The 222,569-nt window shown below is 41.4% G+C and overlaps 4 protein-coding genes, 1 non-coding gene and 1 pseudogene across 12 annotated transcripts; 5 read left to right on the top strand and 1 right to left on the bottom strand.

The window, feature by feature from the left end:
- Positions 1–1,287: 1,287 nt before the first annotated feature.
- Positions 1,288–9,164, top strand: Pgrmc1 (progesterone receptor membrane component 1). The gene is made up of 3 exons (XM_034485567.2): positions 1,288–1,708; positions 5,147–5,302; positions 7,895–9,164. The coding sequence occupies exons 1-3, from the start codon at positions 1,381–1,383 to the stop codon at positions 7,996–7,998; spliced, it is 588 nt and encodes a 195-aa protein (XP_034341458.1). The 5' UTR covers positions 1,288–1,380; the 3' UTR covers positions 7,999–9,164.
- Positions 9,165–11,418: 2,254 nt separating this feature from the next.
- Positions 11,419–187,053, bottom strand: LOC117694800 (A-kinase anchor protein 17B). 7 transcript variants are annotated; one of them, XM_076918757.1, is made up of 8 exons: positions 186,905–187,053; positions 184,219–184,307; positions 38,805–38,906; positions 26,826–27,594; positions 21,864–21,994; positions 17,547–17,781; positions 17,097–17,165; positions 11,419–15,687 (listed from the first exon to the last, which is right to left on the bottom strand). In XM_076918757.1, exons 4-8 carry the CDS (start codon positions 27,576–27,578, stop codon positions 14,044–14,046), a joined length of 2,832 nt encoding a protein of 943 aa, XP_076774872.1. In that variant the 5' UTR covers positions 27,579–27,594; positions 38,805–38,906; positions 184,219–184,307; positions 186,905–187,053; the 3' UTR covers positions 11,419–14,043. The 7 variants fall into 7 exon arrangements, with proteins under 7 accessions (XP_076774872.1, XP_076774871.1, XP_076774875.1 ...); XM_076918756.1 differs by lacking the exons at positions 184,219–184,307; positions 186,905–187,053 and adding exons at positions 30,355–30,434; positions 46,945–47,344; XM_076918760.1 differs by lacking the exon at positions 26,826–27,594 and having other exon boundaries at positions 186,905–187,051.
- Positions 23,339–23,771, top strand: LOC117694226 (riboflavin kinase pseudogene; annotated as a pseudogene).
- Positions 137,457–171,544, top strand: Slc25a43 (solute carrier family 25 member 43). Of its 2 annotated transcripts, none has more exons than XM_034485465.2 (5): positions 137,457–137,789; positions 144,803–145,044; positions 150,482–150,654; positions 168,059–168,193; positions 169,389–171,544. In XM_034485465.2, the coding sequence occupies exons 1-5, from the start codon at positions 137,515–137,517 to the stop codon at positions 169,587–169,589; spliced, it is 1,026 nt and encodes a 341-aa protein (XP_034341356.1). In that variant the 5' UTR covers positions 137,457–137,514; the 3' UTR covers positions 169,590–171,544. The 2 variants fall into 2 exon arrangements, with proteins under 2 accessions (XP_034341356.1, XP_076774283.1); XM_076918168.1 differs by having other exon boundaries at positions 169,498–171,544.
- Positions 168,793–168,924, top strand: LOC117695594 (small nucleolar RNA SNORA36 family). The gene has a single exon (XR_004604647.1). It is a non-coding gene; the product is annotated as a small nucleolar RNA SNORA36 family (small nucleolar RNA).
- Slc25a5 (solute carrier family 25 member 5) lies at positions 186,353–189,625 on the top strand. Its single transcript, XM_034486224.2, has 4 exons — positions 186,353–186,561; positions 187,555–188,041; positions 188,603–188,743; positions 189,205–189,625. Exons 1-4 carry the CDS (start codon positions 186,451–186,453, stop codon positions 189,360–189,362), a joined length of 897 nt encoding a protein of 298 aa, XP_034342115.1. The 5' UTR covers positions 186,353–186,450; the 3' UTR covers positions 189,363–189,625.
- Positions 189,626–222,569: the final 32,944 nt, after the last annotated feature.

The raw sequence follows: 222,569 nt of genomic DNA on the forward strand, positions 1-222,569 counted from the left end.
CAAAAGATCTGGAGGGGCCAGTTTAGCTAATCCTAAATTTAGCTCTGGGGAAAAGAATGTGTGGGCTGGATATAAAGATTGTTTGGCTCATTACACTTTAAGAAGATGGGGGCAGCAGGGATTAAAGCAATCTTTGCCAAAATTTTTTAGAATTTAGCCAATTCTCTGCACAAATCTCGTGCATGTAAGTAGTGGTGGAAACTATGTACAAACAGAATTCTGTTTCTTCTGTTTCTTCTGTTACCCTCTCCCAATTACAATTTTAAAATGGGGGGCGGGGGGGGGGGGAGCCAGATTAAGTCTCTGAAAAACAGGAGCAATCCTTGTTCCATAGAGGCCTGCTCCAATGGAGCCTGTTAGCACATCAGAAGCCTAGATATGTAAAAAGATAAAATCTAGGATCTTTCCAAACTCTAGCATTTATCAGGGACTATGCTCAGGGTTACCATGACTGCCAAGGGTAGTTTCCACAGACTTCAAATAGAAGAATGCTGTCAAGCAAAGAAACTTTGAACATTATTCTGGTATTTTATAGGAAAAAAAAAAAGCTCAACAACAGAATGCCAGTTGCTGATGCCTTGTGACTAAGCATAATCGATGATTGCAAAAGGAAAAAAAACCTTTAAATCTGGCAAAATCTGGCGATATGAGCTCCAGATTTTAAATTGCTGACAGGCCTGTTACCTGACTGGGTGTCCTTTGGGTATTAAGTCCCGCAGCTTTTGGGCAAGATTTGGAGGAGAACCATCCCAAAATGGATGTTCGAGTTGTCTAGATCTGTAAGTTGAAAAGGAGTAGAAGGCATGGTTTTAGAGTATCCTAAAACAGCTTCCTGTCTCTGAGGGTACGGCCAGGGGAGAGAGGCTTTAAAATCGAAGCGAAACAAGAGAAATGCGACCCCAATTTTAACCGACGTCATTTGCCGCGAGGAGCGGGCCCTAGAGGCAAGGCTCTCCCACAGGGTCGGCGGGAAGCTACCCACTGTACCCAGGAAACTGAGCTGTGTGTCTGTGAGCTGTACTACGCTCCGAGGGAACCATGAAACTAGGGCAGAAACCCAGAAGGTAGAACGGAGAGGTGGACTGGGCTCCGTGGCCCTGACTGACAGCGCCCTTGTAGGAGAAAGGCCAAGACCCCAAGGCTACATAGGGGGCCTAGGCTGAGGCCGAGCCAGCCGGAGCCAGCGCCACAAGGGCGGGGCGCTTAGGTGGCCGCGAGGGGCGTGGTTAGAGGCTCCGCCCCTCCGGCTCCGCCCCCTCCCTCCCTAGGCTTTTCTTCCTCTACCAGAGAGCGCTGCGCGCCACTGTTCTCTGAGAGGGCGGAGGAAGCAGACTGTTCCAGAGCGCTGCCTAGCCGGGCCCAACCTTTGCTCCAGAGATCATGGCTGCCGAGGATGTGGTGGCGACTGGCGCCGACCCGAGCGAGCTGGAGGGCGGCGGGCTGCTGCACGAGATTTTCACGTCGCCCCTCAACCTGCTGCTCCTTGGCCTGTGCATCTTCCTGCTCTACAAGATCGTTCGCGGGGACCAGCCCGGTGCCAGTGGCGACAACGACGACGACGAGCCGCCCCCGCTGCCCCGCCTCAAGCGGCGCGACTTCACCCCTGCTGAGCTGAGGCGTTTCGATGGCGTCCAGGACCCGCGCATTCTTATGGCCATCAACGGCAAGGTGTTCGACGTGACCAAAGGCCGCAAGTTCTACGGCCCGGGTACAGAGGCAGGGCCAAGGGGGTCGTAGAGACAAAAGAGGGGACCCTGGCGTGGGAGCGGGGCGGGAGAGAGGCCGAGGGAGGTGGGGCGCCCCCGTGGGAGGGTGGGGGGGAAGGCGGGTGGCTCCTGGAGCTGGCCGAGCAAGAGGCTGAGGGGGTGGGGGGGGCAGCGCACGGGGGGATGGGATGCCCGAATGAGGCTGAGGCTGGGAAGCTGCGGGTGAGAGGGACAGCGAGGTCCAAAGGCCCGGGATGTTGGGAAGTTTTCGAAGGTAGCAGGCTTTGGGGTGGGGATGGGGGTCCTGAAAAGAGGAGAAGGCTTCAGATTTGAGAAAAAAAAAAATGATGAAGGTGTCTCCAGAGAGGGCCAGACACTCGAGAAGACTTGGAGGCCGATGACGCTGGAGGAACCATGGTGGAATGTAAGGGTGTGTGAAGAGAGAAAGTGGAGAAGGGGATTAGTGTCAGGTAGAGAGAAGCATTGTTCCTGGTGTGTGTGTGTGTGTGTGTGTGTGTGTGTGTGTGTGTGTGTGTGTGTGTGGTGTACACTGTGTGCATGCGCGGTGAGTGTGTGTTTGGTGTACACTGTCTGGTACGGGGAGCGCTTGGAATGTGACGTGTGTTAGGTATGTCTTTGGTATGTGTATGTGCGTGCTGTGTGGGGTGGACTGAGGCTGGATGATGAACAAGCTTGATGGAGGAAAGGAGACTACTTGAGGATTCATTAAGAGCAGAGTGTGGTGGACCATGGTAACATGTCGAGATGGTCAGAAACACCATATGTAGGGTGGGAAGACTGGGAGGTGGAAAAAAATGAAATGAAACGGGGGTGGGGGGGAGAGGGGTAGGAGGGTACTGAGAAACAATAGTACCCTGTGAAGCCCGATGGGTGGGGGGATTTCAGGAAAAGCCAACAAGAGGGAAAACAAGGGATGGACAACTCCCTAGAGATGAGGTTTTTCCAAACTGGATTGAGTATCACAATCACCTGATGCTTGTGAAAAATACAGATTCTTAGCCTGACCAGCCATAACCACACTTACATCTCTGGGGGAGGGGAGATGGCTAAAAAATTTTACGTGTTAATACTCTCCTTTGGGGAAATGGGGAATCAGCCAAATTTGGAAAGCCCTGCTTTCTAGAAAATTTAGAGAGGAAGAAGAGGTTTTAGCTCTTCCAATATGGATTCCTCTAAGCACTAGGAACTCAGGGGGTGTGTTCACATGCTCATTGGTCTGAGAGGGAAGACTAGCCAGCACTAATCCAAACCAGACATACCCACTCCGTTAAGTCTCCAGAGTCCAGCCAATCAAAATCACATGTGCAAAAGGTTTTTAGCGAACTCTCACCCTTCATTTTGCTTTCAGACATTTTAGAAAATCTATTTTTTTAGACATGTACTGCAAAATAATAGGAAAACTACAATTTGTCACTATAGTCACACATCCATAAGCAATCGTGTAAATACCCATAATTATTAAGCTAAACCATAACACAAATCCATGAGGCATCGTCATATGGTTGTAGTTTGCAAAGTCATCACATGGATCCTCGGTGCTTTCAGAGAGCACAGCTGGAGTCAAGCTGTCGCCGTTCTAACCAGGTGGGTTATAGTTTGCAGAGTCATCCTGAGGGCTATTGCTGTGTATACAGGAATAACTACAACCAGGAATCAACCTGCACTCTACATTCTAGCCTAGCTCTTGTCACTGATCAGTTGTGTGATCTGGTACAACACCTTGTGGTCTCAAGGCCTTAGTTTCCCCTCAGGGAAATAAAAAGGCAAGCACACTCCAATGTGAGGAGCCCAAGTTGCTGCTCTCCATTATTGAGTGGGTGCAGGAACACTGATGATATCATAGTGGAAATATTTTCTGGTACAGAGTACACCTAAACTGACGCCATTTGAGTGTCTAGGACTATGTGCACAGCACTGTTGTAGGTGCTAGTGAGTGACACAAGGCTCTGCTCACCAAGCATCTAGTTAATATGCTTTGTAGTGAACAAAATATATTCTCTAAAGACTTAATATTTGCCTTAGGTCTTGTTTAAGTATGCATTACCAGTCCAGGGACTGTAATTTCTAAAATGGTAAGAGTCCAAAACAGTTTCCTTGTTTGCAAGCACTACATGTTACTATTTCCATTAACAGTACACATTTTGTGAAAAGCATATGGATTTTTTTCTTTTTAAACCATCTCTAGTGGCAGCATGCAATGAGGACTGAAAGCAGCCCCTGTCTTAGAATTTTAGTTGCATTTACAAGTTGATCCTAAGGGTTTGAAGTATATCTCAGCAGTAGGGTGCTTTCCTAGGATATGCAAAGGCCCAGTCCTACAAAAAATGGATCATAAAATTTAATGTTAGAAAGAAAAATGGTTCAGTCGACTCAAGTTTCAGATAATGACACTGTAATGAAACACATTCTCCTGGTTGGTATAATGATTTTAATGTCAGAGTTGCCATCCAGCCTACTTTTGGGAAAATGAGGCATTGTTGAAAGCACCCCGAATTTCTTTCATTTGCTGGTGCAATATTTAACTAAATAACCACATTAAGTGGATTCAGAATGATCCGCTGCCCTCAGACAAAAGCTTGCTATGATGTTATACAGAATAGCATTTTCCAGGTTTTATGAGATTATTTGAAGGCACTGATTGCAGCCTTTTTCAGTGAAAATTTTAGTATTTTCACCACTGCTCATTTGTATCCTTATACTTAAAAACAGCACCAAAACTGACCTCCCTTGTTGTGAGTTCTTACCGACAGTGAAGGTTATATAACACGTGGATATGTTTTTGAACCACTGATATTTGTAAAATGATTGCTCCTGTAGATGCCTTAGGGTTTGTGTCTTAGAACCAATGATCATTTAAAACATATCAGAATATGTTGATAAGGAAATGTTTTCATTTACACATTAGTGATTAAGAAACCATAATTCTGACTATCTTGGCTCAAGCACCTAGAATAGAGCCAGCCTGTAGATACAAAGTCTTTGAGCTGAATTCTAACCCATGGAATGTATAATCAAACATTCCTTATCAAGGCCACTCTCAAAAGAATCACTTAGGCTTATATTAGCTATGTGCAGGACATAGGCGATTTCAAATGCTATATATTTTTATTTCATTTTACTTATTGAAGTGACAGTAAGTCTGTCAATGCCCCTTATGTAATGATCAAAGTGTCGGTATACATGTAGCTTAAGAATGGAATATGAAGCCAGGAAGTGGTGGTGTATTCCCCAGCACTCAGGAGACAGAGTGAGTTTAAGGACAGCCATGGCTACACAGAGAAACACTGTCTCAAAAAACAAACAAACAAAACAAAATTAAAAGGCTTTCAGTGTTGAAAGCAAGGAAGCCATCTTCTGTATGTGAGGGAAGTATATTATCTAGTAAAGACTCTGTCTTTGGTTTCATTTTGTCTTTAAAGAGGGGCCATATGGGGTCTTTGCCGGAAGAGATGCATCCAGGGGCCTTGCCACATTTTGCCTGGACAAAGAAGCACTGAAGGATGAGTATGATGACCTCTCTGACCTCACTCCTGCCCAGCAGGAGACCCTGAGTGACTGGGACTCTCAGTTCACTTGTAAGCATTTCTTTATATTTTGTCTGGATCAGATTTCTACCAGTAATGCAGATTTATGATCAAACAACAGTTATTACTAAGCACTCTGAAATTGGGTGCATTTTGATAGGCTTGGACGGGTCAAGTTCATGGCATTAAGAATCGTAGCAGTGCTGAGTCACTTGCTCTGATGGCACACCAAGTTTTAGCTTGTCCTCTACAGAAACTTGAGCTTCTGATGTTGATGTGTGCATGAAGGGATATAGATTCCATACTAGCATTTGGGCATGTGGGGGAAAGGACTGGAGGGGAAAGGGCAGCGGCCCTCTTGCCTACAGGAAGAAGGATTTTTGTAAGCCCTCCCTTGCCACACACTTTTTAAAAGCAGCCCACAGCTCTCTTGAAGAATGGGAAACTTGTGTTCTGCCAAACAGCTGCTCATTGAATCTGATTTAGCCTAACTATAAATTAGGCCTCATCTATAAATGCTGCTTATAATCTGCCCAGCAAACAATGGTATCTGCATTGTTTTTAAAGAAAAAAAAGGGACACTTGTTTCAGGCTAATGTATGGGAAGAGGGTAAAGTATTTACAGTTGAGGTGGAAATAAGAGGTGAAATTCAAATCATGAGAATGCAGGAACAGGCTTCAACCAACCCTAAGTCCCAGAGGCTAAATGATCATTTTAAGATTACTTCCCTGACACAGATTTGAACTATAATAATCTTTCCCAGAGTTTATGAAATGTATGTGAAGATCATGACCACTTGGTTTAAGGAAGATGTTTTGGTGTAGAGGGGAAGCTTTTAATTTACTGATTCCCCACAATCAGTTAAATTGTACACACTCTTTTGGCTATAACCAACTATCTTTTTAGAATAACCCGAGAGAGTTCTTGGTTAATAATTAGCCAGATGTGACACTACCTTTTGAGTTTGGATCTTGAACAGACCAAGTATAGCTTTCAAGTCAGGACGAAAATCTTTGGACTTTGAAAACAGCCCAGCTACCTAACATAGTCACTAACATTTGCCCAAGATGCCTGTGTAATCATAATCTTCTCTATGAAACTAGTGGTTTATGATTTATAATCCGCAAAGCTCTGTGCTCTAGAGCTTTCTGGCATCAGTGGGAAACAAGTGATTTTTTTTTTTGCCCACAACTTTCACCTAGGCCTAACCCAACCTGTTGTGACACACCAGCTACACTCAGAAATCATTGTGGATTCCCCTTAAGCAGGTTTCCCAGGTGCCACTTGACTTTTATTTATCTTGCACAGTCCCAAGCCACCTCCCCCCAACATACAAACACACTCTATACTATGTTCAAATAGGGAAGTTTCGGTTGTTCCCAGTGATTATTTCACATAAAAGCAGCTTTAGTTACCTGTTTAGACAGGTTGCTTACTCCTCTCATTCCTCCCCATTTCAGAAAGGAAATGTTCATTAACCCTGGATTCACTTGATTATAATGGAGCTTGCTAATTCTAACTTTATACCTAAACCTCTTGGCTACAACATCTTCAATCCCTTCCTAGTCCCTTGCCATTCCTTTAATTACTCATAGCTTTTTCCCACGCTGGGAAAAATGCCTGTCTCCTGCTGTCCTGCCTGTGTGCTTAACCATTATTTCCAGCCCATCACGGTCTAACACATTATCCAAGTTGCCCTTAAACACTGCTTCAGCTTTCTGTCCCTCCTGATTCTTGTCTGGTATTAATTTCTCAATTCTGGTCCATGCTCTGGCTCTCCTTTCATGTGGCCTTCTGGAGTGGCTCCCTTTTTGCAGTCCTCATACTGGTTCACAGGCTATCCAGATGCCACTACATTAATGGATGTTTCCAGTTTTCTTTGAAGCTGTCTCATATCCTTTTACTTTAATTCTAATGGTCTTACCCTACTCCCGGTTGTGGTTCCTTCATATCTGGCTCTGCATGCCAGCCTCCTGGTCACCCTGCTCAACTGCTCTTACTGAATTCTGCCCTTGCATAGCTGGGTGATAACATTGCTGGAGTGCTATTTTGCTGTGTCATTCTTTCTCTTACAAACTTTCAGTACCTTTGCCACCTATAGGTGAAGTTCAAATTTCTGAGGCTGGCTTTTCAGGTCTTTCATAATATTCCCACACACTGATTAGCCAGACTTATCTCCTACTATTTCCAAAGGCCAATTCTACTGCTGATGACATGTTCTTACTGTTTCCCAGATATGCCCAGTCTTGCCTGTGCCTTTGAATGTGTTTTCATTTTTCTGGAAATACTGTTCAACTGAAGTTTGTCCATACATTTTCCAAAGCATATCTTTCTTCCATGAAGTGCCCTACAACCCCCCTAATTCATAGTGAGGTTTTACTATAAATACTTCTACAGAGGGCTCAGTTCATTTTGATACCACCTGAAATGGTTTGCTGCTTTATATTTTTGTCTTTTGAACAAAACTCTTTAGTTTCATTTTTGGCAAAGAGTATGATATAATCTCTTTATATCTATCAAGAAGCCTAGGACATTGCTGACTATATTGTGTGGACCTCTCATAAATGCTTTAAAATGAAATGTAATGATTTCTTTTTAAAGCATGAGAATGACTAATTGTGATTTTCTTTCTCTACCTCCAGTCAAGTATCATCATGTGGGAAAACTGCTGAAGGAAGGGGAGGAGCCTACTGTGTACTCAGATGATGAAGAACCAAAAGACGAGACTGCTCGGAAGAATGACTGAAGCAATCGGTGGAGCATATCTATTTTTGTATTTTGCAAAATCATTTGTAACATTCCAGTCTGTCTTTTCAACATGGTGATTTCAATATCTAGAAAAGTTTTGAACTTGCTGTAAATTTTTTAAGTAACATCACTAGTGACACCGATAAAATCAACTCATCTTAGAATGCATGATGTGTTTGTATGTCACATATCCAGAAAGTGAACTTCAGTGCTGTAATGCAAATGGTAAAGCTCTTTCTCTTCTGTCTGTAGTTAGAACAAACTGAATTACAATTTGATTTTCCTGAGAGAGGGAAAACTTGGGTATTTCCACAAACTGGTCAACATGGTAAGTGCACACACACTGGTCAAATGGCAAATGTACTAAGGATGAAGAGGGATCAATGTCTAACTATGCTATATTCTGAAAACAAGCCCATTTTACCCAACTGACTTGACTGCATGATTTTTGTTTATCTTTAAAGCAAATCTGCAGTGTTCCAAAATCTGTGGTATTGATTTAAAACAGAAGTCCAGTAACAATGAAACCTCAATACTGGGCTCAGTTGGGGCAGACACATTGCCTGTGTTTGTGGACTGATTTATCATCTTTGTCCCCATGTGGACACTCTCCCACACAGTAACTCACATATATGGTAATTGACAGTTGGAACTAAAACAGCATCTGAAAATTCAAAGTAGAACTTTGCAAAAGAAAATTCTTGTAGCAGGGCAATGGTTGTGTGGTTATTGACCAAATGTAAAATTTGAGAGGAATATACAGGGCAGGAACAGGTGTGTGCTTTTCCAAAAGCTTTCACTGACATCTCTGAAGAATGAGAAAACACTACATGGCACTAGCTGAGTGATTTTGAAAGGAAAACACATTCCTAAGGTAACACTTAAATCCTTCTGTTGTTACAAACTTGTAGTCACTTCAAAAGTAGTAGTCACGTATCTAGGTCTTGGATAGTACTCTTGGTTAATACTAAACCTAGCTTAAGTAGACTCTACAGTTGTATAAATTTGTAAAAGTATTATATGAACAACTAGTGAGGTTTCAAACTCGTGTAATTGTAGTTAAATAGTCACTGTATTGTTTTGTGAGCTGTGTTTAATGGTTTTACCTCAAATCAGAAAAAAAAATGAAGTGCTTGGGTCAGTTAATAAAAAGGTTTTACCCAATATAGTGAGGCTAACTTGCTTTAATATTTTATAACTGAAGAGCTGGGGGATGGGAGTAGTGCAGTGCCGTGGCTGATTCTGGTCATGACATGGCTAGTGCACTTGTGAACGCACAGCAAGATCAAGCCAGCCAAAATTCAAGCACCAACTGAAGAAGTGCGCATACCAGCCCACTGAGGACTATAGTTGGTGGCAACTAAGGTGGGGCTAGTCAGTTTTCTTTGAAACTGGCCACTAGTAGGTTCCTCATGCCCCAGTACCTTGTACCCGTGTGCACATACAGGCAACACTAATTAGATGTGGTGGGGTAGGTTTTTAAAGATTGCTGGGGACATGTTGGGGGAGGGGTTCAGGAGATCTGAAATTCAGATATGATCATGATACATGGTATACATGTGTAAACTTCTCAGAAGAATAAACATTCTTAGTCAGATTTCGTCATTTGACTTTAGCTTAAAACTGAGTTTAACTTTTGGGTGTTAAGACTTCTATGTGTAGATAATAAGTTAAAGGCCTGCCTGAGTTACATAGTGAGAAGGAAGGAAAAGAAAATAAAATCAACAAGTTGAGAAAGAGGATGCAGAACTACTATATTGTGAATTGTCAAATTCTCCCTCTGAGTCAACTTTCTAAACTCAAGTCTACCATTGTCACTAAGATGTCATGTTACTACTGAGCATTAGGGGAGTGTAGGGGACTTATGGCAGGAGGAGTGTGGCTTTTATTTTCCTAATTATTTTTATTTGAGGATTTCATACATAAACAGTGTGTTTTCATCGTACTCACTCCCGGCCTTTCCTCCTAACTCCTCTCAGACTCAGTCCTATCCCTTTCCAACAATATGTCCTCTCTTTTTATAACCAAGTTCGGTTTATGCTGCCAATGCACTCACAGGAAAGGGGCCATTCACTAGAATGTGGTCAGCCTACCATGGACACAGGGCGTTTGGTTTTTGATTCAGAACAAGCATTCACTTACTTATTAATGTTTCAGAAAGAGCTTGTGGAACCCAAAAAAATGAACATATGAATAACTCTGGCTTTAAAGTGCCAGAGTTAAAGGTACAATTTGTCTTCATTATAATTCTTTGAAGCAGTGCACTACTTATTTTATGTACAAATACACTTAACTCTTAAGTGATCAAGGACCTATTATGATCCTAAGCTCCCTGGACTAGACTCTCCATTCTGTACCCATATAGTTTTGGACATCAATAAACTTCAAGTTTCACACACAACTGAGAGAATGAGATGAAATAAAATCCTGTAGTATCCATTTTGCCACCATTTAACAGCACTGATTAAACGTGCTATGCCAAACATGGTGGCATATATCTGTAATCACAGCACATGGGAGGCTGTGGCAAGAGGAGAAGGAGTTCGAAGCCAGCCTGGGCTATGAGTGAGACCCTGTCTCAGAAGACGTGCTGAGTGTTTAGGTCTAAACAGGACATCTATATTAACCCCACTCACCACTAAGGTCCAGGGGTCTTCACTTAAGAGGAGGCAGAAAGACCATAAAAGCCAGAGACCAGGGAAGAATGCTATGAAATGCTATCTTCTGGACATGACATGGCTGTTGCATGCATTCACAGCAGCTGTGGTTACCTGCCCAAGATCAAGCCAGCCAAAATCCCATGGTACAGATGATCTCCAGGCCCTACCCTGTACTGAGGAGCTATTGGCAGAGACAGTTGCTTGGGGAGGGGGAATCATTCTTTAAGGTGTGGTCACTGATAGGTTTCCCACACATGTACATATGGGCAGCACTAACTAGACTTACTGGGTCATCAGAAAAAGACATCAAGTTGGAAGGGAGTGTGTAAGGAATATGAGGGGAAATGGAAACGTGGAGGTGGGGGCAAATAAGACCATATTTCATTGTATATGTATATGAAATTCTCAAAAATAATCTTTAGATATACCTAAAGAAGGATGATTTTGAGTCTAAATGTGATTTTAGTTTAACCAAAATGAGTAAAAAACTGGCTTTTGGTTCCTTTAACTCTGACAGGGTCAGTTCCTATCATAAAGGAGTAGAGTTAACATATTGAAATGAGTTGGAAATGTTATGGGTGCGCATTGATCTACCCCAGTACAATGATCAGTCAATAGTCACTATTGTCACTAGTGACAATTTTATTTTTAAATATATGAAAATTAAATATGCATCATTTCTCTAACAATGCAAATAAACCAAAGAGAGCAACATTAGTGTAACATACCCTACTACAGATAGAAACGTCCTCCCAAAGTGGAATCAATCAGCATTTATTTTCAAATTAACACATTGAACAGTTTTGCAACAAAAACACATTGATTTGGTTGTGTTTTCAAAATGCCTAGGTTACATGGCCTTCTACCTGAGAAATTCAAACAAATGAACAAAGCACTTAGCAGACTTTTCCTTTATAGGATTAGCAGCACATACAAGGGAAGCATATGGAAACCCCTCTTTAAATAAAACAACTTTAGGCCCTTGTTTGATGAGACAGAAAGAAGATGAGGGAACACTTTTCCCAACTTAAATAACAACAGTATCAAGAACAAAAGTAGTCATAACAGTTGGTTCCATTTCATTCTTTACTAAGCCGCCAAGTGACAAGCACAGAGAAAGCTATTACCTCTCTCGTGTAAGGCCTACACCAAAAAGGGGTTGACACAGATCTACCAATGCATTACCACAGATGAGTACAAAACTCCAGGGTTCAGCAATAGCAGTTTTTTTTCCTTGGAGGCCCCAAGAGAGCATTTAGCAAACAAATCAAACAGTGCAAAAGTGCCACATCAAAATGACCACGTCTATTACAGGGGGAAAAGAACCTAAAACTTTGCACATGCTGCTGAAATCTGCAATTTTATTTTCTTTTCTTACTGAGCAAAAATGCCTAAAATCTCTCAAGAAACATTATCAAACGAGGGAAGGAACTGAGTGGGGCTTTTTTGTTTATTTGTTTCAAAACAGTCAGCTGCTTTCTATTACAAACCCATAATGTTTTTTGTTTCAATAGAGTAACATGTGGGGAGGGAAAAAAGGCAGATTTTTATTGGAGGGGATTAATGTGGTGCCACAAAACTCTCTGACAAGATATGAGCTGTTAGTGATTTCAAAGGCTACTTTGGGCAACATTACTTTGAACATGAATAGTCATTGCTAGTCCCCAAAAACAAAACAAAAAAGGCACTCTCGTCACATCAGCAATCTTTCAGAATCAATAAGTCAAAACCTAGTTTTAATAGTGGAACCAACTACTGGCTTCAAAGTGAGATTGTTTCCTTCTTACTAATAGGTGTGGATCTGTTACATGCCTTTCTGAACTTTCAAGTGATTGAACAATCTCTCTTCAAAGAGGAATAGGCAGATCAATGAAACAACCTGTGGCTTTTACTTCAGGTAAATCATAGTCCTAACCACTATAGACACCAGGTTGCTCAAGAGGCAGTTTAGGGGCATACAATGTGTGACAGGATAGTAAGTAACCCCACAGACTGGCATCCTACCTGCCTCTGCCAGTAGATGCTTTCCTGCAGAATGACAAATTGAGACTGAACTGAAATTGCCATGAAAATGCCACCCTTCACTGATTCTGTGGATTCTAAACAACTATTCCTGTTGCAGATGGTCTCTAATTTCACTAATCGCCGATTACCAGGTTGGGTATAGCTTTGTTGGGAAAATGAAGGTCAACTAACTGCCCTGAGGTCCTGGATCCAATGTAAGGCAGACAGAGTTGGCCAAGCTTTCTACAGAACATGCACTGTGCTAAGGGGTAAGTCTTCAGGAATCTACAAATCTCTCCATTTAAAAACATATTTAAGAAGTCCAAAGCGAGTCAGCAAAAAGATAAATCACTTATTTAACTTCGTTTACAAATTCTGCACACAAACAATTTTTCCACAGCTAGAAAACTGTGGACTTCTCTTTTAAGTCTTCCTAACGCCATGGCATTGTTAAGGACTGAGGAGGCACTTGTTACTGTTCTATAAAAGTCAGTTTGGGGGATAGTCAGTGACTTTTTACAAACTGATGTCACCCAACCCTGAGTGAAAGGATTACATAGCCTGAAATAGAATACTGTCACAACTTTTCTTCTCAAGTGCCATTATTGATGTGCCAGGATGTTTTGATAGTTCTTTTTCAAATCCCCCTAATTTCATAAATTCAATCCTGGTGCTTTAATGAAAAGATATGAGGTCCATAAAACAAACAAGAAAACTTCTAACAGTCCTAGCTACTTAACCATCAAAGGGGAGTCAGCCCCTTTTAGATCCTTCTAGAACTGTAAATGAATGATTCTTTGAATATTATGAATATATTCCTTTCCTTCCAGTAGATCTTCATGAAATTCTAGTCATAAAATCTATTATATGTTCTAACCTCTGGATCTCTTCTTTATCTAGAGGTATGAAGTATAATTTAGCAAAGTTTGTTACCATACATAGCGTTTCTGACGTAATCTATGAACACATCAAAAGATGCCTATTTGTCCCCTATTGTCCTCTTTGAAGATAGATCATGGATGTTATGACAGCAAAAGAGCCATGGAAGGCCAAGTCAGCCATCTTAATGCTAATCTGCTCCTTTACTGGCACCAAATTAAAGCTTAAAGTAAAATCTGTCCTTGGATCAAAGAGTTTTGCAATTACATTGTTTCAACAAGCTTTAGAATCTATAGGTTTTCTATTTCCAAAGCTTGCTGACATACCTGTAGTCACTCCGATCCACACTTTCAACTTTGGCAAGAGGAACAAGCTTTTGTACTTGACCCTCTTCTAGTTCTTGCACTGTGGTTGCTAACAACATAGCTATATTTGGTTTGAAGTTTTTCTTTTCATCAATTGTTTCTTGTAAATAAGGGTGTTCCTGATCAAAGTGGCCATCAGAACATTTTAAAATATAAAGAGCCAGAGTAGTTGTCTCCTAAGTAGCTCCCATAGTCAATGTGCTCCTGGTTGTCATCATGACTGACATAGTAATTATCAGAATCAAGCATGTAATCTTCAGACCTTTCATATCTTTTAAACCTTCTTACATCCTGGTTATACTCTGACTTCCACGGATTCTGCCTTTTCCTGGAGAAATATCCCAAATAGAGTGCTCTAGCACGTTTTGGTGGCATTAATGGCATATGAAGGGGCCTGTATTTCATATTCTGGTCAAACATACTGCTAGGAAGTCTCCTCCTCTTCCTCGCGATGTTCTCTAATTCATCACTGGAACTGGACTCATGGTAGTAGCCTTCATCAAGCATGTATTTGGGGGCTAGTTTTCCCCTAGTTTTGCTTACGTTCTTGTCAACTCTAATGGAATTACATTCATCCTCAAGCCACGAATATCTCAGTTCATACTTGGACTTTTTACCTGGTGCCCTCACTTTGGGTTTAGAGTATTTTTCCTCACTGTCATGTTTCCACTCTGAACACAAGGTCTGCTGACTTGACCTACTTTTCTGTTTGCATATACCGATTTTGTCAGTACCGAGAGGTCTTTTTTCTGGGGAGCTATTATAGACAGCCACAGACCTTTCCTCCTCCTCTTCGTTCATGCTAAGAGTTTCACTGAAGCACTCAGAATCACTACTAATTTCCTCCAAGAAGTCTGCCAATGGCAAACCTACATCTACTGACCTTAATGATGAGGAAACTGGACTTTTTCTTGTGTGTGGAGAATCTTTGACTCCTTGACTGTGAGTCTTTTCCACAGGATGGCTCTCTCCATCAGCTGGGGACAGGTGCTCATCAGTTTCACTTGCTTTGTCCTTGCAATGTTTTTTTAATTTCTTAGTAAATTCTTTGGCATAATTGATCTTGCCTGTCTTTTGTGGCTTACTCTCAGAATCTTTCATACACACCTCTGGCCAGTCCTGCTCTTCATCCTGTTCTTTCCCTTGCAGGCTTTCCACTTCACTCAGACTGTTTGAGTGGCTCCTCTGTTTTCTTAAATAGATCTGAAACCCATCCCCCTTAGCATAGACATCTCTCTGCCACTGACACGTGCTTGTTAGGTGACTTGCTTCAAGACAGAATCGGGCATACTCTGGAGTCTGATAATAGTTTAATAGATAGTCAATAAATTCATCTGTTTCATAGATCTTCTGTTTCCTGCCACGGTTTATCACAGCTTGTCTAGAAGAATGGGATTCATTAGAACTGTCATGGTCTTCCTTTTCAAGGGGCTGATCTGCAATCATTGTACTCTGCAAAGAACTCTGGTCAGACACCAAACTGTAATCACACCCATCAGTTAGCACTTTTCCAGTTTCTTCTTTTCTAACTGAGTGTCTTATTTGTTTCACCCCACGGTGATGTGAGGATTTCTGTAACTGAGCCTTAGTTCTTTTCTTCACTTTTTGTTTTTGTTTACTGTCAGACTTGGAAACTTGATAGCTTGGCGTTTCTTCCCAACCTAGAAGATGCTGAGTGTTTAATTTTTCTTCCTCTGGTGATTTCAATGAAGTCCCTGGGGTTTCATGAGCTTCGGGCTTCATTACATCAACCTCCTGTGGGTTACACTGTGTCGATCCCTTTAAGAAAAAAAGATTTGATGATCTCTCATGAAAACTCAAATGAGGCCAGCAAGATGGCTCAGGAGGTAAAGGTACCTGCCTCTAAGCCTGATGAGCTGAGTTCCAACCCAGGGACCTGACCTCAGCAAACTGTCCTTTGACCTCCATGCACAGTCACACAGTGCCATGTCCTCTGTTCCCATTCACACACAAAACAAACAAATGTAAACAAAAATTTAAAACAAAACACAGAAATTGAAAAATTTCCTAAAACTGAGCTAGTGTTGCTCAGGAAAACAAAACAAAACAAACAACAAACCAGGTCCAAAGTGGGAGCAATACGTGTACTGAGGAAACTACTAACTTAAATGTTTTGCTGTATTAAGAGCTATTTTTTAAAATTTGTGGCAATTCTTATGCCATGGCATTTAAAAAATACCTTACTCTTTTTATTTTCACAAAAATTGACAAGCCTACTGTTAATTTTCTTTTTTTAGAGAAACAGAGGAATACAGGATGTTCTGTAGCCCTCACAGGAAACCCTAGTACAAGAAAAGACACGTGGGTGAAACAAGTCCAACAAGGTCTTACTAAATAAACTTACTAAATGAACTGTCCCCCTATATCATACTCCAATCTTTCTCTATGGATTTCAAGTTGAAGATGTCTCCTGTTGAGCCACCTGGCCTGCCTCATTAAGATGAAAGACACGGAGAACAGAGAAGCAGTCTAGTGGTGCAACATTTGTGCCTTACAAAGTCAGAAAAGAAAAACTAAACACCAAGTAGAAACTATCACTGTGCCCGTGAATTTTCCTGTGGTCAAGTCTGATGCAACCTGTTCTGCACAGCTGCAGAGTAAGGGAAAGATAATGCCTACATACCCATTCCCAGGAAGGGTTGCTATGCATTCCCACTGAGGTCCGCCACACATCAGAGCACAGCACCTCCCTAGTAACTTATAATCAGTGTAAGTATTAATAGGTTTCAGAATTATGCTCCATATTCATTTAAAGAAATAGATTCTACATAAAAAGTCACACTTGGACATTAAGGTAAACTAAAACCCAGTCTAGCTGGGCTCAGTATCAATAATCTAAGTATGAAATTGTTTTTTTCTGATCCTGTGTTTATCAAGTTTATTTATCCATAGGATCTACAGTTAGCTATCCATAGTTATGAGCAAAAGCTTTACATGGCAAACAGACATAAAATTCACTTGATAGGATAGCAGAGGCAATCATTCTTCCTATTTAAATCACTGCATATGGACCTTTAAATGAATACTTCGGAAATGTCTCTGGCTATTATTCCAAGGTATTTATGATTCTGACTAATTCTAGGAGCCCATAGAAGGATAGAAATACCTTGGAGAAATGAAAAATCTGTGAAGAAAATAACTGATCTGTGAGTTAAGAAATTCCTTACCAGACAGTTCAAGAGAAGGCTAATGTGCGTTTGACAAGGCTCGAGGTTCTTCTCCCTTCTCATCCAAACCTGTTACAGACAGATGGATGAATGAAGTTACTAGAAGGCTACAGAGCGAACACCGGCACTATACCCACCCTTCGTGTCCCCCTAGCATTTATCTGTCATATCCATTAGGAACGCAAAAAAGAAGATGAAGTAGCTAAAGTGTTCTGAAGTTTAGACATGGGGAGTAAGGGCCCCGTTGAGACAGCACTGCTTTAGAAACTGGTTTTGGAAATCCATGGTTGGGGTTATGGGAGAGGAATTCATTTAAAGGAAACCCCTATGAATGCCACGAGTCTGCCTCGCAGTTCATTGTTGATGGGACAATACTTAAAGCCAAACGTTAGGCCTCACAAAGACTAGTACCTACCCAAACTAAAGAGAATAGTCAGGAAACAGCCTTACTGCAATTTTCTTCAGGAGGACCCGGAGCAACCGAAGAGCTTCAACCCGCCTCCGAGCCAGCAAGTACTTCCGCTCCTCCCACTCTCCGGAAGAATCCAGCTCCTGGCGAGCCTCAGCCTTGGTTTTGCCTTTTTCCTTTCTTTGACGGTGTCTGTCTCTTTCCTTCAGAGCTCGCCTCCTGTCCCTGGCCTTCTTTCTCTTTTCTTGGGCTTTCCTTACTTCATCTTTTCTTTTTCTGAACAATTAAGATTCATCATTCATTCAAGCAATAATTATTAGCCATTTGGTCTCCTACCCATCCCCCACCCTGAAGAACTAATAATCATTTAGGCTTCCAGAAACCTATGTCTGAAAACCTCAGGACCTGTAATTGACAACTCATCGTAAAAACAAAAAACAAAAACAAACAAACAAAGAAACACAACAACCAGGGGCAGGGGGATAGCTCCATCTGTAATGTGACTATCTTGTGCATACGAGGACCTGACTAAGCAAGGTATGTATACCTGGAATCTCAGTGCTGGGGAGGTAGAGGCAGGTGAATCCCTGGGACACACTAACCAGATAGTCTAGAGTATTTGACAAGTTACAGGCCAGTGAAAGATCCTTTCTCAAAAAACAAAAACAAAATAGGTGGACAGCATAAGAGTAATGACAACTGAGGTCCTCTGGCCTACATACATACACATACATACACATACATACACACACATGCACACACACATGTGCAAACACATACATATATACATATATACATACATACACACACATGCACACACATGTGCAAACACATACATATATACATATATACATACATACACACACATGCACACACACATGTGCAAACACATACATATATACATATATACATACATACACACACATGCACACACATGCACACACGCACATGTGCAAACACATACATATATACATACATACACACACATGCACACACATACACACACGCACATGTGCAAACACATACATATATACATATATACATACATACACACACATGCACACATACACATGTGCAAACACATACATATATACATATATACATACATACACACACATGCACACACACACATGTGCAAACACATACATATATACATATATACATACATACACACACATGCACACACGCACATGTGCAAACACATACATATATACATATATACATACATACACACACAAGACCCTAAAATAAAAAAAAACAGCCAGGGAAAAGGCATAATTTTGTGTGTAAAACACAAATATATAAAGGGTACCTTACAGACACAGAAGGAAGGACAGAAAGAAGGGAAGAGAGCTCTGGCACTTTTATGTTATGAAGAATAGGCAAGAAAATGAGCAGCAGATTCTTTTCTGAAGGCAGAAAAAAGGGCTATAGTCTGAAATCACAAAAGTAATTCTAAGATAGCTGAAAAGCTCAGAAAAACAAACAGGCTATGAAACCAGTCCACCCTGTTCCCTGGCAGGGGAGGGGAACTCGGAGTCTCAGTCATCGTGTGCCCAGGTAAAGCAGTCACAGAAGGATGCCACAGTTCTTACAAGCCTTAAATCCAGGGGGAGGATTTAGCGTGACAGTGATTGTTCCTGCATGCCAGATATACAGTAAAGACAAAATCCCCACTTCATAATTTGGAAGGTTATAGTCAGGTGTCATCTTAGTGGAAGCCTACCATTTGAGACTGGACAGGCCATGCTGAGAAGTTCAGGCAGCACATAGGTAGGCTCTGACTAGAAAAAAAAAACACTGCGATGGGTCAGCCCCACCCTTTGTGGCAAGGGATAGACTCCATCACTTACAGATAACTGTGGAGACTCAAGGCCTGGGTTAGTGGGTGGCTACCTCTCTCAGCCATGGGTTTCGGTTAGCAGGACTGAGAACTGTGAAGCTCAGGTCCAATGGACCTCTCTCAAATTTCCACAGCATTCTTCCTTTTACAGGATATGTAACGCTTTACATGATTTGAAAGTGCTGAGACCCATAAATACTTCAGTAAGGATCTCAGCTCTGTTTGCTTCCTTCCCCACTGGACAACACATTCAGAAGACATTCCTTGGCTTGGCTATTAGCCCCCCAAGGGGTATACAAACAGACATTTCTAGAGCAAGTGAGAATCTACCCAGTACACAGGCTGCAAAGTGGACAAAATGGCTCCCAATATGCGAAAAAGGGACACCCCTAAAGTGAATGTAGATCCAATGAACAACTGAGCCTTGATATGTCTGGGCTCAGTCCTTGTTTGAACAGTATGAAGACAGGAGACTTCAACTTTAACTGATCATGCCCCTCCACCTAGCCAGAAAGAAACTGTTCTGATAGGTTCTTGCTATCTACTCACTATTTAGTGTGTATGGTGTTTTGTCTGTGTGTCTGTGCATCATATGTGTGCCTGGTACCCTCAAAGGCCAGAAGAGGGGCTCATATCCCCTGGGACTGGAGTTACTGGCAACTATGAGCTACCACGTGGATCCAGAACATCTGGAAGAGGAGCCACTGCTCGTAACCACTATGCCATCTCTCCAGCCTCCATCTCTCCATTTTAAAAAGTATACACACACACACACATATACATATACATATACATATACATATACATATATATATATATATATATATATATTCTCAATGGAAAGAGAGCCTATAGAAGTAAAGCTTCTCCAACTATGTATCCAAGGGAGTTAATAATATATAAAATATATGAGGAACTTTAAACACAAACCATCAAAAATCAAATTATCCAATTAATAAGTGAACAAATACAGTAATATACAATTCTTCAAAAGAATACACATGGAAAATAAGCATATGAAACAATGTCTAATAGCCATCATCATGCAAACCAAAACTACACTAACAGCAGGATAAAGAGATAGCTCAGCAGTGACCAGTACTGGCTGCTCTTGCAGAGGACCCAGATTCACTTCCCAACACCCACATGACTCACAACTACCTGTAACTCAGCTCAAGGGGACCTGACATCCTTTTTGGCCTCCAGAGGTACTAAACATGCTCATAGTACATGTAGTCAAACACACACACAAAACCATTTTAAATGTATCTTATGATCCCATTTCACTTCTGTCAGAATGGCTATTATAAAGACAAATACCAACAAATGCTAGAAAGAATCCAGGGGCTATGGGAACTAGATAAATTCAGTTATCACCTCATGAAAATGTGGGAAGAGACAAAGGACTGTCACCTGGAACAGGAGTTAGCCTGAGGACAAAGGATTATCTAAATAGAATGTTCAGCCTGGAATTTGAGAAGGAATAGTACCTTGAAGCTCCAGAAGCTCTGGCCAAATTTCCTAGATGTGACCAGGCAAAAAAGTGAGAGACATATGGAACAGTGTTTTTTAAATGGTGGAGTTTACATAAAAGAGAAGGGGCCAGGAGGTCAAAATTGGGTTATCAGAGTCCTATAAAGCGCCAGGCAGTGGTGGTGCAGGCCTTTAATCCCAGCACTTGGGAGGCAGGGGCAGGCGGATTTCTGAGTTTGAGGCCAGCCTGGTCTACAGAGTGAGTTCCAGGACAGCCAGGGCTACACAGAGAAACCCTGTCTCGAAACAAACAAACAGAGTCCTATAAAGCTGGTATCTGTCCTTTCTTGGCAAATGTTTGGCAATGGCCTAGGTAGGCAAATAATATAGCTAGCTAGGCTGAAGCCCCAACATTGGTAAATAATGTGGTAAGACTGAAGAAAGAAAATAGAACAGCCCAAATTCACAGTAAGAATTCTGGCCAACAAGAAAAATGATGGTCCCAACAAATCCGTGAGTCCGTTACTTTGATTCTCGATCATTTTAGACATAGAAAGCTTTTCCAAGTTATTTTTTAATTTTAAATTGGTAGGCTAGGCAATATTGGCAGACTAATACAATTTCTAATTTAGTATGTCAGGGTTATTACTATAAATTTTCAGCTCATGACTATAGACCACGGATGGGATGCTTGCCTAGTAAGTATGTACAAGGCCCTGGGTTCAAACCCCAGCACTGAAAAAAAAAAAAAAGTTTCTCATTCTCTCTTAAAATCCTTTCCCCCAGACTTCTTAATCTAGGTAACCCCATTATTCTTCTTACTCATTCTCTCTACCAGGCATGCTTTGCTTTTCTGGTTTCTTGATTTTATCTATTTTATTATTTGTATTGTGTATGACTGTCTTTGATAGAGTTTTTGATCTGTGCCAAAGCCTACCCCTGCTTCCATATTATCTACCAAATCTAGCTATTCACCCAAATGAATTAGCCAAAAATCAAAAGCAAAAAAAAACTCTTCATTTTTAAAAATCAGCCCGCTTACCTTTCAGCTACTTCCTCTTCTCTCTTCTTTTCTTTTTTCCTCTCTTCCTCCAGCTCCTGTAATTTTAGCCTCTCCTGATTCCTTCTCTGTATAGCTCCTTCACTGAAATGTTTGGTTGTATCAAACATAACCTGCCCCAAATAACAAATTAAAGATTTCTTAGAAAGACTTGTCAATGGACTGGATGGATCCCAGACCAGAGAGAGGAAGCTAAGGTGATACACAGCAATTCAAAACCAAAGGAATATGAAATGCCCTCTTTGAATCTCAGCCATGATGCTCTGCTGCTTATGGGCCAAGGGCTGACTGGTACTTGTAGGCACTAGGATATTCTCTGGTAAAAACCTTTGAAATACAATTTCAAATTACCATCTTAAGTTTATACAACTAAACAAGTGTATCACAATATTTTTGGTTATTTTTTATTTAATTTTTGATAATTTCATACGTGCTTATACTGTATTGTGAATATAGTCACCTCCTTACCCTCTCTGATTACCCTCCCACTTTAACAGCCCTCCCATTTCCTTCCCAACTTATGCCCCTCCTACTTTCATGTCTTCAGTGTTTTGTGCAGGAACTTACTTTACATATGACCATGGGTAGCATCACAGGGCAGTCTAGACATAGGTCAGAAATATATTACCTCTAGTAAACCATACAATTCAACCAGATTGATCAGTTCTTGTTGTTGATGTTTTTTAAGTCAGCAGAGATAAAAATAATAAGCATGGCATGGAATGGGGTAGGCAGAAAAAAAGAGACAAGAAAACTAACCTAATGAGATATCAGATGAGCTACGTTTTATATGTTGAAATATAATGAGGAAGTGGGGTAAGGAGATCTTCTCCTAGGCTAAAAGAGGCAGATGCTGTTAGCTCATCAGTATACAGGAGGTCTGTAGTCTGATCCTCAGCACCATGAATAATAAAATAAACAGGAAAGCTAGTTATTGAAATATACACAAGAGGACTAGGAATGTAGCTCAGTGGTAGAGTGCTTGCTTGGCATTAGCAAAACCCTGGGTTGTATCCCCAGTGCTGCAGAAAGCAAATAAATAAATATACATAAAAACAATAAATTCATAGCCATGGTTCCCTTTAACACAAGTAGCTACACACACACACACACACACACACACACACACACACACGAAACAGAATATGCAAATTCATGCCAATGCCAAAGACAGGTTTAGAGGAGAATTTAGCTGTGTCTTTTCCATTGTTGGGTTAGGTCTTCAGGTGATAATCGATGTGCCTCCTAGAGAGATCCACTCGGTTCAGTGTGTGCTGATGTCTGTGCTGAAGGCCTACAGTACAACCAACCCGGAAATGCAGAATTCTTGCTTGAGTACCCCAGCTGATCCAGGGGACTGAGCTTATTGGTTCCATGGGATGTATTGATCAGGCCACAGCCCTTGCTCCCAGCAAATGGTTCGCAATAAACCTGCCAGAAGCCTGCTGAATGTCTAAAGGCTGCTGTATTTCTGCCTAGGTCAAGTGATACAAGGCTTCAGCTGTAGCTCCGAGCAGCTGGGTGTTGCCACAGCTAATTTTTCCAGAACAAATTTCCAGTTTATGTGGTCCACTGGCACTTATTATAGTTTCTCTGGTGTTGGAAGTGGGAATGCCCATAAGATGATGTTGAACACAGGCTGGAACCCATAGCGTAAGAATGTGAAAAAGTCCAGAGAATCACATATCATGTATACTTTCAAAGAGGACTTTTATGAGGAAATCCTCAATGTGGCCATTGTTGCCTACCTTGGTCCCCAAAATAACTTTGATTCATTAGTACCACTTCTTTCAGTAACTCATGAGATTGAAGAAACAACTAAATGACTAGATTTACCAGAACATTTTCTTCCAGGTTTCTAAAGACAAAATTATGAATGGCCATGGATGAAAAATGACCTTATTTCTTCATGCACTGTTTCCTAGTATTTCGCTGTTCATAAACTATGTAGTCTCATCTTGATTGTATTTTTAAAGGCAAACATTTTTCTATAGCTGTGAATTAAACAATACGATGTAGTTACTCTACTGTGCTTCCGTTGCTAAGATCAATGCATCCTACTGTAGTAGTGAAATATTCATTTCAAATTAAGAGGTTATTAATGCAGTAAGTTAGTTAAAATGAATCACTAGAAATATAGCTAAGTGCATTATAATGGAAATAGGATGATGTACACAAAAACCAAATCAATGATTTGAGACAAGAACCAAAAATCTTATGGGAAAATACTAGCATACTTGTATAGCATATGTTACTGAGCAGAGAAAGCTTGCAAAGTAAATGTATTAACAGAAGTTTGATAATTCATGCCTTGCCCAAGGAGGAAAACCAGACTCTTTTTTGCTATCTTGTGCATTAATATATTGTTGCAGGCATGAGGAGTTTTATGAATTTTGTTTTACTGATTTCCCATGTGAGGACAGTTTATTGTGCTGTCTCTGTGTCTGTGTGGTGCGTCCTCAATTCCAAGTGGCCTAGATTCCCTCTGCCTATCAGGGTTTTTTGTTTGTTTGTTAAAGATGGTGTTTTTCTGTCCCACAGATCCCGCTTTTCTCTGTGTGGTCTATAATACATCTTTCTCCTTTTCAAAGCAGTAGCTATTCTTTTCCTTCAATACCGTTCTTGTCTTTGGTTCTTTCTGGCTTGAAAAGGCTGTTAGTTTTTCCCATTAGAAATGGCCTGAAATTGTACATTTAAGAGACTGCATCTATCCTGTTCTATTCCATCACAATAGGAATCGTGACTAAGTGTGTGCCTGTATTGCACTCTTAGGGTTTTGCAGGATTTAAATGAGAACACAGGCCAGGTGTGGTGACACCTGCGTGAAAATCTAGCAGTTAGGAGGGTAAGGCAGGAGGATCTTAAGCTTGAGGCTAGAGTTAAGCTACAACAGAGTGAGTTTCAACCACCCCATCTCAAAACAAAATAATTAAAACTAAAGTTAAATAAATGCATAAATGAAATAAGCATCCATTTGCATGTACCAGTTTCTTAATACAAAGTGCTTATTTTTCCCTAAACTTACTAATAATCAATTAAACTATGAAACAATTAGAAGAGTTTTTTAAATATATGATTATATGTTTCAGAGCAACACTAAGCTATCCTGGGGGTACACACCCAATATAATTTAATGCTAGACTAGAGGGGCCTTTTTGTATTTGAGATATAGAGTTTTAGTTAAATACCTTGTATTTTTCCTCCTATTAACTATAACTTTTAGTCAATTGGGTCCTTTGGTTTGTATAAGCAGAAAGTTAGAATCTTGAGATATTAAGGAATTTCCATTACAGATCTCTCTGGGCCTGTCAAAGAGTTCCCTATATTCTTGCTCATTTGGGCAACAGATTTTCTGGTGGAGAGTGAAGTATAAAGAAGGTAAGTTTTAAAGATACCCCATTGTAAATCATTTCTGAGATGCGGGAATTAATTATAAGTACTGTGGAAATAAGCACTTATAAAGCCTATAGAAGAATATTAAAACTGTCAGAACAGGAATGAAGTAATGGAGACATTTGGGTGGATTTATATACACAATATATATGCAAATATACTATAAACAGACTATGTATATGTGCATGTGTGTTTTGCATCTATGTATTTTAAATATAAAAGAAGTGGAAAAGCAACAAACTGCATTATCATAAGTTCAAACACTAAAACATATAACAATTCACTCAAATTTCTCCACAGAACCTAGGGCTTTGTGGATGCTAGGCAAACACAAACTCAGTTACATCCACTGTACTATGTTCTTGGAGACTTGAGTCTTAGAGAGTCCAAGCTGTTCTTGAATTCCCAATCCTCCTGCTTCTGTATCATAAGAGCTGACATAAAAGACACACACTGCCATACCTAATTAAAAATATAGTATTTAATGTTGTAAATCCCGTATCGAAAAGAAGGCTCAATTATTAGTGGCTTTGTGTGACAAACCCTGAATGGATAAAGCAGCTTTATGTTTGTTAGTAACTATGTTCTCATTTAGTGTGTGGCACTTTTTTAAAATTTTATTTTAGTGTAGTTTAGTTTATGTGAATGGGTATTTTGCTTGCATGTATATCTGTGTACCACCTGCATGTCTGGTAACCATGGAGACCAGAGGAGAACTTCCGATGCCCTGGAACTGTATTATAAACATTTGTGAGCCACCATGTTGGGTACTGGGAACCAAACCTTGATCTTTGATCCTTGATCCTCGATCCTCTGCAAGATGTTGAGATGTGTCTCCAGCTCCCGTGTTTTGATATTTTATTGGCACCTTATATTTTGCTAAATAGCCATTGCTTTTTTTGAAAAAAAAAAAGTATATTGTTTAGGTATTAGCTAATTATGTATATTTTCAAAGTTTTTATATTCTGCTTATATGTTATAGAAAAATTACAATAGTTCCATTTTTGATAAGTCTCAATGTTTCCAGGCCTTGAAATAAATCTTGATGAGTGTAAATAAAACAAGAAGATGACCAAAGCAATCCCAGACAATGAAGTAGCATGCCTATATAGATCAGCTGGTTTTGAAAGCAAAGGATACAGGCCTTTAGGATTGATTCAAGGGAATGAGGGAGAGATGTGCCCTCCTTGTGATTTCAGACTTCATGGCTCCCTCTCACAGCAACTGTCAAGTACAACCAGCATAGGAAATAGTTCCGTGGGAGGCATGAGTAATCCTTTAATGAACTCACAAAGCTTGGGCAGAGACCCAGATGGCACGAACCACCACTTTAAAATCACAGCCAGTGGCCTACCTGATTTCAGAAGCTTGGGTATTCACATTAAGATTGTGTTTCTTCCTAAACATACATGTATAAATGATAGCATGCATCTCTGCATCACTGATTGATCAGAGCCTAGTGGAATCTAAAGACATTTAATTTAGATGCTTCTTTCCAACACGGCCCAGGATCAGTGGAACAGTGAAAACTGAAGTCCGGATCCTTCTTACCTTAATATTACATGCCAGAGCTTTGCCATCATCTCCTTTAAGCATCAGCTTCATTCCTCGAAGGGATTCCATGGCTTTTATAAAGTCAGTTGACTCCTGGTATTGTATAAAGGCTTCAAATGTTTGCAAGCCAAAGTTAAAACCCCCAAAGCTCCCACCTGTCATCACTTCTCTGTAGGGGTCAAGCATGGGGATATCCACATTCTTGATCTTCCCAAAACTCTCAAAGACCACTCGAAGGATCTCTTCACAGGGTTTCTCTCCACTGGAACCTTTAGGTGCAAACCACTTACAGGGCAAGCCTTCAAAATAGATAGAATCAGGGCTCTTATCATGGTCTTGTTCTTCAGCTCCCTCAATCACTGAGGCCGATTTCTCTTTGGGGAAGTGTTCCCACTCTCCCTGGGCATCTGTCGCTACTACTTTTAAGTCTGTTTTCAAACCATTGAGCTTGATGATCTTCCCGTGTAACTTGGCTTTCAGGATCTGAACCAAACTTCGTGTTTCAGCCTCACCCTCAAATCGGATGAAGTCTTTTGTACTCTTGGAGAGTCGCACTGTGGTGAACTGGTCAGGGCAAATCAGACTTTTCAGTTGGTCAAGAACTTCCCAGTTAGAAAAGGGCCTCACAGGTTCTATACATTCTGGGAGCAACACGTTGATCATTAATTTTGCTATAGGCTTGAGGTAGAGGTGCTGAGCAGCACAGAGCTCTGTTGCCTCAGAGTTATCATAAACCACTGTGACTGTCATGGTGTCCTCACACCACCTTAGAGGACAAAAGAGAAAAATTTAATACAGATGGAGCAAAACACAGATTGGGACTGTGAAATGACATTACCATTGCTAGTCTTAGATCCAACTGATAGAGGGAAAATATACTAAGCGTAGAATTAACACAGTACCTTACAGCTCTTGAAACTAATAAGCAATTATAATAGGGTTATAGGATACAAGGTTAACCAAAACAGCCAATGGTGTGCCTGTATGCCAACAACAAAGTTGAATTAGATATTTAAAGCCTGAAGCCAACCCAGGTATAGTGGCTCCTGCCTGCAATCCCGGAACTCAAGAAACAGAGGCACTTGGATTGCTATCACTTTGAGTCCACCTTGACCTAAATAGTTCCAGATTATCCTGAATTACAAAATGAGACCCTGTCTAAACTTCCCCTTTCCCCCAACAACAACAGCAGGAAAACTCATGGTGCATTTACATTAGCACCAAATCCATGAAGTGATTAGGCAGCAATCTAACAAAAATAAGCATAAGATCTACACAAAAGAAACTACAAAACTCTGATATAAAATACCACTCTGATATAAAATACCAAAGAACTAAGTATGTGCAGTAAAGATATAAGAAGGCTCGGCATGTCAATTCTTTCTCACCAAATCTGTATGTTAAACATAACCCCAATAGAAATCTCGACAAGTTATTTTCTGGATCAAATTTAAATTCTAAGGCCCACACATGGTGGCCCACACCTTTAACTCAAGCATTCTGGAGGCAAAAGCAGGCAGAACTCTGCAAGTTCAAGGCCAGCCTGGTTTACACAGATGGTTCTAGGCCAGCTAGGGCTATATAATGAGACCCTGCCTCAAAAATAAAAAAAAAAAAAATTAAAAAAACCTCTAAGTTTTACACAAAAAGACAAAGACCTAAAATAACCAACTTAGTATTGAAGGATGGGGGGGGGGAGGGTGTTAGAATGATACTCTCTGACTTCAAAAGTAATCTAACACCATAGTCATTAAGATAAGATGGTACATATCAAAGAAAAGACAAGTAAATATATGGAACACAATAGAAAGCTCAGAAATAGATTCACGTGAAGTCTATGAATGTATGAAGAAGTTAGCCAAGGTAATCTTTTCAATGACTAATGCTGGAACAATACACATCTAATCTAAATATGGGCCAAAATGAGCTGGAAAGATGGATCATATATTAAGAACATGCACTGCTCTTGCAGAGGACCAAAGTTCAGTTGGCTCAAAATGGATTGTAACTCCACCTCCAGGTAATATTACACCCCCCTCTGGCCTACACAAGCAACTATACTCCTTCATACATATCATCACACATGCTCACGAATAACTAATAACAATTTTTTAAATGAGCCTGTTGCAGGATATTTGATCACTCTGTGAACCCTGAGATTGTATTATTTATTGGAAAAACCTGTTTCTAGTTGTGGTGTGGCTTAGCCATTAGCACACACATTTAATACCTCTGGCTGGAATACAGACATGCCCTTATTACACACCTTTAATCCCAAACAATGAAGGTAAAGTTAATTGTAGAAAGAATCACCCATGTTTGAAAGTGATGTCTAATTGAATGACAAACAAAGTGACAAATTTTCCTACCATGTGTATGGCCCTAAGTTTGATTTCAACAACAACAGAAAAATGGACAAAAGATCTTAACAGACATCTCCCCTAAATTATACTGATGGAAAAATAATTTCAAATAGTGCCTCTCATAGATTAATTTAAAAGTCTAGGTTACATTCTTTTAAAAGCTTAATGGAGATTAATTTCTAAATTCTTTTAGTACAGATCATTTTTTGTGATGTCAGAAAATAAACCAAAGCCCTTGCACATGCAAGACTAGCCTTTACCACTGAAATACATTCCAGCCCTTAGATTTGATATTCAGAAATCATCAAAATGATCTAGAATCAAGAATTCTTTAGAGAAAAAAATGAATTACTATAAAATATAACCTGATTTTCCCAAGAAGACCTGATTGTCAATATTTAACAGTTTTATTTTATTACTTTATGTGTAAGGGTATTTTGCCTACATGTATATCTGTTGCACCATGTGTGGGCAGTACCCATGGATCCCAGAAGATACAGTAAAATCCCCTGCAACTGAAGTTACAAACAGTTGTGAGCCATCATGTAGGTCCTGAGAATCAAATGTGGGTATTCTGGAAAAGCAGGCAGTCCTTTAATAGGAACCAATTCTCCAGCATTGTCAGTCATTTTGACCTCTGAAAATATTAGCTAAGGTAATTAAGAAACAGAAAGGAGGTAAATATCCAGTGGGTAGGGAGGAAGTCAAATCACCCATTTTCACATAACATTATCTGATATATAAAAGGCCTAAAGACTCTACCAAAATATTTTAGAATTGATTGACAAGTTACAGAATACAAAATCAATATACCAAAGTTAGCCCTGAGGGCTAAAGAGATGGCTCAGCAACTCAGAACACTTGCTGCTCTTGTTGAGGACCAGGGAGGTTGGTTCTCAGCAGCTACATAGCAGCTCACAACCATCTGCAACTCCAGTAACAGGGGATCTGATGCCACTTTCTGGCCTCCACTAAAACCAGGTATGCATGTGGTACACAGACATACATGTATGCAAAACACTCATACACACAAAATCAAAAATAAATATTAATCTTCTTTCTTTATTTTTGAGATAAGGGCTCAGTATGCAGGCCAGGCTGGCCTGGAATTCATTGTGTAGACCATAACTGGCTTTGAACTACTTGAACACATAGAGACCCACCTGCTGCTGCCTCCTGAGTGCTGGGATTAAAGACATATACCAACACATCTGTTGTATATTCCTATACAACAGTGAACAAACTGAAAAAGAAATCAAGAAGATGAATTCATTTGTAACACCTATAAAGATACCTAGACATTAATTTAACCATAGAGGTTAAAGCACTCTAAATCAAATCTGTAAAAGACTGATGAAAGAAATTGAAATACACACATAAGTACACAGAGATAGATAGATAGATAGATAGATAGATAGATAGATAGATAGATAGATAGATAGATGATAGATAGATAGTCAGCCACAGCCTGGAATGCTCCTGGACTGGAAGAATTCATATTCTTGACATAGCTATACTGTTCAACATAATCTATAGATTTAATAAAGCATCCATCAAAATATCAACAACATCTTTTGCAGAAACAAAGAGGAAACACTCATAAAACTTGTATAGAACTGCAAAAAATCCTGCCAAAGTAATTCTGAGCAAAATCTAACATAACAAAGCTGGAGACATAATAATATCTGATTTCAAAACATGTTATATAAAACTACTGTAGCGAAAATAGCATGCTACTAGCATAAAAAGCAGACACATTGACAAATACAACAGAATAAACAACCCATAAATAACTGATTTTTTTTAAAGGCACCAAAGATACATTGGAGAAAGTCTCTTCTACAAATGGTGCTTGGATATTACTACATATAGTAGGATGTATATCAGGGTCTTCAAAACACTGGAAACAGAACTAAAGCTAGAATATGACACAGACGTCTCCTTGTCCAAGGAAATAAAGTCAGTATGTCAAGAAGATGTCATCACTGTCATGCTCACTGCAGCATTATTCACGATGGTCAAGGTATGGAATTAACTTGGCTGCTCATAGAATAGAGGATAGATGCAGAATATTCAATATATAAACACAAAGGAATATTATCAAGCTCTAAAAAGAATGAAATCCTGTCATTTCCACAACTAGGAAGAACTAGGAAATATTATGTTAAATGAAATAAGCCAGAAATACAAGGAAGCTAAAATACTTACTTTTATAGAGAGTAGAATGGTACTTAGCATAGGCAGAGAAGAATAGAGGAAGAGGGACTGGAGAGAAGGTGGTTAGTGTAGAGTTGACTAGCCAAGATACAGAACAGTAGGGCAACTATAGAGAAGAAACATTAATTGTACATTTCAAAATACCCAGTAGATCAGGCTTTAAATATTCTCCACCCAAAGAAATGATGCATGTCTGAGGAGATGGACATATCATACTCTAATTTAATCTTGACACATTGCATGCATATATTGCAATGTCAAATTATGTCCTTTGAATGCATATAATTGTACTTTTAGCTTTCAAGTTATGTGCCAATTAATTTCTTTAACTTTTAAAATGCCCCCTTTCAAATCATCACAACTCAGATTCTTAAATTCCAATTTTCCGAAGACAGCAATAACAAAAACAGTTGTTCTGACCCCTTCTCTAGTCATAGACTTTAGATCTTAAAATTAAATGCATTTGGATATTTCTTTTTCAATTACTTTATGGGAATAGAAAGCTAATTTTTAATCCTTACTTAAAAATCTGTCAAGGGCCTAGTGCATAGCAAGTAATCGGATTTCTGCATATATCATAGTTTCAGTGCTACAGCAATGTCATGGGAAACTATTGTAACACCTGGTACACAGTTGCAAACAATCAATTCCATTGTGGCACCTGGTGTTAAAGGATGCCTCAGACTAGACTGGGGGGAGCAGAGAAAGAGACAGATACAGAGAAACAGGGAGGCGACAGAGTGACAGACACATAGAGAAACAGAAACAGAGAGGCAGAGAGATGGAGAGGAGGAGGGAGACAGGAGGAAGGGAGAGAGAGATCATAAAGTTGAGTGGTTAGGGACAAGGGGAGGATCTGGAAGGAGTTGGAGTTGGGAAACATAATCAAAATGTATTGCATGAAAAGATTTTTAAATAAAAAACTAAGGAAAATAAACAAGGAGGGGGAAGAAAGAACAAGGGAAGATGAAATGACAAAAAGGAGGAAGGAAGGAAGAAAGGAAGAGAGAGAGGTGAATTTACTGATAAGATGGAGTATCCATGATAGTTTTTAGAGGAAAAACATTGCAGAATAATTAATATTTTCAAAAATGAGGTATAATAAACTAAGAATAATGTAAACACATGTGTATGTCTACAAACACTCATACAGATAGTTTGAAAATATATACATCAAATCGTTAGCAATATTTCCTCTAAAAAGTGGGCTGGAAGTAGAGGAAAATAACTTCCCCCCTTTTTCCTTGCATACTTCATCTACTTATTATTTGTTTATTCATTCAGTTGTGCTAGAAATGGAACCCAGAACCTCATATGTGTTAAACAAGCAACCTCTCACAGAGAGGTTACCGAGAAGCAATTGACAACTGCAGACACAAACTTATCTAGGAAAGGGTCACGACAAATGAATACAACAGTCCCCTTTCTACCTGCAATGTAGCACTCTATGTGCCATGACTAGCATCTGATTTCAGAATTGAAGGTTATATGAGTCATGACTGAAGCCTGGGAGATTGGAATAAAATACTTAGAAACCAAGGGTCACATGGCAGCTGCGCTACTAGCTATATCACAGGTTCTGTGGGTGCTTTTTAGAAAACTGCTTTATTGCTTTGGGTTGGAAATGTAGCACAGTGGTAGAAAACTTGTCTAGCATGCAGCCAGCCCTGGGTTCCATCCTCAGTACCAGGAAAATATAGACTACTTTATAGCAACATGACTGATGTATAATATGTATAATATCTATTTTATAACATAAACTGAACAAATGTCAACAGTGCACATTTTAGTAAGTCTTGACACATGTATACACACCTTCAGAAAAACCATCACCATGATCACAATAGTGAAAACAACCATTATTTTCACAAATTTTCTTGTGCCTTTTTGTAATCCTCCTGCCTTTGGCAATCACTCAGCTATCTGCAAAGCATTTAATTCACAACCTGTTTAAGAATAGGTATTTCTAAAAAAAATTTATATATTAATATGCTAACAAGTGCTTTCTTCTAAACCAGAATACTTTCCCAGTTTCAAGATGAGACAATCTTATTTAATTAAATCTGTTAGAGAACCCTATAACATTCTTTAAAATGGGTCTATAAACATTTTTAGTTTTCTCTTCACATGGTCTCTGTTTTTTAAAAAATATAATCTCTATTTTATGTGAGGATTTTTTTAAAAAGGATTTATTATTTATAGTGTTCTACCTGCATGCCAGAAGAGGGCACCAGATCTCATTACAGATACTTGTGAACCACCATACGGTTGTGAAAATTTAACTCAGGACCTCTGGAAGAGCAGCCAGTGTTCTTAACCTCTGAGCCATCTCTCCAGCCCCTGTCCCTTTTTTTGAGACAAGGTTTTTCTGTGTAGTCCTGGATGTCCTGGAACTTGCTCTGTAGACCAGAATGTTCTGGAACTGGGAGATCTGCCTTTCTTGCCTCCGGAGTGTTGAAATCAAAGGCCACCACACCCAGCTTAATGATCTCTATTTTTAACCCTGTTTAAATAAAATAAAGATGTGAATATATATATATATATATATATATATATATATATATATATATATATATATATATATTAGAGTTTGTTATATATTAACCAAAATACAGATACAAGTGGAATTTGGCTTCCAATATTGTGTTTAACCAGGTTGTACTTCTGAATATTCTAGGATTAACTGACCACTTGTCAAACACATTTAAGGTTGGCTCAACAAGCTGAAATCCATGCTTGGTACTGTTAACTGAGCCAAGAAACTGTAGCTGAGTAGATCATAGTACTTGGGACTTACTAATGTTTGCTAAATCAACATAGTAATAAACTGCCTCCTAAGTTCTTACCTATAAAGGTAAGATCCTTATAGTAATCTATCCATAGATTACTGCATCTCTCAACCCTCATCAGAGAAGCTTCTTTGTGCAGCGGATGCTGATTAATGCACAGAGCTACAAGAAGTTAACATGCAAGGAAGAGACTGGTGGTACATCTATATCATACCCCCTCCTACCAAGGCTCAGAAATTGTCGTGGAAGATGAATGGAAAGATTGTAAGAGCTAGCAGTAGTGGATGTCTACAGTGAGACCATATTTTCTATACATGACAGCTCTATTGCACTCCTGAACTCACACTCTGTGTGAAAGCACAGAGAAAAGCTGCACAAGTCAGACAAACTCCCAGTGCAGAATAGGAAGGTGGTCAGTTAGCCATCATTAGCTCCCTTAGCTGAGGAGCTAATAGCAATTGATAGCTTCTAAGAGAGGTCAAGTCAGTTTCCTGATGAGATGTGGCCTCTGAGAGGCTAGTCAAAAGGTGGTCCTATACCCATGCACATACTGACAGCACTGAGACGACGCAGTTAATTTATTAAAAATGCATGAAGTTGGAAGGGAATGTTGATGGGAGATTTGGGGGAAGAAGTCAGAGGGGAAATGCATGGAGGATAAAGGTGGATTCGATGATTTACCTTTTAAAATACACAAATTAAATTTAAAAATAAATCACGTGTTGAACAGACACAAGACACCTTGCTTCATTTGGCAGTGGCAGTAGAATGAATTACCACTGGTCTCAGCCTTTTCATCGATCACTGTTATGTTCATAGACCAATTTACTCAAAAAGCTTTAAGAGTCTAGTAGAAACCACATCCTCATTGTCTCCAAGATCTCATGTTAATACCATAAGATAATATACAGTACAACTTTAAAAGTTCTCTAGTGTTTTTTCTTAAAATCCCAAATGCTTAAAAGTTCAAGGTCTCTTTTCTGTGGACTCTCTTAAAATTAAAGACAAGAACTTACTCCAAAAAGGAAGAACCAGTGCACTGGAGCAAATCATAATTAAGGAAGAGTAAAAAGCCACAGTGTAGCTCAATGGCTGACAACTGGGACTCCATCTTCTGGACTTCCAAAGGGTTTGGATAACCTCACTTCAGCTCTGGTAACACACACCTTGACTCATAGGCTTAGACAGGCTCTACTTCACACAGTCCACTGTCCTTGGTGGATATCCTATGATCCTGAAATCTCTAATATCCTGGGTTCTCTGCTGCATCTGAGGCTTCACCTTTACCAATGACCTCTCAGAACCTTTCTGGGATAACTCCAAACCTGCCACAAGGTATCAAGCCTCAACTGTTCTCCATGGCCCATTTATGCCTTCAAACCAGAACCACATAGGTGACCGTTACACACTGACAAGTTCAACTGCCGGCTTGAGATGCCAACATGGCTCCTCAACATGGCCTTTGTGTTCTGACTGTGAGAAAATACTTCCCAGAAGATTTCACCTTGAGTGTGCTCATCTCTTATTACCCACAACTGATTCTTCAGCCCCAGCTGATTCACACTCATTGTCTCAGTGAAACATGAGATTTCACCTTAGTGGTGCTATTCACCTGTTAATCATAGCTGACTCTTCAGCCTCAGCTGACCAACAATCACAGATTCTTCATCCAAAATATAACACAAACGGCCTCAATAGTCTTTGCTTCCTTCTGAAAAGATACAATCCAAGCCTCCATTGTCTGCATGTCTCTATCTTCTAAGCTACCAATAAAACAGTCATTAAGTTCTGAATACTCAATGGTTTGGGTTTTTTTTTTTTTTTTTTTTTTTTTTAGGTTTAAAGTGCCCAAATCCTCTTCAATCCTCTAACAAAATAGTCCAAAGGCATAAAAAGCCTTATTGAAACCAACATCACTCCCGGTACAAATATCTGTTCTAGTTTGCTTTCCTGTTGCTCTGAGAAATCACTGACCATAAACAACTTGGGGAGAAAAGGGTGTATTTGGCTGCTATTTCCAGGTCACAGTCTATCATTGAACAAAATCAAGGCAGGAACTTAAACCAGCTGTGTAATGTCTTTATTTGTGAGCTAATTAGAATGAAATAATTTTATTAATGGCCCATATATTAAAATATATGTTTGCTCCACAGTGCTTATGCAGCATGCATTCTACCAGTATCCTGTTGTTGTTGTTTGTTTTGTTTTTTTTTTTTTGAAACAGGGTTTTTCCACATAGTCCTGGTTGTCCTAGAATCTGCTAATATAGACAAGGCTGGTCTCAAACACAAGGCCATGTGCCTGCCTCCACCTCCCAAGTGCTGGGATTAAAGGCATGCATCACCACAGCTGGCTTTACCAGTTTTGTGTGTCCAGAGCTGTATTGGAATATTGCACACAACATGCTTCCAACGTCAGAAAGTTTCTGGGAGATTCCCAGGAAACATGGCTGCTTCCTCTACTCATCAAGTAAGTCATCTGCCCTCTCACCATCTGCTTTTGCCTGCTTCTCTACCTAGTAGCAAAGCTGGCTAGATAACAGCAGAATACGAACTTAGGGATAAGGAAACAGACTAGAGATGTTCACAGCCCCAAACCACGTTTTTAAATAGCAAGGTCAACTCAAGAAGTCCTGCAGAGTTGACATCTAAAGTCACTGTAATACTTTCTCTCGTTTCAGGACAGAGTAGAGAAATTCATCAGCTACTTCATGGATTTATTTATTTATTTATTTAGTGAAATTGGTTTTGAAAGATTAAAAGCAATTTGTCATAGGAACAGTACCCATCATCAGCCACCAGTTGTTTTTTCTCACTCCCCAGCATTTGCAGTCAGAATATCAGCAAGGACATTGGAATGAAGGACATGCAAAAAGTAACAGGAAAAAAAATGGGACACTCGACGCAACTCAAGTCTTCTCTGAAAGCAGCCCTGTGTTGCCTTTCTTGCTTCTCCAGGCTTTGGAACTTTAAGGTTGTCATTTTGAAAGCATCTAAGACATAAAATTCTACCAACACATTATGGAAGTCAACAGGGCAGCCAACATTTATTTTGGTCAAACCGACCTAGCCAATGGCCAATCTTCTGGCAAATATAGACTCTCCAGAAAGTCTTATCAAATACAAATATTCCAGAGCTCTTCAGTGAAGATGCTCACACACGTATCTGGGCACATCATTAACCTAAACATCATTTCAAAACCAACACTGACCATGTGCTCAGATCTTTGAATAACATCAAAATCACATCATTAAACTAAGCAGCATTCAGCTTTGCAATAATAGCTGATTTATGACCTTTTGTGAAATTCCCAAATTCTAATGGCCTGAAGAACTCATATAAGACCCTGAGGCTTTCTGGACAGAAAAGAAGGGGATTATAGAGACCCAATAGCCATTCAGACATGACAGATTGGCATCAATGAAATACTAAGAGAAAATCTTTTGGCTTGTTATCCCAGCGATCAGGAGGTGGACACAGAAGGATTGCTAGTTTAAGGCCAGCATAGGATATATAACAAGATGCTGTCTCAAAGCCAAAACCCAAACAAAAGGGAGTAGGAGGACATGGGAAAGGAGGAAACCTAGGAAAGGAGAAAAACACACTCATTAACTTATCTCAGTACACATTAATTTCCTGTTTTCCTTATGCACAAAGCCCTGGGTCCCATCCCCAGCACCATATAAACCAGGCATGGTGGGCATAGACCTGGAATTCCAGCACTCAGGAGATAGAGACAGGAAGGCTAGAAGTTCAAGGCCATCCTTGAATACAGAGAGAATCTAAGGCCATTTGAGGCCATCCTGGGATACATACCACTATGTCTCAAAAAACAACCAATAAGCCGGGCAGTGGTGGTGCACGCCTTTAATCCCAGCACTTGGGAGGCAGAGGCAGGTGGATTTCTGAGTTCAAGGCCAGCCTGGTCTACAGAGTGAGTTCTAGGACAGCCAGGGCTATACAGAGAAACCCTGTCTCAAAAAAAAAAAACAACCAATAAACAAATAAATAAGCAAACAAATAAATAAATAAAGTTTTTTACATGGCTGCATGCTACCTTGTTATAATCGGTGAACCCATGATAGCAAGGAAGGAAGATAGTTTAAAACTATATGCACAAAGCAGCTGTCAGACCTGTCTGACAAGTCCTTTAGTCTTTTTTTTATCCCCTTCTTTAGCACTTTATTGGGAAACACCTTTTCTCAACACCTACAGCCAAGAAAGCTGCTGTCTATCTTGGATTTCATTTACCATGTTGCTGCAGACTTACTACTTTCTCTTATTCACATGGGAAAAAAAGGCCATCATGGACTTAAAGAGATATGGCTGAGTATCTGCCAGGCTCTTGCTTCACCCCTTGAATAATCTGAATATTATTCGTGGGAAATGCTTATCCCAACACTGCTAGTGTTTTACAGCTCATAGCTTTGGTCTGAAAAGTACCAGCAAAATTCCTGTCTACCAGTCGCCACCTACAGGGGAAAAGCCACCTTTACACCAGAGTGTACTCAATGGGTTTCTGAGAGCTTGTCTCCCAACCTTTCTAAAACCCCAAGGTGAATTTATTCAAATCCAAGTCTCGTGGAATAGGATATATTACCCAATACCTTATGCAGAAAATGCGTCAAAGAAGAAAATATCACAAAGGCCACGATTCATGGGAACTCTTCATGGCGAGCACTGTGCTGTGGCATCCTAAGCAAGGGACACTGTCAGAGAGAAACAGGGACAAAGTCAAAAATGAAAGCACTGATTTGACACATAAGAAACACAACCGTTTATCATGTTTACCATGGACAGCTTATAAGGTTTACACAGTTGTACTTACACATCGCCCACTTACACATCCAAAAGTTGCATCTTCTTTATTAACAATTCCAGATACTGATGTGTGAAAATTATATACAGGGAGATTCTATATGGAGATTAATATCCTAATTATCTTTGACTGTCAACTTGCTATATAACCTAGAATCATTTGAGAGGAAAACCTTAATTGAGGAATTGCCTAGATTATACTCATGTCAGGGTTTGTCTCGATTACTAATTGATGCAGGAGGGAGGGCCCAGCCCACTGCAAGCAGCACCATCCCTAGGCAACAGGGCTTGTGTTACATGAGAAAGCACGGACTTATGGGTGAGTTAGCAAGCAATATTCACTTATGGTTTTTGTTTCACACTCCTGCCTTGGGATGCTGCCTTAACTTCTCTCAATAATAGATTGCAACCAGGCAGTATAAGCCAAATAAACCCTTTCCTCCTCTAAGTTGCTGCCTGTCATAGTGTCTTACCAAAGCAACAGAATAAAACCAGAATGGTTAGCTATTCCTTCTCTTTAGGGATTTGTGTGTGTGTGTTTCTTTTCCCTGATAGAATCTCCCTATGTAGCCCTAGTTAGCCTGGAATTCACTAGGCAACCCAGATGGCTGTGAGCTCACCATCCTCCTGCCTCACCCTTGTAACCTATTGGAATTGCAGGCCAGAGCCATTAGGCCTGGCTCCATTTCTTTTCCTAAAAGGACACACTACCCCCTTTTAAACGAGTGTTACTCTAGACTATTATTATGAGAATGTACACTTAGCATGAAAAGCTCTGTATAGAGCTTTCAAAGATTGTTTCTTCAAAATATACTATGTCAAAGGTCAGGAATAATCATATCTGGCTCATTACCTATTGTCAAATTGGTCTCCTAGAACAATAAGGCAAAAAATCCCTGTGCACCCTGCTCACACTGGACCATTATCGTTTTAGGTGTGATGTCTATGCTAGTATATTTTGACACCCCCAAAGCACCTTTAATTTGCATTTAATTTTATGTGGGCTCAAGCTCTGACAACCTGAGATTCATATTCATCTGCCTATTCATTGTCTCCAGTGAAATTTTTCCTTGGCATCTCAGCAAAACAAGAGCACCCTAACTCCTAATTCCCATCCCCCAATCCTGCCCTCCACTTCACACCAACTCCTTCCCACCCAATAATTTTCATTTTCCTAAGTATAGGAGCCTCCATCCAGGGCATCAGGCTGAAAGCCAAGGAGTTAGCTAGCCCTCCCTCCTCCATTTCAATCCCTTCACCTTGAGTATATATTCCAAACCCATTTCCCATTTGCTGCTACTCCCTAGGCCTAATCTTCTACCACCCTAACCTGAATCATTTTGGAAGCTTCCTAACTAGCCTTTCTTCTTCTACCCTTACCCTAGATGAGTGCCAACGTGATTTAAGACAAAAAAAAATCACATTTTGTTTTAGACAGGAATGCACATCATAGCCCAGGCTGGCCTATAATTCATAATGTAACTCAGGCTGTCCTCAGACTCACAGCAATCCTCCTGCTCACAGCAATGCCTCTTGAGTGCTGAGATGAATGAACACTGAGAGTAACTCAGGCGTACATACCAATCACCTACTCCATTAGACACACTGAGAGCTGTAGTGGTGTGTTGTAATGAGCTCACCCTTGAAGAACTGAGTCAAAAAGAGACAGAAATTAGCACAAATAACTGGAAACTGATGTGTGTGCCACCATGCCTGACTTAAAACCCTAAGCCACATCATGTCAGATATCTGCTCAAAACCCTCCAGTGGCTTCCAACCATGCCTTAAAGGAAATATAAACTTCTTACCTTTGAAATGTGGCTTCTGCCTGCTTCTGTCAATTCATTCCACCTCCTTGTCCCCCCTGAATGTCCTCACCACCTCAGTCCCATTGGCCTCTTTACTGGACACAAGACATTAGGCACATTGCTTATGGCTTTGCCTGGCCCCTTTGCTTTTCCAATTTGACTCAAATGTCTAGTCTACTACTCAGAGATGCTATCTCTGAACAGTTAAAAGAGCACTATTCTCATAACATCAAAGCCACCTAATCAAAATGTATATTTATCAACTTGTGTTTGTAACCCCTTTCCTTCATCCCCTCAATTTTAAGTTTCATAAGAACAGGGAATGTATGTCTGCTTCACCAGTATTACTGCAGAGCCTAGAACAGCTGGAAGGCAGGAGAAACTCAATAGGGCCAAAGCTAAATTAAACAGCGACTTTGCCTGACAACTTCTTTCCAAAGGTATTACTTCTGTATTTAGAATCTCACACCAGCATCTCAAGGCCAATGGTGCAATAGTAATGCAAGCTAGCATGCTTTTTTTTAAGACTAGAGCTATTAACACTAATGAACAATGAGAGTAACTCAGGTGTACCTACCAATCACCTATTCCATTAGACTGATTGGGAGCTGTAGTGATATGTTATAATGAGCTCACCCTCGAAGAATTGAGTCAAAAAAAAAACATAGAAATTAGGACAAGTGCCTGGAAACTGATGCAGAAAACGGCATAAGAGGACTAGAACACTTTGCAACACAGCTTAGCAATGATGCTATTAACATGTCTCCACATGAAATGCTAGATGGCTTGAGAATGTGCTTTGTAGGTTTTAAATGTGCCGCTATTGTTCCCTTCAAGAGCAATGGTATGTGCAGAAGAACAATTATTGTTGTCATAACAATTGCACTAGGAGGGCATATCATCACCATTTGGTAAGCAGGGGCCACTAATGCTAAATGCCCTACAGTTCCTGGACAGACTTGTATACTGTTGTCCAATGCTAACACAGAAATGGCTTATGACTAGCTAGAACACAGAGTGCTTATGAGTAGTCTAGGAAGATGGTCCCATGGGTAAAGCACACAAGTGGCAACAACACAAGTGCAAGGATATGAGTTCAGATCCCCATAACCCATGTATGCCTGGACACAGTACCATGTGTCTACAACCCCAATACTCCTATGGTGAGGTGGGAGATAGAGGCAAGAGACTCCTCAAAAGCTCAAGGACCAGCTAGTCTGACAAATGCAATACTCAATAACATGAGACTGTCTTAAAACAAGGTAGAAGTGAGGACTGATACCCAAGGCTGTCTTCAGACTGCCACATGTGTGCTGTGGCATGCATGTACTCTCCTCTCACACACATGAACATATACAAACATCATACACACACACACACAAGACTTCAATGCTTTCCAGGATTTCTGGGTTAATAATTTTAGCATGCTATTCTTTAAAATATTTTGGGTTTTGGGGGAGGGGGAAATCATAATATAATTACATCATTCCCCCTTTCTCTTCTCTCCTTCAAAGTAGCATGATATTTTTTAATTGTTTTTCTTCTGTTTTTTTTTTTACCCTGAACTATTTTTTTTTAACATTTTGACCCAGATCCTCTATTCATTCAGTATGCAGCAGAGAGAAAACTGATGTCTAAGAAAAGAATAAAGATTCAACAGAATGTGTCATAATATAACAGGCTTTCAGTCCCAGGCCCGAGAAAAGACGCTGCCTAGAGAAGATGCTCGGTTTCTGGCAGGCAGCTCTTCCATGATGCTATCTGCAGCACGCCAGCATGCCAGGATTATGTTCATTTCACATGGATAGTGCTGAGGGAAGTTGGCTGACAATTTCCTGATTGCACAGTAAGGCAAAAAGGTAATCTTGAATTGGTATCTTCTAGGTGGGGCTTGGTTCCCTTGATCGAGCGTCCAGAGACTCCAGAGCCATGAGAAAGAAGGTGCAGAGACTAAATTGAAAGAAGCAGTACTCAGCTGCCCCAGCTAAAGGAGTTCATTCTGTGAAGCTCAGTGTTGTGTGTATAAAACCGCCCAGACCTTCTAGACTTTCGAGATAAGCTAAGGATCTTGGTTTTTTACTGAGATCTTCAGCTTTTCAGTGCTGACATCCCCCCAATTCAATTGCTTTCTCAAGTAGTATAGGCTGCTGGGCATGGTAGCTTACACCCTTAATCCCTATACTGAAAGTCAGAAGCAGATAGATCTCTGTGAATTCAAAACCAGCCTGGTCTATATGTCAACACCCTGTCTCAAAAATAAAAATAAAAAAACAGAAATCAAATCATATAGGCTAAAGCCTATTCGTTAGGGGCTGGCTTTCACACAAGGCTCCTAGCTTCCTTTTCCTATACAGTAGATCCAAGAATCTGTTCGGTTGCATGCATTTGGTACTCCCTAGGGGTCTAGAGATATCAAAAACAATAATTAAGTACGCTCACACCTGAACAAGATCCTGAAAAAAAAAAAGGAGGAGAGACACATAGGCCCAGGGACCTAGGGAAGTCACACCATTCTTTACTGTTGTCATATTGTTTCTTGCTCAATTATGAACATGCCAGGCTGAAGATAAGGCTCAGTGAGTAAATAAAGCATTTCCCATGCAAGTGTGAGGACCTGAGTTACACATCTCCAGAACCCACACCAAGCGGGGTGTGGCAGCACATGTCAGTAATTCCAGTGTACCTGCAGTGAGATAAACCTGGCAGCTCTCGGGCTAACTAGCCTGGCTTGCCCAAGATGAAACAACAAAAAGACCCTATCTCAAACAAGGTGGAGGTGAGGACAGATAACTGAGGTCCTCTGGGCGCCACACATTTATTGTGACATGTGCACATGCACACACATTCAGGACAAATAATTTCTTAGCCTCAATTTATTACATCAAATCACAAATTCTCCTTAAGGCACTAAAAACAAGACCCTCCCCACCTCAGCACCCCTAATGTGTATCATATCTGTATGCTTATGTCCCCAGTTGAACCAGTCTTCCCTGAGGTCTTCCAAAGATGAAGATCCCCTGGCCAAATATCCCCTCTCATACAAACCTTACCCACCCTTCAAAGTTTTCTTCATGGAACCTTTACAGTGGCAGAAAAAAAAAATCAACAACCCAAATGCCTTCAAGTTCAAATAGCCCTGGTTTTAAATGCCATCAAGTATCTCGGGGATTTTCCTGGGTCTGTTACCTGTTTGAACTGTAGAAGATCCATGTAGAATATCCCTTGTCCAAAATGTTTGAGATCATAACTGTCTCTATATAAGGAGATATCTTGAGAGTGAAATGCAGGTAGAAACACAGAGCTCATTCATGTTTCACAGCATGTTTTATGCATAGCCTCAAAGTAATTTTATACAATATTTTTAATGCAGCTTCCATTTACAGCAGCCCATCACATGAGGGCATATGTGGACATTTCCACTTGTGGCATCAGGGCAGTGTTCAAAAGACTCCAGATTTTGGAGTGTTTTAGATTTCCAATTTTTGGATTTGAGATACTCAACCTCAAATAGTGACTAGTACCTAACTTACAGGAGTTTCCTCTTTCTCATCTTTTAGGTGTATTAAGACAGGGTCTTATGCAGCTCAGCTAGCCTCCAATGTAGCCAAGAAGGATCTTAATCCTTCTGTCTCTATCTGAATGCTGGAATAATAAGCAGGAGCTAGCATGCCCAGTCTTTCTGTGTGTGTGTGCACGTGTGTGTGTGTGCGCGTGTGTGTGTGTGTGTGTGTGTGTGTACGTGTGTGTGTGTGTGTGTGTGAGAGAGAGAGAGAGAGAGAGAGAGAGAGAGAGAGAGAGAGAGATTTTGAAGAATCACATGAAATGAGCAAATACTTAGCCCCAAGTAAGCATTCAATTAATATAAGCCATTGTTGTTGTTGCTGCTGCTGCTGCTGCTACTACTCCTTCTCAATTTTCACTGGACTTCCTTAACATGTTCCAGTCCTTATACTGTCTCTTCTGAGAAATACCCCCTATATTCCATGCAGTTCACGTTTGCTTCAACTGTAACCTGCCTCCACCAGCAACTAAGCTTTTAAGCTTCTTAAAAGGCCAGGAATATGTTGGAAAGAACAACAAAATCTGTAGACCTGAATGGAGATTGAATCTGAATTCCTAAACTACTACCAACAACAAAACTCTTCTCTCAATTACTCACAGCTAATGGCTTCTGAGGGAGGAAGAGTCAGTTTTTGTTAAGGGCCCAGCACGCTGCAGTGGACGGTCCCCAACCCATGAATATAAGGCAGCACAAATTAGACTCTATGCGTTATTTTTTTTTTAAAGAGAACATGGTATTAGGGGGGTCTGAGAAGAATTCGGGGGACTGACAGGGGTAAATATGATTAAAATACTTCATATACATGTATAAAATGCTCAAAGGATTAATAAAATATTATTTCTTTAATAGGATTTTATAAGTAAAATTAGAGTAAGATTGCTTTTCCATTCTGAAAAACAAAAGTTCCTTTCTCTGGTAAAGGGAGGGGTACATGCTAGGAAAATAAAGGCATAGCTAAGAGCTTCTCTCTCTCTCTCTCTCTCTCTCTCTCTCTCTCTCTCTCTCACACACACACACACACACACACACACACACACACACACAGACACGCACTCACACACACCATCACCAAGCCTTGCCTTTTCTTCTGATGCTGGAGGTGACACATGGGTCCAGTAAGAGGCTACACTTTACCTGAGTGTATGATATGGAAAATAGACCAATGAGCCACATTACACACTTTTTTGTGTGATATTTGGTTAAGAATAAATGGGAGGCCTTGAGTCCACCTACTGCAGAAGATGGTCTGGGTATGCCCTAACCCTCTACCTTATGATTCCTCTTCAACTCAGCCCCAGCCATCCTCTGATGTGCATAGCATCTGGTATTCCCTGGGCACCGGTGCCTGGAGGCCTAGTCCACTTTTCTGTGTGCTTTATAAGAACTGAAGTAAAAAATAATTTCATGGAAGTTACCCCATGCTTCAAGTTACACCATCCTTTTGAGAGGACACACTCCACACACAGGAATAAAAGACAGAACACAGACATATGTGGCTATCAGAATCTCAGATGCTTTTAAAAACATTCTTTAAGAAACCGAAGTTGTGAGAGCTCCCCAGTACATTTTCACAAATGAGAAGGCATCCCTGTCAATTATATTGCACAGTCTTCCAGTATTTCAACAGTATGAGGTTTCAAAGCTAGATCTGAGACTGGAAGAATGTCAGGCTAAATGGGCACCATCTTTGAGACCCTGTGGGAAATAAAAAGACCCAGGTGGTCCCCATACTGGAATTCAGGGTCCCGGGGTTCCAATCAACACACAAGTTTAGAATTAGTGACATTCAAAACTGCTCAAGCAGTGACTGGTTTCAAATAAAATCACAATAAACAGGTAATAAATGTAAAAACGGTCCTAGTCCCAGTGACCAATATGCTCAGAGACAGCAGTATCCAGGGCATGAGTCTCCCCAACTTGCTTTCTTCCCTGATACTTCTGCCCATCTACTCAAAGCTCAAGACTATGCATTCCAAAGGTTTAGAGGTTTACCCTGCTTTCTTGGTCAAATTAGAAGCAGTTTAATTCCACCAACGCTAGGAACCTCACAAGGCCCTTAGTGGCCATCAGTGGGCAGAGGCAACGGACCCTTGGTAATGGTTAACTGGAATGAATGTCACTGAAGCAGGTTGAGAACCAGAGCCCTTTGCTTTTGCATACAACAGGGAGGACATCCTTCAGCTTTCCTAAGCAATCTAGTACACCCTAAGGAAAAGCTTCCAGTGACCTCAGCTGCTGCAACAGCCACAGCGCCCCCTAGTGCGGCACCAAGACCCAAGAGAGCAGCAGAATGGATCCAAGGGGGAAAGCCTAGGGGCATCTTTAGAAAACCTGATTCCACCTAGAGCAGGCCTGGCTACCTGGGTTCTCTCCAAAACCCCTCCCAAATCCTCACTCAGGGTCCAACGCGGCCCTGCCTGCCAGGCACCCAAGACTCCGGTAGGCCAGGGCGGCCGGCCAACCGGGACGCAGAAGGACGCAGCCGCCTGGTCGATTCGCAGAGCGGGGGGGGGGGGGGGGGGGGGGGGCATTTATCGGGCGCCTCAGCAGCCGCTGTACCTTCACGCTTGGCTCCTCTGGGTTAGCGGAACCGCCACTGCTCCTGCTGCCGCCTCCCTCCCGCCGCCGCAGTGTCAACGATCAACCTTTCTGGTCGCTCTCTGCAACTGCTGCGGGGGAGGCCAGCTGTTGAATGGCTCAGGTCGCGACACTGAGTCGTCCTCGCCGCATCCGAGACGGCGACGCAGGCGCGCGTGCCTGTGCCAACGCCCCGAGCGCCCCTTGCCCCGCTGCAGGCTCCCGTGAGCTTCCTAGTGGCTGCCTCCCGCCTCCAGGCTAGGGGCTGCAGGGTGCAGGTTTGCACGCCCGCCAGCTCCTTTCCCTTGGTGGGCTCCTGCGGACCAATTGACTCCCCTCGTGAGCTCCGCCCCCTTCGCTGCCATCCCTCGACTTGCAGGCAGAACCAATGGCAACCACCGACTAGACCCGCCCCTTGGATTTCCCCAGGGCCAATCGCCTTCTCCTGAGCAAACATTAAAGTAACCCTGCCCCTCCTGTGCAGCAAAGCTAGGGCCAAAGTTAATTCCATTGCAAGGTTCTAACTAGCCCAAGGTTTTGTCCAGGTTACTCACCGCCCACCCCACTGCCTAATTATGTGATTTAGAGACTGCAGACATCACCAACACCACGAACACCCACCCACCCACTCTACACACACACACACACACACACACACACACACACACACACACGCCATTTCTCTCAAATAAACTAGTATATGAAAACTAGTCCAGAGCAGAGCCCCAGGCCTTTAAGCGCTGGCAGCGGCAGGCTATCTCTGAGTTCGAGGCCAGCCTAGTCTACAGAGTGAGTTCCAGGACAGCCAGAGCTACACAAAGAAACCCTGTCTCGAAAACCATCAAGAACAAGAACAAGAAAAGAAAGAGAGCCAAGACTGGGTAGATGTGAGCGTGAGGACCCAGATCATATCTGTAGCACAGATGTAAAAGCTGGAACACGGCAGGATGAGCCTGCAATCCTCACTGCAAGGGGAATGGGAGTTGGGCCGAGGTAGAGATATTATGTGGCTTTCTGGACCTTGCTGGTCAGCCAGGCTAGCTAGCCAACTGGTGAGTTTAGGGTACAGTGAGCGACCATGTCTAACAAAATAAGGGACAGAGCAATCAAGAAGACACTCGATGTTGACCTGTAGCCTACACACACTTGCACACACATACACATTTTTTAGAGGGGGGGGGAATCACGAAGAGACTGTTACCCACCGTCATAGCTAAGAACTAGCCACTCCCTTGACCAGATCTTCCCCATCAAAAAGTCAGCAAGAACCCGAGAGAACATCCACTGGTTGTGTGTTTATTTTCTTCGTCTTGTCCATTATCCAGTACGGGAGCTTAGACTTAGACCTTGTAAGCTGGGAAATTTCCAGGGACCAGGCACCAAGACTCCCTGGCTCTGTGATGGTCACTTGGGTCTCTGGCCTTCTGGCCTGGGGATAGACAAAGCCAGCCTTGCCTGTCCTTCGCCATGGTTATCTAACAATTTGAAGACCATTCTCCAGGCTCCGTTGTTTGAAGACACAAATTGAGGGTCTTCTCTAAACATAAGCCAATTGCCTTAAATCTTTTGAAAGCAGACACCAGGAACTGAGTGGCCCTCCATCTTTAGCTCCCCGTACAGAGAAAGCCAGGGTGATCTCAACCCTCACACAGATGACCTTTCTTTGAGTTCGCCAACATGGAATTCACTTTCTCAAATGACAAATCACAAAGCTGACACTTATTAGATTTACTGTCAACTCCTTCCCTGGGGAGGTTCTCACAGGAGCAGCTGTCACGGGGCTGGTTTTGCTTGATTTCCTGGTGTGGAGGTTAATGTTAATTTCACTCACTTTCGTCAAGACCCCTGCTGCTGACTCTGACCTAAATAAATCTTCCGCTCTGCTTGATGATCAGACTCCTATCCTCTTTACACAATTGCCACGGAGCCCCTGAACGAGCCAACTGGCCTCCATACCTGTGAACTTCTGGCTGAGAAGGTTCCCAACACTGAGTGTTGCCCTTGTCCACTTCACAGCAGAAGCCACAACACTGGTTCTAAAATATAATAGGGTCCCCATACTGCATCCCTACTTAAAGGCCCACCACAGCCACTAATGTTTTCCCATTCCCCTCTTGCCTCTGCTGCACTTAGAATAAAGCCCCAACCCACGGCACTGCTTGTAAAACCCCTGGTAATCTGGCCTCACCTTTCCAGCCTCATTCCTAGCTACTCCAATGCCATCTCAGAACACTTTATACTTTTAATATACTGAAATTCCTGTTGTTTCTCCAGTGAGTGATGTTATCTCTCATGCCTATTATACAAAGTCTAGAATAAGTTGATCCCTATCCACCTCTGCCTAGAAATCATAGATGCATCTTTTTTATTCACTGTGCAAATATGTGCAGATATATAAGTATGCAAGATGTGCTCTCACTATGTGTCAAATCCCCAGGGTATAAAATGTGTAAGATTAAAATAATGTATAAGATCTAGAGTTGAATGTCCTCATGTCTTAGGCATAATACATTTTTTGTGCATTGATTTTCTTGTAAAATACAAACAAATACAAATTTGTAGGAGTGGGTGCCTCTGTTGGGAGCTTCTGAGTAGGGTGTAAGTAGTAATCTTGATTCCTTAGCATTGGAAAACAGACATCAAGGGTGCTAATTGTTTTTGGTTTGCAGGGGCCTGGATTAAACTCATGGCTTCAGAGGAGCCCACCACCCATGACCACTTGAATACACACAGAAAGATGGAGGTATAGAGGGAAGGAGGGAGAAAGGGAGGAAGGGAGTGAGGGGGAGAGGGAGAGAGGAGGGGAGAGGGGGAAAGGGAGAGGGAGAGAGCACCCAGACAACTAATTGTAAAGATTGTTTTAGACTTTACATATGACCAAACAAATGAAGGTTTGGGAAAAAGTAATTGGCTTTTCTTTCTCCCCTGTTGAGTATCACTGGGTATTAAACTCTTTTCACAAAGTTTGACAATGTGAAGGCTAAAGATTATGGTCTTTTCCTCTCATATTCAGTTTAAAAATTAAAACCCAGGTTATTAAAAAGTTTTTGTGTTGCTTTTTCTCCCTCTTTTTTTGTGTATCAGATCAAATAAGAAATTGATAACATGCTGTAGCTGTTAATGGTCCAAAGAGCAAAGACATGAACAGGAGGGTATGTTGTCAAAATGAATCCATTGCAATCTTGAAATTACAGTGCTTTGGTATTAAATAGGATTTTTAAATTAATTTTATCAAACATTAGGTGCCCACTGTGTGGACAGATTTTCATGTTCCTTAGAAAGTTCTTAGTTCTTTGGCCTCTAAAAGCATTGCTCCTGTTAAAATGAGTGGAGTCTACACAACTGACTTCACCACATCTGGAGTAATTTGTGGGGAGCACTGATGTTCCTCTGTACATTCTTTTTTTATCCATAGTTCTGTATGTCCCCTTTCCAAATACAAATTGTGCTTAGAAGAGTCACATACAACACTTACTAATTGTTATCATCTAGCATAAGGAAAGAAACATCATTTTGCAGGAAGAAAAATTAAAGCTATGTGGACCAAATCACAGTTTTCAAAATGTTTTCACTTCTTTTAGCATATTTGGTCTACATAATAACCTTGATAAATACCTTGTTTTTCATTTTACAGGGGAAAATGCTAACACTGTGTAGGTTAAACCATTCTATGGGGTATTTGAACTACTATTCTGCCATTAACCTTAGGAAGTGTGAGCATGCTATTCTAGGATACATTATTTCTACAAGGATCTTTTCAGGTTGTCTATAATCCCTTCACTTCTGCTCCCTGAGACAGAGACCCAGGGCATGGAGTGGTGATTAGGCATTTTGTTTTGGCTTTTGGTTTTTGGTTTTTCGAGACAGGGTTTCTCTGTGTAGCCCTGGTTGTCCTGGAACTCACTCTGTAGACCAGGCTGGCCTCGAACTCAGAAATCTGCCTGCCTCTGCCTCCCAAGTGCTGGGATTAAAGGCATTTGCCACCACTACCAGGTGTGATTAGGCATTTTAATGGAGACAGGAAATCACTCTGGTCCTAGCAGTATTTCTGGATAGGAGATGTTCTGGTAGAATGTCAATGCAGACGACACAGAAGCAACAAAAAGCAAAAGGAAAGAACATGGGGATCTCAGACAAGAAGCTCTAAACTCAGCTGTCCCACTTCAGAGCTGAACAAAAAGCTACAATGTATTTTCTTTGCTGACTGACGAGTCTTCTAAGCAAACTGAGGTTAAAGGGTACTTTGACGAGAAAAGTGCAGAGAAGGCAGCTAATCACGGACCCTCCTCCCCATCTGCCCTGCTGCCCTGCCACCTTCCTCTCCTTTCCCCTTGGCCTCTGTCTGCAGCTGGAGGGCAGTGTTCCTTGACTCATCCTGCTTTTAACTGTAAAGAAGTAAAGAAAGTTTGATGTATTATAAGGTGGAAGTAGAAAGGAAGAAAACTCAATTTCTTCTTTTTAAAAAGACTTGTTTATTTATTTTTTTATTTATATGAGTACACTGTATCTGTCTTCAGACACAACAGAAGAGGGCATAGAATCACATTACAGATGGTTGTGAGACACCATGTGGTTGCTGGGAATTGAACTCAAGACCTCTGGAAAAGCAGTCAGTGCTCTTAACCACTGAGCTATCTCTCCAGCCTGAAAATTCAATTTCTAAAAGAGCATTAGCAATTGTGATGGTTTGTACATACTGGGCCCAAGGAGTAGCACTATTAGAAGGTGTGGCCCTGTTGGAGTAGGTGTGGCCCTGTTGGAGTAGGTGTGTCACTGTGGGGGTGGGCTTTAAGATCCTCATCCTAGCTGCCTGGAACCAAGTATTCTCCTAACAGGACCTTCAGAAGAAGATGTAGAACTCTCAGCTGCCTGCCTGCCTACCTGGATGCTGCCATGCTCCCATCTTGATGAAGATGATGGACTGAACTTCTGAACCTGCAAGCCAACCCAATTAAATGTTGTCTTTATAAGACTTGTCTTGGTTTGCAACCCTATAGAAAGAACAATACCAACCAATCAGACCCCCCAGAGCTCCCAGGGACTAAACCACCAACCAAAGAGTACACATGAAGGGACCCATGGCTCCAGCTGCATATGTAGCGGAGGATGGCCTTGTAGGGCATCATTGGGAGGGGAGGCCCTTGGTCCTGTGAAGGCTTGATGCCCCAGTGTAGGGGAATGCCAGGGTGGTGAGGTGGGGGTGGGTAGGTGGGAGGGGGAGCACTCTCATAGAAGCAGGGGGAGGGGGATAGGAGAGGGGGTTCCAGAGGGAAAACCAAGAAAGGGGGTAACATTTGAAATGTAAATACATAAAATATCCAATAAGAAAAACTATATCTACCAACCTAAATAAAAATTATAACTTAGAATGTAAACATTTTATAGCATACACTTGAAGGGAAATAAAAAACAAAAAGACTTGCCTTGGTCATGGTGTCTGTTCACAGAAGTAAAACCTTAACTAAGACAGCAATCTACTGTGTCCTTGATAGAGGATACCTGTTGTCATGAGTTTATGGGCACAGGCTGACTGGCTTGAGGAATATGAGTGTGGATTCTTCTTACTCTGTAGTAGATTGCCTTCCAAGGTGCAAACTTATGAAACTTTTGTAAAGCATTGATAATACAAGATAACCCCAAATTGTAAACTTGTCATGATTTTTTCCTATTTCCTTACCTGAACGAAAGATGTATTTATTTATTTTTTTAAAAAAGGAGTGCTTTGGCAGGCCATTTGATCACATTTCAACAAAGTAACCAAAATAAATTATATTTAGCTATCTCTTTAACATTGCTTGCTTATTCAGTGTAGCCATGAGTTCAAGTAAGAAATCGAGGCCTAAGTGGCTAGTGAGATAACTCAGTGGGTAAAGATGACTGCTACCTCAAACCTGAAGACCTGAATTTACATGGCCTCACATGGTACAAGGAGAGAACCCATTCCCATGAGTTGTCATGTCTCACACACACACACACACACTCACACACACAAAGATAAGAAGAAGAAGTTAAAAAGAAAAAAAAAGAAAGCACTGTGGCCTAAACTCTCCATTTGGAAGGAATATCAATAGGTCAATGTTACTTTATATAAATCTCCAGGTGATAGGCACTTCCTCCTCCACACTCATTCATTTACTGAGAAGGTTGTAGGAGCCCTAAGATGCAGCTAATCAAACACACTGTATTTGCTTAATCTTACTAAGAAAACACAGGCTGTGTGCCTAATATAAAAGTACCCATGATACCGGGTGAGAACTGATCTTCAAACTGGTTGGATCAGAAACCGAAAGCTAGTTCCTCAAATAATAACCCTACTTAATAGTCTGTTCTTTTGAGAGTGATTAAAAACATGTTTAATTATAGTGGAATCAGTTCTGGCTTACACACATTTAATCACTTTGCAGTAAATGGCTCTAAAGTCAGAACAAATAATGTTAACCTACTTCACTGAGTTTTTACAAGGATTACTTAATTAATATCAAGGGTTTCTTAAGTCTTCTGTAACAGTGGCCTAGAACTCTGGAGACTCACATTTTAGTCCAAGTTCTGCCTTCAGAGACTGTGTAACCTACAGTGATTCATTTAACTTCTCAATTTCTCCAACTGTAAAATGAAGAAGTGGGTTTTCATCCTGTTGGTCACAATTTGCCTAAGAGTACCTGCATATCAAATGTTTATATTACAATTCATAACAGTAGCAAAATTACAGCTATGAAGTGTCAGTGAAATAACTTTACAGTCACCACAATATGAGGAACTAGATTAAAGTCGCCATAGCCTTAAGAAGATTGAGAACCAGGCGATACTTTCGAGTCTAGCATTCTATTTTGTTTGTTTGTTTGTTTTGAGACAGGGTTTCTCTGTGTAGCCCTGGCTGTCCTGGCACTCACTCTGTAGACCAGGCTGGCCTCGAACTCAGAAATCTGCCTGCCTCTACCTCCCAAGTGCTGGGATTAAAGGTGTGTGCCACCACCGCCCGGCCAAGTCTAGCATTCTAATCCTCTACACTTCAACTTCTACTTCTGAGTAGTTAAAAACTGCAAGAATCTTTTCTAGTGCCCAAAACTGGTATTCTTGAAAACTTTTTTCCAGAATGTCTTGTCATCCCTAGACACAGTCAGTTGAATATACTGACCTCAGCAAAACTATCAAATTAAAAACAGAGCACAAGAGCAAGCTAGGTGTGGAAGTAACACTCAGGATGCTGACATGAGAGGATCACAGGTTTGAGCCCAGCTTGAGCTACATAACAAGGATTAGTCTCAAAAAGATACTAACACTCTCATCCCATCCACCCAAAAATTCTTACAGAGAACAGAACACTGCGTAATGAAAATACAAAAGAAGGGGAGTGTAATGAAGATACAAAAGCATACAGTCTAGACTTAAATTCATTAACAAGTAAACAGAAGGCATGGACTATCATTGTAAGTCCACACTTCCTCCTTCCAATTCATTTTTGCTGTGCTTTTGTTTTTCAAGGATCTCATTAAACCATCTCTTCTCTAAAATGGATCAGAGATCCTCATTGCCAGCTCCAGAAACAGTGTGACTATTTATAAAAGGACTGTTAAAAAAAGATTTTTTAAAGGAAATGACATTATATTGGGTAGAAAGAAATATAGAAGTTAACAGAGGCTAAAAAAAGATACATATACCAAAAATGGGATGGCTATATGCCAAAGTGTCAACAGTACTAGTGTCTAGATAATAGACTGTCCCTTTTGCTTTAGCTTATTAAACACATGTTAATGCAAAGTAGTGGTGAGCACCTGTGGTCCCAGTTACCCAGGAAACTGGGACAGGAGAATCAAATGAGTCTAGAGATTTGAGGTCACCCTGAGCAACAGTGCAAGATCATGTCACTAATAAACAGATAAATAAAACAAAAAATGATGGGCATGAATCTGTTTAGTAATCAGGACACATACATGTATCATGTTTATTTTGGTATATTTCTATAAATGTTATTTTAATTATGTAAATAAGTATTTGTCTTTAAGAAAAGGAAGTAGAGGGATCCTTAAACATTACGCACTATTGCCAATGCTCTTGGTTTCCCTGCAGAACGTGACAGGATGACCTGATTGCTGAAGATACCACACACTTGAGTGGTAGAACATGGAGAAATGAAAGTGTTACAGACCTGAAAACTTCATTGCTGCTGGTTAGCTTTCATAGTGCGGGAGGTGCTATACAAGCTACTAGGGAAGAAAAGTAAGTAACAGTTATATCCAGTTGTGAACCCTTCAAGCTCCACTAATGCCTGATCTGGCAAGACACGCCCACTAGTGTAGAAGTGGCATGAGCATCATGGGAGTAACCAACCACTTGAAATCCAATTGTTAAATCCAATTGTCAATTGGATTTCAGTCCTACTCCACAAGACAAAATCCACACCTGGCACCATTATTGAGTATAGTACCTATGGCTAGACAGGTCATAGGTCCTATGGGAGAACATACTACTATTATGCTGCTAAATTGACATAATATTAAACTGACTCCTAATAACTTATCGTTATACCTGTAAACTAATGCATCTGTCAACCCGAATCAGAGAAGTTTCTATTTGCAGTAGATAATGATGAGCACAGAGTGCAGAATATAAGAATGTACAACCCTAAAGAAGGGGTGTGTGTGTGTGTGTGAGAGAGAGAGAGAGAGAGAGAGAGAGAGAGAGAGAGAGAGAGAGAAAGAGAGAAGAGAGAAAGAGAGAAAGAGAGAAAGAGAGAGAGAGAGAGAGACTCTCCCTCCCAAGGCTCAGGAATCATTATTGAAGAGAGGCAGAAAAGAGTGTGAGAGCCAGAGGTGGCAGGGGAGCAAGGACAGTTTCACAGCATTTGCAACAGCTTGCACAAAAGCTTTATACAAGCTTAAGCCAGAGCAAATTCCAGTGTGGAGAGGAGAAGTTGGGCACATACCACATTTCTAGCTGTGACACTATTCACAATTGTTAGCTGCTGGGAAAGAGAGGGAGAGTTTTTCCTAAGAGTGTATCCCCTGGTAAATCAATAATGCTCTAGTGGAAGATCATACATCCAAAAAAATTAATTGGTCTGGAAGGATGTTTTCAAAGGTGAGACATGAAGTTCTAAAGGTATGGAAGGGGTAGATATGAGAAGAGTTAGGGAAGGGGTGAATATAAAAATATGGTCAAAATATGTTGTACAAAACTCTCAAAGTTCTAATTTTTAAAAGATGGCCTCCAGTGATCTCTGCTTCCTACTGTTCATTCACTTGCATGATCACTTCCTTTTACATGTGAGCTGATTCTATTCATTCACTTCCAATCATAGAATACAGCAAAAGCATGTGGGCTATCCCTCTCAAAATTAGGCGATAGGACAATTGGCCTTTGTCTAATTGGTCTCTCTCCAATTTGTCCTCCTCCTCCTGCTCCTCCTCCTCCTCTTCTTCTTCTTCTTCCTCCTCCTCCTCCTCCTCCTCTTCCTCCTCTTCTTCCTTCTCTTACCCCTTCCTTCTCTACATTCCCTCTCTTCCTCTTCCCTTATCTACCCTTGTGTAAAGATCTGTAATAGGTTTCCAGCCAACAGCCATTGAGAAGCTGGGGTCTTCCACCCACAGCTCTTGGAAAAATAAATCTTACTGATACCTGCAGAAATATACTTGGAAGAAGAGCCTCCCTGCCTCCCTCAGTTCAACTTTCAGACTGTGATTTTGTGAGAATCTTTGGCAAACTGTGCACAGATTCTACACACACACACACACACACACACACACACACACACACACACACACACACAAAGCAAGAAAATAAATGTCTTGCTTAAAGATGCCAAGTTTTGAGATGTAGATAACCAATACAGAAACTAATCTTCCTTCTCCCTTACCACTTCCCCCTGCTTGAAGCCTCTGATTCTGTATAAGAACTGCTCCCCTAACATGGAGTTCCTCCCCAGTCTGCTCAGGCTTTGGATCCACATATTACTAGCCCCCCACACAGATGTCCTCCTCATCACACTAAGGCTCCGAAAATGCAGGCCAAGGGGATGTCTTTGTCAGTCTCCTCACTAGACTGCCATTCCATAGGGACACCTTCATCAACCAGCTTGACTCTCACTCCTCCTAGCAGGCACCTTCAACAAAACACCCTTCTGTCTCTGCTTGGTCTCTGACATTCTAAACTAGTTGCCTGCCCCTACCCGTGTCCCTGCCCCCACTCCACTGTCTACCATAAGATGGCTTTCTTGTTCTGTCTTATCTAATGACTTTAGGACTGAATTGTCCAAGAAAGAAAGAAAGAAAGAAAGAAAGAAAGAAAGAAAGAAAGAAAGAAAGAAAGAAAGAAAGAAAGAAAGGAAGGAAGGAAGGAAGAAAGAAAGAAAGAGAAATTGACTGTGAGTTTGTGTATGTGTGTGCTTTTAATTTTGATACATATGTGATATATAAGACCCTCTGAGGATCTTACATGTGTTAACACTCTAGTACCCTCCTCCATTGTCTTGTCTCCTATGGAACTGATAGATTTTTCTTTCTAGTATTGTTCCTAGGTCTCTTCCAAATGAAATGTCAAATGCCATAACTTTCTAAGACATACTCTCTGAGCTTTATTGACATATTTAAACAAGGAGAATTCCTTCCCTTAAAATGCAAATCTCTTTCATGCTCACTGAGAGCTAGAGCATTTATATTCTTGCTCTATAATCTCTAATATTGAGAAGTATAAAAAGGAAAAAGGTGGAGGCTGGAGAGATGGCCCAGCGGTTAAGAGCACCGGCTGCTCTTCCAGATGATGCTGGTTCAATTCCCAGGACCCACATATGGCAGCTCACAACTGTCTGTAGCTCTAGTTCCAGAGGATCCCACACCCTCACACAGACATACTTGTAGGTAAAATACCAATGCACATGAAATAAAAATAATTTTTTTTAAAGAAAGGGGTTATTTTATCTTGTACCTCACTGGTACAAATTGGTATAGTTATACTCTAATTGTATTTTTAGAGAAAAGTTTTATTTTAACAGGAAGGGTGATATGTAGGAGGAGCTAACATAGAAGGAGTAAGGAGAGGAGGAGTAAGGAGAGGAGGAGGAGCTAGGTGATGGGGGGGAACATGGAATAAAGGGGTTATTTGCTTACAAAGACCATCAATATGCTATCCTATCTTTTGCAATGAATACTTTAATTGTGTAAGTAGAGGAATTTCTTTTAAAAAGAGTGATCTTGCCCTGTGTTACAGTATGGATCACTAACAACATAACCTAGAAGGAGCTTGTTGTTTTAGCCCACCATCTAGTTTTTCAGGTTACAATCTATGCTTGAGAGTGTGTTTACTCCACCTGATGCTCTAAGCACAATGGCCTTTTGTTTCTGTCCATTAAGATAATACTTACTATTAACATTCATCAAGCCTATTATGTGACTGCCAGTTAAGACAGTATTATTCGTTTGACTTCTCTGCCTTTATTTAACACATACGGAAGAGCTGCACTTTCCTGATTTACCAGGGTAAGTGAATAACTGAGGCTGGACTGCAAATCTCCTGATGCCAGACTGTGAAGTCGTATCGCTATTTCTGATACTGTTTCTGAGTGGTTGTCCATGAACTCTTTCGATTCCTTCCCTCAGTAGACCTAGAATACCTAGAATACCTCTGCCCCAGTCTGCCTGGCAGGCTATCTTTGTCCAGGCCAAACCAGCTCTTTAAAAGTGATTTGCACCGGGCGGTGGTGGCGCACGCCTTTAATCCCAGCACTTGGGAGGCAGAGGTAGGCGGATTTCTGAGTTCGAGGCCAGCCTGGTCTACCAAGTGAGTTCCAGGACAGCCAAGGCTACACAGAGAAACCCTGTCTCGAAAAAAACCAAAAAAAAAAAAAAAGTGATTTGCACTTGGATTTCCATACATCTCTTTATTGTGTCATCAAAATACAGTCTTTAAAAAATGTCTGGGAGAATACAAAATATTCCAGTATGCTTGCTAGAATAAAAATGAAAATTAAGTGGTATGTTCATCAAAAGAAAATATCTGCAATTTTCACGCTGACACTGTTGACAGATAATTTTCCTGTTCTTGACCTCTAAGAAGATAAACTAGATGCCATGGAAACAAAGTAAATGAGCTTCAAAGAAGATTTCTTAAATAAATTTCAGTACTCACAAACAAAATGTATGTTCGATTTTTAAAGACATGAAGCAGATAGATATATGCTGATGAGTGTCTTCTAAGCAATATTGTTAAAAGGATACAAATAGAGGATTAAAGAACACTGTGAGCAGCATCCTATCATTGATGAGATGCACACAGATATACATAATTGCATGAATGTTCATATGTGCATAGGGTAGTGTCTCTAGGGATACACGAAACACTGAAATTGTGGATGCTTCTGTGAAGTGAATGGCAACAGTGAAGAGGAAAGTTAGCCTCCACCAACTATCCCTTTTCATCAATGCTCAATACCTTTTGAATTTTGATATGCTGGTATTTTCTGTTACAATATTTTAGCTGTATAGCATTTTTGGCACTCTTTAGAGAATTTTTATATCACATATAAGTTTATGGAACATACATGCAACCCAAGGCTGTACATCTTAGACCACATTCATACAGATCTTCAAACTGCTTCCAGCCTTTAATTTCCTTTTCAGCTTCCTCTCTGCCTCTCCACTCATTGCAAGTTCCTGCCACACCTTACAGAAGGTCAATCTGTTTCTCTCTCTCTCTCTCTCTCTCTCTCTCTCTCTCTCTCTCTCTCTCTCTCTCTCTCTCTGGCAGTAGGGCCTCCAGCTCCAGTCTCTCACTCACTTCTAATTAATGTAACTAGGCATTGTGTTCCATAATTACAGGGTTTGTCAGTGAAATCAATAGTTGCCTCCCTTGTGACAATGACATTTTAGCTCCATCAATCTCCCCAGAGCCCAGTGGCTTCTCTGAGCCAAGAAAACTCCCATGATGACTAACATGTGTATTTGTTCTCACTCATCTTAATATATGAGTAAATATCAGCAGATTCTCAATGCACATAACTTTATATAGCCAAATTATGAGTATTTGGAGACAAATTGATAGGTATATATTTTAATGGTTTTATCAAGGTATACTTTACATACCACAAAAACCACTATGTATGATTCTGTGACTTATAGTAAATACAAAAAAAAAACTGTGCCAATGGGTTTGTGTTGATCTTAAGAATCTAACTTCAAATATCCAAATGTCCAAAATCATAATATATTTCTGATACCACTTACTCTCTCTCCTCTGATCCCAAATTCAAAGTATTCCACACTCATTAATGGAAGAGTTTTAGCATCACTGTGTCTCTAGAACTATAATAGGATAAGCAAGGTATGGTGGCACATACCTGTAATCCAGCATTTGAGGGGTGCAAGCAGGAGGATCAGAAGTTCAAAGCCAGCTACATAGTGAGACTCTTTCTCAAAAGAAAAAAAGAATCCTGGGTTTTTGCTCTGCTGTTGCCTTCGCCTGTCACATGGCTTGCAAGGATCATATAAGTCACGTGCCCTAGCTCTATCACTGGTCACCTCTAGCTCATTTCTACAGCCCCCTTAAGACTTACATGAAAAGGTTCTCCTTTTTCCTGGTTGTTCTTTTGAAAAGGGGTTTTACTCTGTAGCCCAGGTTGGTTGGCCTAGAATTCATGGCAATTCTTTTGCCTTGGCTTCCAAGAATGCTGAGAGTACAGACATGAGCAATCACGTCTATCTAAAACCAATCTAACACACACACACACACACACACACACACACACACACACATGACAATACAGAGCCTCTGCTTTCAAGCATTGCTGGTATATCCTGGAAATCAGGCAGTCAACATCCATCAATCAATTTGCCCAGCTACATCTAAAGGTCTCATAATGGAGCATGGCCTTGGTTTGAGGGTGAGGCTAGATATCACCTAAGAAGTAGGAACTCTTTTCTTTACAATCCTTTCTCGGGTTTTAGCACAATTAACCAAGAAGATATGTTCTTTTCTGTTACCAGCCAATAGTGCATACCATTATTATGACCTTTATTATTGCACTATTTTAACACACATTAGCAAGAAGGGGGAGGTAGCATGAATTTTAGAAGATGAAACTGTATCGGCACTGCTTTCTGCTTTTGACAAAAAAATTGCACTAAAATTAGTCCCTATTCCCAGGGGCTTTGAGCCAGGGAAGGCAATTTAAGTTCTCATCTTGTTTTTCTAGCAATCAGGATGTAACCATTAAACAACTGGAGACAAAGAGAGTGCACCGTATGTGGCTGTGTGACAAGACCAAAATATTCTCTCTGCCATCAACTGTAGTGGCACTTGGTGTCATCTGAGTCAGGAGGGGCAGGTCAGAAACAGCTTTGCAGTGCTGAACTTGCTATTCTGAACTAAACGTGAAAATCCCCAAATATTCAGATTAATGTGGAATCTCTGTCAACCAGTTTCATGTTTTTAACCTAGCTATCTTACCTCTCCCTTTAAAACGCATCATTTCCCTCAGTAATTGTCACCAAAAGAATGTTTCTTCTAAAAAGGTAGAAATCCACAGCCAAAGTTATTTGTCACCTGTTTGTTTGTTTGTTTGTTTGTTTGTTTGTTTGTTTTTGAGATAGGGTTTCTCTGTGTAGCCCTGGCAGTCCTGAAACTCCTTTTGTAGACCAGGCTGGCCTTGAACTCACAGAGATTCACCTGCCTCTGCCTCCTGGGGGCTTGGAAATATTTATTTTTTTTCTGTTTATATGTGTTTGGCTTACATATATGTGTATGTATATGTGTACCTGGTGCCCATAGAGTCAAGAAGAAGGCATCAGATGTCTGGAACTGGAGCTACAGACAGTTGTGACCTGCCATGCAGGTGGTGGGAATCAAACCTGCCACCTTTGGAAGAGCAGCAAAATCTCTTAACCATTAAGCTATATCCCAAGCCCTATTCGTCACATTTTTAAAAGAGATAAACTACAGAAATAATCAGAAACAATTGGGAGGATTACAAAAGAGAATTTTATGCAGACATTAAAAAATCACTTTTCAAGGATTTTTATTGTTTGCTTTGTTTGGTGTTGCTGTTTTACATTTTTAGGCTTTCTGAGATATAACTTATTTACATCCCATAAAGTTACATTTTAAGCTATAAAAATTAAAAAGTTTTTTTGTATAGTTTCAGCATCAAGGGACTATCCCTATGTGTTAGTCTATTTTGCATTGTTATAATGAACTGCCTGAGGCAAGCTTCTTTTGACAAAATGAGGGGTCTGTAGCTCAAAAGGCTAAATGTCCAAAACTCAGGCAGCACCATTCATTGATTTGGAATCTGGTACGGACTTAACAAAAATCATAATCATATCACAATAGTAGAAGAGATTTATTTAAACAGGAAACCAGAGATCTGGATGGGACCAGGCTTACTCTTTGTCTTAGTTTGGGTTTCTATTGCTGTAAAGAGACACCATGATCAAGGTAACTCTTATAAAGGACAACATTTAGTTGGAGCTGGCTTACAGTTTCAGTTCAGTCCATTATCATCATGGTGGAAAGCATGGCAGCATCCAGGCAGGCATGGTGCTGGAGGACCTGAGAGTTCTACATTGTGTTCCAAAAGCAAACAGAAGACTGGGAAGATCGTAACTGTATGTAACTGTAGTACCAGGGTAATCCAATGTCTCTGGCCTCCCTGGGCACCTGGACACATGCACACATATCTCCACACCGACACACATACATACACATAAATATAATAAAAATTAAACGTAAGCCCTGTCTCTTAAAGTTTCTACCACTTTGCACATCACCAAGTAACCATATATCTTATACATAAACATTTAGAGGACACACTAAAGCACATTATAATCCAATCTAAAAACACTTTCACACACCCCTAAAGAGAACTTGCACCCTTCTAAACCCATTAATAGTCACTCTTCATGATTAAAACCAACAAAGTAATAAAAAAAGACTCAAAAGATTAGAAAAAGAGACGGCAACTCACAAAGATGTACAAATTAGTATACATGGGGAAAGATGCACAACTTTGTAAATGAAAAGGGAATTCGAAATCAACATAATAAAGTACCACTCCCCTCATCAGATTAATAAAAAATTGATCTATTACTGGCTTTTACACACACACCAGTAGTTAGGAGTATGAATTGTTGAAGCTATTTTACAAAATAATCTGATACGATTTTATTTTTTAGAATTTATTTTTATTTTATGCACATTAGCGTTTTGCCTACCTGTATGTCTGTGTGCCAGAAGAGGCCAGACAAGGGCATCTAATTCCCTAAAACTGAAGTTAAACATGTTTATGAGTCCTAGGAACCTAAATCCAAGTTCTCTATAAAGAGAAAGAGTAAGTGTTCTTAACGACTGAGAAATTTCTCCATCCCTATTTTAGTTGAAAGCAAGTAACATTAAAGTCAACTAGCTTTGGGAATATACCCTATACAATATAAAAGGTAAGATATATATATATATATATATACATATATATATATGTATATATATATATATATACAAAATTGATACAGAACAATCCATATAATTTGATATCATATTCATACAAGTAACTGATCTTGGCATAAGAAACATATTCCTGATTTTGATCCTACCAACACAATGATTACAGAGAGGAAACTTGGCCTCAGAGTTGTATACACAGCTAACAAGTACTATTCTGGTCCATTTAGCTCCCAAACCAATAATAACTTCCAGGTTCTAATACCCCAAACTCCATCAGTTTCTTTTTGAGGGTCAGATTCTTTTGGTATATCATTTTTGACAGTTCTTCACATATGCCCAGGAAAAGGCATGCAACATTAAGTTCCCAAACAGGAACACAGCAGAACCAAAGTTGAGTTTGGAAGGAGAAGTTGGACTGTTTCTGCTTTAAGTGCTAAGATATGCAACTGGAACTAAACCACAAGTGCAATTCCTGTATGTCTTCCCCTGACCTTGTCATATTGGAATGGTATACCTCTTTGCTATAGGAGTAGTATTGCTCTTACTATGAGTGGAAAGCCATGTAACTGACATCATGTCTGCCCAGAAGGAAAGCCAGAGTGAAACGACTGAGAGGAAAATCCTAGCGAAGCCATTTTCTTATACATTTTACAACTTATACATTTCTTTTTTAAAAGATTTATTTATTTTGTGTATGAGTATACTGTCTCTGTCTTAAGACACACCAGAAGAGGGCATCGGATCCCATTACAGATGTTTGTGAGCCACCATGTGGTTGCTGGGAATTGAAATCAGGACCTCTAGAAGAGTTGTCAGTGCTCTTAACCACTGAGCCATCTCTCCAGCCCTGATTTTATACATTTTTTATACATTCCTCTTTTTTAGGGAGATGAACTTCCTGGATGGATATGGTCTGTCAAGAATATATGGATATATTGAAAATGGCTGACACACTACATAATATGCTACACACTACAGAATATGCTGCAATCCTTTCAAGTATCACTGGTGTTTGAATACAAATGGCCCCCATAGGTACATATATTCAAATGCTTAGGGAGTGGCATTATTGGAAAGAATTAGTAGACATGGCCTTGTTGAAAGAAGTGTGTCACTAGAGGTGGGATTCGAGGGTTTTGGGGTTTTTTGTTGTTGGTTTTTTTTTTTTTTTTTTTTTGGTTTTTGGTTTTTGGTTTTTCGAGACAGGGTTTCTCTGTGTAGCCCTGGCTGTCTTGGAACTCACTCTATAGACCAGGCTGGCCTCAAACTCAGAAATCTGCCTGCCTCTGCCTCCCAAGTGCTGGGATTAAAGGCATGCACCACCACTGCCTAGCAGGCTTTGAATTTTCAAAAGCCCAATCCAGGCCCAGTGGCTCTCTCTTCCTGCTGCCTGCAAACCCTGAGCTACTTCTCAGCACCATGTCTGCCTGCATGCTGCCATGCTCCTCACCATGATAATAGATTAAATATGTTTTGCCTTGGCCATGATGTCTCTTCACAGCAATAGAAAAATGACTAAGACAGAAGCTGGTACCAGTAAGTGAGGTATTGCTGAGACAGGCCTGACCATGCTGCTTGTTGATGGAATGTGGACTTTGGATAGGAACATAGTTGAATGCTTTAAGCAGGTATTAGTAGCTCATACCAGTAGGAGTGTGGAAGACAGTGGTGCTAAGAGCAATGTAGATTATGATGGCCTGGTTCAAGAGGCTTCAGAGGAGAAGAATATTAGTGAATGACCTAAAAACCATTCTTGTAATATTATGGCAAATAATGTTGCTGCTTTCTGCCCTTGTCCAAAAAATCTGTCTGAGGCTAAATTAAAGAGCTTTGGATTAATAGCATTGACAGAGGAGATTTCAAGACAATTTAGTATTGACTGTGTCATATGGTTATTAGTGGTCATTCTTACGCAGATATATAATAAAAAAATATATAATATTTTTTTTGTTTTTTGAGACAGGGTTTCTCTGTGTAGCCCTGGCTGTCCTGGAACTCACTCTGTAGACCAGGCTGGCCTCAAACTCAGAAATCTGCCTGCCTCTGCCTCCCAAGTGCTGGGATTAAAGGCATGCACCACCACTGCCTGGCAGACTTTGAAATATATATATATTTAGTTTGAAGAGTAATGCACCAGGAAGTGTAATGGAGTTAAGTCCAGGACTCATGTCGAGAAGTTTAAAGAACAGGTTAATGGTAAATAGAATAAAGGAAGTGGTGACCTCAGGAAAATAATGTACCCAGATAAGCTTCCAACTTGTAAAAGGGAATTAATGAAAATTTGGAAGCTTTAGCAGTTTTGGCAGCTTGGGCCATGTGGTTCTGGCTTTAGAGTCAAGGATACAAGAAAGGGGCTATGGAATCTCCCTCCAAGACTAAGGAACTCCACTGAGGTCAGGCATGTGTCAGGGGTGTCCCTGCATGGAGGCCTAGAGAGGCCATTGTGTGAAGCTGTAAAGGTGAAACCTGGATTGCCTTGGAGACCCCAAGATGTTAGAGATGCCAGAGCCATGGGATAGCTGCTGGGCAAAGCTACTAACAGGAAGTAGAACCAATCCAATAGAAAGGAGTGTGCTGCAGTCAACAAAGCTGAAAGGAGTTGGAGATCTGAAGAGTGCTTTGACGTCAGACATGGAGATGAAGAGTTTGAAGTCGACCCAGCTGATTTACAGTCTTGCTTTGGTCCAGGACTTCCTCATTATGGTCCTTTTCTCCATTTTGGAATGGTAATGTATATTGTGTGCTATCATATGCTAGAAGAATGTGATCTGCTTTTTGATTTTCATTTTATTAGGGATTACAGTGAAGAGATTGTATGAATCTCAGAAAAAAATTTAAACTCTGAACTTTTAAACAATGTTGAGACTATGATAGATTATGGGACTTTTGAAATTAGACTGACTGCATTTTTGCATTATGATATGGCTATAAGTCTATGGGAGCCATGGAGTGGAATGTGGTAGTTTGCCCCCCCCATAGATTCATATATTTAAATACATAGGGAATGGCACTATTTGAAAGGATTAGAAGGTATGGCCTTGTTGGAGTAGGTGTAGCCTTGTTGGATGAAGCCTGTCACTGGGGATGGGCTTTGAGGTTTCAAAAGCACAATCCAGGCCCAGTGAATCTTCCTGCTGCATGCAGATCCAGATGGAGAACTCTCTGAGGTACTTCGCAACTCTATGTCTACCTGCATGCTGCCTCTTCACCCCGCTAATAGACTAAACATCTGAAACTGTAAGCAAGCCCCAGTTAAATGTTTAACTTTATAAGAGATGTCACGATCATAGTGTCTCTTCACAGCAATAGAGCACTGACTAAGACAAGCACATATAAAACGTGGTTGTAAGAAACTTGTAGCAGAAGTTCCACTGCCATTGCTGAAAACAATAAAACTGAAGCTCAGATGACTGTCCAGGAAGAGTGTGCTCACATAAGGCTGGAATTAGAAGCAAAAGGCATGTCAGTAGCATCCCACATTTTCTTTTTTAACTCAGTAAGCAAATTGGCTAAAGGAGAGGACGAGACACCAGTATTGGCTTATAATTTCATGTGTCTGGATGGGGAGTCATAGGCAAAAGCATACAAATTAAATCTATGCTACATACCCCCTCCTAAAATCAAATAACTTGGAACTCAAGAGGGCAGTGGAATAATGAATGAAGAGGGAGAAAATACATCCGAAATGATCGTGATGAAACTGGGCACAAGAGGTGGTATATGATGCAAAATTCACCTGGCCAAAGAGGACTGTGTTCATGGGAGAGTGCAGAAAGAAGCTCAACTCAAAAGGGATGTCCAGGTTGGTATGGGGCTTTTGTGGTGTCGGTGAGCCTCATTGTGGATCATGACCATTATTGAGGTAGGAGAGGGTCTGGAAGATCTGAGTGACTTATCCCACTATGTAAACTTGGTGTATAATGTGCTAAATCAATCCAAAATAGAGGAGAAGAGAAGGTAGATAAAGTGTCCAGGTCACTTGACAACAAATGTAGCAAGATTTATATCAAGTCAGGTTCCTAGGCAAATAATTTATAGAATATCAAATGACAAGTTTCTAAGCTTTTGGAATGCTTTGATACACGAAGGCAACCCTTCACCAAAGGAGGGGGTAACAGGGTGATACCAGTTACTGTAGAAGAAAGAGTTCTATGAAGTGGGAACCACCTTAGCAGCATACCTAATAGGGTGGCCACAGTTGTCTGCAGGTGAGGATTATGCAGAGCAACCAGAGGTATAGCCTGAATTGCAGATTAATTCATCCCTCCTTAATATGCAGCATATTTGGTTTCAGGTACATGATGGAACCAAGTGTGTCTTAGTTTCTGGTGACCTCCCCCTTCCCCACCAGGAGCATCAGGAACAAAGGGTATCGATAAATGGATATTAAAATAGAGCAGTGTTGGTTAAAAGGTTTGAGCTTTCCTAGGGATGCACACCGTGTACTTTTCTCCCATGGGAGTAGAGACTGAACATCCAGCCTGGGGCTCTTTCAGAAGCTAGCTGAGGTCAATAAAGAGGAAGTGGCCAGAATCGGCCAGGAGTCTATCAGACATGAGGAGCCTGCTAGAACCATGCAGCAGGTACAGCAGGGGAGAGTATGACTCTGATACCCTTTAGCCCTAGGATGAACAGAGAAAAACTATCTGGCCCCTCTAAGCCTCTCTAGCATGGGAAGACTCATGCCAACCCTATGGCAGTGCCCCAAGATGAGGAATCAGGGCAGATTATAGAGAATTAGGGATTGTAGAGGTTTAAATACAGTAGTTTCTCCAACCCAAACCACAATATCTATTTTTTTCCAGGAGCAACTGATAAAAGTTATTGGATTGTTTCAGGCTTTTTAAATTCTAAGACAGTCTGTGCCTGTCAATATTAAAACAAGAGTTTGAATATAGGTACATAGGTAGAAAAAGACATTCCCAGAAAACATGATTATTGTGGTGGTCTGAATAAGAATCTTCCACATTGGCTCAGATATTTGAATACTGTTTTCACCTGATGGTACTGTTTGGAGAGGTCATGCATATAGCCATATAGCCTTGCTGGGGAAAGTATGTCATTGAAGGCAGAATTTGAGACTTCATAGCCTTTCCTTACATTCAGTTCACTGTCTCTGCTTCATATTTGAAATTAAGGATGTGATCTCTCACATTCTGCTGCAATGTCTGCTTCTTGTTGCTATGCCTTCCCACCATAATGGATTCTTATCCCTCTAAAACTGTAAGACAAAATAAATCTTTTCTTCCTTAAGGTGTTTTTGGTCATAGGATTTATCACAGCAACAGAGAAGCAACTAAAACAATTATTGAACAGAAATTCTCATTTCTGTTGATAGGCTAATTACCTAAGAGTTGCCTGGGGTAGGGTGCATCTGAAGCCTCTTCTCACCTCATTCAAATAAGCTATTGCCACTGCTGCTAACACCATACTGGAACTGCACAGTAAGACCCTATTGCTGAAGACACTGCATGTTTTGGTTTCAAGACATGGAGACTCAAGTTGGGACTGAATGAGATAATTCTCTGCTGAAGCATTCCTAGTGCAGGTCCCTGACAGTCCTACTTGGCTTGTACCTATATACCACACTGTAAACATGCCAGGAAAGATGTGCTTTAACGGTGCAACAGTGGCAAAACTGTTACAGGTACAACCAGATGTTTCACAAGGAAGGAATCCACATTTGGTGCTGTAGCACAAAAAACTTGTTGTTAGAAAGGTCGTGAGCCTAATGGGGAAGATATTGCTGTTGTTAAATGAATAGATACTTTCCAAAACACCTCCTCAACATTCAGGTTTTCACCCATAGATCATTGCTACTGTTGGTCTTAATCAGAGATCAACAATAGTAGTAGGCAGTGGTTATCGCAGAGACAGAATTGATCAGGTTGCTGAGAATAAAGAGACTATTGCATGGTGGCCTAACACCCCTCCACAAATGGAACAAAATATATATATATAACTTCTTCTGAAGGCTCAGAAAACATGACAGTACAGGAAGTGGAAAGAATATACAAGATGGAGTAAGGGGTGGAGTATTGTGGAACACCATCCTCTGGAAATGACATAGCCATTACTACAATAATCAGAGAGAATTTGGCTACCTGAATAAAACAGTTATATGATCAAACCTATTAACATTCTCTCCTTAAGAGAAAGTGGGAAGGATCATTAAGCCTTTACCTGGGATTCCAGCCAGTTACTTCCACCTGCATCCCAAGTATATGTAATTTTGCCTCACATAATCTCAGGAGGTGCTAGAGGATATAGGAGAAGGAAGGTTAACTGAAGTGAAGATTCCATTTATGTAGCTTTGGGAGCTTTCGGATGATGTAGCTCTTTTAGGTCATTAACATGCCTATAAGTAACCTTGAACATATCCTTGTAAGTAGGCTCAATAAATTCATCAGTTCACCAAGCTGCACTTGGATATAATTACTTCTTTGATCTGTTATATATGCCACATCTGGCATGAATAAACATTTATTCACATCTCCCCAAGAAAACATCACAAGACTAGAGTGTAGAGTAAATTCATTATTTCAATGAAAGAGGTATCAGTTTCTGATAAACATGGGTAAAGGAATATTGACAGTGAGGAGAATTTGGTTATAGGGAATATATAAAGTTCAATAAATTGAATTCATGTACTTCTTCATATGACAAATATTTATTTCTACTTATTATGTACCAGTTGCTCCTTAAAGCACTAAGGGACTTGTCAATGAACAAAACACATGAAAATCCCTACCCATGGGGATTAGGGAGCAAAATAAATCAGACAGTTCACAAATTAGATCCAGATATATTAGGGCAATGGATGAGTAGTACTATGTACAAAGCAGTCTCCTTACATGTAAGTCACCCTTACATGGTTATTAGCAACTGTAGAACTCTTGGAAGCTTGCTTCTTTAAGGCCAAGAAATGAGAACTGTTGTCTGTTTTCTAAATTCCCTTGTTTTATTGATGTATGTATATATACCTTGGGTACATAGTGTTTGGCTCTCATAAAGACAATTTCAAGTATCCAATTCCCCTTTCAAAGAGGTATGATTCATTCACTTCACTGGGTCAGCCTCACTCTAGACAATTTCCCAGTAGACTAACTCTAAGTTAAATTTATATTAGGCACCTTAATTAAATCTAAAAGTAGTTCTTGAGCTCTTTTTTGACCATGCCTATTTTCCTTATGGGGCAATCAGAGGGTGGGGGTAGTCTGGGTCATGTAATTTATCCCAGATAATTAAAAATGGTGCTCCTGGCAACAGCTTGAAAGCAGTGGTTAGAAGGCACTTTCCCTTCATGCTGGAATCACATCAGTGAGGGTCTTGTGTCATGCTGTGACTAACCATCAAGAATCTAAGTAGAGTAAAACAGTAGCATTTCAGTCAGTTGCTTCTCATCTTCAATACACTAACTACAGCCTGGAGTTCTCCATATGTAGATTTATCGACTTTAAGTCAGAGGACAAGACTCTGAGCTGTTTAAGTTGATTTAGAATTTCATATATGCATATAAGGTGTTTTAATCAAGTTCATTCCCCTTCTCCCCCTCCCCTCCAATTCTTCCCTGTTATGTCTAATTTTAGGTGAACTTGATACAAGCTAGAGTCATTTGGTAAGATGAAACCTCAGTTGAGAAAATACCTCTGCCAGATTGGCTTACGGGCAAACCGTGGCTATTTTCTCCATTCTTGATTGATGTGGGAGGACTAAGATCACTGTGGGGTGTGGCATCCCTGGATGCTATAAGAAAGCAGGCTGAGCAAACCATAGGGAGCAAGCTAGTTAGTAGTGTTCCTACATGCCCTCTGTTTCAGTTCCTGCCTCCAGATTTCTGCATCCTTGGATCATGGACTACAAGCTGTAAAATAAAATAAACCCTTTCCCCACAAAGTTGCTTTTGGTCATGGTGTTTTATTACAGCAATAGAAACCTTAAGACACATCCCCATCACCACTATCCCCTCCCTAATTGTTGTGCTCTCTTCTTTAAAAAAAAGAGACTGTGAGGCAGGAGTGGGTGAGTGGATGGGGGAACACCCTCGTAGAAGCAGGAGGAAGGGGATGGGATAGGGGGTTTCCAGGGGGAAAACCGGGAAAAGGGATAACATTTGAAATGTAAATAAAGAAAATATCCAATAAAGAGAGAGAGAGAGAGAGAGAGAGAGAGAGAGAGAGAGAGAGAGAGAGAGAGAATAAAAAGAAAAAGAAACTGTGTTGTGCCAGTATATTCGTGGATGCAGGACCTGGAGCATGGATGGACTCTCTACAACAAAAGCCTATGGCACATCTCAATCATTGTGAGATGATGGACTCTTGCCCTTGCTTACCTGCTTAGGATTATGCCAGTTGATTTTTCACTCAACCCTCAAGCCCAACACTGTCTATCTTCAGGCTTGGAAGTCTGTGACTGAGATGGCTGCTTCACAACTTTTCGTGCTTCAGAATCACCCAAGAATTTATTTTTTTCTAGGCCCAATCTCCTGAGTATTTTATTCAGTATGTGGAGGTGAGTCCCAAGAAGAAACCTGTCTCACACTCGCTAGTAACAGCTGCACTACTGATCTGAAGACCACACCTTGAAAATCCCAGGTATAAAACTTTCTTCTGTCACCCATTCAACAAACACCCCTACTCTTTTCTGGGAATCTAGGCAAAGTGCTATGGGGCTGGATAGATGACACAGAAATGAAATACACTTGCTGATATTCCAGAGGACCCAACTTTAGTTCCCAGCACCCATACTGGACAGCTTACAACTACCTGTAACTTGAACTCCAGAGAATCTGATGTCCTTTTTTGGCCTCCACAAGTATGTACACAAACACACACACACACACACACACACACACACACACAAATAAATAAATACAGTAAATAAATCTTTAATTGTGTGATAACTTGGCTTGTGTCCTCACTAAGCCAGCTGCCTATGGGAAATCATGGAGCCAGCAGACAAGGAAGCTTGTTGTCTTGGCTGTCACCAGCACTGTGGTAGACAGCAACAGGGACCAGGGAGAACAGAAGAGGCTCCTACCCTGTCTGGACAAGAATATCTCCTGTGTGCATTTAATGACATGATAAAAATACATCTAACACTTCATTAATAAGGAAATGAAGAATTATGAACAGGTGCATGTCATGAGACACAGACTGGCACAGATCACACTGACACAACTATAACCCTTGTTCTTGGCCCATGCATAGAGGGCCAAATGCCAAGAATTCTACCAAAATATTAATAAGACTTCTCAATATATGCTAATAATATTTTCAGCTTTTAAAATGTCTTCACTTTTGCTATATTAGTAATCTAATCATTACAGTGGTGGGATATGTACAGGTCCCATTTTCAATGAAAGGAAATGAATCGTGCAGGGCACAACTGCAAAGGGGCAAACATCATGGGGCATATAATAGAATTCTGTCTACCACAGTCTCTAAGAGCAGATGTCAATTAATTAAGTGGGCATATGAGTCTGGACTTCAGAACAAATATCTGAATGGGGACATACATGTTATGATAGATAGCATCAACACATAGATGGTACTTAAAGCTATGAGACTGAATGAGGCCTCCAAAAGAAAAATGCTGATATATATGAGTTCTGAGTCCTGAGCCCTGGAGAACACGGATGTATACAGTTTGAATAGATGAAAAGAAAACAATTGACTGTGGTCAAGAGCAATAGTGAGTACAGTGCTGCACATCTTTAATCCCAGGACCCAGGAGGCAAAGGCAGGGAGATCTTTGAGAGTTTGAGGCGACCCTGGTCTACATAGCAAGTTTCAAGCCACCCAGCGCTATGTAATAAGACCCTATTTGAAACTTGTTTTAATTTCAAAAATTACAGAAGGCTAGGAAGAGTGTGCTGCCATACCCACAGACAGTGAGACACTTCTGCTAAGTCATGGGAGAGGATAATTGAAGGCACCCCTGACAAAAGCTGTTAGGTACCATGGTTGGAACAATAGCTTATCTAGATTGTGTTTAAGAGAGAAAAAGAAAAGAAGAAAAATTGGAGTTGTCAAATACACACAGGTCTTTCAAGGAACTTGGTTACAGAGAGGATCCAGGAAATAAGTGCACTGGCTAAAGGGGGAAGTCGGGGGTCAAAAGACTATTTATTTTAACAATGGAAGAAACAACATCATATTTTTATGCTAATGGAAATTGTCAAGTAAGAGGGGACATTTTTAACTATGTGTTGGTGACAGGGCTGGGGGGAGTGGAACATGATACTGAGTAGGAGAAGACTAGGAATAGACTATAGAATACAAGTGGAAGGGTCGTACAGGTAAGATATGGATAGGAATGTGATAGAGGACAAAGTATGGGTAAAGATTCAGGCAGGTGAGTAAATGAGATTTGAAAGCCTGTGAAAATTGTCTCCTTAAACTCTCCATTTCAGAGCCAACTAGAAGTATCCCCTGTATTCTTCCATGCTTCCTAGAGTGTTAATATGCATTTCCTTGCAGGTGTTTCCCCGAAGTAGGTTACTCTGCTGTCTGCAGCACTCTAGGGAAGATTTTAGAACTTTTGTGCTTGGCCAGGTGGTGGTTGTGCACGCCTTTAATCCCAGCACTTGGGAGGCAGAGGCAGGTGGATTTCTGAGTTCCAGGCCAGCCTGGTCTACAGAGTGAGTTCTAGGACAGCCAGGGCTACACAGAGAAACCCTGTCTTGAAAATAAAAAGCAAAGCAAACAAACAAACACAAAAAACTTCTGTGCTTATTTTATTATCTACCATTAGAAAACCTCTTCAGTACACCTAGCCAAGATTTTCAGATAGAATCCAAATGTAAGATGTAAATAAAAGAAAAATTTAAGTAAATTACAGGACATACTGCAAACCTTGTAGATCATTTGCAACTGACCTTTAAGACGAACTGATTAAGGCATTGATTCTGCCGGAAGCCCTCTAAAAGCAGACATGTCTAAGCTAATACATTTAGCTGCCTTTACTTCTGAAATTCTCTCATCAGTTAGGACCAGGTATCTGAGGACTGAAAGAGGTGCCCTCTCCTGTCTTCAGTGATAGCAAATTCTCTATCTCTAAATATAAGGCAGCATGACTGCTTGCACCACAATAGGGAGGACTTTAGAACTTCTGTGTTTATTTCATTATCTACCATTAGAAAACTTCCCCAGTACACCTAGCCAAGGGCTGCTTTCTATTTAGAGATAGAAAACTTGCTCTCACTGAAGATGGAGATAGTTCCTTTCATCCTGAAGAACCTCTGAATAAATTGTAGATAGTGGCTCTATGTTGTTTGAAGTCACTGCCCTTGTGATAATTCATTAAAGCAACAAAGAAAAATTGCTGGAGAAATAATGGCAGCTTTGAGCATAAGACTGGAAAAGGTTCTCCGGGGAAGCCCTTAGCTTTTATCTAGTCTCTGGATTCCTAGAACACAGGAGTGAACGTGATCTGAATCCATAAGCTACTTTCTATACTGCTTCTATGATTCTTAGAATGTATTTCCTCTATTAACATTAATTGTACTCTACAAAGCACAAGGCCATGGCCATTCAGCAGCCAAGAGTAATGGCACTCTGCAACTGCAAAATGTGCTGGAGTTCCTGTAAGGTTTTCACATATGACACAAACATCAATGTAAATGAAAAACAAGACAGCAGGAATCATAAGAAGTATCATGGGTTGGGGAAAGGAGGACCCCAGAGGAGACTGTAAATGTGACAGGCTGAAAAAGAAAGACAGGCAAAGACTCCCTCGGGAAGGAAGTGAACTGTTATCCCTAGCCAAGAAAAAAAAAATGGTGTAGGTTTACATTGAAAGCAAGCCAGGAAAACTGTGCAGTGCCGAGGGAAGTCACAAATCATTATGTGGCCCATGGAAGTAGAAGAGGTCGGTTCTCAAAAGTCTCACCTAGCACTCTGATCTCCACTCTCATCCTAGGAATTGTGAGCAGCAGCAGTGGAAAATGGAAAACCTACCTACTTGCCTCAAGATTCCATGGTTCCTGTGTTAGGCAGCTCCCTAGACCCCAAGGAGGGGAAACCTGCACTTGGGCTTTCGAAGAGAGCTGAAGCCAACTTCTTCAGCACAGTGCCAGGCAATCTTGACGGAACTTAGATTGATGGATCACCTCCTCAAGCTCAAAGGCTAGCTAAAGGGAAGAAATAGTGTTTACCTAGGATAATAGGCAAGGAGATGAGGGGAAATAATTCTCAAGCCAGCTGGTAATTCTGCACTCAAGGTGCTCAAGGCAGTCCTTGAGTTCCTTGGTATTTTGTATAAGTCTCTGTGTAAGTATCACCAGCTAACCTAACGCACTACTCTAGCTCCTTTGTTTTATACTTTCTGAGACAATTCCAGGAAGATTGACTACTCTGTAGAGTTGCTGGGTCATCCAGTGTTTTTAAAGGAAACTCCATACTTAACAATAATAAATCACACATTTCAAACAGAAGACAGGATTTATACATTTTACCATAATGAAATTGTCTATGTTTGAGGAGACATGGTTGAGAAGGTATGGTTGCCATGATTCCAAACTCATACAATGTGTCAGAGCATCACATTATATATGTATGATCTATACATTCTTTTCATCTGATACTTTTTAAAGATTATTATGCACAAGTACTATATTTACATTATTTCCAACCCATCCCCTCCAGCTCCTTCCACCCTGTCCCAACATTCTCTCAAAGCCATTTCTCATTTTAATGTCCTTAAGTCGTTAGCTAAAAAATAAATGCAATTTAAAATATTAGGACTGGGAATGTAGCTTAGTGACAGAGCTATTGTTGAACATCCTCAAAGCTTTGAGTTTGATCCCTAGCCATTAAGTGTAGAGTAAAAAAAAAAAAAATACTAAAATATTCAGCTAGAAATTAGACAAGACATATGAAGTAAAAATATCCTAAAATCAAGTATTTGGTGAAAGAGTTATATCTAGGTTACTTTAAAATTCACATATATGTAGACATATAAACATATATAAACATAGCTGCATAGATTCTAAATTACAAATTATATAGCATGATTAAAACACACTCCAAATACATTTTTAGCATAGGGAGATTTGAATGGAAACTGCATAACTGTTCAAACACCATACAGATTTATAGCAAACACTGAGACAGCAAGGGTTCAAATTGAAAAAGAAAACCTAGGGCTGGTAAGATGGCTCAGAGGGTAAAGGCACTTGCCACTAAGCCTGACCACTCACTCAAGTTTGACCCACATGGTGAAAGGAGAGAATGAAACTTCCACAATTTGTCCTCTGACCTCCACACATGCACTGTGACATGTGCATGCCCTTCCCCCATAGATGAATGAATGAATGAATGAATGAACAAATGAATGTAATTTAAAGAGGTACTGTGTACTTTCCTGGATTGTACCGTATTACAGTACCGCAAAATGTATAAGTGATCCTATTTCTCTATGCCCTTACCAACATTTGATGGTGACTTTTTTTTTTTTTTTTTTTTGCTGACAAATATGTAGTGATGTCTCACTATGGTCTTACTTACTTCCTTGAAAATGCTCAGTACCACTTCCTGTGCTTATCTGTCACCTGCATCTCCTTGTTTATGTGCTACCTCTTGATATCTATTAAGTTCTTGAGAGTGCTTTATAAATACACAGTAGGCTTTTGTGGTTTGAAAATATTCTCCCAATTTGTTGTCTTTTCTGAATGCTCTTAGTAGGGTCTTAGTAAGGCGCCAATTTGTTGCTGGACTTTCCAACCCTTATAAACCCATATAAAAAACACACAATCCAATTGTTATAATTATAACCTATGAGCCCAGATTGTGCAGATCTAACACTATATTAACTTATTCCTCAGCTATAAGACCCCTTGCTACTTGTGATTTCTCCTGGCCACGTGGCTCTGGTCCATCATGGCTTCCTCCTCCTCTTCCTCCACTTCTGTCTCTCGACCTGGCCCCACTCTCAAATCCTCCAATCCTACCTTTCCCCTCCACTGCCTAATCACAGGCTCTAGCCTGTATTGACCAGTTAAAATGGGGAGAAGGTTCACATGACATCACCTAATTATGAAATCCACTGCTCCTCGGGGCAACCTTTCTTGAGGAAGCAGAATTAACATCAGAATACAAACAGCATCAGGACAACCTACAAGACTGTTTAAATTTGAAGAAGTCCAAGGCATCAGTTTTTCCCTTTAAATGAATGTTGAGAAAGAAAATGTATTGGTCAGGTATTGAATCTGGGTGAACGGATTGGAAGGCAGCTATGTTAACCACTGTATCTCCAACGCCTCAGCTCAGCTTTTCTTTTTATAAATCATGTTTCTGATGTCATGTCTAGCAACTCTGCAGGTCTCTATATTATGAAGACTTTATCTTGTGTTTTTATTACAAAAAAACTTTAGTTTTATGTTTACACTTGAGTTCACGATCCATTTTGAGTTAATTTTTTGTATAGGATGCAATTTATAATATATAATTAAGGGGAGCTCTCGCTCTCTCACTCTGTCTGTCTCTTCTTTCTCTTCTTTCTCTTCTCTCTCTCTCTCTCTCTCTCTCTCTCTCTCTCTCTCTCTCTCTCTCTCTGTGTGTGTGTGTGTGTGTGTATGATTGTTTTCTTCACCATTTATTGAAAAAATACTTTCTCCACCAAATTTTCTTTTCTTTGCACTTTTGTCAAAAATCATTCGATATACTTACAGAAGTTTATTTCTGGTTTCTGTGCTCTCTCTCAGCGGTCTCTGACTGTTCCTTCAAAGCACCATGCCTTCTGTGATTTCCATAGTTTCATAACAATCCTTAACACCAAGTAGAGTCATTCCATCCACTTCAGTTTCTCCCTACAATTTGGTCATGTGCTGGTTAGCTTTTGCCAACTTAAGAAACCTAATTGAGGCATTTCTTTCATCAGATTGCCCTATAGGCTAATGGGTAGAGCATGTTTTAAATTAATGATTGACGAGGGAGATCCCAGATCACTTTGGGTGGTGCAACCCCTAGAAATGTCATCATGGCCTGTATAAGAAAATAACTGAAAAAATCATGGAGAGCAAGCTACTAAGCATCATTCTTCTATAGTCTCAGCTTCAGTTCCTGCCTCCATTGTCCTGCTTTGCATCCCTACCTTAGCTTCCCTTAAGGATAGACTGCTACCTGAAAGCCAATTAAATCCTTTCTTTCCTCAGTGTAACTTTGGTTACATTGTGACAAAGCAATACAATTTTTTAAATTTGTGCATATCTATTTAATGATATAAGATAATCTATTTTTATGTATGTTCCATAAGCACTTTAAAAGAACATATGCTCTGGGTAGAGTGTTTATACAGATCTAGTTAACTTTGTAGTTGGTGTTACTGTGAACTTCTACATCCTTCCTTGTTTTCTTACATGCTACTACTTCCTTACTTGTTAACTGTTGAGAAAGGGATGTTGAATCCACAATGATAGCCAGAGTCATCAATATCCCTTTCTCAACAGTTAACAAATCTAGCTATCATCGTGGATCAATCTATTTCTACTTTCCATTTTACCAAGTTTTGCTCACATGTATTATAGCTCTGCTGTTTGGGGCATACACACTCATATTTTGATTCTTTTTGATAAACTGACCCTTTCATTATAGGGGGTGGTTCTGATGCTTTGATCGGGAATCTGTCTGTGAATGCTGAAGGTCCTGTTCCCCAATTGGTTCTTGATTGATCAATAAAGATACCAGCGACCAGTGGCTGGGTGGAAGAGGCAGGACTTTCAGGTTCCGACAGGCAGGCTAGGAGACGCAGGAGGAGGAGGAAAGGATATTCACCATGCTTCGGAGGGAGAAAGTCATCAGCCATGTGAGATCTCAAATGGAGTGGCTATTGACCACTTCCCCAACTGAGCCAGGAGTAGCAGGCAGGAGATTAGAAACAGAGCTAAACTGAGGACAGATGGCAGATTTAGAGTGCTGAGCAAGGAGAAGGGAACTGGGCAACTACGTTGAGGGCAGATTTAGAGTGTTGAGCAAGAAGTAAAGGGAAGGGCATGCTAGCAGTGGGAGGCTTAGAAGAGCCCAGCCACTGAGCCATAAGCAAGTTAAAAATGAATCTCTCTCTCTCTCTCTCTCTCTCTCTCTCTCTCTCTCTCTCTCTCTCTCTCTGTGTGTGTGTGTGTGTGTGTGTGTGTGTGTGTGTGTGTGTGTGTGTGTGTTTCATTGGCAAATCCAAGGGAACCAGGGTGGTGGCTGGTAGTGTGGTCCACCCAGAGTTTAAAGCGAGGGTAGTAGAAACTACATGCTACATTTCATCATCAGATAATGATGTCCCTGCAGTTTTCTTTATTGTTATCTACTGTACCTGACATTAATGTAGCACCACCTGCTTTTCCTTTACTGCTTGTACTATGTCTCTATGTCCGTGTATATGTATGTATATAGATATTGTGTGGTTTGAATGAAAATGGCCCCCATAAGCTCAGAGAGTAGCACTATTAGTAAGTGTGGCCTTGTTGGAATAGGTGTGGCTTTGTTGGATGAAGGGGGTCACTGTGGGTAGGTTTTGAGGTCTCAGGTGCTCAAGTCAAGCCATGTGTTACTCATTCTTCCTATTGCCTGCCAATCCAGATGTAGAACTCTTAGCTCCTTCTCCAGCACCATGTCTACCTTCAAACAGCCCTACTTCCCACTATGTATTGGAGTAAACCTCTAAACCTTTAAGCTAGCCCCAATTAATATTTTTTTTTCCTTTTTAAGAGTTACCATGGCTCAGTGGTTAAGAGAACTGACTGCTTTTCCAGAGGTCCTGAGTTCAATTCCCAACAACCACATAGTGGCTCACAACCATCTGTAATGGGATCTATGCCCTCTTCTGGTGTGTCTGAAGACAGGTACAGTATACTGATATAAATATTTTTAAAAAGATACCATGGTTATGGTGTCTCTTCACAGCAATAAAACACTAACTAAAACAGATACACACACATACATGTCCCCCAAGACAGGTATATTTATATATGAATATATATATTCATCTTTAAACTTTTAACATAGGTGGATTTCTGGTAGACAATTTTGTCATACTTTTTAATTTTGTAAATGATTTATTTAATAGACATTAAAATTGTATATATTTATCATGTACAACATGATGTTTAAAATATCTTTATGTGTGAAATGGCTGAAATTGGCTAATTAACATATATTACTTGAGGGGGACAGGGAGATGGGACAGTGTTTAAGAGCAGTTGCTGCTCTTGCAGAAGACTGGGGTTCAGTTGCCAGCATCCCCATAGTAGTTCAGAACCATATGTAACTCCAGTTCTAGGAGATGTAACCTGTTTTCTGACCACTAGGGTCACCAGACATAAATATGGCACATATACATAGAAGCAGGCAAAACATTTATACTCATATAATAAAATATATTTACATGTTTGAATAAAATAAAAATATATTACTTTATGTATTAGACAAATTTATGGTTTAAACACCTAAAGTCTACTCCCTTGGTAAGTATTATGAGTATATTATCCTTAATAGATCTCCTAACTGGTATGCTACAACTTTTGGCCTACATTTCCCCCACCCTATCTTTATAGCTCCTCTTAACTAGAATTTACTCTTTATTTCTCTGACTACACATTTTTAAAAGATTTATTTATTTTATGTATATGAGTATACTGTCACTGTCTTCAGACACACCAGAAGAGGGCATCAGATCCCATCACAGATGGTTGTGAGCCACCATGTGGTTGCTGGGAATTGAACTCAGGACCTCTGGAAGAGAAGCCAGTGTTCTTAACTGCTGAGCCATCTCTCCAGCCCCTGGCTTCACATTTTTATTCTTTACATCATATTTTTATTTTCATTAGTGTGTGTGTGTGTGTGTGTGTGTGTGTGAGAGAGAGAGAGAGAGAGAGAGAGAGAGAGAGAGAGAGAGAGAGAGAGAGCTCATGCTCCTGTGTGCATGTCACATATGTGCAGCTGCTCTCAGAGGCCAGAAGAAGATGTCATATTCCCTGGAGCTGGAGTTATAGGCTTCCCAGTGTGGCTTCTAGGAACTGGACTTGGGTGCCCTAGAAGAGCATAAAGTGCTTTTAACCACTGAGTCATCTCTCTAGCCCATCTTTTCTCCTTATAATTATCTCATGCATTTTGTGTTAGTGTTATAAAGCTGTCTAAAAACTAATATATTTTCTCTATCTTTCTTTAATCATTTGGAGATTTTCCTGATTCATTCAACAAACGATTTTCTAATGAAGCCTTGACATTTTGTATATGTTTGAACCATATTTAAGTCTGAGGGTTTAGCTTCTTTCCTGTGTTGGCTGTGTCACAGAAAAGGAGAAAATAAATGCAGTGTACTACTAGTCTGTGAAAGTCCATGTTACCCTCTTGACTCCCTTTCACATCTGAGGAAGGCCTATTGAGCAGGAATGAAGGTTGTGGGTCCTCACACAGGATCCCTGGCTTATACAACAGCCTCCCACTCTCCTTTCTATAGATTCTAATGGCACCACAGGGAAAGTTGCCGCTTTCTTTCTTGGCAGTATTCAAAGTCCTGATTCTTTTCCAGGCCTCTTAGGATACCACTTGGTGGGAGGACTAGAATGTGTTGGTATAACCTTGTGTGGGTAGAAGTCTAGGCTCCCTGCTAGAGTGTTTCTGTGGTGTTTCGCTAGAGTTAGAATGCTGTTTAAAAATATGCATTGCAAGGCAACCCTTTTCTGATCTTTTGGCTAAAGAGAACAGACTTTTCCTGGACTTTTTTCTCTTTGTCTACAATCGTTAGCAATTTCAAATAGATGATGCCTTTTTAACTCGAACTCTATAATAGATAACAGGAAGAGAAACCCCCAAGGAATCTACATTATGACATTTCTTAGGCTCCAAGATTGCTAAATAGTCTTTCCCTCCATTTATCACAGTATTCTTATTTTTGTCTTATTAGTGTCAAGAGGTTTTAGTTGCCATTTGTGGGAGAAATAATAAAAGGTGTATGTAGCCCACATTCTCAAAATCAAAACTGCACACATGTACACACACGTACACACACGTACACACACACACACTTACACACAGCCCATGAAGACCAGAACATAATGTTGGATTCTGTGGAGCTAACGTTACAGGCAGTTGTAAGTCACATGTTGTGGGTACTAAATACAAAACTCAGGTCCTCTGAAAGGACAGCATGTGCTCTTAACCACTGAGACAATTCTCTTGCTCCCTGCACTTCTTTTTAAAACAATTAATTAAAACAATATAAATTGGCATAATTGGAGAATGTCCACCCAAAGCTCATGTGTTGGAACCTAATGATCTCATATGGCAGTGCTGAAGATTGGAGTCTATGTGAGAGGTATTTGGGTCATGAAGCCAACGACCTCATGAAAGAATAGTACCCTTCCTACCTGAATAAGTTCTCAGTCCTGTGGTTGATTAGTTACTACAAGAGTGGGTTATATAAGACAAGCCCACCCCTTGCATTATCTCTCCTCTGCATGCATTTGATTCCCCTTCTTCTTGCCTCCATAAGTTGAAACAGTATAGGGCTTCACCTGAATCCCAGAAGACTCCAGCACCATGCTCTTAGATGTTCCACCCTTTAGAACTGTGAAATACAGTAGATCTCTACTCTTTACAAATCGGGTGCTCTGTTACAACCTAAGATAGACCTTGACCAAAGTAAAGAAAAAAAAATAATTATCTCTAAGAAAACTTACACTCAGTTGGTAGAATGCTTGCCTAGTATGCATGAGGAACTAGATTCCATCCCCAACATTGCAGGAAAAGAAACGGATTATTGCCCTATCCAGAATCTGCAAAAACAGAGCCCAAGATTAGAAACCTGAAATGTATATTTCTATCAGTCACGACCTTTCCACCAAGATATTCTAATATACTCTAATCTTTGAGGATTCCTCATCTAAATCATTAATAAAATTGTCAAGAGGGAAGATTTGTAACAGGACTTGAGGTTACCCCTTGGGAGCTTGTCATCATTAGCCAGAGCTGTCTGGAAAGACTTGAGCAACCAGCTACTAACTCCACCCCTAATTATCCTCACAGCCAGTCCCTGTTGTACTGTTTTGCACACATAAAAGGATGAACATCCTCAGGTAGTGTTCAGCAAATGTCACCCTAGCAAACCTATGACAGATAACGAAACTAGTCTGACAACATTTGTTCCCAGGGAGTCACAGTGTACATAAGCCATTTTATTAGACTGTCTCCTGGAATTGTCAAGCTTATTGATCTATCCATTAACACTTCCACTCTCCTTTCCATTTTAAAATCTATAATCCAACTTGTATGCCCTTGGCCTTTTAGCGTTTCTCCTAATTTCCAAACTAATGAAATAAAATTATGTCCAATAGTAATTTAGCTGTCTCATTTGCTTCTCAATGTTTTGAGTGATGTAATTTGTACAGACTTACACCTGCTTTAAGCCATGGGACTCTTTTTTGATAAGCATTTTACCCAGCTTAGACTTTCCTTCCTATTATTGTCTGACTTAGACTCTCACTAGTCAACATGTGGTTAAGAACTACCAACAGCAGCAGGAGCAGAAGCAAAAGAGTCACTGGGAACATATTAAAGATTCTTCTGAGCCACCAAATCCCCATGTATGACACATACATGTTAAATTTATATAAACACTGAGCCAAGTTTTTAGTATAAAATTTCCTTCTTGACAGAAAATATACAAGGAAAGTGGAAACAGAGGGAGGGGGTTCTGCACTTTTTATCAACCATAATTATGCTATAGTCAATCCCTTTCAAGACATCTTTTAATTTACTGAAATTAAAATGTTGTCATAGCTGGGCAGGGTGGTGCATACCTTTAATCCCAGAACTTGGGAAGCAGAGGCAGGCAGATCTCTCGGTGAATTTGAGGCCAACCTGGTCTACAGAGTGAGTTCCAGGACAGCCAAGGTTATTACACAGAGAAACCCTGTCTCAAAAAGAAAAAAAGAAGTAATCACATTTTTCCCTTCCCTCCTCCAACTCCTGGGCACTGTTGACACAGGTTTACACTGCTTACACAGGCCTTCTGAATTTGTTACTTGTCTTTGAGGATTCTTTCCAAATTTAACCTGCTGCAAGATTAAGGTAACCGGTTCTACTAGGTCAAGAATCATTATGTCTATTCTCCATATAGGGAAATGTATTGAAGTTCAGGCAGCAATGTGCTGCTTGGGTCTCTCTCTGTCTCTGACTGTTTCTCTTTGTATGTCTCTGTCTCTCTCCCTCCCCATCTCCCTCCTCTTCCCTCCTTCCTTTCCTCTCCTCCAACCCCAAACACAGGCTGTCAAACGATTAAGTTGTCAGGAGGTCCTTAGATATCCCTGGAGAACATTATTCCTTATTTTGGAAAAGTAGAGCATTCTACTTCTGCTGTTAGTAATTTATATGTGGTTAGCAGGTAAATATCTATGGAGTATTGAAACCATACATCACTTTAAAGTGACCCACCCCATTCCATTTATTTCTGGGAATCTCACCCTGATTTTTCTGTCAGCCTAGTTACCACCATTTCATTTTCCTGCTTGCAAGTCTATTTGCAAAACTGTTCAAGGTCTATCATGAAATGCAGAGCCCATACTAACAATAGTTTCCATATCTCCTCCCAAAGCTAATAGCCCTTGGGATGCACACATAGTTCTGGATTAGAAGTATATCCTCCCCAACTTTCTGCCACATGGGCCTTGAAGCTTCTGTGCTTTTGCTCACCCCATTCTAGAATGTCAAGCATTAAAGAAATACCCTTAAAGCTTTCAGAGAGGAGGGGGGAGATTTATTTACAGAAAACTGAAACACCTCACTAGCAACACAAGAGGTCAACAGAGAAATAGAAACCCCGTAATAACACCTGCAAAGTCAGAAGGAAAATAACTTTGAACCTATTCTATATTAGTCAAATACAAGAATAAAAATAAAAAGACATTTTCAGGCATGAAAAAACATGGGACTTTTACTTCCCAGCTATCTGTTATGGAAACAAAAGACACAAAACAAACAAACATGATTTAAGGATGCACTCCAACAAACAATCATTAAAAAGTCAAGAAAGAAGACCTGAGGTTTGAGATACAAACAGTAACCCAGTGTGCTGGTGAATTTTATGTCAACTTTCCACAAACTAGAGTAATTTGGGAGGCAAGAAACTCAATTGAAAAGTGCCCCCACCAGATTGGCCTACATGCAAGTCTGCAGTGAATCTTCTTAATTAGTGAGTGATGTGGAAGGATCCAGCCCATAGTGGGTGGCTCCATCCCCAGACCTATGGCCCTGGGTTCTATAAGAAAGCAGGCTAAGCAAATCATGTTGAGCAAGCAGCACCCCTCCATGACCTCTACATCAGCTCCTGCCTCCTGCCCCGTTTGAGCTCCTGTCCTAACTTCTTTCAGTAATAGACTATGACTTGAGAGTTGAAAGCTGAAATAAGCCCTTTCCTTCCCAAGTTGTTTATGGTCATGTTGTTTTATTACAGCAATCGAAACCCTGTCTAAAACACCCAACACTGAAATAGAATTAAAAAAATTCCTGAAATGACAGCTATATAGAAGGGGGACTTATAAAAGTGTCAAAGCATTCAAAACTGTTCTATACAAATAGTTGGAAGACATAAAAAACACAATTGATAAAGGCATGTCTTTTTTAAAGCTCCATTCATGATGTCTTTTTTTAAAGATGTGTGTGTGTGTGTGTGTGTGTGTGTGTGTGTGAATACAATCACCGTGTTCAGACACACCAGAAAAGAGCATCAGACCCCATTACAGATGGTTGTGAGCCACCATGTGGTTGCTGGGAATTGAACTCAGGACCTCTGGAAGAGCAGTCAGTGCTCTTAATCCCTGAGCCGTCTCTCCAGCCCAAAGGCATGTTTTTATCTACAGAAAAAGATCATTTAAAATGCTAAGAAAATAAACTCCCCCCAAAAGTCATGCTACATATATCAAATGGGACATGAGAAGCTGAGACTAGTTTATCCATAGTAAATATGTAGCATTTGTGTGGCTATAAATTCCATTGCTATCACCAAAACAACATTAAATGTAACATGAGCAAGCAATTGGTGGAGCATAAGAAAAGAGAAACCAATTGAACTTGAAAGGAGTAGTATTCCCCTGCAAGTGGCATAGGTGTGTGAAGATATAGGATGACATCTTCTCCCGTGACCAAATGGCACACTCTGTGAGTGAAATAAAATCTATACAATGATGATTGTAATGTCATATTTGCTGGCTTTCAATGTAAACCTATACATAAAGTGTGTAATATGAATACACTTACAGCATGGACTGGAAATATAAAAGTGATACAAGCTTTAGCAGCATATAAATGAACCAAATAGCTGACAGTAGTTAGGAGTTATTTCTTGATTTGACGTGTAGAGCCTTAAGAAGTATATGTTACTAGTATGTCCACCACACTCCAGGGGAAGGCCACAGATGCATGGATATGTGGGTAGTAGACTTGATGGGGAAAGAGAGGACACAAAGTAGAATGGGTAGGAAAGAGGCGCAGATTTGGGAAGAGTTGGGTGAATGGATGAATATGGTCAAAACTCATTGTACAAAGTTCTCAGCAAACTAATTTTAAAAGTATAAATGAAAATTTAAGTGTATTATAAAATAGAGTAAAGGTAAACAATGAACCTTTAAAAAGAAAGGGAGATATAAATTCCTTATCTGGCATAAAGAGGAGTCAGTACTGCTGGTGGGTAATGAATCAATATTTTGAAATAAAGTGTCTTGCTAAAAATTATGGAACTGCCCCGCTGGCAATGGGCAGAGACACCTTGGTAATGGTGGTGTTCTTATATCAGTCAGGGGCAGAGCAGTTGACAGTCCTTTGTTCATCCTACCTTGATGCATCACTTGGGAAAAGGAAGACAGAACCCTGCAGACCAACCACAGACATGCCCTCCAGTGCATGGCACAGATGGGCCATAGATACCCCATTGATGATATGCCACACAGTGCGGATAGAGGATGTCACCCAGGGGGTCTTCCAGCCCCTTGGCCAGCCTGCAGTGGGAGCCACCACAATGTGTGAGTATGTGGTATCAGATGGGAGAGAAAGAGAAGTGGAGCAGCTTGAGTATTACGAAGAGAGTGCTGGAACCGGCAACTCGGGGGGGTTTAAGAGGTGGAGCCTGTTATTAGTGGCCAGCCCTGCCACCTGGGGCCATGATAAGGTCCCTGCCCAATCTGCCACTGAAAGCCATGTCTGAGCCTCTGGCTATGCAGTGACAGGGGTTGATGTGCACGTCATGGCTCATATTACCACTAGAGAACAGGGGGATGTCCCTGGTTAGAACAGCCATCAGAGACCATGTGGCTGTCCAGGGGCTCTGTGGAACTGGCCCTGCCCCTCACTCTATGCATTGCTCTAGAGAGCTGACCCCATCTCTCCCCAGCAGCAGCACCAGAGAGAGCAGGCCCCGTGCCTTGCTCAGGCAGCACGGTAGAGCTGGCTCTGATGGTAGGGACACAGGTAAACTGGCCCCAAGGGTGTGAGTAAGGGAGAGCTGGCCCTGCTACTCATCTGTCAAGGGGTGGCATAGGTGCAGGGGTGATGCCTTCCTCCTTTGCCCCTCACCACCTGCTGGAGTTGGGAGAGCTGCCCCCCCACCCCTGGCCATAAGAGCAGGAGAGTGAGTTGTAGACCTCCGCTGAGCAGTACAGTAGGGCTGGCCCTGGTGGAAGGGATGCAGGTGAGCCAGCCCCAAAGGAAGGACAGAACAGGAGAGTTGACCCCACTATTCATCTGTCTTGAGGTGGTGTGGGTACAAAGGTGATCCCCTTCCCCTCCCTCTCACCACCTGCAGTAGCCTGAAGAGCTGACCCTGGAGTCATGACAGCTGGAAAGCTAGCCCTCTCCCATCACTGACTGTAGCACTCGGGAGAACGGGACATGCACCTTGCCTGGGCAACACAGCGGAGCTGGCCTGATGGCAAAGGCACAGTTGAGTCATCCTCAAAGGTGAGAATGGGGAAAACTGACCCAGCCCCTCGTAGGCTGCAGCCTTGGGAGAATGGGCCCCGAGCCTTGACTGAGCAGCACAGTGGTGCTGGCTCTGGAGGCCTAGGTGAGGGTAAGCTGGCCCCTGGGGGCCTGAGAGCAGGAGAGCTGACCCTGCCTCCTGCCACAGGTGGCCTAGCCAGAGCACTGGAGCTCTCTAGAGCTTGCCCTGGAGGTGCAGATAAGGGAAAGCCAGCAGCCTGACCAGCTCAGGCTACCACTCAGGCCCAGATCCAGAGCCCACCCTAAAATCTATATCATCTGCAAATGGTTAGGATGCATGAAATGGACAATCCTACTATTTCAAACTGCAGAATCTCCATGACACAGGGCAACAACAGGATAACTTGGAGGAGTCCCAATGAGGATTGTCTTACGGTTTTACTGTGGGAAGAGACATCATAACCAAGGCAACTCTTATAAAGGACAGCATTTAATTGGGGCTGGCTTACAGAGAAGTTCTGAGGCTTAGTCCATTATCATCAAGGCAGAAGCATAGCAGCATCCAGGCAGACATGCGGTTGGAAGGGCTGAGTGTCTTAAATCTTCACCCAAAGGAAGCCAGGAATAGACTGGCTCCCCTGTGGCTAGGAGGACTGTCTCAAAGCCCACCCCCACAGTGACACACTTCCTCCAACAAAACCACACCTCCTAATAGTACCACTCCCTGGCCCAAGCACCACAAGAATCTAAAATTGATGGTGTCACAGAAGCCATCAAGATCTTGAAGCAGATCAAGGATGCATTTCAATGAACATTTGCAAGTGAAAGTGTGTGGAGAAAGGGATACACTGTGGGACACACTGTGACACACTACCGCTTTCATGAGATATTTTCTATGCTTTGTTTTTGTTGTTGTTTGTGTGTGTGATTTATTTTAGGAGGGAGGTTGCAAGGGTGAAGGGTGAGTATGAGGGGATGGGTGACCAGGACTGGGGTATATGATGTGAAACAAAGAATCAATGAAAAGTTTTTTAAAAAATAAAGCAAATCTTAAACAATTGAAAAGAAAATATGGAAATAGCCAACCAAATGCGATCAGCAAGAATTAAAACAGGTCATGTTATGAGTGAACTATGTAAGAAACAGATAAGTTTGTCTTTTCAGTGTCACATTTTATTGACTAAATTCACAAAGTGTGACAATTCATTCACAGCGATGTGCCAGATACTCTCACTAATCAAAGGAAGGCCTAATCAAAGCAAACACAGGCCTTTTTATACCAATATCAATTTACTAATGTGAGCTCTCATAACACACATTACACATTTTGTGTGTGTGTGTGTGTGTGTGTGTGTGTGTGTGTGTGTGTTTTACAAAATGGATGTAAAGGATTAAAGAGGTAAGGAGATTCAAAAAGGCCTGAGAGGAAAAAAAAAAAACTGATAGGGATGTGAGTTCTGGAGAGGTCTTGTTAGAGAAGCTGCTGTTATCCATAAATCAAGCTAAAATTTGCCAAAATTCACTCAAGAAAAAACAAAGCAGACTTACGATTATTAATGAAATTGAAGCAGTGGTTAAATATATCAACCAGTAGGGCTTATGAGATGGCGCAGCACTTGCAACCACGACTGATGACTTGAGTTCAATCTTCAGGACAAACGTGGTGGAAGGAGAGAACTCACTCCTTCAAGTTGTCCTCCGACCTCCACACTTATGCCATGGCACATGTAGAGAGATGATATTTGAGTAGGCCAATCTGAACATTTGCAAGTGAAAGTGTGTGGAGATCCCTGGGGTCAGTCAGCTCTGTGACTGTCAGTCCTTGATACACACACCAGGTGGTTAGTTGAGAGGTGGATGGGGCCTGTTGCCATCACAGTCCTATGTGTTCACCTCCTTATGGAGTCTAGATGAAGAGTTTACACTCTTAGTTCTTAGGCCTGGTCTTCTAAAATGGTTTTAATATGTGCAATGTACCTTTATACATTTATAGGGTAGCGCCCTTCATAACCTCAGGGATAAGTCATTTATCAGTCTGTGCTGCCTAAGTAGAATCAGAAAGATGGCGCTGTTCTCATGTCCACTCAGGTACAGAGTCATCGTTCATCCTCAAAACTGCTTATAAAATAGTCTCTCAGGTCAAGACACAGTCTTGTAAAACACTGTTTTGCTTATGGTGTGGCACAACCTGATCTCAAAGGTCAAGAGTTTTGAGAGGATCACATGATCCTCTCATGAGGGAATCTGAAGGAGAAGCAAAAAGATCCCTTGTATTTTTCATTGTTGCCTCCTTGTGGCCATTTCATCCAGTCATTCACTCTTCCTACAAACCCTTAAAGTATGTCTACTTACCACCACTCCAAGTGGATTCAAAGCACAGGGATAAGAGACAAAAAATGCAAAGAATGTTCCTGCCCTTGAGGAACCACATTCTAGTGGAGGAATGTAGGAAATAAACTTGAAATATCTTCCTCAAAGAGATAAGTATAAATAATATTGTGTGCAAAGATGATTATAAGACAAGATAAATAATAGCCTTGCGGGATGAAGAAATCCTCTATGAAAAAAAATGAGATATAAGCTAAAATATTTTTCAGAAAAGCTATAGACACATGATCTCTTTCTTCCTAGGAGACTCCATAGGTGCTATGCAAATCGACCTAGCTCTCCCCAGCAACCAACACAACAAACCAAGAGATGGGGAGAGGAAGCCACAATCAGACCACAGACAGTCTTGCTACATGCTGAGCCCAGAGCAATGATGGCCTGCTGCCTTAGAGTCATCAGAGGACCTTGTTTCTTTCTTTCTTTATTTTTTATTTTTTTATTTTTTATTTTTGAGACAGGGTTTCTCTGTGTAGCCCTGGCTGTCCTGGAACTCACTCTGTAGACCAGGCTGGCCTGGAACTCAGAAATCCACCTGTCTCTGCCTCCCAAGTGCTGGGATTAAAGGCGTGCGCCACCACTGCCCGGCAAGGACCTTGTTTCTAAACAAGGAAGACCTGCTCCAAAGTGGTTTGCTAGAGAACACTCAGAAGGTATTTTGTTTCTCCAATGTGCTCATAACCTGTGTCCCATAGCATGTCAAAGGAGCCCAGGCTTATTGTCAAGGGCTTCTCTAGTGAAACACAATGGAGAAAGGTCTTTCATGCAGAGATAACTGCCTACTGCTTCCTGAGAGCAAAGCTGAGACTAAGCCATATTATTGTAGCTTGCTGCCAGACTCCTTTTGTTTTTGTCTTTTGTTTGGGTAGTTTTCTTTGTTGCTTTGTTGGGTCTTGTTTTGTTGAGACAGGTCTCACTCTAGCCCAAGCTAGCCTTAAATTCAGTATGTGGGTCTGGCTAGGCTGGAATCACAATGATTCCCCTGCCTCAGCCTCTTGAGTGGTAGCATTGGGAGTTTCCAGATGTAAACCACCACACCTGTTCCTAATATTGTCTTTTAAAATCTTAAAAAGGAATGACCTCAGGTGACATCCAAATATTGGGGGCTACATTATGATAAGCTGCCACTAGGCTTTTTTTTTTTTTTTTTTTTGGTTCTTCCTGTGCAAGTTCCAGGAAGCATTCTATGTTAAACTTGAACAAATGCCAACCTTCCTCACAGGAAAGGTCTAAAGCCCCAAGATGAATGTTATACTTAAAAGAATCCTGGTTCCAAATGGCAAGAAACTGCATGACATAATACTGAGTGTTGACAGCCATCTGTTTTTAAAACAAACAAGCAGATATCCTTATTTGACAGGATAGTCATTCCCATTTTGCTGAAGGTCTACTACGTATGATAATATACATTCATAGTGATTTGAAATAATATAGTAATCTTTTGGAATTCTTTATAGATGTGAAAAGAAAACAATCCACTACTTTAGGCTTTAAAATACCCCCCTTTCAAAGCCCAATGTTGACTTACAAAGTCTTTATTCTACAGAAGATGTTTACCTTAAAGGGAATATATATTCTCACACATATTTCCTAAATTTAAAAAAGATCTTTTAGCTGGGCGGTGGTGGTGCATGCCTTTAATCCCAGCACTTGGGAGGCAGAGGCAGGCGGATTTCTGAGTTCGAGGCCAGCCTGCTCTATAGCCAGGACAGCCAGGGCTACACAGAGAAACCCTGTCTCAAGAAAAAAAAAAAAAAAAGATCTTTTATATTATGGCAAGTCACAGTGTGGGTGTATTTTAGGAGCAAAACTGTCTTCTACTCTCCCTCATGCTTTATTATCCTTGATAGCAAAAAATGTAGCATATTTGTATATATTATATATATAAATAAAATGTAAGTAAATGTAACGGCAGAATCTGTGTGTTTTCAACTTGAAAAGCCATTCTCATTTTAACAGATATGTGAAGCATCTGGCCCACCTGATTTGTGGATGCTAATTATGTTTGAAAATGGAGTGTCTTCTACAGGCTTGTTCAACACCTGGTGCTGCTATGGAGCGAGGTGGTGAGAATTTGAGGAAGTTGGGCCTAGTCGACGGAAGCAGGTCACAGTGGGGGGGGGGGCTTTGAAGGGCATGCTGTCCCTGCCACTTTTATAACTCTGTTTCTTGTCTGCCATATGATATGATTCTGCTATGCTCTGCCATGTGCTCCCCAAATTACTGTCCTGCCTCACCAGAGCCCAGAAGCAGTGGAGTCAAGTGTCCACTTACTGAAACTTCTGAAAACAGGAGTCAACGTAAAACCTTCCTCCTTTAAGTTGATTCTCAGGCGTTTGTCTTGGCTATGAAAAATTGATGATGTACTCAATGTACACAGAAGCATGCTTGGGCTACAATTAAGGCAGCACCGTATGGTAGTACATGCTTGTCATTCCATGATTTAGAGGACTGAACCAGGAAAACTGGACGTTCAAGACCAGTCTAAGTTACATAATGAAAACCCTTTCCACAAAGCAAACATACAATGGTTAAGATGCTCAGTAAGCTACCCCACTGAACTCCAATCACCAAGCATTCCTAGGAGACAGTGCTGACATTCCTCACCAACTCTCCCAACCAGTCATCACATGCTAATTATTGAAGTCAACGCTTCTCTCTCACTTCAGCTGTACCAGGTGTCACTTTCAGCCCCAAGTGTCTCCATTTCACTCTTCAGAGATATTAATAACATCTCCACAGAGGATTGATTTTATCATGTCTGACCAGAGACCCCAATTTTTGTAAAACTTCTAAAGAACGTACTTCCAGTCTACCATATTCAAATCATCGGGTCCTCAGCCCACCACAAGCTAACAGAAAAGCAGCCAGGAAGAACATGCAAAGCAGGTTTTTCAGGAGTCTACTGCTTATCACCATCTAGTTCTGACTAAGCCTTTATCAGTTACTTGCCTTTATTGCTTCAACAAAATATCTGATAAACGCAATTTAAGGACAGAGGAGTTTACTTTGCCTCAAAGTTTGAGGGTTTATATAATCTGTTATGGCAGGGAAGTCGTGCTGGTAGTAGTTTGGCTGTTCACACTGCTCCTACAAGCAGAGAGTGATGAATGTTTTTCTCTGCTCCCTTTCCCTCTTTTTTTTTTAAGTCCTGGACCTTAGCCCATGGCCTGGATCCACCTATGTTTAGGATGGGTCTTTCCACCTCAGTTAGCCTAATCTAGAAAATCCCTTGCAGACATTCCCAGGGGCCTGTATGCACAGTGATTCTAAATCCCATCGGGCTGACCACCTTAACCACCAGAGGGGTTATATATTCCCTAGATGCTTATGGCACTCTGCACAGATTCTTAAACTGTGGGTCTCAGCTTCATATGGGGTCACTTAACTGAATATGGGGCTTCTGAAAAGTTTGACAACAGTAAAAGTTTTCTGTACACTCAACAACCAAAAACTTAATTTCAAATCAAATGTTTAATGAACCCAAGGTGTTTCTGGACACTCTCCCCTGTGTTGTGCTGAAGACTTTACTGCAGATTGATTATGAACACATAATATGTGCTGTTTGCCATCACACTGTGCAGTGCCAACAGATGCTGCCCCAAGCCTCTTGGCTCAAAGTTGAGACTATGGAATGATATGAATCACAGTGGTTTTACTGTATATGCAAAGTTTTCTGCTCTTGTAAAAATATGTTCAATTATGAAAAACAATGACTTTTAACATTTTCTTGCAATAGCCCCTCAACATTAAGCATCAAATGAGTAAGTCTTTGGATTTTATTGTTTTACAATGATTTTAAAATTGCGGTCTGAGTTTCTGAACTCTCATGAAATGGATTTGGGGTTAGCATTAGGACAGAATTTCCAACAAATCCTGAAAGTGATCCTACATATACTTTTACCATCTTGTACTAAGTACTCACGCAAAGGAGTGGTTTCAGCACTGATAGATATCAAATGGAACTGTTAGGGCAGGGGCTGGAAGTCAATTGGTAGAGTACTTGCCTAGCATGCACAAAACCCTGGGTTCAACCTCAAGTACCACAAACTGAGCATGGTGCACACACCTGTGATCCCAGCACTCATCGGTGAAGGCACAGGAATTAGGAGTTTAAGGTCCTATTTCGCTATATCCTAGATCAAGGGTACTTAATGATTTTCCTTTGATTTTCTTTTTCCCTTTTCTATTTTAACTTTTGAGGGTTATTTTTTGAAAGTCAAAAATTAATAAGGCCCCTTCTCAAGGTTACATAGGCATTAATAATAGCTTAGTGAGTGAGTGAGTTTCTGGAGGTTACTTACTTATAGGAGTGCTGTTTGAAAATCCATGTGAAAGCTACATGTCTGGAGCTCCATGCCTGACTTAATGGCAGCTGCTCTTGGCAGAATGTACCTTTCCCCCCCCCCACCAACTCTTACTGCTTATGTAATAGGGGGAGGAGTCTTATGAATCTTGGCACTTTCAGGGGCTTCCTGAGCCTTGTAAGTTTCATTTACACTCTTAACCTTGTATGAGTCTCTCTCTCTCTCTCTCTCTCTCTCTCTCTCTCTCTCTCTCTCTGTGTGTGTGTGTGTGTGTGTGTACATATACATGCATTTGGAGGTAAAAAGGCAACCTTAGGTGTTGTTCCTCAGGAACTCGTCTTTTTTGGTGAGACATTTTTTTTCCATTGGCCTGGAGACCACCAAGTCGGCCAAGCTGACTTACCAGTGAACTCCAGGGATCAGTGTGTCACTGCCTCCCCAGTGCTTAAATTATAAGTGTACACCCAACTTTTTTTACATGGGTTGTAGGGATTGAACTCAGGTCCTCCTTACTGACTGGTCCATCTCCCTAGCCCACTTTATGAGTCTTATGACCCCTCCAGGGGGAAAGTTTCGATTAAGAGCAAATAGATGCACAACAGCAACTCCTGCTCTAGACTGACAACTCTGCAGCAGTACTCATATCTCAGGAGATATACTGAAGGCTGGTTTTAATCGTTTCTCCAAAGGTCTCTATTCTAAATCTTTGGTCACCAGCCCATGGCAGTATTGAAAGATCATGGAACCTTTAAGAGGTAAGGGCTAATGGAAGGAGGTTAGAGCACTGGGGGGGATGCCCATGAAAGAGATATTGAGACCTACATACCTCTCTCTTCTTTAGTGGCGTAAGGACAGCATCCTACTGTACCACATACTCATGCTAAGATATACTGTGGTGCCAACAGGATGAACTGCTTGTGGGTTGAAACCTCTGAGACGAAGCCAAATAAGTCATTTCCTTTCTTCTTATTATTTTTTTTCTTATTTTATTTTATTTTATTATTTCAGCAGGGATTTATGTAGCCCCAGCTGGCCTTGAATTCACTGTAGCTGAAAATGACCTTGAAAAATGACCTTTTCTTTTTCCTGATAATCTTGCCTCTACCTCCCTAGTGCAGGGAATACAATATATGCCACTACACTCAGCTCTCTCTATCCGTTGACTTTTCATCAGCTGTGCACAGTGACATGAGCCTGCAATCCCAGTACTTGGGGAAGCAGAGGCAAAAGGATCATGAGGTCAAGACCAGCCTGGGCTGCATAATAAGACACTGTCTCAAAAAAAAAGGTTTACCAAGTATTTTATTCAGCCCATTCCCTACCGTACCATCAATCCAGATTCCCACATGCAATGTGTAATTGTACCAACCAGACCTATAGGGTTTCAACAATAAAAAGTTTCATCACTGATTAAAAACATTCTAGGTTCCTGAGGATGGCCTATGAGGCAAATACATTTGCCAGAGTCTTATCTGGCTCTTGGCATCTACCTGCCCCTAGTGCATATTTAGAGACTCCTCTTTTGACCCAATCACATTCTCAGAGACTGTCCACCCAGTTACCTTTCCTCCCACCTCCCTGCTTTTCATGCTACCTACCTCATCCTTTGCTGCTGCTTACCAGACACAGCTAGTCTCAACCCCAGCTTGTACCTTCACCCTTAGTATCCAATGAGAACCTGGAAAGTGAAAACAATGGGGAAATTTTGGAGGCAAGCTGCTAATCCCAGTTCTGACCCCAGATCACACCGCTTAGTAGGTGGGCAGTGAAAGGCAGAAAAAGCAGGCCCAACCATGCTGATAACCTTAGACTGACGACCTCAACAAAATTGCCAAAATTTGTTGAGTGCAACCTCCAATCCAAAGACTATGTTCTGTTTATTTCACCTATGGATTCAATCAGCTGGATCCAGCTCTTCTACGTATGGTCGGTTGTGAATGACTGACTGAGTTTACTAAATATATAACAAAAAAGTAAATTAAAAAAAAATAAAACAAAAGTGGCGAGTAGCAGATACAAGAAATGTAAGAGACAGCCAAACATCAAACCCAGCATTCAAAGACATCCAGCAGAGATGCCTGGAGTAGTTCAATTGGGAGAGTAAGCTAAAAGGTAACAACATCAAATCAGGGCCTTACAAACATCCTGCAGAAATCAACTCTGGCGGAAAGAACCAGCTGGTATTTCTGACTGACAGGGTCCTGAGTGGAGCAGAGTGTCTCCCAGGGTGATGCTTCCAAGTCATAGAACAAACAGCAGCAGAAATGTAACATTAACAAACTGGACGTTTACAATTAGCTAGCAGGAACCCAACTAGGGAAGCCCGATGAAACAGCCATGCTGGAGTTCCGGATGGAGAGTTCTAGGCAAAGCAGACCATGCTTTTCACAGACAAGCATCCAGCTTCTCTTTCCCAGTTTAAGCTGTTTTATGTCTCAAAACAATCAACAATACTAGCCTCTGTTAGAAATAGAGGTTGGCTTCAGCTGTTCTCCAGGGCACATGTGCTTACTCCCTTAGGCTGCTTGCTGGGTTTCCCCTTTCCCATTACAGAAGCAACAGGCAGCCTGACTCAGGACAGATTTGGAGGACTCAACATAAACATGCCTGGGTCTAAGCTTTAGGAAGTGGGAAACCCTACTTTCAGAACCAGCTTCTTGGTGAGCTCAAACAACACATGACAGTTTACCAAGATAATGTACATTACACCAGTGAAAGCCATCTTTGCCACAATTAAATAGAAGAAAATTAGTGTGGTCTCTAAGGAAATTTGTATGGGGGTTCCTCAAAAAAAAAAAAAAAAAAAAAAAAAACTAAAAATAGAGCTACCTTATTAATACAGGTAGGCCACTCCAATCAGCTTATAATAGAAATCCATGCACATTCTTGTTTATTGTGGCACTATTCACAATAGCCAAGTTATGAAATCAGCCAAGGAATCCATAGAAGAGAACTAGTTGGCCATTAAGAAGAACAAAATTAGGTTATTTTCAGGAAAATGGATGAAACTGATAACCATGTTAAACAAAATCAGCCAGATGAGGCTCAGAAAGACAAATATTACATGTTTTCTTTCATATGAAGAATCTAGGGCTGGGGTAGGTGTGGGGCAGAATATGTGAAAGCAGAGGGAAGACTGTTGAAGAAGGAGGCGGAGGAGGAAGGGAAGAGAGGGGAAAGGAGAGAGGGAGAAGAGGAGGAGGAAGAAGGGGACCAGTGGAAGGGTTTGGGGCTAGAGAAGGTAAAGGAAGAATGAAAAAGATCAAAGTACATGATATATCTGCATAAGAATACCACAAGGAAACTCATCGTTTTATACAAATGAATATCCACTGATAAAATAAAGAACATAAAAAACTCTGTCTGGGGAAATGACTCCTTTGCCTTTTAAGTGTGAGCTCAGTCTTCTGGACCCATAAAAAAGCCAGGCCCAGGTATGTAATTCCCTGCACTACACCAGAGAGGCAGAGACAAGCAGATTCCTTAGAAGTCTTCAGCCAGCCAACCTACCCTACTTAGCAAGTTCCAGGCCAGTGAGAGACACTCACACTCACACTCACACACACACACACACACACACACACACACACACAGACTGGGGAGGATCTAAAAATTTGCTTTTCCATTTGCTTTACGGTTTCTTCAAAGACTAGGAAAAAGTAACTAATCCATAGATGGCTGAGGGCTTTCACAGAGATAGAAAGAACAGGTTGGCTCCCACCCAAAAGTCAGATCCTCTGCTTAAAGCCAGGGAAACAAATTCAGGAACCAAAGCAAACAATCAAGTCCCTGTAGTCTTTCATCTGGTCTGCACAGAGACCACTTTAGAAGTGTGTACATCAGAAAGGAATTCCTGGGGGCTGGCTTACACTAGAAGAGCATAAACATTTCCAGTGCCTCTCATCTGCTGACAGAACTGTGAGAAGGAAGGGCTCCATTCCACGGGTTAAAGACAAACTGTGATCACTCTACACTCAATTCTTTGCATAAATATGCATCTGCCCTTAAGGAAACCCTAAAATTCTGGGAGCTCAAGCCCCTGAGTCAAATGATCTGGGTTCAAATCTAACCCATGGTGCATTAACTGAGCAAATGTGTATTCATACAGTATCTGGGCACCAATGACAAACCTAAGAAGTGATCCTATCAAAGTCCAGTCTGCTGGATCAATGACCTTATCTAGGGTTACTTACAGAAGCATGGTGAAGGGTTACTTTGGGAGCTTAGGGAACTTATAGGAAACTACACCAGTGGTGTGGGGCGGAAGGCCCCCTTTTCTCAGCAATTGTTAATTGCTTGTATATTCTAATGGAAGGGAGGAGCCTTATGCATGTCTATGAAACCTAGGGAGCATCCCGAATGAATTTCTCTCAAATCCCAAACATACTGACTCATGAGCTTCTTGTATGCTGCCTCTTGAACCCTGTTACACATACACACACACACACACACACACACACACACACACACAAATAGAAGGCCAAATCTTGTAAGGGTCTTATCTGGGTAATCATGGCTCCTGTGATGTCAAGGCAGCAGTGGCCACATCATGCCCAAAAGAAAACATCCCACAACTCTACAACTTACAATTTAAACAAAACAAAACAAAACAAAAAAAAAAAAAAAAAAAAAAAAAAAAACTTGTGATTATCTTGGAGAATCCTGGGCTCTAGAACAGTTTTACACCTCAATTTAAATTTAAATCCATATGTGACCTTCTCTATAGCAACTGTTCACTAAATCTCAGTCACTATTATTGTTCTATTATCTATTTCTCATGCTACAAAATGGAAAGGAAAACAAAGAAAAGGGGGTGCCGCTCCGAGTAATCATATGAGGTGGGGAAGCCAGGAATAGGCCTCTTATCCTCCACACAGCTTTAGATTGCACCCTCTCTCAAAATCCATGGTTAGCTCCCTGTTCTTAAACTGGGTATGATAGCAGGCACCTTTAGCCCTAGCACTTGGAAATATAGACAGGAGAGTTGGAAGGAAGGATGGAGGAGGAAAAGAAAAGAAGGGATGACAAGAGTCGAGTTTGAACTATGCAACCAAGCTATACTGCTCAATGAAAACATTAAGAGCAGGTTCTTATGACTAACATGGCCTCATATGTGTGTGTTTGTACGTGTAAAAGATACACATGCCACATACTTGTAAATGAAGCCAAAAGTTATGGATGGATAAACAAAATAAATGGTAACTGTGGTTGCCTCCAGCAAATAGAGTTGAGGGATATGATAAAGGGAAATTACGTTTTTAATTTGGAATTATATTTCTACTTTGGCTTATTTTCATAATGAAAATGCTTTCTCTGATTTGGGTATGCATGTACTCTTTTGTCACATTTTAATTACACCACCCTTGTATCCCACCCAAATACTAATGTTTTCTATAGCCTCATGTCAAAACTCAAAAATTACTATTGATATACCATTGACCAGTTGAACAGACCTTATTCGAAAGCTGTTTTCTGCTCTTTTCATGCTCTGAACTTCAACCAAGAGACCCGTGAGGTATTTATTTGTCATGTCCTCCAGAAAGGTAGCTCCTGGGGCTGTCTTTTTTCTCCTGATCTTGATTTTTTACAAAGTAATAGCTATAGATGTTCCACAGAAAGATGCTATGCTTGGTTTGGGCTCCTGCTTTCTCATGACTAAATTCAAATTCAGGTTAGGAGAACAAAAAACACAGAAATTATGCCAGTCATTTTCTGCTATCATTAAGAAGGACATAGTAGGGTTAAGAGCCCTGACTGCTCTTCTAGAGGTCTTTGAGTTCAATTCTCAGCAGCCACATGGTGGCTCACAACCATCTGTAATGGGATCCGATGCCCTCTTCTGGTGTCTGAAGACAGTGACAGTGTACTCACATACATTAAATAAATAAATAAATAAATAAATAAATAAATAAATAAAGCTTTAAAAAAGAAGAAGAAGCACACAGTATATCTATGTCTCCTTGCTGCTTCTGGTAGCGTGCATCACTTGCTTTAGGGTTATTCTCTGGGTTTCCCTACTCAAAATGTACTAGTTTTTCTTTTAGAATTAATGTTTTCTTGGACGATAGTTTCAGACTATGTAAATAGCCTATTTTTTCCACTATATTTTACCCACTAATCCTTTGATAATCCTTACCTAAATTAATTAGTACTGTGATACTCGCTAAATGATAACTTTCTACTTCTGACCCTCCTTCTATGTTTATTAATTCTATTGTGAAGAAGAGTTTCCCTCTCTTTTGGACTGGTGAGATGCCTCAGCAGTTAAAAGTGCATATTTTCTTGCAGAAGACCCATGTTTGGTTACCAGCACTCATTTTGGACAGTTCAGAATGGCCTGTTAACTCCAGATGAAAGGGATCTTTATGCCCTTTTCTGGCCACCTTATACACCACACATACCCCCGCACATGATCTCAAATAAAAATAAACTAAATTTAAATCATTTTAAGGTTTTTTCCTTTTCCTGATATATGAAATCAACTATTTATTTAAATAACCATACATTTGATAAATGAGTGGACTGTCACAATTTTAAAGTTGAATGTTTCACATTAAAAGTGTTGTGGAAAGGTTATGGCTATTTATAGATGATATGCCATGTTTTTTCACAAATCTCTCCATTTTTCATTTGGAACCTTTCTCCAATAGTTTGCATGGTAAGATTTCTAACCTTCTATCTGTCATGCAACCTGCACATACTAGCTTCCTGATTTTGTTTTCTTTTAGTTTTTCTTTCTTTCTTTCTTTCTTTCTTTCTTTCTTTCTTTTTTTCTTTCTTCTTTTTTGTTTGTTTGTTTGTTTGTGGTTTGGTTTAGTGGGGAGGATACGGTGTTTTGCTACATATCTCCCAAGTGGATTCAAAGTCAAGATCTCCTTGCCTCAGTCTCTGGAATAGTATAACTACCCAGGTTTTTTTTTTTTTTTTTTTAAACACTGATTGAAATGGGGCTTTCTAGCATGCAAATTTCATAATGATAGTAATAATTATTTGCCTTTTACAGTATGTGGACATTTTTATCAATGATACAAAGTAAGAGTACAGCTGAACATGGTGACACACACTTGTAACTCCAGCACTTGGGAGACTGATGCATTAATTTAGGCCTGGAGAGATGGCTCAGCTGGTAAAGCCTGACAACCTGGGTGCTAACCTTGATATTCACAAACCACCACACACATGTTGCCTCTACATGCATGCTGTCATGTGTACACACACACACACACACACACACTTATATGCCAAATAAAGAAAGAAAAGCAAACTTCGCATAAGATCAGACAGTGGTACTAACTATACTGGTATTCACTCCACACTTTCAGAGGAAATGAAGACCTTGTTCAAGTTGTAAAATCAATTTTTATCAAACTTTAATTACTAATTGTGTTTTAAAATTAATTTCCATGTGACAAAACAGGAAGCACACATGATCTAGGTACCAGATACCCACATGCAATGATTGTCTCACTCGTAAGCTGAAATTGTCACTTTAGAAATCATACATAAAAGATTTTAATTTGATGTTTATTTTATGTGTATGGGTGTTTTTTCCATATGTATTCTATGGATCCCTTGCACTCTCCGTGCCTTCATAGGCCAGAAAAGGGCATCCGATTCCTAGAACTGGATTTTACAAACAGTTGTGAGATGCTGTGCAGGTGCTGGGAATCAAACCTGCTCCTTTGGAAGAATAGCCAGACCTCTATTTTTTGTTTTTAATTTATGTATAATAACTGTGTATATTAAACACCTTTTTGTTTTGTTTTTCTTTGGGTGGTATTTTTCAAGACAGGGTTTCACTGTGTGGCCCTGGCTATCCTGGACCTCACTCTGTAGACCAGGCTGGCCTAGAAGTCACAGAGATCCACCTGCCTCTTCCTTCCAAGTCCTGGGATGAAGGCATGTGTCACCACTGCCCAGCTGAAACATTATTTTTTTACTCCATTTAAATTAATTTCATTTCATTTTTATAAGGGAGAGTTAGAATTTTGTTAGGAGTATTTCAGTATGTAAAGAAATTGAATTTCTCTCCTATGAAAAATAAGTACAGTATAATTTTTTTCTGATGAGAATCCCATTAGATAGAATGTATCCAAGTCCTACATTTTTAGTTTTTAAAAACTCACTTCACATTGTGTCCTCTAGGTTTATCCATGTTGTCACAAATGACAGCATGCCATACTTGTGTAGTTGAGTGGTCCATTGTATACATGTACCATTTCTTCATCAAACTGAAAACCTTTTCTTTTTTAAAAAAGATTTATTTATATGAGTACACTGTATCTGTCTTCAGACACACCAGAAGAGGACATCAGATCCCATTACAGAAGGTTGTGAGCCACCATGTGGTTGCTGGGAATTGAACTCAGGACCTCTGTAAGAGCAGTCGGTGCTCTTAACCGCTGAGCCATCTCTCCAGCCCAACTGAAAACCTTTCCATACAGAAAAAAAAAATCAACAGAATAAAGACACGACCTACAATTAAATATTTAATAAGGAATTAATATCCAGAATATGGAAGAAATTCTAAATGGTAAGTAGGAAAAAAAACAGAGATAATTTGATGTAAAAAAAAAAATTATGTAGCAGACCTTAACAGATTTTTCTCTAATACCAAAATTGCTGTGTCACTACTCATTGGGGAAATGCAAATCAAAACCACCTTGCACCTGGTAGGATGACATTATCAAAAGGGCAGATACAGGTCAAGTGAATAAAGTTAAACTGCTGGGACTGAGTAACTGGGAAACAAATTAGTGGTCATTCTAGGAAACTGGGCTAGTGTGTACATTGCAAAAAGGAATGGCAACGGATGAGATAGAGACTGTTTACAGAGTTCCTGACACCCCGCTTCCTCTGAAGCCACTTTGCCCTTTCCTTTGTGTGGATTATCATATTGTCTAATTGTAACAGCAATTAAACAAACTCTGAGTAAAAGAAACTGCTAAAGAATTAAAAGACTACCATGATTACTTAAATATTTACGATTCATTTGGTATTGCGTTTCTCAAAGTAAAATATTAAAATTGAATATTAATGGGGAAAACAGCTGGTGCTGAATATTCAAGCTCCCAGAGGAACATATTAATGAATCATTCCTAAAGCTAGACAGTGCCATGCTTAATCTGTTCAAGGGATAGGAACACAGTCTTTTCTCAATTATAGTTTTCGAAAATGAATATAAATACCTCATTAGTCTGTTCCCAAAATGGAAATGGCCCTTTGACATTACAATAATAAATGTTTGTTGAAAGAAATTTAGGCATTAACCTAGTCTGGAAAGGAGAAACGAGATATGGAGTTTCAATTTTGCAAGATTAAAAATGTTCTAGCAGGGAAATGAGTTGCAGCTCAGTGGCAAGGTACTTGCCTAATATGTGCAAGGCTGCCAGCACTGCAAACACAACAACAATGCTCTGTGGGACAGATGTGGTGATGGTTACATGACTATGGAAATATACAACTATGGACATTTAATGTCACTGAAGTGGGCACTTACAATGAATAAATTAGTAGAAATTTTATACTGTACATTTTATCATAATTTTTAAAACATTTATTTCAAAATGACAAGCAGTTTGAATGTTAAAGCAACAGGATCATAAGTTTGAGGCCTGTCTAGCCTATACAGCAAACCCCTAGTGGGAGGAAGGAGGAAAAGAGAGCGGAAGACAAGCAGACACACTGGAGAATGGGGAGGACAGAGAAAGAAACAGAAGGACAAAGACAAAAATATCACCCTCTGGTCCTGCTATATATGTTATCATGTAGATTTTCTTCATTCATTCATTCATTCATTCATTCATTCATTCATCAAAAGGTAGTTATCAAATGCCAGCAATACTCAAAGCATGTCTTGGTGCTAAGAATAGAACAAAAAAGCTCTTTTGATGCTAACTTCTATTTTTAAAGATTTATTCTCTTTTTTATTTTTGCACATACATATATGTCTGTGTGACTCTCTGTCACACATGTAGGGGTGCTTGCTCATGGAGAAAAGAGAAAAGTGTCAGGTGCCCTGGAGCCGGAGTCACAGATGATTACAAGCTGCCCAATGTGGGTGTTGTGACCTGAACCCGGGTCCTCTGCAAGGGCAGCAAGTGCTCTTAACTTCTGAGCCATCTCTCTATCTCCTCTGGAACTAAGTTTTAATGGGAGAAACAGAATATACACAAATTAATAATAGACAAGTATGAAATATTTTCAGATAGTAGTAAGTAATGTAGAAAATATGACAGAAAAGAGTTGTAATGTGATGGAGAGATTGTAAAAATTTTTTGGAATGCTGGAGTTCAAATCAAGAGCCTCAACTACTCTAGACAAGTACTTTAACAGTAAGTTATGTCCTCAGTCCAGGGTTCCTCCAAATCTATGGGGTTCAAACAAACATAGATCAAAAGTATTCCCAAAATATTGCATCCAGCTTGGCATGGTGTCATCCCAGCCCTGGGTGATTAAGTCAAGAAAATACAAGTTTTGGTATGACAAGCCTTCATTTTCATTAAATTCTAAGAAGTCTTTAATTTCTTTCTTTATTTCTCCCTTGACCAAGTTATCATTGAATAGAGCATTGTTCAGTTTCCAAGTGTATGTGGGCTTTCCATTATTTTTGTTATTATTGAAGACCAGCCTTAGTCCATAGTGATCTGATAGGGTACAAGGGGTTATTTCAATCTTTTTGTATCTGTTGAGGCCTGTTTTGTGACCAATTATATGGTCTATTTTGGAGAAGGTACCATGAGGTGCTGAGAAGAAGGTATATTCTTTTGTTTTAGGATGAAATGTTCTATAGATATCTGTTAAATCCATTTGGTTCATAGTTTCTATTAGTTTCACTGTGTCTCTGTTTTCAGTCCTTCTTAGAAGGAGTAACAAAATACTCATGGGATCAAATATGGAGACAAAGTGTGGGACAGAAACTGAAGGAGGGGCTGTGTGGAGACCATTCCACCTGAGTATCCATCCCATATATAGTCGCCAAAGGTAGACACTGATGTGGATGTCAGGAAGTGCATGCTGACAGAAGCCTGATATAGCTGTCTCCTTAGAGGTCTGCCAGAGTCTGACATATTCAGAGGCAGATGCTCACAGCTAACCATTGATCTGATCATGGGGTTTCCAATGGAGGAGTTAGAGAGAAGACTGAAGGAGCTGAAAAGGTTTGAGGCCCCATGCGTACAGCAACAATACCAACCAACCAGAGCTCCCAGGGTCTATACCACCAGACTGGGAGCACATAGGGAGGGACCCATGGCTCCAGCTCTATATGTAGCAGAGGATGGCCTTGTCCAGTATAGGTGGGAGAGGAATTTGAGGGTGGGGAGGTGGGAGTGGGTAGGGGCACATTCTTATAGAAGCAGGAAGAGGAGGGATGGGGGGGAATGGGGAAAAGGGATAACATCTGAAATGTAAATAAAATTTTCAATAAAAAATTAATTTCAAAAAAATCACAAGTTTACAGGCCATTATGAACACATAGAAAGACCCTGTCTCAAAAATAAAATATTTTGATTGTGAGCCTAGTCTTCAACAGTTGAGCCATCTCTCAATCCCCTCAAAAAATAAAACAAAATGAAATGAAAAACAAAACAAAGAGGAGAAAACACTGCACTGCTACTAAAAAACAGGTAGAGTTCTTTTGATGTTATTTTCTAAGCAATATTTGATAACTACTCTTCAACTACATTACACTAAGTAGTATAAGTCATTGAGGTGATTTTGAAGTACACAAGAGGATGTTCATACCTATATGCTGACACTGTGTCCCGGGGCATTCAAGGATTTGGGTGTTCTTGGAAAGTTATCCAATCAGTCCAGTACATACTACGGGATGACAGTATGAGAAATGATTTTATGATGTTTTTAAAAGAGTATTTGGATACAGCTCTAAACAAAAAGAGAGAGCAGACCATGTAGACAGCTGAAAGAATAGTTTTAAGCGGAAAAGTAAGTCATATGACTTGGGCTTAAAAGCACCTCTCAGGCTGCTGCGTTGAGATTAGACTAAAGGAGGTCAAGGAAAGAAAGGGGTCAAAATTAAGAAGCCATCACAATAACACAGGTAGAAAATGATGGTGGCTGAAACCAGGGTAGCAGTACTGAAGATGCTATGCATATATTAAAGGTGGAGCCAACAGAATTTTCTCAAGTGCTGTGCTTAGACAAGGGTTGATTTTGGTTGGGTGTGTCCTTCGTATAGGACTTATGAGTTCTTAAAAAGACTCCCAAATTGAGAACGAAGGTGAGTATTTGGGGATAATAGCTGAGTGGTAGAATACTTGGGTAGCATAGCATATATAAAGCTCTGAATTTGGTTCTCGGCACTAGAAAAAAACATGGGGGTATACTTATCTAAATGTTAAAAAAGGAAACACAATATAGTATTTATTTATTTACTCATTTACTCATTTACTCATCTATGTTGTATGTACTTATTTATTTATTCATTTATAAAAGCTTCAAATAGGGCTAGAAACACAGTTTAGTGGTTGAGAGCAAACACTAGTCTTACAAAGGACCTGAATTCAGTTTCCAGTACCCATGTCAGGTAGCTTACAACCATCTGTAAACTCCAGCTCTGAAAGATCCAAAATCTTTTTTCTAGCCTCTGAAGGCACCCCACAGTGTCTCATACACAGAGAGAGAAAGAGAGAGACAGAGACAGCAGGAGACAGATGTAATCATAAAAGTAAAACATTCTATTTATTTATTTATTTATTTATTTATTTATTTTTGGTTTTTTGAGCCAGGGTTTCTCTGTGTAGCCCTGGCTGTCCTGGAACTCACTCTGTAGACCAGGCTTGCCTCAAACTCAGAAATCCACCTGCCTCTGCCTCCCAAGTGCTGGGATTAAAGGCGTGTGCCACCACTGCCCGGCAAAGTAAAACATTCTTAAAACTTATAACTACTACAAATATCAGAAAATCTTGAAAAATGACCTAAAAGCCCTGTCCTGGCACACCCATAATATAACATTTGTTTATTTTGGGATGCATACTATTTGTTCCTCTGGACATATGATAACTTTATAATCTGTTTAAATAAAAATAATACAAAATTAATTCTACTTTTCTTCTGTCATGGTTTACCAAAATTTGTATAAATGATACTTTGGTCTTATTTTCTTCTTTGATATGAAGAAGTTTTTAATTAATGTTGGAATGATGTGACAAGGTTTTGACAAGCTCTCCTTTTTGTTTATATATTTGGCTTTTCTCCTCTCATATTTATATTTTGATTCACCAATAATTCTGAAAAACAAAATACAACATTGATCTGAAAATAAAACATATAAGAATAGCTGGATATATTTAAAATTGACATTGTATTATATTAAGTTATGCAATAATATAAGAAAGTTGCCATTAATAATTCATACACTGAGTTGATAATATTTTTAGGCTTTTTGTGCCTTGAGCATTTGGTTTTCCAGACTGTTTTTCTATGTCCATGATAATTTCATCTACCATTTAATCAGAAGCTGCCAGATTTTATCAGAGTGAGTCAGATTCACTAAAATATAACCTAATATGCTCAAATATATAAAACATGCAAGATCACAGACAGGCAAAAATTATTATTTGAGGAACTCTTATTGGCTTGGCTCTGTAAACACAAGGTCTCTGATAAATTGTATTTCATAAATTTCCTAGAAAAATGGTGCAGTCATTATGAAAGGTTTTTAAAATAAAAGAACTACCATATGATCCAATAATCTAACTTCTCTGTATTTATCCAAAACAAGTGACATTGAGATCTGAAAGCAATATTTGAACTCCTATATTGATTTCTGTATCATCCATAGCAGCTCAAGTATAGAAACAACTGTCACTAAACAGATTAAGAAAAGATATTGCATGACATGGTGGAATGTTATTCAGTATCAAAGATAATGTCATCACACAGGTGGCAACATAGATCAACCTGGGCATCATGATAAGTGAAATAAACCAGCCACAGAAAGAGATATACTGCAGGATTCTACTTATATGTGGAGTCTAAACTATTCAAATGCATAGGAGCAAAAAAGACTAGAATAATGGATGCCAGGAGCTAAGAAGTGTGGGTGCCAGGGACTAGAGGGCAGAGAACATGGGGAGATGCCATCCAATGGTTATAAAGTTTCAACTATGCAATATAACTCAGTTATAGATATTTGTTATATATATAACTTTGTATCTGCAATTAACTATATTATACTATGTGCTTAAAATTGATTAAGCAGATACATCTCACGATCAGAAAACTCTTTATCCTTACTAGGCAGCACTGAATGCTTCATATATATAGTTTTCCATGCCCAGTGAATGATTTTCCACAGACTAGTTTCTAGCACTGTTGACTGCAGCCTTTATTTATTATCTTCAGTTACACATTGGAAACCTCTGGCTGCTGTGTGCTTGTTAGATCAAGATCTGATCTTTTGTCCTGCACCATTAGTCAGTACATTGAGAAGTAGGAATATTCCTGGAAGCCATTTCTATACTAAAGTGGCTGGCTATGGCACAGAATAACTACCAGTAATGTGAATGTATTTTACTAAATCCCTCATAAATGTAAATCCAATTCAATTTCTCCTCTGTATGGCCACACAAAATGCCCACAGCCACATCAGTGCCAACCTCACCCTGAGAATGAGCAAAGGAGAAATTGAAATAAAGCGAGAATTTTTTGTCTGATTTCATTTTGCTTTGATCAATTTTGTGTGTTTGTTTTGATCTTTTTTTGAGACAGGGTCTCGCATAACTTAGTCTCACCTCAAACTTACTTTGTAGCGGAGGATGACCTTGAAGTCCTCTCTCCATCTCCCACGTGCTGAGATATTGGGCATGCACCACAACATCTGGCTCTGCTGTGGCTGATTTCAATAGAATTATTTGATTCTTGCAAATTTTACAAAAGCACACAGTCATGTTAGCACACTACCAGGACCTTGTAAGGAGGTGCACCTGGTAAAGAGCGCTACCATTTAACTTCATCAGCTTCATGGTATAAATCTGGTACTAGATGTGCGGTATGAGAGAAAGAGAACAAGGCAGTGAGTGTAGCTCCATGGGAGACAGCACTTGCTTAACACTCGTGAAGCCCCGTATTTGATGATCTCCAAGTCCAACCATAAAGTAAAGAAAGCAGTTGAGAAGGTTTTGGGTTTGTATAACTAAGTGAGTAAAGTTACCATTTACTAAAAACACAGAAGATTAAGAAGACTTCAGTTCAGATCAATCTTGAATCTTCCTTGAAGTTGTTGATGTATATATCTTCAACAATAATCCTAGCCAGCTGTGATGGTTATGAACCACACCAATAACCAGACCTGAATGATACTTCTAAAGGTGCAATAGTGCCACTGAAATCTTAGCAGTAACCAACAGCTATCATATTGGACTTAAAACCTGCTCAACAGGAGGGAAACCATGTCTAATACTGAAAATCTAGCCAACTACCCAGGACTAGTGAGGTCATACATCTTAGAGGAAAACCTACTACAGCAACTTTACTAACCTAGAATTGTGTGTGTGTGTGTGTGTGTGTGTGTGTGTGTGTGTACACTGTTGCTCTCTTAGACACACCAGAAGAGGACATCAGATCCCATTATAGATGTTTGTGAGCCACCATGTGGTTGCTGGGAATTGAACTCAGGACCTCTGGAAGAGCAGCCTCTTAACTTCTGATCCATCTTTCCAGCTCCTAGAATAACTTTTAACTGCATTCTAAATACTCATCCTTATGCCCATATATAAATATATCTCTCACACCTTATCTTTGCAGCAGATGGAGTCCACCTCAGAAAACTACAACTAAGCAAAATACAGAGAACAGGTGGTTGTGGGTTGCCTAGCCTAAATGGCTACATCAACAATATAACTCCTGCAAGTAAGGCTCGGGAAAAATCACAAAAGAGGGGGTGGAAACACTGTAAGAGCCAGAACCATGGGACTGCAAAGTCTGCTATAAGATTGTATCTCCTAGAAATGACAGGGAAACTATGCCCATGCTACCTCTACAATATGGCTGCCTAAACAAGACCTGAACAATGACAACACTAATAAACATGTTAAAGTAGCAGGGGGAAGGGGTTGGAGAGATGGCTCAGCGGTTAAGAGCACTGACTGGGCGGGCGGTGGTGGCGCACGCCTTTAATCCTAGCACTTGGGAGGCAGAGGCAGGCGGATTTCTGAGTTCGAGGCAAGCCTGGTCTACAGAGTGAGTTCCAGGATAGCCAGGACTACACAGAGAAACCCTGTCTCGGAAAAAAAAAAAAAAAAAAAAAGCACTGACTGTTTTTCCAGAGGTCCTGAGTTCAATTCCCAGCAACCACATGGTGGCTCACAACCATCTGTGATGGGATCTGATGTCCTCTCCTGGTGTGTCTGAAGACAGCTACAGTGTACAGTGTACAGTAAACAGGCTCAGCAAGTTATGCTTATATATTTAGATAGACATGGAACAATAATCAAATAAAAATAGGCCATAAATTGGAAAGGCAGCAAGGGATCATGGGAGAGGTTAGACAGAGAGGACACTAGAAGGTTGCTGAAAGAAAGGGGGAGGGGCAAATGATGTAACTATTTTAATTGAAGTTTTTAAAATTGTTTTTGAAGATTTATGTATGTATGTATATGAGTGCTTTGTCTGCATATATGCCTGCATGTCAGAAAGGGTATCAGACCCCCATTACAGATGGTTGTGAGCCACCACGTGGTTGCTGGGAAATGAACTCAGGACCTCTGGAAGAGCAGCCAGTGCTCTTAACTACTGCTGAGCCATCTCACTGGCACCCTTTTTTTTTTTTAATTCTTAAGGGAGAAAAGTCTTCAGAATCAAAAGGAGAAGTTCAGTTTGGGAAGTGATGGTGCACGCCTTTGGTCCCAGCAGTGAGTAGGCAATAGCAGACAGATCTCTGAGTTTGAGGCCAGCCTTGTCTACAGAGCAAGTTCCAGGACAGCCAGGACAACACAGAGAAACCCTGTCTAGAAAATCAAAACTAAACAAACAAGCAAACAAAAAACTTAAGGTAGGAACTAGAGAGATGGCTCTGCAGGTAAGAGCACTAACTGACTGTTCTTCCAATGGCTGTTCTTCCAAAGGGCCAAGGTTCAATTCCCAGCACCTACATAACATTATGTATAACACCATTTCCAGGGGATCCAACCTGTCTTCTGACTTCTAGAGGCACTATACATATCGGGTACCAAGACAAACACATGGGCAAAACACCCATGAACATAAAATATAAATAAATCTTTCTCTAAGAAATTAAGGTATCCATTAGGTAGCTAACAGGAAATATCAGTAGGTAGCTGGGTATGCATCTGGAGTCCAAAGGGAAGTTGATTAAAGGGGGGAAACGCAGGAAGACTACAGCTGGTAAATTGCTTTTGATAACATGAAATAAGATATGGTAGACTTAAGAATGGTGGCACATAGCATAGGCCTAGCGATGTGGTAGCTGAGGCAGAATCACAGCCTGAACTACATAGACTTTCGAAAAGTGTGGAGCAAGGGAGATAACTAAATTAGTAAGGTATTTGCCACACAAGGTTTTGAGTTCAATGCATGTCCAGCACCTGCATCAAAAACCAAGACAATATAATCTATATGGAGTCTAGAATCTCAGTGCCAGGGAGGCAGAGACAGGAAGATTCCCGGGATTCACTGGCCAATGAGTCTAGCTAAATTCAGGAGCTCCAGATTCAGTGTGAGACAGTCTCAAAAAAAAAAAAAAAAAAAAAAAAAAAAAAAAAAGGATAAAAATTTTTAAAGGCATCAGTCTCAACCTCTGGCCTCCATATGTGTACCTGTGTGTGCACAGACACATACTCACACACTCAGGACAACAAACAAACTAACAAACAAAAATATACATATGAAGGAATGAGGAAGAGAAAACAAGCGGGCTAGGACAGAGTCCTTGGGAAATTCCATTAGAGGAATTTGAAAAAGAGGTAAAGGGGGGTCAAAAAAAGAAGAGATAAAGTCAAAAGGAGCCAGGAGAGTTCTGGTGTCCTACAAGCCAAGAATAAGCTTTCAAGGTAGAAGGAGTGATCAGCTATTTCCAGTTGTGTGAGGAAAGAGTTGAACACTACGATCAACTGGTGTGTTTATCAAAGAAAACAAAGAAGGAAACTGTAGAAGAGTAATCATATTTCATGTTTCAGAACCTGCTTTTCTCCCCTGGAATTCTTCCCTACATACGTTTATTTTAACATATTGAATGTAAGTAGTACCCAGCCACCAACATTAATCCCTTTTTTAGTGCTGTGAGTAGACTAACAGCTTTCTACACGCTAGGCAAGCACAGAACCTTAACTGTATTCTCAGCCCCACATCCACTGCCTTTTTGATGAACACTCAGGCTGCTACTTCTTGGTAATTGTAAGCAATGCTGTGATAAATCTCTCCAAACACGCTTTTTGTGTGCAGATTAGGTTTCTGAATTCTGGAATTAATAAATAAAAACTACAGGCATTTTCAATTTTGACAGGCATTGCCATATTGCCTTCAATTTATTTTCTCATTGATAATATATAAAAATGCCTCTCCCCCATCCTCCATCCCCAATCTTTGAAACACTGAATAGCAATAATCTTTTAATCCTTACCAATTTGATAGATTTTTAAATAGCTACTTAATTTGCATCACTTTGATCACTGGTGAAACAGAACAGCTTTTCATGTTTATTTCCATTTGTATTTCTTCTTTTGTATGACAACTGGGTTGTTTGCCAAGTTTTCCATTTGAAGATGTGCCTTCCTTTTATTTTAATCAATTTGTTAGAATCATGCTATGTAAGTTGAAAATCTTTTCTCTGAATATATTGTTTGGGTTTCAACATTAATTACAGTGTTTTTAATAGAAGCTTTTAAAAATGTGATCTAAGCTTTCATTACTCCCGTTTAATGGCTTCTGCCTTCGATGTCCCATCTGATTGTTTTTTAACAAGAGCTAGAGAAATGGATTTTAAGATTATTAACCCAAAGCTTAGAGCGAACACGTTTTCTTTTCATAGCTAATCAAGCATCTGCAATGGGGACAAAATTGCTTTTCTCCACCCCCAACTTTATATTATTGGCAAAAACCATTACCTAATTGAGACTTTTGTGTATTCAATGGATGCTTCTGTGTATTTGGCCTGACAATGCCCAGGGACTAATGGGACTATGTGTTCTCTCTAAGGAAAATGAGTACAAACATGAGTAAGGCAGCCTAATAGGAGATTGTGTATGTCTTTTACAAAATATAGCATTTTCAGCATATGAAGTGCATGAATTGGTAGCAGGACAATTGCTTTCAATGCGTTTTAGTTGATTCCATTTTAAAAGCCCTGTTGAAATAAAGCAATTCTGTTCATATTTTTTCCTTGCTTGAGTCACTAGAAATCCATGAAATGGATTAAAGTACACATTATGTGTATACTAAAAGTTGAATTTTCTTTTCATCTAAAAGTTTCCACAAGTTTCCATTGCCTGCATCCCATCCTTTCTCATCACCTAATATTTACCCTTTCTTGTTCTCCTTTCTACATGTTATACATCATCCACATGTACATTTGTTTACATGTATATATACATATATAAATAGTTGAGATCACCATATGAGGGAGAACATATGTGTTTTTTACCTTTGACACTTGAGTCATGAAATAAGATATAAAGTTTTTTCTGGCTTTAACTCTGTAGTGTATTTGGGGGTAGTTGTGATGGACAAGTGCATAAAAATGTGTTTGATAGTGAAAGTATAAAGTCTACTGTGAAGCCCCACAGCTTCAAAATGGCTACTCTTACTGTATAGAGAATCACTGAGATGTTTAGATCCTAAGGCACTACATAGTATTTTTATTTCCAAGTTTTTTATAATAAAAATTTAATGAATAAAAAAACATGCACAAGAGAAATTTTCTATGAACTGACTATAACATTTTTAGTAATTAAAATATCAATTATTACAAGTGGTCATTAATATATGCATGTAATAAAAATGGTATAAAAGCAAAAAGGAGGAGGGGGATGGGATGGGGGTTTCTAAAGAAGGGAAATGAGGAAAAGGGATGACATTTGAAATGCAAATAAATAAAATATCCAATAAAAAATGTGGTCAATTCAAAAAATATTGTCATTTACCTATGGAGTAGAATTCTCAGTCTTTGTTTTCCCAAAGTAGCTGGGGTGTGTAATGCATACATTTTGAACTCAGTAAGTGTCCAAATCAAGGAAAGTCAAAGTATCCAGCCTTCAAGTACTACAAAAAAAGCTTGCAATTAAAAAAAAAAAACAGTTAGTTAAATATCACAATCCTGAAACAGTGAGCAAGTGTGCTTCCTATGACTTAAGTTTAACCTCCAAGACCCATGGTGGAAGGAGGGAATTGACTCCCACAAATTGTCTTCTGGACCTTCATATGTGTACTATGGCACACACACACACACACACATGGGGGGGAGGGGGGATAGAGAGAAAGAGGGATAGGGAGTGAGAGAGACAGAGACAGACACAGAGACACAGAGACACAGAGAAAGAACTGTAAAAATTTTAATTCAGACATTTTAAGCATTCCTGATAGAGAAGCAAAACAATGTGGGCCACTAGAATTGTTTCCTTTATCCTTAAATATCAGAAATGGGAAATTATGCAAATATCATAAAATAAAACTGATAACCATCCAGAACTTTATGGCAAAACAAATTATCCCATTCATAAAAACAGTAAACATCTAGAACAAAATAAGAAATGTACTTGGGAAGCTTTGTTTAAAAAAAGCTTTTATGTAATTCTATATGGATCCTAGATATGTGTGCATAAGTATGTATCCATTTAAACTATAAAACACTACTATAGGACGCACAAATATAACCTTATAGAGAAAATTTTCATTGTTGATTTGTTGTTATATGAGACAAAAGTCTCACCATGTTGCCCAAAGTGACAACTAACTCTTATGCTCAAAAGACCCTCTATCTTATTCTCCCCTCCCCAGTGGTTGGGACTACAGGGATGCCATACCACAGCCAGTTAATGATATAGCATTAACTGATGATGTACATTAATGATGTAGTCTTAAATAAAAGATTCAATGCTCCCACAAATTGTCTACAAATCCTACACAAACCCAACCAAATTTCAGAGAGAAATTATCTGAACGGCAAGGTGAAGAACTTAACACAATTATCATATAATGCATTAATTTATGAACACGCAAGGGTAATGACTGGGGACTGAGCCTACTTCTCGGTGAAATGGGAAACAATGCCATCAGCTGAGAGTGAAGCTATGGGAGCAGATACAGGAGTTTAAGGGGAAAGCAGGTGTTGTGAGGGTCTTTCCCACAGGTCTGGAATTAGCCAGGGCTACCTTCCTGCTATTACTATTTCCTGCTACTATTTCCTGCTATTACTATCCCTGGCTGTTTTCTGCATGGCCCTTCATCAAGGCAAGAAATATATGGACTAGTGATATTGCTTTGTCACGATAGATCTTGTGGTGGTTCATACCAGCTTAGAATTACTGTACACTAACTACAGTGAGATTGATTATTTCCACCTGGTGTCATTGTGACACATTCCCCACCAAGGGTTCTAAGTTGAGACTGGAGCATGCCCATGTGGCTGTCAAAATATTTTTCTAATAACTGAGACTCCATTTTAGACACTCCAGTTCTAAAGTGTGTCCTTTGTCATTGCCCATAGAAAGGAGGTCATTTGGATACCACACCTTCCCACTATATCTTCGTCCTGTAATAACCTGCACATTTGTAAACATGACTTTTCGGATTTTGTGGTCTCCCTTAAAAACTGAACCCTATTTATGTTTCACTATTAATGATTTGTTAAAAAAAATCATCTGGAAGAATGAAATAGACCTGTACTAGGAATATATCAGAGCTGAAGAGACAACTCAGTCGGTAGAGTGCTTGCCAAACGACACATGAGGACCTGGTTTAGATACCCAGTATCCATGTAACACACACATACACACACACACACACACACACACACACACACACACACACCTGCACAAACATTAAAACACACAGAGAGAAACAAATGTTATGATGAACTATATACCTTCCATTGGTGAGCCACACTAAACCCTTTCTCACTATATCCATTACTATTTTGTTACTCTGATAAAACACCATGACCAAGAGCAAATTATAGAAGATTTTGTTTTGGCTTACAGTTCCAGAGTTAGAATCCATCATAGCAGGGAGGCATGGTAGCAAACAGCAGCAGGTACCAGGAAAAGCAGGAAGCTGAGAGATTACATGTTTAAGCGCAAATACAAAGCAAAGAGAGTGACCTTGAAATAGGGAAAGGTTATGAATGCGCCAAGCCCACCTCCAATGATGTACTTCATCCAACTGGTTGTACCACCTCCCCAAACAGTACCACCAACTGTGTACTTGAGTACACAGTTGAGTGTTCAAATGTCTAAGTCTATGGGGAGTATTTGCCATTCAAACTACCACACTCCCTTAAGTTGCTGCTCATCAGGTACACTGGCACAGCAATGAGTAAAGTAATTAATATAGCAGGCAAGTCATCTTCTACCATGGACTCAATTACTAATGTTGGGATTTTGCTGGTACAGCCTTGGCCCTTCATATAGCATTTGGCCTGATATCTTTCACTTCATAAGGAAAATCCTGACACAAGCCATTTGTTCTGATCACTCTGGGAAAGGCAAGATCCAAATAAGAGGTATTTGGCTCTCAGTAATAGACTCCCTAGCAGGGCTCTGATTTGCTACCACTTCCAAATATTTCTCTCTGGTCACAATGTTCTGGCAGGTGTTTTTCTGAGTGTAAATTCCCCAAGTAATATTTCAGATTAACAATGAACTGCTCATACATTTACTTGGGATGATCCCAGCTCTAGACCTGATGGCTGCAGAAGCCAACAAAACGACGTTTCTAAATCCTCAAATGAGATAAACTGCCACTGGACCCTTTTATAAAGAAACACAGTGCCTGGGAGACCTTGCTCAAGCAGCCAGTGAATTTCTTTCTTTAACATTTCATCACCACAACAGAAACCAAGAGGTGATTATGAAGTTGAGGACCCTGTCATGAAAAGCAGGCTTATAGAGACCCCAGAAAGGATTCTAGACAAAGCATAAAAAGGTGTGTGGTCATACATGGCCGAGAAAAGGGGACACTGAAAAGAAGGCAGGTGTGTAATAGCACAGCAATTAAGAATAAGAGGAGGAGGAGGAGGAGGAGGAGGAGGAGGAGGAGGAGGAGGAGGAGGAGGAGGAGGAGAGGAGGAGAAGAAGAAGGAGAAGAAGGAGGAGGAGGGGAGGAGGAGAAGGAGAAGAAGGAGAAGAAGAAGCAGCTCAACTAAAGTGTATACCACTATAGAGCTTCCTCAGAAACCTAAAAATAGGTCCTGGAGAGACCTCTCAGTGGTTAAAAGCACCTGTTTCTCTTCCAGAGGACCCAAGTTCAGCTTTCCACATGGTAGCTTACAATAATCTGTAACTACATACCTTAGATATCTACACATCCATGTTTTTTGCTACACTATTCACAATAACCAAGCTATGGAATCTGGGACAGAGAATTTTAAGCAGCCCTAAAGAAGAGCAAAATCATGTCATTTCCAGGAAAACAGATATAATTAGAGTTAATTGTATTAACAGTGATATGCCAGGCATCTAAGTTTTGTTACTGTGAGTTTCTCAAAATCATACTAGTATAAGAGTTGAGACTGGAGAGAATGCTAGAAGAGAGCAGGAGATGCAATGCTGCGCTGTATTAACAGCTCTAGGTTGACTTATCATGGATGCCCTACTGCCTCATAGACACATGTCTATCTTGTACTGCTGAACTGTTGCTTCTAAGGGTTTTACTTGCTTTTATATGCCCACTTCAATTAAGGAAATTTTAGATACAGCACTCTAACTTCCTATTTAGCAATTTCTTTAAATGATAAACATTAATGCATGAGATACCAGATATTTGGAAAATATGAATTACCAGAAGATTAATAACATCATTCACACTAATTAAAGTATCTTAGGAAAGGCCATGCATATTTATCAACTAATTAGGAATATACAATCAAAGGAATAAAGAGTACTTCCTTGGGGAGTATAAAATAAATAAATAACTATAATATTTTCATTAGCACTGGCAATGTTCCTTTGAGCCTCTTTGGATGCTAGAAATTTATGCATAAATTTAATGTTCTTGGCATTTAAGAGTTTTAGCTCATTAGAAGTATTTTCTAATATACTGTGTGGGTGGGGAGGTAATACTAGTGCTAGATCTCGTGCTAAGGATGTGTCAGGCCTAGGTTCAGTTCTCCATCTTCAGCACCAACACTGTTAAAACACATGTGTGTTTGGAAAAAACCCTTCGATGTCTACAGTGCTATCTGAAGAAAATGACCTATAACTCCTTTCAGACCCTGAAAAGAATATTTGAAAAGACTAGTCTCCAGATTCCTGTAAGATATGAACATTTCAAAAAAGTCCATAGAAGATTTGGCCAAAGAAAAACACACCAATTCTTAGCTCAGGGGTGATAAAACTATTAGAACAACTCATAGTCTGAATTTATTTTCCCACTTGTTTCAACCTGTGAGCTAAAAATAGCTTTCGTATATGTATTAGTCATGATGGTTTTCTAGAGTAACAATGTTCCTCTATATATAGAAAGGGATTTATTAGAATGACTGACAGGCTATGGTCCAGCTAATTCAACAATGGCTGCCTATAAACAGGTCCAAGAATCCAGTAGTGGTTTAGTCCATGAGGCTGGATATCTCAGCTGAACTTCAGTATATGCCAGAATTCTGAAGAAGTGAGCCCTCATGCCACTGAAGGAATGGACTTGCCAGCAAGACTGAGAACAGCAGGCTGAGAACATGCTTCCTTCTTCCATGTCCTTTATATAGGATGTCAGCAGAAGATGTGGTCCAGATTAAAGGTGGGTCTTCCCACCTCAAATGATCTGGATTAAATATGGATCTTCCCACCTCAAATATATGGATTAGAAGTGTGTCTTCCCACTTCAAAAGATTTAATTAAGAAAAACGTCCTCAGCCTGGAGGGATGGCTCAGTGGTTAAGAGGTCCTGAGTTCAATTCCCAGCAATGATGGCTTATAACCATCTGCAATGGGATCTGATGTCCTCTCCTGGTGTGTCTGAAGACCATTTGGGTTTTAGTTAATTTCATATGTAGTCAAATTGACAACCAAGAATACACATCACAGTATATTTAATGATCCAGGGGAAAAAATAAAAGACAGATATTTTATGGCACATAAAAAGTGTATGAAATTCAAATGTAATGTCCATATATAAATAAAGTTTTATTAGACCACAGCCTCCCTCAGCATGCACAGGTCCTGCACAGATCTGCACCAGTTGGGATCCTAGAGCTGAAATGAAAAGTGGACACATGTCCTCATTAACCCAGAAGCAAGTCCTCATTGATTTAACCACTTGCAAATAAAAATTTAGTTTCTTCCAAGGGAGTCTCACTGGGGAAACAAACTGCTCTTAAGGCGCATGCCCAGCAGTAGATGCCAACAAAAAACGAACTCAATGGCAGTTTTGGAGGTTCCTCTTCTCATATCATGTCAAGACTCTTCCTTCTTTTTTAAGGTTATCTTATTATTTTTTATTTTATTTGTATATTTTCTCTCTTTTTACCCTGTAGATCCTTTGTATATGTATGATGGCTTCAAGTTCTATGTTTTTAAGAGATTACTGAGTATGCAAATGAGTGGCTCTCTGTTTCTTGTGCCTTCTCTTGGGCTCTTTGGTTGCTTGTTTTATCCAATTCCAGTGTGTTAGTTTTTGTTTTATCTTACTATATTTTATTTTATTATTACCCCATAAAAGCCTATTTGTTTTCTAATAAGAGACAGAATGGATCTGGATGGAGGAGAGGTGGTGAGGACCTGGGGAGGGTAGCAGGAGAGGAAATTGTAATAGGGATAAATTATATGAGAAAAAAATTATTTTCAATAAAGAGGGAACCAAAAGCCTCCCTTACTCATTCATGTATTGTTGATGGCTATCCATATCCATTTCCTATAGTGTAACAAATTATCACAACTAAGTGGCTCAGTACCACACGAGTTTCTTATCTCATTGTTTCTCTAGGTCTCAGCATGATTTAGCAGAGCACTGTTCTCAGAGTATCACCAGGCTAAACTAAAGTTTTGGCTGGAGCCAGAACAGCCATTTCATCTGAGTCTCAAAATATCTTTTCCTCCTCCTCCTCTTCCTCCTCTTCCTCCTCCTCCTCCTCCTCTTCCTCCTCCTCCTCCTCCTCTTCCTCCTCTTCCTCTTCTTCCTCCTCCTCCTCTTCCTCCTCCTCTTCCTCCTCCTCTTCCTCCTCTTCCTCCTCCTCCTTCTTCTTCTTTTGTTTTCTCTTTCTTTCATTCCTTTATTTTCTTTTTGTTTATTTTTTGGCCCAGGGTCCACACTGTATCCCCAACCTATCTTTAAACTAGCAATTCTCTTGCCAGTACTGACATTATAGGCATGTGTCAGCACACGTTCAAAATCCTCTTAGAAACTCACGTTTCCTTACAGTAGTACCTTGCACTGGTACATTGAGATGCCCTGTCTCATATTGGACTTCAGTTCAGGGATACTCTTAACAAGTAAAGGGTGCCTATCTTTGTTGGCATGGATCTCTTTTATCCTCTTTAATTTTTTTTAACGATTTAAATCTCTCTTCCTGGAAGAAAGACAAAGTCTGATTTACTTTAAAGGTGTGAATACTTCAAGCCTACCTAGAACAATGTACCCCCCATCTTAAGGTCAACTGATTTGGAACCTAGGCACTCTTCCAAAATATCTTTGCAACAGTATATAGATTAGTATTTGATTGAACAACATGGGAGCCAGGCATCTAGGGAATCATCTTAGGATTATGTGTGACATACTGTTTTACCATACAATGACAACCATTCGTAAGTATAATGAAGCCTGTATTGATTGCTTTTCTGCTGCTGTGATAAAACACCAGGACAAAGGCAACTTATAGAAAGAAAGGTTTATTTGGGCTTACAATTCCAGAGGGATAAGAGTCCATTACTCTCACAGTAAAGAAGCATGGCAGCAAGCAGGCGTGGCAGATGGGACTGGAAGCTGAGAGCTTATATCTTGAGCCACAAACAGGAAGCAGACAGTAAATTTGAAATGGTGAGATTCTTTAAACTCTTGAAGCCTGCCCCCAGCAATATACCTCCTCTAGCAAGGGCATACCTCCTAAGCCTCCCAAACAGTGCCATTAACTAGGGACCAAAGGCCAGAACCTAGGAAGACTTTCTCATTCAAACCACTCCAGAAATCACATAGTCCACTTGTTATCTGATCCTTTACAATATGTTCCCTCTCCTGTGTGTGTGTCTGTCTGTGTGTGTGTGTGTGTGTGTGTGTGTGTGTGTGTGTGTGTGTGTTCATGCATGGGTCATAATGGACATATGGAGGTCAGAGAACAACTTTAAAATGTTGTATTTCTCTTTGCACCATGAGGGTCCCAGGAATAGAACTTAGCTCATCAGGCTGCCACCTTTACCCGCTGAGCCATCTCACTGACCTATAGCATAGTTTCTGACCCCTGTCACAAATTAAACTGACATTTAAACTAAAGAACTGTGTGATTCCTGTTGAGCAAATAACATTACAGATAATAATAGGGCAGAAAGGAGATATCATAAAAATGGAAAAATAGCATCAACTCTTTATGCTCTTTATTTTTATTTCTTTATATACTTTGTTATATACTATGCAGGGAGACTAGCCTGGCCTCAAACTCATGATCCTCCTGGGATAGTGGGAGGTATATGCTACCACACCTAGCTGTATTTAGACTCTTCACAACACACACACACACACACACACACACGCGCCACAAATATATGATACTGAACTAATGAAAACTTTTGAAATGAATCATTGTCAGTACACATTAATGAATAATAAAAGAAGTCATGTCATACAGTTATCTATAGCCATCGTTATTGAATTGTCATATATTTGCTTCTTTTGGGTTGTTTCTATTTGTTATTGTTTGTTTGTTTGTTTGTTTGTTTGTTTGAAGTGCTAGGGATTAAGCCCAGGGATTTGCTCCTACCAGAAAGACACCTTACCACTGAGATGTATTTCCAGGCCTGTATACATCCACAGCTCTCCCTATGAAACCCAGGCTGGCCTTGAACTAGTTATCATCCTACTTTTGCTTCCCAAGTGCTGGGTACACAGGCATGAGCCATGTGCAGTTCAAATATTGGTTTCTTTTTGAAGTACTAAAGGACATGCATTTGACGTCCCCTGTTATAGCCTCCTCTGATCTCATGGAATTTTGTCCCACTATCTTTCTACCATATGTTCCTCTACCCAGTGACATCCATCTGCTGTTTTGAAACTTTACTAAATAAAAGGTAGTATTTATTCAGCAATTTGATTTCTTTCAATGTAATAAATTTTTTTGGGTTTTTTGAGACAGAATTTCTCTGTGTAGCCCTGGCTGTCCTGGCACTCACTCTGTAGACCAGGCTGGCCTCGAACTCAGAAATCCACCTGCCTCTGCCTCCCAAGTGCTGGGATTAAAGGCGTGCGCCACCACCGCCCGGCCAATGTAATATTTTTATTGACACTTTTTAAATTTTGTTTTTATTGGTTATTTCATTTATTTACACTTCAAATACTGCCCCCCATTCCCGGCTTCCCCTCTGTAACCCCCTATCCCATCCCCCTCCCCCTGCCTCTATGAGGATGCCCCCCACTCCCACCTCACCATGCAGCCCAATCACACTCATTTCCCAGTCTACCTGCGGCTCTTGTAACCTCTCCCCCTGCAAAATAAAAAAATATATGTAACAAAAATTGAACTTGTTTTTATGCAATTTGATTTTTATGCCTAATGTGTTTATAATTTCCCTACCTCTTTGTATAGTTAAATAAAACATGTTCATTTTAACTGCCATATAATATCCTACAATATGAATTTAGCATGGTTTCCTTTTCTTTTCTACTGATTTTGTTTATTAGGGTTCTACCCAGCCATTTTCCAGTACAAACAATTTTCCTGTGAACAATCCTGTGTATTCTCTTAACTCAGATATAAAAAAATACCTCTATCATATTTTCCAGGAAGTATAATCTCCATTTTCTTTTATTTTGAAACTGAGTCCCTCTAGTCTAAGCTAACCCAGAACTTACTGTATAGTCCAGCCTAGCCTGAAATTCATGATCTTTCTGCCTCTGCCTCCACAGTACTGAAATTAAATGCATGTGCCACCATATACCACCTTAGAAATAGCACTCCTGGGTCTTAGAAAATAAAAGTTCATCTTTATTATATGCCAACAAATTCTCCTCAAGACAGTTGTGTAAATACATGCTCCAACTAACAGGGAACAGTTCCCTTTTCCCCCAAAGTCCTTACAGATAACAAGCATTATCCAGTTTTAATTTTTACCAATCTCATGGCTATGAAGTAGTCATTATTATTTAATTTTGCATTTTCCTGATTATAAGTTATATTAAATGTTTCCATATTTTCTTGTCCCTTCAGATTTCCTCTTCTGTGAACAGCTTGCCCACAGCCCTTGACAATTTTCCTCTTAAAGCACTTGTTAGTTTTTAATTGATGTAGGCTATTTGCATATTCTGAATACTAATCATTATCATTTATATTCATGTATTCATTCTTGTGATAAGTATGTATTTCATTAGTATATGCTATGTGCTGGACATTATTTGATTTCTAATGAAGAGACAAACAATAAATAAAAGAGCAAATAGGTTACAGACAGCTAGTATAGTAAGTACTATGGAGACAAAGCAGGGGAAGAAAGTGGTGTTATTATCAACAGGTTGTTCAAGGTAGGATTCTCTGAAGTGACATTTGGATAGAGACATTAATGAATTGAAGGAGAAAGTCAAATATATAATTATATAAAGAGTATTCTATTCAGAGGAAGATGAGGTGCCAAAGGTGACCAAGCCAGCTCAGTCAGTCAACAGGTTCTCCAGCACAGGAGCAAGGATTAAAAAGAAAACAAATAGACAACACTGAAGCATGACTCCAGCCAGTTCTGAGGCTGAGGTGGGTTTATTTTTTTCCCAATCTGCTTTTATACCATTTTAATTACATGCAAGTAATAAGGTCAGCTCTAGGTTGAGGAACAAGCAAGGCAAAAAGCAAAGTCCCATGATCACTCCCTTGATCAATGTTTCTAAGCGCTTATCAGGATGACCAAAATATCTGTGCCTACTTCCCTGTCCTAGCCCAAAGTCATTTTCATGTCTGAAGCCTACTTCTTTGTTGTAGCCTAAAATTAGATTCCTGCTTGAGCTTACTTCCTTGTCCTGGCCCAATGTCAGATTCCTGCCAAAAGGCCCCAAAAGCTCTCCACACAAAGGTCTTGACACACTTGGGATGTAACTCAATGGTTGCCTAGAATGCACAAAGCCCTTGATCCCATCCACAGCACCACTAAAAGAAACTTATAGGTAGCAGCCAGCATGTTGCTGTCTTTTCCTAGTCTCTGGCTGGTTTTCCTCACGTTATGGTTTCTTTTCATATACACAAAAGTTTAAACATTCTAATGTTATAATATATCAAGACTTTATTTTATCAATTTATATATTATGAAATTCCTAACTACACAGGTCATAAAGATGTTTGCTTATGTTTTTTATGTTTATGTTTTCCAAAGTTTGCAAATATTTGTCATATTTAGGTTTTTAAAAAAATCACTTTGCGGGGCCTGTCAGATAGCTCAGTTGGTAAAGTCACCTGCTGCCAAGGCTGATGACATGAGTTTGTTCCCTGGAACCTACATGGTAGAAGGAGAGAAATGGACTCCTACAAGTTGTCTTTTGAACTTTACATGTATGCCATAGCATGTTTGACCAAACACATACACACACACACACTCACAAGCAAACAGAAATACATTAAAAACATGATTAATATTGTTAAATCACATTGAGCTTGTTTATGTTAATGGTTTGTGGTTAAGATGTAATTTTTGTTTTCCATGTGAATAACCAATGGTTCCAGGAACATTTAATAAATGGTCCTTTATTTATATACTGTTCATGCATCAGGCTTCAATTTATGTGTAGATTTGTTTCTGGGCTCCATATGTTTTGCAGTCCTATTTTATTCTGTACTGTCTTAATTGCTAAAACGAATAAAAAGTGCTGAATCTGGTAGGCCGCGTTATTGTTTTCATTGTCTTGACTCTCCTTGGTCCTATTTGGAATATCAAACACAATTTCATCGAAGGTCTATATGCAAATAGAGTTTGATACCATTGCATTTGTAAGCACTCTCTAAACATGAACATATTTTATCCCTGCCTTACCTGAGATTTTCATTTAATATTCTCACAATTTGAATATGAAGACATCCCTCACAGGCCCATGTTTTGAACAGCTGATCCCCAGAATGTGGTACAACTTTGAAGACAGTGAAGACTTTAGGAGATGGAGTCTGGCTAATAGAGATTGATGACTGGGGAAGACAGGAGATATACCTGTGTCTGATTCCAATCTGCTTTCTCTGGTTCTTGCCTGCTGGAATTTGAAAAAGCCACTATCTTACACTCTGGTCACCACAAAGCTGCTTTTCCTCCTCATAATGGATGGAAATCCAGCTGAAACCATGAAGGAAAATAACTTTTTCCTCCCTTAAGTTGATTCCAGTGGGCATTTTGTCACTGCAATGAGAAAAATAAATACAAGTATCTTTCAGAGAGCAAATTTCTTGTTTTTATTGTTTTGCATCTAGGACCTTCCCATCTTTTTCTGATTATTCTTGGATATCTTTTAGGTTTTCCTACTACTCTAGGCTCAAGTTGTTGCAGTACTGATTATTTTATGTTATTATGTATCCCCAAGCCTTGTTAACAAGTCTTCTGTTTTTCTTTTTCTTTTCTTTTATTTTCTTTTTTTTTTTTTTTTTTTTTTTTTTGTTGTTTTTGTGGTTGGTTTTTTTTTTTTTTTTTTTTTTGGTTTTTTGGTTTTTTGAAACAGGGTTTCTCTGTGTAGCCCTGGCTGTCCTGGAACTCACTCTGTAGACCAGGCTGGCCTCAAACTCAGAAATCTGCCTGCCTCTGCCTCCCAAGTGCTGGGATTATAGGTCTGTGCCACCACTGCCCGGCAAGTCCTCTGTTTTTCAATAGTTAATATATGTTCTTTTGTATTTTTATGTAAACAATACATCATTTATCATCTCAGTTGATCCTTATATTTTATTTATAATTCTCTTCTTGTTATAATTTTTATTGCTGCTCCCATAGTACAAGATTGAAAAGTGGTGACCCCAGAGAAACCCTGTCTCGAAAAAAAAAAAGAAAAGAAAAGAAAAGAAAAGTGGTGACCCTAGCTAAGACTCCTAGCAATAGGGGATATGGAACCTGAACCGGCCACCTCCTATAATCAGGCAAGACTTCCAATGGTGAGATAGATACACCAACTCACCCACAAAACCTTAGACCCACAAATTCCCCTGCCTACAAGATGTGCAGAGATAAAGATGGAGCAGAAATGAAGGGATGGCCAACCAATGACTGGACCAACTTGCAACTCATACCATGAAAGACAGCCAATCCCTGACACTATTAATGATACTCTGCTATACTTGCAAATAGGAGCCTAGCGTAACATCATCTGAGAGGCTTCACCCAACAATGGATGGAAACATGCAGAGACCCACAGCCAAACATTAGATGGAGCTTAGGGAATCTTGTGGAAGAAGGGAAGGAAGGATTGGAGGAGCCAGAAGGTCAAGGATACCACAAGAAAACCTACAGAATCAACTACTCTGAGCCTATAGGGACTCACAGAGACTGAACTATCAACCAGAGAGCATGCATGGGACTAACCTACCTAGTCACCGTACACATGTGTAACAGATGTGCAGCTAGTCTTCATGTGGAACCCTTAACAGTGGGAGCAGGGGTTGTCTCGGATTTTTTTTTTTTTTGCCTGCCTTTGGATCCCTTTCCCCTAATTGGACTGCTTTGTCTAGCCTCAACAGATGTGCCTAGTCCTACTGCAATCTGATATGCCAAGGTGGGTTGAAATCCATGGGAGGCCTCCCCTTCTCTGAGAAGAGAAGTCGGGATAAAAGGAGGGGAAGTGAGAGGGAGGGACTGAGAGGAGGGAGGAAAGCTGCAATCAGAATGTAAAGTAAATTAATTAATGAGAAAAAAGAAAACTGCTTAAATAAATTATAGAAAGTCTACATGAAGGTACTATGTACTACAATTAAAAGAATGTTATGGAAGAATATTAATTTGCTTGAAATAGTCACAGCCCAGTACCAAGTTAAAATAAAGGCTTCAAAATACCTATAAAATATGATTCTGTCTTGGAATACATATATAAATACAATTGTAAGTGTAATTGTAGATACATAAATATATTAAACTCTTAATGCTTCTCTCTGGGTAATAGAAATTATAGATAAATTTTAGTCACTACAGTATTTTATATTTTAGTAAGTTTTCTGCATTTGACCTATAGTTACTTCTGTAACTATAAAACAGTGTTTAAAAGATCAGATATGCCGGGCAGTAGTGGTGCACGCCTTTAATCCCAGCACTTGGGAGGCAGAGGCAGGTGGATTTCTGAGTTCGAGGCCAGCCTTGTCTACAGAGTGAGTTCCAGGACAGCCAGGACTACACAGAAACCTGTCACGAAACCCTCCCCTCCCCCCAAAAAAGATCAGATATGACAAAGAAGGACTTTTGTTCCAAAAATAGGTATTATTTTGACATTCCCTATTAAAAAATAAGGGAAACTTCAAAAAATAAAAAAGAAAGAAAAGAGGTGCTAGGGGGTTGAAGAGATTGCTCAGTGGTTAAGAGCATGTACTACTGTTCCAGAAAGACCTAGGTTCAATTCCCAGCACACACACGAGGCAGCTCATAACCACCTGTATGTAACTCTGGCTCCAAAGGATCTGATATTCTCTTCTGGCCTCTGAAAACACTTGTACTTATATGCATATCTATACATGTACACACACACATACACACACACTTAAAATAAGATTTTTTAAATTTATTTTCTTTTATTTTTGAAATTATATATTATTTTCCCCTTCCCTTTCTCCCTCCCAAGCCTCCAAATATTCTTCCTTACTCTCTTTTATATTTATGGCCTCTTTTTTCAGTAATTGTTGTTACATAAAAGGGGTGCTAGTTTGTGTTCCTTTGTTCTATTATCCGAGTTTATTAAATTAATAAGTGTTTTTTCCTAATATTAAATACTTTCTATTACTAAGACCAATTCAACACATAAATATTTTATTTTGGAATTCTCTGTGTATGTTCATGACAGAGAACAACCTGAAATTTTCTTTTTTCACAGTAGCCTTATGGTACATCAAGGTTGTTCTAGCCTTATGAGTTGGGTAGATATTTAACTGAACAGTACATAAAATATCACAATTATTCTCTGATTATTTCATAGAATTCGCCTATAGGACCAGTGATCTAGAGGTAATAGTGGCTTGTTTGTCAATCTACTGGCTGATGTACTTTATTTGTAACTTACATTTATTAATTGGAGGGAGCACACATACGTGTAGGTCAGAAAACAACTCATGGAAGTCTATTCCCTCACTCCATCCTGGGGATCAAACTTAGGTCAACAGGCTTGGTAGCAAGTGCCTTTACCTACTTAGCCATCTCACCAGCCCTATTGGTTAATGTATTTGGGAGCATGACAGCAGGCAGGCAAACATGTTGCCAGAGCAGTATCTGAGAGCTCACATCTTGAGATACAACTATGAGGCAGAGAGACCTAATTGAGAACAGCAAAGCCTGCCCCCAGTAATACACCTCCTCCAATAAGGTCATACCTCCGCATCCTTCTCAAAGAGTTTCACCACCAGGAAACCAAGTATTCAAATATATGAACCTATGGGGGGACACCCTCATTCAAAACACCACAGAGGGTAGTGTGACACTTGACCCCCAGGGAGTCAAGAGCATCAATAGGATCTGGTGCCCATGGAGACAAACTAGATGAATGACAATAATGGCTAATCTTGATTGTCAATTTGACAGGATCTGGAATCAACTAAGAGAAATGCTTCTGGGCAGAAAGGTTAACCAAGGGAGGAAGACCATCAGTTTAGAGAAAGGCTGTGAAGGAAGAGACATGCTAAATGCTGACTAAATGAAGGAATTCTTGGTCACTGGGACTCAATATTGAGGGGTAACTGAATGCCAGTTATTTAAAAAAACAGAACAATTCATTAAAGAAACAAAGCAAGAAGCAAAGAAGCAAAGAAAGAAACAAAAAGTAGAGTGTATTGAAAGCTAGGCAATGAGCTGAAAGGGAGAGTGTAATAAAGTGAGTGGGGATTTTATAGACTATGGACAGGCAAGACCTCTGAAAAGAGATGACATTTAAACTGGGTTCTGAAAGAAAGCAAGAAAGAACAGACTCTGCAAACATGGGTGGTCAGAACACTCCCAGAAAATCTGGCCTCCATGGTCACTGCATTCATGTGCACAAAGTCACATAGAGACACTCACATAACACATAATTAAAACTAAAAGTAATTTTTAAAAACTTAATAGGAGTTATTGTGTGTCTATTCATCTGTCTATGTCATGCACCATGGTACATGTTGAGATCAGAGGGCAACTTTTGAGAGTTGGTTCTCTCCTGCCACTGTATGACTTCCAGAAATCAAATCCAGGTCATCTGTTTTGGCTGGCAAATGCCTTTATCCACTAAACCATCTCACCTCCCCAAAAATCTTTAAAAGAAAAATAAAACAATTTAGAGGAGAAAGCATTTTAGATTATAGTCCATCACAGATGGAAAGTCACAGAAACAGAAGCTTGAGGGAGCTGATTGGTCACGTCAAATCCAGAATTAGGAACAGAGAACAAAGAAGGTCTGCAGTGGCCAGCTCACTTTCCACTGCACATTCAGACCACTCTCTCATGAAAAGGTGTGACCCTCACTCAAGGTTTGTCTTCTCGATGTGACTAAACCAATTAAAACCTCTCACATGCATACCCACAGACCAACCCAAGCTAGAAAAATTCCGCTTGAGATTCTCTTCCTAGGTGATCCTAGATTATGTCAAGTTGATAAAAATAGCTAGCCCACACGTTTATAAAAGATTGCATGTTGTTTTATTCAGAGCTTTAGGGAGAATTGTTTGATACTGAAAAATTAATCAGCTCATCCAAAGCAAGACAATGTTCCAGAAAACATCACGGTATCTGCTAGGAATGCTTCAAAGAAAACTGGTGGATAGAATTTTTTTTCAATTCTTGCCCATGGTACAAGGAAAGGAGGAAGGCAAATAGTATAAAAGGACAGAGTCGAAATTGTTTTATCGTTTAGGCTTCCTTCTCCACAGACAACTTGATTATAAGGATGGCTTACTTTAAAAGCTCATTTCAGAGTACTGATTTTATGACTGTTTAAAAGGAAAGAAGGGAGGAAGAGAAAAAGGGCAAGCATAGAGGGAGAGAGGGAGTGGGGAATATCAAAGAAAACAACCCCACATAAGTGAATGTTTGAGCACAAAAAACAAGGAAAGACACACATACACAGGAGGCAGGGGGAGATGCAGGCAGCCATGCACACACATATGTATGTATGTGTAACGGCCCGCTCTGTTCCACCGGTCGGGGTCTAGCAAGAGAGAGAGATAGTGGGGGGAAGAAGGGGGAGAGACTCGAAGAATAGAGACAAGCCAGAGGATCTGTAGTTAAGTCTCCTTTACTGTCTCCACCACACACACACCACTATACCTATTACTACTATACCACACCCTTACAAGGAAATCCTGGGTATTTATAAGCACAAGCAGGAGAACACAGGTGAAAACATTTTACCACGTGCACCATGCAGCTGGGGTCACTAAACAGCAAAACAAGCTATGTGGGATAAACAAGATATTTATCAGAGTGTGCTTCAGCTGTTGTAGGCTATTGAAAAACAAGTCTCTCATCAGGGTATATGGTTTGAGATGGCCGCAAAGTTGATAGCTGCTTTCTAGCCGCTTTCTGCTTAAAGTCAGCTCCCAACATGTATGTATGTATGTATGTATGTATGTATGTATGTATTATGTACTCACACACGCATACCTCTTAGCTGTGGTTACCTCAGAGCACACATCAGAGAACTTTAGTTTTCTTGTTATATTTCAGTGTCATTTGTCTTAGTACAAAACCTCTATACTACTTTTGCAATTTATAAAATAAAATTCCACAAAAGTAAAGAAAGAAAGGAAAGGGTACTAGTGAGATGGCTCAGTGGTTAAGAGTGGTTCCAGAAGATGTGAGTTCAATTCCCAGCAAGCACATGGTGGCTCACAACCATCTGTATTGTAATAGGATTTGATGCCCTCTTCTGGCATGTAGGTGTGCACACAGAGCACTCTAGAGCACTCATTTACATCAAATAAATAAATACATAAATCTTTTTTTAAAGAATGAAAGTGAAAGTAGGGGAACACAAATCAATCAGCAAGATCGGCAATCATCTAAGGACTACTAGGTAGCTAAGAGAACATGCTGAGGAAGGATTTCTCTTTTTTTATTGGATATTTTATTTATTTTTATTTTAAATGTTATCTCCCTTCCTGGTTTCCCCTCCATAAATATCCTACCCCATCCTCCCCTCCACCTGCTTCTATGAGGGTGCTCTGCCACCCACCCACTCATTCCCACCTCCCCACCCTGGCATTCCCCTACACTGGGGCATCGACCCTTCACAGGACCAAGGGCCTCCCCTCCCATTGATGTCAGACAAGGCCATCCTCTGCTACATATGCAGCTGGAGCCATGGGTCACTCCATGTGTACTCTTTGGTTGGTGGTTTAGTCCCTGGGGGCTCTGGGGGAGCGTCTGCTTGGTTGATATTGTTGTTCTTCCTATGGGGTTGCAAACTCCTTCAGTTCCTTCAGTCCTTCCCCTAAGTCCTCCATTGGGGTCCCATGCTCAGTCTGATGGTTGGCTGTGTGCATCCGAATCTGTATTGTTGAGGCTCTGGCAGAGCCTCTCAGGAAGGATTTCTTTACTGAGAAGAGAAACTGAAAGATGACAGTTGGAGCAAGTAAGGCTGGTGTCAGCTGGCTGCCTATCTACTTCCTGCCACAATATTACTCCTACAGCTTTTACTGACTGCCTCCCTTTTTGTTATGTATGTGCATTTAGCACAATACCTCACTTTCGCATGCTATACACTCCCTGAGTCTAGAAGTCTCAAGGATCATTGTAGAGTTTTCTTTTCTCTTCTTTAAATGGGTACCCAAAAAGGCAAATAAAGTTAGAATCTACACATCACAATTCAAACACCAGATGTTGGGGATTGACTTATGTTTCAAGTCGACATACTCACCAGAAGAGTGTTTGCTTAGCATGTGTGAGACCCTGGGCTCCATGCCCAGAACATGATTTAAAAAAAAAAAAAAAAAGATTGACAAGTATCACATGCCCAGTGCTTAACAGATGAGCAAGACTTGGGCTTAGGAAAATGTGAGCAAATCTCATGAGCACATTATCATGAAAACACAGAAGGTATCAGATACATACTTTACTGCTAGTCATTTTATTGTTCAATGTTAACTGCAGAAGAAAAAACATACCAAAATATGCATTTGAGGTTAAGATAGACCTAAATATCTTTCTTGGACTAAAGATTGCTAGACCTAAATTGGTTCCATGTCTGGCTCATTTGAACATCTTATTTGTGCTAAAGACAAAAAGAACCATAAAACAAAAGAAAAAGGCTGAGTACATAGTTCCAAGAAGGTATATTTGAAATTCCTATACAAGCTGCCTTGAAACAAAACCAAACTGAACTAGGGACATAGCCCAATGGTGGAGCACTTGCCTAGTGTGTACAAGACTCAACTCCACATCTCCAAACGAAAATGGTTTTGTTTTTTTAGTTGACTCAATTGAGCCAACCCTCTGTACAACCGGCTAGGCATCAGCAGCTGCAGTCCCAGGGTGATGCTTCCTGACAAAGCTTTAAGGCCCAGTTGTGCTAACAAAACTGCTTAGGGCAGAGTTGGTACCTGAAGGTTTCCTTACCACAGTTCAAAATTCCGATTCATGTCCTTTTTACAATCCTACATCTTCTGATCTGCAGAGTTATAAAGTACATTCTGCCAGTTTCCACAGTTAGGAAATTCTTTTACTGCTAGACACAGTAACTCACAGGAAAAGACAAATAAGCATATTCCCCAGCTGCTGAGAGCAGAGCAAGGCTTCCCTAATGCAAATAAGTGCTCCCAGTGGAAACCCTGCCACGCCCAGTGCTTAACAGATGTGCGAGGCTAGCTGCGGAAAATAAGAACCCATCTAGTCAGCACCTTATCAAGAAAAGCAGAAGGCATCAAATACGTGCTTTGCTGCTAGTTGCTTTAATGTTCCGTGTATCTGCATAGAAAAAATATGCTTTCCAGGTTAAAATAGACCTCGTCTTTCTTAGCCTAGAGCTTGCAAGACTTAAGATGGTTCCTGTTTTAGAAATGGCTTCTTTGTCTCTGCATTGGGAACATTTAAAAATTCTCTTTTCGATTATTTTGAAATCTACAATAAATTATTGTAAATGTTTAAAGTGATGGGTATGCTAATTACCTTGATTCGTTCGATCTACACTGTATCTATGTAACAGGAGCCCTAAGGATTAGAATCTCCCCTGGGAAAATTCATGCTGGGGTGAGGCTAAGCCACTCATGGGAGCCCTGATACCAGAGGATAAACTGGTCTCTCATGAGAAAAGACTTATCTCTGGCTTCTAATAGGTTGTACTCACTGTTAAATTTATATATGCATTATTTCTAGCCTGTTGCTTTACCTTTTATAAATCATGACACTAACGTGGGCAAAGCAGAGAGGGTTCAGGATTTTTGTCTGCTCAGTTCTGGCCAAAACAAAATAAACCCTTCACTTATTTTGGTGCATATGTGTGCAAAGAGGGGATGGGTGGGGCCGGAGCTCACACATGCCTGTACATATGGAGGCCAGAGAGCAATATCAAGTGTCTTCCTTGATCATTATCCCCATTCTTTTTCAATGGATTGTTTTGACTTATTTATTCCAAATCTAAAATTAACCTGCACAGTATTTGGTTTCATTCTGACATTTTCTGTTTCCTGTCTTCTCCCCCATCCCTCTGACATTACCAGCTTAGTTTCTGAGGCAAGTTCTCTCACCAAACCTGGAGTTCACTATTTCAGAAGGACATGGGCCACTGTGCCAGCTTTTACATGGATGCTAGAGTTCCTCTTGCTTGCCTATCAAGCACTCCACCTACTGAGCCATCTCCTCAGTTTTTTTTCAGTAGTATGATGAGCCACCAAGAACCTGAAATTCCTGTGACACGTGTTCTGATATCATGTTATATCCCATGAAAACGTACAATTAGTATGTGCCAGATAGGATGAATGTCCTTAACTTGAAAAGGTTCCATTAGCAACATGATAATCAATATAGAAGATAAGATGCAACCCTGGGATGTCTTGGACTAACAGTGTGTTTGCTAGCTGTTCTTTTCCTTGTAATTATTATTGTTGAGCCCTTTTTAAAAAACAGAAATAAAATTGAAAAGTTGTTGATATTTTAAAATTCTTCTTAGATTCTGGCCAAGCCACAGTTAGCACCTTTTTGCCTTTATTGCCCTATTCCTTACCTAACAGAATCACTGAATGTATATACTGCCACTATGCAATCCTTGGGTGTGGCCCTTGGTAGATGTAGGTCTAAAATTGACCTACATATAAACCCTGATTCTGCGTGGTAGTGAACACTCAGCCTTGAGCAAGCGTCTCTGTGTCTTAGTTTCCTCTTCTATAAGGTAACATCTAAGCATACCCTCAGAAGCAACACACACACAGACTGATTACTTCTTCCAGTCACTATTCATTTAATCTTCATAGTAATTCCTTGAAAGTACCATCTTCATAGTACATGTGAAGCAACTGAGACACAAAGAGAGCCAACAACTTCCCTACCCTCCTATGACAGGTCATCTGCAAAGCTACGGATTTTAAGGCAGGTAAGGTTCTAAAGCCTTAAGTGCTAGCACTCTGTCTAAACTCCACCCCCACAGTTACCTGGCAACATACAGGTAGGCCTGGTCCACTATAAAAGGGGCTGCTTGCCCCTTCCTTTCTCTCTCTCTCTCTCTCTCTCTCTCTCTCTCTCTCTCTCTCTTTCTTCTTCTTCTTCTTCTTCTTCTTCTTCTTCTTCTTCTTTTGTTTGTTTTGTTTTTCGAGACAGGGTTTCTCTGTGTAGCCCTGGCTGTCCTGAAACTCACTCTGTAGACCAGGCTGGCCTTGAAGTCAGAAATCTGCCTCCCAAGTGCTGGGATTAAAGGCGTGTGCCACCACTGCCCAGCCTTCCTCACTCTCTCTTGATCTCGATTGATCTCTGTTGCTCCTCTCTTGCCTGTTGTTCCTGCTGTCCCCTTGCCCCTTCCCCCTTTACTTCCCCCTCTTTCCACGTGCTCATGGCTGGCCTCTACTCTTCCGCTTCTCTACTCTCTTCCTCTACTCTCTCTCTCTCTCTGCCTCTACTGCCCTCCTGGCTCCCCTCCCCAGGCCCTGAATAAACTCTATTCTATACTATACCGGTGTATGGCTGGTCCCTCAGAAGAAAGAGATGCCTCGGCATGGGCCCGCTGAGACATCCCCTTCCCCCATACACCCACACACCCACAGAACATACTCTTTATCTTTTTATAAACACATCATTGGTGCTGTGAGTCGCCAATGATGTTGTCCACGCGCAGCTCAGGACAGACCACACCAGACCAAAGGGTTCCAATTGAGGCTTATTCAGGACATAGGGCAAAGGTGGGGGCAAGAAGAAGAAGAGGAAGGAGAGAGGTCAGGGGCCCTGTTTATTTATATGGGTGGTGACATAGCCTCTCAGGTAAAAGTGGGAGATAGCCAGGTGGACTCTGGGAATGTATGGCGGTTGTCTTGGCAACAATGTGGGAGTCGCCTAGATGTGATGTCACTGGGTTCGGAGCCTGATACCAACATTAACCACACTCTCTGAAAACGAGCTGGTTTGTATGTACCAGTGAATGTTTGGCAAGTGTCTGCTAGGTAGCAGCTGTGGTCATTACTCAAGGTCTGTCTTTTCTGCACTCTGGATTTAAAATAAAAGAGGTTGATGGAAGAGAAGATAGTCAGCGGAGTGGAGAGGAGATAGAAGCAAGGTACCTACGGGAATTACCTAAGAAATACGTGTTGCTGGCTAGGCCTTGAAAGAACAGTGACTAGTCGCTACAGAAAATGGAAGCCTTCCTTAGTCTTGCCTATTCATTGCAAACACACTGACTGAGCAAGCCTCAGATACCTGTGAGAGTCGCCTTTGATCCCACCCTAGCCCTGAGGCGCTGCTTGGGTGTGAGCCTGACTTCCCCAGTTCATCTCAGAAGTCCGCCCCACGCCGGGCGGGGCTTGGCCGAACTGCTCTAAACTGCCCCGCGAGCCCAGGGCACCAGCCAAGGGGTGGCCGGCACAGGGCTGGGTCTGGATGGCTACGTGGAGGCGGGATGGCCGGCTAACCGGCAGCCAGCGGCTCCTGTGTGCGGGGCTGGCGGGGGCGTTCAGCCTCAGCCTCACCGCGCCCCTGGAGCTCGCCACTGTACTGGCCCAAGTTGGCGTGGTACAAAGCCACTCCCAGGGGCTGTGGGCCACCGGACGCCGCGTGTGGCTGTCAGAGGGGCCAAGGGCCCTGTGGAAAGGGAATGGCGTGGCGTGCCTGCGCCTCTTCCCCTGCAGCGTGGTGCAGCTAGCCGCCTACCGAAAGTAAGAGCCCGGTGGGAGAGGTCGGGAGGTCGGACTAGGATGGCAGAGCTGGGGGTGGAGGTTGGCCTTGGGACTACAAGGCCATATGTGTAGCCTCTAAAGTACAGTAGCAGTTTTTCACATGCTCTTGAGATTGTTGCCCTGTCAACTGCAGTTTTGTGAACTCTTGAGTCTTTCTGGGAGGAGGCAGAATTACCAAATGATATCTGGGGGTAAAGAAACAAAAAGGCTTCCCAAGGAGATGAGGTCTATCCATTCCCGATGTCTAGTAACTCGAAAATGTTTGCTTTTCTGGCTTAGGAGAGAACGCTCTTGATGGTGTGTAAAAAATGAGACCAGTATCCTAAGGAGTACATGCTTAGTACAGGAAGAGGGAACCGTCTGTGGCCTCAAAAAGATTCCTGTCCACCATCCCTAACTCCAAACTCAGCCTAACTTGGCTTTAGGATCCAATGGGGCCTGCAGCATCCTTTCCCCAGCAGGGACCTGTCTCCTCAGCCTAATGTTCCCCCACTCCCAGCTGCCCACTGATGTCATCCTGTGGTGTCTTCTCACCTTCTCCCACATTAACCACTGCTAGGGTAAGATCTAAAGATGCAAATGACAGATGCAAGTGAGTGACCTTAAAAAGAGCTCAAGGATATTTGCATGGAAGCTGGAAGGGAAGCCTAAAAAAGAAAGCCAGTGAGATGGCAACTCTGGAGGAAGGGCTGTTTTTCTATTGGGGACGGTGGTCTGTAAGTTCCTCATTTGGTAGGCACAGTGCCAGCTCTAAAGACTGAATTAGATAGGCAGCCTATAGGCAGAAGCTGGCCCAGACACTTTTTGTTTTGTTTTTACTTTGTTTCCAGTGCCTTGGAGCAAGCTAGTGAGGTGCTTTACCACTATACTCCCAGCCCTAAGAACTGGTCAGTAGTAACCACAGTCCAGCCTTGGGAGAGAGTCAAGTGGTTAGTTGAAAGGCCAGAGCTGGAAGGCTTGCCTGGCAATTGATGCTATGAATGGAATCATCCTTACCTTTAGAGTGTTCCCAGTCAGCACTCTCCTGTGGCCTCTGCTGTCCGCCCCCTCCCCCCAAGCAACATCTGTCCTGCAGTCTTGATTTTTAATGATTCAATTTTTCCCTATTTCCCTCTCTTCTGCACAAAGTGGTAGGGAAATCTTTCCTTGGATGAAATAGAAAGTGTACAAAGGAGCAGGGGAAGGGAGCACATTTTCAAAGCCTGATTCTAATGGCATGGCTTTTCTTTTAACCATCTTATATATTTACACCATTTGGCTTTCACAACTTCTGTGTCCTGCCTAGAACAGTCATAGGACACAAGACAGGAAGCACTGTGTCCATATTTACTGACTAGAACTGAGCTCATGCTGGGACACCTCAAATCAGTGACAGTATTACCACTTGGCCTTCTGATTCCAAACCTCATACTGTTTGTAGTACATGATGCCAACTTTCCTTCTGCATTTATTTGATATTAGTTAGGACTCAGAAGTAACCACCATGGACATGAAAGCTGGAGAAAGCACAAGAATGAAAGAAGTATGTCCCCTACCTCAGTTTATAACGTACTAGTTTAAAAAAAAAAAAAAAAAAAAAAAAAGACCAGTATGTCTCCATCCACACACCAAGTTCGCGGTTGCCTGTGACTTCTGTGAATCAAATGCTATGGAAATAGACAGCAGGTGAGGGATCAGAAGATGGGAAGGCTTCACAGAGGACAAGGAAATATCTGAGTTTGGCCTTGGGAGAGTAAGTAGGAGTCCAACGGGCAAAGATGCGGCTCCTTGCAGAGAATGCCAGCACAGGCAAAGAAAAGAAAAGGCATGCAGCACAACTGGCTGGAAAAGCAGGTTAGAATGAGCTCTTGAAAGTCAGACTTGGTATGTGAGGATGGTTCTGAGAAATATTTATGCAGGGTGGGGGAAGTGCTGGGATTTAAAAAAATTCAAGGAGGGTGTGGGGTGATTGTCTCGTGGTGACAGGGTAGGATGGGAGAGGAGAAAGACTGTGGGTGGCAGCAGCAGCTAGAAGCCTGCCACACCATGCAGCAGCTGAAAGGATCTGGGATGGGTTGGTGACAGAAGAGCAAAGAGTTACATAGACTAGGCTTGCTGATTTTTTTTTTCCTGACAGATTATTTTCTTTTTGAAAACTGAAGAGAAACATTCCAGTGAAAGACAAGGTATACTTAGAAAGGTTGATTACATAAAGATGATAGTCATGGCTAATCAGTATATCCATTCATTGGTACTCTCTCCTGGCCACGAAATTGCAAAAGAGGTGACTAGGAATTGGAACAAAACATCCAGTGTAATCAGTGAATGGAGTGGATGAAAAAAATTGTCCATAATTACAATGACAGAACTCTAGCTTAAAAACAGATCTTCTGGCTCCTTAGTCCAGGGTTGTGTCTACACAGCTAAAATGTCTGCTTAATTGGATCGACAATGAAAGGAGTTTACTGGTTAGAGTGTTGGGTGCTATGTTTCTGTCACAAGCAAAGAATAGCTGATACAATGGGTGGCTTTCAAATGCATCAAAAAGAAGGTCCTCGAAGGGTGGTGGTGGCGCACGCCTTTAATCCCAGCACTTGGGGAGGCAGAGGCAGGCAGATTTCTGAGTTTGAGGCCAGCCTGGTCTACAGAGTGAGTTCCAGGACAGCCAGGGCTACACAGAGAAACCCTGTCTCGAAAAAACAAAAAACAAACAAACAAACAAAAAAAAAGAAGGTCCTCCTCCAACTTTACTGCACAACTGCTTGTTTTTCTGAATATGCATTGGTTTGGGTCCCTGCATTTGCAAATTGCTCAGAGCCATTTCCTTATTACATAACCAACCACGAGCTTGTGTTGGGGTATGTTGGCTGCTAGCTTGTGTTAGCATTACAAGTACTGATCACATGTCACATGATCCAGGGCTTTGTGTAGAACCTGAGCTAGCTGAAAGGAAGGGGTTCCTGCAGATCACCAGTGCATTCAGCCTCCCTGAAAAAAGCTTCTGTGCTCATATGTACAGGAGGAAGAACAAAATTGGAACACTGCTGCCCCAGCCAGTCGTACAAAATTTTTTTAAGATACAGTGACCATAGTAATGTCATTGGTAGCCTAACGAGGTTCTCTACCATGACTGTTTTTTCAAATGTGTATGAGTGTTTGCCTGCATGTACTTATGCCTGCACTATGTACATTCCTAGTACCCACAGAGGTCAGAATAGTGCACCAGATCTCCTGAAACTGGAGTTACAGACAATTGTGAACTGCCATGTGGTTGCTGGGAATTGAACTCAGGACCTCTGGAAGAGCAGCCAGTGCTCTTAACCACTGAACCATCTCTCCAGCCCCTTGACTTTGCTATTCTAAGACAAGATTAGTGGTTAAGAGTCTGGGAAGGAAGAACTTCCTTCAGTTCTTCTTTTTCATTTTCTACATTTGATAAGACTACTTCGTACTACAAGCCAACATAATAAGATAGTTCAAGGACTTTGGTAAGCCAAGGGCCTGTTTTCCTCTAGATGCCTCTACCAGTCATTTCATTGTCAGGACTGCTGAGCTCTCTCCTACGTGATCTAAGCTGAGAACTAGCCCAGTGTCTGGCACATTATGGTAGGTCAACAAATGGACAATAAATTAGCCTATGTTCTAGAATGGTGGAGTGGTTTGGGGAGTGAGAATGGGATCATGAGAAAGAACGGTGCTTTTGCATTCCAAACTCCAAGTAGATTTTTTTCCAGCTTGCTGCAGACAATATGATGATCATTTCTACTTCCTATGTCTCCTTTCCCTCCAACTTGACTAGCCAGGGGAAAAAAGCAGTAAGCCATCATTAACACAGAGGCCACTGACCTATTGGTAAATAGCAGCTTTAATTGTCTGTGTATCATTTCCTTTCGATGCTGGGAGCATAGCCAGGAGTCCAATTGTGATGCACCAATAACCCCTTGGAGGAGATGTTACAAATGAACTCCTTTTTACTTAGGAGCAGAAGCAGTAGCCTGGAATCCCTCAGCTGGTTTCACTTGAATGCCCACTCATTATTCATCAGGCCAGCTGTCACCTGAACAACAGGAAACCTACCCTTCCACTGGAAGTTACAGAGCCAAAGAACTGGGAATACTTTCACTTTGAAAAAGATAAAACTATTATTTTAACCCAACTCTGTTATTTACTTTTATTCCAAACCCTCAGAACCTTCTCCCTGTACCATTCCACAGCAGAGAGTACTATTTTTCCTGGTTTCCCAGCCTCTTCATTAAGGAATGAACTTGCTTTTTTTGTGGCCTGGAAGCATGTGCTGTGTAAAAGTAACCCTATAAATATTTCTTCTGGGGTAGGCGCTCATGATTGGGGATGCCCTGCTTTTCAGAAGGCTTATAACAGTATAGTTTATGGTTTGCATTTGCAAAACTCCATGCAAAGTAATTTTAACTAAATTGTAAACCTACTGAGAAATACAAAGCATAGTTTGTCAAACACTCATATGCCTACCATCCACACTTCATGTACTATTTTTAGACAGTCTCTCTTTATAAAGTAAGCTGGCCTTGAACTTTTTCTGTAGCTCAACCTGGTCTCAAACTCAAGATTCCCCTGTCTTAATCTCCCAAGTGCTAGAATTACAGGCCCACAACACCAATTCCAAAATATCTTTGTTGACATTGAGGGAGGGGTGTGTGTGTGTGTGTGTGTTTGGCTGGGATTTTTTTTTTTTTTTTTTTTTTTTTTTTTTTTTTTTTTTGTTGTTGTTTTGGTTTTTTTGTTGTTGGTTTTTTTGTTTGTTTTTTTTTGGTTTTGTCACAGCTGGGCATCAACCCCAGGGCCTTGAGCATGCTAAGTTAGTATGCTATCATGCTATCACTGAACTCCATCCTTGACCCCCTTGTTTCATTTTTGAGTTTGAGTCTTGGCCAAGCAGGGCTCAAATTACTGGGCTGAAGTGATTCTTCTGCCACAGCCTGCCTAGAAGCCATGACTTGACAAGATCTGGCTCCCACATCTCTCTCTTAAATATATTAAAGCCTGGATGGACGTAGAGTCCTCTTCATGTTTGTTCTTGGTCCTAGTCCCTCTCCCCTTTCCCAGGGGTCTACTTGTAGACTCCTCCTAAGTACCTGTTTACATTACACAATATGTATGGGTTTTATTGTTTATGGTTGCCATATACTACAGATCACTCTGCAGCTTGTTTTATTCATTCATCAGTAAGCTTTCATGACTTCTTGTGTTTCTATGATTTGTCTAAGCTCACTCATTTTAACCATATGGGATCCATTGAATGGCAATGCCGTCATTTATCCATTTCTCTACATTTTGACATTTAACTGTTGGAGCTTTGCATTCTTATAAGAAATGTCTGTAGCGTGACTTCATGTGTAGAGCTGTAAGAGTTCCACTAGGCTGTGAGCCAGGAACTGGAATTACAGAGTAAAGACCAGTGCTTCTCCAACTTTACTAGATACCAAACAGTAAAGGGTGGGGGTTATCAGTTTCCACACCTTCCCACCATCATTTGCTATATGATGCCAGTCTGCTCGGTGAGAAGTAGATATCTTGCCACTATTTTTGTTTGTTGGTTTTCTGATAACTGGTAAAACAACAACTTCGGTTATAATTATCATTATCATTACAAAGGAAACTAATTCTTTAGATTAAATTTAACAGAATCTATTTGAGCAAAACCAAACCAAAGTCCAATCAGATATCTCCCAGACCCAAGGAGTTTCCAAGAAGTCCAACCCACCACATGACAATCAGACAACATTTCTAGGAAAACAAAAAGCAAGGTACAGAAAACAACTTAAATGGTGACAGCTTGGTTATCCAACCAGCCAACTAATTATAGCTTAGCTAGTAATCACCGTAGCCTAATCAGCTAACTGGACATGGGGCCTTCTGCAGCTAAAGCCCAATGGCTACGACTAAAGTTGATATTGGCTTGGTCTATTGGGCTCAAAACTCAATTTCTGGGATGCTGGACTTGGGATGTAGCTCAGTAACAGAACTGTATACCTAATGTGTAGAACACTCTGGCTTCCATTCCCAGTGCTGGAGGAGAGTAAAATTTCTGTTTTCATTCATTTCAGAAAATTCTGTTCCTTATTAGTGTCTAGAGGATGGACAGATTGCATTCTGGTATAGCAATTGCCAGGTGCATTTATTCATTTATAGCCCACTGGCAAGTTAGATAATTCAGATGAAAGGTGGGAAAATGCTGGAGGTAAAGTGGTAAGAATTTGGAGAAGATATAGATCAGAGGCTGGACTTCCTGATAGTTAGCTAGCATTATATGATGGTGGAATTTAAATTTACTACCCAATAATTTCAGTATAATTCTATGATATTTTTCATGTTGTATGGTTGTTTACAAAAGAGTGTCCCCCATATACCCATATGTTTGAATGCTTGGCCCATGGGGAGTGACATTATTAGGACATGTGACTCATTGTTGAAATGGGTGAGGTCAGGGCTAGAAAGATATCTCAGTGGTTAAGAGCATTGGCTGCTCTTCCAGAGGTCCTGAGTTCAATTCCCAGCAACTACATGGTAGCTCACAACCATCTGTTATGGGGTCTGATGCCCTCTTCTGGTCTGAAGACAGCTATAGTGTACTCGTATACATAAAATAAATAATTCTTTAAGTTGTTGGAGGAAGTACAGTCACTTTGGGGGGTCAGCTTTGAAGTCTCATTTGTTCAAACTATGCCCAATGTGACTCATAGTTGCTTCTGCCTGAATATAAGATGTAGAACTATCAGCAGCTCATGTGTGTGCCTGAATGGTATCATGTTCCCTGCCATGATGATAATAAATTACACCTCTGAAACTGTAAGCTAGCCTCAATTAACTGTTTTCCTTTATGAGTTGTCATAGTCATGGTATCTCTTCACAGCAATAAAAACCCTAACTAAGACACATTGTAAAGTACTTCCAAATGCTAGGAAATATTTGAAGCTGTATAGAGCATGCCAGCACAGTCTAGACCTATCTTGAGCTTTCTGTTTCCCCACCACCAGGTTTGTTGTGCTCTTCATGGATGACCTGGGCCATATTTCCCAGTGGAACTCCATTGTGGCTGGAAGTCTCGCAGGCATGGTTTCCACGATTGTCACATACCCTACAGACCTCATCAAAACCCGATTGATTGTGCAGAACATGCTGGAACCATCTTACAGGGGGCTTATCCATGCTTTTTCTACTGTTTATCAACAAGAAGGGTTCCTGGCCCTTTATCGAGGGGTGTCCCTCACTGTTTTAGGTAAGGTGGAATTTGACACCCAAGAAAAGGCTGCTCTTTGACACTCGTAAAGGTAGTTCAAACTTCTGCTTTCTGTGTACTAAAATTGCAGGCACATACCACCATACCACAATTTTAGAGGCTTAAAGATTGCAGGCCAAGCAAGGCAGGTGACTCATAAAAGCCTGGATTCTGAGCCTCTCTCAAAACTGCTCAGCTGATAGGAGTCCCCAGTGTGTGTATCCATGATTTAGCACAGCAGGACCTCAATGGTATTTGTAGCCTTTGACAGAGCTACAGATACACAAGGCCTCCAGAAGGATTGATTTAGTCCATCTATGCAGTACTAAATGAGATTAGTCAGTCTGGCCTCTGGAAAGTTGGCTTCTAGGGTACTACCATCCCCTGGGTATCTTCACATCTCTCCTACAGATCTTTCTTACCCAACATACTTGGCCCTTTTTAGGTCATCTGACATTGCCAGGATGCTTATGTTTGTTCCTCAGACTCTTCCCTGGAGAGGAGAGTTGGCTCAGTGGTTAAGAACACTGACTGCTCTTCCAGAGGTCCTGAGTTCAATTCCCAGCAACCACATGGTGGCTCAAAACCATCTGTATTTTGTTTTTGTTTTGTTTTTCAAGACAGGGTTTCTCTGTATAGCTCTGGCTGTCCTGGAACTCACTCTGTAGACCAGGCTGGCCTCCAACTCAGAAATCCACCTGCCTCTGCCTCCCAAGTGCTGGGATTAAAGGCGTGCGCCACCACTGCCCAGCGACAACCATCTGTAATGGGGTCTGTTGCCCTCTTCTGGTCTGTCTGAAGACAGCTACAATGTACTTATATACATAAAATAAATAAATATATCTTTTTAAAAAGAGAGAGAGAGAGAACAGATCTCACTCTATAGCGCTGGACCTGGAATTTGCTATGTAGACCAGGCTGAACTCGACCTGCCTACCTCTGCCTCCTTCGTACTAAGATTGCAAGCACATGTCACCATACCTAGCCTTCTACATTGGCTTTCTTGCCCTGCATCCCCGCTCTAGGTGAGCCCTTCTTATAGCTTTCAACAAGCATGAGTGTACTTTAACTCCTAATATCTTTAATAATAATGCTAATATTTTAGGGGTGCTCACTGGATACTAAGTACTTTTCCAGAAGCTATGATTATAATTTCTCATTCAAACTTTTTTTTATCTTTTTAAAGGTTTTTTAAATTTTTACTTTATTATTTTCTGTGTATGAGTGTTTGACTATATTTATATCTGTGTACCACATGCATGCCTGGTGCCTGGGAAGGTGGGGAACCTCCATGTGGGTGCTGGGAATCAAACTTGGATCTTTCCAAGAACAACACATGCTTTTAACCACTGGCCCAACTCTCCAGCCCCCTGTTTTTAGGTTTTAATATAATATTTTTATTAATTCTTTGATAATTTTATATAATGTATTTTGATCATATTCATCCCCAATCCTCCCCTAACTCCTTCAAGATCCACCCCCTCACCTCCCTACCCCTTCTCAACTTCATATCCTCTTTGTTAACAACACAACCCAGTCCAACCTTTGCTGCATACACACCTATGGGTATATATAGGGCTATCTTGCAGCTCATGGTCAACCTACCAGAGCCCCACTCTTGAAGAAATATAACTCTCCCTCCCCTCCCCCACAAAATCATTTTTATTATTTTTTAATCATATGTCTATATCTGTGTGTGGAGATATATGCTCAGAATGTGGGTGCCCACCAAATCCAGAAGAGGGCAATGGATGGGTGTTCTCATATAGGTGCTGAGAACCAAACTTGTGCCCTCCACAAGAGCACAGCACACTCTTAACTGCTGAGCCATCTCTCCAGCCCTCTTATTTTTAATTGATATATGCTTATACATATTTATGGGCTATCATTTGATAGTTAGATACATGCATATATTCCATAATGATCAAGTCAGAGCACTTAGCATATCCATCACCTCAAACATTTATCGTTTCTTTGTGGTGAGTTCCCCTATCCTATCCCCTTCTCCTATCAAGAATAGCTTTTCTATCTACACTAAAATGTGCAATACATTGTTCTTAACTATAGGTACCATGTTTGGCAATAAAAGTCCACAACTTATCTTCATATCTAACATTTTATCGTTTGTTTCATTTTCTGAGACAAGGTCTTATTAAGTAACCCAGGCTGGCCTAACTTGCTATGTAGTCCAGGTTGCCCTTAACTCCTTATTGCCCTGCTTCAGTTTCCTGAGTGCTAGAATTACAGATATGTGCCACCTTGCCAAGGCTGTCTGACTTTCTTCTTTTGTTTTATTTTTTATTTTATTATTATTTGAGGGGGGGTTCTGTTGTTGTTTGGTATTTTTTGTTTTTGTTTTGTTTTGTTTGGGGGGGAACAGAGTCCCATTATTACAGTCTTCACTGTTCTGTAACTTGCTCTGTAGAACATGCTGGCCCCTCAAACTCAGAGATCTGCCTGCCTCTGCCCTTTGGCCTCTGCTTCTGGCCTCTGCCCTCTGACCCCTGACCCCTGACCCCTGACCCCTGGGCCTCTGGCTCTGGCCTCCAGCCTCTGCCTCTGCTTTGCCTCCTGCCTCTGCCTCCTGCCTCCTGCCTCCTGCCTCCTGCCTCCTGCCTCCTGCCTCCTGCCTCCTGCCTCCTGCCTCCTGCCTCCTGCCTCCTGCCTCCTGCCTCCTGCCTCCTGCCTCTGCCTCTGCCTTTGCCTTCTGCCTCCTGTCTCTGCCTCCTGCCTCTGCTTCTGTCTCCTGTCTCTGTCTCCTGTCTCTGCTTCTGCCTCTGCCTTCTGTCCTAGCTCATCTCCACTTCATCTTCCCTACTGACTCTAGGGACTTATCCTCTCCTGCAGGCTCATGTTCCTATCTGTGGCCCTATGCCTGATGTGACCTATCTATATACTGCTGCCAGAGTGGGATGATCTTCCCAAATGGTCTGCCTTCATTTCAATACAATCCTTAAAAGCTAAGGGAGAAAGCCAGAATTCCTATGGCATTCCAGATCATTTAGAGCTGGCCCCTGCCAGTCTGGCCTACTTCATCTTATCCTATACCATGCCTCTCCCTGCTCTCATGTTCAAGCCATACAAAAAGTGTGCTTCTTAGAGGTACATGCTCAGTGTATTTGCCTGGACTGCCTTTCCACTCTTAGTGTCTGATGGACTCCTAATCTTAGCTCAAGACCCACTTCAAAAGCTCTGTGTTCTAAACCATGTGTGATAATACATGCATATAATGTAATCCTAGCACTCTAGAGGTTAAGGCAGGAGCATCATGAGATCCAGGTTAATCTTAGCTACATAGTCTTCCTGTCTCAAATAACTATACACAAGCTGGGTCTGTAATCCCCCCTTAGCTTCAGAAGGTGGAGGCAGAAGTGAAAGTTCAAGGCCCATCTGGGCTACAGAGTTCAAACCATTGTAGGCAATTTACTAAGGCCTGTGTCAAAAAGTTAAAAAGGTGAGGGGAGCAAGGGAGTAGTGTTGGGACTATATTTCAATCCCTAATATAACACCATAACATAATATAGAGAGGCAGAGATAGTTCTCTTTTCTTTCAATTTTTTTCCTGGTTCTTCAGGGCAAAATTACTCACTCTGATACTTGTGTGCATGAAGCTTCTTGTATATCCTAGTATATGCACAGGGGTGTTATAATAGTATTCAATGTTAAAAATCTCCAGAAATTAGTCTGCTTTGAGCTGTAGTCCTAGCACCTGTCATAGTGCCCAACACATAGAAAAAAAATCCCTAAAGTCCTATTTAGAGACAAAGTCTGATGTAGTACAGGCTGGGTTTGAGCTTACTATGTAGACAAGGCTGGCCTTGAATTGGTCGTCCTGCCTCAGCCTCTCTAGTGCTGGGACTATAGATATGTGCTACCATGGCTAGCTTCCCTAAATGTTTTTGAATGAAAAGAGGAAGTTGGTGAGTCTTTTCAAATATAGGTTTATGAAATATAATGTGTAGAGATAAACAGTACCCTATTTATATTCTGCTTCCTTTTATTTTGGATGAACTACATCCCCAGCCCTATCCCATCTATTAGATCTCTTTGTGTATTTTTAAATTTTATGTATAGGGGTATTTTGCCTGCATTCATATCTGTGTATAGCATGTGTGCAGTGCCCATGGAGGCTAGAAAAAGGTGTCAGAGCCTCTGAAACTGAAGTTACAAATAGTCCTAAGCCACAGTGTACATGCTGGGAATTGAACCTGAATTGTTTACAAAAGTGGCCAGTGTTCTGAACCACAAAGCCATCTCTCTAGCCCAGATCTCATTTTTTGAGGGACAAATTTAGTCTATTTATAAACTGAAGATGGCTCTGAAAATTTCTGGAAATGTGTGAGAGTATCAGATAATGCATTATTTGCTCACCATGTTAGTTACTAGGAAGGTGAGGATACAGTGTATGGTGATAAATGGACCTTATGACATCTAAGCCAGGCCAGGTAACTTCCATGGGCACAGTTATCATAAAATGTTTCCTTCTTCATTGGAGAACAGTCCTTTTCTAGCCTCCAATACTAGATCAAGTGTTCTATAGAAGTGATACTTTGATTTTTTTTATTTTCACAGTGTGTGTGTGTGTGTGTGTGTGTGTGTGTGTGTGTGTGTGTGTTGGGGCTCATGGAAGCTAGAAGATAGTGTCATATTCCCTAGAGCTAGAGTTACAGGTGCTTGTGAGCCTCTTCTACAAGGACAGTAGGTGCCCTTAACTTAGAAGCTATCTCTTCAGTACCATGAAAGTGACTTTTCTCCCTCCATGTTTCTTTTCATTTTTCTCCTTTTTTTGTATTTCAAACACACAGAAAAGCTCTTAGAATTATAAATAACCACACACTCACTGAATAATACATCAGTTTATATTTTTACTTTATCACATGTCTATGCATCTCTCAGAGCCATTCATAAATCCATCTTTTTCTTTGGTGATTTCAATGTAACTTGTAAATTACCAGTATATCCCCATACCCTTTGACATATGTATCACAGACCCAAGTTCGGCATCTAGTTAGGGGTTATTTTCTTCTGCCTGACACAATGTCTCATATACTCAAGTAGCCCAGGCTGGCCAGAAACCTTGCTTTGTAAGTAAGGATGAACTTGAACTATTACTGATCCTCTTGCTTCTGCCACCCAGATGATGGGATTGTTGGTGTGTGTCACCACACCTAGCTCTCAAGATTTTGTTTACAGTTCTTTTCTGTGCCATGTATTTACAGTAAACTTCACAACCTTGAGTGACCAACTCTTACATCTTGACCTTATGGTGCTGTCACTCCAGCCCTAGAATTTGCCCTTTTCCTAGTTAACTGGAAGAGCATTAACCAGTCCCAGACCCCTCCTATTCCCTTTGTGTATCCCCCAGAGAAATTTTTTTTTTTTTGCTCCAGACAGTGGTTCCCCAAGACAGCAACCTCTCTCTGTACTTAATTCCCAGGTGCTGTTCCCTTCTCTGCTGGCTCCCTTCTAGTTTACATGAACCTGGAAAAAATCTGGAATGGACCCCGAGACCGCTTTTCTCACCTGCAGAACTTTGCCAATGTCTGTGTGGCTGCTGCTGTGAGCCAGACTCTCTCCTTTCCCTTTGACACTGTGAAGAGAAAGATGCAGGTGCGGAGCATTGGGGCGGGCTGGGTATGAGGTGGGAGGCAGATTACCTTGAAATTTTGCAGTTGAGTAACCACAAACAACACTTTGATTCCACACACCCTCCTTCCCATCCTGCCCTACAGCCCCATCACTGATGACATTTTCCTACAGAGGTCAGGACTGCTTATGCAAATACTACGCAAACCACTTCTGCTAACCTCTGAGCTACTAGCTTAAGCCAATGCCTATACATCTTTTTTAGTATCCGTCTTCTAGAAAGCTTCCAGATGAGTCTCCCTTTTTTCTCCTGGTCCCTGGATACATTACTTATGGTTCTCCTTCATACAACACCAAAAAAGGAGGACACTACAGAATGCAACCTGTTAACTTGCCTTCTTGATGCCACCACAGGGAGACACAACACTCTTTCTTGTCACAGTGCCTTTCCTGACTGGCCAGGACTAAAATAAACCAAGAACCATTCAACAAGGGGCCATTTCAAAGAGTGCAACTGACCATACACTGTCCTAACAATTACTAGGAAAAATATATTCACTGTAAAATTGAAAGGTAGAGGCTGAAAATTGAAGAACTAGCTTAGCCTACATTCTTATCAACAAAACCAATCTGATCAGTTGATAACATGAAGGTGTTACAGCCACATGTGGGTAGTCAGAATCCAAGCAAGCCTGACTGTTTTGTCATCTTCCCCTAATCCTGCTCACTCCGTTGGCTTGTCTGCCTCCTTGGCCTCTCTTAATGACTTATATGTTCCTGAAGCTCTGCAGAAATGAATTTGAGGTCATTTGCATGCCACTTGAAATGAGTAGTCCTACTTGTTGGTTTCTCCACATGACTCTGACTTGTTTCTCTAGTTTCTCAATGCTACTTGCCACTTCCTGTTTCCCTGCTACGGTATCCTTTGGCCAGTCTGGTCAGTGCCAAAAAAAAAAAAAAAAAAAAAAAAAATGAAGGGACTTGAGTTCCCAATGCTCTCTTCAGACATGATAGTATTCCACTCTGCCACTCTGATCCACAAAACATCTCATCTGTCTGGGTTTCTTCCCACTGTCCTTGTCCAGATAAACCATTGCCACACTGGTATGACAATAGTGCAAAACATAATAAGCATAACTTCTGATTTAAAAAATAATGCACATATTAAAACATGATTTAGCTGGGCGGTGGTGGCGCATGCCTTTAATCCCAGCACTTGGGAGGCAGATGCAGGCAGATTTCTGAGTTCGAGGCCAGCCTGGTCTACAGAGTTCCAGGACAGCCAGGGCTAAACAGAGAAACCCTGTCTCGAAAAACCAAAAAAAAAAAAAAAAAAAAAAAAAAAAAAAAAAAAAAATCTCCATTTCTAAATAATGGGGCTATTTCTAATTCCTAAGTATAACAACACTGCAATGAAATCTCTTGTGTTTTTCACATTATATTCCTAGAAATTGACTTACAGGTCACAAGACCTGAATGAGTCTAAAGCATTCTAAATTTTAGGTATTGAAGATTGAGCCCAAGGACATGTGGGAGTTAGACTAGTATTCTACTACCACTGCCCTTGCATATTTTTCTGTATGCCAAGATCTCCTTAAATTACCAGGACTGGCCTTGATCTTCCCATGTAATCCAGGAAAGGCTTCAGACTTGAGAGCTTGCTGCCTCAGTCTCCAGGGTACTGGGACCTTCAGCATGAGCTACCTCGCCCAGCTCACTTCCTCTCTGTTGCTCATGAGAGCTCTCTCCCTAATTATTTCTTGTTTGTTTTTACATTTCATTATTTATTTATGTATTTTATGTGTATTAGTGCTCTGTCTGCATACACCCCTGTATGACAGAAGAGGGCATCAGACTCCATTATAGATAGTTGTGAGCCATATCTCCATCTCCTTGTTTGTTTTTAAGACAGGGTTTCTCTGTGTAGCCCTGGCTGTCCTAGAACTCACTCTGTAGACCAGGCTGGCCTCGAACTCAGAGATCTGCCTGCTTCTGCCTCACAGGGGTTGGGATTAAAGGCGTGCGCCACTATGCTGACTCTTAATGAAATTTACACTCCAAAAACTTAGAGGTGTTCGTTCATTTGCACCAGCAGTAAGGGAGAGCGGTCCATCTCCTGTCGCTGACATCAGCTGTCACTTCTCTAATTCATTGTTTACAAGTGAGGTAGCACATTCTTCACGGTTGCACGCTTGCATTGCTTTATAGTTTGTATGTGCTCTTTGCCTATCTTCCTGGGATATCTAGATTTTCATATTGTTGGTAACAGGTCTTTGCATATTAAAGGTATCAACCTTCACGTGCATTGTTCATTCTCTTTCATATCATATTTTCTAACATTTGCCTCAATGCTCTTTATGTGGGATTTTGGAGATAAGAGTCTCACAGTGTAGCCCAGGCTGGTCTGGAACTCACTATGTACCCAAGCTGACATAAAATATGTGTCAATCTTCTGCCCTCAGCCTCCTAATTGCTGAGGTTACAGACATAAACCACCTCTTCCAGGTCTGTTTACATGTTATGATATATATATATTGAAATGTTATATAACCATATACTTTTGCTCTTGATTTTTTGTTTCTAATTTTATTTCTCTGCTTTAAAGGGCTACCCTTATAATCCTCTTAGTACTGATGCAATCCAGAACCTCATACATGCTAGGCAAGACCCCCCCAACCCTATGGCTAGTCACCTATTTGTTCCTTAAGTACATTTGATTATAATTTAAATACTTAATATATTTATGTATTCAACATCTTAATGTATTTAGAATTTATAGTTTGCCAATTGCTTATTCACCATTTTAAAAATAGTCTTTCTTTTCTCACCTACTTTGTGATGTGGCTCTCACCACACAGTAAATACATGTTTGCCCAGGGTGTCTATGTCTGGCAGAGTGTTGTTCTTCTGCTCAGTTGCCCTCTAGACTGTTCTTGCATCAGTACCATCCCACTTCAATGCTCACATCATTCTAACCCACTCCTAACTTCACTGCTCATCTTTGCAATGTTTCCTGGGGTTTTCACAGTCATTTGTCTTTCCTAGTAAACTTCAATTTTATCTTGTGTTTGGATTGAAATTCCATTACAGTACAAACTTGCAGTAATTTGTGTAAAACATTCCATCTTTTCTTCAGGACCACAGTATGTAGCACTCCTTTAGATCCAATCTTTTTTTTTTTTTTTTTTTTATTTCGAGACAGGGTTTCTCTGTGTAGCCCTGGCTGTCCTAGAACTCACTCTGTAGACCAGGCTGGCCTCAAACTCAGAAATCTGCCTGCCTCTGCCTCACAAGTGCTGGGATTAAAGGCGTGCACCACCACTGCCTGGCCCAATCTCTTTGTTTAGGTTTAATCATAGAAGACTGCCACTATCCTATCCAACCTTTTTAATATATTCAAATGCTAAGTTCCTAAGTTTCAATCCTAGGAAAATTTTTTCTCATCCAGGCAATGGTGGCACACATCTTTAATGCCAGCTCTCAGGAAGCAGAGGCAGGTAGATCTCTATGAGTTCGAGGCCAGCCTGGTCTACAGAGTGAGTTCTAGGACAGCCAGGGCTACACAGAGAAACCCTGTCTCAAAAAAACAGAAGAGGGAGAGAGAGAATTAATTAATTAATTAATTAATATCTCTCTCTTACTGTCAGGTACACCCCCAGCACTTCCTCACCTTTTGAGTCTATCCTAGCTTATATAAAGTTTGGTACCTACCACTAATGAACCTACCTAAAATAGAACCTTGAGATCTTGGGGTGGAGTAAGTCATCTGAAAGGATTTTAGGTAAAGTCCAGTGATATCTGGATGTGAAGCTGAGAGATTTTGGTCTTCTTCCTAAATCTTCAGTGTTACTTCTCTTTCTGGGAGCTAAGACAATGGCTTTCTCTAGGAGACTCTAGCCAACACTACATTCTGCACTTACATAACAATCTGCCTTCAACCAGGGTAAGAAACACTGAGATCGAGAAGTTGAATCCTAATCATTTTCCCGTTATGTTGGAACCTTCTAGATAATGCATATATAGTGTTGTCAAGAAGCTTCAGTCACAGCTGAGTATGGTGGTTCGTGCCTGTGATCTCAGTGATAGAGGCAAGAAGATCAAAACCTCAAGGTCACCATCATCTACATAGCCAGTTTAAGATTATCCTCAAGAAAACAAAAACAGAGAAAACAGCTTTCAAATAAATGTCAAGTCGTAGTGGTTGTTTTTAAAAACACAAGGATTGACATCTAATTATGATTAACATCATAAATGTCATCTGAAGATATAGTAAGTCAATTAATATGACTCATCCAAAATTTTATTTTTCATGCATTAATAAATATAATCACTTGTTAATAATATATATTTTTTAAAATTAACACCCAAGACAACAGCCATAGGCTTTTAAATGCAAACATGGCATTACCTTCTCTGGCCACTAGGTGTCACTGCAGTAAATGAACCAGCAGCTTAGTGAGTTACTAACCTCACAATCCCAGCTCAGGATCACTTTCAGTTAGGAAGATAAGGGACCAGAAGCAACAGGAAACACCTAAAGTTTTTTTCCCTGTAAAGCACACAATGCAATATTCATCAAGAAGAAAGAACCATAAGAACCACCTGCCCCCACTGGATCAGGCAAGTTTACCCACTTCATTTATCACAAGGGCACCAAACTGCTGTGACCTGAACACAGTTAATGGTAACATTTGCATTCCATTGGTTTTCTCCATGGCACTGTCCAACATGAAGCAAATCAACAGCAGGTGTCTGGTGGATAGCCAACTGAACAGGGAATTTTTCCCAGCACCACAGTGGCTGGCACCTTTGTCTGAATGCCTAGTTGTCGTCATAGGCTTTTTGTACCCAGACACTCGTACATACAATCTGTCTGTCTAATACCACCACCCTAGGTTGGAACTCTTCTGAACATTAAGATAATAATCAGAAGTCTTGTCTAGCCACCTGAGCCCTTCCTTCACCAGGCTTACATTCATTTTATTCTGCTTTTCTTTTTCTTGTTTGGCCTGCTAGAGGCTGGAGAGGTAAATAATTTATGCATGCGCATGTTTTGAGAGAATGTTTCTGGGGCAGAAGGGTCAGTTGTATGTGAAATGAAATGCTTCTGCCTCGTGTGCATTCATGAACCCTAATACCACCATGCCTGAAATCTCCTGTTCCACAAGTCTGCACATTTGAACTTGGGCTCTTCTAGATGCAGCCTGCCCCTTCTATCTGGATCTCCACCTGGTAAGACCCTGGGCCAGAAGATGCTGGCAGCGTTAAGTGTATTGAAGAAACGACACGCTGGCCATAGTGGCATAACCTTTAAGGAGGCAGAGGCAGGTGGACTTTTGTGAGTTTGAGGATAACCTTGTCTACATAACAAGTTCAAAGCCATCCAGACCTACACAGTGAGACACTGTCTCAAAGGGGGTGGGGGTGAAGAAAAGGAAAGGATTCAATAAAAGAAAATATAAGATGGAAAAAATGCTGACAAAAGATATTTGTGATTCATCCGTAAGCCCTATTAAGAACCAAAGAATTCTGAAAAAACAAGAAACCTATAATGGTTCCATAGGCAGGTGTATTTGAAAGAGAAGGTGAGATGGACTGGGAAACACTTTGCTGGGAATCTGGGGTACAGCTTCAAACATGGGACCTGGAGTCTGATAGGCCTTCTGAAAGAATCAGGAAGGAGGTCCATGTGCACCCCCTGCACTCTGTTGCTTATGAGGTATTTCCATTTCATCAAATACAAACCCATGTATCACCCTGTTGATTTATACCTCAGTGGACTTTGCCCCCACCACAACTCACAAGGTAAGCAGGATTAGGCCAGGTCAGCATTTGAACTGAAAGTGCATAAAATGAAGGACAAAGGTGGTATCTAAGTGGCACAGCTCAGTGAGCAGAACACACATGGTCAGTGAATAAACAGAGGCCCCAGCGTGCTCAAATAGACTCCAGTCTGACCGAGATGGTTACCACCTTGAGCAACCTTTGCTGAATAGGACACAGTCACTTCATTTACCCACTCAGAGCTTTTCATGCTCTATTCTTCATCTTCACCCCCATCTCCCTCCTCAGTCCTGGGTTCATGGTTCTCACAGCTGATTTGTGCCACTCAATATTACATCTTCATGATCATTTCCAACCCACTGCCCATCGAAGTTACTCTTATTCCCCTAAAACTGTCTTCCTATAGTTTTCCCTTTTTCTTCTGCCCTGACTCCAATCAAAGGCCTTATCAGCTCATACAGCAGCACATACTGTTCTCTAGGATTGATTCTAAAAGTAACCATTAGCACTGAGCGGGAAGATACAGTAGGCACTGGACCAAGTGTCTATTCATGATGTCATCCAATCCTTACAACAATTTACAAAGTGAGTGCCTCTCTCTCTCTCTCTCTCTCTCTCTCTCTCTCTCTCTCTCTCTCTCTGTGTGTGTGTGTGTGTGTGTGTCTGTGTCTGTGTGTCTGTGTGTCTGTGTGTCTGTGTGTGTCTGTCTCTCTCTCTCTCTCTCTCTCTGTGTGTGTGTGTGTGTGTGTGTGTGTGTGTGTGTGTGTGTGTGTTAATGGAGTCAGTGATCTCTGTCCACCACGCAGGGCAGGTTCTGGGACTTAAACTCAAATCATCAAGTGTTGGCAGCAAGTACTTTTACCTGTTGAGCCATCTGGCCTATTGAGATGAAAAAACTGAGGCACTTGAAGGTTCTGTAGATTACAAGCCCATCTTCCAGCAACTGAACTGGGATAAAGGCCATGCAGTTTGCCGCCAGAATCAGTGCTCACTTCAGTCCATGGGTTTCTTGCAGAACAAATGTTCTTTCGCCCTGTCAGTGTTGCTCCTTCTCTATCACCTTTAGAGAATAAAGGCCGGCCCATTAGCCTGGAATGTTTCCCTCACCAACTTCACTGTTCCTGCTGTATAGAGGCCCTTTGTATAGGGAGTTGCAGAATCAAATGTCTGTAAGAATTTAGAAACAGCATGGACAGGAGAGCTAGGGAGACCCAGATGACAGGCACTCAGCCCCAAACAATAAGCCTTTAAGTGCATTCTAAGCCATCGTGCCTTTTGAAAGCATTCTGGAGAACTAAACTCTGTGCTCACAGAATGTGATTAGCATTTAAATATGCACAGCAGAAAAGAGCGAAGTGAGTCGGTGGAGGCTGCAGCTAAGCTGCAAGAGTCTCTTCTCAGGATGACTGCCATTTAGAAATGCAAGCCCAGTTTTCAAGGGAGCCCCAAAATTTACATCCAGATTTTGATGTGAAATCTTTCTATCTTTTAAGGTTACAAATAAAAAATACTGACTGGGCAAAGCAAAACATGCCTTCCTTTGGCCTCTGTTCAACTGAAGCATCCAGTTGCAATAGTGAAGAAGTTCCCCTCCCCCAATCCCTGAAGACCAAATGTATTTTATATTCAGGTCAGCAGGCCTTTGTTCCTGCAGCTACCTCTCTCTGCCTAAGCATCACTTATGTCTCCGTAAAGGCTCAACTGAGCTTACCTTGGTAGTAGTATCTGTTGCTTTTGTTTGCTGGCTTTTCCCACCCATAAGGCTTGCAATTTCAGATAATGGGTAAAGGCAGATAGATATTTAACCCTTTGAGAACCACAGTGCAGGCACTCCAGCCCACTGGGGAGGGGGTGCTGGGGAAGAAGAAACAAAATTAGCTAGCTGTAGGGTACCTTCTCTGAAAAGGTGGATGCTGTTTTTCACTGATTCTGTCTTCTACTCCCATGTCTATGGGCACAGTAGTTGTATTCCCAAAAGCTGTTGGTGAGTAACTCCTTTTAAAGGTTGCTGTTAGCCTCTCCATGTGTCCTCTCACTCTGAAAATGTCCTTTCCATAGCATTTTTCCTATCTTACCCTTTTTATGTCAACATTATTGCTCTGCTGTCCCTTCCCTACTAAAACTACCTCCTGATAGCAACTATCTTCTTTTCCCAAGCAGAAGTAGTCTCTGCAATCTCAGTGCCTTAGTCTGCTTAGTTTTGAGCATCCCTACTCTGGAACTCCAAAATCCAAAATGCTCTAAAGTCAGAAACTTGGAGCATCCACATGATGGAAAATTCCACAACTGACCTCAAGTAAAGGACTGCAAACAAATATAGACACACTAAAAAGACTGTAGATGGAGCTGGGAAGAAGGTTATTTATTACATATGTCCAGGGGCTTCAGTTTGAATTCCCCAAACCTATATAAAGCTAGACACAGTAGTAGTGTACATCTATAATTCCAGCACTCCTATGTTGAGATGGGGGGACAGAATTAAAAGAATCCACAGAAACTCATGGCCCAGATAGCCTCACATGCACAGCAGTAAACAGAGATGCTGTGTATCTAATAAGACAGGAGTGAGGACCACATCTGAGATTGTCTTCTAACCTCCACACATAAGCCACAGCACACATGTACCAGCACACAGACACACACACCATATACACATGCATATGTATATATAAAAATAAAAATTTAATAAGACTGCACGAAGTTACCTTTATGCTTTATAAAATAAAATATATATGAAACATATATTCCCATTCAAAGATCTCTCTTTATGTATAAGTATTCCAAAATTAAGAAATATACAAAATTTGAGGTACTTCTTATCCCCATCATTTTAGATAAAGGATACTCAACTTAGAAAGCTCTTTTATGCATGTCACAAGATCCCTTATATTATAAATGTTTCTTTTCTATAAATTGCAAGCTCTTTGCCTATGGGAAGTATATGTTATACTTTTGTATATCCCTATAACATGTAGTGTCACATAACAGGCACTTGATACTTGTTTTAAAATGAATAATGTTCACCGCAAGTTAGGAGCTCTCCCTGTGAGAACAGAGTTGAACCATGCTACTGAGTGAATCCCGAGTCTGTGTGCTTGTTCCTACACAAGCTGAAGGTAAGAACACCCAAGCCCGACCTCTTCCTAGCCCGCTGCCCTAACGAAACCTCTTCTTGTCCTCTAATACTACTTTTAGAGGACAAATGATAGTAGTTAATAATACTACATTTGTGTGTTCTAAGAATGCACTGTCTTCTACCATAGCCATCCCATCCTGTGCCACCCATGGCCAACAGCTGATAATTGGTAAGATTAGCAAATGTGCTAAAAGGACAAGATAGAACCAGGCACAATGTCAAAAGCTTATAATTCCAACATCCAGGAGGTTGAGACAGAAGGATCAAACTTTTCAGACCTTCCTGGTCTACAGAGCAAGTTCAAAGTTAGTCTTGGGCAATTTAGTGGGGCCGTGTTTGAGGCAAACAAGAAAAGAGGATAGGAAAAAGAACTTCACACTGTTCCCATTTGTACTCTCTCTGCATTCCAACCTCCCATCACTGTGCATGGATCTGGAGGCACCTGAATAATCACACCACCATCCAATTCACAGTTCTTAGGTGACTGCTTTCAGGAAATGTAGGAGTATATATGACTCTGCTGTTCTTACTGAAGCTTTTGTCAGGGCTAGACACATGAAGATCTGTGCAAGAAGATAACGACAGGAAAAACCTGCCCTGGATTAAGGAATTGTAACCATACTACCATTTGTTGGTCAGATAATATATATAAGGCAGTTTCTTTTTTATTATTTTTTAAATTTTATTTTATTTACATTATATTTACATTTCAGATTTTCTCCCCTTACCCCGTTCCCCCCTCCACCCAGGAACCCCTTATCCCATCCCCCCTCCTCCTGCTTCTATGAGGGTGTGCCCCCACCTGCCGCCCACTCCCGCCTCTGCACCCTCAGATTCCTCCCCGATTGGTGTTCAGCCTTCATGGGAACAAGGATCTCCTCTCCCACCTATGCCTGACAAGGCCATCCTCCCCTACATATACAGCTGGAGCCATGGGTCCCTCCCTATGTGCTCCCAGGCTGATAGTTTAGATTATAAGGCAGTTTCTTAACTCATTTAATCCTCTTTATCGACCTCCAAAATAGGTATTATTATGATTCTTATTCCATGGGTGGGAAAATGAGGCACAGAGAGGGGAAGCTACTTGCTCAGAAGTCACACCGCTAATATATGTTAAAGCTGGCTCTCCTTCCTCTGGGCTTTTCTTTATTCACTAGGAAGTACATGGCTCCTTCCTAGATACGAGGTAATTAGTTAATTTAGCCTTCGTTCTTTTGCCTCCACTGAGATGGCAGATGCTGGACCTTGAGAAGTGACAGCTCAATATTTCAGTGCATGAACCACTGAGAAAAATAACAATGTGAAAAGGCTAAGAAGCCTTCATCCATTCAGGCTGCTTTACAACAGTCAGCTAGGTGGCTTCTGAACAACACACATGGATTTCTCATAGTTCTGGAGGCTGGAACGTTCAAGGTCAAGGCAAATTTGATATCTGCTGAATGCTTGCTTTCTCATTCCTAGATGCCACATTCTTGTTGTGTCCTTCCGTAGTAGAAGAAGCAGGACAACTCCTGGCATGGCTTTTTGGACACTAATCCCATTCCTGAGGGCTTTGGCCTCGTGATCTTATTATCTTCCAAAGGCTCCACCTCCTAAAACATTACATGGGGTCAGGATTTCAACACAGAATGGAAGGAAACACAAATGTTTGGACTTTAATAAGCCTAGTTTTAGCCAAAAGCTGGTTACCTCAAATTAAAGTGGGAAAAAATTCTTAGGAAAACTATAGTATCCTAGAGCTTGGTCTCAGCAGCCTGTCATTGGAAGCCCCATTGGCAGCTTTAACAAGCTCCTGCTGTAAGAAGAAAGAGAGCACAGATGTAGACCATTCCTTAGCCATGATCCTTTGGTCAGCTACAGACTGATCTGGCTGATCACAAGACTGGGAAGAAAGTCCTTAGTGCCCTGGAAGGAGCAGCAACAAGACCCTAGGAAAGGTAAGAGAATTGTTGTCCCAGCCACTAGTAGAAGATGCTAACCAAGTTTAATGGTTCTGCCTACTTTAGCCTTTCCTGGTTGGCACAGCATCTATTCTTAGAAAGAAAAAGGATGTTTTCCTAAGAGACTACTCACCTGTCCTGATGTACAGTGTTGGGTACAGAGTACTGAGCTCTCAGAGAGGTGAGGGAGACCAACTCTTGCCTTTGCTGCTGTCTCACTGATGAGATGTCCCCTTTGAGAACTCACTTCTGCCCAAGTGAGTGGCATAGCCTTAGCAGTCAGAAGTAAAAGATGCTTTGTGAGGGCAGGTGAATGTCTGAACATCCATTAGGCAAGATAGGGGTTTGGGGGGACGCTTTGTTATTAAAGTGAAGGAAAAGAAAAACTGCCCTCACCTTTGTTCTCTTAAAAAGTATACAGTGCCCTAAACACTTTGGGGATAGCAGTTGTTGAACAGGGAAACAAGACTGTCCCTAGAGAGCAGGCAAGGAGGGAATAGGGAGGTGTCTTCCCAGTTCCACTGAGCTGAACACGGCTCACTTCCCTTTTCTCCTGACCTGAGTTGGCTTGTTCCTTTAAAAATCTGGGAATCCAAACCTAGTGTTAAGCGCTGTCAAAACACTAACAGCAGGTAAGATAAGACCTCCCACCTCTGTCCCCAAAAAGAGCAAGTGAAGATAAGGAAAAGGGAAGAAAGGTCTCAGAAAACATCTACTGTCAATAAGAAAGGTCAGCAGCTACCTGGGAAGCCTCTGCTATCTGAAGGCTGTGGACAATGTTGTTGACTAACCGCATTGCTTGCTTGCAGCCAGTGATGAAGATGAAGCACCTATTTTCACCAAGTTTCCCCCCATACAGTTGTCAGTTACTTATGCTTATGGCTGTGTCCCCATGTGCAGATTAGTTCACAGGGGTGATGACACATACATTGAATCTAGCATGACCCTTATCCTGCCAGTGGAGTGGGATAGGCCATGGGCCCTCTCTGAGCCTCATCCCCTTCATCTATACAGCGTGAAGTAGAGAACTGTGCCTTCTTCATGTACATGTGCAAAAGACTGAATTAGGTTATTGAACATAGGCACATTGCAAATGCTGCTCTCATTGTGCTTGGAGCACCTCTTCAGAATCTATGCATAGACAGCACAGGAGGCCTGATTAGAACTCTATAAAGCCAACCCAGGTGCATTTCTGTTTCCTGAACTTACTATCAATACACAAATGAGCCAGGATAACAAAACCTTAGTAGCCCCCTCCATCTTGATAGCTAATGATAAGTAGTGATGGCAGACGAGGTCATCATTCTTTTGTTGGGTTAGTTTAATAAGCATTTATTAGGCAGGCCCAGCACTGCAAGCCTGGAGTGGCTGAGGCAGGAGGCAGGTAAATTCAAGGCCTTCCTTGACAACAGAGTAAGTTCAGCCTGGGTAATTTAGTGAGACTCAGTCTCAATTTTTAAAACAGTTTATTATACTCTGTGTGTGGGGTGGGGGGGGGGGGAGAGAAAGAGATAGCATTCATGTGGTTCATGGACAACCCAAAGGAGTCAGTTCTCTCCTTCCACCACATAGGTTCATAGGCTCTAGGCTGTCATCTTTGGCTGCATGTGCCCTTACTGGCTTGGCCACCTCACCAGGCCAAAATTTTAAAAAAAAAAATTAAAAGGACCAGGGATACAGTTTGGTTGAAAAGTACTTGCCTGACTCGCACATGGCCCTGAGTTCCATCCCAGTACAGACATTTTCTGAAAGGCTGAAAGGCTACAAAGCACCACAGTCCTGCATATACCTGTATGTCCTCAGCTTCCTGGAAATTGGCATCTTCTGAATTTGTATTCTTCATGTACATTTTCCCTCCCAGTCAAGCTGTCACTGTCAGAGTTTGCTCTTAGAAAATTTAGCCATGGCTGCTGCTGTGTGAGTTTTCTCTGGCTCCAACTCCTGGGGCTCCTCACAGTCTACCCACACTTCCTCACAAGCTGTTCACCTACATTTCAATTGCTTTCTCCTGGAGACAACTATGTTCTAGGCTTCCCCACTGATCTTCCATGACCCACCCTCCTCACCCCAACCCAGACTATACTTTGTCTTGCTATCTTAAAACTCTTACAATGAAACATTTTCTTTTCATGAGGTAATACATGCAGATGAAATCCAAAAGGTGGCATAAACAGACACTGAAAACCAAGTGTCCTCACCCTTTGTGCCCTCCTGACCCAGTTCTCTCCCAGAGACAACACACTAAGGTTACCACTTTCTTACATATATCTTTCCAAAGATAGCTTATGCAATGGTCTCCATAAATGTGCAGGTGTATTCTTTCTGGTTTTACATAGTTAGCAATATATGTGCATATTCATCTACACCCTTTCTTTTTCCCTAAAAATTTGTCTTGCAGGTGACACCCTACCCACCAGATGGAGCAGCCACATATTTTAATTACGACATAATAGTCTATAGCATGATGTCTTATTTCCTACTGGTGAACATTCAGACTTATCTCCACTCTTTCCTATTATACTACCACTGCAATAGCAAATATCCTTGCAATATATATTGTTTTATATATATGCAGATATAACTGCAGAATAAATTCCTTGAAGTAGTAGTATTTTGACCAAAAGAGTACATAGTGGGCTGGATATATAGTCATTTGGTGGAGTCTTTGTTTGACATCCATGAAGCCCTAGGTTCCATGCCTAGCACCTAATAAAGTAGATGAGGTGATAAATGCCTGTAATCTCAGCACTCAGGAAGTAGAAGCAGAAGAATCAGAAGTTCAAGGTCATCCTCAACCACACAGTGAGTTCAAAGTCAGCTTGGGTTTCATGTGACCCCATCATCAAAACCATGAGAGAATATATATAAGTGGTCATTTTGTAAATATTGCTTAACTCTATCAGTGTTTCATGGAAAGCATATTTAGTGAGTGCTACCTCTTCTGGAAGGCCTGGGAAGTTTAGCACAGAAACATTCAAATGTTTAGCTTTGAAGTGTTTGTCCATTACTTTCATGTAAGTTTGCTCCTCCTTTTTCTGTACACTTTTGGGAAAGGCCCATGTCAAGACAGATGTGGTCACTGGCCCTGTGGTATTTATGGTCACAGTAGGATAGAAATTAGGAAGAGAACACAAGGAAGAAATAATTATAAACAACAGATCACATTCTTATCAAGTGCCATGAAGAACATGGTGACCAAATTGGCCTCATGTATTCCATCCACTAAGCTTTTAGTATGGGTATCTGCTATTTCTTCTGATCATTATGAGAACTTGGCAGACAGAGGAAATGGCAGAGTTCAAGTCCTAGAGGTAGGAAGGTGCATGCAGCAATCAGAGCAGCTGCAAGGATTGTATGAGCTAGGAAGGGTCTTCAAGGTCATTTCATTTCAGTCTCCTTAGTAGACTGTGAGGAAACTAAGGTCTGAAGAAGGCAATGACTTAGTCAAGGTTACACTAATAGTGGCAGAGCCAGGCCTAGTTCTCTTGATTTCTTCTAGGTGATGTTACACTGAAGGATCCAGTATGGTCCTCCTGAGAGCTGGGGATCTAATGCAAGTGACTGCATTCTATCTATTAGCCTAGAGAGTTGCCTGGCTTTGTGTAGAAGAAGCCGTCCCCCTTGTCATTAGCCATCTACTATGTTCTGTTTCTATTTGCTAGTAAGGTACAATTTAAGAACGAAGCAATCCAGCATTCCAGTCTAGCAGGTTGGTTTGGTCTTCAGCATACTTGTCTCTCCTCCAAGTTTAGATAATTATAATAATGACCTTAATGATGGCAGTTACTTACTTAGTGCTTGCTCTATATCAAGTACAGTTCTAAGCACTTTGTATGCACTAAATTATTTAATATCAACAACAATCCCATAAGATACATGTTATTATTACTTCATTTTACAGAAAAAAAGGGGGGCTCTTGACAGATCAAGGCATTTGCTGAAGGTCACAGGTGTGAGTTATTACAAGTTGTCTAGCCTGAAGAAAGACATGAAAGTAGCAAGCCCTGTGGAGAGGTACAGTAAGGATGTAGATGAGGGAATGGATGAGACAGGAAAGCTGAATGAAATAAAAAACTGGGCTATTTTCTCAAACACAAAAGAGGGCTGAATGAACCCAAAAAAGTACTTACTTAGTAGTCTTACAAGGTCCTGGATTCAATCCCCAGCACCACAAGAAAAAAAGTACCAAAGAATCAACTTATGACCACATCTCAAGGACAAAGGCATCATACAGTCCTACTCATCCCAGTCCCTCAGATTATTAATGCCCCTGGTCACTTGCCTGCTCCCTATATCTAGGCCACCAACATCCTGTTGGCTTCATGTTCCTTGTCCCACGTTCTCCTTCCCTCTCCCTCCTCCTCTCCTTGTTCCTTCTTTCCTCCCTCTCCCTACTGATGTGAGTTTTTCAATATTGGTGCACATCACATTTCTGCACATGTATGTGGAGGTCAGAGGTCAACATTGGGTGTTGTTCCTCAGAAGCCATCTGCCTTGTTTTTAGAGAGAATCTCTCACTGAGATCTTGCACTAGGCAAGTAGGCTATGATGTCTGGCCACTGAGCCCCAGTCTCTGCCTCACCAGCAGTAGAATAGGCATGCATCGTCAAGCCCATCTTTTTACCTGGGTGATGAGAATTGAAAGCAGACCTTGCACAACAGCCATCTTACTGACTGTACAGATGCAGAGTTATAGAAGTATGGATAGGTGTATACATTTGTGTGGCTGCCACCACAATCAGGACATAGAACCGTTCCATCAATCCCCAAATTCTCATGTGCACCCCTTTGCAGTCAAGACCTCCAGTCACCCCTACAATGGTAACACTTCCTGTGCTCTCCGTCCTTAGAGTTTTATCTTCTAAGAATAGCTCCCTCAGTGTGGTGACGCTAGAGTTCATTCATGATATTCTATGCAGCAATAGCTTATTATTTCTATTTTTAAATATTTTTGCTTAAATTTATATTTAATTCTATGCATCTGTGTATGTCTGTGTGTGGATATGTACACAATCGCAGGTGCCTACAGAGATCAGAAGAGAGTATTGGGTTTCCCTGGAGCTGGAGTTACAGGCAGTTGTATCTGTCTGTTGTGAGTTGTAGGTTCTGGGAATTGAATTTAGTCCTCTGCAAGAGCAACGAGTACTCTTAACCACGGATCAATCATTCCAGCCCTGGTTTGTTCTTTTTTTTTAATAGATTTTTTTTTATTTTAAATTATGTGTGTGTGTAGGGTGGGTATATACACCTGTGTGGGGGTGCCTGCCTCAGCCTCATAAGTGCTGAAATTAAAGAGACAAGAAAGTTAATTTCAGGACTTGAGCATTTTGATGATGATAGTTTCCTCAAGTACTTCTGGGATGGTCATGAAGTACATGGATGGCTGAAGGAAAGATGACAGCAAGTATAAAAGTGAGGAATCCCGAGGATGAGGGCCAGACTGAGATTGGCTAGACTGTCCTTTTTGCATTCTCTTATTTGAAAAATATATACATATATACAAGTATCTTGGTTATGTCCACCCCTCACTCCCTCTAACTTCCATTGGTCCATCCCCATGGCATATCTCCTCTCTCCAGTTTAATATCTTTTCCCCATTTCCTTTTCTTTTTCTTTCCCCCCCACTTTTTAAAGTTTCCTAAGCTAATAGTGAGGCTGGGCTAAACTGAACCACCAGGTGTCAGTCTCCTGTAAATGTAGAAGGGTGGTTAGAAGGTCCATAGACAACAATAGGACAAGGACTATGGAGCAGCTGGAGGCCCAGGTGAACACTTTTGTCATACAGTGAAGCAGACAGGAAAAGGTAGCCAGAAGAATGCCACAATCACCCTGTTTTCAACTGTGTGACATTTGTGGTGTGGAAAAATCAGTCCCTACTTGGTAGTTTCCCAGAAGAGGATCAGTTAAGGAGTCAGGAGGACATGAGAAAAGATTAAAGTCTGGGACTGGAAAGATGGCTCAGTGGTTAAGAGACCCAGGTTCAATTCTCAGCAACCACATGGTGGCTCACAACCATATATATAACTTCAGTTCTAAGCAGATCTGATGCCCTCACATGTACATGGTACACAGACATATATGCAGGCAAATCTTCCACATTAAAATATAAAAATAAATAAGTCTCAATAAAATGTTAAAGACATGGGACTATGTAACAGGCCCGTTGGGCATAGGTTAGGTTGGAATATAAGTATGAAATTGAGTCTGTCTAAAATGTCTACTTTCTTTTAAGCAAAATATACCACAAATATGTGAATGAAGCATTATGGTTGTATAGCAAATGAATATTCATTCTAAATTAGTAGCTCACACCTGTAATCTCGGCATTCAAGAGACTGAGACAGAAGTATGGTGAAGTTCCTGCCAATCTGAGCTACATAAGCAAGACCCTGTCTCCAAAAACATTCATTAGAAGGCTGTGGAGGGAAATGAACTCTGAAGTTACTACTTTTTGCCACCATCTTGGCACAGAGTATCCAGAGTCCAGACCTGAGACATGTTTTCTTTGTGTAGGACATTGACCTCCCAGTACTTAAGTCACTTTCCTGTATCTTCTATTTCCTGCTAGGCTCAAAGTCCTTATCTTCCCCACTATGGAGGAGTAGATGTCCACTTCTCAGGAGCAGCTGACTGCTTCCGGAAGATAGTGAAAGCCCAAGGGGTACTGGGACTCTGGAACGGACTGACGGCTAACTTACTAAAGGTGAGAAGGGTGGCCAGTCTCCTGCTTCTCTGCCTCCTCCAGTTCTTTCTCTTCTTTCTCTTCTCAGTACAGTTTTTGTGAAAATACCTCAATTAGCATTGATAGACGCTGTGCATCAACCAATGGTTTAGAATCTAATACCACACCCTAGAAGAGCTGAGCAGTTTGTATCAACGGGAGGTTTCTAACACTGGGACACATGTACCCCTCCCTAAGGAGAATACAGCCCCCATCTAAAATTGTCTGCAGAAGTATGACTATAATACATAAATATATCATATTCCTTTAGACTTCCGTAACCAGAATTAAGAACAAGAACTCTGGACTAGCCTTGTACTAGCTCACATGTAAATATCCAGTCAAGCCCACCATATAGATGGGCAATGGCCCATCAACTCTATGGATATTAATGCTTACATGGGGCATCTTCAGTGGTTCTGAAATCTTTCATCCCCTTCCACACTGGACCAGTTTTCCTTATTCCATATTCTTTGATTCCAAAAGTAATTAGCATGTAGCACTACCCTCGGCTATCATCTTAGTTTACTCTGGTGTAAGTCCATTGTAGAAGTCCCTTTTTGTAAGAGTTTAAAATATGGCTCCAAAGTGTTCAGTTCAGTTCAGGGCAGCTTCCCTATTCTGTTAATTAAACTTTGGGACATTGAAACTGGCTAATGGAAATAACTAAATAGAGAGGATTACTCTATTCATATACTTCCTAGTCCACATCAATAAAAAATAAAATGTAATTTTTTTAATTTAAAAAGTTGTTTAGCCAGGCAGTGGGGACACACGCCTTTAATCCCAGCTCTTGGGAGGCAGAAGCAGGAGGATTTCTGAGTTCGAGACCAGCCTGGTCTACAGAGTGAGTTCCAGGACAGCCAGGGCCACACAGAGAAACCCTGTCTCGAAAAACAAAAGACAAAAAAAGAAAACAAAATAAAAAGTTGTTTAACATCTAGGCTGCAGAGATAGCTCAGTGACTAAGTGTGTTTGCTGCTCTTCCAGATAACCTGAGTTTAGTTCCCAGTACCCACGTTGAAAGGCTCACAACCACACAAAACTCTATCTCCTAGGGATCTAATACCCTCTTCCCTATGGGTACCCACACTCACACAGACACACAGATGAATAAATAAAAATAAGTCTTTTCTTTTGAAGAATTTAACACAATTTTCATTTTTTGTTTAAACAGGTAGTTCCATATTTTGGAGTTATGTTTAGCATGTTTGAGTTCTGTAAGAGAATTTTTCTTTATCAAAATGGTTACACCCTGTCCCCCCTGACCTATAAACTGACCCCAGGAGTGGACCAAAGTTTGAAGCCCCAGGAGTTACGGGAATTAAAGAAGTTCTTCAAACCCAGAAAACTGCACTCGAAAAAACCAACTCTGTAAAGCTGAATGGAACTACACTGGAAGAGGAGCAGCAATCATAGATGAATAGGACCTCTTAACTGTGCACATCCGGAGGAGGGAGAGGAAATGAGAGCACTAGACCATACATCACCCCAGAACCCCAAAAATTCCCTCTGAATATCTGTGCTTTGAGAAGCTTCTCTGACACTGCCCTGTCACTATGGCATCCCAGCAGACTATAAGAAAGCCTAGACGTAATCAAACGTGCAGTATACCCTCTGAGGAGAAACACCATGCAAAGAAGCACAGCCACAACACTTCAAAGCATCTTGTACTGAGGTGGCAGAGCAGAGACCAGGGCACAAGCCCAGTCACAGGAGTCCCAAGGAGTAGGCCAAGTTTCATTGTCTTTGTCCTGTGGCTTCCCCACACAGACTTCTTAAACTGAAACTTTTGCTGGCTTCTGAGAGCACAAACCACCATGTAGGTTAGGACTTTTTAAAAAATCCCAAATAAAAACTTTTTTTGTGTTTTCAAATGATCTTCTTACAAAGTCCAGGTTGCAATCATCATGATGCTGTGGCCTAGACTCCCAGGAGGCTGGGATTCCAAGTGTGCTCTGCCACACTAGAGCCCTAGAGCCCTCATCCTTTCTTGAGAAGCCAAGCATCCCAAGCTTACAAGCTTTTATTTCAAGAAGGCACTTTTCTCCAGGATTTCTACCTCCAACCTACCACCCCTTCCCCTGAGTCAAGGTTTCTCTGTGTTGTCCTGGCTGTCCTGGAACTCTGTAGATCAGGTTGCCTGCCTCTGCCTCCCAAGTGCTGGAATGAAAGGTATGCACCACCACCGCCACCTGGCCCCCATGACTTCTTAATGATACACTGACATTCCTGACTAAAGCCACGTACAGTTTCAGTGGCTTTAATTATCTGCCTTTTTAACTTGCTCTGTAAGCCTACTCTGAAAATAAATTATTTAGTCATCTTCCATTATTTTCACAAGATGTCCTAGTTGCCTAGAAAATATCAGATAGAAGACATGACACACATACTTCCCCAAAATGCCATGAAGTTAAAGTCCCTTCTGCTAATCACCTATTATACAGTTTTCATTTGGTTTTTAGATATATTTTATGTACTAAAGTGATTCCGTGTAAAATTTATATAGCTGTACTTTTCAAATAGTACCAATCTATGCATTTTTAAAATGCATTAATATCTAACTAGATGAGGTGGTGCCCAGCTGCAATCACAGCCCCTGGGAGGCTAAGGCAGGAGGATCATGAGTTCAAGGCCAGTCACAGCTATATAAGTAAGTTCAAGTTCCTCTTGTCCATAGTGAAATCCTATCTCAGAAAACAATAAGTAAAGAAATAAATGTATTTCTGACATGAATTCACATATATTTTGTTTCCTTACCTCTACCATATACATGAAGGTATTCCGAATGTTGAAAGTATTTTTTCATATTAAGCTTATTTTCTAAAGGAAAAAAATGGGGCTGGAGAGTTGGCTCAGCAGTTAAGAGCATTTATTACTTTGCAGAGGAATGGGGTTCATTTCCCAGCACCTGCATGATATCTTACACCCACCTGTTAACTCCAGACCCAGGGGATCTAATACCCTTTCCTGAATCCCATAGGTACACATGGTGCATATACATACAGGCATACAAAACACACACACACAAAGTAATTAAATAAATCTATTTTTCTTTAATTTTTTATGAAGAAAAAAGTATTATTTATTTCTAATTATAGTTATTAAACTATGGTTAAATTCTCTCAGATCTTTGTCTGGTTTAAATATGCAAAATAACTCATTTTTCCAACTCCTGTGACAGACTGTTTATATGGAATAAAGTTGACACACTTCTGTAGACCAATCTGTTAGTGTTTGGGGGGAGGCAAATACAGAATTCTGTCAATACTCTATGTTTGTCAATTATTATTTCCTTTTAAGCAACAAAATAAAATTTCAGAAAGCACCGAACACTATAAACACATTTTCTGACAAAAGTTAAAATCTTGGGGGGCTGGTAAGATGGCTCAGCGCTCAGGAGGTCTTGAGTTCAAATCCCAGCAACCACATGGTGGCTCCCAACCATCCATAATGAGATCTGATGCCCTCATATGGGTGTCTGAAGACAGTTAGAGTGGACTTTGGGCCAGAGAGAGCAGGGCTGGAGTGAGGGGGGGCGGGGGGGCCCGGAGCATGCAGAGGCCCAAGGGCTCGCATCGAGTGGGGGGGACAGAGGGAGCAGGGCCAGAGCAAGAGGGAGAAGGGAGGGCGAAAAAAGTTAAAATCTAGCCTCAGATTATATACATCTTAGTATTTCTTCTGTGCATTCTTCCACAAATATAAAATAGATGCTATGTGGCACCGAGGTGTTTTCTGAGCTTTGGGGTGTTTTAGAGTTATTTTAAATCATTTCTATGTGGAGATGAGGGCATGTGTATGTGAATGCAGGTGCCTGTGAAGGCCAGAAGCATCAGATCCCTTCGGATCTGGAGTTTCAGGTGGGTATAGCTGCTTGCTATGGTTGCTGGGGCATGGTTGCCAGGGACCAAACTCTGGTCCTCTTCTAGATCAGTGTGTGCTCTTACTAGTTAAGCCATTCCTCCAGTGTCACTGAGTTGTGATTTTTTTTAATAAATCAAAAATATGGCTCATTTTCCTGTCGTTTCAGAATGACTCCTCAAAATGCTAGTTCTATTCCTAAAATGACCTGAGCACTTACATCTTGTTGCACTTTCTTTCCTTAGCAGTGTAACAAGATGCTCTCTCTGCCTTCCTAACTTCCGGATACCAGCATGCACCACACAGGACTAAGAACTATAAAGAAGTGTGGTGTGATAGCCATCCAGGAGTAACTTAGGGAATAAAACATACCTGCATCCACGAATGACTAGAATTACAAAGCAAACACAAAGCACGACTGAGTAGTATCTCCTACTGACAAGACTGCCTGCCACGGGGCTCAGTCTGTGAGTGCTGAGGAACTGATAAAGAGCTCATCCCAGGAGATAAGCTAGTCAGGAATAGGGACTCTGAGGTGAGAGTCTTGAATTAAGGCTAAGATTTTTCATTTTTCTAAACAGCGTTTTCTAGAATGCCATTCACTTTGTAACCCAGACTGGCCTCGAAATCCTCCTGCCTGTCTCCCAGGTACCAGAATCACAGGTGTGTTGTGCTGTGCCTAGCTTTGAACTAAGTTATTATTTGTGGACTTTCATTTGATGGCTCTTTTCTTTTCTTTTCTTTTCTTTTTGTTTGTTTTTTGTTTTTGCAGGAGTTGTTTTCAGACAGGGTTTCACTCTCTAGTCCATTCAGGCAGGGCTGAAACTGTATTCCAGAGTGGACTCAAACCCACGGCAATCTTCCTGCCACTGCTGGAATTACTGATGGAATTACAGGTATCAGGACATATGGCCTGCTAGGTTTTGGTACTTTAAGATAGGAGCCTCATTGTACAGCTGAGGCTGGCTTTGAACTCATGATCCTCCTCCCCTTACATTCCAAAATGCCAAAATCTGAGGTATGTCCCTCCATGCCTGGCTCTGAACTGAGTTTTGAAGGAAGGACTGTAGTAGTTTGAATGAGAAATGTCCCCTATTACATGCATATACTTGAATACGTGGTTGCCACTGTTAGTGTTGTTTGGGATATTACAGAACTGTGAGGAGCACCCTTGCTGGAGGATGTGCCTCACTGGGGCAGAGTTTGGAAGCTCACCCCACTTTCCCTCTGCTTTCTGCATGTGGTTGAAGACGTTATCTCTCAGCTTCCTGATCTGCTGCCATGCCTTCTCTTACATTGTGCCTCCCCACCTTTGGAATGATAAGCCAAAATAAACTCTCTTTTATATGCTCCTTTTGGTCATGGTGTTTATCACAGCAACAGAAAAGTAACTAATACAAGGGCATAGGCAGTATCACAGAGATGGATACAAGCAACGAGTGCTTGAAACAGAGAAGACTGGCTTTGTGCATTTATTCAACAACTGCTAGGCACTGTTCATGCAGTGATATGAAAGGCAAATGTGACCACTGTCCTGGAGATCCCATCCTAGTGAGCACAGAAGTCAATAAACAACTATTTAAAAATAAGGTAGTTTTGCATTGTAATGTTCGGAGGAAAATAGTCAAAGTGCATTAATTTAGAGATTATGTGGGAGAAGGGTAAAATCTTTCCATCAGGGACCAGGGGAAGCCATTCTGAGAGGTGACATTGGAGATAAGGCCTAAATGATGAGAATGAGCCAACCACAGAAAGCAGCAGAGAGAACACCAGCAGTGGGAAAAACAACTGCAAGTGTGAAGCTCCCTTAAGGAAATGCCTCCATGAGATCCAGCTGTAAGGCATTTTCTCAATTAGTGATCAAGGGGGGAGGGCCCAGCCCATTGTGGGTGGTACCATCCCTGGGCTGGTGGTCCTGGGTTCTATAAGAAATCAGGCTGAGCAAGCCAGGGGGAAGCAAGCCAGTAAGCAACACCCTCCATGGCCTTTGCATCAGCTCCTGCCTCCAGGATCCTGCCCTGCGTGAGTTCCTGTCCTGACTCCCTTCAATGATGAACAGTGCTATGGAAGTTTAAGCCAAATAAACCCTTTCCTCCCTAACTTGCTTTTTGGTCATGGTGAGTTGTCACAGCAGTAGAAACCCTAAGACACTGCCCTTCTAAATGGTTGGAGTATAATTTCTAAGACCCACATTAGTTGGCTCACAACTGCCAGTAGCTCCAGCTTCAGAGGAATCTGACACTTCTAGCTTCCAAGAGCATGTGCATTCACATGTACATACTCACAACCCTCCCACACAAACACACTTTAAGTAACAATAAAAATAGGTGATGGAGAGTTTTCTCAGTGGTTAAGAGCACTGGCTGATCTTCCACAGGATATAGGTTCGATTCCCAGTACCCACATGGTGGTTCAAAACTTTTTGTAACTCTATCCCCAAGGGATCTGATGACCTCTTCTGGTCTCCTTCATCACATGGATGTGCTATACAGAACACCCACATGCAGGCAGAACACCTAAAAAGACAATATTTGTAAAAACAAAAATAACACTAAGACATGTTTTGCAGTTGGACTTAGATTTACTGAACAAATGAATCCAGGAAGTAAAAGGGGGACATTGAAGTTGGGATCTAATGCTTTGGCCTTTAATTTAACAAATCAAACTATGTTGCCATTTGCTGATATGGGAAAAATGAGGGAGAGTTGGAGATTTGCTCAAGAAGAAACTAAAAGTTCTACTGTTAATACATTAAATTCAAAATGCCCAGAATAAATTCAAGTGAAAAAAATTGATAGTTGGCTAGTCTAAATTGTCCCTACAATTGCCCGATTTGTGGTGAATGGAATAATAATGACCCCAAAGTATCCATATCCCAATATCCAGGACCTTTTAATTAATTTAAATTAATTTAATTATGGATTGATAGTTTTGAAACAGGCTCTCACTATTGTAGCCCATAGCAAGCCACCTGTCTCAGCTTCTCAGGTACTATGATTATAGACATGAGGCACCATTTTCTATAACAAAAGAGATTTTGAACAAGTGATTAAAGTTATAGTCATTGAAATGGAGAGATTATTCTGGTTTGTCTGGGTATACCCAATCTATTCATAAGAGTCATCAAAAATTGGGGAGAGAGACTCAGAGCATGGGGAGTAAGCTAGAAATGCAAGGACAGAAGAGATATGACAAGGACTGACTCCGAACACAATGGTGCCCAGGAGCCAAAGAATATGGACAGTTTCAAGAATCTAAGAATGACTCTCAGGTGACAGCCAGTAAGGACACAAGAGCTTCGGTCCTATAACCAACAGGAGCTATGGTTAGTCAGTAACTTGAATGAGCTACAAAATGGGTGTTCCCCTGAAGCCTCCAGAAATGAATGCATTGAAATCTGCTTCAGGGTTGTGACTTAAAGAATTGTAACATAGTAAAGCTTTATTGTTTACCCATGGTGCTTGTAGTAAGTCATTATAGCAGCAACAGGAAACTAACAGAACCCTAATAGTATTTATTTTAGAATAACAGGGACATCAGAAGTTTGGTGAAGAGTAATGGTGAAAGACAGGCAGGTTGTCATCAGCAAACAAATGGCATTTAAAACAGAGAGATGGGGGATAGAGGGGGGGCTCAGTGGTTAAAATCACTAGTTGTTCTTTGAGGGGACCCAGGTTCAATTCCCAGCTCACAACCATCTACAACTCAGATTCCAGGGATCTGACACCTTCTTCTGACTTCTGCAGGTACCAGACAGACATGCATATGGGGCACAGACACACAGGCAAAACACTCAAACGCATAAGACAATTTAATTTAAAAATTAAAAACAGAGAGATTGGACAAGACCACTAAAAGAAGAGAAATGAAGAAACTTCTAGAGTGAGAAATGAAACTGAGGAAGCAGAAGTTAAAGATAGAAGAAATGAAATGCTTGTGTCATACTGTTAGGGATATACAATAAATAGTGCAGAAACTCTAAGGAAAAGAAAACAGGTTTAAAACACACAGGAAGGAAGGAAGGGAGGAAGGGAGGAAGGAAGGAAGGAAGGAAGGAAGGAAGGAAGGAAGGAAGGAAGGCAGGCAGGCAGGCAGGCAGGCAGGCAGGCAGGCAGGCAGGCTGGATATGCTCACATAAGATAAGCAAAGAACAGAAATGGCTCAAATATTCATCAATTGACAATATGCCAAACGAAGTCAAGACAGGGGGAAGCATATACACTGCATGATGCCATTTATTCAAAAGCCTACAGAATGTAAACTAATCTAAAGTGACAGTATGCTGAAAGCTATTTGCTTGGATGGAGGGGTTACAAAGGGACACATGAAAATTTTGGTAATGGATCTGTTCACTATGTTAACTGCCATAGTTTCATTAGTGTACATATATGTAAACATATTGTCAAATTGTGCCCTGCAAATATGTACATTTTTAATGAGGGTAATGGCACAAGCTATAATCCCTGTACTTGGGAAGCTGAGGCAGGAGAGTCAGGAGTGTGAGGCAAGCCCCAGCTACTTAGTAAGACCTGTCGCAATAACAAAGGTTGGGAAAATGTAGCTTTGTGCTTGCCTTTTATGCATAACTGCATAACACCACAGGCTTGAGCCCTTGAACAAAAAAAGAATGTACAGTTCCATTGTTTATCAACAACACTGCAGTAAAACTTGTTTGTTTTGTTTGATTTGCTTTATCTGGAGCAGTCGTCCATGGCTGAAATCCATCAAATACTTTCTCAACCTTCCAGAAATCAAATCCTTCCCAGCACTGGGATAGAAAGAGAAAAAAGAAAGCAAGGGCTTCGAATGCTAATCTGAGTTTAGGCTTGATCCACTAAGCAAACGAAGTCAGCAGGTTTTGGAGAAACATATGTGCTATAATAAAAACTCTGGGTGCTTACTAGAAATTCAAATCCTACTTGTGTGGTCTCATACATTACTGACAACTGGGTTAAATAGATTACCACCTTGTTTAAGCAAAATTAGAATGGATTGTTTGCTAAAATTCAGATTTGGGGGGCTGAGGATATAACTCTGTGATGCAGTGTTTGCCTACTATGTCCAAGGAAGGCTTGGGTTCCATCCTCAGCAATCAATCAATCAATATTCTCAGTCAACCTGCACTTTTTCTTAATATTGAAGAAATTAGACATGCACTGAATGCTTTCTATGGACCAGGTTCTGTTTAACCTCTTCTCCAGAGTCCCTGCTAAGTATGTGACTATTCTTTCTGAATGGTTAGCATTTCCAATAATAATTAGTTCACCCCATCATACAGCCCATATTACCTTGAAACCATTCATATTTTAGAAAGCAATGTCTTCTGTAGTTCATTTTTAATTATTTTTAGTGTGCAAAAATAATTGGTTTCTTCTACTTTTCTTTGTTTGCCTCACACTCACTATGTAGCCTAGGATACCACTGAATATGTGACACTTCTGTCTCCACATCTTAAGTGCTGGGATTATAGGTATACATCATCATGTCCAGTTCATGCAGTGCTGGAGTCTGAACCCAGGGTTTTGTGTATGCTAAATCAGTACCCTTCCAATTGAACTATATCCCCCAGCCACATAAAATAATGGGTTTCATTGTGACATTTTATACATATAGATTATAGTAATCTGCTCATATTTGGCCCCACGCAAAAAATAATTTCCTGTTGGGCTGAAGTCTACTTTCATGAAGCACCTATCAACTAACTGGTGGTGATTCTACATAGAATCTTCCAACAGTCCTTTTATAAGGAAAAATATGTTGCTTCTCCTTTACCCAAAGCACTTTCTCAATTAAATGTTTCTAATCCATTCAGACATTTCTCATATGATATAATGATATCACTTTCCTTTCACTTTCCTGATGGCCTTGGTTGATTATATTTTAGTGTGTGTGTCTCTCTCTCTCTGCCTGTCTCTCTGTCTCTGTCTGTCTGTATCTCTCTTTCTCTCTCTCTGCCTGTCTCTGTGTCTTTCTCTCTCTGCCTGTCTCTGTCTCTCTGTTTCTCTGTTTCTCTCTCTCTGCCTGTCTCTGTCTCTCTCTGTCTCTCTGTTCCTCTCTCTCTACCTGTCTCTGTGTGTCTCTCTGTCTCTGTCTCTCTCTGTTTCCCTCTTTCTCTCTCTCTGCCTGTCTCTGTGTGTCTCTCTCTCTGTCTCTCTCTCTGTCTGTCTCTCTGTCTCTCTGTCTCTGTCTCTCTGTCTCTGTCTCTCTCTCGTGTGTGTGTGTGTGTGTGTGTGTGTGTGTTTGCCTGTCTGAGACAGGGTTTCTTTGTGCAGCCCTGGCTGTCCTGGAGCTCACTCTGTAGACCAGGCTGGCCTCAAACTCATATCTGTCTGCCTCTGCCTCTGGAGTGCAGGAATTAAAGATGTGAGCCACCTCACTCAGCCTGTCCTAATTTCTTAATGTCCTCTTAAATGTGGTACTCAGAACTGAACCTAACACTACAGACTGGCCAGCAAAGACAAAGTGGAACTCAAAGTTTGCCTGATCTTATGTTCTCTACCTTATCAGTCCAACTCAAACAAGATTCAGCCAAATCCTTCCAGTTCTCGTTCTCTCTCTCTCTCTCTCTCTCTCTCTCTCTCTCTCTCTCTCTCTCTCTCTCTCTCTCCTTTTAACTCTATTTGTATGGATAGATGTTTTGCCTACATGTATGTATGTGCACCATGTGTCAAACTAGTGCCTGAAGAGGCCAGAAGTCTCTAGGGCTGGAGTTACAGGTGTTTGTGAGCGACCCTGTGGTTGTTGGAAACCGAACCTGGGTTCTCTGGAAGAACAGAAAGAGCTTGTAACCCTTAAGTGCTTGCAACTGCTGAGCAACAATCAAGTCAGTACTCAAAGACTGCTCTTGCTACCTTCATATCCTATCTCTCCATCCTTAAGTATCTTGCTCTAAATAGAACGTTAGAAGCCTTTATTGTGATCCTTCCCATTTTATAAGCCTGGGCCTATTCTGAACTTTGCCTTTTTGTAATTCAACCCCCAGAAGTCTGTGGTATGTTGGTCTTTGTCCTGGGAGACTAGGTGTCCTTCTGTCACCTTTACATGTGATTTCTTTTCATCTGTGCTCATCAGAGTATAATCTGGACACTGTAGTTTACTAGGTATCTCTCCCTTTTTAATGTCTCATCAGAACTTTTCAAAATTGTACAAATCTGAATTTTCTCTTTGGACTACTCTCCCTCATGAATTTTCCTTCTCTTTTGGTGTCTGACCAGGCTATCACATTATTTTTCTCTGAAGCCAAACTTAAACCCAGACACAGACACACATGTGGTATGCACACACTCTACCTAGCCTATGTGACCGTGCTCAGTGTTTGTTGAGGAAAGAAAGACAACAGTCATATTCGTCCAGATTCTTGCTACTCACACTTTACTAACCAGACCTTTACACACTTTCAGAACTAAGTCTGGCCTAGCAACATCCCTCATTGCTTCTCCTTAGTAGGAGAACTATTAATTTTCAGGAAAAGGGTCAAGAATTTAGAAAACATGGACCATGTAAAGGTGTTTGCTGCCAAGCTGGATGGCCTGACTTTAGTTACTAGAACCTACATGGTAGAAACAACAGACTCTGGCAAGTTGTCCTCTGAGCTCTACACACATCATGGCACCCACACGCTCATGTGCATGGAGCAAATACAGAAATGCAATTAAATTCTGAAAAGAAGTTGTCAGATGCACTGCTATCTAAATGAAATATCCAGCAACTATTTGGATGGTTTATGTGTGTTGTCACAATGTCTCGCCTCTGATACGTAGTACGGCTCATATATTTTACCTTATACATATTCACAACTACATTTTCATATCTCCCTTTCATTCATTGCTTCTATTTTTGTGGTGGTTTTATTTGGGGGTGGGGTTGGAGGGTCTCCCAGTATAGCCCATGCTGGCCTGAAATTTACTATGTACCAAAGACTAGCCTGAAACTGCAATCTTCCTGCCTCTGACTTCTGACTGCTAAGTTTACGTGGAATGCTACCATACCAGGGGTGAAATTCTTAGAAACTTCTTTCTTTTAAGAATTTATTTTAATTTTTTGTAAAAAAAAAAATTTATTTTAGCTTGGTGTGCTCATGTATGCCTTTAATCCCAGCACTCTGGAGGCAAAGGGCAGATCTCTATGAGTTCAAGACCAGACTGGTCTACAAAGCAAGTTCCAGGACAACCAGGACTATTACACAGAGAAACCCTGTCTCAAAAAACAAAACAAAAGACTTACTGGTGATACTGTCTTGATAAAGTATTGTTCTCATTCACTTCCCTGTGGTTTCCCTTTCCTTGACCATGTCATTCAGGGTTTCATTCCATAATGTCTGAACAATGTGTATAATATTGTGTTTTCCTGCTTGTATTAGAATTTTACATTCACTTTATTACCTGCATTCTAGGTGTTCATACAGAGATACCCAAGGCCCTAGGTACTGCTTGAGCTTCTTTCTGTTTTTTTTTTTTTCCTTCAGCCCTAATAGGCAGTGCCTTAACTTCAGTTCCTGCTTCTTGATTGCACTTGTATTTTCCAGAACTCCCAGAAACAAAATAACTACTAACATCCTCTCTGGAGGAATGAGTTTTTAATGAACTGGCCAAATATAAATCACCAATATAATCACCATCGTTAATATTATTCTTTATTCTCCTGACCCCCTCTTATTCCTTATCTTTTTCTTTTGAAAATTTTTAATTTTCAGATTTACCAAAAATGTTGCAAAAATAGTCTAAGGGGCTTGGGGTACAGTATAGCACTTCCTAGCACACATGAGGCCCTAGGCTCAATTCCCACCTTTGCAAAAGGGATGCATTTGAGAGTGAGTTGACATCCACAATACAAGGAACTCCTAATCCCAACAGAATCAAAAATAACCCAGTTACAAAGTGAGCAATAGCCAGGCAGTGTTGGTGCACACCTTTAATCCCAGCACTCGAGAGACAGAGAGCCAGGTAGATCTCTGAATCTGGTTTACAAAGTGAGATCTAGACAGCCAGGGAAAACAGAGAAGCCCTGTTTTTTAAAAAAAAAAAAAAAAAAAAAAAAAAAAAGGAAAGGAAAGGAAAGGAAAGGAAAGGAAAGGAAAGGAAAGGAAACAGTGAGCAATAAACCTATACTTGGTTTTAGTCAAAAGGCCAAGAAGCTATAGCAATAAACCTAACCAGACATTTCTTAAAAGAATATTTGTAAATTGGTCAATAATTATGAAAAAAAAAAAAGGTTCTACATCACTATTTATTAAGGTAGTGCAAACCGAAACCACAGTGAGACAATAACTGATCTTATCAGAAAGACAAAAGAGAACACACTCTGGTAAGGAACTGCAGAAAAGAGAATTCTTGCATGTCATTGGTAAGATATAAATTAGTAACTTCACCCTGGGAAACTTTGGAGAGTCCTCAAAAGATAGGCATTACATAATTTAGCAATCTCACTAGTAGGTATATATTCAAAAGAAATGCAATTTGGCATGTTGAAGAGACATCTTTCCCATGTTCATTTCCATAGTATTCATATTAATCCTGAGATTCACCAGAGAAAAACCAATTCCTCCATTTGGGGCCAAATTTGAAACAAGCTTTATTAAATATTAAATACTGACCAACAAGTGGGCTTTGATCAGGACAACTCCCTGGAATTTTCCAGCTGAGTGACCCTGAGACACGTGTGGCAGGTACTTATATAGACAAAACCCATAAGCCACCATACTTTCCCATGAGGCTTTGTTATTTTCCAAGAACTACAACTCCCAGCATTCCAGGAAGTTACCTGGTCCTTAGGCGGGTAAGGCTTACAGGTTAATTTCAGGTATTACAACAGTAACCCTTAAGTAGACACAGCCTGTATATCCACTGCTCTCAGAAATAGACAAAGAAAATGTAGCGCATACGCACAATGGAATGTTGCTAGGGTATCCAAATGGTGAAATCCTGTCATTTGCAATAACCAAAAATAAAATAAATAACATTTTTTAAAAGGCTATAGATGTAGCTCCATAATAGAATGCTTAATTGGTATCTACAGGGCCCCAAATTCCAGCCCCAGCACTATATAAAAAGCAAAAGCTGGAGCTGCAAAGATTATTTAGTAGTTAGGGGACTTGCAGCTGTTACAGAGGAGCTAGGTTCTGCTCCCAGCACTCACCCACTTCAGGCAGCTCACACCACCTATAACTTCAATTCCAGGAAGTCTGATGTCCTCTTATGAACTCTGTGGGCACCTGCACACTCACACACATGTGTTGCACATAAACACACACAAGCACACATACACATAATGAACGAATGAATGAATATTTTTCTAAGTTGGTCAGCCAAGTGTGGTGGTACTTGTCTTTAACCCAGTACTTGGAAGGCAGAGGCAGGTTGATCTCTGAGTTCAGGTCAGCCTGATCTACACGGTAATTACCAGGCAAGCAGTTACATGGTGAGACCCTGTTTCAGAGCGAGAGAGAGAGAGAGAGAGAGAGAGAGAGAGAGAGAGAGAGAGAGAGAGAGAGAGAGAAGAAGAAGAAGAAGAAGAAGAAGAAGAAGAAGAAGAAGAAGAAGAAGAAGAAGAAGAAGAAGAAGAAGAAGAAGAAGAAGAAGAAGAAGAAGAGGAAGAAGAAGAGAAGAAGGGGAGAGGAAAGGAAAGAAGGGACGGTAAGGAAAACTATAAAACCCACATGCTTCAAATCAAAATCACTATAGTGTGTAGTGTGCATGAAATCCAGGATTTGATCCCAGCATTGAAGTCCACGCAACCTTTCTTTAGCTGGTGCTTCAGTGGTGCAGCGACCGTGCTTTCACAGGATATGCTGCTTTACCATTGACATTCTCAGGATGGTCATTTCTAAACCTGAATTACTGATACAATCAGCTAGTAAAGAAACACTGTAGCATCTCACAAACATGTATCAAAGAGTTCCCTTAGGATTAACAAGGCTGGATTCAAAGTTGCTCCTTAGGGAGATGTCAATTCATCCCTATTTGCTGATGATAGTGCCCCACACTTAAAAGACTCTGAAGACCCACCCTACCAGAAAGAAAGTTCTTACCTCTGATAAACATTTCCAACAATGTTTCAGGATGCAAAGTCAATAAACAAAAGCTCGTAACTTTGGGGGCAATAGAGTTTAGTGGGTATGGCAACCCACTTGCACCTTGTAGGAGGCAGAGACAGAAGAATTTCTAGAGCAAACTGGTCAGCTAGACTAGCTGTGTCAGGGAACTCTGAGTTCAGGTAAGAGACCCTGTATCAATATATAAAAAAATGCAGGAAGACAAGTCAAGCTCAGACCTCCACATGCATGTGCACATACATGTTCCTGTCACACATACATGGGTACACACATACTACACAGGAAAGGAAGAAAAGAAGGAAGGAAGGAAGGGAGGAAGGAGGAAAGGAAGGAAAGAAGGAAGGAAGGAAGGAAGGAAGGAAGGAAGGAAGTAAGTTAGTTTGCTGTTACTTTTCTATATAGTAATAGCAAACTTCCTAAGAACTCAGGAGGCAAGAGATCTAACAATAGCTTCAAAAATATAAAGATAGTTCAGTGGGTAAATTGTTTTCCAAACAAGCATAAAGACTAGAGTTGAGATCCCCATGACCCACATAAATGTTGCACTCAGGAAACAGACACAGGGGTCCTAAGTGGACTAGCAAAATCAGTGAGCTCGTGGTTCATGTGAGACTCTACCTCAATAGAAAAGGTGAAAATCAACCAAGAAATAGACCCAACGTCAATCTCTGGCCTCCTTTTCCAAACGTGCAAAGTGCATGCATACCTAGGAAGAAATGTAACCAAGGAGGAGAAAACTCCTATAATCAAACTTTTTAAATACCAAAGGCATTTTAAAGGTCTTAGAAGACAGAAAGACTCCCCCCCCCAGGCTACAGATCACCAAGATTAACACTGTAAAGGAAGCTATATCACAAAACCAACCCACAGATTCAAAACAATTGCTATAAAGATCCATGTGGTGTTTCTTCCAAGAAATAGCATAAATAAATAAATAAATAAATAAATAAATAAATAAATAAATAAAATTTAAAACCACCATGGTACTGGCACAAAAACAGGCACAGAAACCAATGGAATAGAATAAAGGACCCCAAAATAAACCCACACAGCTCTAACCAAGTGAACTTTTTAAATACAGGCCCCCAAAACATACCTTGAGGCAAGATGGTCTCCTTCAACAGGTGATCTGAGAAAACTGGATATCCACATGTAGAAGAATGGAATCAGATTCACCGTTCTCACCTGTACAGAAAGCAATTCAAAATGAAGACATTACGTAAGACCTGCGATCCTAAAACCGCTAGAGGAAAACACCTCAAGATGTAGGAACAGTCAAGAACTTTCTGAAAAGGACCCCAATGGCTAAGAAATTGAATCCGTGATTCACAAATGAGTTTGCAGCTTCTTCACAACCTTTAAGGAAAAAAAGAATGCTCCTTGGAACCCCTACATGTAATGTGCCCATCATCTTGTATTGCTAGGCTTCTGGAGCTAACAAGTAACAAACTTTACCCCTACAAGGGCCTGAAACCCTCCCCCTGGGGGAAGCTGTAGTAGATGGATATAGAGATAGGAGAGGGCAAAGAAAGAAAAGAAGTGAGGTGCCCACTGTGCTGGCTAGTTTTATGTCAACTTGACACAAGCTGGCGTCATCTGAGAAAGAAACCTCAGTTGAGAAAATGCCTCTGCCAGACTGGCCTGTGGGGTAACCCTGTGGTACACTTTCTTGTTTGAAGATTGATATAAGCAGGGCCAGCTCATTGTGGGCGGGGCCACCACTGGGCGGGTGGGCTCTGGTGCTACAAGAAGGCATGCTAAGCAAGCCATGGGGAGTAAGCCAGTAAGCTGCTCTCCTCCAAAGCGTCTGCAACACCTGCCTCTAGGTTTCTGCCCTGTTTGAGCTCTTGCCTACAGCTAGGACTACAAGCCCTAAGATGAAATAAACCCTCCCTCCTCAAGTTCTTTTAGGTCACTGTGTTTCGCCGCAGAAATAGAAGAAAGCCTAACTAAAACACCCACCATGTCTTAAGCGTGGACAGGCCCGCTGGCATTATACCTTTGGGAATTTTGAAGGTTGAACACCTAAGGATCAGATGCAGCAAAGTTTTCAACTGTCGCCTTTATTTCTATACAAGAAACACTGGTTATTTGGAAAGCAATTTGGTGATCACATTATCTGCTTCCGTCCTGAATATGAGGGAGGACTCCTGATCTTAAAGTCATTTGTAACAAATATTTACTCAGTTCAGGATTAAGGGGCTCAGGAAACACAGGTCCATTGTCACTACAGTGGGAGTTCGGCAATCTAACGATCGAAGACGATCGACGATCGACCACTTTACTTGGCGTCTGAAGAGTCAACTGGCAACTGCAATCTTAGCCTTTTAAAGCCCCTTATCCTTCTGGATGCTCTGTACTTGGCTTCCAGTTAAAATGGTTTCCTCACCTTGAGTGCAGTCCTTTGGACTCTCCTAGGCCAATTCCCTGAAAGATCTTTGTTAAACTATTTGCAAACCCGTCTGGGGCATGCTGACGACGGGATCGCACCCTGCTGGTACCTCAGTTTTCCCTGGCTCTGAAAACAAAGCCTCAAGGTAGTGCCAGGTCTAGGGTGAAGTTCACAGAACTTGACACAGAACAACTCAGCAACCAAGATAAATGAATTTCATGTATAGATGTGATATTTTAAAAACTCAAAACCCATGCAAAACTCCTTGGATTGTTAATGTTAAGAACTTTACAGACAGGGATCCCATCCTGTAACTAGCATGACCTTGATTCATGTGCCTCAGTGTAATTCCAGTCCTGGTTCTACAATTAACTTTCTTTATAAAAATGGGTGAGTGAATGCAGACCTTAAGTCTGCAGACTTTAAGTCAAACACTTGAATGAAATCTTTTAATATACCATTAGATATTTATCTAGATTCCTTAAGTTTGGGGAGGTTTTGTCTGTCTGAATCGTCTTCACCCTAAGCCGGGGTTGGTTTTTCTTGTTTCTTGCCTTGTCGTTTGGGCACACTTATCTTCACCCTTCCTCCCTATTCCCTGACCCCTCTCAGGGTCCAGGTCCCCAGTTGTAGGTACTCCTTGCGACCGTCCCTTACTCTGGCCTGACCAGGTGCCAAGGGCACGCGAGGATGGGAGGACGACCTCCCAGGCTCCTCCCGCGAGTCCCGGGCCACTCAGCAACTCTGCCATTCCGCGCGCCTGTACTGGGCGCCCGCCTCGGCTCGGCCCGCCCCTTACGCCGGCAGCTCAGCGCCTGGCTGCCGCTATATAAGTCGGCCATTTGCTTTGCTCCGCCCCAGAGTCCGGGAGTCAAAGCCGGTTGTCAACCCAGTCCTGTCCCGCACTCGCCTGCCTCTTCTTTTTTTGCTTTCAACATGACAGATGCCGCTGTGTCCTTCGCCAAGGACTTCTTGGCCGGTGGAGTGGCCGCGGCCATCTCCAAGACGGCGGTAGCACCCATTGAGCGGGTCAAGCTGCTGCTGCAGGTACGTTCTGAGATCGAGGGGCCCAGGCAGGAAGTAAAAGATCTGCACAGAAAGGGGGTACCCTAGCGGGAAAGTGGGGCTCAGTCTTTAGATTTGGGGCAAGGTGAAGGCCGGGCCTAGCCACAGTGTCAGATCGAAAGGCAGCCCGGAGGAAGGCGCCTTTAAGGACCTGGAGTTTGAGTGTCGCAAGTGGTCAGGGCTAGAGGGAGCCAAGGCGCTCGGGGCCATCCCCGGCACCAAGAACTAGGATGGGGTTGCCGGAGAGGCGCTGTCTAGCCCTGATTGAGAGTCAAGGGCAATAGGCCTGAAAGCAGGCGCTGGAAAACAGAGCACCTGGCCTTACCGAAAACCTCAAGGTCACGGCAAGGAGATTACAGCTTTGGGCAGGCCACGCGGACCGGTTCCGCGGCCACGCAGCCGGTGAACAACGCGGTGTAGGCTCGCCGGCCGGCAGGCCGGAAGTGGACGCCGGGAAGAGCATGTGCCGGCTACGTCCGCCCCCGCGCAGCCCCTCGCCAGCCTTCCTGCCGCGCGCTCGCCGCGCACTGCCTCTAGGGGGCGCGAGCGAGCGAGAGTTTAGTCGTCACCACCCCTCCCGACAGAAGTGGGGGTGGGGCGGAAAGGGAGCAGCTCAGGAGACCTGAGAAGTTGACTGTGGTCACCAAGGTGACCGTGTTCTGTGCAGGTCCCACCCTGATGCCTCTGAACCTGACCTGGAAGGAATGACCTTTCTTCCTGGTCTAAAGGTCATAGGTACACTTGAGGGTGCCTCACTCACAGAGGTTGAGGCTTACTACTTCTGATGGTGCACCTCAATTCTTAAACACTCCCTCTCCCCTTCCCAATAGTGTCAGCAGTTAGAATTGTCTAGCTCATGTGATTCTGAAAGCTAAATTTGGAGAAAGGGGAACCAACCTTAAAGATTTTATGTGGATGTTCTTCCCTTTCCCCTTCTCTGGTTATAACTGTCCCTATTGCCTTCCTATCCATCAGGTGCAGCATGCCAGCAAGCAAATCACGGCAGATAAGCAATACAAGGGCATTATAGACTGCGTGGTTCGTATCCCCAAGGAACAGGGAGTCCTGTCCTTCTGGCGTGGTAACCTGGCCAATGTCATCAGATACTTCCCCACCCAGGCTCTCAACTTTGCCTTCAAAGATAAATACAAGCAGATCTTTCTGGGTGGTGTGGACAAGAGGACCCAGTTTTGGCGATACTTTGCAGGGAACCTGGCATCAGGTGGTGCCGCTGGGGCCACATCCTTGTGCTTTGTGTACCCTCTTGATTTTGCCCGTACCCGTCTAGCAGCTGATGTGGGCAAAGCTGGAGCTGAAAGGGAATTCAAAGGCCTTGGTGACTGCCTGGTTAAGATCTACAAATCTGATGGGATTAAGGGCCTGTACCAAGGCTTTAATGTGTCAGTACAGGGCATTATCATCTACCGAGCTGCCTACTTTGGTATCTATGACACTGCAAAGGGTAAGTTTGCTATATGCTTAGAAGCTGTGGGGAGCTTTGGGTACCCAACCTAGGGCCTCGTGCATACTAATCCAGTGCTGAGCTCTATCCCCAAGCGCTGGGTTCTTTTTTTCCCTCTTTGAGACAAGGTCTCGCTATATATCCCTGGCTGGCCTGGGACTCAGTATGTAGACCAGGCTTCCCAATCTCAGCCATCCACCTGCCTCTGCCTCCTGGGTGCTAAGATTGAAGGCATCTACCATCATACTCAGTTCCTGATTTGTTTCTTTAAATAAGGTTTTTATGTAGCTTGGGCTGACCTTAGATTTGAGGTCCTCTTGCCTCAGTTTCCTAAGACTAGCTAGGTTTGGGGGGGTGGGGGCGGAGGTGGTTACATTCTTTGAGACAGGGTAGTAAGATCCTTGCACCAGCCTAACAGAAGCCCAATACTCAAGTTGTTTTGCTAAAGGAAGCCAAATTCTTCCACTGTGACGCTCATGGTAGATAAAATGTTAGTTGGATATAGAAAATAGGTCAGCAAAACTACATTTTGATTTTTTTTTTTAAATCTCTTATTTTCAGGAATGCTCCCAGATCCCAAGAATACTCACATCTTCATCAGCTGGATGATTGCACAGTCTGTCACTGCCGTTGCTGGCCTGACTTCCTATCCTTTTGATACTGTTCGCCGTCGTATGATGATGCAGTCGGGACGCAAAGGAAGTAAGTTCTGCTTGGGTGTAAGATAAAAAGTCAAGCGAGTGGGGCAAGTTATGGCCACAATTGACTAGGTGGCCTTTAATAACTGCAGTCTGGAGTTAGAGATACAGGTCAGTGGTAGAGTGCTAGCCCACCATACTCAAGGCCCTATATTCAATCTCCAGTGTCATAAAAATGCTGTAGGCAGTGGAGGAATGACAGAGGAGGCAGCATCCATGTTGGCTGCACAAGTGCCTGTGAGCAAACCACCCTTTAGATGCTTATGAACATGGGGTGCTTAAACTGTATTAAGAGGTCATCCCTGTTCTCCAGTCATATTAATACCTAAGCAGTGTCTATGCTAATGTGTAAATGCTGGGAGGTGAAGTTACTTTTTAAAGGTGGGCTCTGTTTTCTTCAGTGTTAGGATTTTGGAGACGATCACTGGCTTTTAGTCATCAACTCCATGTCTTTATTCTTTGCAGCTGATATCATGTATACAGGCACGCTTGACTGCTGGCGGAAGATCGCTCGTGACGAAGGAAGCAAGGCGTTTTTCAAGGGTGCATGGTCCAACGTTCTCAGAGGCATGGGTGGTGCCTTTGTGCTTGTCTTGTATGATGAGATCAAGAAGTACACATAATTATGTCCTAGGTGTTCTCCCCGAGAACAGGCATGATGTATAATATACCATATCTTGAACATTCTGGACAGATTCTCTGGGCTTGTCTGTTTTAACAATGGCAACTATTTGCCAGTTGAAAAGTGGGAAGCAATAATACTCATCTGACCAGTTTTCTCTTAAAGCCATTTCCATAATGACAATAATGATGGGACTCAATTATATTTTTTATTTCAGTCACTCCTGATAATAAAAAATTGAAGAAATAAAAATATCCAAAACCAGTTTTGTTTGTTGTTTGTTTCCATATAAGAATCTGCTTTGTGGGGGATGGGGGATGGAGCATTGCCTTTGAATAGGGGCTGGCAGTATCTCTTGAGGTGAGTCTTTTTCAACAGTTTCTCTGCATAACAACCTTGGCTGTCCTAGAACTCTGTAGACCAGGCTGGCCTCGAATTCAGAGAGCCATGTGCCCCTGCCTCCTTAGTGCCAGGATCGAAGGTGTACACCCACCATTGTCTGGCTGAAAGGACTTTTAGAACTAATTGTCAGCAATCAATTTTGCAAGAAATAACTTGGATATGTACCCCTCAAGTCCCAATTCATTAGCAAACTAAAATTTGGGATCAGTGTATCTGAAGATTGGTTCATTTCCTGTAGCCTGTCAACTTCGTGACCTCCCAGAAAGTATCTTGTACCTGTCTTCCCTATTCCTGTGGTTCTAACAAGAACCATAAGCCGAAGTTCACTTTCAAATGATGTTAGAATATCACCCCATTTAAGTGATTTTTTTTAAATCTAAGGTAATCATAGTTCTCACTTTTCATCCAATTGCCCTCTTTCATCTTCACCTGGCTCAAGCCATTTTTTTAATCTCAGTCAAAGCAGAGGATTAGGACTGGCACCTTTCTATAGTGCTGAGATTGCAATGCTGTTCCGATTATGGGGAGTGCTGGATGACAGCCGCCTGTATCTTGCCTGACATGCTCACAGTTTGTCAGTGGAGAATGTCCCTGTTTGTATTAGGTAAACTTTTATTTGGGATCCACAGGGGAACATTGCAAATTTGGAAGCTCTTCATTGGGGCTCAGAAATCCAGTTGGTTTTGTTAGTACCATGAGCTTTATATGAATAATAAAGTATCCCACCAAGTCTCAATATGCATAGGAAGCAGGATGGGTGATCACACACACAGATAAAGCTTGGGAACATATCCTGCTCATTGGAGTGTGTTAAGGCTGTTCATAGACAAATAGTGGTATCGATTAATGATGCCTAGGAGATGCTGTGCACCAACTGGCCAAGCACTGAGTAACAGGATATCTTAGTTCAGAGCTCTATTGACAAGGAGGTAACAGCATTCTCTCCTTCGGGAAACTAGCACTTGGGGTTGCTTTGCCTCAATTCATTCATCTTTAGTGATTGTTCTTTGTTCAGGCAAAGATAAAAAAGAACATGATCTGAGATGTTTCTGGAGAGAAGTATTTTTTTTAATTATTTTATGTATATGAGTACACTGTCACTGTCTTCAGACACGGCAGAAGAGGGCATTGGATCCCATTACAGATGATTGTGAGCCACCATGTGGTCGCTGGGAATTGAACTCAGGACCTCTGGAAGAGCAGTCAGTGCTCTTAACCACTGAACCATCTCTCCAGGCCCTGGATGGAAGTATTTTAAAAGCAATGCTGTTATGGTATCACAGAGGCCTGGGCTAAAATCTGGACTCTGGGTTTGGAGAGTCTCTTAATTTCTCTAAGCTTCTATTTTTCTTACGCATACCATGAGAAAAAAATGACACCTGCTTCAGAGGGTAGTTGCAAAGACAAAATTTGTTTATGTGAACCAAATGCCACAGAACATACATAATAAGCATTCCCTAAATAGTACCTGTAATCATCACGAGGTAGGTAAGATTTCTATGATCAGACGTACCTGGATTGTCATACTGTATGACCTCAGGCAAGTCAGTTACTCTCCAAGAGCCTCAATCACTTTACTGGTAAAATGGCAAGATAATGATATTTCTTGGGGGGTTGTTATTAGGATAAAGAAGCCTAGTGAGTAGTAGGTATGATACATGGTATCTAATAAACACCCCAAATGTGAGGTTTTATTTTGCTATTCAGCACCCATTTCTAGTGAACAAAGTACAGCAGTATTTATGAGTAAATTCAAGCCCACCTTAAAAGAAAACTAGACATACCATATTGTGTAGCGCTGATATAAAATAAACTTCAGCCCAGGCTTTTCAGTTACAGATTTTGTTCCTGAAAGGGAACAAGAGGCTCTCCACTTAGGGTTTCAAACACAATACAAGAGGACCCGAGCCCCCTTTATGGTTATTACAATACATGTGTACTCACTGAGCTGTCGGCTATTAAAATAAACGTAGGACTGGGCATTAATGACCAGAAAGCAAGAAGTGGTACCTCCTGTCATTGGGTGGCTGACACAGATGAGGTGGGGGTTTCTGTTGTCGTTCTTGCTATTCTTGTTGTTCAATGATTTTTGAAATTTAATTTAAAGACAAAGTGATTTTAATCTCTCCAAGCTGTGCAGGATAGTGCTATAGAATTCATTACATCCATTATGTTCAGGCAAACGTTGATGGTACACAATCTTAGCAACACTCTAATTTATGCTGTTGTTTTGTTACTATTCAATGCATGACAGGATCTGTGGAGCCTGATTCCAGGTGAGAGAGCCAGAATACAGGTCAGCTTGTGCACTGCACAGCTCGCTTCCTATTCCAGAGGGCCTCTCCACTCAGTCTCTGGAAGCAGTGTGCTGCGGGTGCTCCAGACCGCCGGGGAAAGAAACAAGGGGTGCCTTCCCAGAGGGGCAGCTGTCGTGAAGGGTAAGTCATTTAAGCCATTATTTTTGTATTAAAGGAGATGCAGATGTGATAGACTATCGGTTTATTAATTTGAAAGTTTTTTTTTTTAAACCTAAACAGCAAAGTGAGTTCTTGTAAACAAGGACCATTGCTGGCACTTCCCCGAGACTCCTCGGGGGAAGTCCATTCAGTCTCCTCAGCTGTTGCGGATACTTTGGGAGGAAAAGAAAATATTTTCAAAGTGTTGATGTAATGTGCAATGGCTTTTCAAGCGTCTGTGTTACTAGAGTGCAATCTATTTCTCCCTTGATATTTGTGGGTATGGCATTTGTAAGTTGCCTTTTAGTTTTTAATATGTCTGTACATCTTAATCAAAGCCAGGTCGTAAAGAAAAGGTATAAAATGCACAGTAAATATCTCTGCATCTGTCTCTTCCGTTCCATTCCTTAAAAGTCACCATTATTGGCAGTTTCTGATCTATTTATCCTCTTTAAATTGATGCTTGTCTTTACAACAGTAGCTAATTTATCGGAACCATATTCTCACCAGTTGAATTTTTGAATGTCATGATTTTTTCCCCCTGAGGAGAGAATCATTAAGCCAGAGCCAAGACTCACAGATGTTATCAGAGACAAGAGGGCAGGGAAGAGGTAGCTTCTAGACTCTAAGCAAGGTTTACCGAGTGTGGCCCTTTATTAATATCCCAAACCAGTACTTTCCTTTGGGGTTTTAGCCATGATCACTGAACAACCAGGGGACAAATCCCCAAACCATTTCTAACATCAGGGCCTTACTTTGTCATCCATGAAAGATCGAATCTGGGCAGAGGACAAACTCTAAAGTCCCCTCCAGTGTAGAGATCCTCCAGCTCCATCATTTTTTTTGGTTTTTTTTTTTTTTTTTTTTTTTTTTTTTTTTACAAAAAATGCAGAAGTAACGAAAGGACTTGTGATTAGGTGATTTAATCCTCCCAGAACACATTCGAAAATACCTAACACGATCGTAACTGCATCATTTCTGACTCAGGGCAGTCATTTACAGACTGTGTGGGTGGCTTGGTGTTGGCAAGCAAAATTACAAATGTAAAGATTTACATCAATTTCAGGACCAAGAAGCAAAGGCACGAAATTACAGCTCAGGGTTGTAGGTCGGAGGTGATCTGATTTACCGCCAAATAATTAACATCTGTCTTTGCAAAACCTCGTCCTATTATGTGTAATGTGCACTTCTGTATGCAGGTTGAAATTTATTTAAACAACAAATTCTGGATGCTGCAATTTGGGGATGCCTTGTGTTCCACTCCAAATGCTTGGAGGTACTATCCTAACATTTTGGCCATTATTTGCTTGCTGTGTGTGCAGGTGAACAAGGTCAGCGGCATAGTGCCCCTCTTAGCCAACTGCTCAAAAGAGCCTTCGGTATCCCAGCAACAGATATAAACACTGTTCAAGTGACAGATTGGGTGGTTGCTTTCACTGAACCCTTTTGGAGACAAAACTGAGTTGAATTAAAGGAGCCTATTAATTTGTGGTTTTCCCCATGACTGTCAACAGAGCGGGCAGTGGAAGCCGGTCTTGAACATCCATTCTGGGCTTGGGGGTGGGGGGGAGTCTATCCCCTTAGGCCATTTCCTACCCAAAGAATACATTTAGTACTGTGAGATTTAAAACCTGATCGCTTTAAAAAGCATTTCGCTGCCTCTATTTTTACTCCCAGAATGGACATACCCAAAGCAAAGTCTCTTCTAAATAGCTCTTTGAGAGGTCAATTTCCAAGGGCCCCCATGTTCGGGAGTAAAAAGAGAACTCTCCTGTCTGAGTGAGCGCCGATGGCTGGCTGCGGAGAAGGGAGACATGTTAGCTTCACAGGCTGAGGAGATGCTGGCTGCATCCTGCTCACAGCCATCCCTTGCACCGTCCCCTCCCAAGCCTTAGAAAGGGACCCTCAATACATTCATTTGTTCCAATGGTTCGGCAAACTAACCATAAGCTTTTAAAAACAGGCTCTCAAATTCCATAAGCTAATATTTTCATAAACCCTTGATCCATTCCTGCTGTGGAGTTGGAGGAGATGAAGTGGTTTCCAGCCAGCGCAGTATACCAGGGCAGTGGCAGATCTAAGCTTGGAACTTCCTTATTACTTGTTCTCTCCCAGAGCCGAACACAGCACTCATAGACTTCCTGTTCAGGACCGCTCACAAGCTTTTCGGCTTTCCAACTGCTACAGTGTTTCACTTGATACTCAGCTTTTACCTAGCTGGTTTTTGTGCCACAATTTCTCCATCTGGAATACAAGAATAATAGTAGAATCTACCTCAGGGAAAAAACATGTTAAAGGGATTGATATATAGAAAGTTCTTAGAATAATGACCTATTATAATAGAGACCTATTCTGGGCAACTTTTTATTTTTGTTGTCTTTGCTCATTTGTCTTTATATATTATCTATCTATCTATCTATCTATCTATCTATCTATCTATGCTAGAAGCAGAATGAAGGGCTCACTTAGGCACATGATACATTACTTAGGCCAAGCTTCCATACAATTTTAATACTATTATAAAGGATAATTGCTTTATCAAGATATTTTATTTTCATGTCTCATGGGAGGCTGGCATAAATGATGTATTCTTGGTCTGCACATTTTAATTTTCCTGCAGTACTGGAGATACACTTAGGGTTTTTGTGTAATCTAGGAAAGAATTCATCTGAACCACGTCTATAGCCCAATCTGCACATTTTTTTTAAACCAGTGTCTAGAAAATTCCATACGTATTGGCTAGAAAGTGAATCAGACAAAGGTTGTAAAAGGAGAAAATGACACTCCTGGAATGGACTGGACAACGGGCACATGTGGTTTTATTTTACAACACTGATTATGAAAGGGAGCAAAGGCCAAAATTATATCCGGCCTGCCTCTAGGCAGTCTGTGCTGCTCAGCTAGCCAAGCCAATGCCATTGCCAGGGCCCTTGTCGCTCCCTTTGCTCCAGCAGTATTTCAAGGAATCTGTGAGGTCCTTGCCTGATTGCCTAATCCTGTGATTTCACTCCTCCCCAGAGAAAGAAACTGCTGAGAATAGACAACCCCCTGAGACCTTTAAAGGCAATAATCTCCTTTCACTTTTGCAAGTAAGTCCAGGGTTCAGGAGTCCGTTCATTGTAAAAAAAAAAAAAAAAAAAAAAAAACCCTGAGCTGTAAAGCTGTAAGGGGTGGGAATGTAGCTCAGTGGGTAGCGTGCTTGCCCTGCCAGCACAAGGCCAACGTTCAGTGCTCAGCATGCAAAATTATTTTTTAAAAGAATTTTCTTAAAGACTTTATAGTAAGTAGCTTCATTCTAGAAACAAATGTCAGGGGAGAATAAGCACTTGAGCTTATGGGTAAAAACATCCTGCTTGCTTAATTAGACAACTGGCCATAGAAATTATAGTACTGCTTCGGCCCTACGTCTTTCTTGAGTCATGTCACATTCCATCAGTTTTTCCATCAAGAAAATTGGAAACCAATTGTGTGTGTGTGTGTGTGTGTGAGAGAGAGAGAGAGAGAGAGAGAGAGAGAGAGAGAGAGAGAGAGAGAGAGAGAATATTACATCTAAGGAAGCATCTTCCCGTGGAGGTGAATTTTATATTAGTAGATCAATTGATTAATTAGTTGGTTGATTGGGACAAGGTCTTGCTATGTACCCCAGATTAATTCTGAATTGGCAATCTTTGTGATTATCCTATCTCCGCCTTCTGAGTGCTGGGTGGAATATAGGCATATCCGGACACCTCCAGCTTATTTCTTAAATGGGGCTATAAGTTCTTTCCAGGGTTTCTAGACCCAGACAGATTGAAGAAAATGAGCTTCTGGTGATGAAATAATTGCTACAACTACATACCAGGGATTCCTCTCAAGCTACAGACTCAAGATCATGGCCAATTATTTTGACCTCTCCCATGCCAGGTATTGCACTAAGCACAGTTTACATGAATTCAGTTCACCAGCCCTGCTATATAGGTGGTATTATTTGCTCCATTTCACAGTTGATAAAACTGAGTTGTAGCAAGGTGAAGGAATGTGCCCTGAACTATCTGGCTTATCTAAAGAGTTCTAGAAGAACTTCATGGTGACTGTCAAGCATAAGCCATAAAATGTATTGAAATGTGAAAGCCAGCAAGACTTGGTGGTAGGCCTGTAATTCTTGAATTAAAGAGACTGGAGGACCTTGAGTTCAAGGCCAGCCTAGGCTACCTATGGTGAGCTGGTCAAAGTAAAATAACAATGAAAGCCACCAGATAGTTTTGGTATCCATCAACAAAGCCCTTTTCACAGATACCAAACAGAAATTTGCATTATAAAAAGCACTGCTTAGCTTGTGGGTGGTTTTCTATTTTAGCCAAAGTTAGGAATCATCGTTGCACAAAATACTCAGACCTAAAGCTCTGGATTTTAAGTTTTATTTTATTCAATTTTCTTCAGCCTCTCTAAAACTGGCTCGCCTTTAAAAACTATTTATTTATTTGTGTGTGTGTGTGTGTGTGTGTGTGTGTGTGTGTGTGTGAGCAAGTCCCCAGGATGGAACTCACCAGATGGCTTAGATGACAAGCATCTTTAGCCACTGAGCCCCAGGCTTGCCTTTTAAATGAAGGGTCTTAGCCTACACTGCTAAACACCTCCTGTGGGGATAGGAGGCTGAGGCTAGTGTGATTAACCCACTGGGTGAGGCCCCAGTTAACAAGTACAAACACATTGGGAGCCTTTCACTTTTAGCCAGGATGGCACTCAAAAAAAAAAAAAAAAAAAAAATGCTGAGGCTTTGACTTTGGACTATTTGCTCTGATCGTAGCTCTTCGTTTTTGAAACATTTATTTCTTTATCTGCATGTGGGATGCCCGAATGCCACTGTGTACCCGTGGAAAGCCGAGGACAACTTGTAGGAGTCAGTCAGCAACTACTTTTATCCACCATCTCATCAGCACCAGACTGTACCTTGGATGGAGAGCTAGTACTTACCCTTCTGTTCTGTGACTTGTGCACATGCTTATGGTCCCATGCACAGGTCTTTAAGTTCGGTTCGAACCACGCCTCCTCTATAGCTTGCCTACACTCCAATAGCCACTAAAATACTCCATTTATGTCAGCTCCATAAGGGCAAGGATTTTGTGTGTTTCATTCACCTTTGTATCCTCAGTGCCTAGGCAGAAGAGCACTTAGCAAGTAATAGATGCTTAAGAAACATTTGTACAACTAATTATTGTAATTGTTTCATTGTGTGGCAACAGAGTATCTCCTTGTTTGTCTCCATTAGGTGTTCTGTCTTGGTTTTCTTTATATTCCTAACACCTTACAGAGAACCTACCACACATAGTAGAGGTGGCGCTTACATGGATACAAGAGGAGTTTGTTCAGAGGCAAGGTTTCTTTTGCGTTTTTTACATTTTGCAAGAGAGAGCATCTGAGAGGCAGGGGCATGAAACAACCCCCTCCCCGTACCTTGTGGGCCCCAGATGACTCCACTTCAAATGCTTTTACCACTCTTTGAACATATGCTAGCCACTCCTTCATGAACTTCTAACACAGGGCCCTCCATATAGCACTTGATGGGCATCTGGCTGTGCTGGCTACAGTAATGAACAGGGGCTATCACACAGGATGATTCAAGCCACTCTAAGAGGAGAGGAGCAATTGTATTATTGGAGCACCTGAGGACACTGCCATTAGAGCGGCACCAACTGCGTATCCATGTGACTAACTAGGACTTATTAGACCTGGCGTACTCCTAGGCCTGAGTCTAAAGTGCCCCACTCTTAAACCCATCCAAAGAAAGCAGATGAAAACTTAGAGTGCATATGAGGCTCTGACTGGCTTAAAAAGCCAGTGTGCGCTGTTTTTCTTCTATGCTGTTTCCTCTCATAATAATGAGCTTTGCCATTTCTTCAGCTTTTGTTGTAAGGCGGACCTTCCTCTAATTGAATGTGGCTTCTCCTATTTAGTACCCCCGACAGTCTTAAAATGCAGGTGCTGTAATCACCATTTTCCAAATGGAGAAACCGAGGTAGCTAGTAGCATACATATGTATACATCATATACATATACATATACATCACATACATATACATCACATACATATACATATACATCACATACATATACATATACATCACATACATATACATATACATCACATACATATACATATACATCACATACATATACATATACATCACATACATATACATATCCCTGGAACTCCCTGACCAGGGAGGTCACCACCCACGATGGGCTAGGTCCTTCCACATCAATCATTAATTTTTAAAATGCCCCACAGGCTTTCGTACAGAGCCAATCTGATGATGGCATTTTCTCAATTGCGGTTCCGTCTTCTCAGGTGATACTAGCTTGTGACAAAGCTGACAAAAAATAAATAAAAAACTGATTAACACATAGGTTTCCACTTCAAGAAAGCCAGCCACCAATGGTCTGGTGTCTGGAAAACGACCAGGTCTTAGAAGTGAGAGGGGATCAGACCAGGAAAAGTGGGCCTATTTGGGTACTGACTCAACATTTACATATCAGAATTGCCTATGGAGAGGTGCTTCTGCGGTGCTTCTGCTCCTTTCCAGATGCCTGATTCTGGGAAAGAGACTCAGCTCTCAGCACTTCTGTTTGTTCATCTGTAAAATGGCCTGGGGAACGCCACCTGTCCAGCGCTGTGGTGAGGATTAGGAGTTAGTATTTTACCAGAATCCTGGTTAAAAACAAAGCAAAAGAAAAAAAACAATACAAAACAAACAAAAACCGAAGCGCTCCAGTGTTCGTTCAGTAGCCGCCCATCTGGTTTTTTCAGATGGTGGGCCTTTGCCTGGGAAAGTTTGCCGGGTGCTTTCTGCACCGAGGCAGACCCAATCGCCGCTGGGAAAGTGGCGAGAGTTAAAGGAAACGCCCCTGCCCGCCACGCCCAAAACCAAGGACAAATAGGGGAGAAGGCTGGGAACGCCCCGAGCGGAAATCGCAAGTGCGATGGGCGTAATAAGGGTTGGAAGCAGCTTGGTGTCTGACTGGACAAAAGAGAAGCAGAGGAAGCGGCAGTAGCACAGCGTGGTGTACCCGTAGGAGCGGCGGCAGCGGAATACCCGTCACTTCCGTCTCCCTTCGGTCACCTCCCGGCCGATTTCTAACCGCCCTTCCTAAAGTTACCTACAGAGGGCGCGCTTCTTCACGCAGCCTGTTCACCACACAGGCTGCCTGCCAACTATCGAAGTCCGCCCCACCTCCTCCAAGAAGCCTTCCCTACACCAGCCATTCGCTTGTTGGCTTGAACCCTCAGAAACGTCATCAGCAGTGCATAATATAGAATTTGGGGCATGTGCTGGCTGGTCGGCTAAGTGTGTGGGATGTGTTAGGCAAGTCTTAGCTCCTTAACAATAGCATACCTAGTATTTCCTTCAATGGCGTATGTTCAACAAATGCTTGACGGGCCTCGACTTGCTGTAGAAGTTCCTGAAGGAGACTTTCAGGGTCCCAGTGACATAGCGCCTTGAGATGATAAGACTCTTCACTGACTAGATGGGGGTCAGTGTAACCCACGTCAGAGCACAATGGCTTGTGCAAAGGCAACACCACGTGCTGGGGAATTCATTGATTAAAAAAAAAAATTCATCAGCTCCAGCTCTAACGTTGAACCCCTGATAAACATGATTCTTGCCCTCTGGAAGACAGCCCAGGGAAAATGAGACCAGCAAGAGACTGAGTGTGAAAAATCCCTCGTGCACACGAAGTTGTGTGACCCTGGGTACACCATGTCCCTTCTCTGAGCCTCATCTTCCACCTCTATCTTCGAGTCTGTCATGGGAGTCCGGCTAATCAAAGAACACAGTAGTCAGATCATTCTTTCACTTACCTGATGAAAATATATTCAGGAAGTCATTTGAATCACATTTTTTTTTTTTTAGTTGAAAGATGAAATGGAAGTGGCTTTTGTGGCAATCATGATAAAACAGCGCTTTGTTAACTGGAAGCGCCTCTACAAAGGTTTACCACCTTTCCCACCCGTTGAAATCCATGAGAAACACTCAGTAAATGCTTCTTGGGTCCAGGCATAAGGGTCATATGTAGATGGGAGAGTTGTGGACAGAGAACGCCAAATGTGTGCTAAATGCATTATTCTGACTCTAGAGTTTCCCAGGGAATTGTTAGATGACTTTAGAGAGGAGAAAGATGATTGTGGCCAGGGGTCAAGAGAGACTCTACCATGGAGGTAAGATTTGAGGTGGGCCCTGGTAACTGGCTTGAATTTTGGCACAGGACCATGAAGAAGATAGTGGCAGAACTTAAGGCATGACCGGGGTGATGGTGGAGAGGCAGCATGGCACAAAGGGAAATTGCAAGTGCCACTAGACACAATCTCTAATTGTTTAGAAGACTCTGCCCTGTGTGGCTCTCAGTATCTGTTTCTGTAATCAAGGAAACAGGGAAGAAGGAATGGAAGAAGGGAGGGCATGCCATTTAGCTAATTGAAATCAAAACTTCCTACAAATGGGAGTTGGAACAAGTAGACCAGCAAAAACTAGAATACAGCTGTGTGAAGCAAAAAAATAGCCTCTCCCATGAGATTAGATGCTCTAGAAGGGGAGAGCAGGGGCACGCCTGGTTTGTTCATCCCTATATTTTTAGCATAAAGAACAGTGGCCAGCACCAGAGACAGGGAGAAGAAGGTAGAAAGAGGTACTACTTGTTTGTCTTTTGGGTTTTTTGTTTGTTTGTTTGTTTTGTTTTTTGAGACAGGGTTTCTCTGTGTAGCCCTGGCTGTCCTGGAACTCACTCTGTAGACCAGGCTGGCCTCGAACTCAGAAATCCACCTGCCTCTGCCTCCCAAGAGCTGGGATTAAAGGCGTGTGCCACCGCTGCCCAGTGAAGGAGGTACTACTAGTTGATAAAAGGGTTAATGGAACAGAGACAAGAGGGTAATGAGGGTGAATATGATTGAAATACGTTACGCATATGTATGAGAATGTCATAATAAAGCCTGTTGCCACATATAATTCATACATGCTAATTTAAAAAAAAAGAACAGTAGCCAGCACATAGAGAAAGTTCTAGAAAAATTATCTGATGTCGGGAGTGTGGCAATGGTGGAAAAAGCAAAGAGTGTGGAGTCCGAGGGCCCCCAAGGTTTAAGTACTCATTCTTATTTATTGCCTGGGTACCCTCAGGCAAGCTGCTTAGTGTCTCTAAGACTCATTTTCCTCTCCAAAAATAATATTCATCTCAGAGTTGTCCTGAACATTAATGAACATATCGTGTATGAAGTGCACACTGCATCCCTTGAAGATAGTAGATAGCAGTTTCAATTTGCTTTCTCTTGCTGTGTTAAAGACCATGATTAAAAGCAACTGGAGAGGAAAAGGTTTATTTGGCTCACAGGCATCATTGAGGGAACCCAAGGCAGAAAGTCAAGTATGGCAGGAACCTGGAAGCAGAAATACAAACAGTAAGTATGAAGACATGTTGCTTGTTCACTTGCTCTCCATGGCTCTCTCTCAGCTTGCTTTTTTTAATACAACACAGGTCCACCTGTCTAGGGGTGGGACTGCCCACAGAGGGCTGAGCCCTCCCGGAATCAATTAAGAAAATGTCCCCACCAACTTGCCCACAGGCCAACTTGGTATGGGCATTTTCTCAATGGAGGTTCCTTCTTTCCAGATGACTCTAGTTTGTGTGAGTTGACAAAAACAAACAAACAAACAACAACACAAAACAAAAAGCACAACAGCCATTGTGATCACGCCTTTTTGACTGGAGCGGGTTTCTGTGCAGTGCTTTGTACATAACAGACAACCAGAGAGTATTTATTGTCTGACAGGTAGATTGGGGTCTGCAGGCAGTGAGAGCTTGGCATTGGAAGTCAAGAGTTGGATGATGAACATGTGTATTGTATCGTAAGAAACAAGTTGAAATGGAGGTCCAGGGATGAGGTTGGTCCAACTGTTAGGGTATTTGCTCCAGGCTAGGATGGTGGCCATAGGGTAAGCAAGGAAGGGATGGCAGGGAAGAGGGAATATTTCCTCTCTTGTCTGTTTGGTTTTGTGTTTAAGAGCATGACTGGAAATTAGGAAAGGGAGCTAGAATTCTACCAGCATCTGCTAAGTGTGGTTTATCTCCAGAGTCAAGTGTTGAGTTCCAGCTACAACACCCTTGTCATAGACTACAGAAACCTAGGGCATTTGCAAGGCAGTCCTGATCAGTGGAGTCAGAATGGCCAATCCCCAGACTTTGCATGATTGTCACCAAAGATACTGGGTGATTTCAGACATTGTATCTATTTCCTCTCCCTTTCCTCAAAGAGTCAGGAAAGCATCGTCCACAAGGGGGCAGATGATGTCTGGCCAAGTCTAGTCTGAGCAGCAATTCAGTGATGTTTAAAAGACAATCTTCCCCCAGATAGTCTAGCTATCTAAACAAGCACAGAAATGGACACTGAAGGCATTCCTTTTCCCTGCACTATTAAAAGGAATGTAGATCACAGAGGCATTCGAATTGAGATGTGGTGATGGGCTGAGCACTGGAGAAGTTCTGGCTGGAGTATGGGACATGGATTATTGATGCATTAGTCTTCCTCCTGTCCAAAGCACTGCTGTCTGCATCTCCTTAACAAGAAGAGAAGAGGCAAAGTGATGTCCAACAGAATCCAGGCTAAGATGTTGTGGAATACAGAAGAAATGGAATTTTGGGTTTCTCTGTGCAACCCTGGAACTCGATATGTAGACAAGGCTGGCCTCGAACTCACAGAGATCCACCTGCCTCTGCCTCTGCCTCTGCCTCCCCAGTGCTGGGATTAAAGTCTTGTGCCACCCTTGCCTTGAGAGTTAGGAACACAGCTCTAGGTCCACAGAGATCTGGGTTCAGATCTCAGTTCATCATCCGAGTTCCATTGCCTGGGACACACTGCTTAACCTCCTAAGCCACAGTTTCTCATTAGTAAAATGGGGAGAGTAATACCAGCGGTCACTTCAGAAGGTGGCTGTGGATTTTCAATGAGATCCTACAGACATGAGACCATGCCTGCCACACAGTCAGCACTTAGGACATGCTGGTGGGGATTTTTGTTCCTGTTGGCAATTATAATAAAGAAATGTGGTCCCATCGAATAAACTGGGTCCTCTGAGAGAGTAATTGGAAGGTACAAATGGCAGAAGAGTAGGGGCTACACAGAGCTGTTGAAAGCGGAGAAGCAGAGGTTGGGAAAGCAGAGAAAGAAGAATGTTCCAGGCAGAGGGAACGTAGGGATGCTCAAAGGATGACAAGAGACTACTGGGCTGGCCCTGGTGACTATATACTGTCTAAGGCAGAGTCTGCTGTCAAGTGGGGTGAGCAGATGCCTGGCCAACCAAGCCCAACACAAAACCAGCCAGGTTTTGCCAGGAGATTGCTTTGCTCCTGATCTCAACAATAAGAAGTCAGTGAAGTGACTGGAAAGAAAGAGGGTCTTGGGGAATTAGCAGAGCAGTCTCCTTCTCTCTAGGCACAGTATTCATTCATTCATTCATTCATTCATTCAGTGATTGGTTGATGATATGTGTATGGGTGTTTTGCCTGTGTGTATGTCAGTGCAGCACATACATGTAGTGTCCATGAAGGCCAGAGAAGGAAATTCCTTTTGTATAGTTTATTTACTTATATTTTTGTGTATATGTACTTTGTGTGAGTGTGTGTGCAGGTGTAGCCACATGTGCATGTGCAAGTGGCGGCCAGAAGCCAACATCAGGTGTCTTCCCTTATCACTCTCCACTATAATTTTTGAGACAAGATCTCCCACCAAACCTGAAGCCCACCAGTTCAGTTTGACTGGCTGGCCAGCAAGCCCCTGGGATCTGTCCATCTCTAACCCACCCAGGACATGCCACTGTGCCTGGGCTTTTCTGTTGGTGCTGGGGATCCAAACTCAGACCCACATGCTTGCATGGCAAATACTTTGCCTACTGAGGCCATCCTCATCGCTGGGGTTTTGTTGCTGGTTGTAGCAATTAGGTTTTTAATTTTTACAATTTATTTACTTTATATGTATGGGTATTTTGCCTATGTGTATGTATGTATACTGTGTGCATGCCTGGTGCTAGGCTCGTCATCAGAAGCCTCTGAAACTTGGGATTTGGAGTAACAGATGTTTGTGAGTCATCTGATGGGTACTTGGTACCTGGGTCCTCTGAGAGAGCAACAAGTGATCTTAACCACTGAGCCATTTCTCCAGCCTTCCGTTTTGTTTTCTGAGATGGATTCACACTATGGCAGGCTAGCCTAGAACTCACTATATGTACTAGGCTGATTTCAAATTTGCAGGAGTCCTCCTGTTTCTGCCTCTTAAGTGCTGTGACCAGCATGCCAAACTGGAAGGAGATTCAATTTCTTAGGTCTAGGACCTGCTGTGACATATTTATTGCCATTTATAAGTTTGCCTTTCCCTATTAACAGATCCCAGTAGAGCCCTGACTTGGATCCCGCATAGCTGGGATCCTCTCTGACCAAATGGATTAGTCCTGGGTATTTCTTGGTTACAGGATTTGGTGGGAAGCCTTGGTTTAAAAGAGCCCAAATCAACAGATATAATAGCAAAAACATTTTATATTTAGCTTTGGGATATTATAAGTGGGTTTTTTTTTGGCACTGCATTTCCTTTCCTAAATATGGTTGGCTTAGGATAATATTAAAATTCATTTTATGGGAGCCAATAGAAGAGAGTGAGCAAATTAATACCTTCGCAGCCAAGTGGTTATGGGCTTGTAAGCACAGTATGGTTTTCATTCCAGACACCACCACTTACTGTTTGTCTTTCTGGGGCTCACTTTCCTCGGTGCAAATCGCAGCCAGCATACTCTGCAGAGTGTTTTTATAGCCTACATGAAACCTAAGGCACTTTCATGGTCTTAGTCTAGTGTTCTGCCAAGAACCTCTGCATAAAGTGAACTTCAGGGTACCTACTGCATGACTCACTCTCTGTGGACTGTGTTTCCTCCTGAAGCCCACGAGAGACTAATTTCTTAACTTTCTTCTCAGGACTGTGCAAATTCCTATCAGCAGGTTTAGGCAAGAGCAAGCAGGTAGTGTTGACCTGAGATCACCTGACCAGAGCCTGTTGGGAAACATTTCTCTATGCCAAGGGCAGGGCCAGGACCAGTATGTGTGTACAAGGTGAATGGCTATTACCTATGATGAAGCAAAAACAGCTCTTACCTCAAAGAGAATTAAGGGTTTATGAAGGAACACAGCTTCAGGGTATTGCAAATACAAATAAGGTAACCATGTTATGAAGGTTTTATAGTAGCAAAAGAAAAGTCCTATCTTTCAATACATTAGTGGAGACATCAGGCAGGTGGTTACAGCAAACTGAGGGTAATCTTTGCTGTAGGCCTCATGTTATCTGATGGTATTCTTAGCCTTTGGCTTGGGAAAGCTAGTTGTCAGTCAGTACATTCCCAAAGTTTTCACCTGATAGTCACATGTACATTAAGTCAGATAGACAAGCAAGCAAAGAATGACTTTGAAGGAAGCTAATGGTAGCCCATGATAGATGGATTCTCTATCTGCAACATCCCAACTCCACGATCATGAACTTCTAATCAGTCAATCAGGCTTGCAGAATCTTTAACAGAGGGTGTTTTCCTTCTGAGAAATTCATTTCATACCTTTGCGCAGGACAGGGTGAAGGGCAGGGTAAGAAACTCAATCCTCCAACTCGTGAGATGGTTCAGTGGCTAAGATTACTTGTTATTAAACTTGACAACCTGTTTGATGCCCAGGGCCCATATGACAGAAGAAGAGAGCCAACTCCTAAAAGTTGTGCTCTGGCTTATACATACAAGTTCTGGCACATAAGCACTCGCACAGACACACACTCACCTTTGCATAAAACACATACAAAATAAAAACAAATAAATGTAAAAAAAAAGGAAAGAAGCCCAAACTTGTGGAAGGACATCGCAGGCCGGTCTCACCTGCCTTGGCATTCTTGGCTAGAAGTCAAACCTTTTCCTTCATTTCCTTCCTAAGACTTTGGAAAAACAAAAACACTTGAAAATAACTGTTGTGGCTAAAACCAGCAGTCTGGCCCAAGCCAGGAAGAGAAACTGTCAATTATGTCTATATCTTGTCTCCTCCATTGTTAACAATACCTTAACATTGCTTTTTGGAAACTGAGACAGGACTGACTCCCACACACTCAAGGTCAGCTTCAACTACATTGTGAGTTCTAAACAAGCTTGAGATACAGTAAGATCTTATTTAGGAGTAAGAAGAAAGAAAAGAAAATGAATGGAAAGAGAGATGGAAGAAAGGAAGACAAGAAGGAGGGAAAGAAGGAAGGAAGGGAGGCAGGAAGGAAAGGAAGGAGAGAAAAACAAACAACAAAACATCTAACTTTCTTACATATTTACATAAGCATCTTTCCCTCGTTTTCATTTATTTATTTATTTATTTATTTATTTATTTATTTATTTATTTATTTTTGTGCGTGAAGCTGGGTGTTAGCATTTCGTCTAGGCTTTGCCCCACAATTACCAGGCAACAGCCAGGTATACCTACTCACTATAAAAGTGGCTGCTTGCCCCCTCCTCACTCTCTTACCCTCACCTCTCTGCCCCTCTCTCCCCATTCCCCCCCCCCCCGACCCCACCCCCATGTTCATGGCCTCTACTCCTCTTTCTCTGTCTCTACTCCCTTCCCTTCCCTTCTGTCTCTACCCCCTTTCCTTGCCCTAAATGAACTCTATTCCATACTATACTTGTGTGGCTGGTACCTCAGGGAGGGAAGGGATGCTGCAGCATTGGCCCACAGAGGCACCCGGTCCCCGGAACCATACCACGCCTCTACCAAACATATCCCTGGCTTCCTTTTCTTTATTTTTATAAAACACAACACTGGGAATCACTTATTCCTGCGTGGGCAACATGTATAAGCAAGCCTACAGTGCCAAAGTCCCCAAGCATAAATGGCTTGCTGGTCATCACTCTCCCTCCCAAGCTTGTACTCTATCTCTCCACTGGCCATCCGTGTTACCACCACATTCTGGCAGCATCATTCAGCCCCTATCAGAGGTCATCCATGCACATACAAACATGTAGCAGTTTAGACCTGATGAACGCATTCTTTCTGATGTTTATATTCTGGTCGTCTAGCAGAGTGCCAAACCTAAGTGTGCCTTTGAAACAGTGGATTGATTGAATGTCTGGTTTTGTTCCCAGGTTTGCCACCCTCATCCTAACCACAAAAGTGACTGAACTATCTTGGAGAAATGTTTGGATTCATGGTTCAGATCTAGTCAGGATTTCCCAAGACTGAAATCCACAAAATAAAATAAAGCCATTCTGTCTTTGCTTAATATAAACAATTCTTTTTTTTTTTTTTTTCAGGATAGTACTCAGTACCCAGATTCGTGTGTTTTCTTCCCCACTCTGTCCAGAGTATTAAGGCAGGGCTTAGGCCTGGCTCTTCCGTGGTTGATAATTCCCTAAGGGGAGGAATGAAGAGACTGGTGTTGCTCTCACCCACAGGGACTCCCTAAACACAGTTGGAAAAAAATAAAGAGCGGGAGTTTAACCAGTGTTGTATCCCACGGTTCCTCAGCCCCTCCCAGAGCTAGCTTTCCCAGACAGTACTGCCTCACATTCTCTGTCCTCTTCCCCTCCCCCACCTTTCTCCCTCCCTACCCCCACACACTACTATGGCTAGGGGGAAGGGCTGGATTTCTGCACTTGATCCATAGTAAAGAGCCCAAGGAAGAAAGGAGACGGGAGGAGAGACAGCTGCCCCTCTGCCTGCCCTATTCTGACTGGCTTCACAGCTCAAGGAGCTGAGCAGAGCAGAATGGGAAAGAAAAGGGAGACCAGAGTTGCCCCAGGCAGGAATTCTGACTCTACCTCTTACAAATTGTGCGGTGTGGAGTCTGCTGCTTTGTTTCTTTGTGTTTCTATTTCTTTCACTGTAAAGCGTGGAGGACTGACAGCTGTACCCTCTTTAAAGAACCGTGGTAAGAATGCAATGAATGAGTCAATAGATTGTAGGGCATTTAAGAGTGCCTGGCATATAGCAAATGCAATATGTGTTGTTTTGTAAAGTGTAATAGTTTTATTAATTCTTTGAGACTCAGTCTATTCCCAGATCTACCTCCCACCTCTTTCTTTCTTTCTTTCTTTCTTTCTTTCTTTCTTTCTTTCTTTCTTTCTTTCTTTCTTTCTTTCTGACAGAGTTTATCTGTGTAATAGCCCTGGCTGTCCTGGAACTTGTTTTGTAGACTAGGCTCCCCTCAAACTCAAAGAGATATGATTGTCTCTGCACCCCAAGTGTGCCACTATGCCCTGCTATTAATTTTTTTCTTTTTTGTTTTTTTTTTGAGACAGGGTTTCTCTTTGTAGCCCTGGCTATCCTGGAACTCACTCTGTAGACCAGGCTGGCCTCGAACTCAGAAATCCTCCTGCCTCTGCCTCCCACGTGCTGGGATTAAAGGTGTGCACCACCACCACTTGGCCCTGCTATTAATTTTTAATTCAATATTTGAATGAGTTGAGTTCGTATATGTATATAACGTAGTTTGGTCACAGTCACTCCCACTGCCTAATGATTCCTCCTGGATCCATCCCCACTGCCCCACCCCCTGCCCAATCTCAGGTTTTCCTTTTTTATAAAGAAAAATAACCCACTGAGTTCAATTTGTATTGCCCATATACAAATGGGTGTGAGATTTGTTGTTGTTACTTTTTTAGATGCAGTCTCATATAATCCAGTCTGGCTTCAAACTTACTATAGAGGTGGAGATAACCTTGAACTTCTGATTCTTCCGGTTCCTCCTCCTGAGGGTTGGGACTGCAAGGCACTATTCCTGGTTTCTATGGTGCTAGATATCAAACACAAGGCTTTATGTATGCTAGGCAAACACGCCACCAGTGCTACTTCCCAGCCCTTATATGGTATATGTCTTATATAGAGAGGAAAGAAACTAAAGCATAGCCTATATTTAGGCTAAAATGCTTGTCTAAAGGCAGAATTGGCAGGCTGGCAGAGTAGTGCAGAGACATGAATGTGTGAGGCCCTGGGTTCTATGACAAGTACTAGAGAAACACAAAGATCACAGGTGTTTCTGTCCTCACTTCTCTCCATCTGTGCTAGTATTGAGATGAGGCACAGGGGGAGCCCCCAAACCTCTTGGTAAATAAAATGAATAAAAATAATAAAGAATATGATCTCATAATGCAACGTTTCTGAAAAATAATAATAAAAAATGTTTACATTAAACTAAAAATCAGTGCATACACTCAGAAGCCGGAGGAAAGAGAATTGTGTATTAGAGGCTAGCTTAGGCTATATAGTGAGTTCAAGACTGGTCTGGACAACACAGTGAGACTCTGTCTTAAAGAAAAGTATTAATGAGACTGGAAGCGATGGTGCATCCCTCAAACCCAGCACTTAAGAGGCAGAGATAGGTGGCTGTCTGTGGGTTCCAGGCCAGCCTGGTCTACATAGCAAGAGCAGGCTAACTAGGGGTATATAGTGAGATTTTGTCTCAAAAAATTAATTCATAAAAATCCATTTTTTCAAAAAATTGTTCAGCGGTAAAACACTTAAGCATGCATGAGTCACCAAGGTTTCATTTTTAGCACTATAAAACAAAACCAAAAAAAACCCAAAATGATGAAATTTGTACTTTGCTAACATCTTCCCGGGGCTGTTCTTGCAGCTTGACTAAGCCTCTGGGGACCTGAGAAGAATCCTTGGAGAGCTTCTCCAGCAGTACCTTCTGGGAAGAGTTGTTCTGGCAGCTGGGCTGGGCCAAACTCTCAGCTTCCCCAAAGATGCATGTGCTGCTATGGCAGCAGGCCTGAGGAGACTTAGGAGGAGGGAGAAGCCACAGAGCTGCCCAGCAGGACATCAAACCAGCATCTATCAGAACTCTTTCAACCAGAATGGCACTCTGCAACCAGGACCCCAGAGGTCCCTGTGCTCTTCAAATGTGGGGCTGCATTGCCACCCTGACTCTCCTAGGCCTCTTATTTCTGCATTAGCCTGATATAAAAAGCATGCCTCCCAAGTGCACAACCTCAGAAGGGTTTCCACAGTCAGATCACCTAGGTTAGATGTCAGGAGTGAGTCTTTGGGAGAAAGCAGAGACTATCAACTAGGAAGGCTTCATAGCTTCTAGAAGGGTCCTTGATGGCCCTCCATTTCCCTTAGAGGTGCCCTCAAACATCCTGATGACCCTGATCACACACAACCATATTCTTTTGGCTTCATGCTCAATTAGGCCTGGATCCAGCTGTGCAGCAGTTCAAGGGCATGTCACCCTGGGATACAGCCTACACATGGCTTATTTTACTGTGGTTCTAGAGAAATGGGGGTGGAGAGATATCCCTAACAATCAGTATGTATACATATGTGGACTCAGCAAACGTTTGTTGAGTGCCTGTTATGAACAAAGTCCCGTACTGAGGACCACGTACTGAGGGAGGGGGAAGAGAATACAAGGATGAGTCAAGTGTGTATCCGGTGCCCTTCTGGACTTTGTCTTCTGACAGCGAAGCGCTCTCTGTCTCCCTACCCTCTCTCTGTGTAAGGTGGCACATTAAGTAAAAATATGGCAAGTTGAGTTCAGTCCCCAGATCCCAGTGTAAGAAAACTGACTCCTGAAAGTTATCTGCTGTCTTCCACATGCACACAGTGGTACTAGTGAGGTGTATCTGCATTCATGATGTGCATAAATCATATACACAAACATACTTATGCGTGCATATACACACACATACACACACACACACACACACACAAAGGCGAAACATTTATAGTAACTATGGGAAGGGTTAGGAGATGTCCCTTAAATACTATTTTAATTCATGTTATATTTTATAAATTTAAACATATATCTGCATGTATGCACATACACACATCCATATGAGACATCCACCGAGCACATATGCTAAACTGGGTACTCCTAGGTGCTGTGGATATACATAAGAGAAAAGAGAAACCTTTACCCTTATGAAACTTTTAGCCCAATGAGAGGCAGAGAAATAGGAAGGCACTTGCAGTATAGTACCACAGGGATGGAAATAGGGGTCTGCAAAAAGTCTGGAGAACAAGCAAAGGAGAACAATTAATTAATATGTGGGGACTGTCCTCAAGAGCCTAGAGCCGCTGCTGCTGTAGGACATGTCTGCTGTGTGAGCGAATGGCGCCCCCTAGAGGTTTTTTTTTTTTTTTTTTGGTTTTTCGAGACAGGCTTTCTCTGTATAGCCCTGGCTGTCCTGGAACTCACTCTGTAGACCAGGCTGGCCTCGAACTCAGAAATCCACCTGCATCTGCCTCCCAAGTGCTGGGATTAAAGGCGTGCGCCACCACTGCCCGGCGCCCCCTAGAGTTTTACACTGCAATTTATGCCCCACTCCCCAGGGTGGAGGATGAGCAAGACTTGGGAGGCACTGGAGGACCAAAGTCGGTCCAAACTGGCTGGAATAACTACAGATGGAGTGTGGAAGCTGGAAACACATTATTTTGTAATGATAAAAGACAGACTGGGGGCTGGTGAGATGGCTCAGTGGTTAAGAGCACTGACTGCTCTTCCAGTGGTCATGAGTTCAAATCCCAGCAACTACATGGTGGCTCACTACCATCCATAATGAGATCTGATGCCCTCATATGGGTGACTGAAGACAGCTACAGTGTACTTACATAAAATAAATAAATAAATTAAAAAAAAAAGACAGACTGGACAAGAACTGGTTCATTAGAAGCTAAGTCCAGGGAGTGATTTAAAGTAAATCCTGCAAATTGCTTATTATTATGTGCCAAAGGAGGAACGTAGATAAACAGTAGAGAAATTGTGCACTACTTTACAAAACCTTTATTTTTATTTTAAAGTATGTATATATTTATGTGCCATATGACAGTGGTTTTGTGCATGCGAGTGTTGCCCACAGAGGCCAAAGGTGTCAGACCCCCTGGAACTGGAGTTACTTACACACAGCTCTAAGCCACCCACTGTGGGTACTGAGAACTGACAGCAGCTCCTCTACAGGAGCAGCACGCACTTTTTAACTGCTTGGCCATCTCTTAAGCCCCCACTACCCTCTCTTCAGCCCCCACTACTCTATCTTCAGTCCCCACTACTCTCTCTTCAGCCCCCACTACTCTCTCTTCAGCCCCCACTACTCTCTCTTCAGCCCCCACTACTCTTAAGTAGTGATCAAAACTGACATCATTAGCTAGGCACGGTGGCTCACACCTGTAATTTTAACACTTTGGAGGCTGAGAAGAGGATTACCTTGAGTTCAAGGTAGTAAGTTCCAGGTCAGCCTGAACTACATACAGAGTGAGATCTGGTCTCAGGAAAAAGAAAAAGAAAAAGAAAAAGAAAAAGAAAAAGAAAAAGAAAAAGAAAAAGAAAAAGAAAAAAAAGAAACGTTGACATTACCGATGAAACAGATATAGAACAAATAAACACCAAAGATGCACTGTTCCAATGTAGTCAGAGCCACAAATGCTCAAAATGTTAGTGGGAGAGAAAACTATAATATTCAAAAGGAATTCTCTCTCTTTTAAAAATAAAATACTGAAAATATGCATGTTATCAATAAGTTCTACATTAATGAAAGTTAAACATAAGAATAAAAAAACTAAATTCAGTCTCACCCTGTCCTGTAATTGGAGGGGAAAGTGTTCTAAAGGACACACTTGTATCAACTGAAGAAAGTGCAATAAGTACAGTAGATTAAAAGTAGTATATGAGTTACATTTATGAAATTTATACTTACGGAAGATTTGCTATGTAAAATGAAATTTCTATTTTTCTGTTTGTTTCTTTTTCGAGACAGGGTTTCTCTGTGTAGCCCTGGCTGTCCTGGAACTCACTCTGCAGACCAGGCTGGCCTCGAACTCAGAAATCCGCCTGCCTCTACCTTTCAAGTGCTGGGATGAAAGGTGTGCCTCCCAAGTGCTAGGATTAAAGGTATGCACCACCACCCAGCATTGGATACCTCTATTCTGAAGAAACACATAGGAGAGAGAGCTCAGAGGTTAAGAGCATGTACTGCTTTTCTAGAGGACCCAAGTTTGATTCCATGTAACTTCAGCTCCAAGGGTGTTTGACCCCTCTGGCTTCTGTGAGCACCTGCATTCACATGCACAGACACAGATACATAATCTTTAAAATAATACAAATAAAAAATTTGAAACACATGGAAGAATATGGGTAAAGGACCATAGCACATATAACTTACTCTCAAATGTTTCCAAAAATTGTATGTGTTTTTGTGTAGTTAACACACATAAATATAACACACCTTCATCAAATGCATATACATCCTTATGTAAGTATGTATGTTTGTGGGTTTATATTTCTATCTCCCGTATCAGCAAAGTGTGAATGGAACGTGTGAACTCACATGGCAAAGAAAATGTGATTAAATGTTAACAGAAAGTGACTGTGAAAGAGATTATGAGGTGTCTTTTATACTGTTTTAAGTCTTGCAATGGTTTAGAAATTTGAATTTATTCATAAATACAAGATGTTTAGAATATGTCCAGACATAGGCTTCTACAGAGGCTCTGGAAACGGAGGGAATGGGGTGAAATGAATATAGGCTGGACATCATAGCAGAGGCAGGCAGGCCTCTACAGTGAGCTCCCGGCTGGCCAGGGCTACACAGTGAGACTTGGTCTTTAAAAAGAAAAAAAAAAAAAAAACTGAAATGGAAGAAGAGAAATGAAACCAGCAGGGAGATCCTGGGGCTTTGCACACCATGGTCAGAATGTGAACTGAGGGTACACTCTGTTCAAGGGAAGGGCCTCAGAGGATGAGCAAGGTCAGAGCAAATGTCTGGTCAGAGGGTGCATCGTAATCATTCTCTGAGTGCCTGTAGTGTTTGAGAACTATCATACTGGAGGTATAAAGATCAAGAAGGCACAATGGTCCCTTTCCAAAATATCTGGAGGGGAAGTACCAGAGAAAACTAGTTGGATTAAAGTTCTGGGGACATCTGTGACAGGGCCACCAGAGTTTGAAGGAACAGGTGGAGGCTGCAACCATAATGAGCTCCCTAGAGGCTTGGAAGGATTTGTAGGGTTTGAAATGCTCTCCCATGAAATTAAATCATCAGTTCTTTTAAATATAGATTCATTTTCTATTTATGTGCACGTTTGTTAGTTCGAGGCCAGCCTGATTTACGGAGTCAGTTCCAGGATAGCCAAGGCTATACAGAGAAACAGTCACACACAAATATTTTGAGACATGATCTTGCCAAGTTGCCTAGGCAGACCTCAAACTCATGATCCTCCTGCCTTAGCCCCCCACCCCCACCCCCCAGTGCTGAGATCAGATGTGTGCTACCACACCCAGTTCTGTACAGTGATTTTACATCACTTTAATCATTGTCATCCACAATCATAAAGACAATGGGAATCCAGGTTCTAGACACTAAAATGCAGAGCCATGCCTTTCTATAGACCCCATCTCAGGCCTCAACTCTTTCAGATGCCCTGGAAGCATTGGCAAAGGCGTGTGCTGGAAGGCTGTGTGAATCCTGGGAAGTGTGTGCTGGGCAGGTCTTGGCAGCCAGGGAAGGGTTTCTAATTTCTATTACGGTTTTAGCCTTTCCTTTCTGAGCATTATTGACCCTTTAATATCTGTGTCCTCACCCTGGTCACTTCCCATCCTGTGTATTACACAGAGGGATCACCACCCTCTCAGCTGCACAAGATGTTCTCAGGCTCATGCCAAGAGCAAATCGAGCCCAGTCAGCACTTCTGCCAGCCTCCAGAGACACGGGGTAGAGCAGCGTGCCTGGGGGTGGGGTAGGCAATAGAGAAAGGCTGGGAGAAAAATTATTGGCACCTGAACTTCCTGGTTACAGACCATCTGGCTCATAAAAACCTGTTTATGAGTGTGTGTGTGTGTGTGTGTGTGTGTGTGTGTGTGTGTGTGTGTTTATACACTAGTGAGTGTGGGGGGGGGAGGTTGAGGTTCCCCTTCCTCCAAGTGTAAAAAAGGATACTCCCTGTCCAAGATGACATGATGAAGGCTCCCCTGCAGGAGGACTCTACACTGTGCTTTGTTTTTTTTTTTTTTGTTTGTTTGGTTGGTTTTTGTTTTTTTTTTGCCAGAAAGAAATCCTACTGCCAGGCTTGGACTGGTTGATCCATTCAGTCACCAAAGGCTGATCTTTGTACTGAGTACTGAGTACTGAGTAGGGTGAAGCTGAGGACTATACTAAAAGAGAACTTTCAGCCTATGTGCCAACAACAAACACTCATCTGTGCAGTAATATCAGAGAAAGGCATCAAAACATGGCCCCAAACTGTACTGGAACACTCACACCTGATCAGCTGCCCATGGGTTACCTAAGGAGAAAAGATTGGTACATATAGCCTTCAAGTAGACAAAGTTCATGCAAAGCTTACACACAGAGGATGGCCAGAATGCTGGGTTCTTTTCCACCAGGAAACATTGGGACAATCCTGGCTCAGTCAGTAAGAGGCCCGACTACAGACCTAAAGTTTCATGGCTACCCACTCCTTCTGCTCAATGTAACCAAGGACTAAAATGTAGATTCCAAGACAGGCATGGCTTGTACCTGTAATGCCAGCACTTGGGAAACTGAGACAGTAAGATTGTTGTGGATTCTAGGCCAGCTTGAGAGACAAGGAGACCCTGTTTTTAACTAAACAAAAATAAATCAGAACAGAAAGGTACCCTCCAAGGGTTAACATGGAATCACCCCCAGAAGTAGGTTCTGAGGCTCTGGGTAACACTTTAGAGACAGAGAAAAAGGATTTGCACTGGCCCCACCCTGTGGCCTATAGTCTTCAGTATTCCCAGCCTCTCTGGAAAGCCTTCAGCTATCAATTACAGCCCAGTCTGGAGCATGGCCAAATGGACAAAGGGCTAAGCTACTGTGCTCTGGACTTCCTCCTACATTTTTCTTCTTCCCTTTTGGCTTGAGTGCTTGCCAGATGTGCCTTCCAGAATCAGGGCAAGTGTTTTCGACAGAGTCAGAAAGGGACTACCAAGCTATGGGAGGACCACTGTTGCCAGCTAATCCCCACCACACTCAGACAAGGTGGAAGTAATGCTTTGGTGCCAGCTTCGGTCAACTCTAGAATCTAAGCACTGCCATCCAAGGCAGTAGACTGGAGGGTCCTGAGTGAATGGTAAAGGGAAGTTGGAGGAAGAAGGTTCATTAGGGATCTAGACGTGGACTTGGTCATGTAGGTGTTTTTTTTTTCCCTCTTGGCCCATGCCAACTGATTGCTACATTTTTCAGAAACCGTGTTAACCAGTTAAACACAGTTACTAAATACACATGAGGGCTGAGGAGGTGGTTCATCAGGTAGAGTGCTAAAGGTGACAGTTTGAATCTTCAGAATCCATTTAAAAGGCTCGGTGGTTCACGGGTACATAGAAGGCAGAGGCAGTAAGTTTCTGGAACAAGTTGCTTGGCCTGACTAGATGAACCTGTGAGCTTAGGTTCAGTGAGAGAGTCTGCTTCAATGTATAAAGTACAGAGGGAGTGAGGAAGACATCAGATGCCAACCACAGGCCATCACAGACAGACAGACAGACAGACAGACAGACACACACACACACACACACACACACACACTCCCACAAATGCAAACATGTATATAAATATGCACATATACCATATACATAATAAAAGAAGAAAAACACATGGAATTGCTGGGGAAAGTACTTCAGCATATTCAAGGTCCTGGATTCAATCTCTAATATTGCCAAAATAAAAAACTAAAAGAAATACATAATTTTTTTTTTTTTTTTGGTTTTTCGAGACAGGGTTTCTCTGTGTAGCCCTGGCTGTCCTGGAACTCACTCTGTAGACCAGGCTGGCCTCGAACTCAGAAATCCGCCTGCCTCTGCCTCCCAAGTGCTGGGATTAAAGGCGTGCGCAAAATTAAAATCCTACTAGAAACCAAGATGATTAATGTCTCAATTTCATCACTTCCTAATCATTTGACTATAGTGTGTTATAACCCATAAGCCTGAAGTTATTTCTATCATGACATCTGAGGAGTTGAAACGTAAACTGATGGGCAATTGCCTCTTTCCTGAACATCACACTGAAAAGGTCAGTTTGAAATTAGGTATGGTAGCAAGATTTAAAGCTCAGAAACCTGTGAAAACTATAAACCAGAATCTGACTCAATGCTCTGCTGAGTAAATCTGAGAAATTGATGGGAGGAAACATTATTCAGACTAAACCGAAAAGTTTTCTATATATTACACTATGAATAAGCCACAGAGAGAGAGAGAGAGAGAGAGAGAGAGAGAGAGAGAGAGAGAGAGGAAATTGGCTCCCAGTGTTTGAAAATCATTAGCCTATTTATCAAAAAAATTGCCTTCATTATTGACAAATGACATTCTACTATCTTTTCCAGTTCACACATAAATGCAAGTATCAACCAATATTTCACGACAGAACTATTGCAATTACAGATAAATGAGTTGGCAAAAAAAATGAAAGCATTTTGTGAAAATCATGTTAAAAGTATATAACAGGGCTGGAGTGATGGCTCAGTGGTTAAGAGCACTGACTGCTCTTCCAGTGGTCCTGAGTTCGATTCCCAGCAACCACATGGTGGCTCTACAGTGTACCCACAATAAATAAAAAGATAGATAAATAAATAAATAAATAAATACTCCTTTCCCACCTTAGTTCTTATAAAAAATAAAAAAGTATATAACAAATATCATATGTCTATTATATAATATTTGTGTACTATACATCTCATCTAGGAACTCAATTTGTGATTAACTTACTACATACATACATACATACATACATACATACATACATCTCTCCTAAGAGTTGACTGTTAAACATTTAGCAGCACTGGTTAAGCCCAAGGTTCAAAACCACTTTGGCACCAGAAATACAAAGGTCAAAGGTCCTGGAGGTACTTCAATTCAACCCTGACCAAACTTAAGAGGACAGGCACATGAGGAGAAAACACGTGTGTGTCTCTGTTGATTTTTTTTTTTTTTTTTTGAGGTAGGGCTTCCCTATGTAGTCTTGACTGGCCTGGTCATTATGTAGACCAGGTTAGCCTTGAACTCATAGGTGTGTGTATTTAAAGCAACCAATAAACACTTTTTAAATGTTCCTAGGCTGTAAAACGCAAGAAGGCAGAGACTTTGCCCTTTTTATTCATAGCAAGTCCTTTGGCACCAAACTAGCACTTGGCAGACACTGTAAGAGGCACTCTTTCCATTTTTCTTGAAAACTAAATGAAATGCAATAGTTCTTCCAGTGACCTGACTTTAACTTCATTACAATAGCACCTAGAAATGGCCCTGATTGGACAGCTGGCCCTATCCTTGTTAACCTAGAAAGTGCCAAGTCCCCAGGTCCCCTTGCTCTAAGTCAGTGCATCCTAACAGTACCTCATTTGCATCAGGTTTTGATGGTGCCTGACCGGTAGGCTCCCTATTGTGCTTCCTGTGGCAACTCATGGGAAAATCTGCCTGGCTCTTCTAAAGGCAAGGCACCTACTTTGACACAGGATGGGACAAATCCCTGCCCTAGCTGCTAGCTGTGGCCTGTATGGACTGAAGAAAACAAATCAGGGAAGGATGAGGGCAAGGAAATCAGTGGGGGAAGCCCCCAAAAGTTCAATCCAAATGAGAGGCCAAGCATCAACCAGGTGGCCTGACCACAAACTTTTGGCCTTTCCAGTATCGTTGCGAGACCTTGAACAAGCTGCTGTGTGTGTCTGAACTTCGATCTGCTTATGCAGAATGTGATAAAGGGGCCTACTTCAGAAAGTCTCCACCCTCTAATGCCACAATGACAGACGTACTGCTACCATAGGCACCTGTGACCTGAGACTAGAAAGAGAATCATGATACCCTACAGGATGGGCATTACTTGGGAGAGGAGTGTTTTGAATATCAGAATTTCACTTTAAGAGGAAGCAAAAGTGTGTCTAAGCCACTCTTCTAGGTGAGGCAGGCTGAAAGGATGCTGCAGCTTCTCAAGGCTGTGGATAAATTTCCTGTTGGCCCCGTATTTCTTATGGTCCATCCTTCAGGCACACTGTGGCTTTTTTTTCCTCCCAGATTTGTTTACATTTCATCGGAAGCAAGCGTATACTCGCATGCCTATGTGTGTGTGTGTTTCACTGCATGCATGGAGAACAGATGGCGACTTTTTGGAGTTGGTTACCACCTTCCAACTTGATTGTGGTAGGGCCTCTCTTGTTTCTCTGTCGTCATGCTGAATGTGCCACACTAGCTGATCTGCCAGCATCTGGATAATTATCCTGTTTCTGCCTTCAATCGATTTCACTATAGGATTTCAGCTTTTGACGTAGGTTTCAGAAATCCAAAGTCAGGTCATTTAGGCTTATGTGCCAAGCTCCATTACCCACTGAGCCAACCCTCTGACCCCACAGTGTGACATTTTTCCCCTTTTACGTTCTCAAGTCCTTCAGGATCCCAGCTCCAGTTCTTACATATACACACATATACATATACACAAACTTTCTCCTCATACTCTGAACTTACTGGCTGAAGGCAGGCAAAGTATCTGGTAAAACCAAGGTCTCTCTGCTTCTAGAAAGCAGGCAAAAGGTCCTAGGCCCCTCCACCTTTGCCATTTCCCAAGAAAAAGACAGATTATGAGGCCCATGACTTTGGGAACAGTCTCCATCCCACTTGAAATGTTGGCTCAAGTTAGTCTCAGTCTTCCTTGCATCTCTTTCTCTCTCCTCCATTTTGTGCTTAGAATTGAAACCAGGGGTACCCTAAATACTTCTAATTATTTTTGTTTCGTATTGTTTGCCTTTTTTTTTTTTTTTTTTTTTTTTTTTTTTTTTTTTTTTTTTTTTTTGCTTTTTTGAGACAGGGTTTCTTTGCGGAGCCTTGGCTGTCCTAGAACTAGCTCTGTAGATCAGGCTGGCCTTGGACTTGGAGAGCAACCTGCCTCTGTCTCCTGAGCTTCTCTAAGGGTTAAAGCTGTACACTATCACTGCCTGGCTAACTTGCTGTATTTTTTTAAAAAGATGTATTTTTACTTAAGTATGTATGCATGTCTGTGTATGTATATGTTGAGGGTTGCCCTGGGAGGCTGGAAGAGGATACTATGTCTTCTGGACTTGGAGTTACAGGTGGTTATGAGCTTTCAACATGAGTGCTCAAAACAGAACCCTGGTTCTCTGCAAGAGCAGCAAATATACCTACCAGGCTTTGTTGGTGGTGGTTTTAGAGACAGAGTTTTACTTTATATCCCAGACTGTCCTCAAACTTCCTATGTAGCTCATATTGGCTTCAGACTTAGTGATCTTTCTGCTTTAGCCTTGGGTATTGGTATTACAGGTGTGTGCCACCATCCATGTTTTATGGTGTTGAGGAGAACACTTATAAGTGTAATAAGGCAGGCATTGTTGGGCCCTGGCTCTGGCTCTGCAGGGTAATAAGGAGTTGGAGCCTCCTTAATGGCAGTTTCTTCCTCCTACTTGTTTGTTCAGGTTGCTTCCAACTGCCTACAACTGTGAGTCTAAGTTCATGGCCTGACCTTCAAAGACAGGCTGTCATCAAAACAGCATTGGCTATGCGTCAGATACTGGGCCTAAAGGTCTCATCCACTTGAGCCTGGTAGCATGAATAGGTAGGACAGGCAGCCAAATGGTTCTTAAATAATCGAGGGAATAAATCTTCAGAATGACCTGGAAAGCAGATATTATTAGTCCTTGTATCGGAAATCGGGAGACTGGGGCTTAGAGAAGTTAGTCAACTTGCAGAAGATTCAGTTAATAGAGTCAGGATGCAAATCTAGATGTCCGGGATTCTAAATCAAAAGGAGGTTGTTATTATGGCTCGTCAAGTTCTGGCCCAGCAGACATGGCCCTGTAATATTAGTGGTTCTTTATTCCCAGAGAGATACTACAGTCTTCAGGGAGGAGGCCCCACATGCCAGTTCGTTTACCTACTAGCCCCCCACCGGCAGCTTTTTAATACTCCGACGACTGCAATATAAAGAAAGAAATTTGCACAGTCATCCTGGGATAAGCAAATCCATGGCCACCCACCACCTCTGGGATACGGAGAAATTTCTCAGAAGTCCTGGTAGTATTAGAAGTTCCTTTCAGGGAGCTACTGTCACAGAGGGCGCCCTGCCTTCCACTGTGCAGGCTTTCTGTGCCTACTCTGCTCCTGTAGGACCTACTGACCTCTTGTGGGCAGAGTATAAATTCACTGTGTCAGACAGTCTTACCGGGCTGGAACTCAGCCAATTGCCCTTTTACAGTAGAAGTTAGTTACCCCTAGTCAGTCTGATTCAGTTCTGCTGGAGTGGGTTAGTTAGTTTCCTCACCTCTAAAACAGGGATGGATGAAGACCCCGGCCCTACTTTAAAACATAGGAAGTCTAGGACTAAAGCTCGGTTGTTAGAGTGGCTGCCTAGCATGCATGAAGCCCTGAGTTGGATCCCTGGTACTGCATAAAACCAGTGTGGGTGTTCACACCTGCAATCCCAGCACTCTAGGGGTGAAAACAGGACAGTCTGGAGTTCAAGGTCATCCTTGGCTATATTGTAAGTTTAAAACTAGCCTGGAATATATGACATTCTGTATCAGGAAAAAAAAAAAAAAAAAAAAAAAAAAAAAAAAGGAAACGGAAAACAAGATGTCAAGGCCCCTATTGGCCACTCACAACATTCTTGGTAACTAAGCATTATTATCAGAGACTCTGTAACGGCTTTAACAGAACACAAGGAAAACATTTCTCTAGCAAAACTGAATTAATGAGAAAAGTCTGAGAGGCAGGTGAGGGGACTCATGTCTTTAATTCTAGAGTTTAGAAGATGGAGAAAAGAAGCTTGTCATGAGTTGGACGCCAGCCTGGACTACATAGTGAGTTCTAGGCCAGCATGAGAGAGGCAGGTGAGGGGACTCATGTCTTTAATTCTAGAGTTTAGAAGATGGAGAAAAGAAGCTTGTCATGAGTTGGAGGCCAGCCTAGACTACATATTGAGTTCTAGGCCAGCATGAGAAACACTGCAAAATCTGGTCTCAATTAATCAACCAATTAAGCAGCCAATGGACAAGACTGGGATTGGGGGTTTAGCTCACCCTAGAACACTTTCCCAGCATGCATAAGGCTCTAGGTTCTTCCCTCCTTTAGCCTAGCTGCTCTGAAGGCAGAAAGCACCAACATCATCTCAGGATTTCTGGCATCCTCCTCAAGTAGCTGGGGCAGCAAAACTGCTGTTCTATTAGAAAAGCAGTGGCAGAAGCTGCTGTGACTTAGAAAGCTGTCCCTTCATTCCAGAGACAGTCATATCCATTCATAGAAATGGTCACTGAGCAGTTGAGAAAGGGTCCTACATGCCTGTCCCAGAGCACAGGGCAGAGCTCCGAGG

The sequence above is a fragment of the Arvicanthis niloticus genome, chromosome X (assembly GCF_011762505.2).
Source record: "Arvicanthis niloticus isolate mArvNil1 chromosome X, mArvNil1.pat.X, whole genome shotgun sequence".
Classification (NCBI taxonomy): domain Eukaryota; kingdom Metazoa; phylum Chordata; class Mammalia; order Rodentia; family Muridae; genus Arvicanthis; species Arvicanthis niloticus.

Coding starts and splice junctions, on each gene's coding strand:
- Pgrmc1 (XM_034485567.2), top strand. CDS start 1,381: ATGGCTGCCGAGGATGTGGTGGCGACTGGCGCCGACCCGAGCGAGCTG. Junction 1,709..5,146: donor CCGCAAGTTCTACGGCCCGG/GTACAGAGGCAG, acceptor TTGTCTTTAAAG/AGGGGCCATATGGGGTCTTT. Junction 5,303..7,894: donor CTGGGACTCTCAGTTCACTT/GTAAGCATTTCT, acceptor CTCTACCTCCAG/TCAAGTATCATCATGTGGGA.
- LOC117694800 (XM_076918757.1), bottom strand. CDS start 27,578: ATGACAGTCACAGTGGTTTATGATAACTCTGAGGCAACAGAGCTCTGT. Junction 17,782..21,863: donor GAAGAGGAAGTAGCTGAAAG/GTAAGCGGGCTG, acceptor TTAATTGTTCAG/AAAAAGAAAAGATGAAGTAA. Junction 15,688..17,096: donor GCCTTCTCTTGAACTGTCTG/GTAAGGAATTTC, acceptor TTTTTCTTAAAG/GGATCGACACAGTGTAACCC.
- Slc25a5 (XM_034486224.2), top strand. CDS start 186,451: ATGACAGATGCCGCTGTGTCCTTCGCCAAGGACTTCTTGGCCGGTGGA. Junction 186,562..187,554: donor GGGTCAAGCTGCTGCTGCAG/GTACGTTCTGAG, acceptor CCTATCCATCAG/GTGCAGCATGCCAGCAAGCA. Junction 188,744..189,204: donor GCAGTCGGGACGCAAAGGAA/GTAAGTTCTGCT, acceptor TATTCTTTGCAG/CTGATATCATGTATACAGGC.
- Slc25a43 (XM_034485465.2), top strand. CDS start 137,515: ATGGCTACGTGGAGGCGGGATGGCCGGCTAACCGGCAGCCAGCGGCTC. Junction 145,045..150,481: donor GGTGTCCCTCACTGTTTTAG/GTAAGGTGGAAT, acceptor CTTAATTCCCAG/GTGCTGTTCCCTTCTCTGCT. Junction 168,194..169,388: donor TGACGGCTAACTTACTAAAG/GTGAGAAGGGTG, acceptor TTGTTTAAACAG/GTAGTTCCATATTTTGGAGT.